General features: G+C 35.4%; 3 protein-coding genes and 1 long non-coding RNA gene across 14 annotated transcripts; 2 read left to right on the top strand and 2 right to left on the bottom strand.

Annotated features, from left to right (window-relative positions):
• Nucleotides 1-37,276: 37,276 nt before the first annotated feature.
• On the bottom strand, nucleotides 37,277-157,768 carry LOC142337673 (uncharacterized). Of its 10 annotated transcripts, XM_075387098.1 has the most exons (6): nucleotides 157,680-157,768; nucleotides 135,997-136,260; nucleotides 68,264-69,654; nucleotides 56,760-57,173; nucleotides 55,794-56,471; nucleotides 37,277-38,722 (listed from the first exon to the last, which is right to left on the bottom strand). In XM_075387098.1, exons 3-6 carry the CDS (start codon nucleotides 68,442-68,444, stop codon nucleotides 37,398-37,400), a joined length of 2,598 nt encoding a protein of 865 aa, XP_075243213.1. In that variant the 5' UTR covers nucleotides 68,445-69,654; nucleotides 135,997-136,260; nucleotides 157,680-157,768; the 3' UTR covers nucleotides 37,277-37,397. The 10 variants fall into 10 exon arrangements, with proteins under 10 accessions (XP_075243213.1, XP_075243210.1, XP_075243216.1 ...); XM_075387095.1 differs by lacking the exon at nucleotides 157,680-157,768 and having other exon boundaries at nucleotides 135,997-136,408; XM_075387101.1 differs by lacking the exons at nucleotides 135,997-136,260; nucleotides 157,680-157,768 and adding an exon at nucleotides 122,541-122,693.
• Nucleotides 157,769-161,774: 4,006 nt separating this feature from the next.
• LOC142338432 (uncharacterized) lies at nucleotides 161,775-171,648 on the top strand. The gene is made up of 2 exons (XM_075388193.1): nucleotides 161,775-162,440; nucleotides 170,729-171,648. The coding sequence occupies exons 1-2, from the start codon at nucleotides 162,128-162,130 to the stop codon at nucleotides 171,421-171,423; spliced, it is 1,008 nt and encodes a 335-aa protein (XP_075244308.1). The 5' UTR covers nucleotides 161,775-162,127; the 3' UTR covers nucleotides 171,424-171,648.
• A 25,500-nt stretch (nucleotides 171,649-197,148) lies between these two features.
• On the top strand, nucleotides 197,149-198,571 carry LOC142338431 (uncharacterized). Its single transcript, XM_075388192.1, has one exon. It carries the CDS (start codon nucleotides 197,179-197,181, stop codon nucleotides 198,295-198,297), a length of 1,119 nt encoding a protein of 372 aa, XP_075244307.1. The 5' UTR covers nucleotides 197,149-197,178; the 3' UTR covers nucleotides 198,298-198,571.
• Nucleotides 198,572-249,751: 51,180 nt separating this feature from the next.
• Nucleotides 249,752-257,683, bottom strand: LOC142338430 (uncharacterized). Of its 2 annotated transcripts, none has more exons than XR_012758979.1 (3): nucleotides 257,519-257,683; nucleotides 250,542-251,849; nucleotides 249,752-250,069 (listed from the first exon to the last, which is right to left on the bottom strand). It is a non-coding gene; the product is annotated as an uncharacterized LOC142338430 (long non-coding RNA). The 2 variants fall into 2 exon arrangements; XR_012758980.1 differs by having other exon boundaries at nucleotides 250,565-251,849.
• Nucleotides 257,684-278,352: the final 20,669 nt, after the last annotated feature.

The following is a 278,352-nucleotide window of genomic DNA, read 5'->3' as shown; positions in this document are numbered from 1 at the left end:
CAACCCACACAACACAAAGGACGAAGAATCCCACTACACTTAAAAAATTGATTGACGAAAAACAAAATAAAAAATTAACAAAATGTTCCGACGAACACTTCATCAGTCCCGTAGTCATCACAGTTAAATCAGACCAATCAATAAAAATAGCACTAGATTCCAAAATATCAAATGATGCATTACAAAAAAACAAATATCAAATGCAGAGCATCAATCACCTAATGGATAAAATAGGAATGAAAATATCCGAACTAAAATCACAAGAAGGAACACTATACTTCAGCAAAATCGATCTCAAATACGCATACAGCCAATTACCTCTCCATCCAGACACACAAAAACATTGTAACTTCAATATACTTGGAGGCAACGCCACCGGCACATACAAATTTTTAAATGGATTTTACGGGCTAACAGACCTCCCGGCAACATTTCAAAAAATGATGGACACAACGCTAGATGTATTAAACTCAACAAACGCATTCCTAGACAACATAATAATCATAACAAAAGGCACAATAGAAAAACATGAAGTAGAAATCGACAAAACACTAAACAGATTGAACGAAGAAAATTTGGCAATAAACCTACACAAATGTGAATTCGGCCTCAATGAAATCACGTGGCTAGGGTATAAAATAAACGCTGAAGGAATAAAACCAACTAAACGCAAAACCGACGCAATCATCCAACTGGTAAACCCCAAAACACTTAAACAACTACGATCATTTATGGGCAGCATTCACCATCTAATTAAATTCATACCAAAAATCGCAACATTATCAGCAACAATCAGAACACTGCTGTGATCATCAGCATCTAAGAAAAAATTAGAATGGAACGAGAAACACTCCGCTGCATTCCAAAACATAAAAAATGCAATAAAGAACATAGTAGAACAAAAACATTTTAACATCAACAACGAAACGCGAGTAAAGTGCGATGCCAGTAAAGAAGGACTAGGGGCATGCTTGGAACAAAAAGAAAATAACAACTGGCAACCCATAGCATACGCCAGTAGGTTCCTTAACAAAAATGAACAAAGATACAGCATAAATGAACTAGAATTATTAGCAGTCGTTTGGTCACTCGAACACTTCAAATACTATCTGTTCGGATCACACTTCACCCTCCAAACGGATCATCAAGCTTTACTTTCCGCCCTAAAAAACAATAGAGGAAATAAAACATATCAAAGCAGACTAACAAGATGGGTCGACAGATTATTACCATTCCACTTCAAAGTCGAACACGTATCAGGAAAAAATATGGGTTTCGCCGACTATTTAAGTCGCCACCCCAATTCACCACCAACTGGTGAAAACATGAATGAAAATCACGTAATTAACATAATAACCTCACTAAATAATGCGCTAGCAACAAACCAAAGAAAATCAACCAATCAGAAAGCGCGCTTAAGAAGCACACAGAATGACGTCAAAAACCATTCTAATCGGAACGAACAAAAGCAACACACTTCTTGCCAATTCAACGCTAACAATCAATCGCTCTCTATTACGCCTTATAAATCATAGAAATTTCAATTTAACAATTTAACACAGAATAAAATCCACCACTCTAAACAAAACATTTACACTTTACCACCATCAAAAGTTTACATAACCACACGGGGAAGACCAGATCGGGAAACGAACGACATACCGATAACAAAAAGACCTAGAAAACCGAACAAAAAGAAGATGGAAGCACCAACTGGTAACACAAAAAGCATCACAAACACTATAGCAACACAGACGGAGGAGACAAATAACTTAGGACTTGGACGGACACCACTCAACTCAAAACAACAGTACAGCCCATTCGCAGAGACAAATTATGAAGAAGCCCCAGACTACCTTATAAGCCTACATAAAGTCCTAGGAGAGGAATTTACAGCGGAAGCCACCAGAGCGGACCCCCAGAGCCGCAGCTTACTACAGATAATACAAGACAAGGACTGGACAACACTCAAACACTTCAGCCGCTACTGGCACTCACTTAAACGAGACTTAGGAGTAACACCAACAGGATGCATAATTTACGATGGCAAACTATTCATTCCGACACAACTACGTAAACCTATAATGAACGCCATTCACAGAAAACACCCGGGACAAAGTGGGATGATGCATCTTGCGAATCTAATCTGGTTCCCACGAATACACCGGGAAATTTTAACACTCACACAAAACTGCCAACTGTGTATTAAGATAGGTAAGAATTTAAAACCATTAATACCAAAAAACAAAATCTCAGAACTGCCACAACTAACAGAACCAAACGAAGAAGTCCAATTGGACTTTGCCGGCCCAGTACTCGACGAAAAACACAAAGACTTGTATATATTAGCTTCGGTTGATAGATACTCGAGGTACCCACACGCTAAAGTATACCATAATTGCGATGCAGAAACTGCCATCGAGTATCTCAGCCAATACATAAAATTTCACGGCATACCCAGAAACATAAGGTGTGACCAAGCACAAGCATTTAAATCAAGACAATTTGAAATATACTGTAAAAACAATAATATAAAACTTATACTAGCTCCTGTGGGAGATCACAGAGCCACAGGAATGATAGAGCGCCTAATTCAAACAATAAAAGAACGCCTATCAGTACTAAACAACGACATCAATTGGTCACAGATAACAGTTGCAGACAAAATCGCTGAAATAATACAAGAAATCAAATTAATCCCAAACACAACAACAAAAATAGCATCATACACGGCACACTTCGGGAGAAAAATTAACACCCAGCTTTCCAACATAATCACAAAACCATCACACAATAACCTGTCGTACAAAAACATAAAAAATTTCTATTTAGACAAGAAGAGAGGCCTCAAGCAACCAATGCTAAATGCAGAATCCATATGGAATATCGAGACCGATTCGGAGCCCGAGCTTGATATCAGATTCAATGAAGACATCCCTGACGACGAATCTGCCTCCGACAACTCAACTTCAGAATGTCAAGAAAAAAGCAGCGAAACGTAAGCATACATCACCTATTAAGATTACACCTGATAAACTAAAGATAACATTCGGAGATAAAACCACAACAATCAATAACACAAGAAAACAAGTAGCACGAAAAACACTCGCACGTAGAGCGACCGAACCTCGAGGCACACTTAAACCATTATGGAATATAATACCAGATGGTACAATCACAAATTAATCACCAACAACAATAACACTAGACACACACAACCGCAAAGACACGGTAATCAGAAAAAATGACCTAGCTATAGTAAATGAAACAAAACCCAGACTAATACATTTTGTAGCATGTAAGACCGTACGAGAATACAAAAGAAATCAAGAAAAAATAAAAGAGTTTCTGTTAACAGAAAAGAAGAACAACCAGAAGACGCAAAGCAAGGAGAAACAACAAGAGCACATCCCCGTCACAACAATCCATACGGATCAACCTGTCCCAAGCACATCCCAATGGAACTATAGACATACGGACCAACCCGGTCCAAGTGGATCGCAAAGGAATCAACCAAACAAAAATCCAAAACAACCAAGACGAAAAGGAACTGCACCAACCAAGCAAACCTACAAACCCAACAAAGACTTCGAGGTACGCTCAAAGGAAGCAGCCTTGGCCCAATCAAGACTCGAAAAGGCAAAACAACGCCAAAAACAAAAAGCCAACTCGCCCCGCATCCAATTGGATATGAAGAAATTGCAAAAGCACAAATCGGTGGAAATAACCAACCTGGCTTCGGACTCTTCCCAAGGGAGCCCACTACAAATTTTCACCTCTGACAACCCTAACGCATTCATGAACGACAATCCAAAAAGTAAAGACAACAGCCCAACAAAAAGAGACGCGAAAATTGACAAAACAATTAAAAGAATCACGAACTCACCAAAGAAGACGACAACAGAACCGGAAATGGACCAAATCATCACGATCATTCCAGCATCAGCTTCAACACCAATTGGCACTAACAACATATACACACCACAACGAGACACTGACCAAAAAACAACAAAACCAACTGGCATCGACAACATCATCAAACAAATCCCAACACCATCAAACGACAAGACACAACCACATCCACAAGCAATCAAGGACTTAGTAGACCCACCAGAAGAACGTCAAGACACAAACACCGATAGAGACAATATACACACGGAGGAACAGGACGACGACTACTCAAGAACGAGTTCTATATCGTCATTAAATACGGCGGATATGGAAGCCCTCAGCAAGATTTTTAATTAAAAGCAAAAAATCAAAAGACGAGGGGAAGTGTGGTGGCGGACCCACCCGGAGAACCTGTAACAAAGTATCCTACGTACTAATATAAACTCTGATAAACTATATTACCTATATTTATATTCCTGATGGAATGAACTCATAATCTTTGTTGTTACTTTAGTTAGATTACTATCACCAATAGGTGATAACGTGGTTGTAAGTTTTGAGTGACAGCTTTGTTACACACTGTTCATATAGTGCCAACTGGTACTCTGTCTAAATCACGAAAAGCGTGAAAAGCTAAACGCAGTCTGCCTTAAGCTCATCGAAAGAAAGTTGCAAATTCAAGTTTTGTGCTTGCTCTTTTATTACCGATTCGTATTTGACACGACAATTTTTATTATTATTATTATTATTATTATTATTATTATTATCATTATTATTATTATTATTATTATTATTATTATTATTATTATTATTATTATTATTATTATTATTATTATTATTATTATTGTTAAAATTATTAATATTATTATTATTATTATTATTATTATTGTTATTATTATTATTATTATTACTCTTAATATTATTATTATTATTTTTATTACTATTATTATTATTATCATTATAAATAAAATTGTATTTATTATTATTATTATTATTATTATTATTATTATTATTATTATTATTATTACTCTTAATATTATTATTATTATTTTTATTACTATTATTATTATTATCATTATAAATAAAATTGTATTTATTATTATTATTATTATTATTATTATTATTATTATTATTATTATTATTATTATTATTATTATTATTATTATTATTATTATTATTATTATTATTATTATTATTATTATTATTATTATTATTATTATTATTATTATTATTATTATTGTTAAAATTATTAATATTATTATTATTATTATTATTATTATTATTATTATTATTCTTATTATTTTTATTATTATTATTAATATTACTGTTGTTGTATGATGTGAAAGAAGGCGTCGAAAAGACTTTGATTCTCTTCTTAAATAGTCAAAATTTAATCGCAAGTACGTATAAGCCAAATTGCACTTATTGCATAAACTGCACTCACACTTATTGTGTGTTCAGAGTGAAACTTGTCAGTATAGCGTTAGCACTTCAACTAACTTCAACAAAGTTTGATCAGCTTGGCTGATACTAAGAATTTAAACACTTGTTTGTATACGACAGACATGTAGTTTAAGAATTGTCTGTAATATTACGTGTAGATAGCTTAGTTGCACAGTTTCACATTTTTCATATGGTTACCAGTATCACATTCCTCCTCCCAGGGAAGACTTTTTCTTGTAAATTTCTGAAAGAAAGAAGTCATTTTCTGTAATGTCCCATATGGAACTTTTGGTTGGTGAGTTTCCGTTTCCCACGTGCTCGTCGTTCCTTTCCTTCTGTTCTGTCTCTTCTTGTTTTATGTTTTTAGATGGTTTGTTTGCTGAGATTAGGTCCTGAACTGGTTGAGGAGGTGTAATGTCTTTGTTTTGGTCCATGGGTGTTATAGTATGTTTTGAAAGTCCTCCTCCGCATAAAGTTTGGACTCCAATTGGGGACGTGTTTTTCAGTGCTATTGGTGATTTATTGGGTGGTTGAATTTTTTTTACGGCTGTGTCCTTTTTTAGCTTGGAGATTATTGACGTAAAAGTGGTCGGGATTTCCGGGCTATTTGGTGACGTTACCATGAAATCTTTTGGGTTGGGAGATGTGTAAATGTCTACTGGGCTGTTTGTGCGAAGTCTGACGTTAATTTGATTACTTGAACAGTTGTTGACTTTCGGAGGATGTTTTCGTTTACTTTGATGAACGAGCTGTTTTTTGTTGCTTGTTGTTGCATGTGGAATCTTGTTTGTTGCAGCGTCGCTGCTTTGGACTTTGTGGGAAATGCTTCATTGGCTTTTCTGTTGGTCGACGTCTTGATGTGGGTTGTCGTTTTGGTTCTTTCGCTGGCATTGTGTTTTTTCTTCGTCGTTGTGGAGGGTTTGGTTCACGTTGCAGGCATTTCTCTTGCATTGGGCTTCGTTTTTGCCTTCTATGTTGTTGTTTTCTTTGATAAGGCTACTAATTGTTCGTGATTGTATAATTGCGTTTCGCCAATTGGCGTCCGGATGGTGGCCGTGCCTGGTCCTTGTTGGGCTGCTTGCTGTGCTCCTTTGTTTTTCTCTAAACAGAAATTGTTTTATTTTTCTTGATTACGTTTGTACTCTCCGACTGTTTTGCAAGCATCCATGTGTATTAGCCTTTTTGGTGGAGATGCTTGTTTTGTGTGTGTGTGTGCATTGGTTGTGAGGCAATTGCTAAGTCGTTTTTTCATACTATTGTGTTTTTTCTAGTATCTGTGTAAAGTGTTTTTGAGTGTGTCGAGTGATTACTATCCTATGGTACTCCATTTTGTTTTCATTGTGCCGTGTGTTTCAGGTGTTTTTGTGCAAGTGTTTTTCTTGCAAGTTGTCTCTTAGAATACTACTGTGGATGTGACTAATGTGACTTCTTATCGCCTAATGTGACTTCTAATTTTGAAAGAATTATCTTATCCGGAATGCGCTTGTGGCTAAGCAGTGGCGCATTCTTGGAGTCGTCACTGTCTTGGCTTTCGCGATGTTTCTTGGAGTTGATGGACACTTGTCTAAGTGTTTGAAGATTGGTTCCTTCTTTGTATTGTACATTTAATTCCGGATAGATCCTCTGTGTGGGTGTTGCAAATATGAATAGATCTTCGTTAGACTATTTCCTAACTTTCTGCTCGAAAGTACTGAGTTCCTAATCGACCAATCAGATAAGGGGAGTTAATAGTCTCTAAATCTCACTTTATAGCATGCTACGCCCATTTGGCTCAACCAACGTCTTTCATATCCGACACTAGTTTCCACTAAATTCCATGTTTTTAGAGCCAGCATGAAAATTAGTAAAAATTCTGCGTAACTAATTTCCCAATCATAAATAACTGATTTTACACTGCGTCACTTTTTCCACTGTTGCAGTATATAGTGACTAAGATTGTGTCAATTAGAACTAAATGTCGCTCCCGATAAAAATTGTTGATTACGAAGACAATTCGCAGTTTTGCGATCACACATCGAATTTCACAAGAATGAAAAATCTTCAAATTTGATCTCAGGTAATTAATAATAAAATACGAATAAAATTCGGGCAATGAAGTCTTAAGGCCAATTACATGCCAACAATCGTGAATTTGGTTTACGTGAAATTGTGGTGTGATCACTCTTTACAAAACGTAAGCTTTTTTTACAAAATAAAAGTAACTTATTGCAACAATAGATTGCGTAAATAATCTTCAACGTGGAAAATTTTCACGCAAGGGTTGTGTGTGTGTGCATTGGTTGTGAGGCAATTGCTAAGTCATTTTTTCATATTATTGTGTTTTTTCTAGTATCTGTGTAAAGTGTTTTTGAGTGTGTCGAGTGATTACTATCCTATGGTACTCCATTTTGTTTTCATTGTGCCGTGTGTTTCAGGTGTTTTTGTGCAAGTGTTTTTCTTGCAAGTTGTCTCTTAGAATACTACTGTGGATGTGACTAATGTGACTTCTTATCGCCTAATGTGACTTCTAATTTTGAAAGAATTATCTTATCCGGAATGCGCTTGTGGCTAAGCAGTGGCGCATTCTTGGAGTCGTCACTGTCTTGGCTTTCGCGATGTTTCTTGGAGTTGATGGACACTTGTCTAAGTGTTTGAAGATTGGTTCCTTCTTTGTATTGTACATTTAATTCCGGATAGATCCACTGTGTGGGTGTTGCAACTATGAATAGATCTTCGTTACACTATTTCCTAACTTTCTGCTCGAAAGTACTGAGTTCCTAATCGACCAATCAGATAAGGGGAGTTAATAGTCTCTAAATCTCACTTTATAGCATGCTACGCCCATTTGGCTCAACCAACGTCTTTCATATCCGACACTAGTTTCCACTAAATTCCATGTTTTTAGAGCCAGCATGAAAATTAGTAAAAATTCTGCGTAACTAATTTCCCCATCATAAATAACTGATTTTACACTGCTTCACTTTTTCCACTGTTGCAGTATATAGTGACTAAGATTGTGTCAATTAGAACTAAATGTCGCTCCCAATAAAAATTGTTGATTACGAAGACAATTCGCAGTTTTGCGATCACACATCGAATTTCACAAGAATGAAAAATCTTCAAATTTGATCTCAGGTAATTAATAATAAAATACGAATAAAATTCGGGCAATGAAGTCTTAAGGCCAATTACATGCCAAAAATCGTGAATTTGGTTTACGTGAAATTGTGGTGTGATCACTCTTTACAAAACGTAAGCTTTTTTACCATATAAAAGTAACTTATTGCAACAATAGATTGCGTAAATAATCTTCAACGTGGAAAATTTTCACGCAAAAAAGAAAATTGGTTAACAAATATTGTTACTCGTTACCAAATGACCTCACATTTTTTTTGAAATTTGTTTTTTTTTTGAAATTGGTCTCGTAATGTAAGATACGAGCGTCGAGGCGGGCTGCAGATAATATGCGTCCACTAAACTGGGGGGGGGGGGGGGGGGGAGGGAAACGGAAAAGATCCAATCTTTTCAAGACCCTGAACTTTTCCAAAATTTGGCCAATCAATTCACTTGAGGTGGAAAATTATGAGTGGATTGTTTTGCCAGATTATGTTAGTATAAGTAAAAATCCAAATGAAAGGTTTCTGTTAGCATCCAAAATATATGAATTTTATCGCGGGAACTCTTTATTTTTTTTATAGATCTGCACATTCTTCGACTTTTAACGTCAACTAAAAATCAAATTGAGGCAGTGATTTTGGTAACACTGCAATGACAAAGGGAGCAGAGGGAAATATGACAAAGAGAAAAATCGGTGAAGTTTTATTCCATAGTACTTTCAAACTGCTTTTAAAATGGATTTTTTTTGCTCTTTCTTTCTTGATTTTCTTTTTGTAAATTATTTTGTGATTAATTGTCTTCACATTAGGTCTGCACTTTTGAGTTGTGCCTGTATAATTTGTTCTTTTTTGCTCTGATAATTAAGGTTGATTGGGGAGGGCACAATTTGGTCACCAAGGAGGCAAACGTGAAATTATGTCGTTTATTTAAATATTAATTGTCTTCACAAATATTTCTTTGCAAGTTTTTTTCTGTTTGACTTTTACATTAGTCTCATAATGGCAGCTCCTTATTAGTTTCCCGTGGAATCAAGTGAATTATTTTAGTGGTTTTAGTTTCCATTACAATTGTAAAAATCCATAGAGTTTTGGCAGCCTTTTTGTTTATTTACTCCTTGTTTCTTCTTCTCAAACATTACATTTCTCGTCAAATTTAGCATGCACTTTTAGTGGCCTACTGATTTAATTTTGAAGCTGAAATATGACAAAATATACTTTTACAAAAAACTATGGTCAATTTCTTAATGTTGCCTTCATCTGTTGGTTGTTGACTTGCAATCCTGCCCCATTATTGTTACTTTAGTTTTCCCTTGTCTGCCATTAGGAAACTGTTTTTGCCGTTTTCAATTACTGAAAAAAATTTAACTTTTTTTAATGGTTCGTACGAGTTTTATTGCAATATTAAATTTTTTTTTAAATTTTGTGATTAATAATTGTGAAAAGCTTCCAATTTTAGACCTCTTGCAGTTTATTGTAAAAAAATGTTATTTCATAATCCTATTTGTATTTTTTCTAACCAATGATTTTTTTGTAACAGATTTTGGTTTTGTTTGTTTTAGCGTTTACCTTTGGCTCATTTGTTTCCTTAGATATTTTCTTTATTTTTGGACTCTATTTTAAGACCTCTCTTCTTATTTTTTCCCAATGGTTTTTTCATCGATTTTAGCTTGACCATCGGTCCACGTTTAAAGAAGTCACAGAACATTTTTTTTTGAAATCTAGCAGTCTTCGAATGAGTTTGTTTTGTCGACGTCATTTTTTGGAGCAAATATAATGGTTTTTTTAGCTAATTGTTTATTAAATTTTTGGAGCGCATTATAATTGGTTTTCATTCAGTCGAGGGAAAAAACCACAAGTGTGTTGACCTCATTGGTATAAATGTGGGTCTCAATTTGAAAATACATCTCGTTTTAATTTAGAAAGCATGTGATGCGTTTTATTAATTTCTTGTTCTATTTCGGCTTGGTTCAATAGATATTTAAGTAATGGTTACGTGACTCTGCTTTGAGTCACTGTAAACTTCTGGCGTTTATCGAGAACCGCGAAGCGTTTCGAGATATAATGTCAGAATTTCGAAGTCACTTCTGCAGAGTCACGTAACCATTTTAAAACAAGCAGTGTGCAAGTTCAGGCGGAAGAAGCTTTGCGGAAGAGATTTTAACCGATTAAACAATCAAAATAAGAATTTTCTTCCAATTGATGAAAAGGAGAATCACTTTCGCAGACAAATGGCTTTTTTTCAAAGCACTATGGAAACAAAACAACTTTCTCAATTTCGTTGTTCTTTGAGTTTTCTGTTCGATATAAAAAAAAGCCAATTCTTACTGAAAAATAATGACCGAAGATGATTCCATTCTAGCAAAAACAACATTTGAAAAGATTCGATGGTTGAATAATCTTTGGAAACGATTGATTCAAGTTAAAAAAGGGAAGACCCAGAAGTTTTTGGGACATATATGGATATGATTTTCGCCAGGAGTCTTAACCTAGCCGACCAATACCTTTGTCAATTCATACAAGGGATTTTTTCCGTTTCCCCTTCCACAGGAACTTTCTCCGTTTTTTTCAAGCCCCCACCCCTCAATACTCTCATTCTCCTGCAAACCAGCAACAGTACAATTAACATTACATAATGAAAATTCAAAATCAAAATCCAGTTAGGGGACAGAATTGTATGCACCAACAAGCAGTGAAAAAAAAACGGAAAAATCAAGCAGTGGCAAAAAACGGAAAAATCAAACAGTGGCAAAAAACGGAAAACTTTTTTACAATTAGTTTTAAATAAAGAACGCTTTTCAATTTTTCGGAGTAAATTTTAAAAAATTTCAACTTCTGGCTAAGTATATAGGAACTTCTGGAATTTCAACGTCTGGCTAATTATATAGGAACTTGTGGCATTTCAACTTCTAACACTCGCAACTTTCAGCATTGTAAAACTCGCACGTGCGTGTTTTAAGCCAAGAATGTGCGTGAGTGGGACAGTGCGAATGCACATTAACAAGCCTCCTTGTTACCAGGTGTAAAATTATTTGATCAGGTGCAACTGATTACTTTTTTAAACCACTTTGATGTTATAGAACCGAATTTACTTCTTAAGAAAGGGGCATGCTATGACAGATAAAAAAGTACATATAAATCTGACTAGCTTTTGCATTACTAAATTATCGCAAACTTGGACTGATTCGTGTAAGGAAGTCCTGCTTGGTACTTCCCTGCTGTGGAAGATAGCACATTTTGTATTTATCCAGAACCGAAATAATCGGGATGTCGCAGCCCTCTATTGCAATGGTTACTTGCATCATCTCCTAAATCAGGAAAGGAAGCGACAGCAAAACTGTTTTGGCCGATTTTGTCAACATTTTCAACAATTTTCTTGGCTGCTTGTCACGCCACTGCAAAAAATGAAAAATCAAAAGTAAAATAATTTGAGCACTCCTTACGCAATTAGGGTGCCCCGCAAAATTGGTAACTTTTGTAAATGAATGTACGTGACTCCTGTAAAGGGCAGATGATCATTAGTTCTGGAGTTTTCACTGAATGAATTCCAAAGATCTAAGAGATCTAGTCCATCAGCTTAGTGAGCATTTGAAAATTTTTTCCCGTTATTAAGATTAAGCCAATCGACTGTGTTCGATTGGTGAACAGCATATATCAACAAAAAAATGCAATGAAGTGCTATGAGAAATTATTGGTAATTTTCTTAGAATATTGTGATCTTTTCCGTAGGATTTATTAGGCTAATTCAATCGGAAGGAAAATGATTAAAGCTCTTCTCCAAGTGATCTCTGGGAGCCATATAATGTCATCAAGGCCACGTGACCTGATGGGGGCTATCATGGAAAAGGTTTCAGGGAGGTTGTAATGGTCTATTTTTGCGGTATACTGCAGCGCTCGGTATTAGGTCCCCTCTTTTCTATAGATATTCGGCCAGCAATTGTTGAGAAGTGTGATATCAATTTGTCTCCGGATGACAAATTTTAGATTTTTTACGTTTGTGCCCCCTGCTTAGTGGGTGCATATTATTTACGCACGTGCAATTTTTTTAGGCGAGGAAATTTCTGTTTGTGTTGATTGATTGGTCGACCCTCTTCTGTGGGTATGTTCGAAGAGTAAGCCTTGTAAATGTCCAACCAAGCCCAGTGTTGATTCGCATGGGATTCCAGTGGTTCCAGTTCTGAACTGTCTGGGTCTGGGAACTGTTGCTGACAATGCATCTGCTCCAATCAGTATTCCTATCCAGTTGTCTCAGATTGGTGGGAAACTTATGTTCTGGAGGTGGGAATGGTGTATTTAGACCTCAATTAACATTTCAAATTGAGAAATTGAACTCCTGGCATCCGAAATACATCCATTGCTGTTGCGTGCATAATTTTTCTGATCACAAGTGTTCACCATTGAGTGAATTTCTTGGTAGGGTTATGTCTTTGCGTTGTTAAACTTGAAGTTCATCAGCAACCCTCTGTTTTATTTTTTGCACAATTCTCTGTTGAAAAATATTACTAGTATGGCCTGCAACTGTATCTGAGTTCTGTTCTAAGAAGTTTCCTGTTGGTTGCTGCAAGCAGAGTTTTGTTGCGGAGTAGTTGTCCGCTGTTGGACTACAGTGAATTGAATGTTGTTCTGCTGTCTGTTGCTGTTCTTCGTGTTCATCGGCTGATGGTGAAACCCATTTTTATTCCAGTTTCTCCTGTCCGTGGTGCTGCTGTTGAATCCACATTGTCTGTTCTGGTTTCCACTCCGTTGGTTATAGTTCTAACTCGTCTGCTGTCTTTGGTTTTCTTTACTATAGTTACGTCTAGTTTGAATTGTTTTGATTGTTTGGTTTTCGAAGATATTGTTTTGTGAGATTTGATGCATTCGGTTGAGCTTTTTGCGATTGCTGCCTAGCATCTGTCCTATGGAGTGTAGAGTGACGGAAGTTGTTGCCTCTTTTCACAAGACACCTTGTTTTTAATTTGCAGAGGCCCTTTTCGTTAGCTTTTAGGCCGTTAGGGCGGGGGTTGAACCTCCTCACACAACCAAGAAGGCCTTACACTGACTTTTCTAAGTATACGAAACACAGACCAGGTTTTTCTTGTTTCGAGAGCAGATTTGAGATGACACATCGTTTGAACTTGAACCCTTTCCCAAAAAAACTGTTCATGCTGGTTCTCTGGTTCCGTTGTGGAAAGATGTGCTGTCAAACATCGGCGTATGAGTCAGTGAAATCAGCAAATTAGATTGAGACAGAGCTTGGCTTCTTGTGTGTTGATTCCATCCGATTATCAAGTGAGCGATCAGATTATCTCTGGCCATTGTCAAAACTGATGAAGACTTGAGTTGGGCTTGGAAGTTGTGAGGCGGGAAGGTTTGTACCAATCTCCTCAAAATAGATGTAAAGTTCACAAAAAAGTTTGATTTGTCTAATCAAGGCTTAAGCCACTTCTCCAATCGATCCAGTTATGCAGCAAGAATTTGCTGTGGTTTACCAAATTTCCTGGTCCATTCAGCAATGGGTTCATAGTAGTAGTCCCCATTCGAGGTCGTTTTGGAGGTATGGAATTTTCTGGGAGGCCACTGTTTTTTTTGTGAACGGCTGCTTTGAAGAAACTGAACCACTGATGTCTTTTCAGAGATTCACCCGTGAGTTTGTCAAGTAACATGATAGGCAAAGTCAATGTGTTCGGGAACATCAGTGATTGGTTTCGCATCCTGTCAATGAGTCAGTTGTCGCCATAGCCGTTGTGATAGTGTCCATCAGGTCTGACACAATTGTCCAGTGATTGTGTCTGTTAATTGTTTTTGGGTGTGTACCTATGGCTCAAGGCCGGACCAGCTTGGCTAATGTTGTGAAAAAAACTGGCTGTTGGGATTGCCCGGCTCTGCTATCTTTACTCTTATTTGAACTCTGTCCTCGAACGTGGTTCTCTTCTATTTCACATGTTATCAGTGCCCTAGAGGGAAACATCTTCCCCTCTCTCTTCAATGTTCAGAAGGGGCTGGGAATAGTAAATTTCTTCTGAGTCGTACTAGACAGCGATGTTATCTCAGGATTGTTGCTACTTGCAAACTGAGGTTTCAATGCTCTTTTGCGTAAAGGGTACTATTTCCTCTGTAGATTAGGAGAAGGCGCTGCCAGTGTGTTAAAAACAGTTTCATTGTCAGTGTCCTCTGTTGGGTGTGCTTTTGCTCTCTGTTTACATTTGAGCTTTATTATGTTCTGTTTGACAGATTCATTAGTAAGCGTTGTCAATTCTTCACTTGTTACCTGTAGCGTCGTGAGCTCACAATAAATTCTGTCTTGGTGAACTTTCTGTGGCTTCATGAGTTCCAAAGTTTTGCCTAGTATGCTTTGACGTTCAGTGCTATTGCTTTATTGCTAGAAGAGTTCTTTTACTGCATTCCACTCTATCCCTCTTAGCTTTTTAACCTATTAGCGAAGTTCGTACAAACTTTAATTAATAGGGGATCTTTTACGGCTGCCTATTTGTTTTTCGAGCGCTACAGCAAAAACACTCACCAGTGGTGCCTAACTTTGATTAAAATTTGTGTCTACTGCACTGGTGGTGGGATTACTTCACGTTCCTAAAATCCTTACTGTAGCAAGTGCGTACCAGGCATTGCAATTGATTCTAAGTCAATGTGTATGTTAGTAACGCTTCAAACTTTAACCTAGAGGAGGACTAACTCCTTTCTTTTGGAACTTATGCGGAATTAAAAGATAACTATTTTGATCCACCTATACCGAGACGCCTATTATTATCCGGGCTTCGTAATGAGACATTCAAATCTTCAAGTAGGGCTAGTCATCTTTTGTGACCAGGCATCCCACGCAAACGTCCTTCTTAGGAGAACTCTTATCTCAGTTTCACTTCTAGGGACATTTTAAAAATCATTTGAATCTATTGTGACAGTGTTGTTTTTGATTAAAAACTTGTGAAGTTATCAAAACCAGATTTCAAAATGTGCCAAAGTGTCAAATGTCTAATTTCGCAAAACATAATAAAAAACTTCACTAATCTGAGTTGAGCAAGTTTTAATGTACGTTTTTGATACTAGTATACGTCATAAATGTTTAAGCTTCTCGGCCTAAGTCTTGCATACCAAGACAACTTTTCAACAATTATTTTATTTCTGAGAGTTGCACTCAAAGTAGAAATCAAGAGCTATTTATACATCACAATTAGCGCCGTGAGCACATAAGTTATGGTCAAAAACGGGATGTCCCTTACTATAATTTTTACTGGAATGGAATGATATCAACTTCTGACTTCTTCAATAAAATCAACAAATATAGCGCATCAATAGAAACAGTTTGGAGGAATTGAAACGAGGGATTCAAAGGGTTTGGGAAGACGAAAATGTTTGTGGGGGGATGAATATGTTTGTGGGGGAGAGACAGTATAAAGGAAATTGGTTATAAAAAATCAAAAAAATTTACATGCACATAGGTTTAAGTCTTGCTTTGGTGATTCAAGGCAAAGTTATCATTTACTTAATGAAGTTAGTGGCAGAAATTCGCACTCAAAAAAGGTTCATATTCTATCCCCTAGTTACGAAGCGAACCATTCACCCTCTTTCGGTGACGTGGAGAGAAGTTCAAACAATATTTTGTCAATGTACCCAATAATAATCGCCCGTCGATCAATAACGTGCCTGCTATTCCTACTCTAGACCAGGACAGGTCTTTATATTTAAACCCGGTCTCAATGTTCGAAGTTGAAGAGCTCATTAATAGCTTAGCTCACAAAGCATCATCTGGTAATGATGGCTTAAGCAGTATAATAATTAAATTATCAGCCCCTCTTACGGTTCGCTTCATGACACACAATATTAGTTGTTCATTCACTCATGAAGTCTACCCCTTATTGCTCAAGAAACAAAAGATACTTCCTCTGCACAAAGAAGGCAATAAGTTAGAAGAAAAAAACAACCGCCCTATTTCACTTTTAATTGTTTGGGTAAAATTTTTGAACATGCAATATATACACGGTTGTACAACTTTTTTTTTAGCTATTCGGGCTTCTCTCACCCTGTCAATTCGGATTCCAAAACAAGCACAGTATCAACGAATCTTAGTTCAGTTAACGGAGAAAATAAGGGAAAACTGGAATGTTAAGAACATAAACTGCTTCTTTTTGGATCTACGGAAGGCATTTGATAAATTTGACCAAAATATTTTACTTTATAAAATAGAAAGATACGGATCAAGAGGCAATGTTTTGTGTTGATTGAAATATTATCTCGGGAGCCATTGAACTTTTATGTAAATATCTTGGCATTTCATTTTATTTGACTCCAAATTTTGCGTTGTCTCTCATTTATTGGTGCTGAAATCGAGACTCTATATAAAATGTGGTATTACTTCAAAACTTGAGCTTTATGCCCAGCGTAATAAGCATATTAGTTACTATAAAGCGAACGTAAGTTCTATTATCCAATATGGCATACTAGTCTATGGGTGCAACCTGTTGCCCATTTTTAATTTACAAAAGAAAATACTTAGACTCATTTATTTCAGAACAAAGTCCGACAGTGCTAATGACATCTTTGTTTTAAAAAATGTACTGAAAATGTACTTCATTATACGATTTATTAAAGCTAGTTTTGAAGTCATTGAGTGGACTACATCGCGAAAATTACCTTTATTCTATGTTCTCGTTTTCGCTATCAAGACCTACGCGAAGTGCATCAAAATCATTACCCATGGAACCATCATTTAATGAATGCTTGAAAAACAATCAGTTAAATCCAGAGCTTCCAAGCTCTTTAATGCATTGAGTAAAGCCGAAGTTCTTCCCTACAATATTATTGGATCAAAGGAAAAAGTTATAAAAAGTTTTCTATAAAAAATTTAAGGACACATTTTTGGTTAATAACGATGATACAGTGAAATACACATTTTACTTCCATTTTGTCCGTAACGAAGATAAAGTGAAATACATATTGGAATAATTTTTCTAGGAAATCCTAAAAAAGAAATCCCTTGGATAAATGATATCATGCATCTGCTTTGGAAATATGACTTTTGTGAAAAAATATGAGCTCTCAATTCCTTCTATTTTCCGAGTTATCGCAATTTTCAAACATTTGAAAAACACTTTAAACCTAAAAAATTTAGAAGCCTATTTTATGCGTCCAGTAGGATTAACGAGGTTTAATTAGGCTGCTGTTAATTTTTGGCGACTGTAGCAGAATTTTTTTATTTTTTTGTCCGTTTCATTTTTCTATATTTTTGTTATCGTAGGAAATTTTTTTTTAATATAGTCCTACTGCCTGTGTTTACAGAGTCTCTAAAATCAGGGCGCGTGGGATTAAAAACCCCGTTGCCTGTCCAGTTTGATCATGCTGGTATCATTCAATTTTTATTTACGTTTAATTTTTGTGCTTGCTGTTACTTAATTGGTACTTGATCAAAGAAATAAATTCTCTCATTCTTTCTATATTTATAAATATAGTAAAGAAAACAAGTTTCTTCATACTGTATCTCCCCCACACATATGTTCATCCCGCCACATACAATTCCGTCCTCCCAAGACCTTCTCAATTCTTGATTTCATTTCCCCCAAACTGTTTCCATTGATGCGCTATATTTGTTGATTTTATTGAAGAAGTCAGAAGTTGTTGACATTCTATTACATTAACATTTATAGTAGGAGATATCCCGTTTTTGACCTTTACTTATGTGCTCACGGCACGAATTGTAATGTACATATTTAGATCTTGATTGCTAGCATGAGTGCGACTCTCAGAAAAACAAATATTGTAGAAAAGTTGTCTTGGTATGCAAGACTTTGGCCGAAAGCTTACTCGACTTAGATTGGTGATGTTTTTGATTTAATATAGAGGTAACTTAGACATTCGACAATTTGGAACATTTTAGGTTCGGGCTCTGATAACTTCACAAATTTGAAATCAAAAACATCACTGTCACATTAGATCCAAATGATTTTTAATCTGTCCCTAGAAGTGAAACAGAGATAAGAGCTCTCCTAGAAAGGATGCTTGAGTGGGATGCCTGGTCACAAAAGATGAGCTAGCTCTATTCACAGATTTGAATGGCTCATTTCGAGGCCTGGATTTAAATAGGCGTCCCGGCATAGGTGGATCAATAGAGTTATCTTTTAATTCCGCATAATTTCTGAAAAAAGGGGTGAGTCCTCCTCTAGGTTAAAGTTTGAAGCGTTACTAACATACACCTTTTTTTAAAATCAGATGCAAGGCCTTGTACGCCCTTGCTACAGTACCTTTATAGGAACGTGAAGTTTTCCCACGAGCAGTGTCAGCAGACACAAATATTAATCAAATTTTAACCAACGCCGTTGAAAGTTCTTTCCGTGGCGCTCAGAAAACTTCTGATTAGTGAGGCATCACATCTATATCAAACATCACCGATTTGTGATAGCGAAAACACAAACATAGCAAACAAACAATAGACTAAAGCCATAGGTGAGCACAAATAGCAACAGCCTCATTAAAAAAAAACTTTGCACTATAAACTTTGTAAAAAAGACAGTATTCTAACACAGTTAACAAGCCAAACAAGTCCGAAGCTTCATCAACAGCAAAAAACAAAAAACAGCCTCAAGCAACAACTTCAGTTGAAGGTGATAGAGTGGAACGCAGCAAAAGAACTCTCCTAACTCTAAAGCAAATGTACTGAACGTCGAAACATACTAGATAAAACTTTGGAAATCTTGATGCCACAGAAAGATCACTAGGACAGAAGTTGTTGTGAGCGCATGAAGCTACAGGTAACAAATGAAGAGTCGACAACACTTACTAATGAATCTGCCGAACAGAACATAATCAAGCTGAAATGTAATCATAGCGCGAGATTTTTTGATGATATGCGGCTGCTTTGAAGCAGTGTTATAGTTTTTAATTTACTTCAATGAATAAAGTCTTTTTTCTGCACAATAATTATTTTTAACTAAATGTTTGGCCATATTTTTGAGTATCTCAATAATAAATTAGGGTTTTATTCGATAAATTTCAAAAAAATTTGGGTTAATCCCAAAATGCATTTATCCCCAGCGGCTTACGCTTGTTTGCTGGCTGCAAAATGTCGTACGCTAGTAGATTTCGATAGTCTCTTGAAATGCGTGTTGGCTTAATACTTTTAGAATTGTGATTCGCGGTGCAAAATCTAAATCTAAATCTTTTGTGCTTACTTGCGGATTGGGTTTGCAAGGAGAGGAGAGCAACTCTTATTGAATTTTAAAAATGTAAGTCTAACTCAGTACTTGTAAGCAAGCATGAACGTGTGATCAGACATGTCTGATCACGAAGCGGGAAACCAAGAAAAGATGAAATAAAATCCACCCGAGACACAAAATTTGAATAAGATAAAATGGAAATCAAGGGCAAATAAAATGAACTAAATAAATACATCGTTGAAATTTTACTGAATAAAATAATTAAATGAAATGTTAAATGTACACAGAATTCACATACACCAAGTTGCGACAAACAAAAAGTGTATATTATACAATTTTTTCTTTTTGGATACCAGAAGTAACAAAATTTATAAATCAATACTTGGTCGCCGGTTATAAAAATAATAACAATATATGTACTGGTTATCACATCTAATAATAAGTTAATATTAAATTATGAGTTCAATAGTTTTTTGAAGTTTTATGCTTTGAAATAAAATCACACATCCATCTTTAGATTTTCAGCTTCGAAGTCTGTCATCGACATCACATGGTCCTCCAAAGTAGGGGTCTGCTGGTCACTTAATGGAAGCACGCGAGGGTAGGGTGGCGAAACCTCTCCGATAACAGGAGAATTGTTGATCTCCTCAGGTTGTTGTGGAGCAATATTTTGTACTGTCTCTACAAACGTTGCAGGTGTGGGCTGGAAGTTTTGAACGTCTCGCGCTCGGAGTGGGCGCTTTGGGGAATATGCGATGGTCGAATCCGAAGATGAATTGTCAGAACCGTAGAATGAGGGGCTGCGGCGGTTCCTGTCTGATGTACGCTTGCTCTGCGATGTGGATGATGCTGGTACAACTTGTACGGCCGATGACGATGCTGGATTTGGTGGAAGTAATAATTCGCTGGTCGAAGAGGACTGTTTGTCATTCCGTTGATTTCGGATTGAGGGGAAATCGGTTAACTTCGGTAAGCGCCCTCGCATCGCGCGTGAAATAATAGAGCGGGATGATGAAACCAAACTACCGGGTTATCACCTGCGTTGCTTCATCTTTTTGTCACCCTTGAGTTTCCAGTTGAATTGCTTGATGTGGCTTTGTATTTGTGCTTCCACAAGCTTCTCGCAGGTCCTCGGCCCCGTCGATCTGCATAAACCTTCAAGTGAGGATGTCGCTCCTGAACTGTCCCAAATATTGCTATGTCACTATTCCGTACAGTGACTGTGGCTTTCCCTCCAATTCTTTTTCGATCTCCTTTTGCCGTGAATCTTGCGGGCAAGTTTGAGCTGTACAGCTCCTTCTGTGATCGGGATTGGCCTGCAAGCACCGGAGTGAATGAATTGAGACTCAGCCGTCCTTTTTCTTATTTTCTTTTTCGTTTGCCTCCCGCGCTGCCCGAGTCATCCCAAGCTCCACTTCAATGCCGCTCTTATACCCATTGAGCCATTTATCATCCGGAAGAACGGCATCGGATGTGACCGCGTCTTCATCTAATTAGTGGATTACAATAATCTTATATGAGAGATTAGATAGTTTAGGTTTAGTGGCGATTACGCTCATCGGGGTATTAGGTTTTCCGCCAAATTGTGCTTCGAATGGCGAGGTCTTTGTTGTTTTCTGTTTACAGATTTGCAATTGGTGAAAGATAGTCTTTAAAGCATGCTTTATGTGAAATGCATTATTAACCGATTTTTCTTCTTTAATACATGCCAGTCTGTTCTTAATCTTTTGAATTAGTCTTTTTACCAAACCAATAGCACGATGATCCTTAACATGGGCTTCAAAAAATTGAATATTAATCTTATTACAGAAGGTCTTTATTTGATGTCCAACCAAACATTTTGCTTTATCCAATCGAATAGAACGATGAATTCAGTGATTCTCGATGTACATGTCCACAAATTTTGAAACATTTGGTCCGTTAGCGTTTTAATATATACATGCAGTGGGATATTTAGAGAAACGATCTATTGCTGGATTTGCGGTGCAATAGATCCAGCAATCAGAACCGTAGAATGAGGGGCTGCGGCGGTTCCTGCGGCTGCAGTCAGAACCGTAGAATGAGGGGCTGCGGCGGTTCCTGTCTGATGTACGCTTGCTCTGCGATGTGGATGATGCTGGTACAACTTGTACGGCCGATGACGATGCTGGATTTGGTGGAAGTAATAATTCGCTGGTCGAAGAGGACTGTTTGTCATTCCGTTGATTTCGGATTGAGGGGAAATCGGTTAACTTCGGTAAGCGCCCTCGCATCGCGCGTGAAATAATAGAGCGGGATGATGAAACCAAACTACCGGGTTATCACCTGCGTTGCTTCATCTTTTTGTCACCCTTGAGTTTCCAGTTGAATTGCTTGATGTGGCTTTGTATTTGTGCTTCCACAAGCTTCTCGCAGGTCCTCGGCCCCGTCGATCTGCATAAACCTTCAAGTGAGGATGTCGCTCCTGAACTGTCCCAAATATTGCTATGTCACTATTCCGTACAGTGACTGTGGCTTTCCCTCCAATTCTTTTTCGATCTCCTTTTGCCGTGAATCTTGCGGGCAAGTTTGAGCTGTACAGCTCCTTCTGTGATCGGGATTGGCCTGCAAGCACCGGAGTGAATGAATTGAGACTCAGCCGTCCTTGTTCTTATTTTCTTTTTCGTTTGCCTCCCGCGCTGCCCGAGTCATTCCAAGCTCCACTTCAATGCCGCTCTTATACCCATTGAGCCATTTATCATCCGGAAGAACGGCATCGGATGTGACCGTGTCTTCATCTAATTAGTGGATTACAATAATCTTATATGAGAGATTAGATAGTTTAGGTTTAGTGGCGATTACGCTCATCGGGGTATTAGGTTTTCCGCCAAAGTGTGCTTCAAATGGCGAGATCTTTGTTGTTTTCTGTTTACAGATTTGCAATTGGTGAAAGATAGTCTTTAAAGCATGCTTTATGTGAAATGCATTATTAACCGATTTTTCTTCTTTAATACATGCCAGTCTGTTCTTAATCTTTTGAATTAGTCTTTTTTCCAAACCAATAGCACGATGATCCTTAACATGGGCTTCAAAAAATTGAATATTAATCTTATTACAGAAGGTCTTTATTTGATGTCCAACCAAACATTTTGCTTTATCCAATCGAATAGAACGAGGAATTCAGTGATTCTCGATGTACATGTCCACAAATTTTAAAACATTTGGTCCGTTAGCGTTTTAATATATACATGCAGTGGGATATTTAGAGAAACGATCTATTGCTGGATTTGCGGTGCAAGTAGCACTTGGGGAATATAAGGACTGATTTGCAACGCGAGATGAATTTGGAGGCGAAGAGCGTGGAATCGCGGTGCGTGAGTATTCGGTGAAGCGGACTCTTGTAATTCGCTTTTTAGAAGGCATGTTATGTAAAATTGAGTTTGTATGATTAAAATCTGAGTATTGTTCAAAATGTGAAACAATCATTGGATAAGATTTATGCAACTGAATTTGAGAAGGATTTGAGGCAAAAAGCACTGATGCTATTTCGGGGTATTGATTTTTAGAAATATTTTCGGAATGTCTCCTAATTGTCGGGAAATAAGTCTTATTGAATTGGTTTTCGTACCTCGCGAGATATTTTTCATTCAAATTGTGGAAGGATACTTTACATTAAATTGTATTTTGCTGAGCGAATGAAGTGTTAAGTGATATTCGCGAAGTGAGATATGCATACTTTAAAATGTTTAAATTACAGTTTGTATTTGTAAATTATTTTTGCGGCACGGGGGACAAATAATAAACATGTTTATGTACACGGTCAGCAAGTCGTGTACATAAACATACAATTCCGTCCTCCCAAACCCTTTTCAACTCTTGAGATTTCATTTCCCCCAAACTGTTTCCATTGATGCGCTATATTTGTTGATTTTATTGAAGAAATCAGAAGTGGTTGACATTCCATTACAATAACATTTATAGGAGGGGATATCCCGTTTTTGACCATTACTTATGTGCTCACGGCACGAATTGTAATGTACATATATAGATCTTGATTGCTAGCATGAGTGCGACTCTCAGAAAAACAAATATTGTAGAAAAGTTGTCTTGGTATGCAAGACTTTGGCCGAAAGCTTACTCGACTCAGATTGGTGATGTTTTTGACTTAATATAGAGGTAACTTAGACATTTGAAACTTTGGAACATTTTAGGTTCGGGTTCCGATAATTTCACAAATTTTAAATCAAAAACATCACTGTCACATTAGATCCAAATGATTTTTAATCTGTCCCTAGAAGTGAAACAGAGATAAGAGCTCTCCTAAGAAGGATACTTGACAAGGGATGCCTGGTCACAAAAGATGAGCTAGCCCTATTCACAGATTTGAATGGCTCATTTCGAAGCCTGGATTTAAAGAGGCGTCTCGGTATAAGTGGATCAATATAGTTATCTTTTAGTTCCGCATAAGTTCTGAAAAAAGGGGTGAGTCCTCGTCTAGGTTAAAATTTGAAGCGTTACTAACATACACATTGACTTAGAATCAGATGCAAGGCCTTGTACGCCCTTGCTACAGTAACTTTTATAGGAACGTGAAGTTTTCCCACGAGCAGTGTCAGTAGACACAAATATTAATCAAATGTTAACCAACGCCGGTGAATGTTCTTTCTGTGGCGCTCAGAAAACTTCTGATTAGTGAGGCATCACATCTATATCAAACATCACTGATTTGTGATAGCGAAAACACAAACATAGCAAACAAACAATAGACTAAAGCCATAGGTAAGCACAAATAGCAACAGCCTCATTAGAATAATAGGTTTAACGTAATAAAAATAAACAAATAAGGTTGTTACAGTAAAACATAACGTAATTTTAGTGCACTATAAACTTTGTGAAAACGGCAGTATTCTAACACAGTTAACAAACCAAACAAGTCCGAAGCTTCATCAACAGCAAAAAACAAAAAACAGCCTCAAGCAACAACTTCAGTGGAAGGTGATAGAGTGGAACGCATCAAAAGAACTCTCCTAACACTAAAACAAATGTACTGAACATCAAAACATACTAGAAAAAACTTTGGAAATCTTGATGCCACCGAAATATCACTAAGACAGAAGTTGTTTTGAGCGCATGAAGCTACAGGTAACAAATGAAGAATCGACAACACTTACTAATGAATCTGCCGAACAGAACATAATCAAGCTGAAATGTAATCACAGCGCGAGACTTTTTGATGATATGCGGCTGCTTTGAAGCAGTGTTTTAGTTTTTTAATTTACTTCAATGAATAAAGTCTTTTTTGGGTTAATCCCAAAATGCATTTATCCCCAGCGGCGTACGCTTGTTTGCTGGCTGCAAAATGTCGTACGCTAGTAGATTACGATAGTGTCTTGCGATGCGTGTTGGTTTAATACTTTTAGAATTTTGATTCGCGGTGCAAAATCTAAATCTAAATCTTTTGTGCTTACTTGCGGATTGGGTTTGCAAGGAGAGGAGAGCAACTCTTATTGAATTGCAAAAATGTAAGTCTAACTCAACTACTTGTAAGCAAGCATGAACGTGTGATCAGACATGTCTGATCACGAAGCGGGAAACCAAGAAAAGATGAAATAAAAACCACTCGAGACACAAAGTTTGAATAAGATAAAATGGAAATCAAGGGCAAATAAAATGAACTAAATAAAAACATCGTTGAAGTTCTACTGCATAAAATAAATAAATGAAATGTTAAATGTACACAGAATTCACGTACACCAAGTTGCGACAAACAAAAAGTGTATTTTATACAATTTTTTCTTGTTGGATAACAGAAGTAACAAAATTTATAAATCAATACTTGGTCCCCAGTTATTTAAATAATAACAATATATGTACTGGTTATCACATCTAATAATAAGTTAATATTAAATTATGAGTTCAACAGTTTTTTGCAGTTTTATGCTTTGAAATTAAATCACTCAACCATCTTAAGATTTTCAGCTTCAAAGTCTGTCATCGACATCACATCGTCCTCCAAAGTAGGGGTCTGCTTGTCACTTAATGGAAGCACGCTAGGGTAGGGTTGCGAAACCTCTCCGATAACAGGAGAATTGTTGATCTCCTCAGGTTGTTGTGGAGCAATATTTTGTACTGTCTCTACAAACGTTGCAGGTGTGGGCTGGAAGTTTTGAACGTCTCGCGCTCGGAGTGGGCGCTTTGGGGAATATGCGATGGTCGAATCCGAAGATGAATTGTCAGAACCGTAGAATGAGGGGCTGCGGCGGTTCCTGTCTGATGTACGCTTGTTCTGCGATGTGGATGCTGCTGGTACAACTTGTACGGCCGATGACGATGCTGGATTTGGTGGAAGTAATAATTCGCTGGTCGAAGAGGACTGTTTGTCATTCCGTTGATTTCGGATTGAGGGGAAATCGGTTAACTTCGGTAAGCGCCCTCGCATCGCGCGTGAAATAATAGAGCGGGATGATGAAACCAAACTACCGGGTTATCAACTGCGTTGCTTCATCTTTTTGTCACCCTTGAGTTTCCAGTTGAATTGCTTGATGTGGCTTTGTATTTGTCCTTCCACAAGCTTCTCGCAGGTCCTCGGCCCCCGTCGATCTGCATAAACCTTCAATTGAGGATGTCGCTCCTGAACTGTCCCAAGTCATTCCAAGCTCCACTTCAATGCCGCTCTTATACCCATTGAGCCATTTATCATCCGGAAGAACGGCATCGGATGTGACCGTGTCTTCATCTAATTTGTGGATTACAATAATCTTATATGAAAGATTAGATAGTTTAGGTTTAGTGGCGATTACGCTCATCGGGGTATTAGGTTTTCCGCCAAAGTGTGCTTCGAATGGCGAGATTTTTGTTGTTTTCTGTTTACAGATTTGCAATTGGTGAAAGATAGTCTTTAAAGCATGCTTTATGTGAAATGCATTATTATCCGATATTTTCTTCTTTAATACATGCCAGTCTGTTCTTAATATATACATGCAGTGGGATATTTAGAGAAACAACCTATTGCTGGATTTGCGGTGCAAGTAGCACTTGGGGAATATAAGGACTGATTTGCAGCGCGAGATGAATTTGGAGGCGAAGAGGGTGGAATCGCGGTGCGTGAGTATTCGGTGAAGCGGACTCTTGTAATTCGCTTTTTAGAAGGCATGTTATGTAAAATTGAGTTTGTATGGTTAAAATCTGAGTGTTGTTCAAAATGTGAAAAAATTTTTGGATAAAATTTATGCAACTGAATTTGAGAAAGATTTGAGGCAAAAAGCACTGATGCTATTTCTGGGTATTGACTTTCAGAAATATTTTTGGAATGTCTCCTAGTTGTCGGGAAACTAGTCTTACTGATTTGTTTTTCGTGCCTCGCGAGATACTTTTCATTCCGATTGTGGAAGGGTACTTTACACTAAACTGTATTTTGCTTAGCGAATGAAGTGATAAAAGATATTCGCGAAGCGAGATATGCATACTTTAAAATGTTTAAATTACAGTTTGTATTTGTAAATTAATTTCGCGGCACGGGGGACAAATAATAAACATGTTTATGTACACGGATAGCAAGTGTGCTAATTAGATTAATCGCTTTAGATGTAGATTCAATTTCAGGTGTGATTTGAGGTGCGGGATCATGCGCTTGTATTAAGTTGTGTAAACGAAGTGCGGATTCATTAGATTTTAAGTTTAATGAATTGACTGATGCAGAAAACAGGTTTAATTTTGCCACAGTGAGTACATCATCATATGCAGACACTTTTTTAGCTTTCTGATTTGTATTTCGTGAAATATAATCCACCAATCCCATTTTGGCCCTGGCAATTGTTCGATATCAATTTGGAAAGGGAGTAGTCTATCGATACAGTGAGTTAAGCGACTGTTATACAATTTATTAGAACGATTTTCCTTCAATATGGAAAGAAGAGCTCTGTGATCTGTAATTACTGTAAACTGCTTGCCATACAGATAATTTTTAAAATATTCAATAGACCAAACTACTCCGAGAAGTTCGAGTTAATGGACACTATATCGTTCTTCACACGAATTTAAAAATTGAGATGTAAACGCAATTGGTTTCCAACCATCAACCGTTAATTGTTTAAGTGCTGCTCCAAGACCGGAGCGAGAGGACTGACATTTTACACGTGTTTGGAGCTGCGGATTGCAGTGACCATTCTCGGTAGTCTTCGCAGTGCGTTTCTTTATTTCAATAAAACAATTCTTATGTACATCAGTCAAGATAAAATTCGATGATTTTTTCAATAAAGTGCGGAGTGGATGGCTAATTTGAGTTAAGTTTGGAATAAGCTTTCTGATATAATGCACTGAACCCAGAAAAGAACGAACTTTCTTTAATGTCTTTGGTGCTTCAAGAGCCAAAATAGCTGAGGTCTTTCTCTCGATGGGCGAAATACCCGATTGTGAAATGTGGTATCCAAGCTAAGCAATTTGTTATTTAGAAAATTGACTTTTTGGTTTATTTGCCCTAAGATTTTTGTCATCCAACCGTTTAAAACAGTATAGAGCGTAACGCTTATGTTCTTCCTCCGACACTTTACTTACAACCAAGATATCATCGAGAAATCAGTATGAAATCTTTAAGCCAATAAGAGTATAATCCATTGCTTTTTGAAATTCTGCCGGCATATCTGTTAAACCATAAATCCCATATCTGTTAAACCGTAAAATTTATAGGTACCTGTCATGACACCACTTATATTAAAATTACAGTGATTTGCTGTGTTGGGATCTAAGTTTAATTGACTGTACGCGAACGTTAAGTCTAATCTAGAGAAATAAGTTGTGTTTCGCTATGCGGGAGCACTAATTGGTTGAGAAATAGACTCGATAAGCGTATCAATATTAGGCATTTGATATTTTTTCTTGTAAATATTTTTTCTTGATATTTTTCTTGTATTTTTTCTTGTAAATGCCTTTATTGAGAATTTTTGAATCCAGTGCATGTTTGACGGTTTGGTCTTTCTTTACGGTGACTACAATGGGGGAACTAAAATACTTATAACGACAATTAGTGAGTTTTTTTTATGTCTTTTTAATCTAATAACTTTTCAAATTCAGTATTGACTTTAGCTTGGAGTTTAATAGGTATGCGCCTACCCTTCTGATGTCTAGGTTGGAAATCTTTGTGAGAATTAGATTTAGCCACGTGATATTTTGATCTTCCGATGCGCGAGATTAGAAAAAGGAAAAACTTATTGGAATATGTTCATTGAATTTTGACGATGATGAAATGCTGTTGACATGATTACCTTGAGATAAAGAGGATTGTGGTACAGCTAGGCCTAATTGATCAAAAAAATCTCTAACGATTAGAGATTTTAGGCCATCAGCGACGAGAGTGAATGTGGCCGAATTTGAAGTCTAAACGTTGCCAGAAATTAGAGCCTGTACTTTTCCTTCAATGCGAATTGTTTCATTCGAGAATGTCCTGAAATGCGGGCTGACGTTCTCGTGGTCCAGAAAGCGTGTGAGCTGCTTTTTAGTACTTGCAACGCGAGAGACCAACTGAGGATACTACACGCGCTCCCTGAGTCCACGAAGAGTGTAGTTGAAATGTTATCAATTTTGATGGGCATGTTTTGCATTGTCCTTTTGGATGAGGGCAACCGTATTGTCCTACCCTCTGCTGTAATCAGATTCATATAATTTTGCCGACTGAAGGAAATTCACGGAAACTTCAGGATGCGGTTCTTCATCCATTGTATTCACGGTTCTTTTCTTGGGATTTTGTGGTTTCATATTCTTTTGCTTTCGACAAACTTTGGCCAAGTGGTTCATTATCCCGTAATTGTTAAACGTTTTGCCTTTAGCGATGCATTTATCGCAATGATTTGGAAGCAAGTTTCCGCCGCAATTTGAACAATATAGAGGTGTGCGGTTGGCTGTTTTTGCAAATTGTTTGAGAATGACCAATTTTATGACCGTGAGTTACTTGGGAATTGAATTGCATTCACGCTGGCCGGGATGAGGGTCTTGTTGTGTTGTTGATTTTGATGCTGGTTTTGCATCTCGATTTCCATATTAATGGTCAATTCCAACGCCTGTCGCGGCTCTACTGTTTGTTTAAGGAGTTTTTTGGATCTCAGGGTCAATCAAATTGGTGATGAACACATCACGTATTAGAGTTTCCTCCTTATTTTCAAAATAGCATTTTTCAGCTAATTCTTTTAGCTTACCGAAGAAATGCTCGACAATCTCACTTCAAAATTGTTTCGTTATCAGAAAGACGTGACGATCGAAGGTGATGTTTCGGGGTCGTATGAATACAGCCTCTACAGTCTCCCAAAACTCCGCGGTGGACAATATATCGATCATTATATGCGGATTTCTGCAGTTCAGGATACGTCGTCTTTCCACTCCGATGCTCAAGTATATAGAATACTATATAAATATATATATATATATATATATATATAAATGTAAATATATATATATATATATATATATATATATATATATTTATATATATATATATATATACCCAAATGCTCATATATAGAAGTGAGACCGTTTTTCGATGCGCCAGTGGCCATGGTCGCACATCATACCGCACATAATACCGACTTCAATCAGTCGTTGACACTTGTTCTGCAAATTCATTTTTTGCTGAGCACTGCAGGAATTTCTTTCCCTCTCCAATTGTGCCAAAGAACCAACTATTGTCTCTTCATATATAGGTTCCAACGGGATGACCACCATCTCAGGTTTTGGTCCAAGTGGAGTGTTGAAAACAATATTCTTCTTTGCGAGTAGTGTTAGTTAGTATTGTACTCTCCATTTTTCCCAACGAAGGGGAGGATTGGGTGTTGGATTGTCCCAACATGCAGCTATCCCGAGCGTTGTACGCTTGTTTGCTAGCTGCGCCATGTCGTACGCTAGTAGAATTCGATAGCCTCTTGCGATGCGTGTTAGCTTGATACTTTTAGAATTGTGATTTGCGGAGCACAATTTAAGACTGAATCTTTTGTGCTTACTTGCGGAGCAGGTTTGCAAAGAGAGGAGAGCCACTGTTATTGAATGACAAAAATGTAAGTCTAACTCAAGTACTTGTAAGCAAGCATGAACGTGTGATCCCACATGTCTGTTCACGAAGCTGGAAACCAAGAAAGGATGAAATAAAAAAAAAACTCGGGACAAAAAGTATGAATAAGGAAAGATAAAATGGAAAAGAAGGGCAAATAAAATGAGCTAAACAAAAACATTGTAAGAAATTTTAATGCATCAAATAAATAAATGGAATGTTAAATGTACACAGGTATCACATGGTTATTGTTACCAATGGATCACAATAAAAGGTTTGATAACAATTAATTTTCATTAAATACACTAATAAATTCTGCAATTGCTCAATTATATATACATTAATGTTCAAAATTTGAAAACTTAACTCTATTTCAAAAGACCGAAGTCAAAGTTCAATTCAAAAACAGATGATTGAGTTGAAAAGTGTGTACCACCAAATTTATTGTGTTTTGCCTGGCAACCTGTGACTGCAAATTTACAGTACCAACCTTTATTCGTAAAAAAAGGCCCAGAACACCAAAAACTGCTGAAATTTTTTGTTAGAGCAATTAATATGTAATAAATATACCGTTCTTTTCTCGCACATTTATGGAAATTGTTTTAAAGAATTAGAGAATGGTTACAAGGAGGCCACAAAAATTATCTCTACAACGTTGAGAATAGCTTAATTCAGTTTAATTTTCGGACCGCAAAAGGAAGTTCAAAGTCTCATCAAAACGCGGTTTTTTTTCCGCTATTTGGACTATTTAGGAAATAAATTTCCAATCAATTTGAAACATGGTTGATCACGTATTTTTTACCTTATGTTCATTTAATCTCTGTATATAACATTGTATTTTCGAACGTGAAAAGCATTAAAATTCTTAAAAAAGCTGAATGTCAACATGTCCTTGAGAAATCAAAAAATAAATATAATGATTTATCAAAGTTTCACTATTTTAGGAGCTTTTCAACTGTATACTTTTCTTATCTCTCAGCAAAACATTGCTTGCTTAAAGATGGCAAAAGAAATTTCTATATTGGCATGAACTTGAGGCGCCAATATCATTGGGGCTTAGAACCGTACGAAATTAGATTAAAAGTCCTTTGTAAAGTTTTTTTACAATCCAAAGCTTTTGGATTGTATTGGTGTGCTGTCCTTTTTAAGATCTCCTCATAGTTTTTTCGGCTTCTTGACGTCAGTGAGGAGTCAATTGAGAGTGGTGATTAGTCACTCTGAAATACTAAAGAGATAAAAAAATCGAGTAGGTTTGAAGCGTGATTTATTTTCAAACTGCCTTTAAAGGGGAGTGAGAAAAAGGTTTCTACACAGTGTGTAGTACCAATACTATTCGAGTTTTGTCCGAAAACTTGTGAGTGAAAAAACCGTTAAAACTGCTTGAACTGTAACAAGGCAGAGAACACCCAAAAAAATGCTAAAAACTTTGTTTTAGAGCAAATAATATTCAACACATATACAGTTCTTTTCTCGCAACTTTTTTTTGTTCCCACCCCTCTTGAGGAAGGGAAGGAACTATATACTCAAATGGGTTCTTTTGTTCAGCCAATTTTGACCGATAGTTATATTTATTGTAGAGAGCTCAGACTGGTACCATTAGAAAGCTTGTCCAGAATAGAAAAAGGAATTAAAGATTTTTTTTTTCGTTTTTTTTTACAGGGAGTTATCGAGGTTTAAACTTTTGAGAAACTCGAGTGAAAATCCGTTGATTTTCACATTTTCAGGAATCTTTTTACTAAATTTTGCTAATTTTGCTGAAGTTTGTTGAACTTTTTAAAGAACGTGTTGTTATTTTTTTTGTTAAAGACTAAAAAAATTTGTCGGCTATTTTTTTTAATTTTTTTTTGTAAAAAAAAATTGGCTAAATATTTTAAAATTCAGATTTTTTCATTAAAAACAGCACGAAATAAGTTTCTGTAGTCCACTTTGATTAAAATTGCAGAAAGTACACATCTAAACACCACTAAAACAATCTTTGTAGATTCAAAAGGGGGATATTCCTACTTCAATTTCCATTGCGAGTGCTCCATAATTAAAATTTTGCCGTTTTTTGCTAAATTAACTCGTTGATTATCAAAAACAGCTAGTTTTATACCAATATTGGACTATTACAATCCAAAAACAGTTCGGATTGCAATGAGTATGTCTTTATTATAAAAAAAATTGATCTCTTTTATAGATTATTTAAATAAGAGAACATATCAAATCAAAGCTCACTAGTGATAGGTCCAATGCACATCCTAAATAGCTCCAAACTATTGTATCTAGTTTACTGCTTGAAAGCCTATGGTCGTTTTTTTTTTAAAAAATATTTGATTTAAAAAAAATACTGCTTATTGAAATTTGCCTCCATTTTTCTCTTAATTTGGCGAGCTTGTAGCAGGGTGTCAGCAATAATATAATGCTTCTCTTTTCTACTGAAATCAATTTTATTATTTATCCCGGTTTTACACCCTAAATTATGGTTTTCTGGCTTTGATACTACTAGATTTCACATTTTCATTTTCACGTATTTGCCAATTTTTCACGTTTTCTAGTTTTGTCACATTATCACGTTATTGACAGTTCATATATCACCTTATTGGCTTTCAAAGTAAAACACAATCGATAATCTTAAGATACTTAGAGACATAGACTCTGGTTTTAACGCCTTCGACAATACCTTCTTGAAGAATTTTATTGATTATTTTTAATTTTGTCCTTAAATTTTTATTCTGTCTTCTTAGTCGAATGAAATTTCCTGTACAATGATCCATTTTCATTGGCATTTCATGGAACAATGGATAGGCCGATATTCTGATATAACTAGATAGCTAATGGCTTTCGAGACTTTGAAAACGATTGTTTTCCAAAATAAAAAAAAAAAATTTACAATTTCGCAATTTTGTTCCTTTTATTGTCTCTTTGTTACCTAGTCCCGTTAAATAGAGGCCAAATATGACCCAATTTTTGTTAAAGGAAGGTGTCAATACGATTGATGTAAATCTAATGTTTTAAAAGAATTCGTTATATGACTTTACTGGCTTCCACACGGTTTTTTTTAACAAAAGAAAGTAAATTGATTTTGATTTTTGTACAAAAGAAAGTACAAAAGAAAGCTAATTTTTGATTTTTGTCATATTTTACCGTCTTTTGTAGATCAAAGATAAATTTTGGCTATTTTCAGGTCTCAAGGGTTTCAAGAATAAACGAGTCTATTTATTTTTTTCGTATTGTATTTAATGGCTTTCATGTCTTTGGAAATAATTTTTTTTGAAAAAAAAACAAGTATTACTTAAATTTACCTTTTTTTTCTTTTTTGTCTACTTGTTACCTGGTTTCATTAACAAGAGGTCACACAATAAATCATTGGTAATCGAAGAAGGTGCAATTGATCAAATTTTGATGGCCAAAGTATGGCCTTACAGCTGCGAAATCATTTTCTGACAAAAATTAACCGATTTGATGTTTGTTTTCTATTATTGTTCTTTTGTATCCGCATAACAATTGAACAACAACAGTTCTTAATTTCCATCTTTAGAATCACTGGTAATCGTAACCTATGTGATATTTTAGTTGACTTCTATTGGTTTTCATTACTTTGAAATTAAATGTTATTTTAAAAATATGAGCGAATTTTTCAAACTTATACTGTTTTTAATCTTTATTGTCTAATTGTTACCAAACTTTATTATGAACTGGTCCCATATCTTTTCTGGTGAATTACAAGTTATTTTGTTAAGTTTCAATTTTATCTGACAATATTTTGACATTATTAGGTTTTCTTTTTCAAACGGACATTTTTTAATGTAATTAATGTTTGCTGTTGTTGTTTGAATTTGCTGCTCGTCTTGACTCGCTTTCTTAATATTGACATCGATCTAATCGATCTAATGCATCATTTTTTACTCAACTGAGTTATTTGCTTTGGAGGCTATCTTTTCGTTCACACCACTTTTTTGAAAAATACTTTGGGGTTTTCTATCTGTTTCTCATTTGGTACACAATTATGACAAAATTGTGGATGAGCGGGATCGGAACCTTATGTGCGAGCGCACATTGCCGAGCCTCCTTGTTTGAATGAAAAAAGAACATATTTGTGAAAGAGGACACAAAGTATCAAACTTTACGACTTTGAGAAAAACTTTTTTGAGTTAAATTTCAGAGACGGGCAAAAGAATCGGAAAATCTCAGAGCCCAAAATTCGTTCTTTTCAATGGTCTATACATCTTAAAAAGATTCAAAGGTAGAAAAACCCGTATTTTTCTCATTAAATTTTTTTTTGCGCCGCAACGCATTATCCTCTACGGGAAAAAAGAAATGCGGTGATTGTATTAATAAGGCAGAAACTAACTTTTTGGAAAGCTGTTCATCTTTTGTTATTTTTCTTAAAGAACTCTCTAAGTAACTCCTCGAAAATATCATAGTTCCCCAAAGCAAATGAAAACTAAAATCAAAATCCTTTCGTAATTTCGGCACAATTTTCTGTCTTCTTTGAAAATTTCCACCAAACTGCTAACACTTTGGCCAGATACGAAGACATCTCAAACTCAATAAGCGAATGCTAACTTCTTGTTTAAATTATCTACTTTTGGCGTACAAAAAATTAGTGAGTAGGCAATTACTTCTGTTCAGTTGGCATCCTAAAAATGCACTTTGTTTGTTCTAATTTTCTTTCGAATCTTGCAATCTAAAAATTTTATAACTTGGAAAAATTGCCTGTAATACAAGGTAATGTCATTTAATGATCAAAACTTGGACGCGCAATTTTTTCTGATAGCTGGTCTAAGTAATTTTTCAACAAAAATCTCAAATCGCAATCCAGCAATAAAGTTTGGGTATCACAGATTGATTGGGACAGGTTGATTTGATATACGCAAAAACAGGAAATTCGCTCCAACAAAATCTGAAAACTTTATAAATCTTTAAATTTTAAGAAAATAATGATCAAGGCTATCGCAGCTTGCAAAGCACTACTATAAAAAAGAAATTTCCATGTAATTAAAGTTTCGTTTTTTTTTCATTTAAGAAAATTTGAGATGTTTCATGCTGTTTTGAAACATCTCTCTAGTCGAATCATTTGTTAAAAGAGCACGTCTAAGTTTCAAGTTACTGGACAAAAGAGTCCAAGATTTTGTTGCAATTTGGCGGTTTATTTGAATCATCTTGAAAGTTTCAATAACATTGGCAACATGCTGCAAGGGCACAAAGGCGGCATCAAGGGTTTTCAGAAGCATCAATTGATTGAAGTCTTTTGTCATCTTCTTTGAAATTGGCTCAGAAACTGTAGGCTGAAATGTTGTCAATATCATCAGTACATCAATTTGTGGGAAAGGGGTAACTCGCTTTGCCTAAAACCGGAGCGAAGAAAATAAAAAAAAATACAGAGAAAAAACGCGCGAGACCGGAAACGGCGCGAACGTACGTGCCGAAAACCGTTTTTACCTTTACGACTCTTTTTTCTCCATCTCGTCCAGGTGTAGTTTCCATGACCCTTCACAGTGGCCAGATGCCTCTTGTTGTTTGGTCTTTCAACACCCAAACGATGTCGTCTACTTTGAGCGGTCGCTCGTTGTTGTTTGACCGTCGGCTAAGGGTTGGCAAATACTCTTTCGCCAAGCGTCGCCATGTGGGTCATCAGCTTCTGCGTGTTCTTCCATGTCTTCAAGCTTGCAGATTGCTGGTGTCCAAATTGTCCTGGTGGCAAGCTATTGAAGGGACGCTAGATGAGAAAGTGGTTTGGAGTCAAGGGTTCCTCGTTGTCGGGCTGCTCAGCAACGTTAGTCAGTGGTCCGGAGTTGAGGATTGATTCTGCTTCCACCGTAATCGTTAGGAAAGTGTCAAAAGAGTCTTCTGTATCCTAGAATGAGAAGGAGCGTTCTTTTGGCGCTCTGGATCAAACGTCACCCACCAAAACATGTTTTAAAACATTTCTCTAGTCTAATCATTTGTTAAAAGAGCACGTCTAAGTTTCAAGTTACTGGACAAAAGAGTCAACAAAAAGTTTTTGTTGCAATTTGGCGGTTTATTTGAATCATCTTGAAATTTGCAATAACATTGGCAACATATGCTAACATTTTTTTTTACAGTTGATCGAAAAATCAGTTTTCCAGCGGTGTTCGCATGTGCGATCTGATGTCCTCACTTTTCGTAAGTTCGTTATCACTGTTTCTCAGGATAAAAATGCAAGTACTACAACTGATTGCGTTCTACATAAAATTTATTCATAACCTCTTTTGCTCATAGCACCCGGTCTGCCAGACTATGAAATTATGCCCGCTGCCAACTACTTGGTACCTCTATTCTTGACTGCAATAGAAAAACTGCAGATTACAATTTTTTTGCGAAAAATTTGAGATTTCAGAAAAACTGTTAAAAAATCAGTGCAGTGATTGTTTGCAACTGTCAAAATAATCAGTTTCTAGTTCATTGACGACAAAAAACAATTTCTATGATACTTTTGCTCACATTTTTTTCTGTCTCTTAAATTAAATACACCCGCATCAATTGCATCTTTTTTATTGTTGTTAACATGTAAATTATTCAAAATATAACCCTAAGGTTAGGTTAACTATTGGATTTGAATTTAGCATAAGATTTCAAAATTTTAGGGCCCATTTTTGATCTGTCCACCTCCGTTTTAATACTTATTAAAGGTGCCTTTTGAATTACCTGTTTTGCCCAATCAGTGAGCGAGATCTGAACTAGAGATTTGAACTCGGCCACGCTATCAAAATGACTCTTTTCAACTAATAAATTAAAGAATCTGGTGGCTTTTCAAAATCTATAAGCTACAAGCAAATTATACGATGTAGAAAACTAGCATTGAACTTGGATAAAGATAGTTTCCTATACAAAACATCAAGTCTTGGCTGTTATCTGTTGATTTAAGCAACTTCGAAACCGTCTTTCGTTATCCAATTTACAACCATCAGTTTCACAATAAGCGTCAATCTCGCATTTCCGTGTATAGTACTGGCGAAGTTCTTCTAGGTATTTTGTGTAAAGCTGGTCGGCTTGCTCCTTACGTGTTAAAACTTTCAGCACGACAGAATCCGAGCTGAAGTCTTTTGGCGAATAATGGAAAACACAAGTATAATTGGCTGTTTTTTGGGCCGCTACTTTAAGTAAGGAATAGGAGAACCCGGTTATTGTTTTACGTGTTAAACTCGGGCCAATCTGATCCGTTGTGGCTATTGACGTTGTAACTGGATCAAAACACGACAATGTATTGACACCCACGTTAGTTCCGCACTTGCCTACACTTTGTGACGAGACGTCGCGGCTGTTTTCGTACCACCGCGCCTCGGGGGGATAAATTTCAGTGGAAGATTGGTCGGGAGTGAAATGTTTGGAGATGGAAAAATTAGCACCACAGAACAAGGTTACTTCACTCGCAGCAAACACAGCCTCTGGAGCCTGGTCTCTCAGAAGAGGCGGAAGGAACGCCACGTGATATGATGTTTCATCAGCTGGAACCTTGTTTGGGCATGAAGCCACTTGGGTGGTCAAGTTGGATCCCTCCGGAATTATGGCACCAACGTGGCCTTCACACATTTCGGAATCCGGGTTCCACAGACATTCGGGATCCCTCGAGGTCTGCAAGCAGTCCAAGCATGTTGTGTAATGATGACAGAGATTCCTGGGTGCTTTGTACACAGTCCAGGTGCTTCCAACGTATACGTTATTGTCCTTTAGTCGAACAAAATAGGTAAAATTATCGTCAAAGAGACCCTTTTCGAACACTTGAGCACCTAGGTTTGGCAGATTGATGAAATGACTTGTGGTGGCTTGAAGATTTTCGAAATTGTTGTCCACTGTAAGCTTTAGAAGGTTCAGTTTATTCGTCGTAACATATAGCTGAGTGTAGTTCTGGTAAACATCCGCAGCTAGGCTTTGAAAATTGTATGACAACGAGTAGGCAATGGGTCGCCTTGCTACTGGTTCGACCCACTCATGCATTAAAGGTAGAAACTCGTTAGATAACGTTTCGTCTCTGGTTAGGTCCTGTTGAACATTCATGTGGCAAAAAGAAAAATTGGCTGGTACCAGACTTTGGTTAGATTGAAGCTGCCAACTAAGATGACTATCGGCTCGAGAGCTGCGAGGCTTCTTTAGGTTTTTACTGTCTAGCACCCTGTCAATACTGGATTTTCTGAAGGCGCAAACAGCAGCGCCTGTGAGACCTGTAACAGAATCAGATTCTTCGACGGGTAATTTTTTACTTAAACAATGAAATTCCTTTACTTAAACAATGAAATCTTCATTTTTACATTACTGTGACATCCAAAACTGGATAACTGGGCTGTTATAGAATATATTCTTCGACCACTGAATACAGAACGAAAGTCAGCGGGGAGTGTGATTTACAAAGCAAAAAGAATGTTCCAACCCCTGCAGATTGTAACTTCTAAGGACTGGTTTCATTATCACCTAAGTAAGCAGAAGTCAAGTCGAGAGAATTTTACAGTGAGGTAAATCACGAATGACAAAAATTACTCGCGCAAATGTTCACAAAACTGGCTCCAATAAATGTGGAAAGTAAGTCACGCACGCAGTGCTTCAGAATCGAGTCGATTAAAACAGGACTTGAGCCGGCGACTACCTACTTAAAAATAGACGAATTACTTCATACTATTCATTTTTTAAAAAAAAACCGAGTTAAAAACAAAAAAAAAACAAAATGTAATGATCTTTCGAAAATCTTCTTAAATCAGGACTGCAAGACAGTTTTTTCTAAATTTATTGCGGGATACCGTTTATTTTGATTAGTTATTTTGATTTTCTGATTAATTATCTGTTAACAATTGCCTCAAACAGCTCCATCAGTTGCAACATTCAAACGATTGATCACCGAAATCTTAAAATATCTGTTCCTTCAATGACACCCCCACACGACAATCAACTATAAAAATCAAAGGCAAAAACAAAAGCATTGATTTACCACAGTTAAAAACAGGCTCTTTAAACATGCGGTTGTCTCCCCCAGATACCAACAATCAGAAAAACTTTCTGTAAATGAAAAAAAAAACAAGAAATGGGCAGAAATCTTAAACGGTAAACAAAAACAGGTCAGTTCTTGACTTAATTCAACCAAATTTCCTTCCCATAAACAACTTAAAATGAAAACAAATCAGATGAGATGTTCATCAAAAACCACCGGTCACACTAACGGCAACAATAAAATCTCCTTTGACTATTAAATTGAAAAACACAAACTGTAAAAAAGCTTCTAAAGCAGCAAAAAGGCAAAAATAGCTCACACGCTTAATCCATGATTGAGATTACCAAAAACTCGCGCAAAATGTTAACGCATGTGCGAATGTTAATTGTTAATACAAGGGCGAAGAACAACCTCAGGTAAAGTTGAAACTTAATAACTGCTTTGAAAATGTCGCACGTCGGGTAATTTTCTACCCACTACGGGAAAGATTATTCTCGCTCTCCTCTCTCTCTCTCTCTCTCTCTCTTTCTCTCAAAATCCTATGTGGGATTCAATCGCTTTATATTCATTCATCTCATTGAACTAAAAATTTTTCCACGTGTCGCTTATACCTCACCGATTTTAGAAAAAGATCGCAAATCCACTTCGAGTCGTAAAGAGAAGTCCAATAAGAGCTCTAACCAGTAAACATAAACCGAATAATGTCGGATGAATTGCTCTCGAACGACAGGCGGGTGGAAAATTATTTCACCACGCCGGGATTCGAACGATTGACCTCCCGATCTCTAACCAAATGCACTGCCCACACACACGGCTATCAGGCCCTTGTTGATATGCTGCAACCGATTTTATATTAGCAAAAAACTTTACTTCGGAGTGAGAGCAATAGAGATTGCTCAAAAATGAAGAATGAAAGGTTCTAGAAGAAAAGCGCAAAAACGGTCAAACAAAAAATTTGCATAAAAAAGACCAACACGTTTACGATAATTGCTATGAACTGCGTTTAAGAGCAATTAAACAAGTTCACCAGTTATAATATTAACTGCAAAAGAACTAGAGATTTAAAACTGCCACAGCAGAACAATTAAACGCAAATTCGAAGAGTACCTTAAATCTAAGAAACACAACAGACGGAAATCAGAACCAGATAGATATATACTCATCGTGAACTTATAATTCGGAGTGAAGTCAATAATATGTAAGGTCAAAATACAACATCAATGGGCCATCTCAGAAGTCGTTACTCTTCAAACATAGCTGGCAGATTGCCAGAAAAAAGCCGGAATAGCTTCGTAGATCTACAGTCTCAAAAAAAAACAGTAAAAAAGACAGACCAAAAAACTCGTCTTTTCAGTGAATGCTGGTACGTTATATTTTGATTAAAAATCTATAAGTTTTTTGCTGTCTATTAGCTGCTCTCAAATAACCTTCATTTAGAGTGACACATACCCATTTGACCTCATCTCTTTGAATTAAAGTAAATAAAAGTCAATTTCAAAGTGCGGAAGTCATTTTTGAGAGTGAGGTACGTCAAATGTGGCCAAAAATTTAATCACGCGAATGAACAAAAAAACTCGCTCCATTAAGAGCGAAAATGACGTCACGCACGCAATTCAGTAGAAATTGCATGAACGAAACAAAAATCGTAACAAAAATCGCGACGACGAAATAAAAAACCAAGAGAAGGCCAATAATAGCCCCAGCTATCGCTGTGCGGCTATTAAAAAATGAAAGTGCTACCTGCCGAATTGTTTGTTTCTTTTCCGAGTGACCAAAATTCTGATAACCAATCTGATCGTTGCAATTAAAAATTTGAACCACGAAATGGTCTCCACAAAGCAGTTTCAATGAACCGCAAACTTAGAGACTAATGGGCGTAAGGCTCTATGTGAGCTGCTCAGCCACTTACTTTCCTCCGGTCTTTACCTGTTTATCCCGTTTTTAAGGACCAAAAGTTAAGTGTCCGTCGAAAATTCGGTCGAGCAAAAATCGCATAAAAAGACTACAGGAGTAATATAATTGCTACAACTTATTGAGTGCAGCTGAGAGAGGTGGGAGATAGTATCGCTCAGGGATCTTTTCATTGTGAGAGTGAGCAAAAACGGGGGTCAAAGTACCTCTTTTTTCTTGCAGCTAAGTTGCCTTAAATCAAGTCTTCACTTCTCATTGAAAATTTTTGAAATCTCCGCGCAAAACTTCAACCTCTGCTGGTAATTTGTGCAATCTATAAAAATGTGAGCCAATAATTAAATTCAAGTAACTTGATCATTGCGATGTTGCATAGAAATCCTATAGCTGCAAAGAATTCTGCCGAGTTTTAAGAGACGCTCAAACTAAAGCCGCAAAACTTTCCAGATTCCTGAATTAGCGTTAGATAAGGCTGGCCACCTGATATCCAACTGCGTTTTGCATATAAACTCTAGGCCGAAGCGTATTCATAGCTCGGGTTTTGCGCATGTGAACATTTTTTTAAATAATATTAAAAACATAACCGACTAACGTCGGGCGAATTGCTCTCAAACGACCAGCGAGCGGTTGGCTTCGACAACAGCTAGCCACGGTTTAGTGTCCTCAGGGCGCTACCTCTTTATCCCGTTTCTGAATACGAATGTCAAATGAGTCAGACAAAAAATCGGACAAGCGAAAAATGCATTCAAGACAAACAGGATTAATATATTTGCTACAAATTGCTCTTGAGAGCAATTAACAATAGTTTCCTAAAAGTGCCTGTTAGCTCATTTATGATAAAAAAACATTTCAGCTATCACTCATTGATAATGAGGATCAGAGATGGTGACATTACGCCACATAACAGCACCTAAAGTGCGGAATCAACAAAGAGAGAGAGAGAGAGAAACGGAAAGGAACCCTAAAACGTGAACGAGAAAGAAACGGAAAGGAACCCTAATCGAAAGAGAGAGAAGGAGACAGGAATATCTTCCATGATTGGATTCGACACTGCAACTTCTAGTTTCTAACCTTGTTAATAAATAAATCATATAGAAAAAACTGAAAAAGGCAAAATTAAAAAAAAATTTGAACTTCGCAATAAAATCAAAACCATTTTTTGTCTCGAAAGTTTCGCCAAGTAACTCATCTCCGAGACATGAAAATTTTCGTTGGCCAGTAATGGTCGCTAAACCCAGAAAAGGACAAAAAATATTGAACAAATTTGGAAAAAATCGCAAATTGTAACAAAATCTCGCTAAAATTCAAGACATTGATATTTTAAGAACAATTTCATTGTCGCAAGAGACTATCCAGTATCCCTGTTTCAAGCCTGAAATAGTTTCACTGGCTCAAATATCCATACGCTTGGAACATAAAAATTTTCCAAAAATTTGAGAAGTTTAAATTTTATCCAAACATTACTAAAACTGGAGTCATAAAAAATGTTGATCACAATCCCAATAACTCTTAACTCTAGAAACTATGCAGCAGCTTATTATCAAACCTTAGAGGAGATCCCAGGGCCTCTGCTGCCGTAAAAAATTCCAAAACATGAAAAAATTGCAAAAATTTTTAAAAATTGCTTAAATTCGTGATATTAAACTCTTGAAGAACATTCCATAACACCTATAAAACTATGCAGTAACAAACTATCAAACACTAGAGGAAGTTCCGTGGCCCTTGAGGCAAGAGAAACCTAAAAAATGACAAATTCAAAACCACTTGAAAAAAGCAAGTTTTATAAAAAAAAATTGCTAAAATTTGTGACATTAAAAAGCTGAAAAACTATTCCACGACCAGTAAAAATTTATCAGTAACTTATTATCAAACCCCGTGGGATCTTTTCTGGCTGCTGGGTCTGGCATAAGGAAAGAAATGTCGACAAACTTGAAAAAATTGAAAGTTTTGTCGAAAGATTGCTAAAATTCGTGATGTTTAAATGTTGAAACGATTCCATTACCACTAGAAACAATGCAATAACTTATTATCAAACCCTAGAGGAGGTTCCTTTACATCTAGGGCTGATAAAAAACAAAAAATGTCAAAAAGCTTGAAAAAAATTGCAGAATAGTTGCGTTTTTTTAGCAAGCGGTTGTTCGTCAGTAGCTAGCCACGGGAGGGGGGGGGGGGGGGTGAACACTGGGGTGGGGGCAACAGCTTGGTAGGGGGGTGGGGGAAACAGCTTGGTAGGGGGTGGGGCAATAGGGTGGGGGGTCAACAGTGGGGGTGTCTTCAACCTCTAAGAACCACTCTTCACATTATAAGTATAAGTATAGATCTCCAAAACAGTTTGAGCTGAAACAGAGCTGAAAGGCACGCTGGGCGCTACCTGCTTATCCCGTTTTTGAGGACGAAAAGTCAAAAGCGTTAGACAAAAAATCGGCCAAGCAAAAAATCGCATTAAAAAAAGACCGACAGGACTAATATAATTGCTACAAACTTCATTTGAGAGCAATTAACACAAAATTCCAGTTACAGATGGTTCTTTTTCTAGCTGCAAAACAAACTGTATTCCAAAGACGGTCTGAGCAGAATTTATTCGGATTACCATTTGAAACCGGTTGGAGATATAAGCCGAAATTATGGTTGGTCATTTTCCACAGAGGGATAAAGTTTAAATTATTCACAAGTCCAATTAATATAAATTCAAACGTTCAATGATACAAGTAGCATCTCGTTCAGTAGGCTGTGTCAAGAAAATACAGATATAGACATATCACAGTTTTCCAAATACTCTTTAATTCTTACTTTTCAAAAATCGAACAATCTTAGCGAGTCAAAATGAGACCGAACATCTTCATTTATAGTCTGAATGCATATATTCAAATCAAGTTTGTATTCAAATCAAGTGTGAATTATTTCGCGGACCTTAAATAGAAATGCTTGTTTTGGGTCCAAAAATATCTTTCGGGTGGTAAAATTTCAATTGGACAATCAAATTATCTACCGGTGGCTTCGTCTCATTAGAAAAGCATACGTATCGAGTAACTTACAGACGAATCCGAGCAGCTGATTTGAGTCAAAGCAACTCTCGAGGGCTCTGAAGTTGCCTCACTTTGGGCGTCAATTGAGCACTGCTGTAGAGCCTCGCAACAGACCCGCTCTTGAAAGTTCTTGTAGGCAACTTGCACTGTTTCCTTGTTCTCCAATGGCAAACTCAGAGCTGAAAAACAGTTTGTTAACATCGTAGATAGAGTTCGATCACAATTTAGTAAGATGAAATGGCTCAAGGAGTACGTACCTGCGTTGAACCGTAGATCTAAGTGGCAGACGCCTGCCGAGCATCACCTCAAGGTTGGTGATTTAGTTTGGATCGTTGAAGAAAGCAACCCTAGGAGTTACTATCCAACCGCTCGGATTGAGGAACTTCGGTACGGCTCCGACAGCGTCGCCCGCTCCGCCGTCTTACGCACGTCATCCGGATCGCTCGTCCGCCCACTCGTTAAGCTTGTACCGATCCTCCCAACATTTTCTTCCGGGCCGGAGGATGTTACCGAGTAAACTAAATGAACAATCTATTTAAAGCGCTATTTAAATAAAAGAGCAGCGAGAAATCTATGCGCTATCCAGCGAGAAAGTTTATTACGTAATCTCTTAACCATATAAGCCTTATATCCGTTCTTCTATACGTAGAGAGCTCAGAAAAAGTTCGTTAAACATAATTTTCGTTGAGCCTACTAATATACTGAATCGATTGCGCTCTTTTTAGGCTTAATGTTTTTATGTTTCGAAAACGTATCGGTGACCAATCTGAGTCGAAAATCGACTCAGACAAATACCTGCTAAAAAAGATCAAGCTGGATTTGCCGGGCCATGGAGAGGGGCTTTTTGGCCTTTATACGTTGTTGAATGCAGTTATCGATCTCGATCAATTTAAATTAACGATTGTGTGTTTTCGCACCTATATTGCTGGTGCCGCGCCCCTCTATAATTCGAGGGGGCCTCGATTCGAGATTGGGCGTCTTGTAAATCAAACGATTTGCTTTACCCTTACGAAGTGTACAATTGATTGCCTCTACTCTTGTGGAAGAACCTGCAAAGAATAATTTCTGATTGCAATTAAGTTCGGTCAAATTATCGTTCCCCGCTCTTTATTGATCATGGAATGTTGATACCTTCACCTTGCTCCTTAGTCCCAAAAAAATTATTTCCATTAGTTAGCAAATCCCAATCTGATTGTGACCAAAACTTATCGGTTACTTTCCCGTGTGGCATTAAATTGGCAGGCATTTTGCAGAGAATCAACTCGGAAGGGGCGGGCCTTAATTGGCATTGGCTTTCGTTATTAACGTGAAAGCGATTTGCAATAATAATTGAATCGCAATAAAATTGACACAATTCATTTATTTGAGATTCAATTCCCCTCAAAATTGAATGAGAAAAGTGATTAGTGTGAAATTTGCCGATCTACAATCTGAGGAATCGAAGCCTTGGAACCTGTACCAAAAAAAAACTTGACCATGTTGGAATTCCTGGCGATCTGGAGTCCCGAACATCGGTGAACAAGGATTCGGTCGCTTTTGGAGGCACGAATGGAGACAGGGTTGTAAATGATTGTGTACGCTGAGGGCACATAAAACTATACAGTGTGTTGTGGTTTCTAATGACAGGGCAACTCTCGAACTGGCGACACATCTAGAAATCGACTCCAAATCTATCGAAGAGCTGCACATTGGAACCGAGAAAAAAAACTTGTAAGACTTACCCAAACTTCAACTTAATTTTCATTTGACGTTCTAAATTTATTAAACCGGCAAATCTATTAACCCCCCTTTTTTCGGTTTCATTTCCTATAATCTGGTATTTGCGACATTACCCCTGGTCACCGATAACCCATCCCATACACATTTTTTTGAAAAACAATAATTTTGACAAATTTTGTCAAAATCCAGAAATAATCAAATTGCGGTGTTTTTTACAGTTCTTGACATAAAAGCGTAGCAAAAACTTAAAAATCTTGGAAAAATTTGACCAAATTTGAAAAAAAAAATTCCTTTGTCCCTATCATTCTAAAGGAAACTTATTAAATGCGGATGTAACAATTGCATAAAGTTGTCGATTTAAAAGAAAAAAAAGACAATTCTTTTTCTCAAATAAGCGCTTATTCTTGGTAACTCGTGAAAATCGTGTATTTAACATCAAGGCTCGGAGTTTGAGCAAAGCTCAAATCATTTATGCTGTAAAAACATTATATGGTTTTCATATTAGCTGCTAGTTCACTTCATCACGCCATAAAAACTGCGCCTCAAGTAACACAAAATCGTTACAAACGTAACGTTTACGCATTACCGGGTTTAAGCTTCAACCCTAACGCTTTGAAAGTCCGAAAAACAGCGCAGTTCCAGTTGAGTCATTTCTTTCATGATAAGAAGCGCCTAGTTATATGGCATGATGTAGTGAACAATTCGCTTTCACGTCATCGAAGCAACAACAATAAGCCTTTAACACCTTCACAGCTTATTGCAGTGCTTGAAAACTATCAGGAGCGCATAGAAGCTATAGTGTATTGCCCCAGAGAGGGAACTCCTGATATTTCTGATCAGCTCAAGCGTAGTACTCTAGTTACCATACACTTAGTGAAAGGCATTGTGTCTAGACGTAAACAGAAAGATCCTAGTTTACTTAAAGAGTACAGAGCATTACACCAAAGGCCTGCGCTTGAGCTGAAAACACTCACTATAGTCTTAACTCATAAGAACAACCTCCGGTCCTTGATAACACGGTCCCGACCGAAAAAACTTTCCAAGCGCCGTCGAAAAACGCTCCGCAACCGCCATGCGTACGAGGAGGCGGAACTTACTCAAGCCTTTAATAACCTAAATGTCTCTTAGTCTTGCGTTGTTGCGCGGGTTAGTTTGTGGTTGATTCCTTCCAATAGCGCTTTACTAAACGTTTCGCTCTCCCCATTTTGAGTTATTCACTACCGGCCGTTTTCCGCAGGTTATCTGGTTTCATTTTCCGTTTCCGTCCCCTTTGTTTCCGTGTCTTCTTGTTTCTTTCTATTCCCCGTTTATTTGTTGTATGATGTAGTATGTTGAGTTTTGCTGTAGTAGAATTTCTTTCTGCTAGTATGCCGGTTTGTTGTTTAGTCTCGTTCCTTGCTAGGGTGTGACTTAAGTTCATTCTAGAGTTACGGCTGGTTTGTTTCGTGACTTTCACCACACTTGTTTGCTAGCAATTTGTTGTAGCTTTATTAATTTTTGTAGTATGCACTTTTGTTGTCTGGGTATGGTGGTTTGCTAGGGTGTGACTTAAGTTTGTTCTGGAGTTACGGCTAGTAAATTTCCTGACCCTTTCGACTTTTGGTTATACTACATCGTTGCCGTAAATTGTTTCATGTTTTGATGCCGTTGATAAAACCCCATAATGTTTGTGCTAGTTTACCTGGCAGTAGCTCCTCTTCTTCTTTCTAGGGTGTGACTTAAGTTTATTCTGGAGTTACGGCTAGCTTGTTTGGTTGAGTTTGTTGCTGTGGTCTGCTAGCATCGATCTTTCGCCTCCTCGCTTGTGGTTTCCGCCCCGCCCGTGCCAGTTTTCCCGTTTCGTCGCGCCATCCGCCCGACGTTTCCGCCCCGCCCGTGCCAGTTTTCCCGTTTCGTCGCGCGCCATCCGCCCGACGTTTCCGCCCCTTCCGTGCCGTTTTCCCGTTTCGTCGCGCCATCCGCCCGACGTTTCCGCCCCGCCCGTGCCATTTTCCCGCTTCGTCGCGCGCTTTTCGCCCGACGCTCCCGTTTGTCCGTCCGGTTTCCCGTTGCGTCGTGCGTTACTCGTTCGGCGTCTCTTCCCGTCCGTCCCGTCTCCCGTTCTGCCCCTTTCCGCGCTTCCTGCGCACCGTTCTTTCTTTCTTTCGCCGGGTACTATTGTACTCGACGAACATCTTTGCTCTTCGGCGGTTTGCTAGCCAAACCGTCACACTAGGGTTCGGTATAACCCCTTTGTGTTGTGCTGTTGCATGTGTGTGTACTCTATATTAGTACCAAATTAAACTTGTGGTTCCTGTTTTTCTTAAGATCATGACAACTTTGCAGGACAAATTTAACAAACTTTATAGTGCGAGGACAAAATTAGAGGCTGAACTTAATAACATCTATGGGGAAATTAACAATGCTGTTGATAAGCAAGACAGGAAAGTTAAGATCGAACGTCTGATTGTGAAGTGCAAAGATGCTTTTACTAGAGTGGTTGATAAGAATGAAGAGCTCTTTGATCTGGCACAGAAGACTGAAGATCCAGACGCTGCCTGTAAGAATCTTGAGAAATGGTTAGAGACTGTAACAAAGAAAACTGACGAGTTCATTGCTGCTGCTCGAGGGTATATCAATTCGGTCCAAGACAAAGAGAAGGCAGAGATGTATACCTCTCACCACTCAAGATCAGGTTCGCATATGACTTCCTCAAAAAGATCAAGTCAGCGTCAACGAGAATTAGAATTATCAAGACTAAAAAGGGAGGAACTTGAGAAACAAAATGAGGCAAAGCTTCGCATTGCTAGACAACGTCTTGAAATTGAAAAACAAACGAAATTGCGGGAATTAGAAATTGAGCAGCTTGAGGAGGATCATCGCAAGGAAGTAGCTGCTGCAGCCCTTGAGGAAATTGAGTTGATGACAAAATCAGCAACAGACGGGTCTGATACAAGCGAAATGAGTGGGCTCTTTACCGAAAGAAGTTCAGTTAAGAGCAAGAAACTTGTTCAAGATTGGGTTAATTCGTCACCGGCCGGGAACATGGCAGATGTTGCAAACGAACCGAGTTTGCACTTTTCTGGTTCCATCGCCCAATCCAACCAAGCAATTGTCCAACGACCTTCTTCAGCTCAACTTCCAAAGTCACACTCTAATCTCAATACTCATGGTCAAGTTGAGGCTAACATCAACCTCCCTGTCCATGAGCCGCAAGAACCAAGTACTAGAACCAATGTAACCAACGATGCACATGTTGCAAATAACATCATGCAAGAGCAACGACAGCCTCAATATACGCCTCCATCACCACCAACAAACTTTGGTATGCCTACTCAACTAAACGCCCCAAACAGCCCGACAACTGTCTCAAGCAACAATGCACTTCGATGGTTTACAGTTAGATCATCAATTCCCTCGCAGGGCGAGCATGCCGGGACAGTTGAATTTAACCAGCCCTCGGCATTCACCTCCTTTAAATGCACTCGCTAATGCTCCGCTAGCACTTAATCCGCAACAGGCACACATAAATGTACCAGCCCCTCCACCCCCCGTTCCAAACCCCGCACCACCGCATTTTCCGTTAATCCCACCAGCATTCCGATTTCCTCCTTCCCCGCCACAAGCACTCCCACTACAAGCCACTAACCCCGTGGCGAATAATATCAATCTGTTACCCCATTCTCCGCCTGCACCATTCATTTCCTCCGCAATTAATTTCGTACCTCAATTAATTCATCCACCACCTCCACAAAAGAGTTTTCAGCCCCAAAATTTTGTACCCATAACCCACGCACCTCCTGCTCCTCCAGATCCAAATGTCTGGCGTTTTCCGGCAGCAGTCCCAGCTAATGAAGTACCACTTGAACGTACATCTGCAAATTTATACACCGTACAACCGGCCCCGCTAATCAACCCTCATATATCTACATCGCATCGCTCCCCTCATGTACAAGCAGCAGCAGGCGCTCAAAATTACGTAACATCAGACTTCATGCAAGCGAATCCATTTAGTTCTTCCGCAAGTACCGCCCCCACCTTTGTCACTCCGATCATTCCGCCAACGCATGGAGCTACCGTTCCGAACCCGTTGTGTTGGGGTGGCCCGCCGCATCCCACACCTTCGGCTCCTTCTTTGGACTCTGCGGATTTGATAAAGCAATTGGCGGACGCAATTACTTGTAAGAAGAACGATCCACTGCCCGAGTGGAAGTTGGCACAATACAATGGTGATCCCCTGCAGTGGCACGAATGGTTCGGGCAATTTAAAAGCGCCATAGACGCACAGTCCTTGACTGATGACGTCAAGTTAACATACTTAAAAACCCTTGTAACTGGAAAAGCTAAAACCGCCATCGCTGAGTTCGCATACTGCGGTGTAATGTATAAGGACGCACTTAAGACACTCGAACGTAAATTTGGCCAACCACAGGCAGTAGTCAGTGCACACTTAGAAAAACTCAGCTCTTTTCCACCACTAAAGATGCACAATAGTGATAACATCATAAACTATTCTGCAACAATTTCAAGTCTTGTTGGGGTCTTTAAATCACTTTCATATGACGCAGACCTTAAGAGTGCCTCACTCCTCAACACGGCTGTGCAAAAATTGCCGCCCAATCTGAAAGAGTCTTGGTCACTCTTCACCGTGAAGAAACATTGGGTTAAGCCAACACTCCTCGACTTCAACGATTGGTTGAAGCAGAAGGCCGAGGCACATGATTTAATGAAACAAACTTCGTCGAAAGCAAGAACTGAGGATAACACCAACTCAGTAGTAAAGACCAAAGTTGCCTCAAGAACTTTTGCTGCTAATACACAAACTAAGGGCACTCAGAGACCAGCCTCAACATCAGCAACGCCTGCAACCCCTCGCTGCATTGTGTGTAAAGGTATTCACCGCATCTGGGAGTGTAGGGTATTTAAAGAAAAGTCTCCCACTCAGCGAGCAAAGGTAGTGGCTGAAGCAAAACTGTGTTTCTCATGTTTGAGAGAAAAGCATATGTTCAGGCAATGCCCAAACCCCAGGAAATGCAGGAAGGACGGTTGCAACAGCTCCCATAAAACTCTTCTCCATGGAGCTGATAGGGTTTATCCATCAAAATCCCCTCCAAACAACAACAACAGTAATTCTAATGCTGGCACAAATCAAAGTAAACTCCCTAGTGTCCAATCATCGAGCAAGACCACCACTTTGTCATCTGTGAGTAATGTGAAAGGCCTCCTTCAGGTGACTGAATTACAGTTAAAGAGCTCTACCGGTAAAGATACCACGGCTTTAGTTTTGTGCGATACCGCTTGCAGTAACTCTTGGGTGTCCAATGATCTTGCAAATAGACTTGGTTTGCACGGTACAGCATTGAAACTAACAGTCAAGGGTATAAATACCGAAGAGGTCGTAGACACTGAGTTAGTTGAACTAATTGTAACACCACGCGACAACCAAGCATTTGAACCATTTAAAGTCAGCCCTTACGTAAAGGAAAATTTGAATGTAGGCGCCGATGTCATTAACATTAAAGCACTTCAGGAAACATACCCGCACCTAGCAGTTCTAGACCCAGTTACATATTGCTATGGAAACATCGAGATGATACTTGGACAGGATGTGTATCATGCCATCCGCCCGTTAGAGTACTTCGCTGCCGACGAGAAGTCCTCGCCCTTCGCTGTTCGCTTGCCCATAGGTTGGGTTCTAAGCGGCCCTCTACCGTCGTCTTCAGGTTTAGTCTCGACTTGTTTCAAAGCTAATTTGGAGCAGGATTTTGAACTCGCTAGTCAGGTAAAATCTTGGTACGACATGGAGTCGTACGGCGCACTTAAGCAAGTAGACCCACGATCCTCATCGGATGCACGTGCGCATGAAATTCTTGAAAACACCACCGTGCATAATGGAAAAAGGTACGATGTCGGAATGCTATGGGCTGAAGATAACATCGAACTGCCCAACAATTATTTCTCAGCACTTGTTCAATTAAAGTCTTTGGAAAAGCGGCTAACGAAAGATCAGACATTAAGGGAAAAATACTCGAATACCATCAAAGAGGACTTAGACAAAGGCTACGTAGTAAGGGTCAAAGATGCTCATAAGGTGGAAAGTCGCTCGGAACGAGAGTGGTACCTACCACACCATCCGGTTGTTAACCCGAACAAGCCGGGTAAGGTTCGTAGGGTACTAAACGGAGCAGCAAAATTCCATGGCGCATCTCTTAATAAGTCATTACTTACCGGACCTGACCTACTACAAAACCTAATCTATGTACTCCTACGGTTCAGACAACATCCATTTGCCGTATCCGCCGACATCGAGGGAATGTTCCTCCAAGTTGGAGTGTTGCCATGTGATCAACCATCATTGCGCTTTTTGTGGCGGGAGGACCCCACATCAAATGTTGTGGTACACCAGTATACGCGCCACATCTTTGGGGCAAAAGATTCACCCACCTGCGCCAACTACGCACTTCAGCGCACGGCACGCGATAATGCTAAGGAGTACCCAGAAGCTGCGAAAGCCGTCCTTGAGAACTTCTACATGGACGATTACTTGGACTCAGTGGAATCCCCCGAGAGGGCCCTCATTAGGTCGAAGGAATTGGTTCATCTTCTCCATCTAGGTGGGTTCAAGCTTACTAAGTTTGTAAGCAATGTACCAGATCTGGCTGACCGAATTGATGGGTCTGCTCAATCCACTGAACCGAAGGTCATCGTTTCATCCAAGGAGGAATCAATGCACGTGCTTGGGCTTAAGTGGGATCACAACAACGATACTCTGGTTGTGAGCAGGGGTACTAACAGCACCATCACGAAAAGTTTAACACAGCGCTTGGTCCTAAGTCTTGTGTCAAAGGTCTACGACCCAATTGGTCTTGTCGCACCGTTCACTGTTGGTGCTCGGCTAATCTTGAAAGACATTTGGCGTGCCAATGGACAAAGTTGGGATGACGAGTTACCTAAAGACACAGTTGACAGATTCCTTGCCTGGTGTGTTGAACTGCCGCGGTTAGCTGAGATCACTATACCGAGAAGTTACTTTTCAGGACCATTCCAACATCTTGAACTCCACATGTTTGGTGATAGCTCGCAAGACGTATTCAGTGCAGTAGGTTTTCTCAGGGCTCAAGTAACTTGCACCTCCGGGGAGATTGAAACAGAGCTGGCGTTTGTCTTGGGCAAGGCCCGTGTTGCACCTATGAAGGTAATGACAGTTCCTAAGTTGGAATTACAAGCCGCTCTCCTCGCTGCCCGTTTAAAAAGGGAAATCTGTCGAGCATTAACGGTTACTGTGGATAAAGTCTTTATGTGGACAGATAGTACCATCGTCTTGCAGTGGATAAACTCAACAAACAAACACCCCATCTTCATTGCAAATCGTGTTAGTGAAATCCTGGAGAACACCAGCGTTGACCAATGGAACCACGTCACCACTTGTGATAATCCGGCAGATGCTGGCACGCGTGGCATGTCCGCTGAAGTTTTGCAATCAAGTAGCTGGGTGAGGGGTCCTGACTTCTTGAGAACTAAGCAATTCCCTTTTGTGCCAAATACTGAGGTCGTTGATAACATCAAACTCGGCGTTGTAACCAAGGAACAAGATGATGACTCCATCTCATCTTTAGCCGCATCCGTAACCAAGCCCCCTAAGGAACAAAGTATCAATCTAATCCCGTTTGATAAGTTCAGTTCTTATCAAAAATTACTGCGTGTCACCGCATATGTGCTCGTCTTTTACCATCTCATGAAAGTTACCGTACCGTAGACGGCAGCATAGCCGATCCTGTTGAGCTTGACGAAGCCGAGCGTCATCTCCAGTACTTGGTTCAGGAAGAGTCCTTTAGTACTGAAAGAAAGGATCTTCTTGACAACAAATCTGTTAAGAAGAGCAGCCGCATTGCTCAGTTTACTCCGTTTATTGGGCCTCATGGTCTCATCCGTTCTTCTGGTCGACTCCGACGGCTAGTGGAAATTGACTTTGACACTAAGCATCCTATCGTGCTGGATGCGCGTCATACTTTTGTTAAACTGTTTCTGCGGCATACTCATTTGAAGAACCATCATCAGGGCATTGATTACTTAAGGTCAAAGGTACAGGAACGTTATGCCATCCTAAAACTACGTTCCACACTGCGTTCCATCAAATCAAACTGCGTCTTGTGTAGAAAGTTCCGTGCAGCAACCATTCAACCTATAATGGCAAACCTCCCAAAAGAGAGACTCGCATACCAGTCTCCTCCCTTTACCAACACCGGGGTTGATTACTTCGGCCCATTCTACGTCACAGTTCGTCGGACTACCGAGAAGAGGTGGGGATTTCTCTTCACTTGTCTCACTACTCGTGCTGGCCATGTTGAAGTTGTCCCGTCCATGGACACTAGTTCTTGTGTAATGGGAGTGGAGCGGTTCGTCTCCCGTCGGGGTACTCCTGCTATGATTTGGTCGGATAATGGTACGAACTTCATTGGAGCGGAGAAAGAGCTCCGTGAATGTGTGGAAAAATGGAATACGCTTAACATTGCCACCGAACTTGCACATAAGGGCATTAAGTGGAGGTTCAATCCACCCAGTGCGCCACACCAAGGTGGCATCTGGGAGAGGTTAGTTCGGAGTTTTAAAAGAGTACTGTACACTATCCTCGGTACGCGTCGCCTCACAGATGAGGTGTTGAACACTACTTTTTGTCTGGTCGAATACGCACTGAACTCACGTCCCTTAACGCCCGTAAGCGCCGACCCGTCCGACCTAGGCGCTATAACACCTAATCATTTTCTACTCGGTAACCAAGCAACCAGAATTCCGCCTATCGTTGGCGTCGACGAGTTCGATCATCGTAAGCGATACGCCCGTGCACAGTCATACGCCAATGCAGTTTGGGCACGTTGGCTCAAGGAGTACGTACCTGCGTTGAACCGTAGATCTAAGTGGCAGACGCCTGCCGAGCATCACCTCAAGGTTGGTGATTTAGTTTGGATCGTTGAAGAAAGCAACCCTAGGAGTTACTATCCAACCGCTCGGATTGAGGAACTTCGGTACGGCTCCGACAGCGTCGCCCGCTCCGCCGTCTTACGCACGTCATCCGGATCGCTCGTCCGCCCACTCGTTAAGCTTGTACCGATCCTCCCAACATTTTCTTCCGGGCCGGAGGATGTTACCGAGTAAACTAAATGAACAATCTATTTAAAGCGCTATTTAAATAAAAGAGCAGCGAGAAATCTATGCGCTATCCAGCGAGAAAGTTTATTACGTAATCTCTTAACCATATAAGCCTTATATCCGTTCTTCTATACGTAGAGAGCTCAGAAAAAGTTCGTTAAACATAATTTTCGTTGAGCCTACTAATATACTGAATCGATTGCGCTCTTTTTAGGCTTAATGTTTTTATGTTTCGAAAACGTATCGGTGACCAATCTGAGTCGAAAATCGACTCAGACAAATACCTGCTAAAAAAGATCAAGCTGGATTTGCCGGGCCATGGAGAGGGGCTTTTTGGCCTTTATACGTTGTTGAATGCAGTTATCGATCTCGATCAATTTAAATTAACGATTGTGTGTTTTCGCACCTATACATGCAGTTTACTTTTTAGACCTTTCTACAAAAAGAACAACACTGACTTCGGTTCAATTTTGAGAGCAACAATAAATTGGACACAATTATGTTATTTTTTAGCTCAAAATAATCTGCGCTTACCTTTAGGCAAATAATACTGATTGAAGGTAGCATAGAAGACTTCGTTTTTGGGATCAAAATCCACGCCAGAAATCACGTTCCAGAACACAAGATAATGGTATTCCTTAATATTTTGATCAAATTGGTACTTCTCAGATTCGTTGTAAGAACCTTGAGATATTCCGCAAAGAAGTCTCGTCATTGCCAAATATCCCGAATTCCTTCTGGGCTGTGATCCGGAACCAACGCAGAACCTTGCAACCCGACTAAACCTGTGATACTCTTTCTCAGGTTCATCGAAGTCATAATAACTGGAACGAGCTTCATTTGCATTATCGTGGAAAAACACGTACTGATAATTTCCAACGACAAAACTCCCAACAGGGTAACTTTGACTGTTTCCAAACAATTTGGAGAAAAATGGGTTTCTATTGTTGATCATACTGACACTGAACATTTGAAATGTATTCCCAACAAACGAAAAAGCAGGCTTCGAATCGCTACTTTGCTCAGAATCGATGAATGATATCACACTTGCTCCTTGCCAAGTTGTCAGCCAAGGATGGTTTGGGTAGGAGCCAAGAAAAGCGTCGTCTGTGGAATTAAAAGGCCATTCTTCTTTCCCTGTAGTCTCCAAAGACGTTGCGAACTGGACACAGCCAGACATGGTCTGCTTGGAGAAACATGTCCAAAATTTACCTAAATTGAAAACAAACATCAAATAGAATAAAAATAAGACGATCAATCAGGTTATTGCGCTCCCACTGCTTAGAGAGGGCAATTACCTGTACAGGATTGTGGTTATAGCACAATTAAAATGCAATGCAATATTTATAATTGCTAAGCTTATATATTATAGGATGACTATTATATCAATTTCAATTCTGTACTAATCATAAAATCGGGGTTAAATGATATTTAGGATTTATATGGAGTTAAAAGGCGTAACATGGTTGGTAACAAGAGTACAATGTCGATTTAACAAACCTTCTTCGTCCACTGATGACATAGCGTAGAAGTACCATCTACAGGTGATTCCGTAAATAGCGCCTTCATCGTGCACCTTTTTCTGATCGAACTGACTCAAAATTAGGCCCGAGTTATTACAAAATCGGTTATCAGAAACCCACCATTGGTTGGGATCACCTTCTGCTAAATTTCTTGTGAATTCGCTACTTGGAAGCCAGGTGGATTTGCCAATTTCACGCATTGATGAAAGGGAAACTTTGTACAGGTGATTTGACGATGACACAATGAAAGAGTCCTCAAATGGTTCTTCATCTTGTACGAATAAGATGTCTCGGAACTGGAATGCACCCGGGATGTCTGTGTACTGGATATTGAGGCTAGAGTCGGGCAAACTGGAAGCTGATGTGATTTCATCATCTATATTTTTGCAATCTGAAACAGGACCTTAGTCAAAACAGAATGGATTATATTACATTATGTTCACTATATACGAACATCAACGGGATAATTGCTCACTAGAATCGGCAATACGGATAATTGTCACTAGAATCGACAATGTTACAATTTATGTACCGTGTTTCAACATGCAGAAAATCAAAGTAATGTATATATGACTGGCCCTAGGGCATGGAGAAAAAGTCCCAGACATGGAGGGAAAAAGAGTACATGTTTTTTACATGTTTTATAAGAAAATTATAAAGATGGAACTTTTTCTCCATGTCCGGGGCCAGTCATATGCACATTACTGATCAATTTTGGGAATTCCATTTGGTAAGTGCTGTCGCTATAATCCTCAGAATCGTAAAAATCTAAGAATAACAATCGGTACCGGCTCTGCGAAGAGATGAATTTGAGAACTATAAACTCGCAGTTTACCACTCAAAAACACTCCTCAATAACTTTTCAAATCAATAATTCAAAAAATCATCAAAGTGTCCAGCCAATTATCGAAACATTTGCTACCCATCTTAGCTCAGCATCGGTCTCTGCTTTCGCAAGGACTTGTTACCAGTAAACCGCACCAAACTTAGCGGCGTAACCTGTAGTATCCCAATTACCGTATTTATAAAATATGGCGGGAGCTATAATTTTATGCGGGCGCAATAGATGTAAGACCCAAAAAGCAACAGTGCAGGCATAATATAGCATTTTAAGCCTCAGTCCTGCAGGTTAAAAGCCCAATGCATGGAGCTAAGAAGCAACCAGAGAAGAGTACTAGGTACCAGTGAGGACACAGTTGAAAGATCTTTTTGTATGATACATACAATTTGGGAGACAAGTGGCAGTAGGCGAAGGTAGGTGTGTTAAACAAGATACAACAAGAATGCAAACACAAAACATTGTCGCTAAGTCAGCTTTCAGGTTGCCGAGAAAGGTGCTAGGACAATTGATCGAAATTCAATTTATTCAAGTCGCGGTTTACAGCGCATAACATTTTCGGTTGTGATAGATTCATATCAAGTTCTACGGTGCGCTAAGGCATGGCCGGATGCGTTAATTTATGCCAGCTCGCAAATAACGCTCAATTTCATCCAATGACAATAGATTAATTTTTGATCTATTTTCGCAATTTTGCTGAAAGTACACGCACAGTCACGTATCAATAAAACTGGAAATGAGAACGAATAAAAAATGAGATTGTGTTTCAGATTGCTGTTGTGGCTGAGGAGAGTTGCTCGCTCACTAGTGCTATCCAACTACCGCTCCGTGCGGAGACTTTTGCCTGCTGTGTTTCCACCCTGGGCCGGTTCGCCTCTCATCATCCAACCTGGTCGTACCACTTGCGTCACACAACCATATTGACACAGAGCTTAGTGTGGACACCAGATCAACACGATACACCACTCCACAGTTGCCCACACTCAGCACCGATCCTACAATCTCTGTCAGCCAAGTAGCTAGCTTTACAGTCCTGCGCCACCAGGACCGACACGTAGTCTGTACTCAGCAGTACTTTATACTCGATATGAACAACTTACATTTAGCTTTGTATTCATTGCATTTGTATCAACATACAGCATTACATACAGTATGTAACCAATGTATATAAGACATGTATTACATACAGGCCAAGGCAAGCATTTTGCACTATGCGGTGTAAGGCAAGTATTAACAGCCATACGATTAAATTCACAATCTTTGTAGCACGATTGTGCACATTTTATAGAATACGCTAAATTAGCCGGGATAAATTACTGCAAAATATGGCTTGTAGCGGATCTCAGCATTGAAAATACATCAACTGAACAACCCAAAACTCAGAAAAATCTTTGAATTTTAAAGGTATGACTACGTATTCCCATTATAGCCCCCTTATGGTATAATTACCATGATTGGGGGGGGGGGGGGGCTATAAGTTATCTGACCACTAAGCTGGGGGGCTATAATGGGAAAGACCCGAAAAGTCTTACCTAAAGCTATAATGGGAAAGACCCGAAAAGTCTTACCTAGACAAACAATATTATTCATTTATTGGAGGAATATAAATTTCACAACACATCATTGGAACGAAGTGAAAATTCTGTAACCTCCTACACTACGCAAATTCTGGTGCAAGAACAGAGCTATGTAATAGCCAAGAATCCTTTCCGTTTGTGCCTCCATCAAATCAAAAACCTCCATCAAATCTTCAATTTACATTAGAAACAACGGATGGCAAAAACAGTTTGCCATTTCTGGACATGTCAATTAACATAAAACCGGTGGGGACAATTTTTTGCACATGGTATCAAAAACCATCAGATACTGGAACAATTCTGAACTATCGTAGCTGTGCCCCCTTCAACATAAGAGAAGCATAATACAGGGAACAAAACGGGTCTTTCCCATTCTAGCCTCCCATGATATTATAGCCCCCCATTATGGTATATTTACCATGATTGGGGGGCTATAGGTTACCTGACCACAAAGCTGGGGGCTATAATGGCAAAGACCCAACAAAACACCGCATGTTCCGAGCCACGAGCAATTGGGAAGCGTTCAATAAAGCATTGAGAAAAAAAAGAAATTTGGGAACGTAATCATATCCTAGGCTTTGGGTAGGGAATATTGTCAAGGATACAATTAAACAGATACAAATGAAAGAACAAAGAAAAGGATATAACGGGGGTGTAGCCGTAAAATAGCAGAAAAATACTGAGAAACAACAGTTTGTATTACAGTACAGAGGCAACATCTTTAATGAATTTGTAAAGAAGCTGAACAAAAATCATCCTGTACAGACAATTTTCAGCACTCGGAAACTTAAGAGCTGTTTACCTAGCCTTAAATCCAGCTTTGATAAAGACCTCAAATCCCACGTGGTTTATCAACTCACTTGTCATGAATGCAAATCCATCTATGTAGGGCAAACATGCCCACATATTACCCAAGGGGTTGCAGAGCATGCAAAGGTGAACTCACCAATGGGAATAAATGCATTTGAGTGCAACGGTGATAAAACAGCTTTCCAGTGGAAGATATTTGACCAGTGCGGCAATCAGTCTAAGTTAATGACACCAGCGGCGCTCAGTATGAGAACACGGAAACCAGCCATCAACACGCGCGACGAATACCCAACATGATAATTGACACTTAAAGCTTAGTTTGGAGATGAAATTCCAACTTGAAAGAAAGACACGTTATGAAACCAAAATTTCAACTTTGCAATTGAACAAAATCAAAGTAAGTCGAAGGTAATTCATGTAGGTTTTTTAATAAAAAACCTGTTGATATCCATCTACAACATCAAATCGAAAATGTATATTTATTCAAATATAAAAATTTTGTAGATACGACTGTAAATATGTAAAATTTCGTTTTAAAGTTCCCTGATGGAGTGACTTTAGTGATTTGCATTTTATTTTCTGACTTTTCATTTTAGCATTTTTTTTGTTTATAACGTGACATTAAACTCAAAGATCAAAAACATTCGTAAGAAAGTTATAAAATGAGAATCCTTTTTTAAATCTTATAAAATTTGAGATAAATGGGATCTGACTTCTGTGTCGAAAGGTTCAAGGCTGATGTCACCTGGCGTTTTAGATTTTTGACCTCTACATCCACGAATGCATAAAATAGTGCTCTTTAAATGACCAAAGCTGACTCTTGTATGGATAAAATTAAAGACTTCTGGGTATCGTTCGTTTGATTTTTGGGCTATGAGGGAAGCAGCAATGCGTGCGATGAGTTTGTGTGTGATGGGGCTGGCTCCACTTGTGGTGGCAGAAATCAACGGTAAAAACAATCCATGTTCAATAGCCACAATTCTGTTTGGATTTTTAAGGAGTTTTAATTTTAAATGTAGTAAATATGCATGTTTGCTGTTTTTAATTCCGTTTGTAGGAGCATAGGGGTTGAAAATCCTAACATCATAAAGGAGTGCTCAAAACGACTGCCCCAAATTCCTTTGGCGGAGATGTCGAGTCTTGCCTCATCTTCGGTGCAGGCAGAGTTTGTGAAAATCTCGTTGTCGAGAAGCTGCACATATGGTTTGACTTCCACGTTGTGACCAATTTTCATCAAACTAGGAAAGAGATCTAGTATTTGTTTCCGCTTGACAATCAGTTATCCTCGTGACCAACTTTCTTCATCAAATTAGCAAAGAGATCAATATTTCTTTCCGCTTGACAATCGGATATCCTCCTTTGCAGCAGTGTAGGTCGTGGGAACGTAAAAAAAAGGTGATCCACAGGCACATGTTTATGTTAGATTTTTTAAAACCCATCCAAAACGGATGCAGAGGGCGTCCCGGAGTTCCGATTTTGTGAGCCAGAGTCCGGGCTTTTCGATTGGCAGAGCGTTTAGCCAGGAGGAGGCTCCTTTCTCCCTGGCAAATTTCAGGGCGTATAAGAGGTCGGAATTCATAAATTTGCTTCTGCATTGGTGTCGTCAGGAGGCCTTTGTGGATCTTTCTTCATTCGCTCTTGTTCCAGAAACATCAGTTCGGACGATGGGTCGTCGAGTGCCGCTGACAAATTCTGGTAGTCTGAGTATTCTCCACTGTAATCATCTGGTTGGTTGATTGCCAGCCCACCGTTTCTCTAGGAGAGAGAGAGAGAGAGAGAGAGAGAGAGAGAGAAGGAATACCTGTCTCGTTATCTCGTCTGGACCATATGTACGTCAAGACAGGGATGAGCTTGTTCTTGGTAATTTTATTTTGAAGCCCTTTGATGTAGCTGTGGTAGGCTGCATGAGTTGATGACTTGCCAATGTTTAAAATTTCTGAATTAAGTTCATGTAGTCGTCGGTTTTGTGTTTTCAAAGATTCTGCGTTTCCTCCTCACTGCCAATAACTGATCCGAACATTCTCGCACAACTGAAAATTTGGACTTTGGTGTTTGCAAAAATATTGTCGGTCTTTTGTTTTGTCGATGATTTGACAATTACCTGGCTTTTTGGCGCGTTTACGTGATAGCCAGAACTCTAGCCAGGCTCCTGATTGGAAAAATTCTCAGAGTTCGTGTATACGCTGGAGAGACCCGGCTGCGTTACCGTCGTCAGCGGACCACTTCTGCACGGTTCTTGATGTCTGCAACTTCAGGCTTAGAGCCTTTATTGCAATCCCGCTAATTAGCATGGCTAGTGGATCTCCTTGACTGCAACCTTCGCAAGATAAGATGGCTTTTTTGGCAACAAAAATTGGCTTGGTGTCTGGTAGGAGTTTGTGAGAGGAGAGGTATGCGGACACAAGGGCAAGTCCTGCGAATTTTTTCAAGGGCGGTTGTTCTGTTTAGTAGATTTAAAGCATTAGTGGCATTTATTAGTAGAATGGCTTAACAGTTCTCGTTGTGGAAGTTGCTACGCAGAGCGTGGATTGAATGTTCGATATCTGCGGTCTGCCCAAGGCAGAGCTGATTGTTGCCGCCAATTCTCTGGGCCTCTTCACCTAGAATGCTTGAGATGCATCGCTAAATAATTAGGCGCAGAACTTCCCCTATCCCAATTGCTCGTACGCCTGCACAATTGTCAGGTGGGATTAGTCTCCTGTTGTTGTCCGCTTCTAATGAAGAATTGGGCAATACCTCAGTCGCTATTGTGCAAGATGGTTTGGCTACTGTTTTCCGGAGGTTGATTCAGCATTGTCGAACGAGGTCAGATGTCTTCTCCATTGACAGGAGTCCAGACCACGGGGTCCATGTGCCCCTTTTCTTTAGTGAGCTACTTTTTCAATTGCGCTATCATCGCTTTTTTCAAAGATTGAGTTGTAAAAGGGAAAGCGGTTAGATTTGTTGTGGTTGACAAGGCATGAAGCGTTTATCTGTTGGCCTTTGGGGTGTTTATTGGCTAGAATTACGGCAACAGTTTTGTCCCCGATTTGGTCCTTCAGTGACAAAACTTTGCTTTTTGCATCACTGTCGAGTGTTCTGATGGCCTTGCCAATTTTTCCTTCTTTCATGAATCCGGTAGAGCTCTTGATGAGTTACGACTGGCGTTCTGCTCCAATGCTCGTCCAAATTTGGAGTGCTTTTGCTTCAATAAGGAGCTCGTCTAGTTTGCCTTGATTGCACAGCTGAAGTCTTTCGAGAACGGTTTTGTTGACAGAGTCAGTACCTCTTTGTTCGGGCCAGAATCAAGTGTGGCAAGACCATTGGAGCTGTCACTGCGCAATTGGAATGACACGTGTTGTCGGCTAGTTGTCGCAGAGCTTCATCAAGCGATTCGACAAAGGCGTTGTTGCTTTTGCACTTATTGAGTCTGATGAACTTTGGTTTTCAATGGACAACATCGAGATATATTTTGGGTAACCAGTCACTAGCGGAAGGCGGGAAGTTGTCAGGTTTTGTCAGTCATCGTGAAGAGGGGAGGGTTTCTGTGTCGTTTTGGGTAGGGTAGTGGGTCATTTGAGAAAAATTTGAGCATAGGTCCGTCATTATGACAGATTCCGGTTCTCGGCTCCTCTGACTGGTAGCGGCTGCCAGAAGATTCTGCGAAACTTCACGGAGACTAACTAAGCTAACTCGGGGAGTTGTGGGCCTAAAACAACAGCTAATTAGGTCTATGAGGTTGTCTCTCCTTTGATGTTGTCTTTGCTTAGCTTCGTGCATCTAATATGGGACCATTTGTGGCATAGGCTGCATTGTAAGCGGTATAAATTGTGGTTGATCAACTGTTTCCAGCAACTGCAAATCCGTTTTGTCAGAATAGTAGAAGAATAGAGGTGAATAGAGGGCTGCTTGTTTCACAGATACATTTTCACAAACAGATTCACATATAGATTATCACAGTTTGGGATAAAGGGCCACAATGAAGGGCTTAGAACATTAGCACAAACTATAAAAAACTGATGAACGCATTAAATAACATTATAACAACAATTAGGCTAACGTACCAGTACAAACAGACTGGCACAAACAGAAGAAATTCGAAAATGAACAGACGCATAAAAAACTTCTCTCTATTATTAAAGAGTTTCATGTTAAATGATAATGGCAATCTCGTGTGGAAGACCCTCAACGAGATTTTTCATCGTCTGATTAGACCTGCAGCGATCATCGACCCATAATCATTCTCAGCAACCCCTTTCGGGACAATAAGTTCAAGAATCAACCCAAATCAACACTATCAACTTTCTAGTCTCTATGCTGACAGTTATCACTGTTAGCTCCCTGTCTCACTCAATCGAAAAGCTCTCAGCCACTGATCAGCAGAATTTGAACGAGATTGTCCACGCGATTGCTCGATTGAACCTCAACCCCAATTCGGTCAAAACAGAGAAGAACGTTTTCAACTATCTTCTCTCTAGTGACCTCAAAAAGAAGAAGATTATCTTGTGGCATTGTCTGATTAACAACACAATCTCACAACACTACAAGACAAACAGAAACAATCCAGTAGCCGGTAAGGATCTGCTAGCGACTCTTCAAAAGATACCAAACATTTGAAGGCTTATTGGATTCTTCTGGGTCGGCCATGCATCTAAAAGAAACATGCAAAGGTTTGTCTGATGTTGCACTGAAAGGTATCCAAGCAATTGGTGAAAATGCCTTGCTTCTGTGCAATAAATTCGTGTACATCAAACAACAGGTTAAGATGGAGCTGAGCAGCTAGACGAACCAAACGCAGGAAAAAAATGGAAACTCTTGAATCGGAGATGAATGACCTCAAAACAAGTGTTGAAGAAATCAAAACCATCATTGCACAGAAGCCACTGGCTGAATCTCAGAATAAACTAAGGTTATCTAGAAAGAAAAACTTCACTGCCCAAGAAGAGCTAACCGGTATTAGAATTCGCGATGTCGCTGAGCCGAAAGACAAAATCCAAGATTTCATAATGAGCATGATCTCGTAGTAATCCAAAAAATGTTGCCTCAGCTTGAAGTAGTGGCTGAAATTGGTGATATTGTCCATATGAGCAGTTTTGACGAAAAGAAAAATCAAACAATTCTGCTTAAGATTTCAAATATCTGTCAATGAAAATTTGTCCTGTCATCAGCAAGCAAGCTGAAACAACTGAGCAGATTTCAACGAAAACTATAAAAAAATTTCCTCTTCCAACAATCCTCTCACTGTCAATCATTTGAGTATGGAAAGCTTGTCCCTTGAGTCTACCACTCGTGGTTGCCTAGGTTATCTATCCAAAACTCAACAATTCAAAATCTGACTGATGGAAAAAACTGAAGCCGCTCAAGCCCAACTGGCAGTCATGCTCCAAGAAGACCAAAGAACATTTGAAAAGAAAAACTTCGAGAACTGCAAATTCTCAGACATTCAGAAGTATCTGAGAAGTTTGTCGAAAGCTAACCCTGTCCCAAATGAAGTGTATCTTGACGGTTCGAAAGCTAATTTGGCGTCTGAAAAAGCCAATCTTTTTGTCAAATACTTCCAATATGTCTTTTCTGCTACAGAGCCCAAACAATGAAGGACTGAATGCTCAGAACCACTGATATCAAACTGTCTTTTTTTGAATATATTAAAAAAAACAAATTACAGAATCAAATGAAGTAAATTATAACACACTAAAGTCGTCGCCAATAAAAAGTTGATTGTTAGAGCTGTGTCAACTAATTGAACTCAGCCCATCAAATTCGCATTATATGTTACTTGCGAAAGCTATTTTTTCATAGCATTTCAAATTTTCTTAAGTATTTTTGGCAAAATTCCTCCCGGTTTTTTCAAAAGTGGTCTGCCTGTTGTAATGATAGTTTGGTGTTGCCGGTAGATGTCACATCTACAAAAGAAGTAAAGGAGAAATAACTATTATTAATCCAACAAAAATGCAATCCTCGGCTCATGCTAAGATCAAGCTTGATCTATTAAAAGACCATGCTCGAAGTTAATTAATTTGTTATGAAAAGACCTTATCTGGACCCATTTGGACCCTTTAACCAATAGCTGGATCGTGTATATTGGAACCCCCGGGTCGAAGTTTTTGGGTAAATTTTTGTAAGAAATGCGGTGAATGCGGTGAATTTTTGTAAGAAATGCGGTGATTGCGGTGAATGCGGTGAAAATAAATATTTCACCGAATTTCACCGCATTTCTTACAAAAGTTCACCGCAAAATTCACCGTATTTCTTACAAAAATTCACCGCATCGAGTTTTGTGGCAAAATAATGTAAGAAATGCGGTGAAAGCGGTGAATGCGGTGAAAAAAAATAATTCACCACATTTCACCGCATTTCTTACAAAAATTCACCGCGACATTCACCGCATTTCTTACAAAAAATTCGCCGCATATGATTTCCAAAGTTTACTCAATCTGATTAAAATTCACATGAAATTTTAAAGATGAAAGTGATAGTCGGCGCAGTGGACTAAGCAGTGGATGGCATGCAGGAGGTCATAGGTTAGAACTCGTGTGGGGATGATTCTTTTTTGTAAGAATACTGAGGACGCGGTGAAAATAAATAATTCACAGCGAATCACCGCATTCACCGCAAAAAGATGTAAGAAATACGCGGTGAAAATTATTTTTTTTCACCACATTTCACCGCATTTCTTCCGAAAATTCACCGCCAAACCTCGACCCGGGCCCTATTGAATTATAAATAAATCTTTTCATGAGTCGATGTCTAAACCTGGGCGAATTTTAGTCGGCTCTCTAATTGTTGAAAGATTGTATTTTCAGTCTTAAAGTTAGATTTAGAATTATAAAATTAAGTTTGCTTTGTCAGCAGGTTTGCTTCTGCCGGCAAAAAGCAAACTTATTTACAGATAATACTTTCAAAATTAGAGTTCTAATTCCAACAGAAACTTTGAAGTTAGCACGTCAGTTGAGATTTTACTCAGAATTACAGGTGATGGAATTGCAACACCATCTCGAGAGAAACCAGTTAGAGGAAAAGACTAGATGTATGTACGCCAAATAATTTTTGTTACCATGCAATGGAAATACTTGAATCATAGATAAACCACAAAAATTATTTTTGATTAGAAATCAATCAAGTCTTTACTAGAAAAATTTCCAAAGTCAGGCTGGGAGAAAGGAAAGATCTTTAGTAACTAAGCGTCTTATATTCTATCACAATTGTTGCTCTAAAATTACTAATAAAAATGTTAAGTTGTTTTCAATAATCATTAATACCCGTGATGAAGTTTTTTTCGATTTCAGACAAGGATCTTATGTGCTTTCATACTGTCCATACATGATCTCTTAGTACGATCCAAGTAGGAAACCAAAGAAAAGATATGACTCTTGTTTGATTTCCAAAAAATGATAAGTGATATTAGCGTGATTGCTAGCATTCATACATCTTTTTTCCTACCATTCACGTTTTTTAATCGATAGGGACCACTTATGTGTTTTCCCGGCATCACTACGTTTGTCATCTAAAAAGAACATTGCGCGCAAAGTTGGTTAAAAATTAAATAACTAAGTAAATGAAGGAGGCCAGTTTATACCTATAAATACTCACTTGGAAGAAACGTGACAAAAAAGTTTGCTTATAGCTTCGAAATCTTTTTCTAAGTATGGATAAAATCCAAATTTATTGTTGTAGCGCACCCATAGTAGTCATTAGTCATTAGTCAAATTTAGACTGCACAGTCGATATACCCAATTTTAAGTCCGGCGACTAAATTATAAAGGAATCTGTGGCACCAGTCAATGTTTTATGTGTCATATATGACCTTGTAAGTTTTCCAAGATATTGTTTCATCTTCTATCGAAAATGAAGATTAAACGAGTTTTTGGCACCCAAAATTGTTGTATGACTCCTATATGACTTCCAAGAAATCATGATCTTTTTATGACTACTAAGAAATCATACAAATTTTATATAGCCAAGTAGGATTACGAAAAAATCATGCATGACCTATTATGAAATCAAAGCAAGTTGCATGATGAGTGACTCGGGTAGTCCTTCTGTCAATTTTAACCATATGGTAAAATACTGGGTATATCTTGGTCATTTTGAAAGTTGGTTTCTTGTCTTTATTTATATTAATCAGAACAATTGGTGCTAACTTAAAGAATAGTTACACAGACTAAACGAACTTGGACTTTGACCTGATAAACGGTGAATGACTGATAAGGCTGAAAAAACATCATACAAAAATTAGAGGACAATAATAGATACTTTATTTTTCTTTTACAAGCATACCTGTTAGCAGAAGGTGAGAAGACAGTATATGGAATGCGATGACGTGGAATAAAGCTGTTCTGGAGACAAAACCACCGGCTTGGCAATCCCATTTTCGGCTAATTTTTGCCCATTTTGGGCCACGGAACCGAAATTTTCCTCTCCCCTGATCATGATTAACAAAACCTCCACCCATTTGCATCGAAAGCTTTGAGATTCAAACAGAAGTAAATAAACAAAAACAAGGCTGGATGTTTACTTTTGAGGAGAAAGAAATTTGCAACAGGGGTTGAAATATTGGAGTTAAGTTGTATTTTTGTATATTTTGAATCAAACGAGAAGGTATCTGCGTATTTGTCTAATTATTCTCGGGGGATCAAATATTTATGCATGAATAGATTTAAGACGCCCAAAGGAACGTAGCGAATTTGTGAGACAATGTTAGCGTAAACTTCAACTAATGTTTTCATGCTTTTCCACGGGCAAGATTCTATCTTTCCTTTAATTTATTAGGAAGTAAGGGCAATTTTTGGTAAAAATTATTGCTAAAAATTATGCAAATAAGCCAAGCGCAGTAACAGCGAGCGTTGGAACTGGTAATACAGCTGCGCTAGAAAAATCCCCAAACTCTTATATCGAGCTGGATTAATGATTTACGATTGTTTAGAAATTTGCGCGCTATCTTTAGAGATATTGCTTTTTAAAACAGGAACCGAACTAAGTCTCGAAACAAGGACGCATTTTACGCCGTATGTGGTCATAATTCATGTGAAATTAAACACTCAAAAGTCCTTTTGTTTCAGATTTGAAAGCGCACCGAAAGCTTACTGTTAAATAAACATATATAGAGGCATTTCATGTTTTTGCCGTCTGAACAAGTATTTAAATTGAAGCTGTTTAATGTTCCTTTGTCTCAGTTCAGATTGTCAATGTCATAATTTTCAGCACTCTTCCCTAGAATCCAGGAATTATTCGCACTTTTCAAGTGCAGCTGAATATGTTAATCCGTTCAAAGGGGGGTTTTCACAGGCGGCAATAAGGTGTTTGTGGTGGGCTAACAATGGAATTAGGGTCTTGTCAGATTAGGGAATTTTGTCTGTGAAAAAATATGAAATAATAAAAGCAACAGGATAATATCATATCAAGTTGGAATGAAATTGGATTACAAGTAACTTTTGTTATTTTCTGTAATGTCACACTTCAGAAAATCTTCAGTGCATAATAGCATTAGGCTGCTGATAATTATTGGTGTACATTTTCAGCTCGAAAATGCCAAGGCGAAAAAGTAAGGTTCTGTAAGTTCAGGAATAGCCGTAATATAATAATGTTGCAGCTCCTTAATTTCGTCCTCAAAAATGTAATAGTCGATCATCGATTGCAGTTGCCAACCCCCAAAAGTGAAGTTTGTGCGCCTGAAACCCATTTTAAACACTTGAAATAAATTATTGGGAAACATTTTAGGCTCGAACAGGAATTACCAGGAAAGTATTTGTGAACAATTTATGCTTTAAAAGCAGCCTTCAACCCCCGCACAAAAACCCTGAAATGCAAATTTATGCTTTGCCTAATTGTATTTAGCTTTCCTGATGGTTTCACTGAAGATGATCCGACGTAATTAATGCAAAACCTCGAAATAATTATGGTTAAAATAAATATTTTGCTTACATCACCAAATTTGAGTTGAGCTAATGGGTATTACAGCAATTTTTCGATAAAGAGACCATTCACTGCTGACATCGTTTTTTGAAATTTCCAAAAAAAAATTAATTTTGATCATCAAATAAAAGCTATATTCACGTATTATTGTAGAAAAGTTTTCCTTCTATTACAAAAGGTACGAAAAAGATGAATCATTTGACTAAACACAACTTATGCTTTACTACATGAATGCAATTTGAAATTTATTGAAGTAAACCTGGTCGCGTTGCTGTTTATTTTCCCAATTACTGTGGAAACGAAAGAAAAATTAAATAAATCACGGCACAGTTTTGCATTGTGTGAAATAAGAGCACCAATTAGAGACTGAAACTCATTGCGTCATATTTTAATCCTTCTTTGCTAGACAAAAGAAGGTTATCCAGATTAGTTTCAGGGATACAATAGGAAAGCCGTTAACCGAACAGGTGCGCGTGAAATGTAATCAAATCAAACGAAAAAGGAGCAGAATGAAAACAATCAAACAGTTTACTCTAATCACTTTTTCGCTTTTGATCATAAGGCTATGCAGGTTCTCATAGATTTACACTTATTTAATAACGAGTTAAAACGAGAATTTATCTCTTTTTTTGTGAAGTAAAATCAAACATTGATGCAGCGTTAAAACAAAATAAGCAATAAAAATAGTTGTTTGTGGAAACCAAGCAGTGCCCAGGTTGAGGTTGAATACCGAAAATTGATATGTCTAGTCTGAACTATGATGAAGACATTATGGACGCGTCGTTGCGCTATATTTCATATTTGGGAAACTTGGAAAAATGTCTGGACATGAACGCAGGAAAGACTGGATAAGAACGATAAATTTTCTGGACATAAATGCGTCAAAGGCTAGACATCAATAAGTGGCTTTATAGATATGAGCCATATGTAAGCGGCTTGAAAAAATTTCTTCTCAGTTAGTTTTCAGTGCTCTTAGTAATATGCACATTCAAAAAAACTAAAGTTTAAATCTATAGCTAAATTTATAAGCAATTACTTCTAAACATTAATTGTTGAACTATTGAAACTGTTTCAATCTAGTGTTGGAAAATGTCAAGCTATAGGTCACCCCTGTATGTCCATATTTTCAAAATTAGCAATCTATCTAATAGTAAGTTTAATTGGATCGCTTGCTTTTAACATGAACGCTTTTTTTTCTATGGAACGATTAATCTAAACTAACGAGGCTTCAAGTTATGCAGCCAAAAACTTTCCTTTGATTTCAAACAAATGTTTAACTACCACAAGTGGAAAAAATCTCGGTTTTTTGTCTCACGTTAATCAAAGTTACGACTAGAATAATAGAACTTTGTAGAACTGTTAATGATAAAAACGAATTATGTATTAAAAGGGCGCATTAATCAACGAGCCTGAAAATGAGTATAATATTACTGGACAAACATTTCTCTGATAACGCTACAAAAACAAGTGAGTGATTTCCAACAAATAAAACTTATCATGACATTTACTCTTGTAGTCAAGGAAGACCGAGACATTGCCGTCTTCCACTTCTCGCATTCGAGAACAAGACAGCTCGCACGAGACTGTGCTAAGTACAAAATGTTCTAACATACATCCCAAGTTTGTCAAAATTTTCTCTTCGTTGTGAGATAAAATGGGACAAATGTTCCAGCACACATCTCAACTTTGTCAAAAAATATTCTTGCTCCTGACCTTTTGACTTCGAACTTTCCGAAGAAAAAACTGAAGCATTTCCGAATCCAGTTATAGTAATACTTTGTTTAATTTTCATTTGGCATCTTCATGTTCATAACATTTCAATAGATGAAAAAGCGAATTGCGTTTTCAAATTGTTTTACTATAAACCGACTAACTTCAGGCGAATTGCACCCGATAGATTTTCGAGGCAATCAATTTAGAAAGAAACATAAGCTACAGAAATTTTGTTCGATCGACTTTTTATTTGAATTTGAAAGATTTGACGGATTCCTACAGAATTTCCGGTAAACAGCATATGAGACAGAATGAACTATTAATCAAATTGAGACAATATGAAATTGAGGCTCTAAATTTTTTTCGGTCTTTCTTCAAGCGGCTGTCTTATACGTTTTGTCTTTGAGTGATCCTTAAAAAACCATTTCAAACTTTACGTTGTTTAAATAAGCTCTTTTGCAAATAGAACGCAGGGGTACAAGGCATAGCGGGAATTTGAGCAGATTGTTACGAAAATGTTATGACTTTCTTGCTTTTAAGGAATTTTGCTGAATTGAATTTTCTCATTTTTTAATGATTGCAAAAAGAGACAATTGGCTGCTGAAATAAACAGTAAAGTGTGATTTTTTGAGAGCTTAGATCAGAAAATCGGTTGAACCATCAGCATTAATTAGCTTAAAAAATACACAATTTTTTGTTTTTTTAATAAGAATCCAGATTTTCTGTTGTTATGACCTCAAGTATCCCAGAATTGGGCACACTCTTTGAATTCTCATTTTAAAAATTGTCAACTTAACTCTGTGATGCGAATTTGTCTTAATTACCTGCCTAGAAAGACACAGTTTAATAAGTTTTTTTTTAAAAAAAAATTGAATTCTTTTTAACAGAAAAAGTTAAAAAACTTTTCAACTACAACCTGTGTTGAGTCAAACAGACCACAATTTAGCATCCTCACATTAAAAAATGGACCAAGCAGCAGGAGAAACCAGCAAAATTATCAATCAATTTTTTATATTTCCTTTGTCTTTTCACCTTCATACTTGTGTACATCAGTACTATATTAGTTGCTCATTTCATTTAGGTTTTTGCGAGAAAACTTAAATCAAATGTGTACATCACTTGTGTACATTAATAGAATGACACCTGCTCTTTGCATTTAAGTCTTTGTGAGAAAAACCATCAAGACAAGCTTTTGGTAAATAACAAAAATTAACTGTTATAATATGCAAGTTTAATTGTTCAAAAAAAGAAGAGAAAATATGTTCTTAATTTTTTTAGCTCCTCTTGTTTAAAACTTTTGGATTCCATTTGTTTTGATAATTTTGGAAACCTGTTGAACTAATAAAAATTAGGAAATTCTAAAAACTGAAAAGAGTAATCGACTGAAAGGGCAAGAACTAGAGAAACTTAACATTTTTTGGCTTTTTTGTCTTTTGAATAATTGATTTCAAAATCGTTATTAAAAAACTACGTTATTTTTATTTTTTTAAATATTTGGGTAATATAATAACGATTTTTAGTTTTAACATCATATATCAATAGTTTTTTTGTAACAATACAATTATTAAAAAAATATACCCCCTTTGAACCTTTTCTTTCCCCCTGTCTATACAAGTTTTTCAAAACTCAAAAATCTCATCCTAAATAAAAATCAAAAATCAAATGAAAAAATAGCATCTGGGGCTAAAAAATTATGTTCATCTTTTTTCGCTACGATGCGTGAACGAAAGTGAAGATTTAACTTTAAAAAAGCCCACCTCCACAATTTTGAAAAATTTTTGGAACAATAACCTCTTTCTCCTGAGAAAACAAAAGTCGTAGAACAGTCCGTTAGGAAGGAATTGCCTCAGTTTAGGTTTCGAAAATTGAATGTCAAAAGTTCAGGACGAGAAAGAATTTTGACGAAGTTGAGACGCATGCTGGAACCTTCGCCCCATTTTATCTCAGATCGAAGGGAAAACTTTGACAAACTTGAGACGTAGGTTAACATTCTGCGCTAATCACAGTCATCAAAATCTAAAATTTGAGAAGCTGAAGACGACAATGTCTAAGGCTTCACTGAAGAAAAATGTAATAGTGTTTTAATGCAAATTTTAATTGCAAATTATAATTGTTCGAAAAAACTCGTTTTTTTTTTCAGCGTATTCAGAGAAAGTTTATCCAGTAGAAATTGCTTTTTTAGGCTGAATTGATTGTTTTGCCCTTTTAATTCGCTATTAGTTTAATCATAAAAATTTCAACGAACTTCTACTATTCTAGACACAACTTTGTTTAAGGTAAGGCGAAAAACAGATTTTTCCGCTTGTGGTAGTTAACTATTTGTTTGAGCTCAGAGGTAATGTTTTGGCTGCAAAACTTGGAACCATTTTGCTTTCGAGTAATTTTGAAAAAAGAGCTTTCATTTTAAAAACGAACTAACTAAACTTACATAATGACAGATAGGAAATATTGAAAATATGGACATGCAGAGTTCACCAAAAATTTGACATTTGACAACGAAAATTTAAACTATTTGGGATAGTTCTACATAGACTATATACATTCATTTCTTTTAAAATTAGGCTAGTAGAGTAGAACTTTAGTGAGAAGCGACTACTACTAAAAGAATAAAACTGAGTTTTTCTCCTGCTGGATAAGATACAATCAAAATTTAAGGTTTTCAAATTCCTTAATATTGCTGTTTTCTAACAGAATATTAACTATTAAATCTCCTTGCAATTAATGAAAACAATGGTTCACTTTCCTGAAACAAAGTTTGCATGATTCTTTTTAAAACTGTATTTAAAACACTCGCAACTATAGCTACAAACATTTATGAAAAAAAATTGCAAGATAATTTGTTAAAAACACCAATGAGGGCAGCGTTTGATCGTTACGAACCTGGAATAATATTGTAAGAGAACGTTCCATTTTGCAGGATCTGACAAGATAGACGTTAATCTTGCAAATTTTTGTGTTTATAGCGAGATTACCATTTTTGCAATATCTAACAAGATTCTTCAATCAATCGGTCTCGTGTCAGGTTAAACGTTAAAAAACAACTATAACACTGCACTGCTTTTCTCTCGAATCAATATTAACAAGATAGCCAAAAGGTTGAAAGGTTTAGTAAAAGATTTCAGCCAACTTCAATTTTACTGGTCCGGCAATGCTGTCAAAATCTGTCGAATCTGTCGCGAGGTTTTATTAAATTCAAAATAACTATTATGGTATAACATTTTACAGACATATCTGCAACTTGGTTGATTTGTTAAGAATTTTAGATGAATTTCACTTTTTTAACGAAAATGCACGCGGCGGTACTCCGCAAGGTAAACAAACATATTTTCATTTTCATAAAGAAAAGCGAGCTTACCTTGTTAATCGAGGAAAACCTCGAGCCTCAGGAAATATTCTGCAATCAGTAACATCAAATATTTGTTTTTCGGCAACAAATTACGTTCGCAGTATTACAAATTGGAGTAAACAAAGGTTATTTTTTGTTGAGATTTAAATATATGATTGATAACTGCGGGATATAAGCAGTTTCAATGTTGTGTTAAGAGATGCCCTTCAAACTCGTTTGAACCACTTATCAAAAGTGGACAAAAAGACGCACAGCTTTGATATTTAATGAAGACAACAGAAAATTTGTTCGCATCTTGAGAAAAGTAACAAAAGCATGAGAAATGGCCAAGTTAGCGGCGAGTTGATAACAAAAACCACCAGTTTTTTAATGGTTGCTCAATTAATGAATCTATATTATCGTTAAAAGCTGAGATGGCTCAAATTTGAAAAGTCTCTGAAAAATTATCTCGTGTAGTTTTATTACACACAGGTAGCAAATATAAAAGAAAGCAAATAAATTATATTGTTTAATTTTATCACTGAAGTCATGTTATAACTGAAGTTATTTTAACCAGCATGTGGTAATCTGTTTACCAACTATAAAAGCTATACGTGAACAAAATATATAAACGCAAAATGACATTTTGCTTTTTGGCCTCGTTAAGCAAAATTATATCTCATAACTAATTTATAACCAACATTGCCACCTGAGGTTATGGTTTCAGATCACAGATAAGTTCTCTTCGTCGCACATAAGAAGCGCTTTTGCTAAAATTGGTCTGCTCAAGTAATTAGATTGTTCAATTTTAGACTTTTTGTAATTTATAACAGGTAAGCGCTAGTTATAAGTCTAGTTGCAGCAGCCAAAATAAACATATAAACCAAAAAATCAATAAAAAATCTGAAACCAAAACCGGGACAGACATCATTGTAGTTAAAAATCTTTTGTTTAGCAGTCAAAAATAGACCATTTTGTATGGTTATTTAAAATAACAATTGGAGGTTAAAAATAATGAACTGTGATATAAAAGATGCGCAGTTTGAGTATATACATACGCGTGATAAAAAAGCGCGTGTAAGTTTTTATAGTGGTTATGCATGAATTTTCCTTTTGAATCGAGAAGGTCGCAAAATGCACTTCTGTGGAATGATATATGACTTATTTATCCGTCAGATTTGTACGTGATTTATTACAGAAAATCTCGAGATAAGCTAAGAGGTCGATTGCTACACAAGCACAAACACATCAATTGGTTTTTACAAAAAGGTGCTATGATCGCACGTTTTATGGCTGCAAGATGTGTAAAATATTAAAATTAAATACCACAAAAGCCGTCACCCTTCTAACATATTGCTTAAATGTCATTTTCAACGCACAAATGATTGATCATCGCCTTTTCGCTGTCAATGCAAAAGTGGGGGCAAGATTGAATTTGTTTTCCAAGCATAGAACAAATATTTTCACGCCAAAATTAAATTTGCATAACCGTAATCCTAAAACTTGCTGAATTATTCAGCCGTGTGTGTATAGCGGAGACGATTTGTATACCATAAACATGTGAATACAAAATAATGCCACAGGGTTTCAAAATAGAGCTTTACGAACTTATCATAAAAATCAGGCCAAGACAGCCAAGTTGGGGGTAGCAGAAAACTAAATCGTGGAAAATTGACCCTAAAATGAATTATTTTTGGGTCATTTTTGCTGGAGGAAAATGGGAACAATAGCTCAAAATGTTCTTAGCGTATCTGAAAGCTTTGAAACAAATATATTGCTCTACCGAAAATCTGCCAGAATTCTATACTCAACAAACAACTTTTAGCAATAAAGAAGAATTTAGAGATCAATTGAAGATTTCCTGAAGGCAACCCAATGGGATGAAAGTTTGCAATAAATACATAGAATGTTTATACTATGAAAAGAAAAAATTGAGAATATATCAAATTTTCAAGAAAACGATCGAATACGGCAAAGTTAATATTTGAAAATAATTGATTGACCTGTTAAATATTTGGCGCAATTCGATTCCTTTTTTAATAAATGACTAAACGAATGCGCAGTTTTATTTCTTATTTGGAAAGAGTTTTTCATTTTTAATCCAAAAATGCATCTTTGAAAACGTCATAATTTATAATTTTTTCACTATCTAAATACTAAAGAAATGGAAGGTAAATTTACTTAAACTGAGTTAAGGTAAACCGTTGTTAAGATAAAGTTAAGGTAAAGTTTAACCTTAACTTTACTTTAGCTTGAGTTAAGGTAAAAATTTACCGTAACTTTGTTAAATTAAAATTACCTTAAATCATCTTAACTTTTTTGTAACATTCTGCTGTAAAATTACCGAAAAATAGTTAGGCCTGCTTAACAAAAACAAACACGGCTTCAATACTCCTCTTCGAGTCGTAGAAACAGATGAACTAGACGATTCAAAAAATTGGACTCAAAACCCAAACATTATTTTTTCAAGGTGAAAATTGTAAATGGTCGCTTTTGTTCGCCTTCCAATCCTTTGAAGCGTCGTTCGTTAAAACACGCCAATATTTTTTCCTCATTCTCCAGTGTACAACGGAATTACCATAATATTTAGGTACTTTTACCTTGCTTTACCTGAATTTTACCTTAAGACACCTTAACCTACCCAACATTTACCTTAATTTCCTTAGTTTTTACCTTAAATTTACCTGAAAAATTAAGGGGCACCACCTGTACTTTTAATCTGAACAAACCTTCGTTACCTTTAAATTACCTCAAAATTTCATCTTAATTTTTAAGGTAAATTTTGTTTCACTATAATTATTTACCTCAAAAGTTCAGGTTAAAATTAAGGTATTGTTATGGGGAATTTCAGGTATTTTTTCAGGTATTTTTACTTTAAACTTTAAGGTCATTTTTGCAAGTTTTTAAGGTGAGTTCTGGTAATTTTATTCTTAAATGTTCAGGTGTGTTTTTTTAGCTAAATTTAGGGTATGTTCAGGTAAAATTTCGGGTGGTGCCCTTTATTTTTTCAGGTAATTTTAAGGTAAGTTCCAGGTAAGTTAAGGTGTTTTCTCTTGGATATCTTTAAGAGTTATTTCGGAACGGCATTAATTGGGAAAACGACGGGATTATTGGTTATTAAAAAACTGATTAGAAGCATGAACAAGAATGCTTCATTGAAAACTTTCTTTAAGCTCTCGTACAGTTTTAAAAACACGAGAGCCCGCTGATATTAGGATGTGTCCGTATTTGATGTCCTGGATTCAGTCAAAAATAACAACAGTTGCCCTCAGGTGTCATACCTAAAACTTGTAGGGAACAAAACAATTGTTAAAATGTGAACACCGATAGTTTTTTTCAGCAATCTGCTGTTCAAAAAAATTTTTTAAAATTTTTTGAAGAAATCAAAATCGCAAAAAAGCCTTAGTTCATGTTTTCGTTTTTTTTACAAAAAGAAATAAAAATAAATGTTTGTTTGCGAAAACAAATAGCAATATCCTACGGGGGCATGAGAATTTATTCATTTCCATTTTATCCGATGCTATTTTACCCAACCAGTTTTTTTTTACCCAATGCCATTTCACCCAATGCTAACTTACCCAATGCCCTTTGATCTCTTCATTCAATTATCCGATGCCCCGTTGTTATTGTATAATATCATTTTCCATGGGCCATTCAATTATATAGTGGGCTAGTTAGTCAATCTGGTAATTTTGACAATAGGGTAAATTAAGTTTGGCATTTTTGTAAAATGCCATTGGGTAAAACGGCAGGCTGAGTATAATGGCGTTGGGTATAATAAAATTGAGTAAAAATTAATTGGCTAAAAGGTTCTAACAGCTACCATACACATTTTTAACAGTTTTAACCTATATTTGAACTGCTATTTTCAAGCTCATTAGCAGATAATCAGAAAAGACTAAAGAAATTTAAATCATTAACGTCTTATAGATGATATCTCATTTAAGATCAACGGTGTATATATCACAATTGTTCAACTTATCCGCAACCAGTTTTCTCCATTAAAAAATCTTCGAAAAAAAATTATTTGATTGATTTCAGGCGTAATCTTCGTGATAATGAGAAAGTATGAGGCAACAAAATTCTTTGAAAACTAAGTGTGAATAATTGCAACAAAAAAAACATTTCCTGTCAACTATTTTTTTCCGTACAAATAATAGACAAACGCGTTACTTCTTAGCAGCAGTTTTGCCAAACATAGCTTTGGAATCGGAGGAGAGGCAGTTTTTAATATAAACTATTCATTTAATTGGATCTTAAAAAATTGAAAGTCCAACAAAGTTTTTTTTATGTAATTTGCAATTTTGCTTAATTTGAGTGTTAAAAAGTGCATCAAAAGACACGTTTTCAGCGGAACAAAAACACTGTGATTGATTAATATGTTCTCGGGGAAAAATTGAACTGTTTTCAAGTGCCCAATGTTGCTGCGCCGAAGAACTTCTGAGTCTACGCTAAAGTTGTGGGAACTTTTGATTTGTAAATTTTTGATTTCAGTTTCGTAGGGGCAAAATTAAATTCGTAGCATATAAATTCATGTGTTGTATTCTAAGAGCACGCTAATTGACCAATTTTTGAAAATTCAAATTTCTGGAGTTATTCAATGATACTATTTTGTTGCCTATAAGAAAAAAATCAATTGACTAAAATTAGTTTTGAAACAAATGGTCGGGTGTTATGTTTAAGGAACTTGGGAACGAGATTTCTCACATGGAGACTAAATAATAATAGGCAGTTGATGATTTAACAAAAAAAGCAGAATTCCAAGCCAGACCGTTTAATGCGTCTTTGAGGCCAAATTTGTTTTTATTCACAAAAAACAGAGGATGTTGTAATCAAGATTCAACATTATAGTTATATTGGCAAAAGATTCCTAGTCCAAAAATTACTCCCATTAGGGGGACAATACCAACAAGGTTTAACCTGTGCTGTTTAAGTTCACTGTTACTATTATTGTTCTGACGCACCTGGTTGGCGGAGGAACTAAACACTCAAATGGCACTTTGTGCAGTCAGTTCTGGCCTATCGGTATATCCATCATAGAGAGATGTGAGTGGTACCATTAGAAAGCCCGTCAAGTGTAGAATGTAGACTTAAAAAATTTTTTTATATATCTTTTTTTTTCACGGAGTTATCGAGGTTTAAATTTTTGCGAACATTTGATAATTTCAGTTGTTTTTGTTCACATTTTCCCGATTTTTGCTGTTTTTCCCCAGTCAATATGGTTAAATTTTCAACAAAAGTGTAAAAAATTTCATTTCTAAAGACGGATTAAAGTTTTTGAACAATTTGGTGCAAAATGTTTGCAAAATCTTTGGCTAAATTTGTAGCATTTTTCCATCAAAAATGAAATTTTTTAGCACATTTTGATTATATTAACCAGAAATACAGACTCAAAAAACTGAAACAATCTTTAAAACTCCCGAAATGACTTGTTTTATTTTTCCGTGCTATCAGAGTGCTTTGGAATTGATTATTTGCCTGTTTTATTCTATTTAACTCGACAATTATAAAAGAACAATAAATAATTTTTTTTAATTTTTTTATCAGATTATTTGTATAAACAACATTGGAACAATTTAATGTACGACAGCAATAATAAGGCTGGTTTGGGTTCATTCCTAGTTTCGATTTGTGTAGGTCGCGATTTGTTTGCTTTTTGAAAAACCGTTTTGTGGCTTTTTTTGTTTCTTTTGATTTTAAAACCTCAATGCTGCTACACAAATGAGCATTTGTCATATATTCTGCTAGACACTCAAAGTTCCAACGGTTTCAACACTTTGTTTGCGTAAAGTGTTTTGGGATTTGGGATTTTTTATTTGTTATTTTATAGTCTTAGGACATATCCTCGCTAATGACATGTCCAATTGGCGTCCTATGGAAGTAAAAAGTAAATTCAATTAGCTTTTCCAACTAAAACTTTATTGCTTGATGACTTTCAAAAAATGTGTTTGCAAAACAAAAGATAGTGGATCTTCTAGATTTTGACATATTATATCATAATTCTCTCAATTTTGAGCGCTGTTTAAGCAGAGAGTTCGCATCATTGAAACTCAGTAGTCAGTGCGTTTTACGTGATAGGAAATGGTTTTGAACTTTGCGAATATGAGTTTTCATATTTTTTTGTACTTTACCATTTACAATTTTTGGACGTTCGTCTTTATTGTCTTTTTTCATTTTAAGTTAATGTCAGAACACATATCACAGCAACAGCGTTGCAAGAGGCACAATTGAACATATCTAGTGGTCTTAGTGAATAGGTTTTGGTCATAGCAACTTCAACACCATTTTCCACAAAATTTAATTGAAGTTTTGACTTTTGCTTATATTTGTCGTTCTGACTTTTGCTTATGTTTTTAGTCGTTTGAAATATTCTGGATAATGGCAGGTTTCAGGCTTCTTCTAGAGATAGAAATGATCCTAATTAAGGGTTTAAGTCCATAGCTAATGGTCTTCATAACTTTGAGTTTATTTGTTTTAGAAACTATAATTGTCTTTTTTAGTTTGCCGGCTTTTTTATTTTTATTTTCTTGTTTTTGTTAAAATTAATTTGAAGTTCATCAATGATAGATTGCATTGTTGATGTGCTGATATTTTTTTAAAAACTTTGCTTTCGTTCTTAAAATATTGGTTTTCTGGCTTTGATACTTTGAGTTACAGGTCCCCATTGGCTTTGAACACATACCAACTTATATCTATTTAATTTCAGTCTAGTTATGTAATATCAGTTTAGTTTTCATTGTTTTCAGTGTTTGTTGTTCTTTTATTAGTCGGAGGACGTATTCTGGAAAAAAAGAGGTCACAATGGCTTTTCTTGGAGCTTTAATTTAATTTTTTTAATGATTTCTTTCGATAGCTATTGTTTTTCTTGAATTGAAAGTTTTCTATTTTTCGAAAAACAAATTAAACTATTTTTTTAATTTTACTGTACTTACAATTTCTGTTTTTTTTTGCCTCTCACTAACGGCCCGTCCCAAGTCTTGTTTAAAAAATTACTAAGTATTTTGATAAATATAATTTTCAATTTATGATGCCAATTTGATGATGTCAAGTGTTTTTTAAAAATATTTAATGGGTTTTGCTCGTAATTAATGTTCGCTTTTGTTATTTCCTCATTTGTTTGATTTGTCGCGTAGTCTTGTTAATGGCAAATTTCATCAGGCCCTCTACAACCACATTGTTTAATTCATGGCATTTTTTGAGTATGAAATAAATTTTTTTATACACCAAATATTTTGAGATACATGTAAAATTTTTAAAGTTTTCTATCTCTTCCTTTTTTGCAAGACAATTAAATCAAAAATGTGGATAAGCAGGGTCGGTACATTATATGCAAACGCAAATTACCGAGCCTCCTTGGAATACCATTTATAAATCAGTCAGACTTGAAAAAATGGGAAAGAAAGAGGGAAAAAATAAGATGGATTTGAACAGAGTCCCAAACAACTAATCTAAATTTCCTACAATACCTCAAAGTTTTTATAATTCTTCATCGTATTACAATTGATTGCCCCAAAGAATTATTGAGAAATTACTTACAATACTGACCCAACATTCAGTTTTGATACGTCAGTGAAAAAAATTAGCAACAATTGAAATCATTTAAATAGCCAATATTAGCTTAGAAAATGGAAACATTTTTTCTCGACAATTACTGCCAAAATTTTAAAGCGTCATATTGGATTTCTAAGAAAGTTGTAGTTATTAATTTATTGGTAATCGAAAGTTGTTTGCCAGTATATTGATAGAACAAAACTTTTTGATAAAACGCTTGAGAGGCTAACTCAAAATATGCATAATAAATATGATTTCAGACTTATCTGTTTTTGTCGTTTAAAGTCCTGTAAAATAAATATCACGCATTTTTGATTTTGTATAATGTCTAATAAAAATCACATAAAACCTAAACACAATGCCACGATGGTCATAAAACTTAGACAAAAGTTCAATATAAATATTATCATAGATTACGGTAATAGATATTGGTCATTCTGTTTTCTGTAAATCAATCAGATCTGAAACTAAATTTATGAGTTGACTTCAAGTAACAACATTAATCTCGGACATTTGATCTCAAATACTCAGCTCAAGTAGTCAATGAAAACCGTCTGCATTTTGCTTAATATCCCAGTCTAAGGTTTTTTTGCGCTTTTAGTCGGCACAATGTTTTAATTGTTCCAACATTTCAAAAATGGGGGAATATATATGCGAGGTTGGCTTTTTTCATCAGTCAAATTTTCAACTTTTCAACTTTTGCTTAAGAATCGTAGGGAAAAAAGAAACGCACTATTTTGTAGCCATCAGGATCTAGTTTTCATTTTTACAAGAAATTATCAAAAATTTGAAAAAAGGGGCAACTCTGAAACTTTTGGAGGAAAATTGAGAAGGAAAAGGGAACGATCACTCGAGGGCGGGGCGGTTGGAGGTGGGCGGTCAGATTGGATTGATATTTAAGATAGAAACCAATGAAAAACATTGTCGTAAATTTAGTTCGGTTAAATGGAGACTTTTCCATAATACATTACAGTTTCAAGCCTAAAAACTAGCAAATTAAAATATATGACCAAAAATTTCCAAAAAAAAATCATGTCGATAACTTTGTTTAAAAACCTTTTCCATCCGTCTCCCTTATTTCTGCTGATTCCAAGCTAATGTGTCAATCCTTTTTTCTGTGAATCAAAAACATTTTTGTGAAATCGAAGACTTCAGGCAACTTAGAGCTCTCGAAATAGCAAAAAATCAAATTTGAAGATATAAAACTAAAATTAGAAAAAAAATTTTCTAAATTTTAAAGTCGTTTTTGCAAAAAAATTTCTTCTCATTCAACCAAAACTAGCCATTTAAATGTTTTCAGAAAATGAAACTCAAAAAATCAGTAACATGAAATGATCATCAAATCAACCAAATTCATTATTGAAAAAAGAAGGAAATCCTTTCTTTATAATGTCAGAGAAGACAGCTCAAACTAATCTTCTTTAGTAAAAAAGACAGATGAAATTGAAAAATTGAGGTTTTATAGTTAGGCAGGTTGAAAACCTTAATACAAGTTCACAATTTTCATTTGAAAAAGAGAATTAAAAAATTTCACTTTTCTTTGTTTTGAAAGTGCTCCTCAAACTGATCTTTTCCAGTCGTTGAGTGTTTTTGTGAATTGAACTGAACCATTGAACTCGTCATTGATTGCAAAACTCCTCATATGAAAACCAAAATTTCAATTTCAAGAGAAAGAAGGTTTTTGTGTTCTTTTTCAGCTCTCCAAAACGTTTTTAATTTTCATATTTCTTTCAAAAAAACTCCTACTTAAAAGAAGAAAAAAGTTAAAACACTTTTTTGATAACCAATGTTACTCAAAGCTAACAAATAAGAGACCGGCTTCTTGAAGAGCTTTCAACGTTCCTATAATGTTAAAAACAACTAGGTGCAGCGTGTAGAAACTGTCAAATGTACTAAAAAAATAGAAAATTACTTCAGTGAAAAACTTCGATAAAACTCGCAAAATTAAAAAAATTCAGAACCAAAACCGTGTCTATTAAAAGTAAATGTTAAGACATCTGTGTAATTGTTGAAAACAAAAATGCTCTGATTATTCTCATGAAACAACAAAAACGACTAAAATTATCGAAATAAAGGAAAAAAATAATTTACTGCAAAAGAAATGCCTCACTAAGTCCGCACCCAGTTGTTTGAAAACAATAAAATCAAAAATGAACGGTGACATACATTTTCTAAAGATCCGATACAAAAAAAAATTTTTAGTTTTAATTTTTTTGGTTGGCGAGGTTTGTATTTGTGCGAGTCTGTGCGTGTGTGTTTGTGTGTACGTGTGCGCCTGTGTAGATGTGTGCATTGTTGTGCATTTTTTCAAATTGTGTTGTGTGTCTGCGAGAGAGAGAGAGAGAGAGAGAGAGAGAGACACTGTGAGAAAAATGGTTCCGTCAAATTTTAGACACAAATAGAGGCAGAGAGTAAAAACTGGCAGAAACCATCGAATAAAGGAAAATTACCTACATATTGTGAAAGAATGCAAACTTAATTATGTTCAATGCTAAGGCTGTGCATTTTTAATCTCTCTGATAACAAGTCTGCGACATATTCAAAAATCAATTGTGCTCTTATGCTCATGGAATATTAAAAATGACAAAAAACCTTCAGAAGTTCATTTCAGAATTTACTGTCATTGATACAGTTGACGAAACATTAGTCCAGTCGAACTCCACGCCTTGTGTTCCAGAAAAAAAACACTCAAGCCATATTTAAAGGCTGACGAATTTTGCGTAATGATTACATGCCAAAAGAAAATTTTAATAAGATTCTTTTTCGTTGTGAGGTTTGTAATTGTGTTTGTTTATGTACGCGCTTATGTTTTTGTATCCATGTGTGCATGAAAGAGAGAGAGAGAGAGAGAAAAAGGGATGGTCAGTGTCAGAAAGATAGTTCATTCAAATAGTATAAACAAATAGAAGTAGAGCGCAAAAACTGTCAAAAAGAAAATAAAGAAAATATTTAGTACAAATTGCAGCTTCATATTTCTCCAATCTAACACTCTGGTGTTAAATGTCAATGATAGCACTTCTTCGAGATTTTGAAAAATTAATTGTCACGTTTGGCTGATGAAATTTTGAAAATGGAAAAAAATTCTAAAAACATTCAAAAGTTATAAAGTTGAAAATTTTCAAGTCCCATAGTTTATTGTCAAATTTACAGTTACGGATACAATTGCCCCAAAAAGTCCACACCTTGTTTTAGAGAAAAAAAACAAAGAAGACCTCAACAAACGGAAAATTTTTGTCTTTTCTGACTTCGTATCAGAAATTACGAGAGGATATCCTTCCTAATATAGTCTTGTAAACAGAAAGTTTAGCAAAATAACCTGGAAGGATCTTGGTTGGTAAAATAAATTTTGTACGAAGAAACAAGAAGCGGCATTGAGTGGAAATCTTTAAGACAAAAAGAATTTTATCACGTGAGCTTCTATCACCTAAAATCGGGTGAATGTCTGGTAAGATCTGCAAGGGAATCCAAAATCATTTTTTAAGATTTTATAAGAACTATTATCAGAATGATTATTTTCGCCTCTGGCATACATTCAGCTATGTTTTATGTAGTTCCGTTTGAACTGAACGCTAAATATGCTGACTGCGGCTCAAAAATAACAAGAATAAAGATAGTTGAGCAAAAGAATCCATCTGCATTTTCTTCGCAAAAATAATGGATGGTAATAACTTGGAAATATATGCCCTCCCCGGATTTTGTAAAGATTTGGACCCTAGGTGAAACCCGACGGTTATCATGCAGCATCCTTCAATAATTTGGCAAGATCTTGCAAAATGAATGCCAGTATTACAAGATCTGTCAACATGAATGATAAACTAGCAGGATTATTGTAAACTTGATCCCGACGAGCTCTCCACTCATTGGTTAGTTGGAGCATCAGCTCTCATTTTGGGCAAAAATTTGCCGCGTTTTAGTTGAGCGTATTCAGAAGGACAAAAAAAATGAAGAAATAAAAACTGGGCAAAGTGACCTCTCGTTAGGATGAAACTCACTGAAATGTGTGCAAATTTGTAAGTTTTTAATGTACCAATCCTTGAAGTGGAACAAATTAGATGGTATCAATATCAGATCTGTAGGGAAAGTGAAAGTATAGGAAACAGCATGTGAATAGCTCTCACTTTTCATTTAATTAAAGTCGCCCCCTCCTACACAATACACAAGCAGGAGGCGCAGGATAATAGACGAAAACTCCATAAGGCGAACGCATTTTAAGCAGAATTTAGCACTTTTAGTATAAATTTGATTGAAGATTTGCAATTAATTATCAATTGTGAGCTATATGTTGAAAACCCACTGATGATGCAAAACATCAATTGTCATAGCGCAGATCATTAAGTTTTTTTTTTCTGTTTGAAGTTTCCGTTTTTGATACTCACATTTTTCTAGAAAAAAGCGAAATGCGTTCACAATTAATAACTTAGCAGCATTTAATTCGGTTCAAAAATTTCAATAACTCTTTTTCAAAAATTGAATAAAAATTATTAGATTATTTTTCAAAATTTTCTTCGTCTGACCGAATTTTAGTCTAATATTTCCAATGCCTGCAAAACAAAGCACTGAGGGGACATCGAGGCAAGAGCAGGAAATTAAAAAGTGAAAAGAGCAGCATAATGGTGAACAAAAAATATTCACATGAATAAGTAACTTTTCCATTAACCAATTAGGCGCCCTTTTTGTCCGAAAAAGAAAAAAATTGAATCAAAAAGACGGCTAATAATAATTTACCACTATAAAATGAATTTTAACATATTGGATAGTTGAAGGAATAGCAAAAATTGCCTAGTAAAACTCAAGTTAATTAACAAAAATGGGGAGAATAAGATAACAGAAAAGGGAAACAGAAAAATGTAAATTGAAGAGTTCTTTCTCGTGGGCACCAAACCTAAAATTTATTACTCGCATTTTATATTAACCAGAGGCTCAATTTGAAAAGAGTTAATAATATACTAAATCCCAGAGGAACGGTAGTATTGGCTGAAAAGGGGTAAAATTTTGGGTAAAAATTAAAGGGTTATGGGAAAAGAGAAGAAACCCTTGGTTGAGTTGGGCTGATTTTGTATGCTGGGTTTTTAGAAAGTGTTTCCGGGGCAAAAAAGGGACAATAGTACCCAATTGAGAACAGACGATTGAGACCAAATTGGTCTAGAGTCTATACATTGAAATTGAGGGAAGGTCAACTTAATTTTACTGTTGGCCTAAGTAGACAAAGTATACGCAGCAAAAGAAAATTATGTTCAATGTTTTACTTGGTTATGCTTTAGGGTGTTGACTTAAGGCCCAAATTCGAGGCTCATAAAATCGTATTGTTTTTTTGCAAATCACAACAATTAAATGATGTTTTGCTAAAAATAGCGTAAGCTCAGAATACAACAAAAAATCCAAGAAATGCAATCATATGCGCTGATTAACACAAAATTTAAAATTGGAAGATAAAGATTATGAACTGAAGAATGGAGAAAACAGAAAATGTCCTCTTGAAAAATCTTTGAACTCAGAAGGAACCTTGTTCTTATTTTTTCTTAGCATTTTATTGCATATTGTCTTGCATTTAAGACGTAATGAATATTTCTAGGCTTTGTGAAAACTGAGGCAATTTTTTTGTTATCTATGTTATAGTTGATTTTCAGAAGAGTCTTTTTTAACTGTCAAGCCGACAAGACGAAATGTAAATACTGGTTATTGTGGTTATTACTGGATGTAACTTTATTTAACCAGTTGTAACTGGTTATAATTTTTTAAATCATTCTTCATTAAGAAAACTGAATTTAAGTATTAAAAAAGAATCAGAAAAATTTACTTGTAGGGAAAGAGGTAGATCAAATATTTAAGTCTAATTAGGATGTCGGCTTAAAGTAGCACGAAGTTGCGCAAGCACAAATCTGGTGCGTGTTCAAGTCAGCTACAAACATACAGAGAAGGGGAGGTTAAAAACAGGGAAGCAAGGTGGGGCCAAATTGCAGCAGCAGAAGCCAAAGAACCCAAGGAACGAGCGGACAGGAGGGATGCTAATCCCTAGAAAAACCCGAGAAAGGGCTGAAAACTGGGGGATAAAAAGCAAGGAAACAACTCTACTATAGTGCTCTATTCATTTATGCAATTTTAACCCTCAAATAAGTTTGCACACTATTATTACATATGGGGTGGTTGTGGGGGTATTTTTGGAAGAAAAATAAAACTTTACCTCTGTGCTAATTTTAAAATGCTGAATGGTTGAAACTGGACCTATAGTGGGAGGGAATGGATATATATTATAAGAAAATAATTGAATTCTAAAAATTGATTTGATTTGAAGCCAAAATTCTGGTGTGTTTTTAATACGAATAGATAACAAGCTACTTGAGTTATAACCAAAGTACTATAAGTGAAAAGCCAAGTGTGCGAAGCCGCGTAACGCTTGAAAAAGAAAGGAATGCGTCTTGTAAAACACAAATGGTTTTAATAAATAGTTTCCTTTCATTTAACGGATAAAAACACAGTTTTTTTTTCACTTTTGTTCACAACTTGAAACACTCTTTGTGAGAGCAGGATTACTTGAGCTTCAAACTGAATTCTTTTTAATTCTTGCAAGTGGGGAACTGCACAGATTTACAATGTCAATAAATTATGTTTGGAGGAAAACTTCAATTTAATGGCTGGCAGTTTGTAAGTGCCTCGGGACAACACTGCTAAATCAGCTATTAAAATATAAATGTGGCGGTAAGACCTTCCGGCACCACTTAATAAAGAAGCAACTCGAAATGGACCAACCTCCTAATAACCCATTAAAACTCTTATACTCCCCGCCCTCACTCTTAATTCCTCTAGTTATAACCACCATTGACCACCCTCTTTTAAGTTAAAATTTTTTGTCTTCATGTTATTTATGCCTCCATTTAGATGTGAACAAAAACTGAAGAACAGGAAATTCATTTCTGCTGTATATCAGAGCTTTAGTAATTTATACAAAGCATTCGCTGATTCCGACGTCAACATTAAATGATGATTTTTTCATGATATCCAAGCTACAGTAAAGCGAGCTGTTGGGTTGTGGACTTTCATGTACTTGGGATGAGAGCAAAATAAAATGATTTTTAAGGTAGAATTGAGAGATTTAGATGATAGATCGGAAAAGCAAATCATGATTGTGAATTGGATTTGAAAAAGGGATCCTAAATTTCCCGTTTATACATAGCCAATTCAAAAAATAAAATCAGGACACGAATCTAATCATAGCACCATGATAAATGTTGAGGTCCCGAAATTGAACATATATGAAATTGTTTTATGATTTTCTTGGAATTAATTCTTTTACCGGTGGCAACGTAACCACCATAAAAATAAGGGTTCTGATAGCAATAATCTATATTCGGTAATTTACTAATTTGCAGCTATTAATGATCCGGGTCCAGTTGGAATGGTTAATTTGTAAGAACTTGCAAGTTTCTTGCAATTTCTTACAAGGCGATGCGTTCCTCCAAAAACTTGCAAGTTCTTACAAGTTAACCATTCTACTTACAAGTTCTTACAAGTTAACTATTCTACTTACAGGTTCTTACAAGTTAACCATTCGACTTGCAAGTTCTTACAAAATAACCATTCGACCAACAAGACTCTCGAACGTTCGACTCACAGGGTGCTATAAACTAAAATTATACGTTCATACGTAATTTCTTGGAAAACAATTTGTAACCAGATAACAATTCTGGCTATGTTTGTCAACAAATGTTTGAAAAATATAGTATCTGAAAAACATTAAGAACTTACAAAACAGAAAAAAAGGAATAAAATTGAAGGGTGACTAAATTCTTTCGAAAGAATGGTGACATATGAGTTTGAAAATTCAATCAAAGTCAAAAGAGGTACAAAATTTTGCAAACATTAAAAAAAAGCAATCGTGGAGAAGCTAATTGGTGTCTCCTATTTATTAATTGAATTGCAAAAGGACAACTTGAGTTGGTAAAATTGAAAAGTAACCATTTTGTCAACTAAGGTCGCATTGTATTATGTTATCCAAACTGAGCAACTAACTCCCACGCGTTTTTATAAGACAAATGAATGAGTGTAAATTGAATCAACCATTAAGATTTGAGCTCAATCGGAATGAACTTTCAAAGAAACTTCAAAATTAGCGTTTCAACTTGCAAGTTCATACAAGTTAACCATCAGACTTGCAAATTCTTAGAGTTAACCTCTTTTGCAAAATCATGCAAATTTTTACAAGTTAACCATCTTTTGTAAGTTCTTACAAGTTAATTGTTCGGTCTGGACCCGGGAATAATCTAGCATGAATCAGAGGTTGTTAACAAACTATTGATTTTCTGAGCTAAACCTATTTTGCTCCACTTGAACAATTTACAATAATTTGGTTCATAAAGTTTGAAATTAAACTCTACATAAAACTTTAACCAAAAAGGTCAGTTTTTGTTCCAATCAGAACTTCTAACAAAAGCAAACGAACTTAGCTCAAAATTAGAAAAATTAGTTTCATATCTGTCTCCGCAAGTTGTTATCAATTTGCTCTACGAATCTTTCTAGAGGCTCTTTTTATCTTTTCTGCTTCAACACACACGCATTTTGACACTTCCCCCTTTATATGTGATTAAGCATACTGATATATAGCATACTTTGCATGTAAAAATAAAAAAAATACGAGCAATGTTCAACCACTAAATCCTGCCACAGCGAAGGTTTCATTTAGTTATATAACGTTGTGCATATAATGTAATGAAAGCATGGATCAAAAATTTACTCGTTTAAACAAATTTTGAAGTTCATAACTACAAGAAATGGGCTAATCAATTTTAGTTTCTGGAAAACTATTGCAAATATGGTTTCATTCTATTTAATTACTCAGGTATTGATGAAGCTAAAGCAGGGCGTTGTAATTGAGTAAAAATTTTGGTAGGGCTCAAAAATCAGCTATATGGGGCTGGGTGAGAGGTAAGAGAAAAAAATTCAGCTAGTTAAGCTGTACATACTATTTTTATGCATAAGGCCAGTGTAAATTGGGACATGAACAGAGCACTGGTCATTCACAGAAAACAGAATCTCCATACACTGACTCAGCCCTGATTTGCTCTGTCACCAACCTCCGGGGGTGTTCAAATATTAAGTTTTTAGATATTGCGGTTTCAAGGTTTCAGTACAAAATGAACAATGTTTAAATTGAAAATGTCCTGTTCTCGATTATTGAAAGAACATCACTGAAGCCAGACTGAGGATTCACAACAACGGAATAAAACTTCAGGCGATATTCTGACTAATCATGTTTCTACCACCCCATATATACACCCACACACATACGAAATCGCACCCAATCTGGACCATTTTGTACGAGATTTTTGAGTCCATTAAATGGTTATTCACTGCTAGTTTTGTGCGTCACCCCAAGGGGCTCAAAAAGTAGGCTTCGCCTTTCAAAAGCCCTCTCTTTCGGTCTCAACTAAGTAGCAAGTTGAGCTGCATTAGTTGATAATTGTTTTATCTCCCTCCCAGATTGTCCCTTAATCAAACTTGAAGTCCCAAAATGGGACCAGGCTAAAAATCTGATCAGAACAACCCTCGCAACCTCTTATCAACTTATTTAAAAACTACAACAATCCTTCTTTCAATTTTCAAAAGCCGGAAAAGGGGCCTGGCTTATCTCAACAATCAAAGGTAAAAGCCGGCTTTTTAGTGCAATAAATGTGATTAATTTTTGGCTTATTAAAGACCATTTTGTTTTCAAATACCGCGAGTAAGGCTAATTTATCGAAAGGACTACTGCTTGAGAGCACTTCAAAGTTTTAACGTCAATTGCGACGATAATTACTTTTAATATGTTTTCATTTCCAAATTACCGTGAATTAATTGGTCTACGCTTTCTTTAAATATGATTACCAAAATCAAGAATAGAAAGTTAATGAAAACCAACAAACATAACTGAAACAACACTGTAATGATTATTGTCATATTGATTGCGTTGCATATAAATTGGTAGAAGTTTAGTACGGAACGCCGGCATCCAATCAAGATTAAAAAGCAGAAAAAGGTTTTTTTTAATTATTTCAAAATCCTGTAACTGATGTTTTGCATTAAAATTTGATCAGACGAAACTTGTTAAATTGCACGGTTGTATCCTATGTTCTAAATTATAGACTTCAATTTGCCGCAATCTGCACTTTTTTTCAATATAACTGCTGCACTGTGTTTAAGATCATTTCAAAATTCCTGACTTTCTTAATCTGAAAGTTTCAAAGAGAGCATTCTAGTTTGAAGATAGTATTATAGATCGTTAAATTAAAGAACTGCATTTTTAATCGTTAGGCATTCGTTTAGCAGCAAACCCAACTGAATGTCCGTGTTTTTAAATTAAAATGAGCACGATGCAGCTAGAACTATGCCATCTCATTGACATGAACAGAAAAATTTACTAATTTCAGTCTTTTGAATTATGTCGATTTAAAAATCCAAAGAGTGCTTATAATCAATGCAGCGTAAGAAAGGACTCGAATTATTGTGACCCATAAAAAAGAATTGTTCATTCTTTTATCTCAACCACGTCAACTGACGCAAAAATGTTAGACAATATTTGGCTTCGTTTGGCACATTCGTCGACTTCTTCCAATTCAATTTGTATTTACTTCAACACTTTGCAATGTCTAACAGTATATAGTTTTGAGTAGAGTGATTTGGTTAGACACCCAAGAAACAGTGAAGAGGAGATGGGAAAAATCACTAAATTAACTGGCAGAGAAGGTATTCTTAGAATTTTTTGATTCCTCATGGAGTTAAATTTTAATTCGGTATATTTCAGAAATATCCCGAATTAAAATTTAACTCCGTGAGGAATGAAAAAACTTTAAGAATACTTTTTCCTCAAAAATGAAAATTTTTCTCAAACTTCAAAAAAGTTTCCAATGGAAATTGAAATTTATCTAGTTACGCATTGAAAATCAAAAGGTTTAATTTTAATAGGATATGTACTACATTGACTTGTGACGAAAAGCTTTTCCATGCGAAATCCAAATTAAATCCGTTTTAAATGTTTTACATGAAGCTCAATTCAAGTGACAAAATTTTGCTAAAAATAAAAATTACAGAAAAAGTTGAGGAAAATTGAATGTGCGTTTGTGACTGTGTAGATAACGACTCGCTTTTTGCTACTAAGCACTGTGCAATTTTGTTGTTGTTGTTGTTGTTGTTGGGGATTCGCAGTGGGTTTGCTGCAAGGCTGATTTATGCCCAGTAGTCAGTTGTTAAAATAGAGTCCATCTTTTTCTGCATACATGGCAGTCGCAAAAGATTTGCCAAGTGCAAACGTTCTTATCGCAAAATCGTTTATTGACAAACTCCCACATTAGGTTTATCAGTCTCTTCTTGAGTCCATAAGGTCTCCTGAATTCAACATATTTCTTTAAACATATTTCTTTAAACGGTTTGCGATTTTGCTGTTTTGGAAGTTGAAATCGCTTCTAGCTTTTTCCGTTCTTGTTTTTTGTAGCCGAAAGACTTCCTTTGTGCGTCCACTGGCGCTGGTGAGGTCAGGTAGTTCGATGTAGTGCGAGCTTTCATGCATGACTTTCGCAAGTAGAAGTAAGTCGTTCACTTGGAGAAACATAGGCAAGGGGAGAATAATGAGCAGCAGAAGTTGACTGATGTAATTCACTCCTTTGTTTCCCGTGATCCATTTCACCGCTTTCTTTTGAGATTCGAAATTTTGTGGCTCGCTTCCTGATGGGTTTATGCAGGTGAAGCCGTACAGCAAAACGGGTAGGATTAGTGATTTGTAAAGCCCAAGTTTGATGATTGGTTTAACTTGTACTGCGACGTTTCGTCTGAGGAAGTACAGTATTTTGTTAGCTTTCCTGAGTCGCTCTTCTATGTGTTTACTCCAGCTTAGGTCATCTTTGATGTGAATTCCCAAGTCTTTTATTGTATCTGCATTTGCCAAATCTTCACCCACAATATCGAAATTTCGCTTTCTCCCTCGAAATGTTATTTGAGCACATTTGACCAGTGCCAGCTCCATCCTGTTTGGTCTGACTCACCTTGCAATGCTGTCTAGGTCTTCCTGGATGGTCCAATGATCTTTTCCAATCGCGAAGATTTTTAGATCTTCTGTGAAGATTAATGTGTCTGAGAACTTCAGCGCGTTGGGTAAGTCGTTGACAAAGATGGAAAACAGGAGCGGGCCTAGTAATGAGCCCTCAGGCACTCCACTATTAACGTCTTGAACACCGGAACATGTGTTATTGATTCTGACGAACTGTTTCCGGTTGCTTAGGTAGTCCATGAGAACTTGTAGGAGACATCCTCCTACCCCAATTTTTGCAATCTTTTTTTAATAGCTCGAAATGCGGTACTTTATCGAAGGCTTTCGAGAAGTCCGTGTAGAACGCAATAATTTCTGAGTTTAGATCGCTATCGAGTGCGTCGTGGATCTTTTCCAGGAAAATAATCATGTTTGTGAAAACAGACCGATTTTAAACAAAACTATGCTGGTGCTTTGTCAAGAAAGTGGCAAAGTGGTCGTAAAGAGCCACGTAGATGCACTTTTCCAGGATTGTACTTTCTATGTCCAGTAGAGACACTTGACGGTAGTTTTGTAGGTAGCGTCTGTCTCCCTTTCTGTGGATTGGCGTCACAATGGCTGTCTTTCATGTGACAGGTATACTTCTTTGCTTCTTTATCACCTTCATTTGGGCCCCTGGATTTAGTAATATTCAATTCGGACACGAAGGAATATATGGTTTCAACCGATATGTTAAAGTTTGTCAATGTAGGATTTTTTGTTTCGATGCTTAATGGTTGTTTTGGAGAGAAAACTTGATGGAAGAAATTGTTCCTAATGTCGACTTGTTCGTGGACAATGGTGCTCACTTTATCACCACTCACGATTTGCTTCGGAAGGCTGGAAGATTTATTGAGACTTTTCAGATGTTTGAATATAACGTCGGTGTTTCTTGTGTTTACATATGTTTCAACCACTTTGTCAACATAATGGTAATATTCTTCACACATTGTGTTGACGTTTGTATGTCAAATAAGTTGGAACGGGCTGTGTTTAAGAAATTTATTCATTCCATCGTAGTCAACGTTTCCAAAACTCCTGAATGATTGGAGTACGGGTTTCGGTTCAGTTACTGGGCATTTGATCGAAAGATCAACCGCATCGTGATCAGTGTAGTCGTATGTCCTGGGGAAGAACTGATCCTTTTTGGCAAAGAGAAAACAGTAGCGATAGAAGGCCACGTCAAGGGTGTTATTTGAACAGGTCGGAAAGTCAATGGTTTGTCTGAACAGAGGTTCGTCAAAGATTTCGATGAAATCTTTTTCTTCTTCGTTAGAGCTGCCTGCTGTTTCCCAGTTTGCGTCCGGGAAGTTCAGGTCGACACAGATTAGGGCCGGTTTTGAATTTGGAATGATTTTCAGGAGTTTTTGGAAATCGTTGATATATCGGTATGCACTGCCTTTTTGTGGGTTGTAGAGCGAACAGATTATCACTTTAGATCTGTCTAGTTGAATTTTGCAGGCTAGGCATGAGTCGGAAAGATCCGCATTGATCTCCTTAGAGTTTAGAGAGTTTTTTACTGCTATGAGGCTACCGCCGTGGGCGTTTTTATCTCTCAAAAGTGTACGGTCACTTCAATATACGTTGTAGTCATTTAAAAGTAGTTCGGAGTCGCTGATCAATTCGTTCAGCCAGGTTTCGCAAAGACATATGACAGTGTAGTCCGCTATTTGGACTGCATTGGCAAGTTTTGCTCTTCGGTCGATCTTTACCAGATTTCGTGTGTTGAGTTGAAGAATGTTGAGGAAACCTAGTCATGAAGACTCGGTTTTCTCAGATTCTAAGTGAACTTTCTTCCCGTCATTGAACAGCTCCAAATTTCGAACTCACAACTTCTCTCGAGGAACGCCTTGGTCGAGCAGTTGACGTCTTAAGTTGTGACAGCAATTGTGACAGCTGAAATTATGATGTTGTCATGTTTGGCGGTGAGACCTGATCCAAAAAGTGTCATTTCTGTTAAAAAATTATGAAATTTAAAATTACGAGAAGATTGATATGGTAACTGAAAAAATTGTAGAGCTTTCCTCGAAGAATACTAATATCTCGAAGGTGTACTTTTGAACCACAATCTCACCAAAGTGGTGTAATTTCATCGCTTCTGACGCAGTTCTGGTTATTGAAACGGCAAGAAACGTCCAAGTGTTTGCTCTTAAGAAATGAATATCCTTTTTATTTCTTGGAATAAATCGAAAAAAACAAAAAAGAGGTTAATAAATTGACTATTATGTTTGAATTGGTGTATGGCGTGTTATTTTAAATCTTGATGTGCAGTTTTAAGTTGTTCTGGTGCTCTTAAGTTTTTTTTAAAGTTCTAACGTTTAACTCGATGCTTGTGGCGGCTCGACAACCACCAATAATTTACAAATATTGCTAAATCAATTTTAAAACAAAACAACAATTGAGTGATGTATATTTGAGGTGTCTTGACGAAATGAGCTAAATGTGCACTAAAATTTCTGAGAAAAATAATGCCATGATGTCTCCAAAAAAATTATAAGACGGAGGTTAATTTTCTTTTATATTTTACATAAAATGTCTGTACCTCGGTGCACCACAAAGGTGACATCAAAGCTGCAAAAAGCACCACAAAGTTAATGTATTTTACCTTTTTGGCTGAAATGAGCGTAATAACGTGAAGTTGTTCAACTGTCAGCCTGTGAACAAATGCGTGAGCTAATTTGCAGGATTTTCAACTGTTTCTAATCTGCACTTTGGTGGTTGTTCAAAACTGCCACTGTCGTCTCTTAATCCGGTCAAGTATGCGGCACTATCAAATAAACCTGCTACAACTCAAGATTAATCGGTTTTCTCTCCCACTGTTTATTTCGAATGGATTTAGGTTGATCGTGATAACTGGCGCGAGAGTGTTAAGCCATTGAGATCACGTGGAAAATCAGCGCAGAAGTTCTGGTATACATAAACTTATTTGTATATAAAATGATAAAAATGTTCGTTTAAATATTTACCACACACCAGACGTTTCATGTTGAACCGCGGTAAAAAACAATTCAGACAAACTTTGAAGACATGTGAGGGCTGATCAGCTACTATTAATTGTTGAACTTGTAACGGTACCTTGTAGTTGTTTGTAGTCCACTAAATTTTTCTTTTTTAAACTTAAATGATTTGACCTAGCTCGCAATTGAAATTCAAAACTCCCCTCAGTAGATCTTCAAGTACGTGAATTTAGATCACTGCAAAACAATCCATAATCTTAAGGCTCTCAATTATTTCAAAGACTTTCTACGGCAAAAAGCTTGTTTTGCAAATTAATTTATGAAATTCCCACTTCGCTGTTTTAAGACTAGAGTCTCGGAGCTTACTAATGAAACAATGAAACTTGAGTAGAGTCAAATTGGTTGAACGGTTCGAGCAACCACATTGCACCGCATTTGAGAGAGCTCTCACAAAAAATAACAACGTAAGGCAACAATGACGTTCCTGTGAATGTTAACCAAAACATTTGCTATTGTTAAGCGATAGAGCTACCATAAAAGTATAGGCTAACTTTACGAAGAAATATTGCTCCAAATAAGTTTTTGTTCAGAGCAAACAAACATTTTGCTGAATGATAGTCATATTATCAACATATATGACTTATAAATTTGAGTGACCTAAAAATTAAATCCAAAACAATTTTTTTAAAGAAAATGTGCTTCACAGAGGAGAAAGCGAATTTTGAAATAACTAACAAATAAAAAGGAGAAAAAAATCAATTGCCCTCAACGGAATGCAAAAAATATCATACGATTAAAGTTTTTAGAGGTGAAAAAGCACTCAAGGTAACTCTTCGGGAAAACTAGTTCTTTTCCACAACACAATATTATTGAAAACTAATCGCACAAACTTTTTTCTTTTAAATTCTCCCAAGAAGCATTTAATAGGCAAGATAAATCATCGACACCAATTTGCAAAAAAACTAGAGTTAGCTATTTTCTGCAGATTTCCGATACACCAAGTTCTACAAATATTTCATCAATTTAACCATTTTTCACATCAAATTTCTTCTATAATTTACTTCAGCGCTCCCGCTCCTGTTCTCTCACCTGAAGAATATCATTTAATCAGTTTGCATAAGGGCTATGAATATTCCAAAAACTGCATTTCAAGCAATTTCTGTCCTAACATAGCTTTTTTTAAATTTTAAAATAGGCTTAAATTATGTTCTAGAAGAACAGTACTTTTCAAAAGAGAAGCATTTTATAATTGTTTGAGCTTGGGCTAGTCAATGAACACACCTTAAGCCAGAATTTCAACTTATAATATTCACATTTATTTTAGCTGTGTATTGGTGGTGTCTAGAAAATGAGCCTCCACAAAAATTATGAGATTCAAACGCAGACAAAAAAGAGAAAAAATGGTGGGCCCCTAGAAACCTACCCCAGACTAATAAATCAATCAGAATGATACCGCCTAAAAAACATTTTTAATCATTCATATTTGTGCTTCATATGGGCAGTCAATAAGGGACCGCGCTTAAAGGTTTGACAACCCATCTTAAATGCTATCGTGCCGGTAATAGGAAGAGTTTTTGTGATGGATAAACTGAACCAACCAAACTTTTAAGGCTATTTGGCTGGTTTTCAATCAATTTTTTAGCACGTGCTGTATCAAATGCGTCTACATACAATTCACAGCAATCATTTTGTTATCTTAATCCAATTAGTGTGACACCAAAATTTCAAACGAAGCTCATTCTGTATCTTATTAAACTTGAAATCCACCATCACTACCATTCCACTACAAAACTTTGGTGTATTAGGTCTGTTTGTTTCACTACCAATTGTTTCGGTGAGATTTAATTCAATCCAAAGCGCAATACTTTAATTTGCGAAATCAAAGAGTGTCATGCAAAAGATGGAATCGTCGGAATTAATCCTCGAATTGCAAATCCGCGAATTTCAGCTTTAAATCATTTCAATGAGTTTTTGCTAATCTTTAGACGTGCTATAAATTTGGGACTTACCACTCCTGTGAAGGTTCAAATTGTTGGTGAGAAGGGAGGATTTGAAATGGTAAATGTAGAGATTAAACTTAATTCATGTACGTGGCGGAATTTGAGAGCCTGGAGTTTTCAAAGTGAAGTTAATACATGAATTAAGGCAAAAATGTGTCTGTTTGGGCTTATTCTACACAACACTTTTTATTGCCAGACTGTGTCATTTTAATGCAACAATCCAAAGAATTTGTTTTTATTGAACAATAAAATTTTGCAAGGTCAGCAAAATATAAACAGGGTTAACACGAATAATCAGAAAGTGTTATAATTTAAGCTCTGATTTGGGAATTTAATTCTTCAAAATTGATTTCAGGTTCTTGTTTAGTTTCCCACTGTGTTCATTTGGAAAATCTTTGAAAGCCAGAGGCTTTTGACTGCGATCAAAGCTGGCTTTCCACAAACAAATCTTGAGCTATTCTCTGTGAGTGTTGATTATTTACGCACACAAGTAGCAAATTTAAAGATCGGAATTTCTGCTAATTGATAATAGGAAACCCGCGTTGTATAGGTTAAGGCAATATTTGATTATAATTTGGTTATAAACTGGTTTATATAATCATAATGATTCGGTTAAGGAAGTTCGTTGCGGCCTAAAAAACTGCCGTGATTGTTTTTCAAAAATTTTCCTTTGTATGAAACATTTTTGCGTAGAAATTGGAGCGAATTGTCAAAATCTGCGATGGATATTTAAAAAAAATTAAATGTGTTTATTTTGAAACTCTGCGGTCTCACTACGACTTCCGAGAAATTAGTTCACGAAATCAGCGTGAGATTAAAAGTATCAGTGACTAAAAAATTTAGGTCTATTGTGAAAATATAGAGATATCACGTGGAGATAAAACAATAATAGCTGATTTGCGGCTGCTTTAATGCATGAAAGAAAATTGCATAAAACAATGACCTTTTTGTCAATTTAATGAGAAAATAATTTTGCTGATATCAATTCTTATTGTAAAAACTATAAAAATGAACCTTGTCTCTGGGAGTAGAACAATAGAGTTTCCTTATTGGAAAATAATTGGAGAAACAGCTTTTAACGAGATCATACATGACCAAAAGTTTGATCACCCGACAATAGAACTGTAAAAAGGAAAAAGTGCTTCAATAGAGCTTAAAGTCTCTAAAATGAGTTTGAAAAATATTTTTATTATAAAGACGTCACTGGCGCTTGTGATTCCTGGTGGTCATTCAAATCTAAGGGATGTCTTTGAAGTCATATTTCTTAGATTTCTCATCCATTTTACTTTTATAATTTCTTTTAATTATTTTTCTAAACAAGGATAACACATAAAGTTCCAACCTCGCTCATCCACATTTTTGGCAAAATTTTCTACTAAATGATGTACCAGGAGAGGCACGCTGAAGGCGGAACACCGCACAAATGAGGAACAGATAGAAAAACCCAAAAATTCAAAGCACTGGAGTAAACAATGAGGCAACAGATTGATGAGATATGCCAGCATTAAGAAAGGGAGTTAAGACGTACAGCAAAATCAAACAACAACAACAAACATTAATTACATCCTAAATTCTATGTCCCTTTTAAAAAACAAAACTTAATAACAAAGTCAACATAGAGTCATATAAAACTGAAACTTAACTAAATAACTTTTAATTCACCAGAAAAGACATTGAACTAGACCATAAAAAGGCTTGGTAACAATTAAATAAAAGAACAAAAACAGCAAAGTTAAAAAATTCGCTTTTTTTTAAGAACAATAAACTTCAAAAGAATGAAAACCACTAGAAATCAACTAAAATATCCCATAAGGTTACAATTATCAACGCTTATATAGCAGGCCAATAAGGCCTGTCCTTATTAAGTTTTTTAAGCGGTTGAAAAAGAACATCAAAAGGACAGCAAACAAAAATTCAATTAAAACTCGCCAGAAAACGCTGTGGAAGCCATAAAACCATATTTTGGCCCTCAAAAAATGTTCGATTGCGCCTTCTGCGAACTTAAATAATGTAGTATGAGACAAATGTACAATGATTATTAATGAGACTAAGTAACAAGTAGACAAAAAAGGGCAAATAATTATCCAGAATATGTCTTACGTCTACAAAAAGAACGTCAAATATGACAAAAACAAAAATTAATTTAATTTTTTTTGAAAAACCCGTGTCGAAGCTAGTTAAGTCATATCGAAATCTTTAAAAGCATCAGTTTTTGTAGGATTGCTGCTCCTTCAATCAACAACAACAATATCATAAGTGATTTGTAATAAACGATACTAGGTAACAAATGTACAAAAAAGTACAAAAGTTATGAAGATGGTTTTTTTTATTTTTGAAAACAATTGTTTTCAAAGTCATGAAACCCATTAACTACAAAAAAAGAATAAATGGATTTGTTTATGCGTTAAAATGAAGGGCTTAAAAAGAACTGCAATTATCCAGAATATATCTTACGTCTACAAAAAAACGTCAAATATAACAAAAAAAAACAAAAATTAATTTCCTTTTGCGAAAAACCTTTGTCTGAGCCAGTAAAGTCATAACAACTTTTCTAATACAAAACATTTTGCGATACCAATCTTTTTTGACACCTTCCCTTGACACCAATAATGTCATGTTTGATCTTTAAATAACGAGATTAGGTAACGAATAGATAATAAAAAGAGTAAAATTGTGAATAAATTTTTTTTTTATTTTGGAAAACAATTGTTTTTAAAGTCATGAAGAAAATCAGAACTCTACTAATATCAGAAAATCGGCAAGTCTTATTTCCTATTGAAAGCCAATAAAAACAAAATCTGTCATTTTACGGGAAATTTCATACGACTAACACGACAAGGTAAAAACGACAGTAAAAAAGACAAAACTAAAAAAATTCAATTGAATTCTTAAAGAAAGTAATATCGAAGCCGTTACAACCATAATCTATGTCTTTCAGGATTTTATTATGTTCAAACAATTGTGCTTTATCTTATAAACAATTATTTACAAACTATATATATATATATATATATATATAATTTGTTAGTTAAAAAATGAAAAATAAATGCCGCGTTTTTGATAATCAATGAGTAAAGTTAGAAAAAAAGGGCAAACTTTCAATTACATAGCACTCTCAACGGACGTTGAAGTAAGAATAGCCCCCTTTTGAGTCTACACAGATTGTTTTAGAGGTCTATGGAGGTGTACTTCGGTAAATTTAATCAAAGTGGACTAAAGAAGCTTATTTCGCGCTGTTTTCGATGAGAAAGTCCTAATTTTGAAATATTTAATCAGAATTTTTGACAAAAAATTAAATAAAATTAGTCAAATATAATTTTTTTGTCTTTAAAAAAATGAACAACACTTTTTAAAAAAATAGGAAATTTTAGCAAAGTTGACGAAATTGTAGTAAAAATTTCCCGAAAAAGTGAATAAAAATAACGGAATTCACTCTACTTTTCTCAGAAGTTTAAACCTCGATAACTCCCTGTAAAAAACGAAAATAAAAAAATCTTTTTAATTCTATATTCTACGCAAAACGAGCTTTCTAATGATACCCGGCTCAACTATCTACGGTGAATATATCGATCGGCGAAAATTGTCTGAACAAAAAAAAACCCATTTCAGTATATAGTTCCTCCCCCCTCAAGAGGGTTCGGAACAATAAAATTCTGCGAGCATCCTACTAGACTAATGGTTCTGAGATTTTATGCTTGCATAATCATCAGAGAAAGAAGCAAACTGAATCAAACAATAATCGCAGCTGTCAATCAAACAGAAATCGTTGCATCGCCCCCTGTTCAATATTAGTGGAGCCGTTTTATAGATTTGGTCTAGTTCAAATCCTGTTCTAAAGTCCATTGGCTTAAAATGCCGATGAAACAGTCGGCAACTTACAAGAACACTTGATCAAGTGTGATTTAATTAGCCAGTAAAAACAGCTTATTTCAGCGTAAAGTATCATCAACAGAGAATAGCTATTTTTCAAGAAATGTTACCGAGATGTGATTGTTACACAAGCGCAACAACTGTGGAAATGAACAGTAATAGATTCGATCGAGCACATCTTACTTGAAGCTTACCCTAGTCAAGAGCAAAGATCTTACAGGAGAGAGGTAGTCTCGCAGGAATCTTACAAGAATCTTTAGTCAAACTTTTTTTGAGAAACAAATAATAAGATCCAAGTTTGAGATTCCATCTGAGAAAAGAACATCAATTGCTCACCGAATTATAATAAATATGCTTCAAGTAAGTTCCATCGTTTTCAAGCAAGATCTAGATGCTAATTACGACATCTCCCATCCACATTTGGTTGAGCAAACAATGTTTCTTTTGTTTATATGCGGCAGCTGATGGTTTTATGGCTATGACGCTGTGGTTTCTGGCTTTTGACACTGGTCATTGCTTGTGGTAGTTTTTGATATCTTATTTGCAGGGTCCCTTTGAAACCAGGGCTTGTTGATATTCAAAAAAACTTCATTTATACAGTCGTAATCTGCTCAATTGACAGCTTATGCTTTTAACGGCTTCAAAAATGTGTTTTTGTAACATTGTTCGCAAAAGTTAAAGATATGTCAATACAAGTTAATAACTTGTTGTCTTAAAACTTAGTATCCAATAATTTGAGGTATAATTGGCCTAATCATAACGTTTTCGAATGTCGGCAATTTGTAAATCTCATTTCTGACAATTTTTTACATAGTCTATAAAGTTAAACACAGCTTACATCTTTTTTCTAGAGAGAAATACTTTATCTTTTTTAGTGATGTTATGCTCGGTTATTTTGAGTTTTCATAAATCTTTCGTGATTTGATTAATTTGTAATATTTTCTTTAAAAGTATTTGACAATTTTTATGTTTCTTAATTTTTGTTTTTGCCTCATACTACATAATTAATCAGAGTTTGTTTTAGTTTTGATGACAGAGAAGTTAATCGTATATAATGGTCTTATTGAATAGCTCATGGTTTTAACAACGTCGACATTGTTTTTTTTCCCAAATTTTAACTGAGTAATTGATTATTAGATATTGTGTTATTAAACTATTCGGGCAATTTTTTATGTAGAGCGATATAAATCACTCTTTCGTTTATATCTTTTTTGTATATATATTTGCGCATCAGTTGTAGTGGAGTGTACTGAGAAGTTTGATAGTAACTATTGCAGCTGATTAGTGTACAATTAATCAGTTTGTTCCTTTTTGCAGATAATCAAACTTAAACTGCTGTGAATGGCTCGATTTGTAACTTATAAATTAGTACAACAAATTCAGTAAAATAATTTTAGTGAAAAGTTTTGGGTGGATCCGATGTCAGAAAAAAGTGGCACTTCTTTGGCCCACTGGAAAAGTCATGGTTTACTAGAATTTTCTAAAAAAAAGAGTCCGGAGTCTAGATTAATAGCAACACATGCTTTTATGTCGCAATTGAATTCTTCATTCAACTATTGAGTGTCTAGAGGAGCTGATACCGACTGGATATTCTGCTTTTTTTTACTTTTGCTCAATATAACTCGGCACTCTCACAAATTCTACTGCTTAGCGCAAAATAAAATTCTCAAAAGTTTTACAAAATGTGCACTTGCTACCTAAGCCATTATTCAATGTTTTATTGTGAGATGGCGAGAAATTCAAACTGCAATAGCAAAAAAGTTCCCCACCAATGAAATCAGGGTCGTTCCGGTCAAGTTGTTGGCTGGTGATCTAGTTTAAGTGTGTAAAATTGTAAAAAAAAAATTGATCCTGACGCGTTCTGTATCAAGATATAAAATTGTGCTATATGTAAAAGAATTTGGCAATTATTCGTTGAAATATTAACAAAGGACGGAATTATACATTTCACAGATTGCGGAAAATTTGACATATAATCATATGAGATGACACTTTATATTATTAAATGTCTTTTCTCCTTGTTATAGTTTTGTAAAAATAGTAAAACTTTCCAGAACTTGCCTCTAATAAACAACAATCACAGGCAAAGAGCAAAGCTTTAAATAAGACTTTTTTAAAACAAAAACGACGAATAAATCTTTAGTTCTAAATAAGCATTTACTTGTGTGTGTCAATAAAAGTCTTTTCAATCAAAATCTTTGTCTTAAAATGACATTTATTTCGCATTACTAGACCAGGCGATTTCACATGGGTATCTTGCCGGAAGATACATCATCTTCCGCGATTTTTTCCCAAATATTTCAAAATCTTACAAGATAACCATTCGTCTTGCAGGAATCTTGCTAGATAGTCATCCATTTTACAAATATGCAAAGAATTAATATATGCACGAAATATATTAGCATTAATATATGCATATATCTTGAAACTAGCTCTTTGTCTCAAAATAAATTTTACACTAACATTTTACAACTAAAGCAGAGTCAAATTTGAGTTTTCTGCCCAAAACAAAATAATTCTAAAGAAAAAGCATATAATGTTAGGGAAATCAGAAAAAGTGTAAGCAAATCACCAGAACAATTAATAATGTGAAATAATGAAACTATTTTTGAAATTGTTCCAAAAATTTTGATGAAAAAACTAAACTGTAAATATGGCGATCCCCTAAGACTAAGGGAACAATCAAAAATTTCGAAAATCTTCCTCATTGTTTTTGTAGTACTCAACAGAACAGTAATATTTTCGCTTAAAGAACTGAGTAAAATTTTGGCTTAACTCTTCAGCTGAAATTAAGTTGTTCGTCAAAATCAAACATCTAGCTGCATTCATTTTGTTTCAAATTATCTCTTAAAATACAGAAACTTCGTCTCGGAGAGAAAAGAAATGCGCCTGTAGCCAACAATGAGAGCAGAGCTCGACCGATACGACCTGAATCTTGCAAGATACCCATTCATCTTGCAAGATGTTAAAAGATAGCCTTCGTCTTGCAAGATCTTGCAAGATAACCATTTTTTGCAAGAATCTTGCAAGATCTTGCAAGATGAATATCTGGTCTCAACTAAAGTATTTATATTATTACGAATATTTGTGTATAATTTCTGTAGCAACTAAAAGTCTAGTGAAGAGTAGTTATCACATTTGCCAAACTTTTTGCGAGTAGTTTTTGCGAAACGTTTAATATACTGTTCTTATCTTTCTATGATAAATATGTATGTTGGCTGACTTAACTGTACCGAAAACTGATCAACCCCCCCCCCCCCCGCCCCCAGTTGAGGGAGAGCAGACGTGAATTAGGTACCTACTTGGCTGAAGTCGACCAGGCCAGATCTTTCAGCAATAATCACGAAGTTTAGATAAGTAATAGCGAATGTTTTTTCCCAATATTATTAGTTCAAAAATTTGCTAAACTGGAGTAAATAATTTCAGCCAAAACTACAACAACGCCCTTCACTATGAGTGGACTATGAGAGATAAATTGGAAACAAGAAAGAGGCCCGAAGGTGTGTAATAGTATTGAGGAGCGAATTAGGAGGAAAGTGAATTAAGTGGAAATTTGCAAATTGAAAGGAAGACAAAGGAGGAAATGACTACTAGAGAAGGAGAAAAGAAAGAGAAAGAGTAAAAGGTAAAAGCCAATTTAAACAGTTATAATGCTCAAGTGCTTTAAGTACCTCCAATCTGGTAACATAACCCAACACCCTCTTATTCTTATACACTGTATTCACAACATACCTGCTAACTACCACTACATACCTGTTCTATCCCCATTGATGATTGCTTAAGATTCAACTGGTCGCCTAACATAGCTGCAACTTGGCCGAAAAACATCGTTTCTGCTTTACAAGACAGTCTTGCTCACAGAAGATCTTCTTCAAACAACATGTTGATGTTTGACAGTTAATTTGTTGCAAAAATTGGTACAAATAAAAGCAATTTTGTAACAGACTGAACCTAGAACGTTCATTTGGTGTGGCAAGTTTGTTTAAAAAACTGAAATTACATTTCGGTTTGACCACTTTCGGCTCTCTGAACGAAAATGTATCTTTATGTTGTTTGAGCTGACCCGGGGCGACTGTCTTAAGCAGTCTATAGATTGAAAATGGGCTAAAAAGTATGTGAACTGTTTTTGAAAGGTAGATTCAATTTGATACCGGGCAAAAGTAGGCTTATTAAAATCTAAAGAGAACCCCATACTAGTCAATGCGGGCGTAGAATGTTAGCTTTTTGCTCACGCTTTTTGTAACCCGTATCGTAGATTTGTTCCAACTTCTATTCGGGGAATAATGTCACTATTAGATCGATAAAAGCAAGTGCTTGACAGTGTATGTCTTTTCAACTCGTCGTTAATCGAGACAATTCTTGTCTACAGTGAGAGCAAACCGACCCCCCCCCCCCCCACCCTCACCCCCACCCCCACCCCCTTACCCTCTACACCCCTCTCCTCCGTGTCCCTTCACCACCTACTGCCATCAAAAGCCAAATTAAAAGTTCAATCGAAGGCAAGTTTGATTTTTGTGACGCAGTATAAAAATAGAATTGACTTTGAAACATTTACAGCATAAGTTGAAAGCTCAAATTACACAAAAACAAAGCACAACTTGAACAACTTAACTCCCAAGATCGGACTTTTATGAGGTAATAGAAATATGTTTCACTTTTTTCTTACAATGCACACCCTTAGTCGAGATCTAAATCTATTAAAATATCGTCCTCAACTAAAATTGTCCATGAAAAGACCATGCTCGACCAAAAAGAGCTACAAAATGATTTGGCAATGACTTCAACGAGTACCTCGATTTTGGCTTGACCCAAAAATGCCCAAGCTGGACCGTGTAATGATACCACAAATGCTCTTCCAGACCATCTATTGACGATCTGGGAAAACCTCGACCCGACCAAGTATTGACTTTTAAAGAAAAAACCTATTAGGGTCGTGGTATGTCTAAATATGTTTCAACACACGGTCTCTTCTTGGATTTTTTCAATATGAAAAACGTACGGAGTATATTTTGAATATGACGAATAAATTTTTCATTCAGATAGTTTTTGCTAATTTAACAACTTCTCCAACTTTGTGCATGTTTGGTGTTTCAACTTTTTTAATCAATCCTTGTGTAATCTTCAAACATTCATTTTGTTGTTTTGTCAACTAATAAAAACGAGGGTACATAGTTTCTTTGGCTAGATATGAGAAAGTTTTTCAATAATAACATTTTTTATAAACAAACAAAACCCTCCTAATGGGTCTTAATTACACCCAGAAACAGTTTAGTACAAATATTAAAAGCTTTTGACTTTGAATTCAAATAAATGTTTTGCCTACTAGAAATCAATAAAAAAAAGAGATTCGAATTTTTGTTATCTGTCGTGGTCTCGGGCACGAGTAACAAAAATTTTATTATTTTAATAATTGAATTCAAAATGGCCTAAATGTACAAAATTTCTTAGGTATTTAAAGTCCGTATCAGTAAGAAAATTTACTGATTCGTCTAGATATCGATAAACTGATATGGGCTAATTTACACTTTAGTTGTGAACAAGTTTTTCCCCTTGCCGTATATAGCAAGTACTAGTGCAGTTTTTGCACTTAACACATTGTTCTCCCTACCTGAGAACATGTCATTTCTATCTACTGGGAGGGCCGGAGAGTTGGTTTCTGATCATATCTGGTTGTGGGAAGGTCGAATCTATCGCACACATTTTTGGTTTATGTACACTGATAATTTCGTGGTATGAACAAATTTGAATCGATGATTCGGTTCAAATTAGAAGCCATTATTCAATTTCATTTCACCAAACATCAGGTAAGAAAGTTTTCTTTATATACCGAAGTTTTAACTTAATTTGATAAGTTCGCCACTTCTCGGTATATCACAATATCTTTCAAATTACTACACACATAATATCTAAACGTTCATGGTCGACTTTTGTGGATACTAAACTTTCTCTTTAACTGGTTTATTTTTCAACCCAATTTAGACAGCTAGTGAAATTGAGGCACTTTCTTGGCGAATGGTCTTTGGCGAACGCTTCTTTGTCATTAAAATGGATAATCCATTGAAATGAAAATAAAAATCTTGGTAGTCAGTTTTTTAACTCAACATAGAAAATTTTTGTACGTTTTTAATCTTACACTTATTTTCCACCAATGAATAGATCCATGAAAATTGATCTCTGAACCATGAAAAAAATTTGTCGAATGCATTGAATCATTAAAAAGCGTTGTTTACTAAAATGACCATGAGAAAACTCTTTTATTGCCATAAAAAGACTTTTTGTGGAATATAATGGTCTGTGATATGGCAATGACGAGAGTCGTGAAAAAGTGGGTCTGGAAGTGCTCATTGTCGGAGAATACGCATCGTTTATGGAGTAGATCACTACAAAGTGATTGTTAGTTACGATATGGACAATTGATATTACGTAACTTTAATAATGATTTCCCAGACAGTATCCATTTAAAGTGATTATTTAAAGAGTCGATAATTTTGAAAAATTAGCCATCTTCGAAACAATTTGTCTTTTATCGAACAATCTTAGCAGCACCCTTTGTTTAATTTGTTCTGCAGAAGAAAGATCAATTCTCATGTTGCGAATCGAAAAAAATGTTTCCTCCATATGTTACTTTTAAGCATGTTAGAGGGCATGTTATTCTCTAGTAAATAAGTTTTTAATCATAAAATGGAGCTTGAAATGATAGCTCTTTATAGGAGAAAATAGTATGACTCTCGCAATGTGGACAGTTGGCACAGTGGGGAGTACAAGATTGCAATCAATTAAGTGATTGTGGGGTCGCAACCCACAAAGGTCCCAAACTTTACTCTCACTATAATGGCGTTGCTTTTTTAGTACTCTAACTATTATTTTATGCTATTAACATTATCTATGACATAATGATATTAATTCCTCTCATCATAATATATTCCATAATATTTTTTTACCGCAGCTAATTAAAATTTGCTGCTCAATATTTCTGATCACGCACAAAACAATGCTTTGGTGAAAATTCAAAGATTTCATAGCAACTAAGAAGTGCTGACAGAAAACTATTTATATCCATTTAAACTCTTTAACTCTTTTATACTCACTGTTATATATATAATTCATTTTTTTGCAATCTGGTAACATAACCCAACACCCTCTTATTTTTATACACTGTATTCACAACATATCTGCTAACTACCACTACATACCTGTTCTATCCACATTGATGATTGCTTAATATTCAACTGGTCGCCTAACATAACTGCAACTTGGCCAAAAAATATTGTTTCTGCTTTACAAGACAATCTTGCCCACAGAAGATCTTGTTCAAACAACATGTTGATGTTTGACAGTTAATTTGTTGCAAAAATTGGTACAAATAGAAGCATTTTTGTAACAGACTGAAACTAGAACGTTCATTTGGTTTAGCAAGTTTGTTTAAAAAAACTGAAATTACATTTCGGTTTGACCGCTTTCGGCTCTCTGAATGAAAATGAATCTTTCTGTTGTTTGAGCTGATCCGGGGCGACTGTCTTAAGCAGTCTATAGATTGAAAATGGGCTAAAAAGTATGTGAACTGTTTTTGAAAGGTAGATTCAATTTGATACCGGGCAAAAGTAGGCTTATTAAAATCTAAAGAGAACCCCATACTAGTCAATGCGGGCGTAGAATGTTAGCTTTTTGCACACGCTTTTTGTATCCCGTATCGTAGATTTGTTCCAACTTCTATTCGGGGAATAATGTCTCTATTAGATCGATAAAAGCAAGTGCTTGTATCACAGTGTACGTCTTTTCATCTTTTCGTTAATCGAGACAATTCTTGTCTACAGTAAGAGCAAACGGACCCCCCCACCCCCACCCCACCCCCACCCCCTTGCCCTCTACACCCCTCTCCTCCGTGTCCCTTCACCACCTACTGCCATCAAAAGCCAAATTAAAAGTTCAATCGAAGGCAAGTTTGATTTTTGTGACGCAGCATATAAATAGAATTGACTTTGAAACATTTACAGCACAAGTTGAAAGCTCAAATTACACAAAAACAAAGCACAACTTGAACAAATTAACTCCCAAGATCGGACTTTTATGAGGTAATAGAAATATGTTTCACTTTTTTCTTACAATGCACACCCTTAGTCGAGATCTAAATCTATTAAAATATCGTCCTCAACTAAAATTGTCCATGAAAAGACCATGCTCGACCAAAAAGAGCTACAAAATGATTTGGCAATGACTTCAACGAGTACCTCGATTTTGGCTTGACCCAAAAATGCCCAAGCTGGACCGTGTAATGATACCACAAATGCTCTTCCAGACCATCTATTGACGATCTGGGAAAACCTCGACCCGACCAAGTATTGACTTTTAAAGAAAAAACCTATTAGGGTCGTGGTATGTCTAAATATGTTTCAACACACGGTCTCTTCTTGGATTTTTTCAATATGAAAAACGTACGGAGTATATTTTGAATATGACGAATAAATTTTTCATTCAGATAGTTTTTGCTAATTTAACAACTTCTCCAACTTTGTGCATGTTTGGTGTTTCAACTTTTTTAATCAATCCTTGTGTAATCTTCAAACATTCATTTTGTTGTTTTGTCAACTAATAAAAACGAGGGTACATAGTTTCTTTGGCTAGATATGAGAAAGTTTTTCAATAATAACATTTTTTATAAACAAACAAAACCCTCCTAATGGGTCTTAATTACACCCAGAAACAGTTTAGTACAAATATTAAAAGCTTTTGACTTTGAATTCAAATAAATGTTTTGCCTACTAGAAATCAATAAAAAAAAGAGATTCGAATTTTTGTTATCTGTCGTGGTCTCGGGCACGAGTAACAAAAATTTTATTATTTTAATAATTGAATTCAAAATGGCCTAAATGTACAAAATTTCTTAGGTATTTAAAGTCCGTATCAGTAAGAAAATTTACTGATTCGTCTAGATATCGATAAACTGATATGGGCTAATTTACACTTTAGTTGTGAACAAGTTTTTCCCCTTGCCGTATATAGCAAGTACTAGTGCAGTTTTTGCACTTAACACATTGTTCTCCCTACCTGAGAACATGTCATTTCTATCTACTGGGAGGGCCGGAGAGTTGGTTTCTGATCATATCTGGTGGTGGGAAGGTCGAATCTATCACACAAATTTTTGGTTTATGTATACTGATAATCTTGTGGTATGAACAAATTTGAAATGACGATTCGGTTCAAATTAGAAGCCATTATTCAATTTCACTTCACCAAACATCAGGTAAGAAAGTTTTCTTTATATACCAAAGTTTTAACTTAAGTTGCTAAGTTCGCCACTTCTCGATATATCACAATATCTTTCAAATTACTACACACATAATATCTATACATTCATGGTCGACTTTTGTGGATACTAAACTTTCTCTTTAACTGGTTTATTTATCAACCCGATTGAAAGAGCTAGTGAAATTGAGGCACCTTTTTGGCGAATGGTTTTTGGCGAACGCTTCTTTGTCATTAAAATGGATAATCCATTGAAATGAAAATAAGAATCTTGGTAGTCACTTTTTTTTAACTCAACATAGAGAATTTTTGAACGTTTTTAATCTTACACTTATTTTCCACCAATGAATAGATCCATGAAAATCAATCCCTGAACCATGAAAAAATTTGTCGAATGCATTGAATCATGAAAAGGCGTTGTTTACAGAATTGACCATGAGAAAACTCTTTTTTTTGCCAATAAAAGACTTTTTGTGGAATATAATATTCTGTGATATGGCAATGACGAGAGTCGTGAAAAAGTGGGTCTGGAAGTGCTCATTGTCGGAGAAAACGCATCGTTTATGGAATAGATTACTACTAAGTGATTGTTACTTACGATATGGACAATTGATATTACGTAACTTTAATAATGATTTCCAAGACAGTATCCATTTAAAGTGATTATTTAAAGAGTCGATAATTTTGAAAAATTAGCCATCTTCGAAACATCTTGTCTTTTGTCGAACAACCTTAGCAGCACCCTTTGTTTGATTTGTTCTGCAGACGAAAAATCAATTCTCATGTTGCGACTCGTAATAAATGTTTCCTCCATATGTTACTTTTGAGCATGTTAGAGGGCATGTTATTCTCTAGTAATTAAGTTTTTATCATAAAATGGAGCTTGAAATGATAGCTCATTATAGAAGAATATAGTATGACTCTCGCAATGCGGACAGTTGGCACAGTGGGGATCCGGGCCGAGGTGTCAACGCTATAAAACGCAAAATTATGTAAGATTGGCGTTGAATGCGTTGAATTTATGTAAGATCTACGCCTGAGCGTAGATCTTAAATAAATTCAACGCATTCAATGCTAATCTTACATAGTTTTGCGTTGAATTTTGGCGTAGATCTTACATATTTAGCGTTGAATTTTAGCGTAGATCTTACATATTTAGCGTTGAATTTAGCGTTGATTTTACATAAATTCAACGCATTCAACGCTAATCTTACATAATTTTGCGTTGAATTTTAGCGTAGATCTTACATATTTAGCGTTGAAATTAGCGTTGATCTTACGTAAATTCAACGCATTCAATGCTAATCTTACATAATTTTGCGTTGAATTTTGACGTTGATCTTACATATTTAGCGTTGAAATTTAGCGTTGATCTTACATAAGTTCAACGCATTCAACGCTAATCTTATATAATTTTGCGTTGAATTTTGGCGTAGATCTTACATATTTAGTGTTGAATTTTAGCGTATATCTTACATATTTAGCGTCGAATTTAGCGTTCTTTTTACATAAATTCAACGCATTCAACGCTAATCTTCCCATTCCTTTTCATTTTTAGTGCTCTTTTAAGTAAGTTCAACGCATTCAACGCTAATCTTATATAATTTTGCGTTGAATTTTGGCGTAGATCTTACATATTTAGTGTTGAATTTTAGCGTATATCTTACATATTTAGCGTCGAATTTAGCGTTCTTTTTACATAAATTCAACGCATTCAACGCTAATCTTCCCATTCCTTTTCATTTTTAGTGCTCTTTTATAGTGCAAAATCCAATTCAGACCATGTTACGATTTCAAATTTTTCAAGTTTTTTTTTCAAAAAAATTATTTTTTTTTACTGTTTCGACCCCCCCATACTGCACAGGTGGGTAAATTGAAGTCAGCAAAAAATCACGTTTTAGTGCTCTTTTATGGTGCAAAATCCATTTCAGACCATTTTACGATTTCAGAACTTTTTCAAATTTTTTTTTCAAAAAATCAATTTTTTTCACTGTTTCGATCCCTATACTGCTACGGTGAGTCACATGAGGTCAGAAAAAAATCATTTTTAGTGCACTTTTATAGTGCAAAATCCAATTCAGACCATGTTGCGATTTCAAAACTTTCAAGTTTTTTTTTGAAAAATTAATTTTTACTTTTTCGACCCCTATACTTCACAAGTGAGAAAAATGAAGTCAGAAAAAAATAAACTTTGAGTGTTCTCTTACGGTGCAAAAACCATTTCAGACCATTTTAGGAATTCAATTTTGTTTTACAAAATTTTTAAAAATTTTTAAATTTTTCCCAGTACGCCTCACATGGTAAATGTGTTGAATATGCTAAGTTAAATACTACGCAAAATCAACGCAAACTATGTAAGATCTACGCTAAATTTAACGCAAAATATGTAAGATCTACGCCTTGTAAGAATTGCGGCTCTTAGGGAAACCAAGGTACTGTGGCACAATGGTAGAAGAGGCGACAAGCAAACAGGAGGTCAGCAGTTCGAGTCCCATACGCAACTGGAGGTTAATAGTTCAAGTAGACGCTTTGATTTTTTGTTAGATCAACGCTAAATTCAACGCAAAAATATGTAAGATCTACGCTAAATTCAACGCTAATTATGTAAGATCTACGCTAAATTCAACGCTAAATATGTAAGATCTACGCTAAATTCAACTCTAAATATGTAAGATCAGCGGCAACTAGCGTTGACAATTTGGAAAATTCAGCGCCAATTCCTGCATATTTTTGCGTTGAATGCGTTGAAATTTTGACTTTAAATTCAACACATTCAACGCAAAAATATATAAGAAAATTGCGGCGAATTTTCCGACTTGTCAACGCTAGTTGCCGCTGATCTTACATAATTTTGGCCAAATTCCTAGGCCTGGGGAGTACAAGATTGCAATCAATTAAGTGATTGTGGGGTCCCAACTCACAAAGGTCCCAAACTTTACTCTCACTATGATGGCGTTGCTTTTTTAGTACTCTAACTATTATTTTATGCTATTAACATTATCTATGATATTATTTTCTCTCATCATAATATATTCCATAATATTTTTTTTTACCGCAGCTGATTAAATTTTGCTGCTCAATATTTCTGATTACGCACAAAACAATGCTTTGGTGAAAATTCAAAGATTTCATAGCAACTAAGAAGTGCTGAGAGAAAACTATTTATATCCATTTAAACTCTTTAACTTTTTATATACTCACTGTTGTATATATATTTCATTTTTTTGCAAAAAAAATCTGCAATACAAAATCAAGTTCAGAAAAGTTAGAAAAAAAATTAGCACAAGTGAAATTTTTATGAATTTCAGTGTAACATCTGCATAAGAAAAGCTGATTTCTGAAACCTATCAATCGTCTTAATTCTGATTCGATTAAATTTGTGGATATTTTGAAAGATTTAATGGGAGAAGTGAATATAATTTGTTTTTGTTGTTCACACGTTTTGTCAATGAGTTTTGGTCCCCTATTTGATATCATCGCAGCGTAATCTTGAAAACTATGCAATGGTTTTTGATTTTTGTTCATAATTTGCAATTATCGTTTAATTTTTGAGCTCCTTAATATTGGATCAATGAAGTCAAATAATATTATTTATTCAAAACTAATAATATTCAATAATTAATAATAAATTCTCTTGTATCATTAAAAGAATAATAACATTAAAAATTCAAAAAATCTTTGATTAATTGATTAATTGAAGAAAAGTTTATTGAATGTTAGTTTTTTTAAAAGTCGAAAATTAAAATTTTTTCTTTGAATAAAAAATATGCAATTTTGAGAACACTTTTCAGTTAAATGTTCTGTTTAAGCGAAAAGATGACCAGTGAACACTATTTCTGGAGATTAAAAAATTAGTGGTGCAAATTTTACATTACTCTTTATATGGGATTTTTTGGGCATGAAACTAAACCTCCTCATCACAGTGCTTTCAACGATTTTGGAAGCAACCATCGAAAATAATTGATATATATCTGTCTCTGGGCTAAGTAGTCTGCTGATTGGTGTTATTGATGTTTCTACCGAGAAGTTTAAAAAAATCTGCAGAAAATTTACAACTACACGGTAACGTGCGTCCAATTGAGCTGACAAAATGCAATTTTAAACAATCAACGCTTATTGAAAAGCTATGTTTACATCCTCTTCAAATAATTTTAGCTCATTTTAAACATGTTTTAACATAAACAGAATATTCATAAAATCGAGTAGTATAGTAATGAATTTAATAATGCTAGTAATGAATTCAATGATTATTTTAGAAATCAAATGATTAAAAAAATCAGCAATTAGGATAATTTGCTAACATAAATTGATGCAAAATTGACTGTTTCGGTTATGAAAAGTTCTTAAGTACAGCAAAAAATTAATCCAGCTAATTTAAAGCTGAACTATAAAAATGAAGCCTACATCTTTGGTCCAATTTTAGTACTATCCAACAATTCATGTAGTAATATTCAATTTAATTTCATTTTCAATTTTATGTGTTTAATTTTATTTTATAAGTTTCAGTCTTCCTTAAAAAACGTAATTAAAAAGTTTGTTTAAAGTCAAGCAGTCCATAAAGAAATCTCAAAGAATAAAAGTAAGGTTCCTTTAATTTACTACCCACAGTTGTTCGGCTTGACTACCCACAATTCGGCTTGAAATTAGTAAAAACGAATTCATTTTTTTGAATGCAACGTTTGGCTTATAAAGAGAAAACCGCTTATAAAAACACGCTGGTGTGAAAAGAAATAAAAACAAAAAAATTTATCTGAAGAAATTAAATTTGAGAAAAATCTAAAGGAGAAAACTTTTCGAGTTTTATTTAGCTAACTACGGTCGGTTATTTCTAAACTTGTTAGTTTAAAATGGTTAAATTTTTGATCGAACTTCTTTCAAGAGAAAAATCAATTAAAACAATTTGTAATTTTTGTTTTTTTTTCAGAAAATCTCAAATCTTTTTATTGCAAAAAGAAGATGAAACTCAGCTCAACAATTGGATATGTTAAACCTTCAGTTTCAAGCGCTCTATTACAAACTCATAAAATTTTCAATGAACTAAAGAGTTGAAGAAAAATTATTGAATTTTTGTTTCTTTAAAAGTATAAAAAAATAAGAGTTTTTTCTTTGAATAAAAATAAATTCAATTTTGAGAACATCTCTCAGTTAACTATCCTGCTAAGAGAAAAGATGATCAGTTAAAAATATTTCTGGAGTTTATAATAAATGTGGCGCAATCTCTACATTACTTTTTAATGGGAACTGTTTGGTCATGAAACTGGCCCCTCGTCACAGGGCTTCATAAAATTTTGGAAGCAACCATCAAAAGCAATTGATGAATATCTGTCTGTGGGTTAAGTAGTCCACTGAATAGTGTTATTAGTGATTTTCCAGAGAACGATAATGTGCGTGCACACATAAAAGTCTAACACACCTTAGCTTAGATTTTACAAATTAGCGTGCAATATACAATTATGAACAATCAAAACATTTTAAAAAGCATAGGTTTACATACTCTTCAATTAATTTTCGCTCATTTCAAATCTGTTGTTTTACTTTAAACAGAATGTTGATGAAATCAATCAATATGGCAATGAATTCGATAATGCTAGTAGTTATTTCAATAATTATTTTAGAAATCCAAATAATTAAGAAAATCAGCAAATAAGACAATTTGCTAACTTAATTTGATGCCTGATGCGTTTTTTTTTCGATCATGAAAAGTTGCAACTTGCCGCAAAATTTCAGTCAAGCTAATTTAAAGCTAAACTATAAAAAAAGACTACGTCTTTGGTCCAATTTTAGTACTATCCAACAGTTCATGTAGTAATATTCGGTTAATTAAATTATTCATAGGCTTCAATAATAAAACTTTATTTTCAACCGACAATTTCAATTTATAAGGTTATATCTATATTCAAAAACGTAAACTAAAAGTTTGTTTAAAGTCAAGCCGTTCTAGAAAAAAATTCATGGAATAAATTAGGGTTTTATTTACTACCTACAGTTTTCAATTCCGCTTCAAATTGTTAAATACAAATTCATTTTTTGATGCAATGTTTGGCTCATAAAAAAATCCGCTCATCAAAACACGTTAGCGTGAAAAGAAGTGATTTGTAAAAATTAAAATCGAGGAAAATCTAAAGTGAGAATGTCGAACTGCTTTCACGAGAAAAATTAAAACAATTTGTAGTTTTTGTTTTCACAACATCTCAAATCTTTTCATTGCAAAAAAGTGATGAAACTTTGCTCACCAGTTGGATATGCTAATCTTCAATTTCAAGCGCTCTATGAAAAATTCGTAAAATTATTGACTAATTGAAGAGTTGCTGAAAAGTTTATTGATATTTAGTTCTTTTAAAGTCAGAAAAAATGAAAGCTGTTCTTTTGAAAGAAACTATATCCCAAATTATGAGCAATTCTCTGTAAAATGTTCTGTTTAAGTAGAAATAAGACAAGCTAAAACTTTTTTTGGTGATTAAAATAATTTTTGTGCAAATTTTACATTATCTTTGTATGCGCATTTTTTTTGCGTCAAATCGAAACTTTGTCAGAGTGCATTCTCTGAGTTTTGAAGCAACCATCAAAAACAATTGATGAATATCTTCTAGACTGAATAAAGGAAACATTGGAATCCATTCTTATTAAAACAATTCTGAATTTGACTATGGAAGAAAGAATTGATGATTGGTAGCAAAAACTCAAAATGTATTTTGGAAGAAACAATTTCATCACTGTCTCTGGGCTAAGTACCCTGTAACAAATTTTTCCTGACACAAATTTAAAAAAATTCTGTTTAATATTTACAATTACACGGTAACGGGCGTGCGCACATAAATGTCTAACACATCTTAACTTATATTTTACAAAATAGCGTGCAGTATACAATTATAAACAATCAAAAAATTTTATAAAGCATAGGTTTACATACTCTTCAATTAGTTTTTGCTCATTTCAAATCTGTTGTTTTACTTTAAACAGAAGATTGACAATATCAGTTAACATTTATTTTCGTTTTAAAAGTTCAAATCTATATTCAAAAACGTAAACGAAAGTTTTGTTTTAAAGGCAAACAATTCCTAAAAAAGATTTTCAAAATAAAGTTCCTTTAATATAATACCTACAGATGTCAATTCTGCTCGAATTTGTTAGAGAACAACTTCGTTTGATCAGATGCAATATTTGGCTCCTAAAGAGAAAATCGCATATCAAAGCACACTATTGAGAAAAGAAATATAAATTCTAAAAATGATTTCTAATAATTAAATTTGAGGAAAATTTAAAGTTAGAACACTTTCCAGGTTTCATTTAGTTAGCTACGGCCATTGCTAAATTTGTTGGTTTAAGTTGAAACAATGAAAATTATGTTCAAATATATTTCAAGAGAAAAATCAATTAAAACAGTTTGTAATTTTTGTTTTAAAAAATTTAAAATAAGAATAATTTTCGAGTTTTACTTAGCTAACTCGGTCGGTTATTTCTAAAGTTGTTAGTTTAAAATGGTGAAACTTTTGTTCGAACTTTTTCAAGAGGAAAATCAATTAAAACATTTTGTATTTTTTTTTCAGAAAATCTCAAATCTTTTCATTGTAAAAAGGCGATGAAACTGTGCTCACCAAATGGTTATGTTAATCTTCAGATTCAAGCACTTTATAAACCTTGTGAAATCAACAAACATTACGAAACAGAAAAGAAACGAAAGGTTGAAAAAGAAAGAAAACGAACTAACAATATGCAAAATAATTTGCAGGCGTTTTTAATATAATTTATACGCAAATCTCAAATGTTAACATGACTTGACGGGACTTTTTTTCCTCTGAATTACCTTTAATAACTTGTTCTTTTCAGTTTCTTGTGGGAAAACACCTTAATCGAAGAAAAATTTAACCGTAGTAATTTTCTGTATTTAGTCATTAAGAGTTCTTTTGAAACAATCTTTGATGCTAAAAATTAAGATTTGAACATATTTTTACTTTCTAGGTGTTCATACCACCAGAAGCAACGAATATTGCTGAAGATGCGGCGTGTAGGGTGATCGCATGACATCACTGTCTTGAAAAATGTATTCGAACTCAATCAGTGTAAGAATCAGTATGGAAAAGTTTTGCAGGGGATCGCATTGATATGCCCCGCTTTTCTTCATAAGCTCAAGGTGCGGTATTAAAGAAAAAGTAGAATTTTTGAGCACTATGCTTTATTGCCATAGAATTTCGATGTTATTATTTCGCAAAATTACGCACAGTTGGGTGGCTACAATTCTTTTAATTAAATTTTCGTAAGAACAGGAATAAAGTGATAGTCATGATAAAAATCAAAAGCAGCATTTTTAGTTGAAGCGAGTTGTATTCAAGTAAAATCAAGTAAAGTGTTAAATGAGAAATACAACATGGTCAGAAGTAACCGTTTAAAATTGGTTGATGTTTCTGTTTAAAATAGAATGATATACAGAAATATTTTAATTGCAGGAAAACATTGCGAATGGTTTTTTTAAGTTTAAACAAAGTTGTAACGTGACACTGCAAATTATTGCGTGTCAAAATTAGTAAACAAAATTAGAATAATTTTCAATAAAGTTTGTACGTAGCATTTTTTTGTTAAAATAAATTATCTTGAAAAACATTTTAGTTTATTCTCCTATGAACAATGTAAACAAATTTAGCTGAGGAAGTATTGTAAAACTTAGACTGTTTTTTTTTCAAAAATTAAACGAGTTGCAATTCTGTGGCGGGAAAAGTCAAGGAAATGGTTTTGTTCTAAAACAAAATTATTAGCGTCCTTTTTTGTGCGAGAAAACAAAAAGTTAGAATAAGGTTTTCAAGGAGCAATTAAGCTCTTCAAAAGCTTTTCAATGATACCTTTTTGTGTCCTTTCGGAAAAGATGTTTTTGGCCAAGCTTTAAATAACAAGAAGACAAGGTAAAATATAGTTACTAAATTGAGGGTTGGAGCAGATATCTAGTTTTCATTTTTGTAATTTAATATACACTATATACTGGAAATCTAGTGCTTTTGCGAGTTCTATTAATGGGAAAACAAATTTCATTACAATTTGCGTGGTTATTAAAAATCGTTCTCTAGTTTTGAATAGCAGTTTTCAAACGAAGACCTTTCTCGATTCAAAAGTTTGAATCTTGTCTCGGGAGTTGTTGTTTTATATACTTTCTCCCAAACTCAGCAGCAGCAATTTTCCAATTACCTTCACATTCAGCGGGTGATTTAAAGTTTGCTGTTACTGAAAAGCGCTCACCAAATTAATAAGGCTCCCGTTTGCTGCAGGCGTTTCCAACGGCTCATCACAAAAGGACCTTTTTGGACTCCTTTAAATGCGGACGCGTAATTAAATCTGGAGAAATTGAGCGAGCCAAAAATTATTGCAATTATTTAAAAGGCAAAAAGTTCTAAACGTTCAGAAAAATACTTTAAACATTAAATTTTTATAGTTCTCTTATACAGTTAAATTAGCTGTGACTTTCCATGAGTGTGACTATTTCACTATTTGAGATTTCACACGAAAATGATCAGGTGAAAATCAAATCAAATACATGATCTTCATATGCCTGATCTAATTTTTTCTTGAAAATGAACGACCAATTTTATTTCTGAATGTCAAATACACTAAGAATTGCTATATTCCAAAACTTTTTCTGCTGTATTTCAATTTTTCTGCAACAGTGAAATTTCAGCTCAGCACGACCTGGTAAAAAAATGTTTCCTCAAAAAAGCAGCCGTTTCTAAGTAATAATGTAAATTTATCCAATATGTTGGATTTTTTTTTGGATAACGGCTGGTTTGGATCACTGTTTGAATTGCGGTTGTCATCATTCTGAATGAAAGTTTTAGAGAATTTTTTCAGATAAATCAACAAAAGTTGGACTTTCCATCGAGAAAAAAAATATGTACAACAGGCACACATTCAGATAGATAAATATAAAATTTTTTAAGCGCAGTTTAAAAGTGAGTGAAGTTTAACTAACCCAGAAGTAATAAATTTTCACTGATCTAACTGCAAGATTGGTTTTATGAATGGCGCACCATTATTTATAACTGATTAGTAGGACACAGTTATGAATGTTGCTTTAACTGGTAGTAATAAAGCGGGTGTTATACCACAGACGCGTTTATGACTATATCAGCCTCGAATAGTTCACGCACTGTTGAATTTATTTTCTCTTTCACTCTTGAAACAAGAGAGAGCAATTTTGAACTATGGTTCACTTTATTATGTCAGTTTGAAATCGAATCAAACGCAAAAATCGCAACAGCACAGTTGCAGGCTCTGTCTCTCTCTCTCGCTCTCTCTTTCAAAATCAGCAAATAGTAAAATTAAATTAGAACCAGAGTCTGTTCACTCGCCACTTTTGAACAAAATGACAATGGCGCATATGAACATAACATTTGAGAAAATGTATAGACAAAACATTAGTTTACAGTTGTGTATCGCACTTTTACAGTAAAATTGAGTGTCTTTTAATTTCCGGATTTTTGGCACCTGTCAAAATCTCTTCATAATTACATAATTTGTTTGAAAGACAAGAAAAGCCTATTTGTGCGCAGATAACATATGGATTTGGTTATTGTGTCAGGTCTCAAATAGAGCGGCCGTTAATTGAGTTTGACAGAAAGAAGTCCCTAAACGACTAACTCGGTTAATTCAGGCCATAATAATATGAACTCGCAATCTTTTCTCAATATGTTTAAAAACTCTTGAAAGAAAGGCGAGAGAAGGTTTGAGTTTTCTACTTTAATGTGATTTTTGGAAATTGTTCAAACTCAGACTCCGACAGGCTCAATTGGAATCTAATCAGGAAATTTTGGAGTCAAGATCTGCATGACAAACAACAGGTTATTACAGAGTGTTACGGCAGCAACTAAGACTTCCGCTCCTGTTGAGAAGACCCATCAGGTCGATTTCTTACAGCTACCAATTGAGCAATCATCTACACCACCTTCTCAAACAGTTATTATACCATCAGTCAGTGAGGGTCAACGCCAACAGATTTAATTGTTCCGACCCCACTTGTGGGGGAAGGAACTATATACTCAAATGGGTTTTTTTTTTTTTTGTTCAGTGAATTTTGGCCGATCGATATATTCGTCGTAGAGAAATGTGAGTGGTATCATTAAAAAGCTGGTCCAGCGTAGAATTCAAAAGTAAAAAGATTTTTTTGAATTTCGTTTTTTTCGAGGAGTTATCGAGGATTGAAGTTTTGTGTGAACAATGGGATCTTTAGCATGATTGTTCACTTTTAGTACAATTTTCTTCAAACTAAGATCTTTTTTACGAAAACATTAATTCAAATTTCTATAAAAAGAATAAATTTTGAGTTCGTAAAAGTTGAATGCAAGGCGATAGAAAGACTAGTTCTGGTCTCATAGGGAAGTTCACTATCAAAAAAAATCGAACTCTAATTGAGAGCCCTTTTTTTAATAAAACTTTTCTCTTTTTTGCTTTTTTAAGTCACCTAGAGACAAGTCACATTTTATATCGACGTTCTATTAATGACAAAACTCCTTTATAGTCGAATGAAGCGCAATGAACAAAAAACGTCGTTTTCAAGGAATTGCTCATGTTTTTTTTTGGCTTCGATTCTGAGTTTTCGTAATTTTGAATGAAATTTTGAATTTCTTTTTGAAGTTTTACTATTTTTTTTGGAGTCCTATGGTAGGGATTCATTGACTAACAGTGCAATATGTTCCATAATGAGCATTAAGTGAACATGTCTATTTCATTGAGGGGGCGGCTAATGGCTGTTAAGACTTAAAAAATAATTTTTCGAATTTTTTTTTGAATATTAAAGAATCATAATCTTATTATAGTGAATTGTAAGTCAGTCCAGGGGTGAGAGCACCCTCTTCCTTCCTACTGCAACCAAAATTAAACTGGTTAGCGGTTTTATCTTCTATCTATTGGTTATATGACTTCAATGACAAAAAATTTCAATTTTTTAAAATTTTTTTTGGATTTTTACGTATTATTGGTTACTTTTGAAATCTTATCACATTATCCAAATATTGACAGTTCCCATTAGCTTAAAAACGATGTTCTGTGGATGACCAATAAAAATTTTAAACAAAAACTTATGGTTTAAATGGCTTCGACACGTTCTTCTTGCACTTTTCTACTGATTTTTTGGTTTTCTCCTGTTTTTTTTTGTTGTTTTAATAGTCATTATACTTACTGTGATCTCATAATGAATACCTATGCATGACAAACATAAATGTACTGCCACCGGGGCATCTTTGAGCGTTTTTATTGACTTCCGTTGAAAGCTATTGAATTTAATGTCTGTTAAAATAAAAATCATTTTTCGAAAATTTTATTTGAACAATAACAATTCCTAAATTTTTCTTGAACTGTTAGTGAGTTTCAGTATTGACTGGACCCACTTGCTTTTTACTGCGACTAAAAATATTCTGTTTAGCTGTTTTATCTTCTAGCTATTGGTTATATGACTTCAATGACAAAGATTTCAATTTTTTTAAATTTTTTTTTTGGATTTTTTGAATTATTGGTCACTTTTGAACTCTTTATCACATTATCCAAAGATTATTGTAATCCTATTGGCTTAGAGAAGACGTTCAGTGGATCACAGAGAAAGTTTTCAGAGAATAGCTAATGGTTTATTTGTCTTCGACACTTTCTTCTCGCATTTTTCTACTGAATTTTAGTTTTTGCTGTTTTTGTTATTGTTTTCTGTCATAAGACTTATTGTGATGTCTTTTTAACTATCTGTGCATGACAGACATCATTTTCCTCCCTATGGGTTATATCTGAGCATCGTCATTGAGCTCCGATGAAAGATTGAGCTTACTGGCTGTTAAGGGTTTAAAAATAATTTTTCGAAACTTTTTTGAAATTCAACCATTCCTAATTTTTTTTCGTGAATACTCTTGGTCATTGTTGGTTCTAACAGAATCCATTTCCGTTCTACTATAGCCAAAATTAATCTGGTTAGCGGTTTTATCTTCTACCTATTAGTTTTAAAACATCAATGCCACGAGAATTCATATTTTTTTTGGGTACTTTATTTTGTTTTTCGATCCTTTTGAAATCTTATCACATCATCTTACTGCTGAGAGTCCCTATTGGTTTAGGGAAGAAGTTCAACGGATCATAAATAAAGTTTTCAGGGAAGAGCTTATGATTTGAGTTGCTTCGACATTTTCTTCAGGCACTTTTCTACTGAATTTGTGGTTTTTGCCTCTCTCTGTTGTTGTTTTCATAGTCATTAACTTGTTGTAAGGTCTTATTGATGAAATACGATTGGCAAAAAAACTTATTGTCCCCTCGAGGCATCATTTATTGTATATACTGGCTTCCGTTGAAGGCTAATGAATTTAATGGCGTTGATAATACGTGTTTTCCCGCAATTTTCGTGCGTCTAATGTATTTGTTTATATTTGTTGATTTTTTGAAATTATATTGATAAAAAAGGTTTTCCCATTGCTCCTGAAAAATTAATTTAAAATTGAAGAGTGTTTAGTGAAAAGTTCATTTTTTTAATGCCTTCGACCCTTTTGTCGCTCATATTTTTTTCCTGAATTCGCTGTTTTTGTTCTTTAGGTAGCCGTAAATTGCTCACATATCTCATAGGCTTGTAATTGAGGACTGAATGAATGATGTTGCTCGAAACATTCAGTATATAGCGAATAGGTTCCTTTCGTCAAATTTAACTTCTATTCATCAATCAGATGTCCCATCGAATTTCGTGTATTTCAAGAAATAACATATATATTGATATTATGTGCCACTGTTGTTTCGTTTTTCTGAACGTTTATTGAATGGCCATTTTTTGCGTTTCTTTTTCTCTTCCTTCAGAACAATCGCGTAATAACAGATCCCAATGGTTTTTAAATGTGGCCCAAGTAAACTTATTTAATCTTTCAGTATAAATCCTTCAACTGAAATAGCAGAAATAACAACTGAATTAAAAATACATATTCAGATGATAGGTATTGATTTTAATGGTAGCAAAGGTTTGTGTTTTCGCAAATCGTTTGTAATTTTTTGAGTTTCTCTTTAGTTTGTTTCTATGGCATAGTCTGACAACAGACGGGTGCTTTTGGTTTTGTAATGACTTTTTAGTAATTTATCAAGGATTTTTTTTATTAAAAACCAATGTTTTTTAAGATTTTTGAATTTTCTTGGTGCAAAAAATGTTGATTAATTTTTAAGTTTCGCCTCACTGTTCGTTCTTTTTGTCGGCTTGTTACCTAGTCTCGTTAAGAAAACTTTTCATCTGCTGTATAGTTAGTAAAAGGTAAACTTGTGTAGTTAAGGTTTTATCTGACTGCATTTTGACGTTGTTACCAGGTGCTTTTAAATTTAGATATTCATTTTTTGCCGCCAAAATTTTGTTGGTGCTATTTTTTTTCTAGCCTCTTCAATGTCAGGTCACGTTGGTGCTGTAATGAAGCATGGCATTAGTAATTCAATTAGTAGATAGAATGTGTAACGATTGTTTTAAACTCAAACATCTATTTTTGTTATCTCTTGATTTGGTTGACATTTTAGTCAAAAATGTAGATGAGCTCGGGTCGGAACATCATGTGCGAACGCACATTAACGAGCCGCCTTGTTTAATTTTACCATCATTCCAGACTTTTTCAAAGCAAAATGCCTACGGATATACAAACAAATGGCCATCGCCAGGAAACCCAACAAGAAAACACAGATGTCAAATTTTTTTGCAGAAGAGCGTAGGGTGAAAAAATCTTCCCCATTAGAACCAAACCTCCACTTGCCGAAAAAGTCAACAGCGAAAACCTTTTTAGAAACTTGCAGTCTACATCAGATGATACGTTTTGCTGTCCGTCCAATCATCTCAACTCATGGAGGATTGACAGTGTTAAAGAATTAATCAGCAACTTCAAGGCAGGCACACTATGCGTGGCCTAAATTATATAAACAATATTAGGAGGTCTACTTATACACTGCCTCACTGACGCCACCCTAGTAATGAGTGAATTTAAAACTTGCAAAAATCTTGCAAGCAGCTTGGCACTCGTATGCATTCACTTGCAAGATTGCTTTCAAGTTGCTTGTAAGTTTTTCAATTCGGCGATCACTAGGGCATCGCTTTAAGTTGACAAGTAGCAATTAATGATTACCGTAGACCTGCTGATATCAAGGTATTAAAGCACCTACAAAAATCTTCGACGCAGCCACCTTCATACCATTCGCTATATAGACAAAACATTTGAAACCAGTAGAAAAAAAAACTGGCGAAAGAAACCTGCATCCAGACAGAACAGTTAGTTAGCAGAACAGCAGACGTTATCAGTTTATAAAAACGACGCTCGTAAGTGTCGAAGAACTCGAACACAAATTAGTTCTCAGGAACCAAGAAATTGATTAGCAAGTTGATCAGCAAACTTTCGAATCCTAATTCCAGCGTGTACACACACACATACTTTCACCCAGGCGGATTTTGCAAGGACACAGCAAAGTTCAGGAAGCAACACGCAACAGCACCCGGGTCGAGGTTTCGCGGTGAATTTTCGTAAGAAATGCGGTGAAAAAAATAATTTTCACCGCGTATTTCTTACATCTTTTTGCGATGAATACGGTGAATCGCGGTGAATTATTTATTTTCACCCCGTTCTCGGTATTCTTACGAAAAAAACACTTCCAAAGACTGTTTCGAACCTCCTACATCCTGCATGTCTTCAACTCCTTATTCCACTGCGCCAACTGTCACTTCTAACACATTTCTTGTGAATTTAAGTAAACATTGGAAAATGAATGCGGTCGGTAAATTTTTGTAAGAAATGTGGTGAATTTTGCGGTGAACTTGGTGAATTATTTTTCACCGCACTCATTTTTTACATTAATTTGCCACAAAAGTCGATGCGGTGAATTTTTGAAAGAAATGCGGTGATTTTCGCGTTGAATTTTTGTAAAAAATTCGGTGAGATGCGGTGAAATATTTTTTTCAACGCATTCACCGCAATCACCGCATTTCTTACAAAAATTCACCGCATTCAGCGAATTTCCTACAAAAAAATCAACCAAAAACCTCGACCCCGCAGGATCAACAAAAACGAATCATCATAGATCTAGCTGACACAATTTGTAGTCACTCTCAAGGCTCAAAGCCGTAGCCGTACGAATTGTACAGAAACTATTAATAAAACATTGACAGAAGCTGTAAAATCAAAATAATAGTGCTCTCACAGATTTGATTTTAAGCAGATGTTACAATTGAACGAGTTCACGGAGGCCGCGATTTCTTGAAGGTCTAAATAACTTTCAGGTTGTAATTTGAACAGTAAATGTGACAAAAATATCAATGTTATCCGACAAAATTTGGAGATTTGTAGTTTTCGTCATTGTGTTTTGTTTGACTCTCGGAAACAATAAGCGAAAAAATATGAGATAGAGCTGGTAGCCGCAGAAGTCTCTGAGATGAATCAGGAAAACTTAATCACATTGTTGTCAGGAAAAACCATTGAGAATTATCCTCAGACATGTTCAATCTAATAACACTTTTTGAATCGAACTATTGAGATTTTTTCTTCTCTGCTTTTTTTGCGTTGCTCCTAACGAGCAGCACAATATTAGGGGATGGCAGTTGTAAATACAGGTTTAAAAAACGAAATACTCGATAGGCGTGATTTGGATGCATACGAGACTTTGATGTATGAGCAATCAAATTTTTCTTACAAAGGAGGTACATTAAGTAGAAAGAAAGACTAAAAAGTGAGTGGTTTCTGAAGATCTAAAACGTTATATTCTCTTTATATTAAAAAGAAAACAACTCAGTTCCTGTTGGAAGAGATTAAAATAAGTTTTAATTTGCGTGTCAAATTTTGCTGGTTTCAGTTTTTTTCCACAAACCAAAAGTAAAAACATAATCCAGAAAACTCAATTTTCAAATTGTCTTTTCACTTCTCGAAGTAAATTTTCGTGCAGTTAATTGAAGCCAGAAAAGCTAATATGTACGGATACTCATGCTTTCATGTTCTGTAGCTTTCATGTTCTTCAAAATTTCAGTGTTCAGCGATTTGATTACTGTTTAAAATTTGTCATTCTTTTTCTGATCAAGCATGCGATTGTCAGCAAATGGCTAGCAAGAAACTGCTAGATGAAAAGTGGAAACTTTTCCAGGATATTTCTCAAAAGATATGAATAGCATTAAATCAAATTTTGATACATTAAACATAAATAGAAGAGAACATATACAGAATAACTAACTAATCGGAAACTTTCCAAATTTAATCAGAATTTCTGAAAATGCACACAATTTTTCAATGAAAAATAGCTGGGGAAAACGAACATGATTGATTGTTAAAAACGATTCACAAAAATTTCCATCAAGACGCTAAATTAAAAATAAAAAAATACCAAAAAAGACGCTTCTGAGCAACATTTAATGAGGGGAGGAGGGGAGGAGGGGAGGAACTATATACTCAAATTGGTTTTTTTTTGTTCAAACAATTTTGGCCGATCGATATATCTATCGTAAAGAGATGAGACTGGTATCATTAGAAAGCTCATCCTGCGTAGAATATGGAATTTATTTGATTTTTCGTTTTTACAGGGATTAATAAGGTATAAACTTCTGAGAAAATGAGAGTGAATTCCGTCGTTTTTATTCATTTTTCCGGAAATTTTTACTAAAACGTCGTCAACTTTGCTAAAGTTTCTTTTTGTTTCATAAAAGTGTTGTTCACTTTTTAAAGACAATTATAGTCGACTATTTTTATTTAAATTTTTGTCAAAACTTCTCGCTAAATATTTCAAAATTAGGACTTTTTCATCAAAAACAGAACGAAATAAGCTTCTTTAGTCCACTTTGATTAAATTTTCCGGAATCACACATCCAAACACCACTACCACAATCTTTGCAGACTGAAAAGACTAAAAGGGGGCTTTCTTTTCTTCAATAGCTGTTGAGAGTGCTCTGTAATTAAAACTTTGCCGTTCTTTGCTAAATTTACTCGTTGATTCTCAAAATCGCAGCGTTTATTTTTGATATTTTAACTAACAAATTAGATAAATATATACAACATTCGAAAAAATAAGTGTGCCTAATGAACAAGCAGTATTAGCAGGGCTAGCTTTGGACCAATCTTGGACTGTTACAATCCAAAATAGTTCGAATTGCAATCAGCTGGATTTTTTTAAATTAAATTAGTCGATTTTTATAATTTTAAACGAACAGAACATTTCACATCAAAACTCAGTAGCGAGAGGACCAATTGGCTTACTAAGCAGCTCTAATTTATTGCATCCAGTTTTTTACTAGAAAGCTTATGGTCGTTTTGACTTTTAAAAAAATTTAGTTTTTAAATAAATAATGGCTTATTGAACTTTGCCTCTATATTGTTCTTAGTTTGGTCAACTTGTGGCTTAGTGTCAGCAAAGAAAGAATGCTTTTTCTGTCTTCTGATTTAAAATTCAATATTTTTCTTCGGTTTTACACCTATAGTTCTTGTTTTCTGGCTTTGATACTATTAGATTTCACATTAGTTTTTTTTAGGTTTTTGTCGTTTTTTCACCTTTTCTATTTTTTTCAAATTGTCACGTTAATTATTTTTTCCCATATCACATTATTGGCTTGCAAAGTAAAGCACAATTGATTTTATTAAAATCTTTAAAATATAGATTATGTTTTTAGCGGCTTCGACACTACTTTCCCGAAGAATTTAATTGAATTTTTTATTTTTGTCTTTAACTGTCGTTTTTACTTTGTCTTTTTAGTCGTATGAAATTTCCAGAAAAATGACAGATTTGGAAAAAATAGATCAGCCAATACTCTGATAATAGCAGATAGCTGATGGCTTTCATGATTTTGAAAAAAATTGTTTCCCAAATGAAAAAACACATTAACATCGCAGTTTTGTTCCTTTTATGTCTGTTTGTTACCTAGTCTTGTTAATTACAGGTCGCATATGATATTATTGCTGTCAAAGGAAGCTGTCCAAAAATATTTGTGTCACAAAATCTAAGGATTTTAAACAGTTTGTTATAACTTTACTGGCTTCGACAGGGGATTTTCACAAAAAAGATAGTAATTTAGTTTTTGGTTTTTGTCATATTTGAAGTTATTTTTGTAGACGTGAGACCTATTCTGGATTAATGCAAGTCTCAAATGTTTTTTTGGACAATTAATGAACCTATTTAACTATTTCCTCTTGTAATTAATGGCTTTCATGACTTTTGAATAAATTTTTTTCGAAAAAAGAGTACTACTTAATTTTGGCTTGTTTTCGTTTTTGTCCGCTTCTTACCTAGTCCGATTAATCAAGAAGTTGCATACTACGTTATAAGTGTTCAAATACATTGCAATCAAAAATATTTTGAGGTCCAAATTGTGCCTTTACGGCTTGGAAAGCGTTTTCGCGCTAGTTTTAATTGATTTTTTTTTGTTGTCCATTTGTTGTTCTTTTTGTATCCACATACAAAATTGAATACCGACAGGTCCCATTGCCCTTCTTTAGAGGCATTGGTGACAGTAAACATATGGGATTTTTTAGTTGATTTCTAATAGTATTCATTACTTTGAAATAAATTGTTTTTCAAAAAGAAATATCGTAATGATTTTTTTAAAAAAAATTAGCGAATTTTTCAACTTTACTGTTTTTGTTCTTTATTGTCCAACTGTAATTACTGCATCTCACAGAAATTGGGCTACTGGGCGATAGGCGCCATTGATAAAATTGCTTCCTCGCTGTTTCTTAGCACATAATCAAATGTTCACAACAGAAAAAATCAACGGGAAGAATCTCAGAACTCACATGAAGACTGGTGCAATAAAAGTTCAACAACTAGTCAAGATTTGAGAAGATATCTAATTACACAACAGAGGGAAATTAAATTAAGAAGCTGTATTACTGAGTTTTACTCTAGGAAAAAGATTGATCTCTGTGGCGACAATTTTGTGTCAGCTCTCAGTAATGAAACATAGCTGGATGAGCCCATAACGAGTCGCTGAAGGGGTTTACCTGCAGTAAATTTACGTTGGATTTTTTTTACAGCCGTTTGAATTTCTAGCACATTTTATTCCATGACGATTCTTGCTCAAGAATGTTCAGTTTACAAGAAAGTTATAAAAGAAGTCTAGTCAAGCTTTGCTCTCATTGGTTTTTTTTACTAGTGCATCATTTTTCAAAATGCTCAGAAAATTTTAGAGTTCTGTTTATTTTAAGAAATAGATCGCAATAGATATACTTCAAAACAATTGAATTTCATCTAACTAATCTAGACCACTCGAGATCCCTAGGACAATACTTACACTACTTGAGAACTACATAAGAACTTTTCTTTTTCTTTTCCGGGATTAAAAGAGTTACACGTTTTGATTATCTTTAATTCAGAAAAAAATCTACTATTTGACGATAATATTCGAGTTTTTTAAACTTCCATACAGTTTATTTCGTTTCCTTGCACTACTGCACGCTCATTCTTGGAAGAAATGTGGATTTTTGCAAACTGTTTTGTATTTTATGAAGCTCAGAAAAACATTGCCGCCGTTTCGGTTGTAAATACCCAACCATATAAAAAAAAGAATATCCTGTGCATCGGATCATTATCCTGCAATGATTCTTCTCTTTTTTCATGTAATTTTCCGTTTTTTGTGCTATCTGAATGTTAGATTTGCACAAATTTTAGAAAATGCAGATGTTAATCTTACCAGCTTTTTGCAAGACTTTCATTTGAACAAAAATTGTCTTGACAGTTTCTTAGATAAGATTTTAGCTTACGTGGGAGAATTTCTTTTACTAATCATAACTAACCAGATAATTTATCACAAAAATTAAAGGACTAAAATAGCGTTTTTATATTTCCAGGATCAAATTCTTGACTGTTTCCATTGTTTAAATGCATAGAAACCGTTACCACCAACGAATAAAATTTTAATTTTGCTTAATCGATCACACAGTTTTGCTGTCATCGTGAATGAACAATCGAACGGATTCGAATCGCATCGGAGCGCTGATTTTTATATCCTTTCAAATCTTTTGTTTTTATTTTCAAGTCATTCTACATCATGTCACTTTTTAAGTCAAGTTTCTATTAACGACAAGGGCCATTGTCATTTTTTATAGGTCCAAAAGAAAGTCTATCACGTATTCGGAGAATTGCTCATGGCTTTTATGACATCGAGGGGTGTTTTAAAATTTCTTGAAGAATTTTTTGAATAATGCTTGCTTTTTTATATCTTTATACCATAGTCTCCTTATCAATATTCAATTAGCTTCCGTAAGGGGAATAAGTGAACTTATCTACTGCTTTGAGTTTATACTTAATTGGTGTTACACCTTTGAAACAATCAGAAATTAATTTTTTGCTCTATCTCAATCTTATTTAGATAACTTGTCTAATAAATGTCAAGTGCCATCCGTTTCTTGGCGAAACAGAACGTAATCTCTTCATGGGTCTCACGTTTAAACTATCGTCTTTTTAATTTTAACACTACGGTTATTCTTAAAACTTGGTGATTTCTGGATTTTGTTTATAATGGTGATTTTTCTGTGAAGTGTTGTTACGTTAAGACAAATTGACAGGTTCCATTGGCATTGAAAGGAGTCCCAAATGAACATAAATTAAGTCTCCAGTATTTTTTTTAACGCTTAGACACTTTTTTGTCGAAATTTTTATTTGAATTTCTGGTTTTGTCTGCAGTTGATTTTCCGTTGTAGTGGTAAGACTTACTCTGAATAACGAAAGGCTTTCATGGCTTTCTTTGAGGTATTAGTGAACTTTTTGAATGAGTTCAGTTGATAGTTAATGGTTTTAATGGTTTGAAATGACAAATAATTAGACGTTTTATGTTCCTCTTTTATCAAATTCTAATTCAGCTCCATTAGTGATGGGTCTCATTCACTTTGCGGTTATTCAAACTTTAAATTTCTGTACTTTTTGTGGTTTAACAGATGTTTCATGTCTAATATGTTTTTTCAACAGAACTTTGTGAGTTCTTATCCCGGCCAATATGTGGTTCTCTCTTCTTTTTTTTTCACATGGCCCCTTTAATTGATGTTTTATTGAGAGCTAAATTAACATAATTAATTGTGCAACTGATAGCTTACGATTTTACGTTGTACTTCTGTTAGTCAAATTTTTGTACTTGTATTTCAATACGTTGTTTTTGTGTAAATTATTTGTAAATTGACTGTCTCTAATTGTTTTTCTTCTGTACTCTTATAACTTAGTATCACTAGTTTTGGGTTCCGTTAACTTCCTAGGGAGTTACATGTTGATCTATCTACCATTTTTAGTTAAGAGCTAATGACCGTGTATTTATGAAAATAGTTGGTTTCAAAACTTTCAAAGATTTTTGAATTTTTCTGCATTTTTTGTTCTTTTTGCGGGTTTGTGACCTAGTCTCATTACAGACAGGCTCCATGTGCCGTTAGTAAAAAGAAAGAACATTTGTGTAGTTTAGGTTTCAGTGGATTGTCTTTTGACCTTGTTGCTAAGTGCCTTCGTTTTCTCTTTAAATCTTTTTGTCTCATTAAGGACAAATCTCATTGGCGCCCCAATGCGGCACGGCATTATTTAATTCATTCAGTTGTTTAAATTTGTAACGAATTTTTGAAACTCAAACACCATTTTTTCTTGCAGTATGTGCATTTTTGAAAGTCTCCTTTGTCTTCATTTGGTAGACAAACAAGTACAAAATGTGGGATGAACATTATCTGTAACCCACATTATCTGTAACGCACATCACCGAGCCTCCTTGTTTTGTATAAAACCAACGATAGCGAAAATTTTCCGTGCGCGTAACCAAAAATAAATCAACAAAGGTGTACAATGCCTGAACACAAGTCACTGACTGATTCCGTTTGCTGTTCTAAGCGATCAAATAGAATGGCAACTTATATTTAGGTCACTGCATTTACTATTTTTACGCGAAAACTAATAAAACAACAATATAACTGGTTATAAAACAAGTTCTATAAACAAGCTGTAGTTGAGTATTTTAAATAGGCAGTATTTAGATACGAAAAAAAAATATTCCGAAATTTCTAAAAATAGAACTACAATCGCTGATTACAAAATTTGTAAAACCGGAACTTTTTTGAAGTTATTTAAAGACCTCGTTAGGACTAGTTCTCATCTAAACTTTTTTCAAGGAAGGAGAGTAGGGGCGTCTGTAGCGAAACACATTCTTGATAGAACAATCAACGATTTCTACTGCAAGAGATAAAATCCTAACCACGGAAAAAGGTGCTGATAACTTTCTCACGTAAGGTCTATTGCAATCAGGAGCTGAATATATTTATCTACCCATCAATAAAACGAATAATTTTAATAGCTTTTAAAAATTACTTAGGCCAATGACGATAACTTTTCTCGAAATCTTTTTTGAATAAGGTAGATAAACTTCTTCTTGAACTAGTCAATGAGATAATTGGGATTGCATTAGAAATTCAAAGTAAATACTTACCACTATCCCCGGGTGACACTATTTGACTTACCATTAACAGCACCATACCCCCAGACGGCCAGTAACTAAGGGGGGAAATTAAGCGCAAAAATTTGCTAGCAAAATGTTAAATGGTAATTCAATGCCAGGGTAACAAGTAGCCATAACTCACAAATTCCATGGCTATATATTTGTACATGCCACAGTGGTCTAGGAGGACTGTCCGTTTTTTTGCAGCAATGTTAATTTGCGCAGTAATGGTGTTTTTTGGGGGTAGTAATGTTGTTTTTTACTTTAACCTTTGCCATTTTTGTTTCTTTAACAAATACACGGGGCTATTTTCTCCACTTCAAAAGATTCCACCTCGAATACTACTGATAATAAAACTCTCCTTGTTACACTATCATTATATTATTCTTTTCTTTCGCTACAATCCCTACTAACAACTACTATAACTCGATGCTAGAAATCGAAGAGTCTAACAGGAGAATGGAATTATTGGGAAAACTAGAGCTAGAGAATGTTGGTTAAAATGGGGAAGAATAAAAAGAAAAGCGGTAACAACTATTTCAATTTTGTGGTGGTAGACTTTAAAAACAGAGGAGGGAGCGGCTTATTCATCGTGTCTACTGCAGTGATAAAAATCTTTTTGATTTCAGCCCCACTCACCTTTGGTTTATATTCACACATTAGCAAATAGTCGAAATCCTATATGTTCGAAAAAACTTACCGCAACTCACCGCGAACAGTTAAGTTAAAAATTGTAACGTTTAAAACAGTGAAAAACAATTTAAATTTTGGACTTGCTGGCCTGTACAGTTCGAATAAAGTGCAATGATTGCTTTTGTTTGTTAGTTTCAATTTTGCTGAATCTTAGGTAAATTTTTACAAAAAACGGTGCATCGTAATTAGCAAAATGGTCACAAATGAACTTTTTATATACAGACGGTGTACTGAGTTAATACCCTTTAGTTTTGGTACACAAACATTTTGATTGAATTTCGATTAGCATTTCCTGCCACTTCCAAGACTTCAAAAGTGGTTCAGATCTTTTGTGATTGAAGTTTTTGTTCATTTATTAAACAATTAATTTAAAAAACTCCAAAAGCAAACAGCGACTTATTTAGTAGAAAAAACGGTAGTCACTTTTAAAGAGGTTTGATTAAATAAGCTTTGACTTGATGTTTATAAAAGAAACTGACCGTTTTTTGGATTGTATAGTTTTTGTGTAGATTATTCTACTTTTTCTGAATCATTCAAATAAAAGGATAACCAAAACTAATCCTAGTAGAGAATCGCCACCCCTTCTGTGCTACACTTTATCACAATATTACGTGGCCTACAGTTTAGATCCTTAATTTGCTATTGTTTAGCGAGTGATTGACCCATGAAACAAATATTTTCATCACTGTCACGTAAAAGTACCAATTCGGCTTGGTGAGCGTTCAATTGGGCAAGGCTCTGCTGCCCTTCAAGGTAAATTAGGGCGCGTTCTCCAACCACAAAGCAAATGTGAAGTAATTAGATTCACAAAATTGAGACTCTCTCCGACTGCATATAGTGCAAATTAGACCGAATAATAAAGTGAAAGAAAGAGCGAGAGAGTGAAAAATAAGAGCCGAAATCAACTGAAAACCCCTGAGGTATAAACGGGGGATTCACTCTTATTATTTATTTCAAATAAGCGCTAAATTAAATCAAACATGTTTTTGTTTCCACCAATATCGACAATGATCAAAAAACGGTTTTCACGCACAGATCAAAAAATATACAAACAATAATCACTATATTTCCACCAAGCAGGGATATGAACAACTGTATAAAAATTCGTTTGCGGTCAATTAGCGCACGCCTTTTTCAGCCACAAACCTGAACAAAACTGTTTATCAAGTAAAATAAATTGAGATAGAGGAGTGAACGAATAAAGCAATATGATGAAAACTGTTCACCAAAATTTACTCATTAAAAATGAACAAGTGTCTTTTGTTTTTTGAGGTGGCTTAAGTTTTCAGTCTGTTTTTGTGACATTTGTTAGGAAGCTTATATTGTCTTCCCTCCCTATTTACGCAACTCCTTCAACTGTGTTTATTGAGCAAGTGCTATCTCTGTTTTTCCAATGTCATTTTTATGCTTTCTTCAATGCCAAATAAATATCTGGTTTTTGTTTTTATTGTGCTTCGTTCCTGTAACAATTCAAAATTAGCTTTCAATCCTAAGGCCGGCCTTCAGTTTCAATGGATTTTAAAAGCGAAGCCAGATTTAAAAGTCACAACCAGCTGGTAATTTTTCCAAAACAACAAAATTTTAATATTACACATTAACGCACGAGACTCTGACAAGATCACATTGTTCCGACCCCACTTGTGGGGGTAGGAACTATTTGCTCAACTGTTATTTTTTGTTGAGTCAATTTTGACCGAGCGATATATTTATCGTTTGACTGAGCAATATATTCATCATATGAGTGGTTTCACAAGAAATCCCCTCCAGGGTAGAGTAGGAAAATAAAAATCTCTTTCAAACTATCGCAATTTCCGAGGACTTATCGAGGCCTAAAGTTTTTGGGAACAATTCACAACTATCGTTAATTTTTGTCCAATTATGTGATCATTTTCAAAATTTTTCCAACCATTAAGCAATATCGATGCTATTGTTTGTCTCATCGTGGTTTCTTAGAATAAAACAAACTGGGGTTTGGATGTAGAGTTTTCAGTCTTTGCAGCTAATTTTGTTTTTCTTTGGGACCATTTGAATTTTGTTTTGGTTTTGTTCTTGTGATTTTCCGGCACAGTTACGAAACATAATTTTCTGGCTTTCTTGATAAACATTTATTCTTAATTTTGTTGCCTGAAGCGATCGGAGTTCCATTAATGATTTTGTTGTCTTTGACACTAAAAGTTTCCATAAGGTTTTTGTGCTGTTTTGTTGCTGAGTTCCTATATTTAAAGGTCTCACTAACTTTTGCATGGAAACCTGGATGAACATAAATAAAATGCGGAGCTTGTAGTGCAAAGCAGTGATCACATTGAACCTATTAAATTTAATAAGAATTTTTGCAAAAAATTTTTAAAAACATTGTCTACTTTTCAATGCTTTTCTTTAAGTTCTCATATGTGTGTGTGGTCAAGATGTGATAAATTGTTATCAGCAGCGTCTTTTAAACTTCAATGGCAGACCCGAAATAACTCATTCACGACTGAGTTTGCGATTATCTGGCTAGTGTAACATCTTTTTGAATTCACAATTAAGTTTATGATTAATGAGTGAACGCAAAGGTCATTTTCTTAATTTTCGGCACACAACGAAGAGTTATTGAGCTCAAAAAAAACTAATTGGAAACAATTAGAGGCCAAGTAGGCCAATAAAATACTGGAATTGATACAATTAGTTTTTATCCAAAAAAACCTATGAAATTATTTCTATTATTGAAGACTTTGCGAATTTTTGAGATTTGACAAAATTTTGTAGATTTGTTAAAATCTGCCTTATTAGAAATATCATTGAATGCAGTAGTGGCAATAAAAAACTTCTGAATGATTTCAATGTTTAGCTATAATTCGTGGGCCTTAATGTTTTCGAGAAAACATAATTGAATTTTGAAATGTGACAGCTTTGTTTTTTTTATAAGTAATAATGACCTTCAATATATTTTATTAAAATTTTTTCTATTAAAGAAAGTCATTAATGAAGTAACGCTGCATCTAGATTTCCTTTACGGCTGGTGGCTATTGATAGATTTAAAATTACAGAATTTCTATAGGTAAAACTTTTGGGTTTTTTTGTTATTCATCTGGTTGTTTTTCATTTTGGTTCTGATTTTGTTTACAAATGGGCTCTTTAAGATGGTTGTTTACAAATGGGCTCTTTAATTATTGTTGACTTGATTGATGACAAGTTCAGGTTATTGTTTTGCAGAGGCATAGTTAGAACGTCAATTTTCGTCGATTTGAACACGAATGATTAAAATTATTTGAAAAATAAAATCAAATTTTCAAAATATTTTGCCCTCAATATTTTTTTTGCTATTTCTGAGGTTAATGTTCTTAACAAACTATCCTATCGGCTTCAGAATCAGTCTCAAATACTGCAGCTTAGAAGTTTTGGATATTGGATTTTACTCGTAGGCTGTATGGGATAAGAGTCAAAGTTTTTCAAAAACATTTTATTCAAAATCCTTTTGTGATTTTGATTCCGCATATGCTTGCTCGTTTGAATTGATAACGAATACGCAAAAACAATCAATTTCCAATATGTTCCATTGGCAAACAAGACCGATTGAATTTGCGAGTTACCCTAAGCCCTCATCTATGAACTATATTTAAGATTTTAAAATCTAATCAAATTTAAGTAGAGACCACTGTTTTTCTTAAAATCCAATACAATTTGAGATATAACTTGAAAAACAATCAGATGTTGATTTTTGTATCTAACTTTTTGTTATTTGGTAAAATTAGTTGTTCTCATAATAAAATCCATTTTTGTTTCTTCTTTAGAATTTGCATTAGAGTTGGTTTCAAGTCTGTTGTTTCGTTTCTGCTTTTGTTCATTTTGGTCGGTTGAAAAAATTTTATCTCACATGTATGAACCGAATTTTTTGAAGACGTCTGTCTTTTTTAAGAATCCAACAAAGTTCAAATAAGATTTGAACTACTTCCTTAGAGAAAATATATCTGCTTCAATTGCTATAAAATCTAAAGAAAACTGTGGATTAGCAGGTCGGAACAGTATGTGACATGGCACATTAGCGAGCCTCCTTGTACAGTTCCTATTCTATATATCAGTTGGGATTTCAAATTTTTGCTCTAATTTAATAACTAGTTTTAAAACTTTCTGATACAATTCTACGATTTTGTTGATATCAATCAGTTTTGAAGTTAATTGAATGAACACTTCATAAATTTTGACATTAAAAACCTGCCGAGGAGAGTTTTGAGTTTTGAAATCGAACATAATTAGATTGTAAAGACTGATCACTGTGAACATTGGCTGATTTTTGCAAATTTTGATATATCCTGCTATATAAAATTAGCTTTTCTTTTTGAATTTCTTTTAAAAATGTTTCATGCAATGATTGTTTTTGTGTTTCATTTTCAGAGTTGGTGCCTGAAAAAATCTCAAAGCTTTTTTGTTTTTGCTTCGACCCATTTTATGGAGGAGGTACTATGTGCTCAACTGGTTTTTTAAATCAGTTGTGGCTAATCGATTTATGCATCATAGGCAGTTGAGAGTATTATCATTAGTATCATTAGAAAGATCGTACCTCGTAGAATGTAGAATTAAAAATGATATTGGAGGTTTGCTTCTTCCATGCAGTTATAGTTAATTTTTTTTGAACATTAGGATGACATTCGTTGTTTTAGTTCACAGTTTTGGGAATTTTTGTATAATTTGTGTCAATTTTGCGGAAAATTTGTTAAATTTGATATCAATGGTTTTATTTATTTTGCTTGTAAACAAAGAAGAGGTTTGCTGACTCGTTTGAATCAGAATTTTGGTATCAAACATTGCCGAACTTTTCAGAACTCAGCTTTTGTTGAGAAAAATGGCAGCAGTATAGATTTTAGCCATCTGTTTTTCTCAATTTAATCAGAATTCGAGACCTAAAAGCCGCTAAGACTTTTTTAATTTAAGGATTTACTGGATTTCCCTACCATTTCTTCAAAAGTTTTTTGAACTAAAAGTTTTGACGGTTTTTTCTAACTTATACAATCATTGTCCAAAATGCATTATTTGTTTTTGCTACAATAAAATTTTTGTTGCCAACTTATCTATTTCAGTAAATTTTGGATTATTTAGATATTGTCACCAGACGGCATCAACATCATGACTAGATTTTGATTCGTCGTGGTTTTTGACAGTGAAAAGTTGTTATGACACTATTCGAGCGAGAACTTTGGCAATCAGATGTTGATTTTTGTATCTAACTTTTTGTTGTTTGGTAAAATTAGTTGTTCTCATAATAAAATCCATTTTTGTTTCTTCTTTAGAATTTGCATTAGAGTTGGTTTCAAGTCTGTTGTTTCGTTTCTGCTTTTGTTCATTTTGGTCGGTTGAAAAAATTTTATCTCACATGTATGAACCGAATTTTATGAAGACGTCTGTCTTTTTTAAGAATCCAACAAAGTTCAAATAAGATTTGAACTACTTCCTTAGAGAAAATATATCTGCTTCAATTGCTGTAAAATCTAAAGAAAACTGTGGATTAGCAGGTCGGAACAGTATGTGACATGGCACATTAGCGAGCCTCCTTGTACAGTTCCTATTCTATATATCAGTTGGGATTTCAAATTTTTGCTCTAATTTAATAACTAGTTTTAAAACTTTCTGATACAATTCTACGTTTTTGTTGATATCAATCAGTTTTGAAGTTAGTTGAATGAACACTTCATAAATTTTGACATTAAAAACCTGCCGAGGAGAGTTTCGAGTTTTGAAATCGAACATAATCAGATCGTAAAGACTGATCACTGTGAACATTGGCTGATTTTTGCAAATTTTGATATATCCTGCTATATAAAATAAGCTTTTCTTTTTGAATTTCTTTTAAAAATGTTTCATGCAATGATTGTTTTTGTGTTTCATTTTCAGAGTTGGTGCCTGAAAAAATCTCAAAGCTTTTTTGTTTTTGCTTCGAACCATTTTATGGAGGAGGTACTATGTGCTCAACTGGTTTTTTAAGTCAGTTGTGGCTAATCGATTTATGCATCATAGGCAATTGAGAGTATTATCATTAGTATCATTAGAAAGATCGTGCCTCGTAGAATGTAGAATTAAAAATGATATTGGAGGTTTGCTTCTTCCATGCAGTTATAGTTAATTTTTTGTGAACATTAGGATGACATTCGTTGTTTTAGATCACAGTTTCGGGAATTTTTGCATAATTTGTGTCAATTTTGCGGAAAATTTGTTAAATTTGATATCAATGGTTTTATTTATTTTGCTCTTAAACACAGAAGAGGTTTGCTGACTCGTTTGAATCAGAATTTTGGTATCAAAAATTGCTGAACTTTTCAGAACGCAGCTTTTGTTGAGAAAAATGGCAGCAGTATAGATTTTAGCCATCTGTTTGTCTCAATTTAATCAGAATTAGAGACCTAAAAGCCGCTTAGACTTTTTTAATTTAAGGATTTACTGGATTTCCCTACCATTTCTTCAAAAGTTTTCTGAACTAAAAGTTTTGACGGTTTTTTCTAACTTATACAATCATTGTCCAAAATGCATTACTTGTTTTTGCTACAATAAAATTTTTGTTGCCAACTTATCTATTTCAGTAAATTTTGGAGTATTTAGATATTGTCACCAGACGGCATCAACATCATGACTAGATTTTGATTCGTCGTGGTTTTTGACAGTGAAAAATTGTTATGACACTATTTGAGCGAGAACTTTGGCAAAACTAACTTGATTTTTTTTGTTTTCATTTCTATGCCTAGTACGGAATAGAATAGTTTTCACTCAAAAATGAATTACTAAGAGCTCAAATTTTTGTAACAATGATGCTTAATTACCTAAAGTTATCTTAACGCAAAAAATTTTACGGTTTTCATGACTTTCACTAATGTTTTTTGTCAACCTAAATAGAATTTTTACCCAAATTTTTTGTTCCTTTCGCAGCCTTGTTCATGCACAGTTTCAATAGTAAAAGATGCATTTGGTTTAAGCGAAACTTTTTTAATACTTTCAGTTGATACCTAATAATGGCCGTTATGTCTGTGAATTTATTTGTTGTATTAAAATCGTAGCTATCTTTTGACATTGCCAAAAATTTCTAAATTCTAACAACTCGTTGATTAGTCTCAAAAAACTTGGTTGTTTTATCTCAAGATAATAAAAAATCAGTACTTCTATTGAAAATAAACTTAGTTTCCATTAAATTTTTGTGATTTCTTGCTATTTGCTAGTTTTTAATTCTTTTTTAATTCATTGTCCCACTATAACATTAATGGCGGATTGTCGTGGCGTGGAGGAGTTTTAATTGTTTTAATAAAGGACCCCATCTCCGTTTTTTAGCGGCTTCAACACCATCTCAGAATTTTTTTGTAAATTGATTCGGTTATTTTCTTAGTAGTTTTTTCTTAGTAGTCCAATTTTTTGTAGTCTTATGGCATTTTCTGGATAATGACAGGTCTCAAGGGCAGTTGACAACAACTTATTTGATAATTTCTGTTGACAGTTATTGGTTTCACTAAATTCGAATTTAATTATTGCCAAACATGCAAGCGTATTTTCCAACTTTTTCCTTTTGTTTTTATATTGTTCGCTTCTTAAGTTGTCTAATTAATGACCTGTCTCTTCTGTTTTCTGGAGTTCTATAATTGTTTTTTTTTATGATATTTACGTTTTCATCTGATGCTTCTAATGAAGACTGTTAGGATTTTTGTCTGGTTTTATCTGATGCCATTTTGGACATAGCTATTAAGTGTTTGTAAAAAAATAGATATTGATTGTCAGTCGTAACTAAAGTGTAATTTTTTAATTGATTTTTTTGCTTATTTTGTCTCAAAAATTGATTAATGGCAGGTCTCTTAGCTCTCCAAGGTGGCACTAGTTAATTCAATGTCGCGCTAATGACCGGTTCAAAGGTCTCCAATGGAATTACATAAGATTCTGTCTAGTATTTTTAGATGAAAGCTGATGGTTGTTGTGAATTTGCGCACTCTTATTTTTGTTTTGTTACCCAGTCCCATCTCCTTTGAAGTGAACAACAAGTTGATACGATAAATTTAGTTTTTCTCGGATGCTATTCTGACTTTGGTAGTGATTTTGAAAAATATTGAATTTGACCGTAACTAATGTTTGTAATATGTAGTTGATTTTTTTGTCTCGTAGTCTGGTTAATGGCAGTTGTCATCGGCTCTCAATGTCTTATTTCATTTAGTGGTTTGCATTTGAAACGTTTTGTAAACTCATTATCTCATTAATATCGAACAGCATGTGCGTTTTTGAAATGATTCTTTCTCTTCCTAATTTAATAGACAATTAATTCAAAAAAAGGATGAGCCGGGTCGGAACATAAAGTGTGAACACATTACCGAGCCACCTTGTTCAACGTTATTACTTTTTCTCCATTGCCAAAACCGTTTGTTTTGATTTGTAGCAAGACATATTCCTAGAAAATTATCATATCAACCTATCAAAATTAATACCGATTTTACTTTTCTAACTTAACTCAATATAATCGGAACCATGTTTGTCCTTATTTCTTTGTTTTTGTTAATTAAATCTCAAATTAGAATCGTGAGGCAGACTATGAAACCCCCGGGTTCCATTTTTTTCTCTGAAACAGATAACGTTGAATTTAAAGTTTTTGAACCCTTAATTTGTTTTGTAGAAGATCAGTTAGAAACAATTTAACACCACCTTTTATTTGCATTGGAAAAGCATATTCCTGGCAGCTTTAGAATATCATATCTCTCCAAGTTTCCCGCTCAATCAGGGTACAAATTCCCTGTTCAATAGGAAATGGAATATTTACATATAGTATCCATAATTTTATCGGGAAAACAAACTATTAAGCTCTTGATTTCATCCTCACAGACACACTTCTATAGAAAGGTGCACATTCGACAGGTTTCAACTACCTTATCTCTCCAATTGCGTGAGTTTTGCTGTTATCCAGTACAAATAGAATATTTTGCAGACTTACATTCAGTAAGGATACTTAAGTAAAGAAACTTGCTGCAAATCAACTGTTATAAGTCCTCTGGACACACTAGTTAATCAAACCAATCAGCGACAAGGGCATTCTCGAATCATTAGTTCTAAAAACCTGCAGTCTCTGAATGATTGAAAAAAAAATACATAAAACACAGAACTTGCGTATGTATTTTTCTAGTAAGTCTAGAAGGACCGCCTTGTAAGTTTCTGCCAGGAACTAGCAAGTTCTTACAAGATAAACATTCACAAGATGAAGGGTTATCTTGTAAGATTCTTGTAAGTCGAATGGTGAACTTGTTTATTAACTTGTAATTCGAATGGTTAATTTTCAAGAGCCTTGAAAGTCGAACGGTTAACTTGTAAAAACTTTTCAGTCGAATAGTTAACTTTTCATGAAATTGCAAGTTGAAAGGCTATTTTGTAAGCTTCTTGAGAGTTCGTTCCGGTTGAGCTCAAACTTTATTGGTTAACTCAGTTTAACATTTAGTCATTTACCTTAGAAAGCGCGTGGGAGTTAGTTGCTCTATTTGGGTAGCATAATACTATGCGACCTAAATTGACAAAATTGTTACTTTTCAACTTTATCAACTCAGGAGGTCATTTTGCATTTCAATTAATAAATTGGAGATCTTAATTAGCTTCTTGACTATTGTCTTTTTTAAATATTCAAAAAATTTTTCACTGTTTTTGACTTTAATTAAGGTTATGTCACCATTTTTGTAATAAATTAGTGACCTTTCAATTTTATTTCCTTTCTTATTTTGTAACTTCAATTAATGCCTACTTTTCCAGATGCTGTATAATTTAAACATCTGTTGATATTCATGTTTTGCCAATGTTTTTATTTTTTGCCAAGATTTAGGCAGAATTTGTTATCCGGTAAAAAACTATTTTCTAAAAAATTATGTAGAACAAATAATTTGAGTTGAATGTTTAACGGACAATAACCCTGTTTGAGTCGAATTGTTAAATTTCAAAAGCCTTGTAGGTCGGCGGGTTATTTAGTAAGAACTTGTAATTCGATTGGATAACTTGTAAGAAATTGTTAGTCAAATGGTTAACTTGTAAGAACCTGCACGTTTTTGAAAGAAAAACTTGCAAGGCGATGCATCAACTTGTAAGAACTTGTAAGAAACCTGCAAGCAATTACAAATTAATCATTCGACTTACAAGGTCTTACAAGTTAACCAATCTACTTACAAGGCTCTTGAAAGTTGACCATTTGACTTAAAAGTTACTTACACGTTAACCATTCGACTTACAAGGCTCTCCCTTACAAGATAACTTTTCTTCTTGTGAACGTTTATCTTGTAAGAACTTGCAAGTTCCTGGCAAAAACTTGCAAGGTGATTTTTGTTGTATTTTTCGCCTTGTATTTTTTGCCAAAAACTTGCAAGTTTTACAAGATAACATTTCCTATGCTGTAGGAATAAAAACATTTAAAACTTCGCAAGTTATGAATGTACGTATTTGAACTTGCTTGATTTTCTATTTTCTTCAATTCAATCATAAATTCCTATTTGGAATGTTTGGAACTTACAAGTTAACCATTCGACATGCAAGTTCTTACAAGTTAACTATTCGGTTTCTACCCGGGTTATTAACACTTAAACCGATTTAACAATTGTCAATTACAGCGTATTTCGAAGAATTGTTCTAGATCCTTTACTGTCTTTCTTTGAAGTTATATATGATTGCTTAAATCTCACTACATGGGCGGGGGGATGCGGAGTTGTGCTCGGCTTGTATTGTACGATCGATATATTTGAAAGACGTAAAAAGACATTAAAGGTATCATTCGAAGGCCCATTCAGCGTAAAATTTAAACTGTTTTCCGTTTTTGAGTTATCTAGGTGGAAAGTGTTCGATGAATATTCAGGTCTTTGCCAAAAGTTTTACCTTTAGCGTACTTCCCATTTTTTGGTAAAATTTTTTTCACAATCACTTATTCACAATATAAATAACAAAAATGTTGTCAATAAATACGCAACCCACTATCAAGAATGTTAATAGTGTTTATGTGGTTTTTAAAACAGACCAAATTATTATTATTTTGATTAGCGAATTATTTTTCAAGATCCTCTCATTATTCGACTTTGTAACGTCATAAGAAGTCAAAATGAGGCAGTGGCTTTTATTAGACTAGAACAGTGACCGCATCAAAAAAATGGTTTTAAAGTTTCCAGTTTTTTAAACTTTGTTGCAAATGGAGAAGAAAGCCTTCAACAAATATTCGGGCTAAAGAGATAACGTTTTCCACGAGCGGCAATTAGACTGATGTTTTCGCTTTTTTCTATGAATTTTCTGCAAATTTTTAGCCAGTATAATTAAAATGACGACGCAGATTCCCTGGAGTATAAACGTTTTTTGCCGTGAATTCAATTATTTTCACCAAAATTTTAAAATTTTTTTATTTTTTACTCGTGTTTAATGTGATTCCTGTCTCTTGCCACATAATTTTTCAATGCTATTGACGGTTTTAGGATGCTTGAGTTAATTTGTTCCTTTCAATATATTCCTTTGTTTGAAACAACTTAGATTTGCACGTCAAATTCTTGCAAATTAGTGCTGACTTTATAGTTCTGCCTGTACTTTTTGTTCTTTTTTGAGGATTGGCCCTTAAAATTGTTCAATTAGAAAATAAATTAAGCTCTATAAGGAGGCACAAAAGAATGTCTTGCAGTACATCTTGTCAGTAGTTTTAACGGCTTTGACACTATATTCACGGTGTTTCCGTTATGTTTTATTAAGTTTTTGAGTTTTTCCTCAAGGTATCGCTCATTTTGTTCCATTATCTTTAAAAGTATTTATTGACAGGTAAAACTGGTCATTCTGATTGGGTATAGGTGAATTAATATAACGTTTCAATTCATAATTCTGATTCTGGTTGTTGTTGCTTCGACATCATGAATTGTCGACTGGAGAAGAAAATGCAGCTCTCTAAAAATGTTTGAGTCCGATTTTACAGGGCTCTTCGTCAATTTTTTTTGTTCTAAGCCTCGTCACTGTGTTTTCTTGTGATTTTTCTCTTTTTTTGTGTTTTGCTTCTATTTGTTGCATTTTAAATCATTAAATCTCATTAATGACAAGTGACAACGGTTTATCCAATGGTGCGTAGAAGAAATTATGCAGTGCCTTTAGTTAACAACTTATACTGTTTTTGGTTTCTACTCATTGTATAGCCGCCTTGCCTATATCTATTTCTGCCTGTTCTTGTTGTTTATACGCGGTGCTGTAACTAGATGAAATGATTAAGAGGTTTTTGACGCAGCCGCGAAATTATAATTTGTCAGAAGTAAACTTTAAGCATCCGTCTGTTTGAAACGGACGAAATCTTTCTTTTTGCTTAAAGGTTGCTGGCTTTTTTAGTAACAATGTTGACAACATTATGACAGCTTTGAAAGGAAATGAAACGATCCTCTTTACTGACTAAAATTGTCTTAAAAATATTCTGAGTATGTTAATAGTTTATTCTAAAAATTTTTGGGCTGTTGAGTTTTTTCTTTCAGTCCTTTTATAGTTTTTTCATTGATTTTTTTTGTTTCGTCTCTATATGTTGTTTTTTATCATTAATCTTCATTATTGACATGCAGCAATGATTGTGCAGTGCCTTCAGTCAAAAACGTATAGTGTTTTCAGTTTCTGTACCTTGAATAATCGTGTTACCTTTTGTATTTGTGCCTATTTTTGTTGTTTATATGCGGCGTTGCAACTATGTCTTGTTAGCGAAATTATTAAAAAGCTTTGTAAGGACCTACAAAAATTGAATTTCTCAGAGGTCAAAATTTTACGCTCTTACCGTTTTATCGTCAAAAACGTTAAAAGTTTTAAACCGGTTGTCTCCATAAACATTAAGCGACTTTTCAAATTTTCGTTTTGTTTACTGGTTTTCTTAGTGAAACATTTGATTCAATTATGACAGGTCCCAGCTGCTCTGTAACAAAACGAGACGATTCTGTGTATTGATTACATTTTTCTTGAAGTTTTTCGAGTATGATAATCGTGTTTTTAAAGAATTTTGGATTCTTGATTATTTTCCCTGCGCAGAATGTACTAATATCTTGTCTCTTACTCTCAAGGATAACAGGGCTCAGTCGTTTGTTGCTGTCGTCTTAGCTGCGTTTTATGTCATCTGGTTTTAGCTAAGATTACCGACTGAAGCGCCATTTAATTCGAAGTCTTTTTTAGTACTTTTTGTTTTGTGAATACAATTGTTGGAATTTAGTGGCCTTGGTGTTGTTTTGGTTGCTTTTTGATGATTTAACTAAAAAAAACACTTAATTCATAAACAATTAGTGACCGCGATGCAATGGTAACCAACTTTAAGTCGCGGCACCATTTTTCAATATGAGATTACTTTTTTCGATATTTGAAGCCAATACTTTTCAAGAAATAATTTCGAAAAATGCATGTCGTTGGTTCTTATGTTTATTTTTTTCTCCTGGTTTGCTTAAATTTTTTTTGTTTTGATGATAGATGACGTGGATTTGTTCTACATAATATGGCTTGATTGGATAACTGTAATTTCGTTTTTTTTTTAAATATAGAATTGAGTCTTTCTATTCACACTTTTTCTTGTTTCATATTGCTTCTATCTTAGCCTTATGTTTCATTGGTAGCTATCATTGGCTGATGTTAGGGTAAATAAACTGAAAATAAGTTTCTTAGCTTCTTTTCGGATTTTAATTGGGCACATGTGCTCGTATCTTTTTCTAAGCAGTTGTCTTCATTCATTTTACTTAGAATCATCAAATTGGGCGTCAAGAAGTCGAAGAACAATTTTTCTGCTTAATTCTGTTAATCCGCTGATAAATTTGTGTTCCTGAAATGATTTGTTTCTGCATGTTATAAAGAGGTTTTTTTATTCAATTGATCGATAAACTATTCGAGCGCATTTACTAAATAATATCGGAATATGCAAAAAAGTAAAAAAAAAAACTTCAGTAGCGAATAACTGAGTTGTGCAATCATGAAGCTTTGTATCTTGAATGACCTTAGTTTTTGAAGTTTCGAAAAAATGTAGAACTTTTTTTTGTATATTTGACTGGCCCATATTTCTTCAGAAACTGTTTTAATGTGGATTTCTTTATCAATGAAATGTGAACTGCGTTTGTCTGATCCTTGTCTGTGAATGAAAAACAACCAGAGTGATATTGGCCTCAAGTCTATATCCTAAATTGAGAGTACATCAATTTTTCCAATAAAAAGCATGGCCTATCATTTATTATTTTTAGTTTTTCCTATCTCTGCTTGATTTCGTAGATATATAAGCCACGGAAGCGTCCGGAACAACATGTGCTGACGAACATTAGCTGACCTCCTTGTTTCTATCGCGATGCCTATTTACTGTAATAAAATCTAATATTCAGATGACCCATTTGTTTAACCCGTTATATTCAAAATCATTTGACCAAATTTGCGTCCTGCTGATTGCATGAAGGATCTAATCCAGAAAGATCTAATCCAGAAATATCTAATTCAGAAAGATCTAATCGAGAAAGATCTAATCCAGAAATATCTAATTCAGAAAGATCTAATTAAGAAAGATCTAATCCAGAAATATCTAATTCAGAAAGATCTAATCGAGAAAGATCTAATCCAGAAAAATCTAATTCAGAAAGATCTAATTCAGAAAGATCTAATCCAGAAAGATCTAATCCAGAAATATCTAATTCAGAAAGATCTAATCGAAAAAGATCTAATCCAGAAATATCTAATTCAGAAAGATCTAATTAAGAAAGATCTAATCCAGAAAGATCTAATCCGGAAAGATCTAATCCAGAAAGATCTAATCCAGAAAGATCTAATCCAGACTAATCCAGAAAGATCTAATCCAGAAAAATCTTTTGCCAGAAACCGGCTTTCACTAATTGAGCATAAATTAGAGCTCACGATCTGCTGCGAGAAGCTGACGACAATGTAAATAATGACTGAAAATTACATTATTTTTTTGCAACAAGTAAATTAAAATTATAACCATACGGTTAAATATACTTGAAACAAAAATTATTTCAAATCATTCAAACAATAATAATATAATAAACATCAACAAATTTCTTAAAGAATCACATTATAAAATTTTCTTTTGATTGTTTTCTTCCTAAAAATAAAAATAACTTTTAAAAGCTCCTACGTTACTATTCAGAGGAATTTTTTCATGTTTTGAGAGCAAGAAATCATTCAACATTTTCTTAAAAACGTTTTCATTTTTTGCCAGCCGAAGCCAATGTGGTAACCTATTCCATTTTTGTACGCATTGACGAACAATCGAATTCATTCCAAAGCTGGTTTTGGCATTTTGTCTAATTTTGAATTGTTTTGTTCGAGTAGGAGTAATTTGATGGAGACTCAGATACCCGTGAAAGTTTTCAGAATTCTCTGGCATAGCGATATCATAACGAAATTGATTAGCGACGTTTTTGCTATTATTAGCTCAGCTGGTAGTGTCTTTGTCTGGATTAGCAGATCTCTCGCTTTGACATACTTTTTGCGTAGAAAGCACACCTTCATACCCCATTTAATCTGTCGGTTAAGGCGTTTTAGGTTTTTTGCAGATAAATTTTGAAAAAAGATTGCCGGAAATGATAAGTGTGAAAGCACAAGTGATTTTAGAAAAAGAATTCGCCCGTTCAGGGGAACTTGATGTCTTATAAGGTAAATTGATATTATAGCATGAGCCATCTTTTTCCAGGTTTTTTCCAGCTGCTCCTCGAAACTAAGATTCCTGTCAATTTGAATACCAATATATCTGCTACTTTTTTGTGTTGTGAGAACTTCATTTTGGTAAAAAACGGATCCGAAATCTGAATTATCGCGCGAGAAAAAGATTGATTCGGTTTTCTTTGTATTCAAAGTTTATTGAATACTAATATAGTTAGTTTATTCTTCTCTACATATTCTTCTGTTTTTTGTAAAATTTCCGTGACTTTTCCATGCAAGCTACCTTTCTGTCCACAACAGACAATAATTGTGTCATCTGCGAATTGAATTACCTTTTCCGTTGTGCTTATTTTAGATGAGAAATTGTTCACATATAAAAGAAAAATGAGTGGTCCTAAAACAATTCCTTGTGGCACACCGTGATTCAAAATTTCACAATCAGGGAATATGCCATTAGGTTTTTACCTTTTGTCTGCGGTTGGCAAGAAATGAAAACACTAATTCTTTCGCTTCCTGGGAAAAACCATACACTTTAATTTTTTGAAGGAAAATGTTATGCGAAATGGAATTAAACGCTTTTGCAAGGTCTAGAAAAATAGCAACAGTTTCTTTGTTTTGATCTAAATTAGCCGAAACTGTTTCAACCAGTACTAGAATTGCATCTGTTGCAGACTTTTTTCTGAAATCCGAATTGCTCTTTGTTTATTTTTTTATGCTTATCAATGAACTCCATCATCTGATTCAGAAGGAGGCGCACAAAAATTTTGCAAAACTCGGAGCTACAGAAATTGGTCAATAATTTGTGCTATCCAATTTATCACCTTTTTTGAAAATTGGTGTTACATAGGCTAGTTTCATTTTAGTTGGGAAAATTTTCTCCTTAATGCACTCATTTAAGGCGAATTGTAGATGGACGCCTGTAGTTCATCTGCAAGACTTTATGAGTCAAATTGAGATTCCACCAGGTCCTGCTGCTTTGTTATCGTTCAGCGAGTCAATGACTGAATAAAGTTCTTTTCTAGTCACAATTTTGAATGTGAGTTCAGGTATATTAAGTTTATCAACGTATTCACAAGCAATATCCAAACCTTTGAAAACACCTAGATTAGCAATTGATCTGTTCAGACAATTGACAATTTTTTTTGGTTCCCTTGAAATTTCACCACTGTCTAATCTGATTTCATCAACCTTGACAATTCTTTCATTCGGACTGGTCTTTTGTTTAATGAATTTTCATTGTTCCTGACTTGTTGGTAGTTTTTGGAAGAAATTGATGCAAAAATTGTTGTGCGCCTCCATTAGTCTCCTATTAAATAAATTTCTTAAGCGCTTAAATTGTTTGTACGTCTCGCTATCAGGAATTTTTTTCCATTTATTGAACAAAAAACGTTTTTGTGCAATCAAATTTTTCAATTCTTGTATTAACCAGGGCTTAGAATTCTCATAAGTTTCTCCCCTTTTTAACACTCTGAATTGGTGCGTGTTTTTCAAAAATTTTCTCAAAAATATCGAGGAATGAATCAAACATATCGTTGCCATTCTCACATCGGTACATTCTACACCATTCGGCGAGGGAAAGATCTCTGTTAAATTTAGAGCATGAGAAAAGTCGAAAATTTCTCATAGTTTTTATGTTTTCACTCTCAGATTTCATTGAGAGGTTTGATTGAAAAAAACAAGAAAATGGTCGGAGTTAAAAAGGGTTGTTGTGACATTGTAGGCAATTATCTGATCTTTTGAAACAAAACAGTGATCAATAAGTGTGAATGTTTTATCAGTACCTCTGGTTGCATCCCTTAGGTTAACAATTTCTAATCCTGAATTTGACGCAAAAATGTCTAGTTTACTTTTTTCTGTCTTGTTCAGATAATTCAATCAAATTGTAATCTCCCAGCAAAATAACGTTATCTGTAACGCTATATGCTCCCAATAAGTTGGTACCTAACTGATCAAGAAAATACTCACCATAACGTTTGTTTGTGCAATAAGAGATGCTAACAAGTATTTTTTCATTCAAAGGGTCAGTTATTTCACCCCAAATGGATTCAAAAAACTCTCATCAACCGTTTCAAGGCTTGATTTAATATCGGCGGTAAATTTTTTCGGGACAAAAATACCTACTCCTCCTTTGAAGCCCCTGATTTGTCTGATCTACGTTTCCCAAAGAAAGTATGCGATGCTGTTAAAAAGTTACTTTCAACATTACAATCAGTGTCCAACCAGGATTCAGTTACAGCGACAAACGTATTAATGGGAGCTGTTTGCAAAAAAATAGCAAACTCTTCAAACTTGTTTTTCAAGCTTTGACAATTAATAAGGAAAAATAAAGGCGAGTGGCTGGTTTCTCTGTTTTTTAGGTAACTTGAATACTCAATCAAACTTTCCAGATGAGGCGCTGGGTTCAATTCAATGTCCCCCGACAGCATGAGACGTACAAGTGAACAAAAAACTAACAGTTTTAGGAAGAAAACATAAAAGTATGAATCAACTGTTTTAAAAAAATAACAAACATTAGGTTTGTTGGAATAATACTTTTCAAATGTGCGCTTATGAATTTCAGTATGATTTTCTCTTCCCATAAATATACTGAAAATTAAAAATATCAAGAAAAGTCGCATTGTTCTATATTTCAACAAAAATTAGCCAAATTTATAATGAGTTGGAGGTAAAAATGTTTGTTTTGGATGGAAACCAAAAAAATTGTTGTTATGATAGTGATCAAAATTTTTTCCAAAGGTTTGGTTGATAATTCTCGGTTTTATTTCAGTTTCTGACACCGTAAGCCCAAGATGCATGTAGAAGTTCCGAATATTTCTGACAAGTTTAGGTATACCATGACTGACTGATGGGTGTACTCCATCATTGATGATATCTTTCGTTTAAGTCTTGAACTTTTGCTGAAGGATAGGAGTGTATAGCTGTACTTGGGCTCAGATCTTTTGTTGGTACTTTTTGTATGTACTATCCGAAAAAATAAGTGTCTTTGTTGATCTTGGTATAAACTTTGGATAAATAATCTTGGTTTGTTGTTGATGTTGTTGAACTTTGTTGTTGTCATGGATTTGGTTCGATGTTTTTTCGTTTACTTTGTCAATTAGATTATCAACCATTTTGTTATTTTGTTGTCGGAGAAAAGCATTTTCATCTTTAAGTTGTAATGATAATTTATTCAAATTCCAACATTCATTTATCAAGTCTTCTGTCTTCATTTTTTCAAAATCTTTCCTCTCTTTATGTACCTCTGTCATTGTTTCAAATAAGCTGTGGTTTGTTTGTGTGTTTTACAAAAAACGCATGCGACTGACTTCTTTGACTTCTTTTACCTTTTACCTCCATTAATTTAAGTGAGTAATGTTGAAAGAGTCACAATTGGTAGAATACTTAGAAATAATTTTAGACGCAGTTAGATTTTCAAAATGCAGTCAGATACATTTTCCGTTAAATGGCAACTATCGTTCAAAACGAATTGGTAATAATACTGAACTTCCAATTAAAGTTCCGTTGTTGCATTTTGAAACTGATTAAACAGTTGATTGAACGTATCTTATATCTTTTCCCCACTGATAAATGCAAAAATGTGCAACGCTCGCAGGATTTCATGATCAGTTTGGCAAAACGCTTGCTTATACCTATTTTTTAGAGGTTTATTTTTGTGAACAATAATTACATGGTTTAACACTAATTGACCCATTCTATTACTAATTTTTGAGCCTCAATGTAAGAAGCAGAGTACTGAATTGGTGTTTCCTTCAACAATTCATTTCATTATTCTTTTAACATTTTATTTCATAAAATGAGAAAAAAATGATTTACCATTGTTTTTACACATGTTGTGCGAAAGGATTAAAATTGAGGAGCAGACTGGTGGTGAAAAAAAGGCGGTCAAAAATTTGTGGTCGAAAAGCGCAATAAGGGGGCGGGCGGGGGTGGGAAAAACAGAGGGTGGTTATATATGATAGTGGTGGTGGTGGCAATTTTGGATAAATGAGACAGTGAAAATGGAAATTGTATCAGCTCCTTGGCTTCGTCTCCACTCAGTTCTCCCCAAAAGTCACTTGGGATATGATGAATAGAGGGAATTATTGTTGGTGATCTTAATGGAGGTTGTTGTATATGTCGGAGTGAATTCAGGCTGCCTCCCACTGTTTCTGTCTGCATCCAAATAGAGCAAACAATTTTGTTCACATAGCAGAAACCTCATTATGTCTATATTATTATAAAATTGTATCTTTTCCGTTTTTGAAACCCCTCTCCCCACCTTAATGGATGAATGTTATTTGCAACCCTCCTAAGTGACACTCAATATATTTTTAATGATTAATGCAATGGCACGTTAGTAGTAGTAGTAGTAGTAGTAGTAGTAGTAGTAGTAGTAGTAGTAGTAGTAGTAGTAGTAGTAGTAGTAGTAGTAGTAGTAGTAGTAGTAGTAGTAGTAGTAGTAGTAGTAGTAGTAGTAGTAGTAGTAGTAGTAGTAGTAGTAGTAGTAGTAGTAGTAGTAGTAGTAGTAGTAGTAGTAGTAGTAGTAGTAGTAGTAGTAGTAGTAGTAGTAGTAGTAGTAGTAGTAGTAGTAGTAGTAGTAGTAGTAGTAGTAGTAGTAGTAGTAGTAGTAGTAGTAGTAGTAGTAGTAGTAGTAGTAGTAGTAGTAGTAGTAGTAGTAGTAGTAGTAGTAGTAGTAGTAGTAGTAGTAGTAGTAGTAGTAGTAGTAGTAGTAGTAGTAGTAGTAGTAGTAGTAGTAGTAGTAGTAGTAGTAGTAGTAGTAGTAGTAGTAGTAGTAGTAGTAGTAGTAGTAGTAGTAGTAGTAGTAGTAGTAGTAGTAGTAGTAGTAGTAGTAGTAGTAGTAGTAGTAGTAGTAGTAGTAGTAGTAGTAGTAGTAGTAGTAGTAGTAGTAGTAGTAGTAGTAGTAGTAGTAGTAGTAGTAGTAGTAGTAGTAGTAGTAGTAGTAGTAGTAGTAGTAGTAGTAGGAGGAGGAGGAGGGGGGGGGGGGCACAAAGGGCGGAAATCAAATACATACAAAAATACGCATAATTTCTGGTACCAATAGTGTCCTTTGGTGCGTTTCGTTGTTTATAAAATGTTTATTAATCGGAGAAAGCTAGTTCGTTAGGACATTGCCATTCTAAAATTTGCTATTTAAGCTTTGAACTCTTAAAAACCAAGTTAGTTTAAAGTGAATCGGAATAAATGGAAATTTGTGACTTCAGAATTACTTCTCCAAACTTCTGTTTTTGCCTACAAAAACTTTGAGTTAAAATCGATTGGAAGCATATAACGCATTATCAGCTATAGAACTTGTCCCTTTTTCTTAGAGGCCAGAAGCTTCCGGCAAGCAAAATGGATTAAGCCTCTTAATCCTCTTGAAACTCTAGATTATCAAAAGCCTCTGGAAGCTGATGGATAAATGTTCTAAATTGATCTAACTGACTAATCGGCTTATTGTTGCGATAGTATTTGAAATGAAGACAATAATGTGAAAGTAGTGGATGATGTAATTGGGATATTAGGGAGAGGAAACGATAGTACGAGGAGGCCTCCTCATCAAGGGAGGGGCCAGGAATAACACAAAGGGTCACAAGCAGCCCTGCCACCAGGAGGGGGAGGGGTAAGTAAGAAACCTGGGAGAATGTTAGAAGTGTGTTGGATTTGAGTGGGTTTGGCTATGTCCAGCAGAGTTGGTGTCTCAGTAATCAGTAACAGACATCAGTGGGAGTTAACCATAATCATCAGAATAAGGCAGAAAAGAAACTGGGAAAATTTAGGAAGACATGGAAAGAAGGAAAAGAAGCGAGGAGGGAATGAGAGAATGGTGGAGGAGAGTTTTGGAGAGGGTAGGATAGGGTGGGAGAGGTTGAAAATGATGCAATATGACACTGCACTGGTCTCTTGAGAGATTGATGGTGAGGTTTAGGATCTCCTAATTAGAAGTGAGATTTAGTTGCACTGATATGAACTGGACTTTATTCAACTTCATGTGGGCTTGATCGTGCTATTTATAATGAAATTGTGAAGGCCGAGCATTAATAATTTTGTCAAACATTCATTTCATTAAAACAATTTTATGTCGACACATGTTGTTTCTAAATTTCATACATTTGTAAACGTGTCAAAACATCCCCCAAACGTGCGAACAAGCTGACCGGGTTAAAGTCTTAACAAAACGAGGTCACTAAAACTATTGTATGACAAAATTGCGTTTTACACCTGGTAACAACGAAGTGTTAGTTTGACTTTTCTAAATAATCACAGCTGCTGCCACTTATATAGAAGTGAAGCGAAAGAACTAAGACACGTGAAATTCCGCATAGATCTGATTCCACACACTTCAAAGCTTAACAAAAGATAATTTTGCCAGCAGATAATTATGCCTGAGCTTTGTTGTGATAATTATGCCAGCAGATAATTATGCCTGAGCTTTGTTGTGATCATAGAAACCGGGTTCAATTTTTGTGGAAAAACGGGAGCTCTAGCTTGAGCAGAGCACCGGATTATTAGTTGAAGTCAGGTTGGTTTTGAAAGAACTAAGAAAACTATTTTCACAAAGAAATCCAGTTTGCCTAACAACCTCACTTGAGCAGTAAAATACTGTGTCTTGCTAACGTGAAACTTGCAATTTATCTTATCATCGATTTGGTCTTGAAAGTTCGAGTAACTTGAGAGAAAGGAAATTAAAGAACCTCTGATAACTGAACATTAGGGTGACAAAAATTCCTCTTCTTCGACCAGACGAACGATTTATAATCAGTTCGTTGACGGTAATAGGCGGTGAAAGATAGATTTTCAGTTCACAGACTTGAGTTTTCCAAACCAAAAACCTAGATGCTACGTCGTCTCTATCGCTTCGGCCCCAGTGACTAACGAAGGACCTCTGTTTTGACCAACAATTCAAGTCCGCTTACGGCAAAATACGGGTTCTCCTCTGTGAATTGTGTTCTATTCTGAAATTGAATGTACCCCCTTAGATTCGTTTATAAACACAAACAGTGAGCAACCTATAGGGACACAAATTTTGGTTTGAATAGCACCAAATTGAATTATTGAGTTGTTAAACAAAACTCAGAAAAAAAAATTGTTTGATTGTTCAATTGGAAGTTACTGAGTAGTTCCAGCAATTGATTTTATTATTCAGCAAAGCTGAGCGATTAGTTATTTGGACTAAGAAAGCAACGTTTAATGCAACGGTAATTTACAGAATAGCGGGTATAAAGTTACAAAAGCGAACTGCAGAACTTAGTATCCCGACATCTTGTAAACCGCTAATAACGAACTGGGCGGTATAAAACTTTCCTTGTCATTGATAGGAAAGCAGCGGTTACAGAAATATTGTTTGAAACTTTCCGCTATGGCATTTTACGAATGTTAGAACTCCTGCCTTTACAGCAGTATGAGAATTCAAGTGATCGCAGAGAATATTTTAATGCTTCAATATCATAATTGAAGAGAATTAAAGATTTGTTGTTTTTGAAAACACAGTTGAACCGAGAGAGGCCAAACTCGATTACGACCTTGATTTTGGAATATTTTACACCAAATCTGTCGAGATCTTACGAAAAACACCGTGAAAACTATGTTGGCACTGCTTTTTGATGTTTCATCAAAAACATTGACTTCCTGGAATACAATTGTGCTTAAGGAAAATATAATTATATGATAAAAGGAGATGCACTTACAAGTGTTCGCACGTGAACTTCCAACCCATTGCATTCCAATTAATTTTTCAAAAACTGAAAACGCATTTTTAAAACTACCGCAAAAATGATTCGACAAACCAGAGTGCAAATTCTTCAAGGTGTGACTCTTGTCTCAACTGTCAGAAAAATGTCAACAGACAGAAAAAATGAAAAAATTTAATTACCTGTGATTCAACGGCTTGCATTTTTTATGTTTATGCAAAAACAAATTAGACAATAATTTGAGAGAAATGACTATCACAACGGAAAACCAAGTTGTTATGCCCCATTTAGGAATTGAGGTGAATTAAAAAAAATATTCCCAAGGATCTAGAGCAGTTAAAATGAGTGCCAGATGACTGAAAACTAGTAAACAAAGTGCAAAAACATGAAAAATAATTTAAAAATTTTATAATGAAACCTGTATCTCTATTGATTTAATTCCGTGTTATGACAAAAACTGAGCAAAACAATTTCCTACAGCGAAATTTTGCAAACTTTATATTTCTCATCACGTTTTTTTTGGCATTTTCTGAAATTGAATTCCACGTTCCTCTTTTATATTACTTTCACTCAGAAGTTCATGTCACCTCTTCTAAAATGTTTGAAATAATTCAAAGTCCAAATATCTGCTAACAAGATCTTCATTTCACTTTTTTTACATCTTGTCTCAACCTGAAATTTTACGCTATTTCCTTGCAATTTCCAGCTTAATATTACAAATATTCTAAATTCTAGTCAATGTGGAATTTTTCTTAGTAATTGATAATTTTTAAAATCTAAGATGACAATGCTTACACTATAATGGTCCTAAGGCGCATTAAACAAGAAGGAAGAGAGATGGTTTAAATTGTTTTGAGGTTTGATCCAAAATTTATGAATTTGTCGATTAAATATGTGAAAATTTTATAAAAGCAAATTTGAATATTTTTTTAACAATTTTTCATTGCAATTTAGAAACTTTATTTCACAGTTTTTTTTAAAAAAAAATTTGTACTCCAATTTTGTTTTTGTTCTGATTCATTATCCTGGTTCTGCATGAACTAAAATTTGAAGCTTAAGTTGCTCTATTTGTTAATCGCATTCAACGTACAGAATTATTGTTTCAGCATTTTGATCCCGCAAATTTGAGCATAATAAAAATTACTAATGCTCAAAACAAAAGTTCAAATGCTTTCGATCAAAATAAAAAAGGGCTTCGGGTTTGATTCGCAGCAAGATAGCAATTGTTTTCAAAAAATTAATAATTATGGTTAAAAGCGAGCAATAGGAAGATAACAGTGAATTCCATATTTTCACATTGACTCTGATTGGTATCTCTCTCTCTCTCTCTCTCTCTCTCTCTCTCTCTCTCTTTCTATCTCTCTCTCTCTCTCTCTCTCACACACACACACACACACACACACACACACACACAGCCTCTCGCTCCCTCTCCCTCTCCCCCCTCTCTCTCTCTCTCTCTCTCTCTCTCTCTCTCTCTCTCTCTCTTTGTTCAGATAAAGTTCCGAATCATTTTCAACATATACAGCTAATTAAAGAGCTTCTATTCTCGTTTTTGTGTACAGAACAATTATAATCTTTTACTGGCAAAAACAGAAGTAAAAAAGTTCAGATTCAAAAGACTACTATTTGCACCAGTATTCAACAGTGTAGGTCTAAATATGTTCTGTAGACTATCACATAGACAAGTTTAATGATGACAAGCACCATAAGATATATGAACATGTTGTATTTTTTCGGACTTTATTTTTTGTAAATTTTGTATCTCATAAAATTGATTTAATTCACGAAGAAATATAATAATTTGTTCAAAAGTATAAACCACAGTTCAACTGCCAAACCAAGTAGAACTAAAATACTTATTTATAGCTTTACAGACAGACTGGAACCGGCATATGCATGGACTAGCTTTTAAGAGATCATTTTTTGAATAAAGTAAGCATCAAAAATGGTTTGTAAATTTTACTTAAGAAATGATGATTATCAGACAAACGTTTTTTGTTAGGTTGGCGACAAATTCCTCAGATAATATCAATATTTTTGAGTAATAGTTTAATTGCATAAATATTAAGTCTATCGTGGTGATTATTTGAGTTTGCCAAGCTATAAATGTGCCCATCTTGCGCATATTCCAATTTTTATCATAGAAATCTTCTCCTACACAGAGAACCTTCAGGTAACTAATAAGAACTACTGATCAAAATGGGTGCTGGAGTAAGCATTTCGCAGGAACTGAAGGTTTACAAAAACGGCCAATTACAACTTCGATGTGACTATTGCAAACAGATAATAGCCTCAGGACCTCGATTACTACCTTGTTATCACGTGATCTGTGGACCCTGGTATCTGAATGGAGATTGCGGGGCACAAAATGAGGCCCATGAAAGTAACAAATGTCCAGTTGGAAATTGTGCTGCTGAAATATTTCCAAGGAAGCCGAATTTGGATACAGCGGAGTTGATGGATCTTCTTCACAGGAAAATCGTGCTGCAAAATGAGGGCCAGTTTGATCCAGGTAAAGGAAAATAGATCCCATATAGTTCTAGGTCGGATATTCTGCTCAGATTGCGGTCCTCCCTAATGTTTATAATAATGTTCCCTAATGTCCTCCCTTTATAACTAAGACTTCTCTAGCTTCAATCTGACTTTATTTTCAACCCAAACTGTTTGACTATAATTCTTTCTTAATTGTTGTGTCCCGACTCTAAATTGAGTGCGTGCATTTACTTAGATCAGAGATAATAACTGCTTAAATTCGGCCTCGTTTAATGACGGGACGCTGATTTTTATTAGCATACTCGGAAACTCAGATTTTTATTGCAGCCAAACATACACAAGAGTGAAATAGCTACAAATAGCTACAATTAATAAAATGGTGTACTGAAAAATTGACGGTGCATTTATGTAAATGGTATTGATAACAGTCTAAAAGACCAACCCGGGATGAAAGTTCTCAGTTACCATGCTAAGATCATTTATAGGTCCATATAAGGCATTAACAAGACGGCTTTTGCAAGGAGTGCGCCTAGCGTAGAATGTTTCAACATTAGTCCCAACTTTGTCAGAAATTATTTTGTTGTTCTGCTAGTAAAAGCTATTTTAATTATCAGTTTCGCAAAGCTCAATTTGAAGCATTTTTTGGAGCAACCTTGATCACAATTTTTTAAATAACAACGCTCAATTTGATATCATTTCAGCGGAAACACAGTAAATACCTTCTGAAATATATGTAGAGCAATCAAATTACACGCTAAAGGTAGCAAACAAAAAACTAAATGTTTTTCATGCTATACGTGGAACAAAAGAACTATTCAGAAATTGGTTAAACAAAGGTCCAGTTTCAATTTTTTTCTCAAAAAATGTTAACGAGCATCAAGAAAACAAAGTTTACAGTTGCTGATTATGTGTGATTTTTTCTTTTCGTTTCGGTGCTCCTGTATTTGGATAATTTCTAGATACAGACAACTAAATTTTTAAAAAATTCCCGTATGTAGGTGAAAATCAAGGAAAAAAATTGAAGTTTTTCATTTTGTAATAAAATCGTGATGCTCAAAATCCTGGCGCTCTAGAAAAATTTTATTCTGTAGTTTTCGTACATAAGGAAGATCATTTTTTCATTCGGAGAGTACTTCTGGAAAAATATACCAGGAAAACAATTTTTCAGGCAACAAATAGTTTCTTTAATAAAAAATTTTCTTTAATATATTATAGAAAATAGAAACTAATTGCTTTTTTGTATGTTTTGAACAATTTTATCGTCTTTTTAATTTTCCAATCCCTATTTCCAATAGAAGTTTTTTGTTTTGTTGAAGCCGAAATCTGCCGAACTGCAAACAAGTAAACCCTAAAATTTAATGTTTAAGGAAAATTGTCTCTCTGTTTTGTCTTCAATCAAATTTGAAATATTCAATATAATTAAAGTTATTTAATTTATTTTTCTTGCAGTTTTTTATACTTATTTGATAATTTGATTTTCACCCAATCATTTTTATTTCTCCACTTTTACGTTCAGTTTTGACCAGTATCTCTGACTGCACTCTTTGAATCATTAGGTTAGGGAGCGCTCATTATTGCTGTCGCAATATTTTTAGTTTTCAAAAACGTAAATTAGTTTTCAGCAATATTAGAGCATAGCCTGGACATCAACACCGCCTAAAGATATTCATTGGTAATTGGATGATTTGAAAATCTGCATCATAAGGAAATTGAATAGTAAGTTAGTTGTGTAATTGTCAGTTTTTCTGCTTTCTGAATAGATATTTTATCAAAACAAAATTTTTGGGAAATTAGACAGAAACTGCTTTTTCTGATTGTTCAGAAGACTCTTGTATAAATAGTACAATACCTTCTAAAAATATCCCCCAATTAGTTGATGAGCAGATGAAAACAAATAAAACAAAAAAGGTTTGAACAAATTAGAGCCTCTTTATGATGCATACTCAGTTTCAAATCTTTTTGTGAAACCTTTTTGCGCTGATAAAATCTTATTGAACAAGTGATGATTTGGAAAAAATACTAGTTGAAATTGCACGGAAAGTACGGATGCAGTTACGTGAAAAAGGGTCTACGACTTTTTAAGTTATATTTAGTTAGATATAGTTTAGAACAGATCATTGTATTGAAACACTTTTCATGTGACAAGAAATGCATATTCGTTTTGAATACAATGTTTTGTCGTAAATATGGAGATTGAAAAAAAAGGTCAGACATTTTGAGTAGTTGAATACGAAAATATCAAACTCATGCATATGTACATTATCTTTTTCTTTTAATTAAAAAAAACTGGCTAATTGGCATTTTGCTTATCTCTGAAGGTGAAAATCAGCAAAACCCAGTAAATAAAAGATAAATTTTAACTTACGCTACAACATATAGAGTTCATCGGGATTCTCGTTAAGAAAAAGTGCTTAAAATGGATCTGACCAAAGTGTAAAAATTTGTTAGAAGAACACGGTAGCCCAACAACTCCGACGAGGCAGTACAAGGTATGGCACGCTACAGATTGAAGCGGTTTTTTGCTAAAAAGAAATAAGACTCCGTAAGATTTTTTTGTCAAGATCAGTTAAATTTAAGGGTTTCAAAAACAGCAAACAACAGAATAAATTGTCGTAATTTTATTTCGAAGCAACGTAATCTTTTTTGTAAAAAATTTGAGTTTTGTTTGTGAAAAATTCAACAAATCAAAAATTAACAAATCGTAAAAAAAATTTCAGTTTAGAAAAGTTCAACAAATCAAAAATCAGGGTACATACTGAGCGTCATCCCTTTAAACAATTCTTTAAACTTCAACTGATGATATTTTTTAAAACATAGCTCCTTTATTGAGAAAAAAACTTGAGATTTTTGACCTTGTCAATCTGAAAGAACAGAAAAGATTGGTAGGGGTCTCAGTTAAGGACGTCGAAAATATGAGCTGTTTTACCTCAAAGAGAATCAGCAAAAAATGGTCGGATTTGAACGGATTTAAGATTAAACATATTATGTACAGGTTACATTTGAGAAAACGACATATCAAACGTCAGTAACGTCAGTCAATTTTTAACCGTTTCAGGGGTTGATATCTAGATTATTTGTTGCAGTCTCTTTTTTCTGATGTTCTTTGGCAATCTTCTACTCCAAGAAATGCTCCTGTGTTTGTGGAAAACATTTGAGCACCATTGAACTACGTCTCTCAAAACTTCTACTAACTCTGATAAAGTTGTTGATTGGTCACCTGTCTTATCAGACCTAAACCTGTGATGTTCTTATCATTTCTGACTCACTGTTGCAGTAGTTGTTTGTTCTTCACCAAGACCACTGTTGTTATAAATTTATGCCGATTAAGCATAAGATTGCTGGATTCCAGCGTGATTGCCAACTAGCACTAAATCTGGTTTTTGTGGCTATAGTTTTTTGTAACTCTTTTTTGCGCATGGGCCTCAAGTTTGGGCTCACGTGGTGCTGTGGCTGATGAGGTAGTGGTGCTGGTTGGTCGCAACTGCGAATGTCAAGACCAACGCTCCTTTTGATGCAAAGGCAGAGAAACGAGTACTCCACGTTGCGAAGTCCTCTGCGACACTAACGTTTCGTCCCTTTCAACGATGCTATAAAGTCCTTTTTTTATTGTTCTCATTATTTGTCTCCTTTCATGACAGAAATTTGATATTCTTGGTCTCAGAACTCTCGTTAGATAGGGCAAATAAATTGATGAGGCACTAGAATTTAGGGCATGTCAAAATTGAGGCGCTTTTAGCTGAAGAATATCAAGCAAAATTGGTACCATTTTAATGAATTGAAATTTAATTGTGTTATGTACTGTTTACTTTAGGAAGAAAGTAAATCTATCAGCAATTAGGCATTTTTGCTGAATCAACTTGTGAAATTTCATTTTCGCATGCAACAATTGGCTTCAATTGAAAGAGTTCACAACGTTCATACATCATTCAACAAAAATCACAATTTGAAAAACACAAATCCTCAGCTGGTTTCAGATTCATTTTCTAAGCTGCTAACTGAAGTTGTTTTGATCAATTTGTAGGTTTGATTTCTTTGTGTAATTATCAACATTCGTTAAGTTTGTAATCTTTAAGACATTTATAGGTTCCTTCGTTATGTTATTTCAGTTTTTCCAATACCTTATTTCAGTTTTTCCAAAACCCATCGGCACTTTCAGTTTTTCCAATACCCCATATAGCTGCCCATACGTTAGAGTCTGGCTTTAAACAAAAACTTTACTCAATGTTGTACTATTTTTGCTTGTGGTAGTGCCCTTGTCAGAAAATCAGCTTCCGTTGCGTCTGTTGACATGTAGATTAGTTAAATTAGGTACTTCATCAGCTCTCCCTCAGATGACAGCTCATTTCATTGTATATTTGTGTTTTAATTGTGTGGGTATTACTGAGTTAGTTGCAGGATTGAGACAACACTGATTATCCTTTCCATTGTTTGTTGGCTTACACTGTTGATACCCCAGCTTTTTAGGGAGGCCTCAGAAGAGGACTGCTTCAAGAACCGCCGCTTCCAGTAATACCTTAGGGCCTCAAAAGATGAGAGTGTTTTCATTTGCGGATTTTAGTTTTACCAAACAAACGGTCACGTGATATTTCCCCGCCTGAAATAGTAGTCTGTCATCGAACGTCATCAATTAATACCACCATTCCAGTTTTCAAATTCTTAGCCAATTACATTAATGTTGCTGGTTGATGGAACAATTTTTAGAAGTTTAGCATTCGTTTGGGATCAAAACAAGCATTTTCCAGCTTTGAAGTACTCAGCAATTGGGTTTCTCACTCAGCAATTGGGAAAAAAAACACTTGCGATAGAAATAATGTTTGGTTTAGTTTGCTTAGCTGGCAAATACCAGGCTGAAAAAATGCGGAACCTACCAAATTACTGGAAACATGCATGCGCATCTACTCGTTCTGAGTCTGAGTCATGTGGCGCTACGTCAATTTGATGATCTTGAATTCTAGTGTATATATAGTGTTTTGTTCTGTGTTCAATAACGTTGCTCTTTTGGTTTTGAGATATCGCTTCTTTAGAAACAACTCAAGAATTCCTCTGTCGTTTATATTCAACATGGTTTCTAGCATTTAAATAAAACATATAAACTGATCTTCAAAATAAGTTCGAATGAATATTCATTCATTCATAAGAAGTAACAGAAGATGGTTGTTTTCTGTCAAAGTTTCGATCAAATAGGGACTTTCAGAGCTCCTAAAACATATTTTGGCTGCTTGCTTTAGTCAGTGAATTGACTAATATAGGATTACAAAATACTTTTCCCGCATATTTGTTCAATTGCTCAAAGCTTTTGGGATAAACACGGCAGAGTTTTCCCATTAATTTAATTTGCAGGGGCACAGTTTTTATATTTTTTTGCCTTTACAACCTTTTAATTTCCTTTAAGCTAAAATTTTTAGCTTGCTAGTAGAAGGAGAGGTCTCAGAATAATCAGCTCCATCTAATTGATGTAAACAGTTTTGCTTCATTTCTAGTTTTAATTTTGTCCTTTTTTCCGTCAGAAAAATGTGTGATTATGTACATTCATTATTCTGGATTAGTATTTTGCTCCTTTTCTCTTTCAACTAGAACCTGCGATTGATTGGATTTCTTGCCAACTATCAATTTCTCTTTCACCGCTTCAAAATCTTTAGTTGTTATATTTCGAAGCAATTAAGATACCACAGAAATCTGTTGGAAAAAATCCGTTTCTCAGCTTTGTACTTTATGTCAGTTGCTTTATCCATACCCTTCTTGAGGTGCTTGGAAACCCATCGGCACTTTCGAATGTTTTTCTTGTGATGAGTTCTTTTCTGTACTATATCCATCTCGGCAAATTTTGACCGAAAGTGTATGGTCTCTTCATCAAGAGCAGGTTTCAAAAATTTAACTCACTTGCCTATCATTTGAAGCCTTTATTATGGCCTTTTACGTATATTTCTGCCGGGAACCAAAGGCTTCAGTTCTGCAGTTTTACCTAAGACTTTTTTATCAATTGTTAAATTTTTATTTGTTTTTGGTTTTGAGCTCAGAGCTGAGTTTGCTTGTTCTATTTGTTCAACAACAGCAGCATCAATGCTAACTTGGTTTTTCCGAAAACAAAGTGGTCAGTTGTCACTACTTCAGAAATTTACTCCTTTCAGTCAATAGTCCTGCAGCTCGTTGTTTACAACTTGTCTAAACCAACATTTGAGAATTTTTTGTTGCGTTAGTTCATTTTCGAAACAGTTGTTTTTTTCATAACTCTTATAATTCATGAAATAAAAGTTTATATCGTTTTTTTTTCCGATTTCGCGGCAAATAGTCTGACGTGTTATCTGAATTACCAGTGGACAAACACTAAAATTTTTTTGCTTTGCACTTTGGGGCACTTTGACTTTTCAATCTCCAGAAGATTCTCTGAATAGGGTACTGAACTAAACACTTTCGAATGGTCGCTTTTTATTTTTCCAGAAAACAGTTATCTAAAGGCTGATTTTATTTAATTGTTTTTGATATCGACGTTTTGAGCGTATCAAAGTGTGTCCAGTAATCTGACCCAACAGATATTGGCAATTTTCAACCTAGTTGAAGGCAACTTGCATCTTCTCCCCCTTTTCAATTAATATTATCGGCAACGTTTTTTAGTACAGGCATTTCAGAAAAAGTAGGTAGCTCTTTGTTTATGCAAATATTGTAAATTGCTTCAGTTTTGAACGCTGTATCGTTTTTCACCTCAATGAAAATTCGTTCTACTACAATTGGCAACATGCTCTTGGAAATCTTTTAAAGCTTGACTTATTTTCTCATGAAATTTATAACTGACCCTCTATCGAACAAATTTTTTTTCAACTTCTTATTCATTTGTCCTCATTAGTCCTATACCTGATAGAATCACTCGCTAATTAACGCCAAAAAATTTTCCCCAGTGCTTGAGGAGTTTTGTTTTCAATTTTTTCCTTCACAAGTTTTTCCATAACTTTGACAATTTTTAAGACTCACAAAACTCCATACTGACAAATCAGAAGCCTCGCCTTTTTTTCTTTTTAATGTGCACTATATCTCCTTAATTTAAAATGAACAGGTCTTTTTGTGCCAGTTTTTTTCGTGACCAAGCCCAATTCTAGATTGAAAAGTAGAAACTATTATCTCTAATGTAGGATGAGAAGAAAGTTTTTTCTCGTTTTTGTATATGAGGGCTGTTTGCATCTTAGTTAAAGCACCGATTTAATATTGTGGACGAATTAATTCTTCTTTTATACTAAACGTGATACAAAGCTACTTGTTTATTTACTCATTTACGTGCAAAATTTTTTGATTGGTCACTTTGTGCTGCACATCGATAAAGTTGGTCGCTTCGTTTTCAACGTTTCCCATGCCTTCAACATTCGTTGTCCCTCTATCCAGATTGTTTTATTGCTCTCCAATTTCAGATAATTTTGGCGCTCTTCTGTGCCAAAAACTGCTCATGTCTTTGTGGAAAACCATTGAGAACAATATCACTGAACTCCTACTCGCTCTGATAAGCCGCTGATGGATTGCGCTGCCTTCCAAAAGTTGTAAATTGGCCACCTGTCTTATCAGACTTATAACTGTGGTGGTCTTTTTATTTCTGACTGACTGCTGCAGTAGTTGCTTGTTTAACCATGTTTTAAAAATCAATGTTTTAAAATCCTTTTCATAACTTAGCTCCTTTTATGACGGAAATCTTACAATTTTTGAGTGAAAACAGTCGTCATCCTGAAACGGCAAAGCTTGTCGGTAGATCAAAAAACTCGATGCGGCAATACGAATTTTTGGCACCTCAAAGATTTAAGCTTATTTAGCTGAAAAAGAATTGAGCAAGAAATGGCCGTATTTAAGGGGTTGAAAAATTAAATATTTAAACCTTTGAGAAAAAGTAAATATATCATTAATTAGGCAAATTTGGTCTCCATCAAGTGGTGACAATTCACATTCACATGCAATGATTTATTTCATTTGAAATAGTTCACAAACTTCCACTTATCAATCATTAAAAGGAAAAATATCAATATTTGACAAACATACAGTTCCAACTTTGTTCACCTTCATTTTCTAATTTGTTATTCGCAGCTGTGGTTATGAACTGTTAAGTCTGTTTTTTTATTTTCTTTGTTTATCATACTCTAAGCTATTAGGTTTTAATATGTTTTGTAAGTTCTGTTGCCACGTTTTTTTCCCAATGAGAGTAACAGAACAGAACACAAATTTGATATAATCCAGCAATTCTGCAGCTAACTCAAAATTTGAAGGTCTACTAAAAGGAGTAAAGAATTGTATCTGTGATATGACAATTTTGCCTGTTTGTTGTTAATTGTATAGATTCCGGAGGCTCATCTGAAAACATAGGCTGCAGCGATATCCCTGCGCAAAACATGATCTCATCTCAGCACGAATATGATCTGACATCTTCTACTGACTCAATTTTTGATGAAACTGTTGAGTTTGAAACCGACCACAATCAGACAAATGATGCCCCTTCTAGTGTAATCTGCCACGAGCGCCAATCTGTCACCGGTAATCAGAAAAATCTATCCAATTTTTTGTTTCGAGCCCACAAATATCCCCATATAATTCATAAATTTCTGATAGCGGAAGTTTTCGCCACCGGAAACATGATAGTATTGCCGATAAAGCATTTCTCTCAAATATCAGATTTCCTCGAGGTTAATCCAGAAGTCCCCAATATTCGTTTGGAGTCCAAATCTGTAAACGTCGATGTCAACGGAAGTGTTTTGGCTACTAACTTTTTGATACTACTAGAATTTGATTTCGAGGTGGTCACAATTGGAACGTATCTAAAGTTTCAAACACAAAAACCGGCGAAATTTCACGTTGACTTTTACGTCAGCCAAATTCGAGAAAATGGTGTACAGAGGAAGTCTGTTATGGTTAAATCGGATCAGGTATTGAACAAATACTTCGGAGTTAAAATTAAACTCTCTCAGAACGAAGTGGAAAAATTTCTGGATCATAAAGGCACGCTAAAAATTGGAGCAAAAGTTCAACCAGCTTAAATGTAAGCCAGGTATGTTACTAGATTTAAATATCTATTATATCTGTACATGTCAAATGGAGGAAATTTCTGAAAACAATGAGACGCGCGGAAAAACGCTGAACTAACAACCCGGGTCGAGGTGTAAACGCTAAAAATTGCTGAAAATGTAAGAGTTGCGGTGAATTCACTGGAAAAAAAGAATTCGCCACAAAGAATGGCAACTCTTACAAAAACCACCGCTGAATTTACCACACAACTTACCGCACAAAATATTGCAAAAAATATGTAAGAAAAACGGTGAATGCGTCAAGAGGGGTGAAAAAACCGCCAAGAATTTCAAATCTTGCAAACATTTACCGCTGAGCTTTCCAAATATATTCATCGGAGATAATAGAACAAGAAAGATGTAAAATACCGTTGAATGAGTTGAGAGCCGTGAAAAAAATTTCCGCTTACCGTAAAAAGCGCAAACCGTACAAAATTTCACCCACAAGTTAGCACAATTTTCTATCGACTCAATTTATTACTGAAAATAAATAAGATTTAGGGTGAAAAAGTTTACCACTTGTGCAGCAAATTCACTGAATTGCGCAGAAAGTTGCAGTAGCGGAAGGAAAGGTCGTTTTTTAAGGAAATTGGTTTTTGATTTATGATTTCGGTTTACTACTCCTAATTTGCAACTTTTAAAAAGCGTTTCTGTATTAACCAGCAGAAAGATGGAAAACTGAAAGAATTGTTTTAGTAAAATAGCGTATATACTTCAAGAAAAGGTATTTAGTTATAGTCTCTGCGTCAATTGAGATCAAAACTCAAATAAGTTTAAACTCACAGTCAAAGATCCCATATGTATGAGAAGTCTAAGGCATCGAGAACTTTTGATGGAGCTTCTCTGAAGAAAGTTTAACTCTTCATCCGCTTTTAATTGCATATAGGCTAATAAACTTTTTCAAAAATAGTGGATCTCTATCGGAACAAGTAGTTATTCAAATCAACTCAAACTCATGGTCATAGATTTCCTTTCAATTGTAATTTGAAAACGTCATTTATTTGTGGTGTAGTTTCTCTAAAAAACGATATTTCTTCAGAAAATAAATTCAACCCTATAAACCACATGTCTTACGTCAATTGACCGGTAAAGATCACTGTAGTCCTTTTTGCTGTGAATTTTTGTAAGATTCGCGGTTTTAAGCTGCAATATTTTTCACTGCTTCTTATTGACAGCGGCGAATATGTTTTTTTCGCTGCTCTAATGGTGAAACTGAAAAAATCTCCGCGCTTTTGTTTTTCTTAACGTTTTTTGATTTTGATTTAAGTTCACAAGAAATATGATAGACGTAAGTGGTAGATGGCGCCGTGGAATAAAAAGTTATAGACATCCAAGAGGTGTGAGCTTCGAGCCCTTGTACGTCAGTTTCTTTTTCAGGTGAAGGCGGTAAAAATTTTTAAAAATCAGCGCAGAAAACGACAAATCTTTAAAAAAAATGCTCCGCTAAAACTACCAATCTTACAAAAATTTGCCGCTAAAAAGCGCAACTCTTAATAAAATTGACCGTTTTCTCCACGTTTATTGCTAAACGTTGCGAGCGCTTTGCGGTGAAGTATTTTTCTAAACTGCATTTTGCCGCAATTGTTACAAATTTTTTCGGCAAGTCTTTTCATAATCAAATTTTTTCGGCAAAACCTCGACCCGGGAAGTCTTTTCATAATCATGAGATGATCAAATGCTTGTCTTGACTTGGGATATTGTACATAGTTAAAAACTTTGTTATTTATTAAAACGTCGTAAATTGTGGCCATCCAGGCTGAGGTCCCAGGCCAATCCTTGATATGTCCAGACCAAAATGAACGCACCAGGGGGCGTCGGGTGTGCAAATTTACACGGTCTGGAAACATAGATGAGCGCACGAAGATCTGGACGTAAGAACCTTTGGACATAAACGCACAAAAGTCTGAACATACTCTTTTTGAGCGCACGAAGAAAGCACAAAAGATCTGAATGCTCAGAAGTCTGGTCATAAGCGTTTTTGTCAATAGCGTTACATAATTTCGACGGTATAGGACAAAGCCATGTTATTTCTGGAACGTTTAAAGATGGCAACTTTCAGTCTATATCCTCAGCCAGTGCAGTCGAATTTTCAAACTTGCGCTTCAAAAAAATAACATAGAACTTCGTAAAAAAAGTACTTTTAGTACGTTTTTCCAGTTATCATTATATCAAGACGTCCAGAATAATTAGGTTCAGTGTTCCTTTAAGTAAAAAGCAATAAAAGATTTGTTCCAATGGCAATTTTATTTGACTGGGGTGAAATGGTGGAAAAACGAACTGTGTTATGACAACATGAGGTGGCCATGATCATAAAAGAAGTTGACCATGATTCCAAATTGTGCGCATTTGAGACAAATATTTCAAAATATTTTGCAATTTCTGGCAACCACCATTCAACGAAACAGACAGTGCGCAAATATAACCGGGAAAAAATTTAAAGCAGTTGGAAATTTTTTTTCTCTAATAACAAATTAATCGTTTCACGTCACATTTTCACGTTGTAATAATAACTGCTAAGAAAAGTTGTAGAAACTAAAGATAGGAGCAAAATTTGTTAATTGCATTTAGTTTGGAGAGTCATCAAAAATCAACGAAATGCAACAGGACTGGTCACAAATATTTATAAAGATTTAATACCAACTTTGTCGCCCTATCGGTTTATCTTTTTGTTACGGCTTGAAGTTTTGCGCTGTTTCCTGCCCGAATTTGCAGCTTTCGAAGATATGTATTTTGAACTAACTTTCTGAGTTATAATAGACGTAAAAAATAATTTCTGGTTCGAAAATGTAGCTTTATTATCCAGTTTAGTAGATTTATGATCTGATCCCTAGTCGGGACCTGGAAATACTAAAAGACCGTCCTAGATAGATTTAAGGTATGAAAAGACTGTCCTCGACATATATTGAGTATGAAAAGAATTTGTCTGGACCTAATGTGATGTCCTAGAATTTGGCTAAACAAAAAAGGTGTTCTGGAATTTGGCTGGACAATAAAACATGTCCTGGAATTACGCTCGCGACCGTTATAATGACTTGTTTTCAATTTCCTTCAAAGACAAGGACATGTAGCGCAAAAAAAAAGAAAACATTGAATTCCAAAATGTTACACACCATAAAAGTGTCTACAAAATGGCAATGTACAAAACAAAATGGCAATGTACAAAGAGGCGCAATTGGTTAAGCATTGGGTAAGATTGGAGAAGGTCACGAGATCGAGCCCAGATGTTGTCGGAACTTTTTAGTTTGCCTCATTTTTGCATTTGAAAATAATTTGACTGGACTTATGGAAAAAAGTAGCCTCGAATTTAACTAGGGTCCTCGGCCGTGTAATTTAATTCAATATTTACCCCCCCCCCCCCAGCAGTTAATAGGTCGTTTTATAAATTCCAGGTCTCGACTAGGGATGCAAAATTATGAGGCACAAGAAGTCAGACTATGCATAGTTTTTAATAGTTTTGAGGAGGCGTTTATCGTTGTTTATTGTCCATGAGGCTGAAGTTTGCTGATCAATAATGAATCCAATTAACGTCTTTTGGGCAGCATAGAGGGCTTATGATTTAGCGTGCTTCTGACGTGCTGCAGACCGTGTATTTCAGCATCGGGGAGGGTTGCAGACGAGTCATATTACTAGAAACTCACCTTGCCCTGGTCAATATGTCAAAACCGAAATGATCTCTGATCAGAACATTTTCAAGCGCAAACCCTCACATCGTGTAATTAAATTACGTGGTCTAGAAAAATTTTTGCGCGCAAAAAGTTCGAGACAATGTTTGGGAACCTGTTTTATAAGAGTTCCTTTCAGAGTGGGATTGTGTGATCAGAGGTTGTTCTAGTCTGCAATGGTGTAATCAGATGTGAACTCAGTTCTACGCTTAAAATTATGCATGTCCAAACATTCGTGAATTTGAAAAAAAACTCTGAGCTCTAAAAATAGTAATATTTTATTGGGGTCAAGAATTTCAAATTGAACGAAACTTGGTAAGAAAGACCCCAATGTACGCAATGTCTAATGACAAAAATAATCCAGCTTGAGGGGGCAGTTAGTTTTTCATACGGAACTTTAGACGTTTTTGAAAATTGTGGTTTTGCATTGGGCCAAGAAGTTATTCAACTTAAACAATACTTGGCATAAGAGGTTCCCAGTGTAATTAGAGTCTAGTCTAGCTAATTGCATTTTTCACTCTAGCTTGTCTAAGAAAAAGTTAGAAATTCTTAAGGAGATTTAGACTTTTCTCCTTAATTATTGTTTTTCAAAATTGTGGATTTTCCTCGCGTCAAAAAGTTTTGTAACCTTCACTTATATTCAGTAACCGTTAACACAAATAATTTTGCCCTAACAAAAAATGACTGTTGCGTATGGTGTTATGCCTATAGTTGTTAGGAAAGTTTAACAAGTACAAGCACTTATGGAATCAAATGACCCTTTGGTGCCCATCTTCAATGGATCTACATGCCTCACAGAACTTTTTTTCGGCTGGTGAAAAAACGATAGTCTGGACACATGCAACTTTGAACGCACGATAGCCTGTTCATGTGAATGCACAATAGTCTGATTATAATAGCATAATGGTTTTGCGTGCATTCATGTCTAAATTATCGTGCGTTCAAGTTTGCCTATATCTACGTTTTCGTGCGTCCAAAGTTGTATATGTCCATACATTTGCATTTTCAAAAGTGTCTATGTCCAGATATTTGTGAGTTCATTTGTATTTCCGGAGCGTGTAATTTTGAGAACACGACCACGCCCCACCCCTCACCCCCTGGTGAGTTAATTTCGGCCTAGACATAAACGAATATGTGTGGTTGCGCAATTATTTAGGAGGGCAGTTGAACTATTGACAATTGCTGAGCGCTAAAAGTGCTATGACCTATTTTGTACCCCATGTTCTTATGCCCCCATTTAACAAATTTTGTACTGTTATATAGCAGGTTAATGTGTAAAATGTATAAAAATTTAAAATGTAAACGGAATCAGAATGTGAAGCGTGAAAATTGTTTATCCATTAAACTGGAAATGACCAAAGTGCTGATTGTCGAATGTCCTCTTGTCTTTTCTTAAAACGCCCAAATATCAATAGCATTATTTAAATCATCTGAATATCCATTTAATTCAACTGAAAAACATGAATATTGATTTCCTGTTCTATAACACTGTCATATTAGGTCAAAATATGAGGTCGAAATTTCTCAGTCAAAATTTCAACTCAAACACAGAACTACATTTTCTCGATGATAAAGTGTTCCAGATAGTTGATGATTTTAACTGCTCCGTTTATCATGTGGCCCTACAGAGAGCTGCAATTTATTTTAAAGCACAAAAATTGGAAAGTTATTGGCGTCTGCTTTATGAATTTTCTTCGCGTCAAACAATTTTTGTTCTTGAAGACACAATTGTCTTGATGCACCGGGAGATGAAGCAATATTGGGCAATTCAATGAACTGATTAAATTATGAATGACAGCGATAATTTTATTACCTAGTAATTTAACACTATACTTGAAAAAACTAAACATTTAACCCTGGAACTGAACATTAAATTTACATTCTTCTCCTACAACATTCATCAACCTGAGCTAGTACACTGAATGGTGATCAGGTTGAATCGCCAAATTACTTCGAGTCGAAACCGATCTCAGGGCAACTTGACTGTGTAAGATAACGAATATCATATAAAATTGCAAGGTCTGGGGTATGCACATCTAGCGACTTCTCAATCAGCAACAATTCCAAGTTGCCTACTTCTAATGCGATAAAACGATTCTCGACCTGTCTCATAAGGTCAAAGTGATTTTTGTTTTATTTCGGTAATATCGTATATGAAGTGAATCTGAAAGTCAACCGACATCCAGTATCACTAAATTAGTATTGCGGCGTATCTGAGCCAATTTTGTATCAGATTCTTTAAAATTGATTTGCGACAATGTCATTTGTTGGTAGAGAAATTTCGTCGACTATTCTACACTGTTACTTAGAGACTTCCTATGATGTCAAATTAATCTTAAAGAGCGACTTTATGGCAAAGTCCTTACTTTCTGTCGACATCGTTATCTACAGCCAAACATAGATACAATTTTGTCATTAAAAACACGTCAAACTACCAAAAAATCATCTGAGAATTCGCGAAATTGGCCAATTGGAAATAACATAGAGCCTGTCAAACTACTATTAGTTGAAATTTCACAAAGTTTCACAATTGATCCTTTTGAGTTAACAAAAAGTGAGTATCACATCGCAATTTCTTGAGCGGCTAATTGCTTGTTATTGTTGGCTGTTTCTATAAATCAGCTCAATGATTGTAAATACAGATTTAACATTGACGTCTTGAAATAATAGTGGCTTTGATCATCTCAATCTTTCTGTCCAAGGAGCAAAATTCTTAATTAGGAGAGAATGTGTATTAAATACAAAGATAATTCCTTTCACAAGCTCTAACGAAGCCTAGAACAGTTTCAAAAATTGTTTGAATGAGCATTAGAGTGAAAACAACCAAGGTGCAGTTCTCGTCAAATTAGTTAGCTTTATTATTGTTCCGACCCACTTTAGTGGGGGAGGAACTATATGCTCAAATGGTTTTTTTTGTTCAGACAATTTTGGCCGATCGATATAATCATCGTATGGAATTGTGAGTGGTATCATTAGAAAGCCAGCCCAGCGCAGAATATGGAATTGAAAAGATTTTTTCAATTTTCCGTTTTTATAGGGAGTTATCGAGGTGTTAAGTTTTGTGAATATAAAACAAAATTCAGCTGTTTTTATTCACAATTTCGGTATTTTTTGCCCAGATTTTCGTCAATTTTGCTAAAATATATTAAAATTGTTAACGGCAGTGTTGGGTAACGATCGTTGATCACTAAGTATAGAGTAGGGTTGCTGAATTGTGCGGTCCGAGGTTTTTAGCAAGAATTTCTGGTAAATTTTTCAAATTTCAGACTTTTTTCGTCAAAAATGGGACCAAATTCGCTTTTTTTAGCCCACTTGCTTTAAATCTGCTGTAACTAGACACCTTAAAACAGCAACCATATTCTTCTAAAGCTCAAAAAAGAGCTAGTTGTACTCCCGCTGTCTTTAGGAGTCTTCTGGAATTATAATTGTGCCAGTTTTTTGCAAATTTAAACTCAATATTATACAATATGCACAAGAGGAGTTGGATTGATCTAACTCCTCAAGAGGAGTTGGATTGATCTTGATCTCAACATGGATCCTTACGATGAAAATTTTTGTAGATTTTAATGACCAAATTTTTTTTTCAAAATATTTCCGCTATGTAAATGTTTTTTGTCGATTACTCTCAAGAGTTTCAAATCAGGGCACCATTAATGACAGATTCTATTTACAACAAACTAGGATCAGCGAGACTATATCATAGTTTCAGAGTTAAGCTGATGGTTTTTATGGCTTTGACCTTTTGTTTTTGCAAAAAGTATGGTTTTCTTGAGTTTTGCTTTCATTTGTTATACTTTTTGTTGACCAATGACTTAATATCCCCAAACAAAGATTCATTTAGCATCAAGCTCTTAAAAATATAAATGAACCTAGACGATTTTTCAGTTGATATCTAATTTTTGCTATGACTTTGAATATATTTATTTTAATAAAATATTGGTGAATTTATGAACTTTGCCAACATTTTATCGTATTTCTCCCAACTTCGGGCGCAGTTTCAGTAAAAATAGACAGAAACCAATTTCTTGAGAGTTATATAGTAAGATCGGTAACGGTTTAAATTTCAAATAGTGGTCTCTTTGTTTTTATACTACGCCTTTTCAATATTTTTTTCATTTTCGCGCAAAATTGCATAATTTATGAGTTCATTTTGTTTCCCTGTCAAATTATCAATTTATTGACATTTCCAATTGAAGTAAAGCATGGTAGAGAAAATGCACAGCTTTTGAAAAAGGCGTATCTGGATTTGTTTATTGTTTTTGTTAAAAAGTTTTGTGCTTTTTGGGCTGAGACACAGTTATCTCGCAAACTGTTATGGATTTTTTGTTTGTGCCACTCTTTGTCTTTCTTTTTGTTTTTGTACGCCAATGAAATGATAACCATAGGTCTCAATTGATTCTAAAGGACGTATAATTTGACCATGTTAAAGATTTCAATTTATAGCTGTTTGCTTCAATGACTTCCAAATTAAATTGAAAAAAGTTTTTTTAACTGTCTCTTTTTTGCTTTCTTTTTCGTCACAATGTAACTCAACCTCACTAACTAAAAGTCTCAATTGCTTTTTTGACTAAAGCATTTTTTGCGCTCGGCTTTATTTTGTGACTGATTGCTTCGACCATTTATTTTCATAAAATGTTTTCGAGATTTCCGTACTATTCAATTTTTGGGTTTCTTTTTGTTGTCGTGTCTATGTAGCCCTTTTATGTTGATGTTTAGATGAGTGATGATCTACACTGCTTGCAGGTAGCATCTGATATTTATAGTGCCTTAAACAGTCTGATGTAGAAAAATTGTTTGAAGTTTTCGCTTCTTTCTGTATTTGTTATTATTTTGTGGGGTCTTGACTTAGTCTCATTATTAACAAGCAGGCTGAATTGACTTCTTGGGGTGTTGCTATATAGTGCATTGTTTTTTTGAAATCGTAAGTCTGTTATGACTTTTGAAAAAATTTGCTTTCAGAAACTTGTTTGTGTTTTTGAGCTTCGTCGTAGTTTTTCGGTCGGTTTGTAGCTCAGTCTCTGCAAACACAGGTCACAAACGGTTTCAAGTGAGCTATAATTTAATCTTCATAGCAAGTTTAGCTTCAAACATTTGTTTCTTGTCTTTGTTGCTACGAGATTTCATAAAATGTTAGATTTTTCTATATTTGTACATTTCAGAGGATTTTTGGCTTCTTTTTAAATCTTAACAAAAATCGTTGATCCATTTGGCTTTGAACTTTTGCACAATCGAACCTTGGATAACGACATGTCTCAATTACTTCCTAGCTATATATAAATGAACATTTTAGTGATTTCAGTTGAGTTCTAATGACATTGATAACTGTGAAATTAATTGTTTTCAAAAATGGAAAAGTTATTTTGAACTTCGCACCTATTTGCTCTCCTGTTAACCAGTCGCATTGGGGACAGGTCTCATGTCTTTTCTAATGAACTATAGTTTAAATTGTTTTATTTTGGTTTTTATCTAACGCGATTTTGACTTTGTTATTATTTTTTTTACCATAGACATCGGGTTTTGGTCGTACAAAATGTTTGTTGGTTGATTTTCATTATTGACATTTCTAGCTGTCCTTTTAGCAAAAACTTTCATCGGCTCTCTAGCGTAGCACTATCGTATTTTATTGGTTGTTTATTGAACAATGTGTATGTTTTCAAAAGTTTTCTATCTCTTCATCATTTGGTAGCCAATGAAGTCAAGAACGTGGATGAGCGGGGTCAGAACATTATGTGCGTACGCACATTACCGAGCCTCCTTGTTGGAATGAAGATGCCAAAATTTAATACATTGGAGAAAGCATTAGTTTCCCTATCCATTAGCTTAGGCAGATATATAGACATAGACATATGGGATCTTGCAATATCGGTATATAAATTGAGCTATAAACAAAACTAATGCAAAGTTTGAATGTATATATACTATGAAAAGCTGATCAAAGCAATAAGAGTGGAAAACGGATTACACCGTAATCCCCGCTAATTGGGGGTGAAATAGGGGTGAAACCTCTTCGCCGGAAACTGGATAGTCAGCAGAGCTGAAAAAATGCTTATTACTAGTGCAATCGTATAGCGTAAAATACAGGTCATGAGACCTAACTCTAACTACACAAACAAAATATTCGGAGAGATTTGAAACAGCTGAAAATAATGAGGCGGTCTAAATTGATAGGAAAGTGGTTGGAAAAGGTGGACAGAAGAAGTGCATATAATCTACAGGCGAGTCAAAATTGTTCTCCATTTGGAGTTCTTCAACCGTAATAAATCCAAGCAACAAAAATTTGATGAAATAGACAAAAAATGTTTACAGTTCATGCATGGACAAGCAAACATGCCTGAAATACCTAGCCAATCATAAACCAAACAAACACTACGTCTCACAGCAGCTAGAGGAAATTGTCATCTTTTTGTACTTAAAAGTGAAAGCGAAGACCAAGAGAACAAAACACAATTTTCTGCAAGAAAGCAGAGCGGATCGCTGTTTTTGTCCAATCTTTGGTTGGAGAAGATACTATTTAAGTTGAAAATAAAACCTGTAAAGATGGAACCGTGATGAATTGAATAGCTTAGTACAATGGACCTGGAGTATCTACCGGCAGCTCTCAAGATAAGGGCTTCAGACTAAGATGATGGTTGCGCCCGAAGCAGATTCCCGTCAAAATTCGAAGGATGAATCGAAGAGATTGCGTCCACTTCTGGACCGATCAGACAAATCTAAAATGATAAACAATTTCAGACTTACCAGAACCCAGCCGCATAACGGGTACCGTAAGGTTAAAAATGGCTGGTTGCGAAAATCAAGATTGTCAAGAGCCCGGACCGAGGTTTCACCCCTAATCCGCCTCTAATGAGTGAGAATTAGTGTGTAATGCGTATTCCACTCCTATATATAGGGGAAAAGAAGGTAAAACTGTAATTTAAAAAAAATTACACTGTATTTACACTCTTTTCTCCACTCTTTCTACACTCTTTGCAAAGAGTGTAATTTTGGGTGGACAGATAAAAAATTACACTTTTAGCACAATTACCAATATGACCAAATTGAAACAACTGATCCTAGTGTCAGTTGGCGCAATTGTTAATGCAGAAAATAAATGTAACATGTTTGTCAGGGGGAAGATGGGGGATCAATGCTCATTACCTCTTTCCACCTTTATTCTTTAAAATTACACTCTTATAATTACACTCCTCCACTCTTAAATAGGCGGAGAAATAGGGGTGTAGTTTTTTTATTTATACACTCTTAACAATCTTTTCACCGTTATTTTTGGGGAAGATCCTCGGCCCGGGAGACCAGTACATTAAAAACACGATAAAAGAGAGTCTGATAGTAGCAGTCAGGTGCCTCAAACAAAAACATTTTCCTTCAACAAAGTCTTTCTCCAACGGCCACAATGCTGGAGCTACACGGGCCGAGGAATTTTGCCAAATTTATATAAGACCAGCGGTAATTAGCGTTGACAGGTCGGAAAATTCACCGCAATTTTCTTACATAATTTTGCGTTGAATGCGTTGAATTCAGCGCAGGTCTTACATATTTTGCGTTGACTTTAGCGTAGATCTTACATATTATGAGTTGAAATTAGCGTAAATCTTACATATTTTGCGTTGAATTTAGCGTAGATCTTACCTCTTTTGCGTTGAAATTAGCTTTGATCTTATATATTTTGCGTTGAATTTAGCGTTGATCTTACATATTTTGCGTTGAATTTAGCGTAGATCTTACATATTTTGCGTTGAATTTAGCGTTGATCTTACACATTTTGCGTTGACTTTAGCGTTGATCTTACATATTTTGCGTTGAATTTAGCGTTGATCTTACATATTTTGCGCTGAACTTATCGTTGGTTTTACACAAAACTCAACGCTCAAAACTTTCGGTATGGTACTCGAACCATTGACATGCTTCATACTTGTCGCCTCTTCTACCATTTTGCCACAGAACCTTTCTTTTATTCGAAACCGCACACTTCACAAATCGGACTGTAACATCTACGCAAAAATTAAAAAGCAAAATTATGTAAGCTCAACGCTAAATTCAGCGCCAAGTACGTAAGATCTATGCTAAATTCAACGTAAAATATGTACGATCTACACTAAATTCAACGATAAATATGTAATATTGGCGTTGAATGCGTTGAATTTATGTAAGATCTACGCTAAATTCAACGCAAATTATGTAAGATCTACGCTAAATTCAACGCAAAATATGTAAGAGCTACGCTAAAGTCAACGCAAAAAAAGTAAGATTGGCGATGAATGCGTTGAATTTATGTAGGATCTACGCTAATTTCAACGCAATATATGTAAGATCTACGCTAATTTCAACAAAAAATATGTAAGATCAACGCTAAATTCAACACAAAATTTGTAAGATCTACGCTAAATTCAACGCAAAATATGTAAGAGCTACGCTAAAGTCAACGCAAAAAAAGTAAGATTGGCGATGAATGCGTTGAATTTATGTAGGATCTACGCTAATTTCAACGCAATATATGTAAGATCTACGCTAACTTCAACGCAAAATATGTAAGATCTACTCTAATTTCAACAAAAAATATGTAAGATCAACGCTAAATTCAACACAAAATTTGTAAGATCTACGCTAAATTCAACGCAAAATTTGTAAGATCTACGCTAAATTCAACGCAAAATATGTAAGATCAACGCTAAATTCAACGCAAAACATATAAGATCAACGCTAAATTCAACGCAAAAGATGTAAGATCTACGCTAAATTCAACGCAAAATATGTAAGATCAACGCTAAATTCATCGCAAAAGATGTAAGATCTACGCTAACTTCAACGCAAAATATGTAAGATCAACGCTAAATTCAACGCAAAATATGTAAGATCTACGCTAAATTCAACGCGAAATATATAAGATCAACGCTAAATTCAACGCAAAATATGTACGATCTACACTTAATTCAACGCAAAATATGTGAGATCTACGCTAAATTCAACGCAAAACATGTAAGATTGGCGTTGAATGCGTTGAATTTAAGTAAGATCTGCTCTCAAGCGTTTTTATTGCATAAGTTTAACGCATTCAACGCCAATCTTACATGTTTTGCGTTGAATTTAGCGTAGATCTTACATATTTTGCGTTGAGTTTAGTGTAGATCGTACATATTTTGCGTTGAATTTAGCGTTGATTTTACATATTTTGCGTTGAAATTAGCGTAGATCTTACATATTTTGCGTTGACTTTAGCGTAGATCTTACATATTTTGCGTTGAATTTAGCGTAGATCTTACATAAATTCAACGCATTCAACGCCAATCTTACATATTTATTGTTGAATTTAGTGTAGATCGTACATATTTTGCGTTGAATTTAGCATAGATCTTACATATTTGGCGCTGAATTTAGCGTTGAGCTGACATAATTTTGCTTTTAAAGTTTTGCGTAGAATCTAATCATGCTGTGAACTTACGCGCAACATCATCAAGGTAACCAAGTAACCAGCTTTTTCAGACAGTTACTGTTTCAATACAGAGCAGTGTAAAAAAGAATGAACGCATATTTTTTCGTTGATAGTGGATCAGCGACTTTATTCAGAAACAAAAGTGATCACGAAAATGCATAATTTCAAAGAAGCGATGCTATGCTCAACCTAGGTGATAAAATCAGATTGAAATTTTGAAAGATTAAGAAAGTAACGTTGCATTCAAAAAGGACTGCACTCAAGAGTGCAATCAATTGAAGAGTTTGCAAAACCTTCAATCTCGTTTGGAAACTCAAAATATAAAGAGTGGAACCATGCTGGTAAGAAAAGACAAATGGTTTGTTATTTCGTTCTCGGAGAGGATACGAAAGTGTTTGAAAAATCCAAACCTGTTGGGAAAAAGAAACCTATGCCACCAAAATCAACGTCGTCAGTCAGTCAAAAAATGAACTACATGCACAAAGCTGCTAGAGAGTACGACAAAGCTGACAAACGGAAGGAACGAAGTGTTAATGATGCTAAAGATGCGGAGTGAGCCAGTGCGAAACATACCAAACCCCTTCAGCTCAGCCGCTGTTAAGTTTAATTAGTGTATAAGAAACTAAATTTGGAAAATTTTTTAGACAACGATTAGAAAAAGAAGTCTAAAAGGGACTCCTGATGATACTGGGCGAATCTCATGTGACAAAGTGCCCCAGGATAAAATTGTTAGCAGCACCAATCAATGCTTAAACCTATTAGACTCGACGAAAGGGGACATTAATGCAATGTTGCATCAAATTAAAAAATATATACCTAGACGACAATATTGTAACAGCATTTGAATTTGCGCACGCGTTCTGCATCAATTTTCAGTTTCTTGATGGAACAATTGCCCTGATACCTTAAATCTAATCGATGTCTTTGCATGAGATGATTTTTATTTCACCAACAAGAGAGAAGTCAGGGGAGGTTGACGTGGCGTCCAGGAGCTAAATAACTTCATCAAATAATTGAATACCACCGTCATTGATTACCGCCTGAAAACCAACTAAAAACGAAAACCGAAACAATGAAAACAAAACTCTCTGAAAGAGAGCTTAGCAGCTCGCTGTTTTTGTCCAATCTTTGGTTGAAGAAAAAACCAAAACTGTTTAATTTGAAAATATAACCTGCAGTACTTAATAATTTTTTCGGATGAATTCTACAAGCGTGGACAGCTGAAGGAGTGGATAAGGATCTATCAAGCGTTGACCAGAGAAAAACAGAAAAACTTGAAATAATTCTGCATCTCGAAGCAAGTCGAGTTTGATTTCAATCCTGAAAGCGCTTCAGTACTTGGACTTCCCTTTACTGTTACGGAAAACAGACCCAGACGTTCCAATAGCTCATAGGAAGATTCTGCCACTAGTTTTTTCAACATTTGACACGATTGGTTTGTATGCTCCGTGCAGTGTTCACATGAAACAATGTCTGAGAAGTCTTGAAACTGAAAAAACAATACTGAGACAAAGAGCGGAGCCTAGTGCAGAATCAAAGTCTCTAAAAAAATAAATCCAATTGTAGCTGAAATCGGCTTCGATAGAAACTATTTATATAGATAGAAAACTAAAAACCGAATTCATGATTTGCTGAAGCATCTGGAAGCAGGATGTGTGCAAAAACATATCTACGGTCTCAACGGAAAGAAACTAAAAAACTCATCCGATGTAGCGTTCAATATTGGATAGTGCTGAGTGGGACCAATGGGATACCTTACATTACAACGTTCTAGCTCACGAGCAGCATCCATGGCCTTTAGGTTGAAGGATTAGATAGCCAAACAACATGCTATGCCATTTTCAGTATTGAAAGAAGCAATAAACAATAATCCTAAATAATCTTTTTACCTTTTATCACTTAACCTTTATCGCTTTAAATTTTCTATAAGTTTCTACCGTTTCGGTAAGTTAATGGTAGCATTTCAATTTTTCGAACAAAGTAACATGGCCACTCTCAACTAGTTTTTTATATGAGCTCCCGCCTTCTGTATTTATTGCGCGTGTTCAGCAACGCGTGCCACAACATTCGCTTACGTGCTGGCCTACCCGCTCGTCTGTTTTTCAAAGCTTTGACACCTGCATGGCTTTTTTCCGCAAGTTTGCCAACATAGCTGGAACGGCATCCTCTACAAGTAATTCTGCATCCCACGTAAGATCTTAGATGCTGATTAAAAAACGACTTTACTGATGGTAATCAGGTTTTTGAGTTTTCTAGTTATGATCACTTTATGATCCGTTATTTTTGCAGCTTTCAACATTTGACACGATTGGTTTGTATGCTCCGTGCAGTGTTCACATGAAACAATGTCTGAGAAGTCTTGAAACTGAAAAAACAATACTGAGACAAAGAGCGGAGCCTAGTGAAGAATCAAAGTCTCTAAAAAAATAAATCCAATTGTAGCTGAAATCGGCTTCGATAGAAACTATTTATATAGATAGAAAACTAAAAACCAAATTCATGCTTTTGCTGAAGCATCTGGAAGCAGGATGTGTGCAAAAACATATCTACGGTCTCAACGGAAAGAAACTAAAAAACTCATCCGATGTAGCGTTCAATATTGGATAGTGCTGAGTGGGACCAATGGGATACCTTACATTACAACGTTCTAGCTCACGAGCAGCATCCATGGCCTTTAGGTTGAAGGATTAGATAGCCAAACAACATGCTATGCCATTTTCAGTATTGAAAGAAGCAATAAACAATAATCCTAAATAATCTTTTTACCTTTTATCACTTAACCTTTATTGCTTTAAATTTTCTATAAGTTTCTACCGTTTCGGTAAGTTAATGGTAGCATTTCAATTTTTCGAACAAAGTAACATGGCCACTCTCAACTAGTTTTTTATATGAGCTCCCGCCTTCTGTATTTATTGCGCGTGTTCAGCAACGCGTGCCACAACATTCGCTTACGTGCTGGCCTACCCGCTCGTCTGTTTTTCAAAGCTTTGACACCTGCATGGCTTTTTTCCGCAAGTTTGCCAACATAGCTGGAACGGCATCCTCTACAAGTAATTCTGCATCCCACGTAAGATCTTAGATGCTGATTAAAAAACGACTTTACTGATGGTAATCAGGTTTTTGAGTTTTCTAGTTATGTAGATCACTTTATGATCCGTTATTTTTGCAGCTTTTTTGGAAGCTTATCTCTAACTGGCATCTATATTGCGGAATATGTGTGGGCATCCCGTTGCGGTTTAGAAAAATTTTCAACTTGTTTTCCACTGTAGTTTTTGCGGTTTTTTAGAGTCACTTAAAAGTTTCTGAATTGTCCAATATACAAGACTTGACGACCCCTTTTCAGGACATTGAATTTTCCGCCATATGCTTTTGTTGACTTTAAGAGCTTCATCAAAGTTTTGCGAGTTGCTTGAGATCAAAAAACTATGGAGAATTCCCTCTACAATTTTTTAATACTGGCGTGGTGCGCAGTTGTACAAAATCAGAATTTTTCCTGTTGCTATTGGCTTTTGTTAACAATCACAAGAGAATTTTCTCTGTTTGTCAAAGTAGACTGAAATATTAGCGAAAGCTAGTTCACGTTTTTTTTATTTATTTTTTCACTGTGAACTCCAAATTTTTCTGCAAACTATCTCCTATTTGAATCGGTTTTTGAGGTCGTCTTCTTCTGGGCAATAAAGGTCATCTATTTATCTTTTGAAATTGGTTTTGTTTCCCGACTTGCTTACCAGTTGGTGACTCTTCGCATTGAAAACGTTTACAAAGAAATTTTTTCGAGTTGCCTAAAGAGTCTGGACCAGCGGATTTGATCTGAAATCAACGCCAACTGGTGATGATGCAAGATTGGATATCAAGGCTGACGGATTTTTGGAATGCAGGTTCAACACAACAATTTGACTGTAAAACGGTTGATTTAGCCCTATAAAATGGGATTGACCAGATAATTCAGAAATGTTCATTACGCAAAATGACAAAGTAAACTAGGAAGTATTAGTTCAAGTACGAAAATTTGTTTTTTGAAATTCAAAAAATACTCTGGTACATGTTACTTCAAAATTTTGTCAACCCCAACAAGCAAAAATTAACAACAGATAGGAATGAAAGCAAAACTCCTTTTCAGGAAGAAAAAACAATAGACCCGGGATTATCAAAAACTCCGGAATAAAAATTGAAACAATTTTAGTGTACCAAGTGCAAAATGTTACAAACAAGACGGTTCAAATTTTAGCAGCCAGCTGACTTCATCACGCGGCAAAAATTGTTCAATACAGCGAAAAGAAGGAACTGCTGACAAACATAACAACAATACCTGGATTTTATTTCAACCCCAATAAAAAGAATCGGTTGGAAAACGCGCAGAATCTTCTGGTCAGGGGTCGATTGAGCACAAAGTCTGACATAATTGTGTGGCTTGATCTAATCAACAACAGCCTCTAAAGCCATACATCGAACAATTACAGGTTAAATACTATACAAGAGCTGACAAACAACTTGCCCACAAATAACAACAATTCTAAAGCACTGGTATACTAACAGTGCAATGGAACCCGTGATATTTTCAAAGAGTTGTTGAGCACTAGGATAATGGTTTTGAAGGCGACAAAGCACCTGATATCGAAACGGGAAGGGGGAAACTCAGCTGGGATACCACAGTTTGCTCCAACGGAACCGGCACGTGAGATCAAGTCACTGGTCAATGTGTTGCACCACCAAGGAAACCTGGAACCTCTGCTCAAAAAACGAAAAAAGAATGTCACTGGAAAACGACAGAAGATGGTGAGAGCAAATATAATATTGGTAGAAAGATCACAGAACGAGAGTGAAGCTCCTGAACAATAGGGCTTTCTTGCCACTGTGCTTGAGGGAGCTTCCGAGATGTGCCAAATTCTACCACAACCATGAACAGATTCATTCTCAGTTATAACAAATGCTTAGAACAACCCCTAAACTAAGTAAAATCTTTAAATATTGAATACATTTTTTTTGAAAAAATGCAAATATATGAGATCATTCCGGATTTTTGACGTTTTTTCAGAACAAATGGTGCACAGTTTTCAGCTAGAGCTGCTAAGGAAAGGAATAAGTTGTGGAGAACAAGGCCGTACTTTTTTCGAGGAAAAACTTGAGTAGGATAGGGATATTCTCATGAAAGAGCTGAAAACATAACTTTTACCTTCAATTGTGTACAGCATTGGAAAGTTAAAGTGATATCATACCAAATAGATTAGTAAGAGACTTAACGACAAGTTAGCGAAGCTGTCTGAGAGACGGGACAAACCTTTGCAGAATGGATCTCATAATAATGTTGTTACATTGGACGGTTTTGAACTGCCGAAATTTGTCTTGAACGTCTTACCATTAGGCCCCAATTATCCAGTCAAAGACAAATTTAATGAGGTGCACTTCGTTGCTGATGTAGACAGATTAGTTTGCGAGTTAAGGGGAAACAAAACTGATGATGAAAATTATGTGAAACTGAATCGTCTGCCAAATGGTACGCCAAGAACACACGCGAGACACAACTGGATCGAAGCGTTAGAAAAATTGATTTTTGGTTTTGAATGATCAAAAACTAATAGCTGTACCATTTGATAATGGTTGTGGTTTTTGTGTTTTGAAACGGACAATAAATTCTGATAAAATAAATGAAATCCTTAGTGCAAGTCAGTCTGAGGCTCGTATTGGAGAAAGTGATGAACTAACCATGAAAACGAAGAAACTTGTTGTTAGAAGTTTGCATTAACTAATGCAACAGGGAAGGATAAGTGAAAAGGTTTATCACAGGCTTAGTATAACTGGATTGCAACCGGCCAGGCTTTATGGACTTGCTAAAGTACATAAAAACGGTATGACACTTTGGCCCATTCTCTCCATACCCGGTAGCAATTACGAGAACCTGCATAATTTCCAAACTCCCTTTTTCCAGAGGTTACCAGGTGCAAGTATTGAGTCTAAATCGAAAGATGCCAGAGCCACTTTAGAGGCTACCAGATTGGATGAAGATGAGCTTGTAATATCTCTCGATCTTAAAAGCTTGTATACCATTGTAGCGGTTGAGGAGGCAATTCAAATTGCATTTAAAGATTTGTAATCCAGTTAAAAGGTTCCTGAGATTCCGCAGCTTTTTGAGACTAGCCGTAACGAATGTTCACTTCAAATGTAATAAAATCTGATATACTTAATCAGACCGTTTAGCAGTGGGTGCTTTGCTGGCGGTAATATTGGCAAATTTGTGGATGAGGTTTTCTGACAGATCTTGGCAGAAACTAAAGGAGGGAGGGGAGAAAAATCTCCTGACATGAAGGGAATATGCGTTTATTGTACCCGACGCGTTATTTTCCGAGGAAAAGGCGTCGAGTGCAAATCATGCAAAAACTGGCTTCATGCAAACAGGCAATGAAATTATTCAAGAGGTATGTGGATGTGTGCACTATCAAGAGGAACCCTCTGGACTACCTTGAGTATGCAAATTCTCTTTACAAAATCTTACAATCAACTCTTGAGACACCCAATGGTAGTGGAGACCTGGCATAGCTAGATCTGAATATAAATGTTAACGAAGAAAGGAAAACCAGCTGTCATTGGTATCAAAAATTGACTGATGCCAGCATAATCTTAAGTTTTCGTAGCTGTGTACTGATACAACATAAGAAAAATGTAATTCAAGGAACTCAGCGTAGAATTTTCATTGCAACTATCGACTGTTAATACTTTGATGTAGCCCTTAAGAAAAATCAAGAGATCTGGACTAACAGTCAGTGTTTCAAACCGAGTGGTCAACCTGTATTGTTAATGAGACGTTGGATAAAAAAAAACATGATGGAAATGTTTACATCAAAACCCCACAATTGAACCACATCTGTAAACAATTAAAAGCCTTATAAATTGATCTGAACTCGAGGTTTTTTGTTCAATACAGAGGAAACATCACTCAAAATTTTGCACGTATAGTAAAAAAAAATTGTTTGTGATATTTTTATACTTTTACGAGAAAACTAAGAATTTGCTTGCCTCCTGGAAATCATCTTTTGATAGGAGTACGAAATCCCGTGTGGTATATGAAGTTACATGTAATGGATGCAGTTCCATTTTTGTTGGCTAAACCAGCCGACATGATAGCACTAGAATTTTGGAGCTTCAAAAGAGATATTCCCCGGTAAGACAACACCTTGTTGAATGTTGTGGTACAGCGCATACTATTGAATGCGAGATTTTAGGTGCATGTTCCGGGATGAAAAACTAATGACAATAAAAGCGATCTACATCTAAAAGCTGAAATCGCTATTAAATACGCTTGACAAGCACCGGTGGCGGGAATTGTTTTGAAGTTTTATTTCAAATACAAAAAAAATGTCTTTTGAAATTCAAAAACTAATTTGGTACATGCTAATCCAAAATTTTGTCAACCTCAACAAACAAAAAATAACAACAGATAGGAATGAAACTAAAAACACTTTTTCAGGAAGAGAAAACAATACAACCGGGACTTTCAAAAACTCCGGAAAAAAGATTGAATCAGTTTCAGTGTAATAAGTTTAAATTAAATGTTGTAAATTGAATTTTAACTCCAAATAACTTCAAAAAATCGTTGTTATCTAAACTCATGTCTTAGAATTAGAATCAAAGACAAGTTCATATACTAAGTAAATGATTTTATTTGATTGTTGAACCTGACGATGAATGCAATGTGCGAAAACGTTCGTTTCGTTAAATCAATCTAATTTTTAATTGACGATTCCTTCTTCTCTGTGAATTAAGAAACAATTCAGCATCAGAAACTTTGAGAAATCAAGTATTTGATCATAGCATTGGCAAACAGAAAGTAAACACAATTGATTTCTAGCAAAAGTGATTGTCCTAAGCTGAATCAAATAGCTGCTTTTAGTATTGTCTCGTAAAATTAGTGAACAGATCGGAAGTAGTCAAGTATAATAAGAAAATAGAAATAGAGGATTGTGAAAAATGAACCGTACAGCTCTTCTTCTTCAACAATTACAGACAGAGAAAAATCGTCGGGATTGTATGACTTCATGAGGGCTCTACATCCCCTGAGACATAAGAGACAGACTCGCAATAGTGCGAAACTTAGCTTTTGACGTAAAAATTTTGCTAGCAAAAAACTTGCTAGCAAAAAGTGTCCTGAAAGGGGTAGCGAAGCCCACAGGTATCATGGATCTATCAAAAAGAACAAATTTGATTAAAAAGTAATTGATGTTGAGAAAGCAACGTTTTGTTCACTTGTCTTTGCGTGCACAGCTTTGTTCTCCTAAGGAGTTCCATCCTCTGTATTCGAGGCTCAAATAATTTTAGCTGGCTGAAAATGTTGATGCTTCAATGTAGTAATAGTAGTTTAGGCTTCAGTGTCGTGGCACTAGGGTTGACATCCCTTTATTGGTTGGCTAATTTGACCTTCTGTGCTGGATTGTAGTTGTTGCAGTTGCACAAAAATGTCCGCGTACAAAAATTGGCTTCAGAGTATTGTCTAGAGAAATGATTCCAGTATAATTCGGTTAATCGTTTTTTGTTTAAGTTTTCAATAGCTAAGTTTGTGACTTTACAGATAATTTTTAAAAGTTGACTGGAACGCCTCCAGAAATTGTCATCTGCCTTTTTTGTTCTTGTTTGATTTCTGTTTATTAGCACGAATTGTCTGGTATTAGGTTGATCATCACAATTTTGGTTTCTAGTGATCGGAATATTGACATTGTAATTTCCTGAGATAAAAGCAAATAGGAGAAGTAGATAGTGTTGTTCTATATATAAGGAGAGAGCAAGTAAATTGAGCTTGCAAAGCCTCTTCTTGTATTTCAATTCACAGTTGTTTAGGATCCAACTGGTAGCTTTAATTGAACGCTCTCAATCTTTTTCGTTTCCGTTTTATTAGCGAACCAGGCTTGAGTTGCTTATGTAACAATTGGTAAGACATATCCTGCGTACGCATTGAGTTTTGCACTTAGTTTTCTTGGACGTTGAAGTGTTTCTTCTTAAGAAGTAGAACGCTTTCCGTGCCTTTGAGCACTTTTTTTCGACAACTTTGGCGCCATTGTAATGCCTTGATCTTTTTGCTCACTCTGGTAAAGCAAGTTTTTGTTGTTTAAACTTAACTTCCGTTAGTCTTGACTTTTGATTGTCAAAATATAACACTTTTTTTATTTAATGTCATTTTACTGATCAAACACCATTCTTCTAATTGTTTCATAATGTATTGCATGTTTTCACCATTCTTTTGCAACAAACTTGGAATCGTCTGCATGACCAAAGGCTTCACACTTATTTACTTTTAGAGGAAGATCGTTAACAAAAATGATGCATAGAAGTGGACCTAGTAGTGATCCTTGTGGAACACGACTTGTTACTAGCACTGTTTCAGAGTTAAGATCATTAAGCTTTACATATTGTTTTCTTTTACTTAAGTAGCTGGCAAAAATTTTTAAGAAGTTACCGTCAATGCCTAGCATTTTATTTTTTTGTAGCAAGATGTCAAGTGGAACGCTATAGAAGGCTTTTTTGAAGTGCAGATACAGAACAAAAAGTTCTTCCTCATTACCACCAAATTTGTTGTAAAGATGATTTAGGAACAACAACATCTGCGTTACCACCCACCTTGTCTTCAAAAAACAAGCTGTGTATTGTGTAGTGCTCTTTTCTTATGTCATATAGTTAGTTAAATGTAACTTTTTCGAAAACTTTTGATGTGTTGCAGAGAAGGCTTATAGGTCTGTTTTGCTTCACGTCTCTTTTGTCTTCGTCATTAAAGACGGGAAAAACTTCACTTACTTTTCAAAACGATGGAAAATAACCTATTGATAGCCCAGCCTGAAACACTATCATTAAGGATTTCGAGTGGGCAGGCAGGTTTTTGGAGCGCAAGATTACCTATGTTGTCCGGGCCAAATGCTTTACTGGTTTCATGTTCTGACAGGATTTCGAAAATTTTTGTATCACCTATGTTCACATGGTTATAAGGCTTTTTCGTGAGGGTTCGATTTTGATCAACTCTTTAGGAAAACACTTGCAAAAAAAATCGCTGAAAAATTTAATTTTCTGTGCATCATCATTCGACTTTTCATCTTCGTTTTTCCTTGTCTCGGGAAACCTACTACTTTTATCGATGGAACGCAAATATTTTTGTAGATCTAAAAATTTTCTCCCTCGAAAAATTTTTTCTTCAAACTCAGCTTGATCTTCGACTTCGTTTTTTCGTAGTTGACTTTCTTTTCTCTTCAATTTTAGAAGTTTCGCCAGACTTGACTTTTCAAAATTTTTCTCTTTAATGTAGCGATAGGTTTCATTCAGTGTGATGTTTCTTTTTTAACCCAAGGCGGGAGACTTGCCCTGTGTTTAGTTGTTCTTGGAAACTTTTTTTAGCAAAATAATTTCCAGCCATTTGTACCATTGCTTTACAAGTGCGTCTACGTTACTGTAGCACTAAGTGTTAAAAGGATTTTCAGCTATGATTGTGTTTAGCTTGTTTCAGCCGAGTTTATTGAAGGCATATTTTTGTCTTTTACATCTAAGAATGTTTTCATGTGTTAGTTGTAGATTTTTTTAAAAGCTTTATGATCAGAGCTGAACGATCTGTTAAATTCATTTACTTCTGAACGGTTATTTACGTTGCTGGGATTATTAATGAGGAAAATATCTATTTGATTTTTTTTCGGCACAGGATTTTCTTGAAATGATGTTTACCCAGGCTCTCGAGTACTGTGTTTTCGCACTCATTGATAGAAATTAGAGTTTCACAGATTGTATTGACAAAATAAATATCCCTTGTGATAATTATAGAGTCGCAGTTTTCCGTTTTAGCAAATTGATTCAATTCATTTCTGTAAGAGATCAATGATTCTGACGACCATCTCTATGGACTGTTCTTTGGAGGGTTGTAGAAGCAGCAAATCAGCATTGAGACATCTTTTGGCTTAACATTGATAACAACGTATTCATTTTCAGAATTCAAAGTAACCCTTTCATGAGGTATGTTACGTTCGTCAATAAGGACTCCACCATGTTTAGTTTTGTGCGGTTCGTTTTTTCTGCCTCTCCTATGAATCGTATATTCGTTTCGCCCGTGATGTCACTAATGAGCCAGGTTTCTGATAAACAAATGATGTCTAGATTGTTTTCAATTGACACAGAGTTTGCAAACTTACTTCATCGTTTTAGATCAATAAGGCTTCGTATATTATAGGTTTAAATTTTCAATTCTGAGTATAATAGTCATTCGTTTGAAATTGTTACGTTTTCATTTATTTTGACATTTGTCCATTTTCTGTTGTCTTCTATCTGGAGTACGAGATTTCGTATTCTAAATTTTTTAGGATTTGTTCCTGTTTCGGTGATTTCTCTCCTTGTTTGGAGAATCTCGTTTTTGATAGCTTGTTCACTTAGGTTGAGTTCTTTACTTAAAAAAATTGTTTGCCGTGATCTTTCATTTTTGCAAGCAAGAGTAGAATAAGCCTTTTTGCAAAGTCACTGTCTATTTTAGCGACCAAGGTTCTACTTTTTCCTTCCTAATATTTGCCTAATCTCTTCAGATCTATGAGATTGCATGTGACTCTGAGATGTTTTGGGATAGCTTTCGCCTATTTTAAATCGTGTTTGTATCTTTCTCTACTATTTGTGGAGACTAGCTCAGGGATGCCTCTGAATCGGATACCGTCATAGTATTCCTCCTTTCAAGATTTTTCTTTGTGTTTGAGGAGCATCTACGGGTTTTGGTTCTGCTGGTGAGGGTAGTACACTTTTAATTTCGGTTGGTTCCCAATTAATTTTGCTTCCCCTCTAATATCTACAACTCCCTTTTTTAGCTCTCTGATGGTTTCGTCAGTCCTCGAGCTAACAATTTCATCAAGTATCTTGTCCTTTTTTAGCTCTTGACACTTTTGGCATATTAAGAGAACATTTTGCATAATAATACTGATGCCAATAATAGCCTCTTGGGACATGCCAGTAGACTTTTTTAAAGGTGCATGCATTCAACACATGCTACGCAATGGAAAATGGCCGATTTTGCTTCAATATTTGTTGAGCAATTTGTACAGCGTTTGTTAGTTAGTTTTTGATCGCCACTCATGATTTTGCTTTTTTTAATTTCTTTTGATTTAACTTAGACGAGCAATTGTTGTGATAGAAGGATAGATCGTTTTAAATTCTCAGTGTTTCAAGACCGTGGGTCCTGACGTAAGGAACCTATGGTCAATATTTAAGACTGGAATTACCCACTAGAACTTAGAAAACTGTTTAAAATAGGGATAGATAAAAACCGTGGTTCCTGACGAAAGGAACCTATGGTTTATCTATACCCTCTGAAAAGACCACAAACACAGCCGCTTTGCCTCGTGCACGCGTATGCGTTCGGGTGTACAGTTCGTTCAGCTGAGTAATTTTTGGGAGCTGTGGTTGAAGAAGGGAGGCTGCTAGTTTGACTCATCTACTTTCACCATTAGTTGTTTGTGTTCTAAGGCTGTCTGTGTTTTGTTTAACATTTTCCTCAGCGGATAGTTGTGTATAATATCATTTTATTGATAGATTTGAACAATACGAAATGATGTATTTCTCAATTTAGCTTTGTTTTTAAAGTTGGCCCATTGGCGCGCTCCTGCATACAGGGTAAAGTTCTCTGAATAATTATAGTTAGAAATGGCTACTTGTGCAATCTGCTTGTCGGAGTTTAGAGCGAGTTCAAACAAGACAATAGTTTCCTTGCTTTGTGGACACGTTTTTGACCGCGACTGTTTGGAGACATGGTTTAGACATGAGCCAGGAGACAGGATTTATGGAAAGAAGTGTCCTACTTGCCGGAAGCCAACATCTAGGGTGGCGCAGAGAGTGCTCTACATGCAATTTGAGTCAGGGGACGTAACTGGTACCAGTATTTTAGAGGACAGCAATGTTAATGCAACTCCCCCGGGACATAGTAATCAATTAGAACAAACTGCAGAAGTGTCAGATCAGGTTTCAGATCGCGATTTTGAAGTAGGTCTTTTGCAGGCACAGTTAGCCTCAGTGGAAAGTGCTCTAGTGGAATCTGCTAATGTTCAAAATAATTTAGAATCTCTGAACAATGATTTAAAGCGTCAAATGGCAGACAAGGACGCAGAGAAAGAGCGTTTGGTTGTTTTGAATCATGAAATGCGCGCCAAAATGCAATCTGCAGTTAAGGACGCAGATAGGCTTAAAACAGCCAGTGCTCTTTTGAAAATTTCAGCGACCGATTTAGCTGCCAAGATACATGAATTCAGCTCAAATCCAGAAAAATCAGACAGAGATATTATTGCCGCTTTGGTGACGTCTATTATTTGTAAAGACAAGGAGCTTTGTAAAGAAAAAGGACTTGCAAAGATTGATAGAAAGCATATGGAAAGCTTAAATCGTGAAATTGTTGGTCTAAAGGCGCAAATTAAAGAACTTCAGAAGACCAAGACCTTCAATGAAGCCCTAGAATTGGATGACGATAGCTCAATCCAAGTTCTAGACAGCGATGACAGTAGTGACAATGAGCCGACAAATAAAAGCCACAAAACAGCGGTTAAACGATCAGCAGGGAGGACTAAACACTTAACACCTACGGTAGGACGCAGGCTTACAGTTGCTGGTACTTCGATTGCATCTCGTGGAAATGTGGAGAACTTTGCATCACCTGCCTATCACCGACCTGGATTGGCCATCAAGAAATCTGCGCTTCCAAAGAACCGTTTACAGCCAGTGCGAAATACTAAAAAGCCAGTTCTGCGCTCTAATTCAATTCAGAATAAGTAACTGTAGAAATCAGATGATAGACGACTAATCGAAAAACTTTATGCACTCAGAGAACTGTGAAACTGATTGCGAGTTAAGAGTAAAGGTCCTATGTGTTTTAATAGCAAACCAATACATTGAACCGCAAAAAAATACGTAAACTGTCTTGATAATTGATGATTTGTTTTGTCCGATTGAACTTGTAGTTACTTTGTTATCTTTTACTTCTTGCTTACGTATACTTACTGAAGAATGAATTTTATTTTAAAGCTGCCAATTCAAATGGCTGAGAGAATTTGTTTGTTAAGGTCAAAGTGAGGCTTTGCATGAACCATGCGGCGACCATATTTGCAGAAGTATTGCGTTAATTTGGACTGGACAGTTTTTATTCTGTTCCAATGACAATAATATTTGGTTAGAATGACGCTGAAATTTATTGAAATGCGAAACATGTGAAATGAGTCCCGTTGTGAATGAAGTGTTTATCAAATATGTATACAGGAGGCGTCAGTTAAAATTTGCGCTAATCTTGACTTGCTGAAACTGAAATGGAAATATAGCCCTCTGGCTCTTAAATCTTAATAGGCGGAGAGGACGAAATGCCATATAATAAGGACTTTTGTGGTTGACTGCCGGGTGAATGACCTGAGATTGACTAGGATTTCCGCCTTTGACTGTTTAGAGAACTAAAAGGCAAACTAATTTCATTTAAACTGATTTAAATCTTGCATATTAAATTCTTATACTAAAACAATTGAAGTCTTATACTTTAATTTTTTCGTTTATTTTTTCAAGAAATTCTGATTCTGTCAATTCAATGCAAATCTGCCAAGGTTTTTACCCCTAGTATGTATTGCGAGTTAGGTTTTAGGTTTCATCAGGTTTTATTAATTACTCTCAAACGATGTTTGTAGCAATTATATTAGTCCGGTCGGTCTTTTTTAATGCAATTTTTTGCTTAACCGATTCTTCGTCTGACCCATTTGACTTTTCGTTCTCAAAATGGGATAAACATGTAGCTTCCAGTGGGCATTAAGTGTTCTAGAGCCTTTCAGCTCACTAGTCTCCAAGTATGCGATTCACAGAAACTATTTTGGAGACTTATACATATGGTGTGGAGGGCGGTTCTTGACCCCCCACCCCCACAACAGCACCCCTCCCTCCCCCCGTTAGTCAGTTATAGTATCTTACTTTTTGTATATACATTTTAGCATAACCACTAACTACTTAACCACTAACCACTAAATACCTAGAAATGAAGACAAGATTAAAATTTTCGAAGTTATAAAAAATGTCTTTGTATATGATTTCAACTACAAACTGAAACCACAAAGGCACACGTCACTAGAAAATGATGAGACCTGTTATCTTTGAGAATGAGAGACATTCAAAGGTACCCAAAGGATTGAAAATTTGTGAGTGAAAAAATTCATGTTTTTCTAAAAAAAATTATTGAAGTTTAATAAAAAAAATTTGCTTAAAACAACCGACTAAGGAAATGCAGTTTTTTTTTCACTTGAAAGGAGCTGGGGTTCTCTTTTAATGCAACCAATATGAAAGCTGAAAGGAAACGATAAAAGGCAAAGTTCGAAATCCATTTTCCGGAGACAAATGATTCCAATGTCATCAAAAGCATAACTATTGACCTGAAACAGAAAAAATTTCACAAATCAAGAAATCGCGAATGGATTTTTATTGATGAAACTAAGTGGAAAAATCAAGTTGTTATACTAACTACGATGAAACTAAGTGGAAAAATCAAGTGGTTATACTAACTACTTAGCATAACCACTAACCACTAAATACCTAGAAATGAAGACAAGATTAAAATTTTCGAAGTTATAAAAAAATGTCTTTGTATATGATTTCAACTACAAACTGAAACCACAAAGGCACACGTCACTAGAAAATGATGAGACCTGTTATCTTTGAGAATGAGAGACATTCAAAGGTACCCAAAGGATTGAAAATTTGTGAGTGAAAAAATTCATGTTTTTCTAAAAAAAATTATTGAAGTTTAATAAAAAAAAATTTGCTTAAAACAACCGACTAAGGAAATGCAGTTTTTTTTTCACTTGAAAGGAGCTGGGGTTCTCTTTTAATGCAACCAATATGAAAGCTGAAAGGAAACGATAAAAGGCAAAGTTCGAAATCCATTTTCCGGAGACAAATGATTCCAATGTCATCAAAAGCATAACTATTGACCTGAAACAGAAAAAATTTCACAAATCAAGAAATCGCGAATGGATTTTTATTGATGAAACTAAGTGGAAAAATCACGACAAAGACAACAAAGATAAGAAAAACCAAAAAACTAGGTGTTGAAGCCGCAAAAAAGTTGAAATGGGGTTGAAATCATTATATAAATTCTTTGTTTCTTTGTAAGTCTACGCTCGATGACCTTTCTATTGACAGCACTCAAAATCCACTACTATGAATCAGCCAAATTTGACTGAAGGAAAAACCAGTTGAGCTTGTAGTTCATCTCCACACTGAATTGGGATGAGAACAAAAATAACATTGTAGCTTTGAACTACACAATAGGACACGTGGAGCCTAACAGAAACGTTAACTGATCAAAAAGAAAGGAAAGTGGCTGATGTAGATAGAACAACGACGACTGCCAAAAATGCTTGCAAGCTTGAAAACAAACGAAGTCGCTACATTTTGTTCTGTTTTGGCATAGATATAGCAGTAATAAATTGAATTAAGAAACACCCAGTTACCACAAAACGCGATGAATGGTCTCGAACCTACCTTTCTCAACTTTTTGTGCAGAGTGTGTGTCATCGCATTTTGCAAAGTCTGAGCTCAATTTTTGTTCCAATTCTTAGATTGCAAAATAGTCACTATAACAACTAAATTCTTTCTTTTCTTGCCATCACTTTGTTTTCAGACTCTTTTTCGGAAATTCAATTATAGGAAAGCGTTTTCTGGTGAGACGAAGATGAGGCTGCATTAACATGAATCTCACATGCAAATTCACGTACAAAACATCTGTTCTGTTTTGAGAAATTTGTATCTCAATCTATATGAGAAACCAAGCATCATCAGAAAATTTACAGACGAACAATTTAATTAACACAATGTAGTGTTTCAATCGAACAATAAGTCTCTTGATTTCCTTTTTTAAGCCGGTATTGTGGTTCATCATTTGCAATCCCTACAATGCTAGTCAATCAATACCAGTTTTTGCTAGCTGAAGTTAGAGTTTGCTAGTTTTAGAAATGTAAAATTGATAGAATGATATAATTAACAATTTTTCTAATTTTGAACCAGATAAAAACCAGAATCTTATCTAAAAAGCCGAATATCAGACATGACTGAATTCCCAAGCGAATCATTAAACCAAGATCTTCGATTATTGACTACAATTTTCAGTGCTTGCCTCAGTAATGCTGGACGAGCTTTTGCAGCGTTCAAAGTAACTTAAAGCAAAATATTTTTCTTATCCAGATCCGATAGCAGACAAAAGGATGAGCTTGAGAAATGACTGATGATGTAAACTTGCCAAATAAAGTTGCACCGTAAGTAGAACGAGGAATTCAACTTACAGACTCTGAATTTTCACGGGTGACGGGTATAATTTGGAATCTGGTTGACGTTTAAAACAATGTTGAAATCTTTAATAAAAATGGCTTCTCAGTACTCAATGTTATCCAATTGGCTTCAGTTGTAGAAAATAAAATGAGAAATACAAGCTCGCTATCAGTTCGCGGGTTAATGAAGATAAAGTTTTTAATAATGTCACTAAATATAGTAAGAAATATCCGTAAATGATAGAAAATATGAAAACGATCCCCTTGGCGTCGGCTAAATTCAATTGAGCTCAATTGTACAAGCAAAGTGGTTAATATAATAAATTTGAGATTTGTCAATTATCTCATCAACTGGTTTTTCCTTTTCTCCGGGAATGTCTGGTTTTTGGCCTCAACCCACTTTAACAAAATTTTAGCACAATAAAGATAATTCGGAATTTCGTCTTTGTGAAATTTGCAAAGTTTAACTTTCTAATGAAAATTTATGTGATTTGACGTGCTTTTCTTTACTAGCGCTATAAGGTTCAAATTAGGATTGTTTGTATCAAATTGTTTCAAATTATGCATTACGCTATGATTTTGACCAATTAGATATCCTAATGCGGCCAAAACATAATAAAATGAACAAAATCACGTCAATTTACATCAATGTTCACAAACAGTTTAATCCTCACTAAAAAACTCGAAAAACCTGGGACTGGAACAAAAAGTTGGGACTGAACAGAAACTTAGACGTCTTTAGAAAGAAGGAAAATTCAGTTGATTTTGGATTGCTACCTATGTAGCAGACCATTATCAAAATGCTCCTGCATTTGAACTTGATTATAATTATTAACGACAAAATGCATTACACCTGAATTTTTGTTGCTCGCAGTGACGTCGCAGCAAAAAATCGTTCTGAAATATTGAATTTTTGCTGATTCTCATTGAACTAGATACTTGTTCCGGCCACCTGATTTAAAATGGGGAAGAGCTATATGAACAACTGTGTTTTTCAATCAAAACAATTAACCTAGAAGGATGCCATAGGCCAATCAGGACATCTAACGTAGAAAAACGTGAGTGCTAACATAAGAAATCCCATCTTATATAGATTATTAATTCGTTTTGAACATCAGTCGTTTTAACCGTAACTCTGTTCTCATTGAATGAAAGTAGTTTATTTGCGGACGACACAAAAATTTTTGATTCAGAAAATCTTCACCCAATTTTACAAAATGATATTGATACTGCTATCACGTGGAGTGAAAAAAAAGTTTGAATTTTAATTTTTCAAAGTGTCAATTTATGAAATTTTATCTACAAAATCGCGCTGACCAAGTATTGTCTTTTGAAGCAAGAGACCATCAGATTGAACGGGTAAATTCTCAAAAATTTTCTCCGGACTTTCACATTTACGTTCTTGTCTCCAGAAGTCAGCGCATATTCGACGAGTTTTGCCTGCTGAAACAAAAGCAAATGTTAAGTGTGTTCTGCTTAAAAGTTATGTACTTTCAGTTCTCTACTATGAATCAAATATTTGGTTCCCCAGTAAACTTAGACTACAACAGCGTCTGGAGAAAGCTCAAAGAAGATGTGTTAAGCGGATCTGTAGAAAATGGAATCTCTCCGATTCAGACTATGTCTTATGTCTGATCAACCAAGGTCTTTTGCCCATTGGGTACAAGCAGGTCCTCTCAGATCTCATTCTTTTGAAAAAAAAAACTTGTTGGAGAGACTATGATACGTACTTGAAAACTCCTTTATGTTTAATACTGTTGCCAAAATTTTCAGCTCTAAATTAATTTCACGCTGACTGACAATTTTGACGCATTCCTTCTTCTTACCGATGTGCACTTAAAAAAGAAGCTGCAAAGAAGCAATTGGACCAATATTTCAACAAGCTGTTACTTTAAGGCTTCATCGAACTAACTAAAGCAAATGCTGCAAAAGTCATTAATTCAGTGTGCAAGCAATTTTGCTACATGTTTGATAAGAATCGCATGGCTTTAAATAGATTTTATTTGAACCTATTCATCAATTGTTAAACAAATAAGGCTTGCACCCGAAATATCCTATTTAATGTTTTCTCGACCTTTTGACGAATATCAAGAGAAAGCTTGAAAAAATATTAAATGTTTTAGAGTCAAAATAGCTACATTGTGTGATCAAAATTTTATACCAGCGAAAAACACTGAGTGTTGAATAAATAAAACAGTTTTTAGAATCCCAAATTAACCTAAGTCTAACCATAATTTATTGCCATTGTTTCTCAAAAATGTGAAAGATTTTGTTTATTTTTGCCCCTAAAGCGATTCACACTTTTTACCGATCCATTTTCGACCCCCGATTAGTGGAAGTATAACTGTTACATCCCCAGGTGCACTTCCCTACCGTAAATTTTTATTTTCATCAGTTTCCTATTTTTAGGAACTCCGTATCACTAGATAAATTAAACAGGACAAAATTCGTATATTTAATTCTCAATGTTGCAGCCTCAATTTCTTTATTGACAACCACAAACGAAGTGTAATAAAGAAGTGGACAGCTACTTGTTTTGCCAATTTTCTAAATTCTTCTTGACTTGTTGGGCTGTTTCTCTTTCAATAATATCTTTCGCTTTGCAACAATTTGGATCAAATCTCGCCGACTTGTACGTGGTAGTTTTATCCATCAACTGCATTTCCAAAGCTTGAAAACGGATGTTGCTGAGCAGACAAAAGGGTGTAAACTTTAACAGTTTTTCTGAAAATCCGAAAGCAGTATTTATGCGAAAGCAATTTGCTTGAGTGTACAGTAATGCTGCATTCGTACAACAAAATCAAATGTCTACAAATAGGTCAAACTGAAAAAATCCAACGGCTGTTTAAAGCATGCTTCTACTATTTTTCGATGGTTTTTTTTATTATGAAGATTATGCTTGAAAAAATTAAAGTTGATTTAAACATGAAATTTCTACAGTCATTTTTTCTAGTGTTTTGATTAGAATGAATTACCGGTTATAATAAATCAGTATATTTTGAATTGAGAATTGATCAAATTGTCATCAAAATTGCTCTTAAATTGTTTTTAAAATTTAAAAGATAGTCAAGAGAAATTGCTCATGGAAAGTCAAAGCGCACACTGAAACAGTATATGACAACTAACGCGGTTTATTGTGTTCTTATAATAGTAATGCCTGAAAAGAAACACTGAACTCAACTGAATTATTCTTCCGCTATTGATAACTTACAACACAAAGTTGAAACACAACTTATGAAACACAAAGTTTTGTGGTACGGCAAACGTTTCTAAAATTCAAATATGATGAAATGATGATGCATTGCAAGAATTCCAATGCAATTGTGGGGACATTCTGTGCATTCTGTGCTACGCACAAAACAATCAAACTTTTTTGTTTCCTGTTTCTAGATCAGAAAATACTGGAAATTTTTTTGGCTAATACTAGCTGCTTTCATATACAATAGCATTTTAAAAATTTTCTGATTAAAAATTTATCTTGAAAAAGTTGCTCATGGACAAGTACTTGGAATCGTCATTTGGTTTAGTTCAAATGAATCTCTTACATTTTGAACGTTTTGAATATGAAGATGGACCATTTTAATTCTTAGCAAACCAGAAGCTTTGTTTGATCAGTCCTGGAAGAAAACATGCTGCCGAGTACGAGACTTATAAGAGCAAGAAGTTCTTGTCTGTTATTACTACGAATTAATACCAATGTATTTTTCAATAACAATCACAATTAGATTTTTTAGGTTTTTGAGCTGAGAGCACATTAGTTTGTCAGAATTTTAAATGTGAATATTATAAACAATTCTCATGAAAATCAATTGAGTCATCTATTGAGCTGACTTTCTGTGATCAAATTTTTGTAATCAAAACATTAAAACAGACTTTTTTGATCGCTTTGCGCTCTTGATTAGGTAGAAATGTGCAATTCGAACCATCCAAGGGTCAAAGTTAACAAAAGATTCAATGGTTTTTTCAGTTCGGAAATCAAACCAATAGCAAAAATTACGCTGTGTCGTTGAAAAAGTTGAAACTTATGCTACCTAGTGTCTTTGTTTTCAACAACAGCATTGAAATGCCTGAGACTAAAGAAAAAAATTTCAAAGCAGAAACAATTGTGTAGAATAATCTACTCGTCTCAAAATTTTCAGCAAAAATATTTCAGAGGAAGACAAAACCAGAACGATTATGGAAACAACAAAACATTGTTTCAGTATGTCAAAAAGACCGCTCAAAATTTATATGAAATATTGGCAAAAATAACAATTATCTAATCCGACAAATCGAACTTCAGTGAGTTCAAATCTGACAAAAAAATTACTTGAAGCAAATGTTTTAAACAAATATTTTTCAAGCGTCACCCCTGTTTGATGTCGCCCGTTGTGCAGAAGAAGTCGGAAAACTATCAAGGCATTGGAATCCAAACATTATCTAGTCGTGATGACATCAGCAAAAACTCAGCTCCAAGTTTTCTCTTTCTGGAAGATATTATTTATTTTTGTGAGACAAACGCAACTCTTTTAGAAAAATTTTACCAAGTAGGCTAATCCTAAAATCTTTACATATACAACTGATGCTAGCTCTCAATTTTGTATTCAAGTGTAATCAAACACCTGAAAATAACACCAATATGAAAGCGGAAAGGCTGGAAAATGTTGCAAATTACGAAAAATTTTGAAGACCAATAGAGTTACGCCCCCTCTAATGCACGTTCTGGCTTCTCACTTGACCAGACTTTTTGGGTTGCCCTCATGGATGTAATGTTCTGTACTGGTAATAGTGTAAATTTTGTGTTAGTTTTTACTGTATTGGTGAAATTAGTTTCAATTAAATGAAACAATAAAATTTTCAAATACATTTCAGAAATGCGGAAGTCCCCCTAAATTTGATTGTTTACGAATGACCGAAAAGGTTTACATTTTAATCAAATTTTGGTTCAAAGTCGCTAAAAAAGAAAAAAATATTGGAATTTATAAAGATTAAAATACCAAACATGTGCAGGTTGTTGCTGTTACCAATTTTTTACTTGATCCATTTTTTCTGACTAATTTTTCCAAATAGAATTTTTTTCTTCAGATAAATTATGTCAAACGCTTCAGACGCAGTTTTCAGACCAGAACGTTTTCAGATCACAGCTTTGCAGATAGACGTTTGAACATTCTTTTTCTATAGCTAGACTAATTTTATGTTGCTTTGATGAATAAGTTTTCTACAGCTTTTTACGAATATAGCATTTTACGGTTAAATTTCGAGAGGGCGATAATCACCGTGTAGTAATGTTTTTAATCGACTCTCGTTGCAAATTTAACAGCTGCATAACTTTATCACACTTTGACGTGATAAGACTGCGATATTATTACGCTCTTTTATCTGCACTATTTATATAGTAACAGTTTTGATAAAAAAGAGTTTGCTAAACGTGCAGTCTAATTACCAAGCCAATTTCACAGTGTTGATTGGGCGTTAAGGTATTATTTTACCAGTAAAACAAGCAACTGATCGGAACGCGAGTTGATTAATTATCTTTGTTATAGATAATATTGCATTGCAAATCTTGCGTAGTTTTTTTCAGGGGAGATTCTCCGATCCATTTGACAACACCCGCACAATTTAGAAACAAAAAAAAATTTAAATTATAAACAAATTGTAAAAAGGAGGTTATATAGATATATTCAGTTATGTTGTTTTCTATTAAAAAGTAGAGGTCTGATTTGGATTTACATTATGAACTTCGCTCAAACGAAGTTTTTGTCATAGCTGTTTGGTCTTTTCTTAAAAAAATCATAACTGGACTCTCTTAATTTTTTGTCATCAAAAATGGGATAAACGGATGACGCCCGGAGTGCATTAAGTGACCCAGAAGCTCTCTAAGAAAATTGTGACTTACTATGCTCTAAGTAAGCGATTCAAAGAAAAAATGTTGTTGAGAAATAACATCCTCCTTTGAAGGGCCGTTGTTAGAAGTTTGAACTCCTCCTTTAGCGCTCTCCTGTGCTCAGTCACCCCCACCTTCCCTTCTCAGACAACTCCCACTCAATCCAGCTGGCGTCCTGTTTTTTCATCCCTATTCTTTTAACCCCCTATATTTTAACCCCGATTTTTTGACCCCTACATCATTTAACCCCTCAATTATTTAACCCCTATATTGTTTCACCCCGATTTTAAGCTTCCTATAATTGAGGATAAATAATCCTCAATTAATTCTATTTTAATTAATGGAGATTAATATCGGGGTGAAATGACTGAGGTGTGAACATACTTTTCACACCTCAATCATTTCACCCCGATTTTAATCCGTAAATTCATGGATCATAATTGTCAGGGACATAGAGCTAACGACAAAATAGTTTAATGCAAAACTATGACAATTAGCGAATTATTTATCTCAACTAATCCTTAATGGGGCAATTAAGAGCAATTGAAAAGTGGATGGAACTCAAGAACATTTCTTGTTTTATTGCATTTTGAATTCAGCATGATAACTGCCGACTTTGAGTTTACTATTTCTTCAAAAAACAAAGAAACATTGGTTGTAGAAGGCCATGAGTTTTATGCTAAAAGATTAAATAAGTTTACCACTGCTTGGAATTGCTCAAAATATCAAAGTTACAAGTGCCGCGTTTCCGCTTTAACACAAGATGACCAACTTATTCGCGTGAACGGTGAGCACAATCATAGTGCTTTTCGTGTTGCTGGCTTTTCAAAGCCAGCAACACGAAAAGTTATAAAAGAGATTAAAGGCCTGAGTGAAAACCTAACACCCACAGCAGCCGTAGCTTCCGCAATTTTACCAGTAACTGACGTTCATTCGACCCAGTATGCGTTGCCGTCAAAACCAAATTTAATACAAACCTCGCAGCGATTGAGAAAGGTTATACAAACAGTGTCAATTCATGAGAAATCGGACCGGCATTTTGATATACCTGAGTTTTTGCTGTATGATAGCGGAAAACATGACCGCGAGCGTATTTTAGTTTTTGGCGTTCCCTCTATGAAAACGGTTCTCGAAAGCTCCAAGTTTTGGCTTGGGGACGGAGGGTTTAAACTATCGCCCAAAAATGTCTATCAAATATACTCCCTTCATGTATATGTTCTCGGTATTGCCCCTGCTTGTTTATATGCCGTCCTTCCCAAAAAAACGGAAAAAACGTACAACCGATTACTTGATGCCTTAGGCACCTTTGCCCCAGATTGTAAGCCGGATAAGATTCTGTTGGATTTTGAAATTGCCTCTATTAATGCTGTTGAGGGCTGGCATTATGGGATACAAGCCTTATTCAGCGGATCTCATCCCGGAATTCGAAAACTTTGACTAATTTACAAAAAACACGCTGCGGTGCAAAAATTAAACTGTTTGAATTCCTCATCCGGTCACAAATTCCCAAAGAAGAAGAAGCATGAGAATTTGAAAGGGAAAGCGCAAAATTTGACGCAAATTTACAGGGATGAAACACATATTCATTTTTTCAGGGCTATTGCCAGTTTGACTTAGTTGTGTATTTATTGTGTATTATTTTATTGTGTTTGTTTTTGTGTTAATTTAAATTCGAAATCCATCTTAATATTTTTGAGTTGGCGCCCTCCTTGCGTCCTCACGGAGTTACGTTGAAGCCTCATATCATGACTCATTAGGGAATTTGATCCCGGGCGTTAACCCTATGATGGGACCTCTAATTGGGAACACAGTTTTGCAACATTTAGATATGAAGCTTGCACAGCGTAGCTGCTAGCAAAAATATCAATCTGGATTTCATTGGAAATTCTGTTAAATACACGGTTGAATTTTGTTTTGAATTGCTATTTTATGCCTGCTCAGAAAGTAGGTTTTAAAATTTAGCTTACATCATTTTATTTGAAAAGTACCGGTTCTTCCGTCTTCTAGACTAGGACAGTTTTTGAACTTTTTTGATTCAATTCAAAGTGCAATATAAAAGAGGTCAGACTTGTCAAGTGTTCTTCTTCGATCAAAGGCATTGTTCTAAAAAGCAGTCTCGTCATTATTCTTTGATTTGAAACCGCAAGCTGTTCAATGCCGCATTCTTGATGGTCAGTAGTTTTGTGTTATTTAAGTCCTTTGAACTTTAGCTTTGCTAATTGTTTTTTGGATGCCGAAATAGATAAAAGATTTCGGTGTTAAACCGATTTTGGGGTGAATAAATTGCGGGGTTAAATGACTGAGGGGTGATTATATACGGGGTTAAATTATATGGGGTTAAATAAACCGGGGTGAAAAGAAGTAGAACCAATCCACCCAACCACTCCCATCGTCTACCCTCCCCACTAGGCCATTTGAACTCCCCTATCGTTCAACACTTCTAATTCCCCCCTTCAGTCTTATTCAATCCCTAACCCCGCAAACAAGAACCCCCACCCTTAAGCCCCAGCTGAATACTATAAAAGTCAACCGTACATCGATCGTTTGAAGGCTAATCACCCGAAGTTAGTCGGTTGTGTTATCCATATCTCTCATCTGACTAGATCAATGAAGGTGTTACTAGGAAACTTTCAAATAGAATTTTATTTTTATTGACTTTGATGGTACCTTATGCGTATCCCAAAACAAATTTAAGAAAAAATTGAGTTAAAAAAGAAGTTTCACAAAGTGGTGTTTAATGAAAATGGTGTTTATTCGAGACTATATTTTATTGAAAATAATTATTTCTGAAAATTTCATGACTCAAAGCGAAATATTGGTATTCAGTTTCTATAATCGGGGAAATCTTTTCTCAATTGAACTGCACGAGAAAAAAATTTCAACAGATTTATAATACTGTTATGTATTTCGAAAGCAAGTTTATGAAAATATTTCTGTCTTAAATCAGTTAAATTTACCTCAATATGTATTGACCAATGGGCCAAAGGTTCTTTCTGCTGACGTGCGAGGTCGTCACAGCACTTTTTCAGAAAAAATATTGTCTTTTCGAAAGTCGAAATAATAGGCAAAAACTCTGCTGTGAGGTTTCGCTTTTCCCGTCACTGTTGCTACCTGGGTCGAAGTTTTTGAGTCCATTTTTGTATGATTTGTAGTAATTGCAGTAAATTTATGTATAAAATGCGGTAGTTGCGATGAAAAAATATTTCACCACATTTCTTACAAATATTTAACGCGAATTCCACCGCATTTCTTACAAAAATCCACCGCAGAATTTTTTGGCAATTTAATGTAAGAAATGCGGTAAATTTGTGTAAGAAAAGCTGTTATTGCGGTGAAACATTTTTTCATCTCATTCACCGCATTTCTTACAAAATTCACTGCATAGACTTTTTTGGCAAATTGATGTAAAAATTGCGATGAATAAGGTGAAAGAAATAATTCACCGCATTTCTTACAAAAATTTACAGCAAAATTCACTGATTTTTTTTCAACGCATTTGTTTTCCAACGTTCAATGAAGCTGGTTTGAATTCACAAGAAATTGCATAGAAGTAAGTGTCCGTTGGCGTGGTGATATAGGAAGTTGAAGACATGCACGTGGTAAGAGGTTCGAACCCCTGTATGGAAGTTTCTTTTTTGCAAGAAAACCTAGACCGCGGTGAAAATAAATAATTCACCTCGATTCTCCGCAAAAACATGTAACAAATACGCGGTGAATATTATTTTTTTTTCACCGCATGTCACCGATTTTCTGACAGAAATTCACCATCAAACTTCGACCCTTGTATATGAGCAGAGGCTGTTAGCAAAGAGTTGATCTGAAACATCTTAATTGTACATTGACATTAGTTTACGCAGCTCCATATATAGACAAGCAGTTTGTTTAGTCCCCTAAACAGAAGTGGGATTGGCAACTTGTTCGAACTATCAGATGCTGCCATGCCAACTTCATACCATAGATTTACAATACTAATCCCCGGAGGGTCTTACTTGTTACCGCCTAGTTCCTATTACCAGTGTGTCCAGACACGTAACTAGAACGTCATGTACGTCATTTTCTTTGCTAAGCAAAATTTACATTTCTTAAATTTAGTTTTACTGCACATTCTGACTGAATAATACAGTATGCCCAATATAAAATAACTTTAAATTTATAGTATAACAACAGATGTTCTCATTTTCTTAGGCACAGCTGTCACACATACGCAACGCATAGGCATTCGGAAATTGGTCTGTGCACTTGATATATGTCATGAATAAAATCTGAGAACAATTGAACTTCAATGACTCAGCCGTGAAATGATTTGAAACCAAACTCCGGGAAGTAATTTTGTGCTTCTTTTGAACAGCGTTGATAAAATACCTTGTAATCGTGATTTGGAATGAATTTAAATTTCTAATTAATATGTTTGCTAATGTTAATCTTTCTACTACTCTTAGCTTTACGAGAGCACTCAAACATTTTTCCGTCTGAGAGTGCTGTGCATCCTTATTATCATCGATTTTTGGGTACCATGCAAAAGAACTTTTTCTTATCTTTGCGACCGGAGATATTTCTAAAACTTATCGTTAGTTGCTGAGCCTAAATTAAATTTTCATAGAGTTTTCAATCATAGCAAAAAATCAGAACGTTTCAGGGCCATTAACATTCAATTTTCCATCTAACTGACTAAGTTCTAAGAACTCTACGTATACGTTGGAATATAATTCGGGGAAGCCTAAAGCAGTTAGAGTTCGGATGCGAAAGCTTTTGCGCCGAGGCGGAGCTTGAATCACCACAAGACTAATTAATCCCAGAACTATTTTCCAATTTATATAGACCCGGAATTTGCTGTTTCAACTCTCAAGTATCATGTTTTTTCATGTTGACACAACAGAGCTCCAAAAACAATCCTTTGTCTTGTTTTCCCCTTAAAATTAAAACCATACTTGTACTTGGAACAACTTGGATACGTTTGCAAAATTTACAGTTATTTTGTTCGTTTCTGATAGTTTCAAATTTAGTCCATTAATTTCCTAGCGTGTCGCTTAGTTGTAGCAATGGTTCTCTGTGGCAAAAAATGCACTCGATGCGAAAATCCTTTAAAACCGACTTAGGGTTCAATTGCATTGTTATTTTCTGAAACATCTTATTTGTTAATTGAAATTAGTTTACACAGCTCCTTATGCAGACAAACAGTTTAGTCCTCTAAAAAGAAGTGGGGTTGGCAAAACTGCGAACTTCATTCGATATGTTTTATAGTTTTACAATATTAATCCCCGGCAGGTTTTATTTGTTACCGTCTGTTTGTTAAGATCAGCGTGTTCAGACACCTAACTAGAACGTCAATTACATCATTTTCTTTGTTAATCAGAATTTTCAGTTATATAAATAATTTTTACTGCACATTCTGAATGAAAACATACAGTATGGCCATTATAAAATAATTATAATTTAATAGCATAACAACAGATGTTCTTATTTTCTTAGTTACAGCTGTTGTAATACTCCCAACCAGGGTCTCTTTGTATATCAAACATCGACAAAGATGAAACTTCAATAAATAATGCTTTCAGATGCAAAAGCACGAGTAAATGATGCTTCCAATGCTAAAGTACGTTGGTACACGATGCTTCAGATGCAAAGCAACACTTAAAAATAATGCCTCAGAAGCCAAGGTGCGTTTAAAAGAAAATTTCAGATGCAAAAGTACGTTTGTAAATGATGCCTCTAAGGCAAAGGTAAGTTTGTAAATAAATCTTCAAATGCAAGGCTAAGTTTCTAATTTCTGCTTCAGACACAAAGGTCCGTTTGTAAATGATGCTTCCAATGCAAAGGTACGTTTTTAATTGATGCTTCCAATGCAAATGTACGTTTGTAAATTATGCTTCAGATACAAAGGACAAAGAGATTTATAAATGATGCTTCTCAGACGAAGGTCAGATAATAAATCTTTCTTCACAGATAAAGGATCGTGCATCAAACATGGTTCGCAGCTAAAAGTCCGAGTAAAAATCATGCTGTGCAGATAATTGAAAGTCTGTACATACGCAACGCATAGGCAATCGGAAATTATTTTTGCACTTAAAATATGTCATGAATCAAACTATGAATTATTGAAACTCAATGATTCAGCCCTGAAAATACTTGGGAATAAACTTCGGGAAGTAATTTTGTGCATCTGTTAATAGCTTTCATAAAATACGTTGTAATCGTATTTTAGAATGAGTTTAAATTTCAAATTAATATGTTTGCTATTGTGCATTTTTCTACTACACCTAGCTTTACGATAGATTTCAAAATTTTTAGAGTGCTGTGCATTTTTAGTATCATTATTTTTGGGTACCATGCAAAACAATTGAATTAACTCTGTATTATGTTGTGAATTGTTTATCTTCGCGACTGGAATTTTTTTAAAACATTCTGGTTAGTTGCTGAACATAAACTAAGTTTTCAAAGGGTTTTAAATCATAACAAAAAATAAGAATAATTCATGGTCATTAAAATTAAACTTCCAGTCTAACTGGCTAAGTTCTACGAACTCTACGTATACCTTTGTATATGGTTCGTAAAAGCCTAAGGCAATTAGAGTTTGTAGGCGAAAGTTTTTACGCCGAAGCGGAACTTGAATCGCCAGAGTAATAATGAATCCCAGAAATATTCTGCAATTTATTTAGTCCCGGAAATTTCTACTATCAAGTATCTTGTTTTTTTTTCATGTTGACACAACATGACTCCAAAAACAATACTTTGATTCGTTTTCACCCTTGAAAACAATATTTGAACTTGGAACAGCTCGAACAGGTTTGCAAAATTTACCTTTAATTTGTTCGTTTTTGATAATTTCAAAATTAGTCCATTAATTTCATAGCGTGTTGCTTAGTTGTAGCAGTGGTCTCTGTGGATAAAAATGCACTGGATGCGAAGTTCCTTCACAATCGATTTAGGGTTGAATTGCATTTTTTTCTGAAACATCTTAGTTGTACGTTGACATTAGTTCATACAGCTCCTTATGCAGAAGAGCAGTTTGTTTAGTCCCTTAAAAAGAAGTGAGATTGGAAATTTAATCGAACTATCTGATGCTGCCATGTCTTTTCAACTGCCAACTTCAAACAATAGGTTTACAAGTTTACAATATTAATCCCAGGCAGCTTTTATTTGTTACCGTCTAGTTGTTATGACGAGTATGTTCAGACAAGCAACTAGAACGTCATGCACGTCGTTTTCTTTGCTAGTCAAAATTTTCAGTTTTATAATTTACTTTTACTGCACATTCTGAATGAATACACACAGTATGGCTATTATAAAAATAAACGAAAATTTATAGTATAACAACAGAAATTCCTTTCATAGTTAGAGCTGATGTAGTACTACCAACCTGGGGCTATTTGTACATCCAACGTCGACCAAGATGAAACATCAGTAAATAATGCTTTCAGATGCAAAAGCACATTTGTAAAGGATGCTTCCAATGCAAAGGTACGTTTGTAAATGATGCTTCAGATGCAAAAATACGTTTATAAAGGATGCTTCAGATGTAAAGGTACGTTTATAAACGATGCTTTAGATGCAAAGGTACCTTTGAAATTGTTGCTTCAGACGCAATAGTACATTTGTATATTATGCTTCAGACGCAAAGGTACAATTGTAAGTGATGATTCCAATGCAAGGTACATTTTTAAATGATTATTCCATTGCAAAGATACATTTGTAAATGATGAAAAGGAACTGAAAACAATTGAAATTCAGTGATTCAGCCCTGAAATGCTTTGGGACCAACTCCGTGAAGTAATTTTGTTCATCTGTTAATAGCTTTGATAAAATACGTTGAGATCGTAACTTAGAATGATTTTAAATCTCTAATTATTATGTTAGCTTATTTTGAACTTTCTACTACACTTAGTTTTACGATAGCATTCAATCAATTTTCCGGTTGTGCATCATTAATATCATCGATTTCTGGTTACCTTTCAACAGAACTGATTTAACTCTGGATTATGTTGTAAATTATTTACCTTTGCGACCGAAGAATTTTTTAATTTTGTTGTTAGTTGCTGAGTCTAAATTAAATTTTTATAGAGTTTTCAGTAATAATATTAAATGAGAATGTTTATGGGTCAATAACTCTAAATTTTCCATCCAATTGACTAAGTTCTACGGACTCTACGTATACGAGTTTGGAGGCGAAGGTTTTTGCGCCGAAGCGGAGCTTGAATCGCGGCAGGAATATTGAATCCCCAAACTATTTTCTTTTTATTTAGACCCTAAATTTGCTGCTTCAACTCTCAAGTATCATTTTTATTCATGTTGAGACAACAAAACTTCCAAAACAATCCGTTGTCTCGTTTTCACCCTTGAAAACCATATTCATATTTGGAACAACTTGAATAGGCTTACAAAATTGGCAAAGAATTTGTTTTCTTAATTCGCAATAGCACTTCAGATAATTTTTTCCAATAAGCTTTTCTTACACTTCTGTTTTGTGCAAGAAATTCTCTCTCTTTCTACCAGGTTGCTCAATATATACCACGCTGTAGTTGACAGTTTTCGAAAAAGTTTGATTAAGACTGAAAACAAGTGTGAAAACATCATAAACAGAATGTGCACAATGACTTCTTACTAGCGGAGTCCCTAAACTTGGAGCTGAGGCTCAGCCTTATTGTTGAGGTTTAGTAGCGGCAAATTTAGATCCTAATGTGAGTTTTTCAAGCTACCTCGTATGAAGCCCTTATTTGAAAAATGCGTCACTAAGTAATTGCATTCCGTGATTCATGAATTGCATATTTTCACCCCGATCGTTAGTGAATTGTCAAAAATATATTGTTTCATCTCTTCAATTGTAATAAACCTTTGTATCCCAGTTTGTTGTCCTGGTCTGTTTCCGTCTATTTAAATTGATTTGCAGTAGGTGCGGACAGTTGTGTTGGCAGATTTTAGGTAAAATGTAATTACAAATTTGTCTAAAAGGTTCTGAAATAGTCGAATGAACAAAGAGACGTGAGAGCCCTTGGCATCCCCCTGACCGTTCAAATACAAAATCAGTCCTGCATTAATGCTTTGATTTTGATTTGAAGTTCGAACTTGAACAATTTTCGTTTCCAGTCTCTGAAAGTTCAGATAATTCGAGCTCCTTGCAAGGTCTTGAAGTGTTTGTACTTCTGGTATCTTGACAATCATCATGTTATGTCGCGAGTAGGCTTCGCTCAAGCATAGATTGTCAACTATTGAACCGTTATTCTTGACCTGGTCCAAAAAAATTTTGACATCAGAACTGATTGCTGAAAAGTTGCATTTCCAGATCAAACTTTTAACATTCAGATCCTCATTATGCGAACTATCGTCTGTATGTGCGGCGACCAGTTCATCACATCGGCTGTGAAAATTTGGACTCTGAGAATTGAATTCCTCAGTCGATTTGATGGGCACCTTTTCACTCTGAAAAAATCCCAACTTTGGCAACTTAACATCATCAGCCAATTTTTTAAGCCCAACCTTCTGTCTGGTATCGGATTTGGATAATAAATCGTTATGCAGTTTAGCTGACTTTGACTTGAATGCTACGAATGCTTGGCCAGCATTACTGAGGGCAGCAAGGAAAATCGTATTCTATGGTCGGCTGTCTTGGTTTAATGAACCACTTGATAATTTAGTCGCGTCTGATATTCGGGTTTTTAAAGCCGATAAGTTCATTCTAACTTTTCATCTTATTTAAAAAATAAGAAAATTGTCAATTTTAACACTAGCTAATTCTAACTTCAAATAGCAGAAACTGGTATTTGTATGCTATTATTGTAATTCTTGTGATTGTTAATCGGGTTTTTGTGATGGTTGTAAATGATGGATCACAGAACCGGCTTTGAATTGGGGACCAATATACACATTGTTCCAGTGAAACGCCATGACGTGGCAATAAATTGTGCACCTGGAAGTTTTTTGATGACGTCAGGTTTGTATTGCCAATTCAGCCAAACAATGAGCTAAACAGCAAAAAAAAGAGTCTTGCTCTTGCATTTGCACAGATTTGTGTTGCAAATGAAAACATATTCTTTTGAAACTTTAACAATGCTATAAGGTTTCACCATTATGCGTTTCTTTGAATTAAATCTCCACAAAAGAAGCTGAAAAAAATGAAAGCAAAGGGAAAACAATAAAATGAACTTTTGGAGGGATCATTTTTTACAGTCTAAGAATTGTTAACAATTGATGCTCTCTTTTTGCGAGATGTGTTTATACATTTTTCACGTAAAAATTCCACCAAAAAAGTTTTCTCAGTGACTATTTTTTATGTCGGTAAAAGTTCATATATGATGTGTTACTTGAAAACTATATGTATTGCCTATACCAACTTAAAACATAAAAACTTAAAACGTAGTGATTTAGCATTTTTATTCAAGTATTCAAGCATTTTTGTAATTTGCCTGTGCTTGGTTTTAGTATCAGTGAAAAGTTATCTTTTTTATTGGGCTCCTGATGACCTACTGGAAATCTGTTTTTAGATATTTGCTGTTTTTCACAATCTGTGTTTTTTGTCGTTCATTGACTTCCATATTCAGCAACAAATTTTTATAACTAAGACACTAGTTGTATATTAAGAAAACATTTAGCAGGTTTCCTATTACTCCTAGGACTGTTCACAAACACAATTAAGCCATTGAATTTGGTCTGAAATAATGACCAATAACATTTGAAGATTTCACAAAGTCATACACCAGTAAATTCTCAAAATGGTGGAAAAGGTTATCTGTAAATTTTTGTACAATAGATAAACTTTTTTATAATATAAAATACTTATTTCCAAGTTTTGAGTAACTATACTCTTTCGTTAAAAATGATTATGCAAAATGTTTTTTGCTAGCGAAACATCTCGCTAGTTCACGCAAAATACGAACTTATTCTTGTAGGAATAATTTGTCAAGCTTCTGAATAATTTGTTTAGCTCCTTTCATTTTTTCATATGTTTTTCTTGGATTCCTTCAATCGGCTTTCAAATTTATCTTGTAACTTTTATGCTGTTGACTGACGGCTGTTGGCCAAGTTTCTTCAAAGAAGAATAAATATTTATCAAATTAAACTGATTATCTAATCAATGAATTATTTTTCTGAATGTTTTTGTTTTTAATTGATATGAATTAGGATCAAACCAAAAACTTGTTTCAAAATACATAATTCGGCTTAAACTAAGTTGTAATTAACCTAATAATTGTTCGTTGAAGTGCAATCATATGAATAACTTAATTGGTTTCTTTGTTAATTGTTGTTTATATGTTTGTCTTTATGTTTAGTTGGTACTATTTTGTCTTGGACTATTTTCTCTGGGAAAAATTTGCTATTCGAGACTGTTTTGTTCTGGACTATTTTGTCTGTTTACTGAATGAAACGAATGGTTATTTCAGTTAATTGGAAATTTGATTTTTGGTAAAAAAAAAACCACTCATGTCTCAAAAACAAACAAAAGCGTAGTGTTTTCAAATCGAAAACACAACTCCACATCCTTTCTAAAAAATTGGGGACTCAGATACGGGTTTTCTTGTACGAGAACTGATAGGAAATATCTTTTTAGAGATATTACCGCTTGAGAAGACTGTGGCATTACTAAATGCATTGCGAAGTTCTATAATCATCTGGTTTTGGTTGCATCAAACTATTGAAAAATCAAACGAATTTGCAGTTTACTGTACCTTGCGTGTTCTACGACTTTAATTGAAGAAAACAAGAAAAATGAATCTTCGAAAGCCTGAAAAAGGGAGAAACGGTTATTTTTGACTTCTGTTGTTGGTATGCCGTTTTCGTTACTTATCAGTCGCTTTTAGGCATTGCAAGTTTTCTCAACCCAGGATTTTTTTTCAAACCATTTTCAAGCTCTCTACTGCTCCACTAGGGTTTGGATATAATGCAAAAGTTTAATGTGAGAAATGCATTCAAAAATAATTTGACATGCACGTGAAACGCAAATTTACAGTGCTATTTTCGGATCTGTTTTACATCTTTATCTCTTAGTTAATTGAGCTTGATCTGGAGACATCTGTTGTAATTTTGTTGCTGTACAACTAAAATTAAATTTGAGTATTCAATATAAACATGTGCAACGGTAATACCAATATGTACAAAACTGTAAATATAGGTAGAAATATGTACAAAAAGTCACAGTTTTCGTCAGCAAATTTTAACATTAGAGCTTACAAGAATTAGAATATCAATAAAAATTGAGAATTCAACTATATCAATTAGACTTTTATTTCCGAGCCAAAAACCAAAGTTGATTTTTGCAAGTTCCTGCAAGATTCTTGCAAAAAATAAGTCTTATACAATCTTGCAAGACGAAGTAAACTTTTTCTTGCATCTTACGAGATTAATTGTTCCCACAATTAAAAAAAAATGGGAGAACATAATGCTAGCCCCACTTTTTTGTTCAGACAAATTTTGGCTTCTTTTGAAGGCATCCCAGGAAAACAGATGTGGTATCAATTTGAAGCTCACGGCCTCTAGAGTTTCACTACAAAGAATTTGCTTTTCTGTAAAGGTTTTTCACTGTGTTCTGGTCAAAATTTCAGGCAATTTAGACTAATTTGTGATCAAATTAAGCTAAAAATTTGATCAAAATTTATTCAAATACGACAACTAGGGTATTTTCGGGCAGCTTCGAAAAACAACTATCTTGACGTTTTGTCAATGTCTATGATACAGAAACACAAAAAAAAATGCGTTTTAGAGAAAAAGTTGTCAAAAATTGTTCAGATGATTTCGAAAATTTTGACCCATCCCTCGCCTCTGTTAATCTATCTTTTCATTCAATATTAAAATTTGTTTTAAATATTTGTTTACATTTTGATAAACGGGGGAAAATCATATGAGATCTGATTTAAAATCGTAAATTGCTTAATTAAAATGGAAAAATCAAAAAATTATAAAATATTTCAAATCTAAACTGAAAAAATAAGAGAAATTTCCGGTTTTAGTGATAGAATGCACTTTGTTGGCTTGCATGAATAAACATCAATCAACAACGAATCTTTCTGCATTTCCTACTATTGGGACTACACTGAGATTTTGAAAAATCATATACTTATTTGAACTTTTTAAAGCTTTGATCAAATTTTATGCCACTAAAAAAATATTTTCTCCCATTTGTGTTATTCACGTAAAAAGATGCAATGATAATGAACGGTTAAGAGCAGCTCTATAAACTCAGTGGGCTATTATTGAATAATAATTTCAAGTAGTTTATATTGTTTTTTTGTGCAGACTTTTTCGTATTTTTTGATGATTTAGAGGTCATTTGGAAGTCTAAAATGAAGAAGCTTACCAAGTAGCAGAACCGATAATCAAAATGAAATAGCAAAGATAGCAGAGAAACATTGAATGTTAGTGCGCAAACAGCTATCTCTGAGATAAGAGAGAATTCAGATTTTCCTAAGTTTTAGTGACTTGACTTAATCTGACTGCTGTTTTTAGTTCTATCCCCGTTTCAACATAAGATTAGGTTTTGTTGCCAATGTTATTAAAATTTAAAAGATTAAACCCAATAGTGATCAGCTTCAACTGTGTAAATGTTATTCTGATTGTCTTTTTTACTTTGAAAATAATTTTTTCGACAAAAAAAAACATTGAAGTGTAATTATAATAATCCTATTCAACCTCTTTTTGTGGCTTGCCACATAATCATTGAGGATGACAATATTTATTGAAAACATAGTTTTTGTCTTATCAGTATCATTTGTATCCATGGAGATTACCTGCTTAGAAACGACATCAGAAGATATTCCTTTTTAATTTTTCTGACTTGTTTTCGTTTGAATTTGTTTTTTTTCTCTTGCTGTTGACAATTTTTCCAATCATTCAAAACAATTCAGAGTTCAACTGTTTTATCTCTATGTTCTTAAAAATTTTAAGGTCGTTTTATTCAGCAAAAAAATTTTCACTTTTATGTATTTAAAAATATTATTTATTCTTTAAATATTGATAAACGTTTCGTTTTTCTGTGCAAAACAAACATGATTAAGGTGTATATTTTTCTGTTTAGTGAACTATATGGAATTCTTTAGAGCTATAAAATACATTAAAGAAAGTCAAAGGAAGACAATATACAAAAAAGACAGCAATGAGCAATTCAGAACTCCCGTTTTTGTTTCGGACACAAAGTCGCAATGCTAATCACTAATTAAATGTAGAAAAAATTTATGAGGTCTAATATTTGTTTCCTGCAAAAACGGTGTTAAAATTACTTAAAACATAGGATTTTCAAATTAAAACTCTAAAAAACTGGCAACGACAAGAAGGAAAATAGAGCAAAATAGATGGAAAACATGTCAGAGCAAAAATAAAAAAAAACTGTTTTACGAAAAAGATATCGTTTTTTAGCAGGTAATCTCTATGGTTATAAACGAAATTAAAAGCACAAGAAAAAGCTAATCGCATAGCTTTAAAAAGAACAAAAAATGAAATATAAAGAGTAAAAAAATGCATATGAGGTTAATAAATAACAAAATAGCTTTAAGTCACGGATTTAAGTAAAAAGAGCTCAAGTTTATTTTAGGTGACAACAAAGAAATAATAGTGAGGTGACAAAATAAACAATTCCAGGTGCATCAGTGAGCGTTTCATTTAATTTCACCGTGTAAAAGCTATCAAAACTTTCTAGCTGTTTCAGTGCTGTTATGTAGAAAAACATCTCAAGAATGTGACCAAAAAAACCTCGCTATTTTTATTTAATTGCTTTCTTCTACAACTATTTTGTCAAAATTTATTCTAATGTTCTTTTTCTTTCTTTTCATTTTAATTTTGGTTCTATTTAAAGCCAGAAGGTTAGCATTCTTTGGAATAAATGAGATGCAACCTGATCAATCAATTCTGATGTGGTTGCGTAATTAGGGTTCTTATCTCAATCAGTTTAATGACGTTTTTTTTTAAATTTAAAACAACAGTTTTGAAATCTTATATATTATTTTTTCTCAGTTGCGTAACGCTATTTGGTTCATCGTTAACAGAAGACGTCAGTAGTCATGAAATAAATCAATTAGTTAGAGTTGTAATTTTTGTTGTCTATCTTCTCGTTTACGACTTTCTAAAACAAGTTCACTCATTTCACCTGCGTTTACCGCTTGTTTATACAACTGCCTAAGTGCATTTTGTCTTATATTTTACGAATTCTTGTTTGCTAAAGCAGCGTTTAGGAAATTTTGCAACAAAGACATGAAAAAAATGAGAATAATTTATGCGTTGATGATGTAACCCGCATAATCGATAAGTTATGAAATTTATTTAAAAAATTTAACAAATTCTACAATTTTTCCATTTCTCAAACAAGTTATTATGGCTACAAATTACTTAAAAGTAAATGGGTTTCTCTGGATACGCATGACGTGGAGCTGCTGCTTCCTTTTTGATTTTTGGTTTCATTTTTGATTACATAGATTAGAAAAAGTTTTTTTATTTAAAAATTTTGTAGATTCTACAGTCACTGTTACCAACGTTTTGGACTAAAACTTTCTTGCTGAGGAAGTCAGAGGGTATGAAAAATAGTTAACTTTGATTCAGAAGTCATCATTTCTGCTTTGGTTTTATTGAAAAAATCTTTAATTTCAAGAAAGAGTAACAGAAAAACTGATTAAGCTCAACAATTAAATAGATTATTCAAGCATTTGGGGTTCGTGTTTTACTTAGTACACGTTTTAGGAAGCTTCTGTTCAATAAAAAATTTCAAAAATAAAGTGCAATAAGCATTTCGTAATTGAAGGTTGCTTGGGTTTTTTGGTTAGTCTTTTCCTGTTGTTTCTGTTTCAAACTTTGATTAAAAAAGTTTAGCTTTTCGGCAGCTGGATGAAAACAATGCTTGGTTCTAGGCCATTCGTTTCTGAAATATCATTTTAGATATATTGATTTGATATATGTTATACTTTCAAATGCGAATGTGGCAACACTCTGTGTCAGGCACAGAACAAACGAACCTTCTTGTTTATATTTTCGGTCCATATTGATATAATGCAAGTTGAAAAAAGCTATAAACTTCGATCATCTCTAATCTAAAAGAACCAAAACTAAGAGCTGAAAAATGCAAAATCTACATTATTTTATTATCAGTTCCTATATACATCAGCAAGACTTCTCTTTGCAAATTTGATATTTCCAGATATGATTGCTTTAGGTAAGAGAGTAATAAACTGAAATAGAAAAGGTAGCAGAGAAACATTGAATGTTAGTGCTCAAACGGCTATCTCTGAGATAAGAGACGATTCAGATTTTTCTAAGTTATTGTGACTTGACTTGCTCTGACCGCTGCTTTTAGTTCTATCCCCTTTTCAACATCAGATTAGGTTTTGTTGCCACTGTTATTAAAATTTAAAGGATTAAATCTAATAGTGATTAGCTTCAACTGTTTAAATGTTATTCTGATTGTCTTTTTTACTTTGAAAATAATTTTTTCGAAAAAAAACACTGAAGTGTAATTATAATAATCCTATTCAACCTCTTTTTGTAGCTTGCCACATAATCATTGAGGATGACAATACTTATTGAAAAGATAGTTTTTGTCTTCTCAGTATCATTTGTATGCATGGAGATTACCTGCTTAGAAACGATATCAGAAGATTTTCCTTTTTAATTTTTCTGACTTGTTTTCGTTTGAATTTGTTTTTTCCCTCTTGCTGTTGACAATTTTTCCAATCATTCAGAACAATTAAGAGTTCAACTGTTTTATCTCTATGTTCTTAAAAACTTTAAGGTCGTTTTATTCAGCACACAAATTTTCACTTTTGTGTATTTAAAAATATTATTTATTCATTAAAAATTGATAAACGTTTCGTTTTTCTGTGCAAAACAAACATTAATAAGGTGTAAATTTTTCTGTTTAGTGAACTATATGGAATTCTTTAGAGCTATAAGTTACATTAAAGAAAGTCAAAAGAAGACCATATACAAAAAAGACAGCAATGAGCAATTCAGAACTCCCGTTTTTGTTTCGGACACAAAGTCGCAATGCTAATCACTAATTAAATGAAAAATTTAAAGAAATTATGAGCTCTAATCTTTGCTTCTTGCAAAAACGATGTTAAAAATATTCAAACCACAAGAATTTCAATTTAAAGACTCAATAAAACTGGCAACGACAAGAAGGAAAGAAGAGCAAAATAGTTGGAAAACATGTCAGAACAAAAATTAAAAAAAACTGTTTTACGAAAAAGATATCGTTTTTTAGCAGGTAATCTCTATGGTTATAAACGAAATTAAAAGCACAAGAAAAAGCTAATCACATAGCTTTAAAAAGAACAAAAAATGAAATTTAAAGAGTAAAAAATGCATATGAGATTACTAAATATCAAAATAGCTGTAAGTCACGGATTTAAGTAAAGAGAGCTCAGGTTTATTTTAGGTGACAAAACAGAAATAATAGTGAGGTGACAGAAAAAGTAATTCCAGGTGCATCAGTGAGCGTTTCATTTAACTTCACCGTATAAAAGCTATCAAATATTTCCAGCTATTTCAGTGCTGTCATGTAGAAAAACATCTCAAGAACGTGACCAAAAAAACCTGGCTATTTTTATTTATTTGCTTTTTTCTACAGCTATTTTGTCAAAATTTAATCTAATGTTCTTTTTCTTTCTTTTCATTTTAATTTTGGTTCTATTTAAAGCCAGAAGATTATAATACTTCGGAATAAATTAGATGCAAACTGATCAATCGATTCTGATGCGGTTGCGTAATTAGGGTCCTTATCTCAATCATTTTAATGACGTTTTTTTAATTTAAAACCACAGTTTTGAAATCATATATATATATTTTTTCAATTGCGTAAAAGTTTTGTAGCTTCTACAGTCACTGTTACCAACGTTTTGGACTAAACCCTTTCTTGCTGAGGAAGTCAGAAGGTATGAAAAACAGTTAATTTTGAATCAGACGTCATCATTTTTGCTTTGGTTTTATTGAAAAAAATCTTTAATTTCAAGAAAGAGTAATAGAAAAACTGACTAAGCTCAATAATTAAATAGAATATTCAAGCATTTGGTGTTCGTGTTTACTTAGTACGCGTTTTAGAAGCTTCTGTTTAATAAAATATTTCAAAAATAAAGTGCAATAAGCTTTTCGTAATTGAAGGTTGCTTGGGTTTTTTGGTTCGTCTTTTCCTGTTGTTTCTGTTTCAAACTTTGATTAAAAAACTTAGCTTTTCAGCAGCTGGATGAAAACAATGCTTGGTGCTAGGCCACTCGTTTCTGAAATATCATTTTAGATATATTGATTTGTTATATGTTATACTTTCAAATGCGAATGTGGCAACACTCTGTGTCAGGCACAGAACAAACGAACCTTCTTGTTTATATTTTTGGTCCATATTGATATAATGCATATTTAAAAAAGCTATAAACTTTGATCATCTCTGATCTAAAAGAACCAAAACTAAGAGCTGAGAAAAGCAAAATCTACATTATTTTATTATCACTTCCTATATACATCAGCAAGATTTCTATTTGCAATTTTGATATTTCCAGATATGGTTGCTTTAGGTAAGAGAGTAAAAAAATAATAATAAATTTTTCAAAAGGTTGACAATACAGTCAAAGTATATATTAAGCAAAAATTTACAACTTTTGAGTGATCATCATGATAGAAGCGATTAGCAAGTCAAGGAATGAGTTAATTAGATACATCTTTTCCTCTTTCTGCATGGGTATCCTGATAGCTACTTCACTTTCTCGCCAATTGTGATAGAATCTCCCTTTGTATGATTGAAGAGTTCGTGGATTGGTATAAATTCCTTAATACCAAATCTCATACAACAATCGTTCTCGCCAATTCGAATGGATTTGATGAAGTTGCTGCTTCCTGGAATTTGATTTTGCAAATAGAAGCTAACTGTCATATTAGAGAGATTTTTCTCTGTTTGATAAAAACAGAGACATGCAAGTTTTTAGCAGTTCCTTCACCGTTCAGATAAACTATCAAAGATACCGATATCCAACGCTCAGGTAGATGCAGTTGAACAGTTCCTGATTCCAAGCACTGAAGTTTTTCGTCGGTTGATCTCTTTGCGAGGTTTTGTAGCTCCATTGCGTCTGCTATCCTGACTATCATCATGTTGTTCTGGGAATAAACTTCAGCCAAGAACAGTCGGTCGATTATTGAGGATTTTTTCTGAATCTGTTCTAGAAAATTTTGGCCAGTCAATTTAGACGAAGAATGATTTGATGAAGAATGATTTGATGAAGAATGATTTGGCGCCGAAGCTTTATTTGTTGTAGAACAAGTCTTAGTTTTAATATGTGGCGAACTTTTTAGATTCAAGCCTTTCTTCGGTTTGGAAGCTATTGGTCTCTTTGCATCTAGCCACTTGACAGTTACTGGAAGGGTGTCGATGGCTGATTTTATCTTTCTCTGAGACAACGTGCTCTTAAAACCTCGGCGCTCAGGTGTCGTTTCGGGCCGCGCCTGAGTATCTAATATGATTGAACCAGCTCTGACTCTGCATGTCATCTCAAAATCATGGAGTTAATTTAAAAGGACGATTGCTATGTTGCTTATAATGAAAAGATGTAAAACGTTTTGATTTAAATTAGAAAATACGTTTTTCTCAGACCATACGTCAAAATGGTTACACAAAGCTTCTGTTTAGAAACTATGCACCTACTATTGCCAGATGTCAATACAGAAGTTAATAGCCTGTAAACTGCGAAAATTATTGTGATGTATGCGTCTAGTCATGCATTACTACTTCTAAAGTATACAATGTAAACACCATCTCTTTGTTGTCGTCTTACATTTTAGTGTTATATTCCAAAAACGAAACAAAGGAAGGAGTCTTTAACGATTTAACAAATGGATGGTTGTTATCAAAAAGCTGTTCTCTGAAATTCTGAAAAATTTTCCAAGGGATGCCCCCAGAGCGAATTCAATTAACATTTTGTTGCTTGTTTAGCTCAGAATTCGTAGAAAAAAAAGTGTTACATTTCCAGTGTATTTTAGGTTTTTCTTGTGTTCAATTCATCTTCAGTAAAAATAATTTGAGGTCATTGAGGTCGCCCAAGTTCACTTTGTCCTGCATTTTCTTAAAAGCTACTGATCACCTAATTTAAGTCCGAGCAACATAAAGTCATCTGTTTGTCGGTTATGAACTGTATTTACTATAGTAGTAAGCTCAATGCACTTCACCAATCTTGTTGAATATTAACACAATCCCCAACACGGAAGTTTGAAAGGCCCCAAAATCGAATCTGGTAAGCGCGTTTTATACTCTGAATATATTATTTTTCAGTCAGTTTTTTGTCGTATTTTACTTTTTGACCTTCAATTTACTGAGCTTGTTAACTCCAAATCAAGATGGTTTCTTCAAAAACTGCAACAAGAATTCACCACTTGATTTGACATAAAGAATGATTTTTTCTCCTGATTTTATCACAGTCACTTTTTTGAGCTTTAGTTCTTCCTTATCCTAAAGCATATAATTCTTTAGAGCGTATATGTTGCGAAGTGTTGCGCCGCTGGAATATAGGTTAAGGTTAAAATATTCAAAGCATTAAGCACCCAAAGCATTCACTCTCACGAAAATTTGCTGATAACCCAAGAGAGGAAACTCTAAGGGAGGTCAAAAACAGGACCCCTCTAAAGATCCCATTATCCCCCCTATGTTATTCAAGTTGATTAACTCAGATAATTAGGTTGATTAACTTAAACAAAGGACCCTGTAGAGGATATCTAATGAAGCAACTGAATCCTCAAGCTTCTGTACGTTTTTTGTGAAAAAAATTCAGTGTAAAGTCTCTCTATAGTTGTCACTGAGAACAGCTTTTTTAATCATATTTCACCATGAAGTACTCAGAACAACTTCCCGCGTTGAAACTGGCGGCACCCTTAACAGGGCAATGGATTAAATTCTAAACTGACAAACTTTTAGGCTGTTTTTATTTGTTCTGCTCAGCTTTCGCCACAAAAAAATTAAAGCAACAGATTTAGACAACGGAAACAGCTACAAAACAGCATGAAGACCACGAACAGTCAGACATCTGGATTTTCTTAGAAAGTCTCGTGGTGCCTCCAGATGAGTAGTTGCAACAAAACCCTTGAGTGATGCAGTAAACATCATAAGCAATATTTTAACCCTTGGTTTTGAAGACGATCGCATCCGCTTGCTGCAGATAGTTGAAATGTTGAAAAAGAAGCAATTTTTCTTATTGGAGCAGAACCCAAAGATCGAGTCCTTTTCTGAGAATGCCTTTAAAATTGATGATAGGGGAAAAAGTAACAGCATGAAAAAATTTCGCCCATAACATTGACTTTGTTCATCAGTGTATGCGGAGAAAAACGACAAGACATTGCATTGGAAAAAAATGCCGAACATCAATCTACCAAACAAGCGCAGACAAGCAAGCTCAGCTGGTTAATGGGCCAGGAGCCACAGACTTATTGAGAATTGAAGATTTGACTGAAGGAACGCATTCAAGCCCTGAGCTCTGCAACACCAATCAATCTACAAGGCCAAACGACGGCAAAAAGGTCGCAATCTCATCAAAAACAACAATAAAGACAACCTCAAACACACGTGACGACCACCAATCAGCAATGCAAAAGTTTTGGAGATGAACACAGAATTTTGTAAATGGACATAATTCAAGGCAGCTCTCAGGATTTTGGGTCGCATGCAATTGGTTGCAACAGCAGCTCATATAAATAGGAGAAAATTGCTAGCAGTAGCACCGAAGAACAAACAATGTTGACCGAAAGTTAACAGAAGCTTGCATTCGTGAAAACGAGACGCAATAAATTTTCTCCAGATTGCAATAATAAGTTTAAAGTAGAAGGGAAATTGTATATCTGAAAGCTACTTATGACTCAGCATCTCAATAAAGCCTTGTAACCCATGCTGTAGTACAAGGACTTCAGCTAGGGCGTATGAGGAACAGTACTCGTGTTTTGGGACGTGCAGGAATTGAATTGTGAGATAACCACAGACTTGTTGAAAATTGCCTTTAACCAAAAACCAAAGCAACTGTCGTATTTGACGCATCAGTCTAGTCAAAAATGCGCGACGCTTTGCCCTCGCGGCACATCAGCACATACTATTGGAAATAGTTAAGGAACTGCAGTTGGCTTATTGAGACTTTCATAAGACAGCTCAAGTAGATCTCATCATTGGAACTGGACACTACAAAAACTTAAAGGCTGGGAACAACCGGCTCAATGAACCAGATGTTCCCATTACTTATTGACTTTCAGTTTTGGTTGTTTAGTATTTGGACGCCAAAACGTATAAACTTTTTCAGGTTTGCAAACTTTTTTTGCTTCATCTATTGAAGACAATTTGCAGCGTTTCTGGAGGAAGTGCCTGTAGCTAACCATATGATGTGCCTGTAACTGAGGTAATGAGTGACGAAAAAAGAAGGAGCGAAGACCACTTCATATCAACAACAAGAAAAAGCTCTGAAAGAAGATTCATCGAAGAACTCCCATTCAAAAAAGAAGTTGGGTTATGAGGTGATTTACACCTGCAAGCACGACGAAAGTTTAGAAGTCCTCTGAACAGACGGGAACAACAACCAGATCTTTAGAAGCAAAATAAGGGTTTCATCATTAATTTCATCAGCCTCAATCACGTTGGGGAAGTACCCGCAAGAAAAATGTTACTACCAACAGAGAAAATTTTTTATCTCTGCTATTTTTGTGTGTTTAGGGACTTCAGTACAACAACGGAATTGCATGCGGTCTTTTTGTAGTTCAGCAAATACAACAATTGGATTTTCTCCGAACCGTTGCTTTATAGTGGGACTTTAAATTCCCGCATATCTGTTCAGCATCCTCATCCGTTTCCGGTTTCATGCTGTGGCCCCTCCAGTAGACATTGCAACAATGTACAGTCAAGTGCAACAACTTGAAAACAAAAACAAATACTGTCCTCAAGTATTTTATAAGGAACTCAACCCAACAGATTTGAAGACATTCAGGAGGGCACTTGTAACGTACGGATTAGCATCATTAACCTTTCATTGATTTCGTCCTGTAAAATTTTTAGCGGAATAAACTACTAAAAAGTAGAACTATTAATCAGGTCAGAAATCTACGTAGAATTTTTAATGACAAGAGCACCAGATTCACCAGAAAAAATCAGTTCTTTCACGAGCAGGGCTTCAAATTCGCAAATGGACTTCAAGAAATCCAGTACCTGTGGAACAACTCCCCGTGAGGTTTTGATAAACAGCTGATGAGAAACCAATGAAAAAATTGGACTAAAACATCAAACTTATAGGAGTGAAGTTGATTCCAAATCAGGATCAATTTAGTTTCATAGCTAAACTGGATCAACACACAATCAGCGAAACAAAAAATATCATCAGAAAAACCCGGGTTTTTTATCAATAAGGGTGAGTTTTCGCAACAACAATACAGTTCAGTCGTTCGCGCAACTGCTTTAAATAGGTCAAGTTGGACCGCACGACGCCCTCTCGAAAGCAGTACAGCCGAATCAAAACTCAACCAAATAATGTCACACTATCTCAAAAAAAGGGTATCAATTTTACCAGCATCCTGTGATTTCTAACCCAGGTCTTTTGTGATGCGTCAATAAGAGCCTATACTGCCGTTCGTTGAGCACATACGACAACGTTTCAAGAGATACTCTCACAGAGATAGTGATGGCAAAGACCAGAGTTGACCGTAGCAAGAGTTTGTGCATAACTCGATTGGAATGGTGCGCAGGAATTCTTGAAGCCGACTTAGTGGAAGTGGTATCATCAGCTCTGAGCTATCTATCAGCCTTTCCCGACACCATGTACGCCTGGACAGATTCGCTGGCAACACTTGCTTGGTTGTAAGAGCTTCCAGGAAATTGGAATACATTTGTTTGCAACCGTCTTGCAAAGTTTCAGGCTTCGTTTGTAAAACAAGTGGAATTTTTTTGTGAAGGAAGATCTTGCTGATTGCGCATCAAAAGGAATCTCCGCCACAAACTCGTCGCAGCTCAAATCTTGGTAGATTCAACCCGACTGGCTACAAAAAAAGAACATCAATGGCCCACGTTTTAAATCAATTTAAGAAAAGCAGCCTCAATTGAAAGACGAACTTCAAACAAAAACATTGAAGCAAATGACCAAATTTGCCGCTCAGCGGAATAATTCAAACTTAGATTTATTTTATCGAACACCTTTGTTAAGAAAACTGATTCCAATTTTCGTTATGTCAGGAAATTCATCCAGAGAATTTTATATCAGATCAAAAGAATCGTGTCACCAAAATTTAACAAAATCCTGAAGGCCGCTGCATTTTCGAAAAGATGCACCGAGCACAAAAATGAAGTCAGATGAACATTAATCGAGGCGCAAAAATTCTAGAATTTATTCTTCTTGTCATCTCTGCTCTTCTGGTCAAAATCAGTGACGAACTGCCTTGCTTATCGTGATTCAACAGTTTCTCTTGCCTGAGTCTACTGCCGTTGCTAATCAATCGTTTTTATCAGTTGGAAAAAAACAAATCGGAAGTATCTGTTCGAAAAATGGTGGTTGAGATTAGTTGAGAGTAATCAAATTGATGCGGAGAAACTTTGTAAGGTGACAACTGGTAAACGCGAGCTAGGTAGCATTGGTCCGGTGAAAGATCCGGAACGTAAGATTGGCAAGATTTAGTTAGGTTTATCTGGTCAGGTTTCAATCGTTAAGGTTGGCTACTTTCAAGTAGGTAAAATTGGCGAGATTTGGCTTGGGCGTTCGGATATTTTACAAAGTTTTCGAACAAATATCAGATACAAGTGGATAAAGGGAGACCAGCACTTCCAAAAAACGCAGTAAAACAAATCTTACCTCTTTTCGGTGGTAATTTTTGGGCCGTAAAATTTAAGCATTCTCTCATTACCATCCGTTATTCCCCATCATTTCCTAATCTTACATTGTTTTACCTTCCCCCCTAAAATTAATTCCCTAATCTTCTTTCTTTTTTGGGAGCGATATTCTTGGGGAGTTAAAATTTAAACATTACTCCTTTGCAGTTCATTAAACCTCTAATCTTTGATCGTTTCACCCCCATTGAAAATTAATCCCTCTTCCTACATCAGTTTGGGTTTGAATCAGGGGGTAATTTTGACACGCGAAACGCGTGATTCTTGGTCCTAAGGAAGTGAAGAAGTGAAGGAACAAAGTATCAACGCATTAAATATAAAAAGTCAGAATGTTCACGAGTGTTTATAACTTCAAATAAGTGTCCCTTTTTTACTCTGTGTAGAATAGATAGTTTTAGAATTCTCTTTGACACAAAAGCAGTCTGTTTTAGATCCAAAAAACAAAACATGGAAAAGAACCGTTAACGATTTAACAAATGGCCCTATGATATCACAAAGTTGTAATCCGAAACTCAAAGGGATGGCCACTTAGCAATCTCAACTAACACTTCATTTCTTGTTTAACTCCGTTTTCACAGAAAAAAATTACATATCCACTGTATTTTTAAGTTTTTTCATGCTCAACTCATTTTCATTCAATATAATTAATTTGAGGTCATTGACGATGCCCAGTATAATTTTATCCTGCATTGTCTGGTCTGCAAAATTACTGATCAGCTGAATTGCCTCCGAGCAGATTACGGTTCTAAGTTTGTCGGTTATAACTGGTTTTTCCTATAGTACTAAGATCATTGTGCATCAACTATCAAGTATGAATTTCACACAAATCCCAATTAACGCAGTAGTTACGTGTTATTAATGAATTTAGACTTTAAAATTACAAACACGGATATTCGAGTGACCCATAAATCGAATCTTGTAGGCGTAGTTTGGGTTGAAGATCTTATTTTCAACTGGTTGTTTGCTTTAGTTAACCCTCTGACCTTCAACTTTGGTAGCTTGTTAGGTCAAATTGAAAATGATTTCTTCAACTAATGCAGCAATAAATTAGTGCTTTATTCAAACTAAAAAACCAAATTTTTATCTGCTTTTTAACGCAGACACTTGTATTTTTTCAGCATTAACTTTTCTTAAACGTAAAGCATTTAAGTCTTTAAAGCGTTTAAGACGAATCACACAATGTTGCATCGAAACAAAAACTGAAGGCACCGCTGAAGCTGTCAGGTTGTGTACACACGGTTGCAACAGCAGCGCAAAAGAAAGGGAGAATATTACTGAACAAAATAATGAATGTTCAACAAAAGACAACAACAGCCCTCACCTATGAAACCGAGACGCCGGACATTTTCCGTAGACTGTTATTCTTGTTAATGTACATGGAAAAGTTTATATCTGCGAGCCGTTTTCGACTCAACGTAAAACAACGTAAACGAAGCTGCAGTACAAGGTCTTCAGATAAAACGTATAAGGAACAATACTTGTGTTTCTGGACTCAGAGGAATTGAAGCGTCAATTAGCTGTAGAATTGTTTAAGTATGGTTTCAACCAAGTAAGAAAGCAACACAACAATCGTAATTGATGCATCACTTTTGTCAAAAAGGCGCGACGCTTTGCCCTCTCGGCACATCAGCACATACTATTGGAAATAGTTAAGGAACTGCAGTTGGCTTATTAAGACTTTTATAAGACTCCTCAAGTATATCTCATCATTGGAGCTGGAAACTACAGAGAATCAATGGCTGGGAACAACCGACCGTAAAAACCAAATGCTCCCAATACTTATCGACTTTTAAGTTTTGGTTGCTTAGTGATTGGACGCGAAAGAATGGAATTATTCAGTTCTTCAGGTTTGTAAATCTTCTTTGTTTAATCTCTTGAAGACAGTTTACAGCATGTCTGGAAAATTGGGGTAGTTTCTTTAACCAATCATCCAAATGATGAAAGAAGAACATTTATAGACTATTTCATGTCCACAACACGAAGGTTTCATCGTAAAACACCGTTTCAAAAAAGATGTTGGAGTGTTAAGTGATTCACACCAGCAAGCACCACGAAAACTACGAAGTCCTCAAAGCAGACGTGGACGACAATCGGATCTTTAAAAGCGATATAAGGGTTTCATCAGTCACTTCATCAACCTCAATCACATTGAGGAGATACCCGCGAACAAATATTTTTACTATAAACAGAAAAAATCTATTATCTCCGCAATCATTGTGTGTTTAAGGATTTCAAAAACACAAAAGTTTCCTTTAGTCTTTTACGGTTCAGTGGAGACTATTAGGATTTCTTTGAACCATTGCCTGATAGTGCGACCTAATATTCAAAAAGATCTTCTGTTGAGCATTCTCATCCGTTTCCGGTTTCATGCTGTGGCCCTTTTAGCAGACAATTGCAACAATTGGAAGCCAAAAATAAAGACTGTCATCGAATACTTTGGAAGGAACCAAACTCAACCGATTTGAAAACCTTCAAGATAACACGTGTAACGTACGGAATAGCATTATCAGCCTTTCATTGATTTCGTCTTGTGAAATTTTCAGTGGAAGAAACCGTTTAAAGTTGCAGAGCTGGGAATCATATCATACATCTACGTAGGCGACCTATCGACAACAACACCAGATCTGGAACGTGCAATGAATCTTCATGACTCAATTTTAGCAGTTCTTTCACAGTCGGGATTTGCAATTCGCAAATGAATTTCCTGTGAACTTTTTGAGAAACATCGATGACAAAGCAATCAAAAGCAACGACTGAAGCCTTTGAATTTTAGGGCTTAAGTGGACTCCAAAACCAGATTAATTCAGCTTCTTGGCTAAACAGTACGAAAACACAATCAACAAAACAGAAATTGTAACCATAAGTCACACGGCGCTTTAATACATTTGGATGACTGTTGCCAACAACAATTGGGATGAGATCTTTCATGGAACTGCTTTGGATGAATCAATCAACTTGGATCGGACGACGCCTTGTCAAAATCTCTTGGGCAGCAGTACAGCAGCCGACTCAGAGGTCAACTAAAACACTTAAAAAATTTTGCACTTTACCCGAAAAGTCATATCAATTTTACCAGCACCCTCAGATATCAAATTTCAGGTCTTTTGTGATGCATCAAAACCTACGCAGCCGTTGTGTACATACGACAAATTTTCATACGACTACAATATCCATTCACAATGATGTTGAAAGCAAAAACCAGAGTTGACCCCATTGGGAGTTTGTGCATACCTCGACTGGAACATTGCAGCAGTTCCTGGAGCCACCTTGATGGAAGTGGTGTCATCAGCTCTGAGCGATCAGCGTTTTCCGACACAAAAAAGTACACCTAGATTTGACAGTAAAACTTGTTTGATTGCAAGAGTTTCCGCGAAAATGGAAGAGGTTGGCGACCGTCTTGCAAACATTCAGGCCTTTTTTCGTCAAAAATGGCAATTTGGGTCTTCGAAAGGCAGTGTTGCTGATTGCGCAAAAGGATTTTCAACCACAAACCTGGTCCAGGACAAACCATGGTTGCATGAACTCGACTGACTAAAAAATGTAGAACAAAAGCCCACGTTCGATTCAGTTTAAGAAGAACAGCCCGCATTGAAAGACAATAGCAAGAAGAATCATTAAAGCAAACGACAGCAGTTGTAGCTCAAGCGAACAATTCCAGGGTTAATTTGACTCATCGAACGCCATTGTTTGGAAAACTGATTCGAAATTTTGTTATGTGGAAAAATTCATTCAGAAAGCTAAACAGCAGACGCAGAAAACCCTTGTCACCAGGAATCAGCGACAATCCGTTGTCTAATGCATTTCAAAAGAGATGGACCGAGCACCAAAAGCACGTCAGTTGAAGATTAACGGAGGCGCATTAGCACCTAAACTTCATTCATCTGGTCAACTAAGCTCTTCAGATTTATATCAGGGACGATTTGCCTCATTTAGCCTGACTCAAAAATTTTCTGCTCAAGTCTACTGCCATTGCTAGTCAGTCGTTTTTATCAATTGAAAAAACGACAAGATTTCTCTTCAAAAATAGCGATTGCAACAAACTAGTTGGAACTAGTCAAGTTGGTGCAAAAAAACTATGTATGGTAACTGGTGGATACGAAGTAGGCAACTTCGTTAAGTTGCAAGACTTAGAAAATAAGTTTGGTAAGTTTGAGGTAGGTAAGTTTGGTCAGGTTGAGGTAGTTAAGATTGTTGAGGTTCAGGTTGTTAAAATTGTTGAGGTTTGGCTGGGGCATTTAGATAAACCAAAAGGATTAAACGCATTCGAATTAAAGAGTAGAAACAAGTGGAAAAAGGGGGATCTGCCTTTCCACAAAACTCAGAAATGAAGTTGTGCCAAAAAAGGACAACTTTCCAAATTTCTTTTTTTTGCCCGGACAACAAAGTTGTTTTTGTGGGCGGAAGACTAGCAAAATTTCCATTAATCAGAAATTGAATTTCCTATATTGATTCCTGAAATTTTGCCTGTCACCGTTTTCCTGATTAGAGAAGCTCATGCAAAGGTTTTTTTTTAAGTAGAACCACCTCTATCCTCGACAAACAGTTCGGACACCCGGAGGACTATCATCTGTAGAAAAAATTACTTACAGTTGCAGAGCCTTTATTCGAAAGGACGCCAGATTCCTGCAGCCACAAATTGGAGGTCTGAAAGCAGAACGTGCAGTCTCGTCGTTTGCGTTCATGCAAACTTGTCTGAACCACTGTGGACTCTTTTGCACAAGATGCGCGGCAGCGGAAGATTGCAGAAAACCTACGCAACCCATTTCTTTTGTTTCGACACAAAAGCTGTTGAAATGGAATCAGTGCCTACATTGCAACTCAAACTGGTTGGCCACAAAACTTTTATTATCAACAAAACAAGTACCTTCATCGGAACTCGAGGAGAAATTGAACTTCGATGCTGCTAATGGACATAATATGCTAAACTGCTCATTGCTTTCAATACTTGACATCAGATCAACTGCGGACGAATCCCATATGGACGATTCATTTTGGAGTACTCTCGTTAGCAGCAATTGCAATTAAATCCAAGAAGAGACACTTTTATAGGACTGTTGGGACAACAAAGACGTCTCCCGAGAATTGATCATACCTTGATCGCACCATTCCGCACCTTGATCACACAAATTGAGGTCATCCGCAAATCTCACCTGTTGACCGCCCCTTCTAGTGTTGTCAATGACCAGTTAGCACTATCTTCTGGTAATTTTCTCACAGCATATGTCATTGCGCGAGCAATCTCAGGAGGGCAACAAAACCAATGCAGAAAGTTGAAAAGTATCAACAGCATTGTCAAACAATATCGGAAAAAATTGCTCTTGATCTACTTGACAACACTTCAACGCTAACCTAAACGGCACAATAACCAACAACAATACTGTTAGCGACAATGCTATCATCAAGTAAGATAATGCGCGTACAATGATATGCCCATTATCGAGGATAACAAAAATATTTGGCGGAAACGACAACTGAAAGGATTTGATTGGAAAGGCAGATATGCAACTACCAGTTAGCCGAATCGAGGACTGCAGTTTATTCAATGAACGATGAGCAACACGAAGTAGCAACAAAATTTTAGTCAATTTTGACGCAATAAAGCCCCGGCGGTAAAGTAAGAAAGAGCTCCTTTAACAATATGTAAACAAAACTCAGTTTAATTTATTTAGTAATCAACGAAAACAACTACTCAATCATATTTTATCATGCACCTTCGTAACAGCAACAAGATTTGTGATGGCGACGAGGATGACGACGACAGCAATGCAGACGGAACAGCCGACCTGCGCCACACAGCATCGTAATAAATAATTGAAAAAAACTTCTCTTTAAAAATTAGTGTCGAAGGAATATGCGCAAGGAGTCTGAGATTGTTCAAGGAGAGAGGTTTATGGTGCGGTAATTAACTTTGAGACCTTCAAGGATTCGAAGCCTGACAACTTCCCACAAATATGACTTCTTCAACAAAAGCAACAAATAAATACCACATGATTTGAACTTTGTTATCGTAATGTCATCTAATTGTTTCGCTAACACTTCTATGGGCTTGAGTTCTTCTTAAGCATAAAGCATATAAGTTTTTAAAGCGTCTCAGGTAGGTCTAATTAACAAAATCGAGTGTTGCACCGCAACACAAATAATCTTAATAGAAAATGAAGAGCAGCTAATGTAAGTTAGGGCATGAACAGAGTAATGGCAAGCCATGTAAAACAGAATGTCTTTGGTCTGATTCAGCCCTGAATTGCTCAGCCACCAAAATCGAGGTTGTTAAAAATAGTTGCAGCACAATTTTATTAGAACGCAAATCCCTGCTATTGGCATCTAAAATTTGAAGGTGATAAAAGGTCGTGTAAAATTAGTACAGTGTAAAGTAACAATTAAAAGACTACTTTTGCATGCACGAATTGTTTAGTGTAATGGGAAGAGTTGTGAAGAAGTGGAGCCGAGTTGGAACAAATCCCAACATTAATGAATCATCAATAGTAGTTTCATAATTACTTTTGAACATTTAACCAAACATTTAACTCAACAAAATCTGATTTTTATGAGTTGAACTAATTTTACCTGCAAAAATTGAAGTCTTAGTTCATGAAAATAGGGGGTGCTAACTAAATTTGTCGTTCAGTGTAGGCGGTGAAAGTTTGGTAAGAAAAAGAGCTATACTTTATTATGTTTTTTCTCATTGCGTGTCATGACGCTCTTGAAAATACTCATGGCATTAGTTGTAGTTTCAACACAAGGTATAAAGCACTGCATATGTTTAATTGACACAGGACGACCTGCTTCTTAAGCTTAGAAATGTTTTTAAGAAATCTCAGTCCACTCGGAGAATCAACGGATTAGCAACTATAGATAGATTAAATGAATCTGAAAAACCACTGGATCGTTTTCATTTTCATTTTTTAAACTCAATTTTGATGTCAAATCTGTCATCTAGTAAAATGTAATAATCTAAGCCCCAATTGTTGATACGTTGAACGTTCTTGGAGTTGCCGCTTTGAATTTGATGATTTCTAAAACAGTGGAGACAAAACTGAAGTTCTCCTATGTGTTCTCTGCGAATGCTTGATTGAGCGGTCGGAAACTGACTACAGTTTTGAAGAAACCGTTTTTTGCCCCCAACGTCTGATTTTCTACCGCAGCTGATAGCAGACTGCACATTGATTATCTCTCATCGCATTTGATGCGTATGGGATGCCTGTGCATAATGTCTGCAAACTTTTCAGTGAGTGAAAAGGCAGTCCGTGAAATTTTTATTTTATAGTAGCCTAAAATTTGAGTTTCCGAGACAAGTTGATTTTACTCGAATGTCACGAGATTGCCCAGACTTGCCGATGTCCTGTTTCAGGTTTGTCCTTTCGTGTAGATCGTGGATGACCTCTTGTTGATAAACTGTAATGACCAATTCCAATAAGAGGAAGATAAATGCATGTACGTCTCCATAATAGACAAACTGCGTTTAAACTAGTTAATCTTTTCTGAATCGTTTTTTTTTCACTTTTTCAAAGAAAAAACTAATCTTTGAGCCGAAATAATTGTTTGAATGTAAAGGTCACCGTTGCGGCATTGAAATCAACAGGGGCTTTTTCTTGTTTTAGTTAGAGCAGATGCTTCAAATTTTGCAAATGTGTCATTAAAGTTCAGCCATTTGTAGACTGAAACGTACTAAACCACTTCAACCAACTCAAAATGCAAAGAAAAGCTGTAGTGTAGGAGACACAACTAAAATTCGATCAAGAAGAAGGTGAAAATGTGACACGGTAGTGTTATGAGTTTCCAATTTATGATAAACGTTATTCTATAGTTTGCCAACAATGGTTGATTTTATTGGAGTTGTATTTTCTCTACGTGTTTTCTTGTAGATTCTCGCAGAAATTTTATATTGGTCCTCCAATGACTGTATCGCCTGGAAATAGGACCTTGTTAAACGGGCTTCATGCAACTGACTAGACCTAGGGAAACTGATTCGAGTCCCTGTTGCGATTCTTTAATTTCCTTGATTTTTTTTCTCTAAAGGATCAAATATATTCTGACCCTTCCACATTAGACAACAGGTAGTCCAGTGTTTTGTAGCGAGCTTGCAATAATGTGCCTCTTTGAAAAATACTGTTTATTGTCTCTTTTGTTTTGAGAACAACTCAGTTTAATGAGAAATACTCCGAAAATCCGTGTTAGAAACGAATGTACTTTAACAATTCGAGCGGCAAGTCAAAATTGTAGCAATCCGTACCTAACTCTAAGTCGATTTCAGCACTGAGTCAGATTCAAACTAAGATCACATTTTGCACTGAATTTGTGTGATTCAGAGCTATATCAGTGATTCATTCCGAATTATCTTCTGATTCAGAAGCATACAGAACATTTTCTGTGAATTTTGCTCTGATTCAGATAAATTCAGAAATCCTTTCACAGTTGGTTCTGAAATCCTTCTGACTGAATCAGTACTAAATAATGAAGTCTCTCTGAAAATCTTCTGAATCAGTACTGATTGACACTGAACCTTCGGTACGGAAATAGAAACCAACAGTGGCCTTTGCTTCTTTTGTTTTTAATAAGTGGATATGCTTCTTTTTCTTCAGAATCTGACAGGAGGTCATTAAATACATGAAACCTAATGAACAGTTTCAATCATCTAGAAAGGCAAATGATTTTAAGAGTTTGTGTAGAGCATAAAAATCTATCTAAAGCTTGATAGTGACATTGAAAATAGGATACCGTGAAAAACAGTTTTGCTGTCAGATAAAATTTTTTGGTCGGAATACTCGATTTTTGCGATGGGCTGCAAATAGAAGCCGGTATCTTCAAGTTGGAAAATATGAAGTAGTGCCTCATAGAAGCCGGTATCTTCAACTTGGAAAATATGAAGTAGTGCCTCCAGCAATGCTTAAACCATTCAAACCAGTAAAAAGAAAAGAGTGCTTCAAGAAGTAGCTGGGGTAGATTTCTGGAAACAAAATTGCTTGAGCTGACTCGGACGCGTCAGAAAATTCGATTTAGAAGCAGATGATAAAGTGACACGGTGTTGTAAGGAGTTTAAAAGGAATGATATAGATTGTGTGATAGCTTGCAGACGCGACTTTTTTTTTAAAAAAAAGGTCAAATTATCTCTACATGTTTGTCTTGTAAATTGTAAGAGCTTCTTGCTTCTGTTTTCTAGCAGCTATTTTCTCTGGAATTAGGATCCTGTTGAAACCGCTCCGTGCAACTTAGGAAATAAAAGACAGCTGGTTTGACCCTTCGTTGCAACTCTTTCATTTTATGATGGAATAACTTTTATTCCGTCTACAGTAGAGATCAAGTAGTCAATGTCCTGATGTAGATTTTAGAGGTTTCCAATTGATTTTCTTAAGACCGAATTGATAAATATTGAAAGATCCATGTTTTGTTGAGTTACTCTTGTACCAGATGAGAGACAATATTAAGTTTAGCGCATCACAAAATTCATATCGTTTTGGATTACTATGTTTCAATCAATTAAGTGATTTATTCTGAGAAACTAAAGAAACACGCGTCATCAGTTGCCTTCTTCAGTCAAGCCGATAGATTTTAACAAAAATGTTCTTGAATGCCAAAAGTATATCCAAACGAGCTCAAACTTGAGAAATCCCTAACGTGTACTAAAACGAAACTGACTCTAATGGACGTCTGAAATACAAAAAAGCTCCCTATGCCTTAGATAGATAGCTAGTAACCACCAATATATAGCAATGCAAATGTCAGTACCAACCAGATGCCGTATTCTTATTTATTAGTACCAGTTGATACTCGTATACGTAAAATATTCAATTTCACAAACAGAATCTCAAAATTTTACCAAAGCTCCCAAACTAACCATTTTTTTCATTAGAATGCCAATACCAAGTGGTTATTGAATGTTTCTAAAACACAACATAGTGATATAAAAAGCAAACAAAAATCATCTGTGTGCGCAGCTGGCGCGTATGTATGCGTGTAAGTATTTGCGTTTTCTTGTGTGGTTTTGTGTGGGTGTATGTGTGTGTTGGTCAGTGTGTGCGTGAAGGTGTTTGTATCAGTATGTGTCGGGCGCGAGTAAGTTAAGCACGCGTGGGCGTACTTGGAGCGCGTCGCTGGCATCCGCCCGCGCGTGCGTGAGCGCCCACGCGCGTGTGTGTGCATGTGTGTGGGTAAATATGTGGTACGCTCTCAAGCTGGTGTAGGTTTGATCGTTTATGCGTGCGACCGCAAATCTATATGTGCTTGTTTGTCTGCGCCTCTGCGTTTCTAAATGCGTGTCAAACACATATCACACAAACAGCACAATTTTTTCGTATACTCCTGGATCAGATAACACCTGAGGAATTGGAGGTGAAAGCGAGGGCGAAGAACCAACAACCGAGAGTCGAGGAATTTATTTTCCTGCTGCGTTTTTCGGCTTCAAGTTCGCGGTCGCTCGGAGCTTGTACGTTTTGTGGAGGGTTTTATGCTGATTCAGAGATAGTAGTTTTTTTGCTTTTCCTGAGGCCCCATGAGATTTATTTAGGTAATGCTGTGAGATCCCTGCTTGATCCTCTTCAATTCTGCTTCGACTCGGACTACCCAAGTAGTTTTTGAGGGTTTTGTGCTTGTGTACTTCTGCGTGGTGGTGCGTCCGTGGCGCTAGCGAGTTTGAGTGTGCATGTGACATTGTCGCTCGTTTGGGTGTTTGTGTGTGAGCTTTAGTGTGTGTTCAAGTGTGTAAGTCCGTGTGTATGTATGGCTAGTTTGTATATGTGTATGTGTCCAAGTTTCGCTGGTGCGTAATTGTTTGTGTGTGAGAGCGAGTATGTTGGTATGTGCGTATGTTTGTTAGTTCTCGCGTCACTGCTCAAATTTTTGGTTGTTTGGGTTTTGATGGCTTTCATTGTGTGTGTGTGTGTATGTGTTTGTGTGTGTGTGTCTCTGCCTATCTGTTAGTGTTTGGAAGTATCTCCAACTCTCTTTGTCTGTCTGTATGTGTATGTGTTTCTGTCTGTTCATACATGTGTGTCTGTCTGCTGAAATTTTTTTGACTGTCTGTTTTTGTGTCGTTCTGTCCAAGAGTGTATGTGTCTGTGGCAAGCATCGTTTTTGTATGTGAATGTGTTTGTGTGTTGGTAAGTGCTTGTGTCTTTGTAGAATTGAGTGTTTGTGTGTGGATTTGGATGCGTAGGCTTTTGTGTTGCGCTTAAGTGTACGCTTGTCTGTGTAAATGTGTTTGTGGGCTGTTGTCCGCGTGTGTGCTTGTTTCTGTGTGTGTTTTTGTGTAAGTTTTTGTGTGGAGAGTGCGTGTGTGTGGCGTCGATGTTTGTGGTACACTCTTATGTAAGTGTGTTTGTGTCTGGATGTTTATGCCTGCAAAATTAAACCTTTTTGTGGCTGTGTGTAACCTTGGGTGTGTGTGTTTGTGTGTATGTGTGTCCGTCCATGAGCAATGTGTTTAGTGCTAATTTGAGAGTGCGAGTGTTCGTGGGTGTGTTGTGCGCACGTAAGTGTGTTTGAATGAACGCTGTTGTGCGTGAATGACTTTAGAAGCTGGATGTGTGTATGCCCTTGCGTGTGTGTTTATCAGTGTGGTATGTGCGTTAGTGTGTGATTGTGCGAGCGAACGCCCCTTTTGAGCGAGGGTGCGTGTGGTTGCACGTGTGGGTTTGAATGTGATGATGATTTCAATTGTGAGTGTGTGTGCCTGAGCGAATGTGTACCTGTCTGTTTGTTTGTGCGTATATGCGTGTAAGTACGTGGCATATTAGAGATTGCGCGTGTTTTGAAATTTTTTTTGTGTGGTTTTGTGTATGTTTGTCTGTGTGATTGTTTTAGTCTATGAATGGCAAATATGCGTGTGAGGATGTAGGTGCTTGTTTGCGTTAGTTTTTGTGAGTTTGTTTGAGTTACTGTCTGTGTTTGTTTTTGACACGCGGTTTGGTGTTGAAGATGTGTGCTTGTGCGGCATATATATGTTTGTGTATATGTGAGCGTGCAAATGCATTTGAGCGTGCGGCATTATCGTGTTTTTCAAACGTGGGCGACTGTGTTTTCTGCGCGCTTACCCGTGCGTTTGTATAAAATGTGTTCGCTCGTCTGTTTGTGTGTGTGTTTGTGCGAGTGGGTAGAGGAAAGTGTTTGTTCGTGAAAAGTTTGTGTGTAATCTTTTGTGTGTTTTTGTGCGTGGCTCACGTGTGAGTGTAGCACATGCGTGTATGTGTGAGAAAGAGAGAAGCACTTGAGTTGTGCGCATTTGATTGAAACGTGAGAATATGTGTGTGTGAGTGAGTGAGTGAGTGAGTGAGTGAGTGAGCGAGTGAGTGTTTGTGTGTGTTCCGTTGTGTGTTTGTTTGCCTCACTTGAGCCTGTGTTAGAAGTTCTTGTGTTTGCGTTTGATTGTGTGTGCGCGCTCCCATGCAGTTTTGTGTGTATGGCTTGAGCGTGTGTGCATGGCGTGTGTGGTTGTTTGCTTTGCTCAGCGTCTGTAGTTATGTGCGTAAGCTCACGTGCCGGTGGGTTTGTGTTTGTTTATGTGTACGTGGTACGCAGTTGTGTGTGGCTATGTGCGTGTGTGTGCACAATAGCATTTGTGTTTTAGGCTTAAGCGTGTGTGTATAATATGCATAACTGTATATTTATAACAGAGATTTTGATCATTGTTGTGTGTGTGCAGGTGCATTGAGGATAGTGTTTGTTTGCGTATGGAAATAATTGTGTGTAGGTTTTTGCTTGTATGTGGCGCGCGTGTGAATGTAGCACGTAGGTGTGTGTGTGAGGAGCACTTGAGTCGCGCACGTTTTTCTTTAGCGTGAGAAAGTTTGTGTGCGTGTCTATGTGTAGCATGCGCCTGTGTCTGCGGTCTTTGAGTACGCGTACGTGTGTTTAATGTTTTGTGTGAGTGCGTGTGTGTGAATGGTTGTCTGTTTTTATTGTGTGTGTGATCGTTTTGTTGCTCGTTTGTTCGTTTGTTTGTTTGTTTGTTTGCTTGTATTTTAGGCACATGTGAGCTTTTCCTCTTCGTTTGTATTGCGAGCTTTTGTGGGAGTGTGTGCGCGTGTCTTCCTTTGCTTCACATGAGCGCGATTTAAAAAGGCATGTGTTTGCGTTTAGTTGCGTGTGTGTTCAAGCTTATCTAAATTTTTGAGTTTGGCTTTAGAATATGTGTGTGGATATTTGCTTTGATTTGCATGCGACAGTTTTTTTTTGGTGCGCAAGATCAAATGTCTCTCTATGTGTGTTTTGTGTGTGTTTGTGGTGCGCAGTTGTGTGTGGCGGATGTGAGCGTGTGTGGCGCTAATGTGTCTTTAATGGCATTTGTTTGAGGGGTCTAAATGTGTGTTATAGTGTGCGAGACTGTGTTTTGTGCGCGCATACGCTTGCGTGCGTAAAAACGTGTTTGAGCATTTGTGTGTGTGTGTGCACATTTGTTTTTAGCGTGAAAATATTTCTTTTTGTGCCTGTGTGTAGCGTGCGCTTGGGTCTGCGGTCCTCAAGTAGGGGTACCTGTGTGTGATGTTGTATGTGCGTGAGTGTGTGCGAATATTCCTATGTTTTCGTGAGAGCATGACTTTTTAGTGCTCGTTTGTTTGTTTGGTTGTGTTTTTGCGGGCAGATATGGGCATTTCTCTTGCGTGTGTGTTGCGGGATGTTGTAGGGATTATGTGCGCTTGTGTTTGTTTGCTTTACTTGACCGTGAGTTAGAACAGCATGTATTTGCGTTTGGTTGTCTGTGTAAGGTCGCGCATATGCAGTTTTGTGAGTGTGGCTTCTGAAAGTGTGTATGGCGTGGGTAGATGTTTGCTTTGATTTGCATGCGTCTGCTTGTTTGTGTGCGCGAGGTCATGTGTCTTTGTGTGTGTGCGTGTTTGTCGTGTGTGTGTGTGGTACGCAGTTGTGTGTTGCTGATGTGCGCGTTTGCGGCGTTTTTGTGTGTGTGCAATAGCATTCGTGTGTGGAGTCTTGGCTTGTTTTCATAGTGGGCCTGAATATGTGTTGTGTGCGCAAACGGGTGCGTGTGTAAAAGCGTGTTTGATCTTTTTTGTGTGTATTCGGGTGGTTAGAGGAAAGTGTTTGTTGATGTATGAATATGTTTGTGTGTTGGTTTTTGTGTGTTAGTGTGTATGTGGCGAGGGTATAATTGTAGCACGTGCATAAGTTTGTGTGAGGAGCACTTGGGTCGCGCACAATTTTCTGTAGCGTGAGAATGTGCGGGTGTGTGTGTGTGTGCCTGTAAGTAGCGTACGCGTGTGTCTGTGCTCTTTGAGTAATTGTGCTTATGTGTGTGCGTGATTCTGTGTGCTAATGCTCGTGCATTCTCGTCTGTGCATGATTGTGTGTGAGTGCTTGGTTGTGCGTTTTTTGGTTTGTGTGCTTGTGTTTTAAGGGCGCAAGTACTCAATTTTTTGGAGCATGTGTTGCATGCTTTTGTGTGGCCTGTGGTTGCGCGTTTGTTTGTTTGTTTGCCTCAATTGAGCGAGTGTTCTAATGCAGATTGGCATTTGATCGCGATTGGTTGTGTGCGTGAGCGTTTATGCCATTTTTTATGTGTGTCTTGTGTGTGTGTGTGTATGTGTGCCGTGCGTTAGTGTTTGCTTTGGTTTGCATGTGTTTGCGTGTTTGTGTGCGCGTTCGCCTGTCTCTGTGTTTATGCGTGTGGGGTCAGTGTGCGTGGGGAAATCTGTACGTGTTTGAGTGGGTGTCCATGCATGTGTTTACTGGGGTTAGGTCGGGAATGGTTAAAAGTGCCTATCTCTGTTTGTAACGCTCGTGTTTGTTATTATGTGGCAAATGTATATGTGCGTGAGCTTGCATGTTTGTGTGACTTGAGTGGGTTTGTGGACGCTCGTCTGTCTGTGTGTGAGTTCCTGTGGTTGTCTGTGGAGCAAGCGTTTGTGCGGAGCGCGTGTGTGGCTTGAGCTTGGGTTTGGGTGAGCGCGCAATTTTGCGTGAGTGCTTGTGTGTATATGTATGTGTGTATATGTGTGTGTTCAAATGCGTGCTTGTTTCTGCGTGTGTGCAGCAGTGTGCGTGTTTGTGTGTGTGTGTATGCAGGGGAAAAGTGGGCGACTGCGTTTGTGTATAGTTGTGTGTATGGGTATTGTTGCTTTGTCTTTTGGCACCTTTTATGTTTTATCTTTTCCATATTTCCCATTTTCCTTTTTTTTGTATAGGAGATTTTTTTCACCTTTCAATTTTCAGCATTTTAGATGCCATTTCTAGTTTATTGTTGCTTTGTCTTTTGGCACCTTGTGCCGTCAGTTTTTGTTGTTTTTTTTTGCTTTTTTGCTTTTTTTTCTCTTATTTTTACTTTCTTGGGCACACAGTGCCCGACGTTTTTAAATTGACTTCTATCAAGTTTTTTTGTCTGTTATAGCTAGTTTTGATGGATCAAAGGAACCGGTGTCAAACCACATTCAACCCATCTTCAACCAAATTTCAACCTAAGAAAACAGAAAACCGAGAAAAAATCAGAAACAGAAGATCGAAGACGGAAGGGCCGGACTTCCTTTCTGATGCTTGAGGTAAATAGTTTTCTGATGCTTTTTTGTTTTTTTCCCTTTACTCAGCGCCAAATATATTTGTACCTTCAAATATTGCTACAACTTGATTCTTTCCGAGCTCATTAAGACCCTAGGATGGCTCGTGCGTGCTTTTTTGCTAAAAGAAATACTTGAAAAAACTGTTTCCTGTAGTGATCTTTAAGGAAAACTTGGAGAATCTCGAAAGAGTTTACAGAAATTGGGTATTTTGCAGAAATTTGGCTTAAATATCTGCCATTTGATGCTTGGTCTTGTAGAAATCTGCCAGAATCTGCAGATTCCTACAAGATAATCTTTCACTCTCGAATAGGGTGAACACTATCTTCGACAGAACACACAGTATGAAACATTTTTGTCATACTGCTCTTGGAGTCATTGCAAATTGAAAGTGAGCGCAATTGAATTACTTAGGAATTATTGGTTCCAGGCCTAAAACCTTCATTATCATTTGAATATCAAGAGCATTCTCAGAACAATTATTTCTGAAATCAGAACGAACGGTGCGATTCGAAATTCACCTCCTAAGCACAAGTTGATTTTGTTGAATTGTCCGGTCTTGTTAGTAACCATTCTGAAGCCACTTATAAAGAGAAATGCGTAAAATGTTTTTAAGTAATCTTGCTCAACAAAAAACATGTCATATTCTTTCTTTAAAAAGAGATATAAGCAGTCAGTAGTTGAAAAAAATACCAGAACAAATCGAAAAAGCAATCGAATCAATAGGACGAAAAAGCTTTCTAGTGATAAAACGCCCAAATATTTAAAGGAATTTGACAGCATTTAAGATACAGCGAACGCGTTTCAGGTGCAACTTTTCTTCGGATTCGGGAATCCGTAACAATCGTCAAGAAACTTTTGCTAATATTTTTTTTGAAAAGAATAAGAGTGAAAGCTGCAGTAACGCGGCTTAGGGTAAATCTAATTTTTGTCTTACAGTTGATATGCATGCTCATTAAGCGTTACACTACTTTAAATGTCATAGCTGCATACACTAAGTAGTGGTCCCCAGAATGAAGTCCGCGACCCAAGACAGGCATTGGCCAGACCGACCATACCCAAAGATAGGTATTGGCCAGACCGAACAGAGTTTGGCCACCCTTGGCCAGACTGAACAGACTTTGACCTCCATTGGCCAGACTGAACAGACTTTCTCCAGACCATTGACCAGATCGAACAGATCCATGGCCAGACCGCTGTCCAGACCATCGGCCAGACCGTTGTGCAGACAGTGGGCCAGACCGAACAAACTTTTGGCCATACCGTTGGCCAGCGACATCATAGCCTTCATGGCGAGGTACAAAAATTCTTCCCACCTCTTCATGAAGGTTTTCTTGACCCAAGAACAGGAGTATTGTTTATGGAAAGTCACTACTTTAAAGTATATATATGGTGATTTGTATACGAAATTTTGAAAGAACTGCCGAATTAGGTGAAGAAAATGTCGAACTTCATCAAAATATTTTGTTATTAACTTTTTGAAAAAGACGAGTTAAAAAGTGTATGATAAATTTTGATTAATTTTGAAGGCGTCTTCGAAAGAGTTAATCATGGGAAAAAGATTTTTGTTTAAGGAAACAGTAAATAATAAGTTTGCCGCTATCAAGAACACATTACTGCAAACTCTGTTCTATGCAATTTACACAAATTGATAATGAGGGAAATGGTGAGCATCTAGACCTTAGTTTCAACGCCTTTTCAAATCTCCAGATTCCTCGTGCATAACTCTAACCCATATTTTAAATGGTTTTGTGTTTATCCACAATTTTGATAACTGCCAGAAATGTAAAAATTTTATTATTCAAATTTTATTATTCAATTTTTATTTTTTATCACAAATTTTTCTTTGTGGAAAATTGAACAACATTAATTGCTCTCTGTGAAATTTGGGAAAATGGAAATGCATCTTCAGGTCCAATTGAATCTTCAGGTCCAATTGAAAGGAATCTTCAGGTCCAATTTAATTGCTCTCTGTGAAATTTGGGAAAATGGAAATGCATCTTCAGGTCCAATTGAATCTTCAGGTCCAATTGAAAGGAATCTTCAGGTCCAATTTAATTGCTCTCTGTTAAATTTGGGAAAATGGAAATGCATCTTTTGGTTCAAATGGCTGGTACCATAGTCGAGGCCTCAAGTCTATGGAAACATTTATATTCGATTCGAAAACAGAAGTTAACTTAGGAGATTAACATTGTTTTCTATTCCGGTGACGTCATGGGAGTGCTCATACCGAACTCCAGTGTTACATTAGCTTTGGAAAATTGCAAATGTGAGTCTTGTATTATATTTTGCTGCGCTTACCACGCTTGAAATTTGCCTTTTAAAACATACATTACGAGCCCAAAAGCTACGAGATCCGCGAAACCTAAGCGCAGTGGCGTATACGCAGGTATAAAATTGTAAAAAATACTTTTACGGAGTCTGACAAGCTAAAACGTCTCAATAATCGTTTTCTGAGCCATAACTTTCGCAATTGGATCTAGACAAAATCTGCATAATACTGATTTAATCTTGGAGTTCGGTACGAGGGGAATTTAGACTTGAATTAAACTGCCGTGGCCTCGACTTGTCAGTAAACCAACCAATGCCAAGCATTTGCACTAACTACTTAAACATTTGCTTTATCGCATTTTTACAAAGCTCTTATATGCAATTTTTACAGTCTTCAATGATGTCACGGTCATTTAATCACATTTGTTGTCCGATTCAATCTTGACTCCCATCATAATAGATTGATCATCCCGGATGTATGAGAAAAATTCTTCATGCCGTATGAATTGCCGAATTCCAATTTTGTTTCCACTGTTTTCACCGTTTAAAATAACTGACTTCTGGTAATTCTTGTCCTTGTGATCACTTTGACTTTTAATGAAGAAAGAAACGATTAAGAACTGCATGTCTAGTTGATGCGATGTTTGGATGAAAACTGAGACAAATTGACCTTTAGCGTGACCTACGCCATTGGGGTACACAATCAAAGAAATTGGAAATTGTCGGTCATCTAAAACTGTCAACTGAACCGCTTTTGTTTCCAGACTCTGAAGATGAGCTGCACTTGACTTTTGGGCAAGATCCAAAACTTTTGCAAACTCTTTGATGTTGACGACCATCATATTGTCCTGTGAATACACTTCGTTTAAGCATATTCTGTCCACAATTGAGGCATTGTTCATAAGTTGCTGCAAAAAATTACCAACGTTTGTATCTTCTGATAAATTTTGTCCTTGATATCTGCACGGAAATTTTTTGTCGACGGCAAAATTTTGTCGTTCTTTTATCCAAATTTGGTGACTTGTAGTACATTTGTTTGAAACTTCTTTTGGCTGTTGTTTGGTGCCAAGTTTTGTGTTATTTACTTCATCCACTGATTCAAGTCTGATTCTTGATATGTTACCTTTAAGTTTTCTGCTGTTTCTTCTACTACGCGGCACTGAAAAGCTTTTTGTGTTCGGTGAGTTGATTCTTATTGGTACTTTTCTTTCACAAGGCACTTTTGAATTCCTGGGATACGATCTAGATCTGGTGCGCAAAAACAAATTTTCTAGACTATGACACGCCGTTCCAGCAAACATGTGAGCCCTCGCAGTGGTTCAGTGCTGACTTTCACTGGCAATGGTGTCCGGGAGAGTGGTAAAAGAAAGCGTGTTGAAATTAATGAGAAAACTGATTATTTAAATCTTCTCATCTTTCGATTAATATGGACATTTACAGACAATAAAATCTCTGGTAATTAATTGCACTACGTAGCAAAAGTGCAATTGCTTGAGTTCTTTCACTCAACTTTGTCACTATTTTAGGGTCAGCATTGACAAGATTTTGCCACTCTGGTCCACAACCCTTACCACACTTCACAACCTGTCACTTTTGTCCTCAGTTGATGTATCCAACAACTAAAATAGTGTCAATTAGACCAAAATGAAAAAAAACCTAAATGATGACAAGGAGGCTCGGTATTGTGCGTTCGCACATTAAATTCCGACCCCGCTCATCTACATTTTCACTTAATTGTCTACCAAATGAGGAAGAGATAAAAGAAATTGACATATCAACCTGTCGTTCGACAAACTACTAAATGAATAAAACAATCTACTTTAAAGGACCTATGAGACCTGTGACTACCATAATATGACTTCCAGAAAAGACGGCGATAAAAATCAAGTCATTACAAATATTAATTAAGACCGAAACTCGTTGTCCATTTTTTAAAAACCATCAATAACCAAATAAAAATGGTATCAGATAAGACTTATACCAAGAAGATTCACTTGTAATTTTTCAGAAAAAAAATGGTGCAACTTTTCAACAGTGCAACTTGGTAACAAGACCACAAGAAATTAACAAAAAGCCAAATCTTAACAAAAGAGTGCTTTTTTGAAAAGAATTAATTTCAAACTGATTGGAAACGTTTTGCATCAAATTTTCATTCGAGATTCTTTTATAACTCCATAAAGAGCAATTGAGATTTTTCATTTTCCAGGATATGTCATACGACTACAAGAACGACAAATAAAGGCATAAAAGAAAAAAAGTGCGGAAAAATGTGCACGATAACTGTGTCCCAGCCAATTAAACACTAAGCTGCTCACTACAAAAATTAAAAATTGTCAATTGTGTTTTTTCAAATGACAGAATTTTGGATTCAAACGACGCCCATCATTGTGATGCTGTGAAAAGAAAGCAAACTATTTTAGGAAAACTGGTTGTACCAAGAACAAAGACCATTTTAGGAAAATAAAACGGTCATACAGAGCAAATTGTAGCTCAATAGATAAGGGTTGTGTCTCAACTACTGAGATGCTAGGCTACAAGTTAACAGAAATAAGATGGGCATATCTCAAAAGTCTTTTGTCTTTTTTTTAAAAAATATTTTCAAAATTTATTGCCAACATAAGCTTTCACAAAAAAGAGTAGACAGTTTATCTTGCAAGTTCTGGGAAAAGAACTGCGCCTGTTAATAGTGGGACTAAGTCATAAGACCTTATAATAGCATCGATTACAAGCTGATCTAAAAAATTTCACAAACAACTTTACAAAAACACAGATTTGAAGCAATTAAAATTATATAATATCAACCGCACGAACATCAACTCTCAATTTTCGTCTCCTTTGATCATCTTTAAGTCTCATTGTCAAACGACGATCCCAAAATGACAGCAAAAAGAACAAGAAAAAATGAAAGGTATCTGAATCTCACAAAATTCTTCTGAACACAAATTGTCTAAGCCCTGAAGACATCAGTCAAAAAGTTTAAACAAACGAAAAATTATTGTTTGGTCCAAAAAACTATTGAAAAAACTTCTCACTAATAAGTAAATATGAGAAAAAGATACAACTATGTATAATACGAAAAGAAACGCAAACCAGAACAAAAAAGGATAAGTTCAAAAATACTACTTCACTTTTTTTTAGAAATTTAATTTGAAAGTCAATGGAACCATTAGCTATATACCTACATCAATTATTAAACTCATTTTTAAAATCTTTTGTTGGCCACGGTAACCTTTAATTACCCAATATTTGGCATACAACAACAATAAATAACATCAAAAATAGGGCAAAAAAAGAAAAAAACAATACCAAGTTCTGGAAGAGAACGGTGTCGCAGCCCTAAAAACCAAATGTTGTTAAAACAATAAATATGTTCAGCTCCAAATTTTTTTACGTTTTTAAGGTTACATTGTTGTGTAATGTGACAGCTTACCAAGGGAACAAAAATAACAGCAAAATGGGCAATTAAGCACAGAAATAATATGAAATTTTGTATGAAAACTTGTAGTTCCAAAAGCAAGAAAAAGTTCTATTAAAACAATCCAGCACAAAACTATTTGGCTCACGATAAGGAAGAAATTGTGACATCTATATACATAGAATAAGCAAAAAAAGTGAGCAAAGTAGTATAAAAAATTGACAAAGTCAAAAAATCATTGCAATTTCCTTAAAACAAATAGATTGTATGACTTAAGAGACTCTAGGTAACATACGAAAGCATAGTACAGGTTCACTTACACTTCTTGAGGAAGCTATTTGAATCTTTGAATGGTTTAGTAATCAGACTCCAAAAAGGATAACAATTGAAGGCAAAACACAAGACTTCTGTTAAAGTTTGCTAAAACTCTTCCTCAAAGCCATAAAAAGCCTTAGGTTCTCTGAAAACAAACTATATCCACATTTGTCCTGATGTTTACGTACACTAAAGCTGTCATTAATGGCGCCGTGAATAGAAAGTTTTGTCAGTAATTAACATTTAAAATACATTTACAATTTAAGGCAGCACCAAAATAAAAAAAGAAAAATTTCTGATTGTAAGAATCCATGATAATATCAAACCTATTCCTGATTTTGCGGCTAGCCCAACAAACTGCCCAATTGTTCCAAGTGCTTGCGAATAAGACCAATTGTTGAGTGAAATATTTGAAAAATTAAAAAAAAGACAACCATGCCTTTTGTAAAATTTTAATTACCGAAGACTTTCTTAGGTTGCCTAATTTCAACTAGCTCTCTTTTGGAGATTAGGGAGCTTGTGTTAAGGTCATTTAGTCTGCCAAATGTTAACAAAGTGGACCAAAATTGCAAATTTTGTGCCATTTTGATGAAAAAATTCGAATTTTGAAAATTTTTTCAAATCTTTAGTTAGAAAAACTTTAATCAAACAATTCAGCGACGCTCTTCCATCTCTAACGGTAACAATACTACTCCACCGTTAAAAATTTTAACTTACTTTAATTTATATTTGTGAAATTATGCCAAAATGTAGAACAAATTACTGAAAATGTGAATAAAAACTATCGAATTTTCACAAAACTTCAACCTCAATAACACCCTGTAAAAAACGAAATGCGAAATAATCTTCTTAATTCCATATTCTAGGTTGTACGTGTTCACCACTCACAACTCTCCACGATGAAAATATCGATCGGCCAAAATGGTCGGAACAACAAAAAAACCAGTTGAGTATATAGTTCCTCCCTCGGAACAAACAATTTCAGAGACTTCGGTTGCAATTCCAATGTCTAATTAAGGAGAGCCCAATCCAAGATAGGTTTCTGATAATAAATGATGAAATTTAGGCCATAAATATTGAGCCCAATATCATGTACCGTGGTAGCGTTTGAACGTGAATATGAGCGATACAATGCATGCTCCCACCGTTACCTATGTGAACGGTTAACTTATCCATATTTAGGGTTGAATAAAAATGACGCAAAGTGTTGAGCAAACAGGTATTGTCGCCGTTGTGCAGAAAACACTGAAGCGATCTCAGAAAAAATGCGTTTTTACAAACTTTGTAAATAATTGGTTAATAATGCATAGTAATTGCAAAAATTTGAAAACTTTTTTACAAAAATTTGGATTAAATTTCAAAATTTGCAAGATAAAATTTTTCTTGCAAATAGTTGTAAATGTATAAAATGATTTGCAAACTTTTGAAAAACTATAGATAGATTTTGCAAAGTTTTATGAAACTATAAATACAAATTGCAATTTATTGTAAACAAGAAAAAAGATTTGCAACTATTTGTAATCTTTAAAAAATCTAGTCTACTAAAATTTTTGCTCAGATTATGTATATAAGAGAATGCCGCTATTTGATTATAAAAAATAAATTTTTGCACAACTTTTGCTTCCTTTCAACATATTTCAGTTTCTCTTGCATCCAACCATTTTTCTCGAGAAATCGCATTTTTCTTGAAATTGAAACTATGCTATAGCAAGACTTGACCTAAGTTGGCAAAAAACATAAGTTTTTTGCTGCATCATATACAAAACTTGGTTTAAAAATAAAGGTTTTTGATTTTTGCCATATTTTTGTCTCCTTTCAACACTCTTTAGAATCTATTGCACCCAAACTGATTTTTTTTGAAAATTAACAAATATTCTCAAAGACCAAAAATTGTTTCTGTCACTCAGAAATCTTTAAAACTGGATTTATAACAATTTGTAAATAAACAATCTATTTAAAAATTGGTAAACTGTGGATTGATTTAAAAAAAATTTTCATCAATCGTTAATTTAATGTTTTACAGACATCTTTTATACAGATAAGAGATCACAACTTGAATTCCAAAATTTTTGTTTGTTTCGAGACTCACCTTACCTCAAACAAGTATTTGTAAGAAACATTGGTTTATAAATGTTACAAAGTTTAGATTTGTTTGTAAATTTTTGTAAATTATAAGTTGATGTTTAACAGTTTACAAAATTAATTTTTTTAGTAAGAAATATACAAATTATAACATATTATAAATTACATATCATAAATTTGCAAATGACTGGGGTAGTAACCAATGGAACTCAAAAATTCAAATAAAATGTGCCAAAAACATTGAGCAACAGTTGGATGAATCTTGCACAAATACGCAAAACGTTCATTTTTAAATAATCGTGCATTTCAAGTTGTGAGTTCAAAATTTTAAAAGAGTTCAAAATTTTTTTAGTAAGAAATATACAATAAACTGCAAATTATAAATTTGCAAATGACAAGGGTAGTAACCAACGGAACTCAAAAATTCAAATAAATTGTACCAAAAACATTGAGCAACAGTTGGATGAATCTCGCACAAATACCCAAAACGTTCATTTTTAAATAATCGTGCATTTCAAGTTGTGAGTTCAAAATTTTAAAAGAGCTCAAACATCGGTAGAGAGAGTTTTGATAGAAGGGAAACAACATTTGTTTGCGATGAGTGAAAGTTTTTATCCCAGGGATACTGCGGTGAGTCATGCACAGGTTAACATATGTTGCAGCTAGCAGCAATATAACATTTTTTGCTTCAAATTTAAAACGAGTTTTTTTGGAAATCTAGTGCATACTAATTAAACCAAAGTTAAAAGCAAACACCGTTTAGAAGCGCTAACGAAATTGACGAAGCTTAATAAACAATCAAACTGACCTTTGATCACTTTTTACACTAAAAACTAGGCAGTCGCTCCAATGCCTAAAAGTTCTAGGGGTAAAATGAGTAGGAACATATGAAGCACAACAGAAAGATCCGCTATTATTACGGTGATTTTTTGAAACACAAAACACCATGGCACATAATAGCGTCCTGAAGTAAACACAGCACTACATATGGTTAATGCAAAGTAACATTTAAGACTCGCAAGTGCAAAATGTTTGAATTGTGAACCTTAGAAACTTTTCGTAGTAATTGAAACAAGGTGCCAAAAACATCAGGAAAAAGTGAGGAAAAATTCAAAATACAATTTTCTTTGCAGCAGTAGAACTTTCGAAGAAGTTTTGAATGAAAACAATACTTTAAACTAAATAAACAGTAAATGTGTTTACATTACGGTAACTGAGCTCCTATTCTCAATAATGCTAATGAAAGAAAATAAACAATATCCAAATCGGAAATTTAATGTAACCAACAAAAAGTATCAATACTTTTCTTGACTTATGTGAACCTTGGAGTTTTAAAATGAAAATTGAAGTTGCATTGGATAACAACTTAGTTTGGCTTTAATTGCATAATTTTCAGCAAAACACTTTTTCCAACAATCTAAATGAATCCCAAACTGAGAACGGTAGATGTGAAACTAAATAAAAGTAGTCACTCACTCCTTGATCAACAAAATCTTGAGTTTCTAAAAATTGTATAACCATGCAGGAGGTAATTTGAATTGATATAGCTGTTCTTTTTTTACAATCGGTGGTTTACGGTGGTGACGGTATCAAAGCTGATTACGGTATCAAAGTTTAATTAACTCTCCGAGCGATGACAGAGTGTTGCGTAGAAAGTTATTAATTATTTATTATTCGTTTTGAACCATACATGTTCGCTCTCATTAAAATCGCAGAGACGTAGCAGAGGCCAAAAGCAATTAAACATTACGATCAAAAAATGTTTTGATCGTTTTTTCCGTATATTGTTTGATCGTTATGTTTAATTGCTTTTGGTCTTTGCTATTTAATTGCTTTTGGTCTCTGCTCCGTACCTGAGATTTTACTGAGAGCGAACATGTAATGAATTAAACAAAGTTATAAAAACTATGTATATGTCTTTGAATAACAACGAAACATTTGAAAGAAACAGTTTCGAAAAGAGATGAGATTATGAACCGAAAAATACTATATATACATATATATATATATATATATATATATATATATATGTATATATATATATATATATATATATATATATATATATATATATCATAAAATGGAATAACTTGGAACTTCATCTGAATCTATATAAAGGGTTGAGAAAAAATAAATCAAAGACTCAATAGCCCAAATCTCTAAAATGAAGGCTCCAAGATATATATGGACCTAATCGAAATTGGCTCATTATAGTTCGTTCATATAATGGGTCGAACTGACAAATATCAAGAACCGTGTTGGCTCCAATTTCGAGAAAAACGATGTCCTAAATAGGTCTAGAACACTTACAATCAGTAGATGACATTCAGAATGACCATATGATTTTTTTTCATATCAAAATCATTAGAAGTGATTCATTAGAATTTCGGACAACATATTGTAAAAATACAAGTGCACATTGTAAAAAGTCCGTTCAAGCGTAGAAAATCTCTTTGGTATGTGTATGGTGCCCTATGTTCTAATCAAACACGCGTGAAAAACGGAGAGTTCTTGTGCGTAAATGGCTCTTTTTTCGTCGCCAAATTCAATCTCTCTAAATTGGCTGGACAGGTAAAAATTGCTGATGGGGTTGAGTGAACTTACTGCCATAATATTGGAAGCATTTTTTCCGTTGATTGCTCGGTTTATTAAATGTAGGATTCTAGTCAAACTAACCAACTCTTGTTTGATAGTTCTGGTTTTCACGGCCATTTTATCATGCGTTGCTGCTGTGTTATTTCCTGAAATCAATAAAATTCGTGATATTTTTCTTCTCGGTTCAACTTGTTCTGTAATCGATTTTTTTAATCACTATCATCAATCTGTATCCCTGTGCACCTAGGGACTGAATGACCGGTATTATTAAAATTATAGCAAATTTATAATCTAATGGGTTGTCTTCTGGTTTATCTTCGTCTTGTAGCATCTATAGCATTCAATTCATTGCCTTTGCAAGCAGTTTTATTTATTTTTTTTTCTCATTTTTTAAGATTGTCTAATCTAATGCTTTAGAAACCTGAGTAGGCACATCAAATGCTACATCTTGCGTAACTTTAAAAGCATCACATCTAATTCAACCTATACTGTAGTCTTCAATTCGTTTTTGATGCGCCTTACGCTTAATGCCTCGGAATCTTAGTCCTAATACAGCAAAGTCAAAATTTTGCTAAAGGCTATTTCTTCGTTGAATTTCTATTGTGGTTCTGATATCATCAAGAAATTGAAAACCTGTAAAAAGATTACTAATTCTCCTTCTTGCCTGAATGTATTCTCAACCTCTAGTCACAATGTAAACTGATCTCTCCCATTTATAATTTCTGAATGATTTCATCTTTTTTCCACTCTTTGGCGTCTGTTATTTCACCTTGAAATCTTTTTTTTGCTGCATCAATTAAAGGTGAAACCTATAATGGTTGGTAAATTTTATCAAAAATAAGTTGTTGCGACAGCAGCTGTAGACCTAGTTCTTAAAGAGAAGAGTGTTTTATATTCTACAAAATTACAAAAAGGGCGGAATCTTGGTTAGGATTGTTGCCAGAGAAAAATACAATTGATTGACTAGGATGTGTCATTGAGATATCAGTTGGAGCAGTAGAATTAGCAATAGAATTTCTAGACATTAGTTAAAGAAAAATAAAATAAACATACGAGTTGAGAAGACATTTGTTACAAATAAAACAAAAACTGAATTAGTCTATTCATAGGAGAAGATAAAAAGCCTTTTGATGAACAGGCAAGTATAAACCAAAGTAATTTAATCATAACGGATGATTTGCTCTCTGTTAATAAGGCAATTTCAAACTAAATTTTTTTAGTTTAAATACTTTAGAGGTTTTTCTGGGATAATCATTTAAACTACAGATTCGTACTTTAAATATTTAAACAAAGTGTTTAATAGCACATGTATAACTTGCAAGTTTAATCTCTGGTTCTACTTTTGGTATTTAATCAACTTTAGAAAGATTATTAGATAAAGTATGAATTAAAAACTTTATAATAACCACTATTACATATCAACCAAAAGGGAGCAGATATAATTTCTCCAGTGAGCGAGCTGAATAATATTGAAGTATCATAAATCGAATGAATTATCTTTAACTATTTTACATAGAAACTAAGAAATGTTGAATAACAAAATTAGACCTCTCTTCAGTCAAGTAATTATGCTAAAAATGATTGATACGGAATATATATTCGAGTTCGGTAATCAGGCCTAAAATTGGTTTCCCCATGAGCGTTCAAGTTGTTTTAATACTTGAACACACGTGGTCTTTAGTTTCCTTTTGAATAGATATAACGATGACGACAGAAATCAAAACTGGGTTCCTGTTCTAAACCTATTTGCATTTCAAAACTTTTTAATAGTTTGTTCACTTGAAGTCATGGACTTTATTCAAACCAAGTTTGTGCCTCACGCACTATAGCACAATTCTCATTAAAGTAGCGCAAGGTTATTACGTTCATGTTACTGAGGGTAGCACGCTTCAGTACGGAGTGCTAAGAATGTGTTATGATTTTTTTTTTACAATAACAGTCGCTTTTTTAGTTGAACTATTTACTTTTCACATAAAGCAGGCGACTCAACGAGGATTTTTTGGAAAATTAATTGGAGGCAATAACTGTTGCTCACATTGTCCAAAAGGACAATTTTATTAAAATGCTATACAGCTGAAGGTTTTTCAGGGGCAGACTATTTATCGAATTACTCCAGTGATAAATGATAGACAACTCATTGAAGTTGTCAACAGATAAAGCTAAAAGAAAATTTTTTCCACATTTTCTTCCTGTCCTCTCCCCAGAAGCGGATTCCTCTCTTATTCTCGCATGTCTTGATTTCGAACTTCCAACTTTTTATGTCCTTTTTCATAATTCCGTTCAGCTGTTAATTAGCATATCAACAAAAAAACTAGGTTCAATTGCTTCAATTTGAAATAATACCCACCTTCTAAGAGAACGAACTGGGGCCCATGCTCAAATAATTTTCATGTGTGAGCCTGAGCTCATTTTTGTGGATAAGTCTGAGCGGAGGAAAAAGAATCAAAATGACGATTTTGAAAATCTGGAAGCTGTGCGCGGATTTAAAAAAAACACAGAAATATAGATCCACTGAAGTGTTAGCCTCGACGAATTAGGCAATGATTTTTGAAAGAGGAACCAACTGATCAGAGTAGCAAGGAATGTGAACTAATCGGTGCCCTCAAAACAGCGCCTAACAGTCCTTTATTTCTTACAATCCTTTCATTTTTTTTCAGTTTCTATTGAAAAAAATAATGTTTGCAAAATGATGATATGTTATTGAGTTTTCAATCCAAAGAGTAATGAACTCGAGAAAAAATGATTGAAGTTAAATTTTACATTTAAACAAAATCTGTCGCTTTTCTGCAGGTTTCCAACAAAATGTTTACAGATGAATATACATAAAATATCACAATCATGTAAAGCATTTCAAAGTCAATTGATTATCTTCAAATTTATCCTTTATTGAAAATTGAATCGATACCTTTGATTGAAAAGTAACTACCTCATTTAACTTTACAAGATGTTGTAAGGGGATAAATTTATAATTGGAAAAAAAGGTCATAAATGTCATAAACGAATACAAATGTTTGCTTAAAGAGTGTTTTATACAGGGAGATTTTTCCTAATTGACTTCGGGTTGACCACCCTAAATGTTTCTAAGAAACCATACGTAAAATATGTTTGGTAGTATGACTTCTTTGATTCCATACATAAGACCATATAAAAAACTAAAAAAGATGATCTCAGATATCGTTTTTCTGGATTACGTAATACAATGAAAATATCGTAGTTGACATTAGCCCGCAACAAGAAATCAAAATATCTATGGTGTCTTGTGTACCATATCCAAGATCATAGAGTTTTAGGGCCCAAAAAAAATCGTAAAATTTTATTCAAAGTTTTTCAAAAACGAACAAGAAAAAGCATGAGCAGCCCTATCGCGTTGGAAAGGAACTTGAAAAGAGGGAACTGTTCGGGTTTCTCCGAACCATGATTGATATCAAGACAATCACACACAATAACTTTTTGATTTTGAAAAATGGTGTTTGATGATACATAACATTTTCCGCAAATAGTTGCAGAGGAAGCAATCTTTAAACATTTGCATCACTGTGTGATCGGATATGCTCTTAATTAACCTTTTGTTTAGCACTTTTCGTGAGGTAAAGAATAAAAAGAAAAATTTTTTCAGAAAAAACTGCTGAAAAACTTTTGTACAGTATTTAAAGACAAAACGATAAAAAATGTTGCGAAAAAAATCTGCTTTGCACCTGTATTCCACTGACTTGTAAAAATGGTAAAATCATTTAAAGAAATCGACAGCAAGGAATTACTGCCAAACATGATGTGTTTTACGCAACATATTATTGATAGCTACTGATTCTTTTGAAGTAAAACTGTCACATTTGACATCGGAAAAACAGGCTTTGTGCAGACGATTCAAATCAAATAGTTTCAATATCATAAAAACAAGGAAACTATTGGCAAATTGAAAAAAAATTACAGAATTTTTAGTTTGAGCAACTGACTGCCGAAACTTTTTGAGCAGAAAGTAAACAGTCAAAAAAAAAAAATTAAACACAATTTGTTTTTCAAAATTGTTTAGATCTGCAAAAAATAAATACTGAGTTGATATAATTGAAAAAAATAATCAACTTCAGGTAATGAAATCCATTAAAGCTCCATTAGTTATGAAAAAAACGAAAACACTCTTTCCGAACTTCAACTTTACTGAATTGGTACAATTTAACGTATTTACATTGTTAACAATCGTAGCATCAAGTGTTTACACGGCAAATTCTTTTCTTATACTCTTTTGACAGGTTTTTAGTCTGATGAAATTAAAGTCCAAATCGGTTCATAATGGGTCAACAATAGTCTAAACAACCTAAAACTATTAAGCCAAAAGCCAATTTTTTGATACAAATCAAAAATCAAAAACCAAAATCAATTTTGGTATTTTTTACTTAAAATTAGGTTATACGAATTTTTCTGGCCTTAATATGTTAATTGAAACAGTGCATTTTACATACTTGGCAAAGAAAATTGACGAATCTTGGTATACATTCACTTAAAAAAAGATTGCTAAAAAAGCTTTCGATTTTATATGTCTCTTATTTGTTCTCCCTTGCTGTTCTAAGTGACTAGTTACCATACATATGACCATATAAAACACTTAAAGATGATCTCAGATATCTTTTTTTGGGTTACGTAGTACAACAAAAATATCGTAGTTGACATTGGCCTGCAACAAGAAAAACAAAATACGTATGGTGTCTTGTGTACCATATCCAAGATCATAGACTTTAAGGCCCATAAAAAATCATAAATTGTTTTTCAAAGTCTTACAAAAAGCATGAGCCACCCTATCGTGTTGAAAAGCACAAAAAAATGTTCGGGTTTTTCCGAACCATGGTTGATATCAAGACAACCACAGAAAATAATTTTTTTGATTACTTTAAAGATGGTAATTGGTGATGCAAAAAACTTTTCACAAAGAGTTGCAGATCAATTAATCTCTTAACATTGCATCACTGTGTGATCGGATATGCTCTTAATTAACATTTTGTTTGGCACTTTTCTTGAGGTAAAGAAAAAAAAGAAAATTTTTTTCAGGAAAAACTGCTGAAAAACTTTTGTACAATGTTTAAAGACAAAACGATAAAAAAAAGTTGCGAAAAAAATCTGCTTTGCACCTGTATTCCACTGACTTGTAAAAATGGTACAATCATTTAAGGAAATTGCCAGCAAGGAGTTACTGCCAAACATGATGTGTTTTACGCAACATAATATTGATAGCTACTTCTTTTGAAGTAAAACTGTCACATTTGACATCGCAAAAACAGGCTTTGTGCAGACGATTCAAATCAAATAGTTTCAATATCATAAAAACAAGAAAACTATTGGCAATTGAAAAAAAAATACAGACTTTTTTGTTTGAGTAACTGACTGCCGAAACTTTTTGAGCAGAAAGTAAACAGTCAAACCAAATTTAAACAAACTTTATTTTTCAAAATAGTTTAGATCTGCAAAGAATAAATACTGAGTTGATATAATTGAAAAAAATAATCAACTTCAAGTAATGAAATCCATTAAAGCTCCATTAGTTATGAAAAAAATGAAAACACTCTTTCCGAACTCCAACTTTTTTGAATTGGTACAACTTAACGTATTTACATTGTTAACAATCGTAGAAACAAGTGTTTACACGGCAAATTCTTTTCTGATACTCTTTTGACAGGTCTTTTAGTCTGATGATATTGAGCTCCAAATTGGTTCATAATGGGTCAACAATAGTCTAAACAACCTAAAACTATTGAGCCCAAAGCCAACTTTTTTGGTACAAATCATGTTATTATTTACTTAAAATTAAGTTATACGAATTTTTCTGGCCTTAATATGTTAATTGAATCAGCGCATTTTACATACTTGGCGAAGAAAATTGACGAATCTTGGTATACTTTCATTTAAAAAAAGATTGCTAAAAAAGCTTTCAATTTTATATGATTCTTATTTGTTCTCACTTTCTGTTCTAAGTGACTAGATACCATACATATGACCATATAAAACACTTAAAGATGATCCCAGATATCTTTTTTTGGATTACGTAGTACAACAAAAATATCGTTGTTGACATTGGCCTGCAACAAGAAAAACAAAATACGTATGGTGTCTTATGTACCATATCCAAGATCATAGACTTTTAAGGCCAATAAAAATTCATAAATTGTTTTTCAAAGTCTTACAAAAAGCATGAGCCACCCTATCGTGTTGAAAAGGACATAAAAAGTGTTCGGGTTTTTCTGAACCATGGTTGATATCAAGACAACCACAGACAATAATTTTTTTGATTTCTTTAAAAATGGTAATTGGTCATGCAGAAAATTTTTCACACAAAGTTGCAGAGCAAGCAATCTTTTTAGCATTTACATCACTGTGTGATTCGGTTTAGTTATTATTAGCATTTTGGCTAGCATTTTTCCTTAGGTAAAGAATAAAAAAAAATTGTTCAAGAATTTTGCTGAAATTCTTTTGCACAGCGCTTGAACAGAAAACGATAAAAACAGTTGCGAAAAAAACCTGCTTTGCAATTGTATTCCACTAACTTTTAATAAATGGTACGATCATTTCAGTAAATTGACATGAACGAATTACTGCCGAACGTGATATGGTTTACGCAACATATTTTTGGTCGCTACTTCTTTTGCAGCAGAGCTGTCACATTTGACATCGAAAAACAGGCTTAGTGCAGTCGATTCAAATCAAATAGTTTAAATAGCTTTAAACTAGTAGATTATTGGCAAATTGAAAAACAACTTTACAGATGTTTTTGATAAGAAAGTAAACAGTCAAAAAATTTAAACACAATTTATTTTTCAAAATTGTTTAGATCTGCAAAAAATAAATACTGAGTTGATATAATTGAAAAAAATAATCAACTTCAGGTAATGAAATCCATTAAAGCTCCATTAGTTATGAAAAAAATGAAAACACTCTTTCCGAACTTCAACTTTACTGAATTGGTACAACTTAACGTATTTACATTGTTAACAATCGTAGCAAAAAGTGTTTACACGGCAAATTCTTTTCTGATACTCTTTTGACAGGTTTTTAGTTTGATGATAATGAAGTCCAAATCGGTTCATATTCGGTCAACAATTGTCTAAAGAACCTAAAACTATTAGGCCCAAAACCACCATATATGAAACATATCATGGTATTATTTACTTAAAATTAGGTTATACAAATTTTTCTGGCTTTAATATGTAAATTGGAACAGCATTTTAAAAACTTGGCTGAGAAAATTGGAGCATTTTGTTATATAACTCGCTTACATCTTTCGCAAATGGCAAACGTTTATTTACTTAGTAAGAGGTTGTTAAAAAAGCTTTCACTTTTGTCTGTTACTTATTTGTTTTCACTTTCTGTTCTAAGTGGCGCTAGTGAAAATGGCAGACGTACCAAAATATAGCAACTTTATTGCTGGCCAATCACAATTGAGAAAATGGGACTATTGTTTTCTGATTGGCTGATTGCTCAACAAATTTTTCATGTTTTAAAATAAGATATGCGCGTTAACGTAAAATTGCTCAGAAATTGCGATAAGCCCAAAACGCAAAATTATACTTTTTTTGGGGAACCTGGTCTCACGTTCGGTTGTGATAGATTCATATCAAGACCCACGGGCCGCTGAGGCATGGCCATGGCCCGGGAGGCATGGCCAGATGCGGTAAAAATTACAATCTAACATTAGGCTATGTCCAATTTAGGCTAATTGAATACTTAAAAGTACAGTGTTTTAAATTTCTCAACCAAACACATTCGTTGTAATTTCTACATTTTGGTACGTCTATTTGTTAAGACGTCACCGTTCTAGGTGACGTCCACTACAAAACAGCGCTCTACTACAAAGCAGCGCTCCAATCCACTACAACTTCCAATACAAAACTTGCACATCAAAAACAACGCTCAAATCAAAGCAAATGGAACTTGTGGTCCGATTTGGGCAGTGGAAATAAGTTGCGGAATGTAGGTCCTCTCATTGGTCGCTCAATTCACGCGGAGTTTCGGGATATGCGCAACGGTGAACTGAACGCAAAATAAGCCGACATAAAAACAAGCCCACATAAAAACAAGCCGAAAGTTACGAAAGAGTTATGTAAGCTATCAGAAACAAAACAATGTTAACCGTTACAATGAACACTGCCCATAGTATTATAGTGCATAATGTATTCCAATGCACCAAAGAAACCAAAATACGTCAACTTTTAGACAACTAGTGGATACGGGCCTGAGAGGACCGCTGTCCATGGCCATGCCTCTCATCCGCTGCGGGATGTAATCCGGATGCCGCGGGCCGTTTATAGCGACGAAGCCGTGACGCGCGCAACGCGCTCCCACTGGCCCACAGGGGCAACTTAATATACGGGTATCCCAAAAATTTTTGGCTTATTTGACCTCATTTTCAAAATTCGGTTTGCTTGCATATCGGCTTGCTTGACTGCCACCATGCGCAACAAGGTGAAGGCAAAGTGTGCCAACATAAAAGCGAGCCGAAAGTTAACGTAATTTAACAATTATGCAATCTATCAGAAATAACACTTTGTGAACCGTTACAATCAACACTGCGCATAGTATTATTGTACATAATATATTCCAATGCACCAAGAAATAAAAAAAACATTCAATTTTTAGACATGAAATGGGTACGGGCCTCAGCAGACCGTTGTCCAGGCCTCTCGTCCGCTGTGGGATATAACGTGGAAAAAGCGGGCCGGTTATCAGGGCGGAGCCGCGACGCTCGCGAAGCACATCCATCAGCCCCGCAGTGGCAAATTAAAATACGGGAAACCCAAAATTTTGCAGGATCTTTTCAACAATCCCCATGGTACCTAGTAGAGAATCGCCACCCTTTCTGTACTATACTTTACAACAATATTACTTGGCGTACAGTTTAGATAGGCGAACATTAATTTAAGTGCAATTCCGGACCGCTGTTCATGACCATGCCTCTCATGCGCTGTGGGATGTAATCCGGAAATTGCGGGTCGGTTATCGCGGCCCACCGACCCGCCAGTCGGAAATTCTATTCGCTGTGTATTCCGGTTTGGCCAGTTGCTATACCACGGAATATTTTCTTCTATTCAATTTAACATAGTATGTGCATGCGTGGAAAGTTATTAGTCGTCACTGATTGGTTAGTAAATAGCTCGCTTAAATTCTATTCAAGAAAAGCCCCCTCTTTTGCAAGGGGGGCAATTGTTGCATTTTGCGGCTTACTTGACCTCATTTTCAAATTTCGACATGCATGCCTATCGGCTTGCTTGACCGCCACCGCGCAATGATGAGTCTTTACGCTGGGGAAGTTGGCATCAAACTTTGTCCACCACGATAAATTTTTACTGCTGAAGTTGATTAGTTGCGACGTTGAGCAAAATATAACTTTAGATGCTCAAAAACCTATTTTGCAAAGTCATCAAGAGTTTGTCTGCGGTTTTTGTTATGTTTTGACTTTAACCAAGCAGTTTTCTTTGATGCAAAGTGTTGTTAAAAAATTGAACACAAGAACCTTTAAACCTATGCTTCACAATTAGTTTTTTTTCGTTATGCTTTGTGACTTGAGTTGTATTGATATGTGTAATCGGAGGGTAGTTGATATGAGAGCAGAGAGTTACAGATTAAATAATTAGTTACACAAGGTTCTCATTTGCAAAGTGAAGAAAAAATCATTATAAAAAAAGTTTTAGATGGAATATGTGTTGTTAGAAGCACTGCATTGCGCACATATGGAATATGCATTGTTAGAAGCTTAGAACTGCTACAGTAGTAAAATACCGCGCAAATAAAGATGAGGGTCTCTACCAGTTTGAAAATTTTGATTAACTAATTTTATTGATCCGAAAAATTTTATTGATCCGAAAACAAAATCAGTCCCGGCATGACGTTTTTGAAGAGATTTTCTCAATCAATTCTTTCTCCCTTCGTTGCAACTTTGAGCTCCATCAGAGTATTTTTTATTTTACAAAATTGAACCGTCTTCTATAATTTGGTTGTTGCTTTTTAATTCGAGACCCCGTGATTCTGCAATTTCTGTGAGTTCATAAGAGCAAAAAATGTGAAGAAAGTAAAAACCTTGCTTGAGGTGATGGAATTAAAGACCGGTGGGTCCAGACAAAAAATGGCAAAGATTATAGGATCAAAGCGAAAGTTTTGACGTGATTTGAATTGGATTGAATTATTTATAACCAGAAAAAAACGCCTTTATGTTTCGGCCTTGTGGGACTACACAAAAGTTTGGAAGTCTGAACCGAAGTTGTGATAATTCGAAACTGACCCACTATAATCAGAAGAAAAGTGACTTCGTAGAAGTTTGAATCAAGTAAAACTGAAAAAAATGGTCAATTTCTCAGACAAGAATTGGTCATGATTTAAAATTGTGCATACATGTGCAAAACAGTTTAAACTTTTGCAATTTAAAACACATATAATCCAAGCAAACAGAGAGTGGTACAGATCACACCTACAATTTGACAATACAGATAGTGAAATATAGAGCGACTGTCAAAAGAGATGCTGGGCTCTTATAAATCAATACACGCTGAAAACTCTTTATAATTTAGTCATCCATAAACTACTGAACGTAGTATATGACAAAATTGTAATATAAAGTCCCAAAAATTGGCAAGAAAGTAGAAGTAAGAAAGTTCCAAAAAGAGGAGTTTCTTGACTCAATGCAAGGTGACTATCAGACGCAATTGGTCAGGCTGGTGGTCAATTTATTTCAATTTTGCGAACTTATGATTTGACATAGTGGTCCTAAGACTCAAAATTGCGGACATAAAGATCGAAATAATGGCCGTACGTTTCTATTTAGTTGGTCTACGTTTTGAAAAATAATGAGAGTCGGGGCGGTGTATTTGGCGTCTGTCTGGAAGGGTACCCAATTGTGGGATATTTTTTGACCACCTCATCCCAGGAGGGCAAGTAATGCATTGTTTTTTTTAAATCAAAACCACTCAACACAATCTCAGGACTTATATAAGACTGAATGACGCAAAAGTGAAAAATAGAACTTAAAGTGAAACCCTTTCTGAATTTTTTCATATTTTGCAACAAAATTTAAGGCAATAACATAAGCGTTTAAAAAATCATATAGCGTTTAAAAAATCATACATAAAAAATCACATAGCGTTTTAGAATTGACAGAGTGGCGGTTCCAGTTGATAATTAATACCAAAAATTTGTAAATGGAAAGCATGTCAGCCCTCTTTTAACCAATTTTTACTGAAAATTGCGCTATAGATCTGCAAAGAACTTTTCGAAATATGATACCTTTCAAAAATTTACTATATTTTAATTCACGCAAAACGAAATCGAAATCAATCACATTCGAGAAAAAGGTTTCAGCAAAAATTATTTTTTCCCTCCAATCTGTTCCTAAAGGTTGACTATGAGGCAACTGAACGCGTTGTCTAAGTATTTTTTATATACTCACTGTTCAAAGTTTGCAAAAAAAAACATTTTCAGAACAAAACTTTCATGTTACAAATGCTATTTTTGCGTCTCTGGCTCAAACGCCAATTATATATGAAGAAATCTCAGCATAATTAATCCTCAATTTTTTTGATGCTGAAAAAGCCAAAACACTAATTGTAAATAAGTAATTTTTAATTGTGTAAAATTTGTCATCACTTTTTATCAAATTTTTGTGATTATAAGTAAAGAAAAAAATTTAAAAAATCAACAAGGACATATGCAGTCATTTTGTTGATGAAAGAATCCCACAACTAAGCTGCCTTTCAGAAAATTATTTGAAAAAATAATCTCAGGTTAGGCTTTTTTGTATTTAATACAAAATAAATTAGTAAATGCAGCTACATTGGGTATTTCACTCTGTTACTAATTGATTTTTCAATGCAAAAACTATGCAGCCACTCTGGACAAATGTGATTGAAATCGCTTGATTTTTTGCACTTGTTTTGTTGATTAACTTACCCGTACTTTAAATTTTGCTGAGAGAACTAAATATACTCCTTTTTCCTTATGCTATCAATTGAAGATAATAGCTTGCTCATTTCCTTTCACTTATATTTGGTTAAAAAATACTATTTCTAATAAGTGGAACATCCATTTTAAGTGATCATGAATAGATACCAAAAAACCGCGGTAACCACTTCAGACTGTGTATTTTCCGGCAAATTAAGCAATTGCTGTTTGCTTACTTCACAATCATTGAAATAGTGTTGCTCTATCTCTGAATAAGATTTGGTTATAGTGACTCATGCAGCTTTTAACGTTTGGCTAGTAGATTGTATTAGTATAGTGCGTAATCAACAGGATTTTTTCCGATCCGTGCCAGAAAATTCATCTCATTTATTAGCCGAATTTATTAGTCAAATTAACAGCCACGTAATTCAGTTGATACATTTCCCCTCTTTATTCCAATTTTACAGTCCAGGCCAGCTGAAAGCCCCTATATCACACAACTTTGCAATTTCACATCCAAAATAGCCAACTTATTCTAGCTTCAAAGACAGGGAAGCCAAAAGCCAAGTATTTCTACAGCAAACCAAAATATTCCAACCTCACATCCAAGAAAAAATAAATGTTTTAACAATTTTTGAGGTCAAATTGGTGAAGTGATTTTAGTCACGGCAAAACAGAAAAAAAAGCGAGAAAACCAGTAGTTTTGCGTTGAGTTTTTTCTCGTCCTAATTTTAAAAATTCGCTTGATATAATCTCTTTCTTGCTATTGTTTTATCCCTAAATTCCTCACTTTTTCAATAGTTTTGATTGAATTTTTTAAGTTGTTTTCAAACCCCCTTTTGAGTCATCTATACTATGTTTTTAGCGAAAAAGTATTTTGATTTCTATGTCAGGATTTGTTCCGCTACGTTTTGTTTATTTATTCATTCAACCTTGACAGCACTTTGCGCGTGACGTCGTTTTCTACTCTTAGTTAAATTATTTTTTTGGTTCATTCGCTTGACTAAGAGTGCGGTCACACGACTTACCTTACTCTCAAAAAAGACTTTTTCAATTTTCAAAATGACCTCAATTCAATGCGTTAAGGGTAACTGATTGTATGTCACTTTAATGAGCGACTTTAAAGCTATTTGAAAGCAGCTAATACAAGCGGCAATAATTTATAAAATTGCTAATAATAAAAGCCAGAACTCAGTTTCAATTTGCAGTTATCTTTTTGAGAATATAGATCTAACAAGCTGTCGCAACTATTTTCTGGTTATCCAACAATTGTAGATTTAATAGCCTAACTAATACTAATAAAGGTTTGGTTATGTTTTGCTAAAGCATTTTTTTAATATTGGAAATTTCCCAAGTTAGTTTGATGAGCACTTCAATGGTCATTTAAGCGATAACTACTTAGAGTAAATTTTAGAGCTAAAATTTAGAGTCCAGACATAATAAGTTTTTTGATCAAGTCATGCGAAAAATAAAGTTCAGTACTAGTATCCACAACATGCACCGCCTCAACAATGAATCAGTCAGACATGCGATACAGTCAGGACTCATCTACAAGACTTGCAAAAACATTCATTAAGCGCTCGTTCTGTGTAGCTCAATTTATACTTGACTTTTTTTGCAAAAAACGTGAGCTTCTCGAGTTCTTTTTAATTACACAGCGATGAATTAATGTGTGTACACTCATTAACATAATTTTTGAAGTAAAATGGAGCAAGGAATCTGACTACGCAGAAGCAACATATTCAGCGGAAAATTGTGGTTCTTTTAACATTAAAATTTTTTATTTTAGATTTTAACTTGAGTATGAAAACGATGTTTGGACAAAACTGTGTTCTTTCGATTGTGTTTTTAGCATCACGTGCTGCAATCGGACATCCCTGTTTCCTTTCCGTTGATTTGTTGCGTCCAGTATTTTTTGCATTAATTTTACAAATAAATTCCTACTCATTTCTAGGCCGAATTTTTTTGCTTGTTGAAAAATAACGCTTTGATTCTCAGCTCGCAAGATTACTTTCTGATTGTAGTTCATTTTAGTGTTCTGCTATTTTTTTCGTTTTAATAATTTAATTCCGTTAGCAGACTTTACAGCCAGCACAAAAAATAGTTTTGTTGTTAAATTGGTTCTTTAAACGTGTCTGATCCAAATATATTAATTGTTTCTATGGGAAAATGCTTTTTAATTGCGCCCAAACGGTGTTTGAAGCAATTATAATATTACTGTGATTTTTTCTGAGTCATTCGCATTAAAGCTCCCCCCCTCCGAATCATGGTATTTATAGCAAAAGGGGGCGTTAATTTCATGGCGAGCTATAAAGGGGATTTTTCGATAAACTGATTTTTTCTCTCTACCAATTTTTTGGTCCTCAAAAACAGGTAGCACCCGGCGGGCATTAAGTTCTCTTGGAACCTTACAGTTCTCTAATCTCTATGTATGCAATACAGCAAAGCAGTCTAAGACTTAAATTCATGATGTGAAGGGTGGCTCTTAGAAATTTACCCCCTGCTCCGTTACCTTTTAACTGCCCCCAGCCTTGAGCAATCCCTTTTTATTTAACCATAACTTAAAAATTCAACTTAATAACCAGGCTTACTTAGGTAACCAGAATTGAGTAATCAATTTTTCTTTTAAATGTCGCGCTTTCAAGTTTTTGTATACTTTTTGAAAATTGCAAATCTCAACATTTCGTGAAAAGATTGACAGTCTGCAGTTACATAGTGTTCTGGACACTTAGTGGTGCTCACTTCTGCCCTCCAGTGCTGCTCTCAGAACGCTTCATTGGAGGTAAAAACTTCTTAGATTGAAAACTTTTTAAAGATTCTACTTCAAACCCTTTCTCATTTTGAATTTAAGCGTAGAAAACTTTCATTTCAACAACAAACTATTACTATAGAGAGCAAAGCCATGCAAAGGAAGAAGTATTTAGCGTTTGATTTAAAAGGGTTGGTTTGTGGCCTTGTTCATATAAAGAGGGGTTGTTTTGTGGTTGTCAAACTGTTTGTCATTTCCTAAGCTTTCATATGCCCCTGTTGTCGGGTTTCGCTTCGATTTCGTTTGATGTTAATAGCACTCGCCCACATCTTGATTGAAGTGAATGGCATTTAGCTCTCTGTTTTTGTGAAGTGAAAGGCATAAGGCCCTCATTTCCAGTGAAGTGAATTGCATTCGGCCAACATCTTGCGTGAAGTCAATGGCGTTTGGCCCTCATCTCGTGAAGTCAATGGCATTTGTCCCTCATCTCCAGTGAAGTGAATGGCATTCGGTCCTCATCTCCAGTGGAGTGAATGTCATTCGGTCCTCATCTTGCGTGAAGTCAATAGCATTCGCCCCTCATCTTCAGAGAAGTGAATGGCATTCGGTCCTCATCTTCCGTGAAAGCAATGGCATTCGGTCCTCATCTTCCGTGAAAGCAATGGCATTCGGTCCTCATCTCCAGTGAAGTAAATGGAATTCTATCCTCGTTTTCCGTGAAGGCACTGGCATTCGGCCCTCATCTTCCGTGAAAGCAATGGCATTGGGCCCTCATCTCCAGTGAAGTAAATGGAATTCTGTCCTCGTCTTCCGTGAAGGCAATGGTATTCGGCGCTCATCACCAGTGAAGTCAATGGCATTTGTCTCTCATCTCCAATGAAGTGAATGGCATTAGGTCTTCATCATTCGCGAAGTGAATTGAATTGCATTCGGCCCTCATCTCCAGTGAAGTGAATGGCATTCGGTCATCATCTTCGGTGAAAGGAATGGCATTCGGCCTCATCTCCAGAGAAGTGAATGGCATTCGGTCCTCATCTTCCGTGAAAGCAATGGCATTCGGCCCTCATCTCCAATGAGGTTAATGGCCTTCGGTCCTCATCATCCGTGAAGGTAATGGCAATCGGTCCTCATCTTCCGTAAAGACAATGGCATTCGGCCCTCATCTCCAGTGAAGTAAATGGAATTCTGTCCTCATCTTCCGTGAAGGCAATGGAATCCGGCTCTCATCACCAGTGAAGTCAATGGCATTTGTCTCTTATCTCCAGTGAAGTGAATGGCATTACGTCTTCATCATTCGCGAAGTGAATTGAATTGCATTCAGCCCTCATCTCCAGTGAAGTGAATGGCATTCGGTCATCATCTTCGGTGAAAGGAATGACATTCGGCCTCATCTCCAGAGAAGTGAATGGCATTCTGTCCTCATCTTCCGTGAAAGCAATTGCATTTGGCCCTCATCTCCAGTGAAGTTAATGGCATTCCGTCCTCATCTTCTGTGAAGGTAATGGCATTCGGTCCTCATCTTCCGTGAAGGCAATGGCATTCGGCCCTCATCTCCAGTGAAGTGAATGGCATTCTGTCCTCATCTTCCGTGAAGGTAATGGCATTCGGCTCTCATCACCAGTGAAGTGAATGGCATTCAGTCTTCATCTCCAGTGAAGTAAATGGAATTCTGTCCTCATCTTCCGTGAAGGCAATGGAATTCGGCTCTCATCACCAGTGAAGTCAATGGCATTTGTCTCTTATCTCCAGTGAAGTGAATGGCATTCGGTCCTCATCTCCAGTGGAGTGAATGTCATTCGGTCTTCATCTTCCGTGAAGGGAATGGCATTCAACCCTCATATCCAGAGAAGTGAATGGCATTCTGTCCTCATCTTCCGTGAAAGCAATGGCATTGGGCCCTCAACTTCAGTGAAGTTAATGGCATTCCGTCCTCATCTTCTGTGAAGATAATGGCTTTCGGTTCTCGTCTTCCGTGAAGGCAGTGGCATTCGGCTCTCATCTCCAGTGAAGTGAATGGGATTCTGTCCTCATCTTCCGTGAAGGTAATGGCATTCGGCTCTCATCACCAATGAAGTGAATGGCATTCGGTCCTCATCTTCCGTGAAAGCAATTGCATTTGGCCCTCATCTCCAGTGAAGTTAATGGCATTCTGTCCTCATCTTCCGTGAAGGTAATGGCATTCGGCTCTCATCACCAGTGAAGTGAATGGCATTCTGTCCTCATCTTCCGTGAAGGTAATGGCATTCGGCTCTCATCACCAGTGAAGTAAATGGCATTCGGTCTTCATCTTTAGTGAAGTAAATGGAATTCTGTCCTCATCTTCCGTGAAGGCAATGGAATTCGGCTCTCATCACCAGTGAAGTCAATGGCATTTGTCTCTTATCTCCAGTGAAGTGAATGGCATTCGGTCCTCATCTCCAGTGGAGTGAATGTCATTCGGTCTTCATCTTCCGTGAAGGGAATGGCATTGGGCCCTCAACTTCAGTGAAGTTAATGGCATTCCGTCCTCATCTTCTGTGAAGATAATGGCTTTCGGTCCTCGTCTTCCGTGAAGGCAGTGGCATTCGGCTCTCATCTCCAGTGAAGTGAATGGGATTCTGTCCTCATCTTCCGTGAAGGTAATGGCATTCGGCTCTCATCACCAATGAAGTGAATGGCATTCGGTCCACATCTTCCGTGAAAGCAATGGCATTCGGCTCTCGTCACCAGTGAAGTGAATGGCATTCGGTCCTCATCGTTCGCGAAGTGAATGGCATTCGGCTCTCATCTCCAGTGAAGTGAATGGCATTCTGTCCTCATCTTCCGTGAAAGCAATGGCATTCGGCTCTCTTCACCAGTGAAGTGAATGGCATTCGGTCCTCATCATTCGCGAAGTGAATGGCATTCGGCCCTCATCTCAAGTGAAGTGAATTGCATTCGGTCCTCATCTCCAGTGGAGTGAATGTCATTCGGTCTTCATCTTCCGTGAAGGGAATGGCATTCAACCCTCATCTCCAGAGAAGTGAATGGCATTCTGTCCTCATCTTCCGTGAAAGCAATGGCATTGGGCCCTCAACTTCAGTGAAGTTAATGGCATTCTGTCCTCATCTTCTGTGAAGATAATGGCTTTCGGTCCTCATCTTCCGTGAAGGCAGTGGCATTCGGCTCTCATCTCCAGTGAAGTGAATGGGATTCTGTCCTCATCTTCCGTGAAGGTAATGGCATTCGGCTCTCATCACCAGTGAAGTGAATGGCATTCGGTCCACATCTTCCGTGAAGGGAATGGCATTGGGCCCTCGTCTCCAAGGAAGTGAATGGCATTAGGTCTTCATCTTCCGTGAAGGCAATGGCATTCGGCTCTCATCTCCAGTGAAGTGAATGGCATTCTGTCCTCATCTTCCGTGAAAGCAATGGCATTCGGCTCTCGTCACCAGTGAAGTGAATGGCATTCGGTCCTCATCATTCGCGAAGTGAATGGCATTCGGCCCTCATCTCCAGTGAAGTGAATTGCATTCGGTCCTCATCTCCAGTGGAGTGAATGTCATTCGGTCTTCATCTTCCGTGAAGGGAATGGCATTCAACCCTCATCTCCAGAGAAGTGAATGGCATTCTGTCCTCATCTTCCGTGAAAGCAATGGCATTGGGCCCTCAACTTCAGTGAAGTTAATGGCATTCCGTCCTCATCTTCTGTGAAGATAATGGCTTTCGGTCCTCATCTTCCGTGAAGGCAGTGGCATTCGGCTCTCATCTCCAGTGAAGTGAATGGGATTCTGTCCTCATCTTCCGGGAAGGTAATGGCATTCGGCTCTCATCACCAGTGAAGTGAATGGCATTCGGTCCACATCTTCCGTGAAGGGAATGGCATTGGGCCCTCGTCTCCAAGGAAGTGAATGGCATTAGGTCTTCATCTTCCGTGAAGGCAATGGCATTCGGCTCTCATCTCCAGTGAAGTGAATGGCATTCTGTCCTCATCTTCCGTGAAAGCAATGGCATTCGGCTCTCGTCACCAGTGAAGTGAATGGCATTCGGTCCTCATCATTCGCGAAGTGAATGGCATTCGGCCCTCATCTCCAGTGAAGTGAATTGCATTCGGTCCTCATCTCCAGTGGAGTGAATGTCATTCGGTCTTCATCTTCCGTGAAGGGAATGGCTTTTGGCCCTCATCTCCAGTGAAGTGAATGACATTCGGTCCTCATATTCCGTGAAGGCAGTGGCATTCGGCCCTCATCTCCCGTGAAGTGAATTGCATTCGGTCCTCATCTTCCGTGAAGGGAATGGCATTCGGTCCTCATCTTCCGTGAAGGCAATGGCATTGGGCCCTCTTCTTCAGTGAAGTTAACGGCATTCCGTCCTCATCTTCTGTGAAGGTAATGGCATTCGGTCCTCATCTTCCGTGAAGGCAATGGCATTCGGCTCTCATCTCCAGTGAAGTGAATGGCATTTTGTCCTCGTCTTCCGTGAAGGCAATGGTATTCGGCGCTCATCACCAGTGAAGTCAATGGCATTTGTCTCTCATCTCCAATGAAGTGAATGGCATTAGGTCTTCATCATTCGCGAAGTGAATTGAATTGCATTCGGCCCTCATCTCCAGTGAAGTGAATGGCATTCGGTCATCATCTTCGGTGAAAGGAATGGCATTCGGCCTCATCTCCAGAGAAGTGAATGGCATTCGGTCCTCATCTTCCGTGAAAGCAATGGCATTCGGCCCTCATCTCCAATGAGGTTAATGGCCTTCGGTCCTCATCATCCGTGAAGGTAATGGCAATCGGTCCTCATCTTCCATAAAGACAATGGCATTCGGCCCTCATCTCCAGTGAAGTAAATGGAATTCTGTCCTCATCTTCCGTGAAGGCAATGGAATCCGGCTCTCATCACCAGTGAAGTCAATGGCATTTGTCTCTTATCTCCAGTGAAGTGAATGGCATTACGTCTTCATCATTCGCGAAGTGAATTGAATTGCATTCAGCCCTCATCTCCAGTGAAGTGAATGGCATTCGGTCATCATCTTCGGTGAAAGGAATGACATTCGGCCTCATCTCCAGAGAAGTGAATGGCATTCTGTCCTCATCTTCCGTGA

This window comes from Convolutriloba macropyga, chromosome 4, assembly GCF_964194025.1.
Source record: "Convolutriloba macropyga chromosome 4, txConMacr16.3, whole genome shotgun sequence".
Taxonomy (NCBI): domain Eukaryota; kingdom Metazoa; phylum Xenacoelomorpha; order Acoela; family Convolutidae; genus Convolutriloba; species Convolutriloba macropyga.
The sequence above is the reverse complement of the archived record's forward strand: the minus strand, read 5'-3'. Positions and strand labels throughout refer to the sequence as shown.

What these genes read in the sequence shown, in the direction of transcription:
- LOC142337673 (XM_075387098.1), bottom strand. Translation starts at nt 68,444, where the DNA reads ATGCAAATGGGTGGAGGTTTTGTTAATCATGATCAGGGGAGAGGAAAA. An exon ending in GTCATCAGTGGACGAAGAAG is followed by an intron (nt 56,472 to 56,759) that starts GTTTGTTAAATC and finishes TTTTCAATTTAG; the next exon opens with GTAAATTTTGGACATGTTTC. An exon ending in TCAGTATTATTTGCCTAAAG is followed by an intron (nt 38,723 to 55,793) that starts GTAAGCGCAGAT and finishes ATTCTGTTACAG; the next exon opens with GTCTCACAGGCGCTGCTGTT.
- LOC142338432 (XM_075388193.1), top strand. Translation starts at nt 162,128, where the DNA reads ATGGGTGCTGGAGTAAGCATTTCGCAGGAACTGAAGGTTTACAAAAAC. An exon ending in TGAGGGCCAGTTTGATCCAG is followed by an intron (nt 162,441 to 170,728) that starts GTAAAGGAAAAT and finishes TTAATTGTATAG; the next exon opens with ATTCCGGAGGCTCATCTGAA.
- LOC142338431 (XM_075388192.1), top strand. Translation starts at nt 197,179, where the DNA reads ATGGCTACTTGTGCAATCTGCTTGTCGGAGTTTAGAGCGAGTTCAAAC.